The following is a 272,921-nucleotide window of genomic DNA, read 5'->3' as shown; positions in this document are numbered from 1 at the left end:
TTATGTTAAGTACTTCGTAATACCAAATTTTTACATTTTTATCTTTCTAGAAGTAATATTTCGATAAGAAGTTTTAAGATTATATATTTGATAATATATATATTTTTCCTTTACTTTACTATGATGATGAAGTAAAAAACCTAAGCAACGTTTCAGCTTCAAATCGACACTGAGTATCAGTAATCGCACAGTGTATGACTTTCATTGCTAGAATTAAGACTTGTGTGTCAAATACATGACTATTCATTATCAATCATTTAGAAAAGATAAAAGATTTCAGAGTGTGGAAAAATTTAGCAGTCCTTTTAAACAACAAGTTACTTTATATTTTACTTTAGTAGTAGTTATATAACTCTGTGTTTAATTGCGCCAAAGCTAGGTGGAAAGCTTCATTAATCGCTGAAAGATCCAAAAAGATATCCGGAGCCGAGGCGGGATATATTTTCAAAAGCATTAAATTTCGATTTACATTGTCTCTCTCGAGTTTCGAATACTGGAGGCCTAGGTAAAGCCGACGACGCCAGTTGAAATCAAGACTGATGGCAGGCGCGCGCGCGGAATACAGAAGGCTTTCGTTGCCCTTGGAGTAGCTCTAACTTTGCCGACATGAATCCTTATCAAATCGTATCCGAAATTCCCACGCGCACGCTCACGCATATCAGGAGGAGTGAACCGGGTATCAGGAGGCTCCGTCACGTATGCGCCAGACATGAAATTGTTTGCTCGTACCTCACTTTCAGCTTTTCAGCTCACGTGCCGTACCAAACAGTTCCATTGGCTTCTTGCACTTTCACACAGTTATGATGGAGATCTTAACGATCGCGCTGACGTAGGATGAAGCACATTCGTCGAGAAAACGCAGCATCCTCGGCGTGATTCCTCCGTCGTTAACAAGATGCCTCAAGATACTTTTCTCATGTTCTGCAAACGTACATGTGAACCAGGTAAACATAACTCGAGTTATAAGTTGGTATTACATTTGTCGTACGACATGCAAACATATTGTTTAGATATTTGCCTGTCGAATAAAAAAAATAACGATTTTATTGTAAAGGACAATTATAATATGAATCTTTGTACCCCGATATGCTATTACAAAGTTGATAAATTTCGACATCTTGGATCGACGGCGACACTTATGTGTTCTCTTTTTCTCATGCTAATCTCAATCTTTTATAATTTATTACTTTTATCAATTTTTTATAAATTTCGTTCTCCATTTCATCACCGAGGTGACGTAAAATTTTACTAATAAAGCATCAATCTGCTTTGATCGAAAAGCATTATCTTATTTGTGATCAAAATCTTTCAGTCTATTTTACTTTATATTGTTCCTTTTAAACATTTAATCTTCTTATTTCTCCATTATCTTATACATAATATTTACACATAGTATTTGTCAATGTCTGACTCAACGTCTGAAAAATCTAAAATTGAAGACAAAAAGAAAAGAAAGATTTTAAAGGAAAAAATGTTTTATCTGTGATAAACTTATCTGTATCAGAGAAGAAGCAAAAAAAGCAGAAGCAATTGTTTGATAATTCCGTAAAAAAAAAAATAAATTAGAAAATACATCTATTTCAAAGAAACAAGGTAATTTTTAAATTTTTAAAAAGACAATATGAAACAAATATTTTTCTCTTATACATATTTTTTATTTATTAACTTATTAATTCTTAGGGTCTATGTTAAAAAGGATAATAAAAGACATAAAAGTGCCTACTAATATGAATATCTACACAAAAAACGATCAACAGATCATTTTACACTTCTAATGACAAAAACAAAAGAAACTTACTCGATTCATCTACATATGCAGAATGTACTGAAAAAAGTTATAGTATATTTCAATATAAAATTATAAATTTTGTTGAAAGATTTTATTCACATTGTTAAGAAGTTATTTCAGAAAATGAGAGTGTCTGAAGTATTCTGAAGTTGAACAGAACCAAAATAACTCACAATTAGAGAAAACTTCATCTAAAACAAAAAATAATTTACAAAACCTAAACAATTTAGACGAGTTTATGTCGTGTTGAAATAAAAGAATTTTGTTGCTAAGTAAATCAGGTAAACTAAATAAAAAATGAAATAAGCAAATTTCATGATTTTATTTTAAAATAAATTATTTTTATCAACATTTGTTTTAATATTATATATTTTATATATTATATATTTTATAAATATTAAATATTAAAATCTCGTACGGAATTCATTATTCAAGAGATCCGGGTTCAACTTCCAGCCTAGGTAATATTTTTCGCAATAAGAATTATTTACAGATTTTATTATAATATGTCACTCAGCATTATTAAGATCATTCTAAGATGCGAAAAAGCATCAAATTAATAAATTGCTAGTCAATTTAATTCATGATATTACTGCGATAGTTTAATAGAGTTAGCGTTTCAAAATCGAAAAATCATTTCGGCGTTTCAAAGGACTACATATGTAGTATATAAATTTACATAAAATCATTTAAAATAATTAGATCGTTTAAGGCATTGATTTCTATAGTATTATCACATATATGGTCCTATAAGATATTATATTGTTTATATGTTTTATTTATAATAAGTAAATGAATAATTAATAACAATATGTGACGTAATAGCTCCAGTCAATATTATTTCCATATCAAAAATTATAATAATACTATTTTTTTCTGATCTCTTGGGAAAATGTCTTTCTGGATATGTTGTAGTTCTCTTCATTGTGAATAAATATCTCAATTTGATCCTATGAACCGTTTCCGCGCTACAAGCTTTGAAAGGTCCAAATTTAACATGTACGAATATATAATAGTATCCAAGTATATAATCATCACCAATCACACACACACGCACGCACGCACGTATGCACACAAAACACAACACACACATACATCAGAGAGAGTTCGGAATCATTAAATACTACGGAAGTGACGAATTCAATAGTCCTTACTTCTACTGATACACGCCCATACATATTCGACCGAGAATCACATATTCCTAATCAAAAAGCCTGGTACTTTTACATGTAAAATCTGGATCTTTCAAGGCTTGTATCGCGGAAATGGCTCATAGAATTAAATGCTTAAGACATTCTGCAGAGTCTTACATAAATGGCGCTTTGAATATAAAAAAATCGGATTTTCGCATAAGACATAATATACGTAATAATACATGCCCCTCCTTTCCTCAGGTACGATAACAATTGTGAACCTGAAACTTCTTTGTATTAATATCTCATTATATCTCAAAGTATCATTTGGCACACAGTTCAACCTCTGGCGAAGGTACAATATAGCGGAAAATTGAAATTGAAATTTGTCCAGATTTTTGTGACGCACCCTGTATGTATATAAATCATTACAACCACGGTTGCCACTTTTGGTTCTACGATTTATGAAGACAACTTTCCTGCCGAAGATCCCTGCGCTATTTTGACGGTGGAGCGATCAATTATCTCTCGAAATTGTTGAAATCTTGATTTCTCTTTTATGCTTTTCTGTTCAGAAATTCGTTCAAAATGTCTTAACCGAAGAGGTAACAACCATGGTCAAAACATAAATTATTACATTTGAAATATCGCGTTTTCCGTTTTGTTATCCCAATGAATTCTTAGTCAACGAAGGTTCGCACCGTTCACGGAAATTTACTCGCTGGACCGTGAGTTATGCATACTCAGGGTGATACTCTCTCTCTATCTCATAAAACATGGCGAAGGGTTCGCCGAGTTATTATGGTGAAACGTGGCAAATTGCGTGTAACACCCTTCGTCTCAATCAGACGACGCTGAATTAAATTTGGGCGCTAAAAGCATGGTCGATCGATTCTCTCTTGGAGACGTCTTCCCTGCGCCCATCTCAATTCTTTTTCCTCTTATATCGAATTATGACTTTAAAAAATGAATTTTTGTTTGCATCTTTTTACTTATTACACGTACTCTTTCTTCTTTTTGTAATTTATCCACGTAATTTATCCGAAACTTAAAAAAACTTATTAAAGTACGTACATATAGATTTAAAAAAAATACAGCTTATTGTAAGGACAAGGCATGCAATTCCATTAATGCGGCATTTCAATAAAGCCATGCGAAGGAATGGATTCGAGACGAACATAAATATTCTTTGCGGAAACGTTGCCAAAATATTTTCCACCCAGCTATAAAGGCAGTCCCTTCGAAAATAAGGCTACTAGGGGAAACGGCGAGCAGAGTCTACGCACAGTTCTTCTTCGCGCGGGGAATCCCGTATCTCGACTTCATATTTCGTGGTCATCCCTCCCCCCACCCCGTGTGAATCCACGACAGTGGTCCGCGTCCGTCTCTGACCGCGGATTACGAAGCAAGGCATAGAAAAAGAAAAAGTAAGAGGAAGAGAAAGGGAAAATATGAAATATAAATAAAACATATTCTTACCAGCGGCAAGTGCAATAAAAATGCGGGGAGATCAAGAGGGATGCCCGAGGAATACGAAATGGGATCTCTTTCTCCCCGGAATCCCCCACTCGTTCATCCACTCGCTTCTTTTCGCTCGGATTTGTCCTTTCCGTTGTCCCTTCTTCGTCCCTTCTACCGCGCGTTCCCTCCCTTACCTTCTTCTCTTCCGCCGTTCTTGCTGCCGCGCCCATATTCGTGGCTGCACGACCGTGAAGCCGCGGAGCAGCGGTGATTGCCGGACAGAAGCTGAAATATGCCCTTATTTCGGGACAGACCGCTTCCCTGTATTTACGATGGCACAATGGGCCCATCTCTCATCCGCGGCGCGGCTTCAGCGCCGACGTTTCATCCCCCGTGCCCGTCGCCGCGCCCTCCAAGCTGTTCTTTCGGGGACACTTTTCGTAATGCGCATAATTTGTCCTCGCTATAGCACCAGCTCAAATTTGTGGAAGAAATCCGTCACAGTCGGGGCGGACGATAAAACTGCCATGATATCAATTCGAGAGCCTGACACGCGCCTGAACTCTGTTTTTTAACATTACATTTTTACCGTTTATCTATATATGTATACTGTGTATATGTATATATACACCGAAAATAAATGCTTTCTATTCAAGAAATAATTTAAATAGTATGATTATTTAAGTTATTTCTTGAAAGTATCTTATTTAAAAAATAATCGTCTGAGATGATTATTTCAACATCGATCAATAACGAATGTGAATAAAATAAAAAAATTCGCTTATTTAGCAAAGAACTCTGCATTAATCATATGGAAAAAGTAATCAAATTAGCTGATATTTTATCTTATGAGATATTGAGCACAATCTTCATAAGTACAATCATTAAAAATCGATAGATTTTGCTGTAGCATTTGAAAGTCGCTATTTTGGGTCTAATTGTACTGAAAAGGATTTTTATCTATCGTCACCTTTTACATGTTTAAGTGTATAAATGATTGTACAATCAAAAACGAAAACTGTAAATTGTAAATAAATGTACTTTTCGATATGGTTAGATTCAAATTGACAATTTTCAAATTATACTGTAGCAAAATCTGTCTATTTTTATAACTATAGAGACTTTTTTAATCAGCATCTCATAAGCTACAAAATATAACAGTTTCAGTCAATTTGGCTAAAACCACTTTATTCATATGATTAGTGCGAGGTCCTTTACTCCTTCTCACATATAATAATTTCTTACCTAGATTTATTAAATGTCACTGTCGCATTCCAAGGTAAAATCAACTTTTTTGGGAATACTTTGAATCTCTCGGTTAAAACCACTAAAATAAATCCGTTTTCTGAAAAACGTGTTGTCGAAGTACGCGATCGCGAAGTCAACAACGCGTTTTCTGTCACAATGACAATGCATCCGCTCGCGCTGATACGAACGTGTGTAATCGCGGAGGGAACGTCCGTGGTATGGCAAACAAGACAATAAACCGAATAAACGGCTGCCCGAACTTAATTAAGGAGTGGCTGGTGCATCCACGCGAATCGCGCCGTCATTTCTTCGTCGAGCTTTATCGGCGAATGCTTATCTATCAGCGGTGCGATAAGATAAGAAGAGCTGCCCGAAGGGAGTTTAGGATAGTCATCTCTTGGACGAACACCAAACTTCTGCAATCCCACGTTTTCCGCGGGGGTGGACGAATTGAGTGTAGCGATGGGAAGAAACCGAGGTTGCTCATCCGGTTACGTAGAATTTGTACTCTTTACACAGTTTATACCATTATTACGAAGATTGATCTACTGCTTTTTATTGTAATTTTGTCACAATTTTATCTATACAATAATATCGTTGAGCGTATAATATAATACAAATATTTTTCTCTAAATTTTCTTTAACATGACTGATCGACCGAAAGGATCTCGCACTTATATGGAAAATTAGATCCTGGTGAAATGAGTTAGTTTTCACATATAATGTAAAACTTGTACTCACAATAAAGCTTTTGTGCTCATCTTTGATACACCATAGCCCAAAAATTAGTCATTATTGAACTTTGTGTTTATGACATCTCTTGTTCGCCACATTATAGCTGTATATTATGTATGAAAACTAACTCACATTTCACCAGAACCCAATTTTCCGTATAATTAGTATCTACGAGATCCTCTTTTATAACTGAATTGAGATTTATGTATCTAAATATATATGAAAGACGGACAAGTTTTTTTGAAAATATCATAATAGGATAATATCATAATATAATTTACACTTCAATAAAGTTATTGTTGTTACTATTGTCATACATGGCACAAGTTTTTCTTTATATCTCACTCGCGCGAGAGTATCGAGTCCATCGCTAGCCATATGCGACCGCCTCCACTCCTAGAGTAGTGAGTAGTAACTCTTCTACTTTCCCTATTTCGCTCGTGCTCTATTCGTTTCTCTGTCCACCCTCTGAGACAGAGATCTAGCCGCACCGAGACCCTCCGCCGAGAGAGCTCTCCTTCGCTATTTCTCTTTCTTCGTCTTCTTGCCTCATCCACCGTATGAAACGAGTGAAAATAGACGCTAGGAGGGCGGCGGGGATGGAGGGTCAAATTGAGTACGCCCGTGTCCAGGAACAAGACCGAAACTAAAATAAAAGAATCATGCTGGCTGGGGCACGGCGACGACGAAACTGTCCGCTCGCGCGAGAACGGTGAGGATATTTTGTCCAAAGCGTCGGGGACACGATTCCACAGACTCGAATCGTCCAAAGGTGCCTTCAAAAGTTTTGACATTTTTTTTGTTACTCCGAGATTTTATTGCTTGAATAATCTACCGTGATGTTTGTTGGAAATCTATGAATACGAAGTATTTTTAGGAAAATTGTTTTTCCTGATATTAAAAGATTTAATTTTAAGATAGTCAACGTAACTTATTAATGTAGTATGCCCTCTAAAAAGGATTATAGTAATAAATATGTAATACACATGTAATACAATTTTCATTTCTATACGTATAAAGAAATATTTTCTTGCAGATAAAATCGATAAACGATATTTAGCAAAATTAATAAATTCGAATGAATGAACATTTTTTTTTTAAATTGGAATTGCCAAAAATGAGATATTATCGAAAGGCATCGTGTAAAATAGTGTAAAAGGTTCATCAAAAGTTACATTTGGCGAACCGTGAAGGACAATAATTTTTCGACGAGAGCAAGCGCGAGAGACATCGATCAGATGTGATCACGGTGGAATTAGCCGTCCCTTGCAGGATTCTAGATTCCTTCGCTCTCTTCCGCTTCTGTGCTATCGTCACCGAGCCACCCCCCCCCCCCCTTCCCGTTTCTATCCCTTTGCCGAGACGTTCGAGACGATCAACAATCACCCTGTTACTGTCGGATATACAATAAACGATAGACGAGGCAAAGAAAAATAATTACTTAACAGAATCAGCAAATAGTATTATTTCTGGCGCGGATTTATACGCCACACAAAAGACACATTTCAATTTCCGTAATAAATTGAAATTGTCGTTTTGTTCATACTTTTCTTTACTGCCACGGAATCACTTCTCTTCATCTCTTCAACGTAATTTGCTGTTATCTCTAACCCCACTCTGTACATATAAATTATTTCTTGTTATTCTTTTGTGTAAATCAATTTTAGAACAAAAACATCTCATTCAATTAAATTAAATTAAATTGATGTCTTATTTAAACTCAATGTTGTTCTCAGATTTGTCTAACAGACTTTTCAAGAGTCGGTAATAAATGTCTATCGTATATTGAGGTATTCTTTTACTTACTGAGAAAAATTCGTTGTCTCAGTTCGGTATTCGCAGTTAATATCAATATTTTTCGACTATCACACTTTGAGATAACGAATTTTCAGACTCGACGTTCAAATGTACGTCTCTAGCCTCAAACGTTTCCGTCTACGTCGAACGCGTGTAACATCCGTCACTCGCGAGACGAACGTGAAAATAGAAAGGGTTCCGTGCAGAGATGCGTCTTCGTCGACATGAAATATGGATAGTTCTCGTCTCTCTGTCTTTCTCTCTTCCTCCCCCCCCCCTCCCCTCTCTCTCTCTCCCTCTCTCAGGGCTTGGCTCGGCGCCACAAAAGAAAGCGTCACGGCAAATTAATCGGGCGACGACGAGCACGCGAGATGTGTGATTTAATAAAAAAGCCGCCCCCTCTCGCGCACACAGGGGGTGAATGATGCGAACGCGGCGATACGGTGCCGACCCCCGCGGCGTAATAAGTTTAGTTTCTACGACGAAAAGGCCATAAAATGAGACGCAGCGTGAGGCCTTGTTTCGCGACACTCGAATTTCAGAGATCAGCAAGAAACATGAACTAGCGCGGTATCATTTCGTAGGGTGAGGATGTCATAACATGCGTTCATAGACGTAGCGACCTAACACGAAGCAATAAAATGTCACAAAATGCGATTAAGTGGAGTAACGAATGTCTTTTCCTTTTTAGAATTATAGACAATCGCTAAATTAATATTTCTTTTATCATGCTAATATTAAGCACTATAATTAAAATGTGGCATTCTTTACTTATTCGTATAAAAACCTGAAAACTCAAATATATTAAGGACTGTAATTGAAAACAAAAAGAGTGCGATGCCCTGTTAGTCTCTTACGTAAAGTCGGGCAAGCTTGTGAATACTTTTTGTCGAGCGTTCGTAATATCCCATTCCGGTCGTTACGCTATCCTTCTCTCTGATATACGTTCGTACTGTCGCGAACGAACAGCATATGCGTGTGCCAGCACTAACGAGAAATAAAAGCGCGACGAAAAGGCACACTTTCTCGCTCGCTTCGTGTGTCATATCAACACGCGATCGTCGCTTGGACATTTACGTGCCAGTCGCTGTTAATTTTTTACACTTTCTCTTTTTGCCTTTGAAATTCACGACACTATCATTAGCAGTTTGTTGATGGTTAACGCAAATCAACAATCATGAAATACATCTGGAACTTATAAGCTTTCTTATTTATCATTTTATTCTTCCCTACCATATTTTGTAATGTTATATACCAATTTTTTATTAAATTATTTATTGAAATAAAAAAAATATTCAGTAATATTCAACAATTTTAACAAACGGTCACGTATCCTCTTATATTGTATTTCTATATGGAAAGAATAATTTGGCTAAAGTATCTAAAAATTTAGGTAGGTATAGATTTGAAAATAAATTTGTTTTTTAGACCGTCAAAATAATTATATAGAACGCTTAAATCTGTTGCTAGAAGAAGAAAACTTTTTGCACTTTTTTTGTAACTACGCTTAAGTATAACATAATAATTTTGATAATTTAACGAAATTATTTTCAGATTTCTATATTTAGCTAAATTTTTAGATACTTCAACAAAATCATTTTTTCCGTGTATAAATTTATTGTATACAGAATTCTTTGAATTAGATGATAATACATGATTGGTTTGTCAAAATATACAACTCGATGACTATCAGACACGAATACAAACTACCGCGAAACTGACCCATCCCCCAAAAGGCGACTCGCGTTTAAAAAGAGAATCCCAGAAGTGGAAGTTATTAGGGTGTGATTTCATTTCCGAATTTCTCGCCGGAGATCATTGCCGACTTTCCCTCGACTTCCCCTGCGTCCTTCCCTCGCCGGCAGGTTAAATGGCCGATGCAAAAAAGTCATAAAATAAGTTATAATTTGGCGCAGTCGGCGTCGCGTTGCTCAATGTCCTGTGTGATCACCGTGTTCTCACTCGAATGAACTTTGGCACCCCCTGTTTCCACGAGAGAATATTGGGACTATTTCTATATCCCTTCCTCTTTTCTTCTCTCTCTCTCTCTCTCTCTCTCTCTCTCTCTCTCTCTCTCTCTTTCACACACTCCCTATCGGTTTGTTTCTCCCCTTCTTTCGATGACTTTGTCCTTTCGATGTGTGTCTCGTTTAGAATGCCGCGTGTTATCATAATACGGCTAGTTAGGGTCGCCTACATCATTTGAAAGTATTCTGTCCTCGACTATTCTCGCCTTTAAATTTAAGTGAATACGATGAAAGACTAGATGAACTGAAAACTCCTAGTTCTGACTCACTTCATACTTTTGCAGAAGCACTAATCTAACGTATATCTATACTATCTATACAACATGAAAACTTCAGAAGAAAGAGGACTGTAAACGTTTGTTTTTTCTATTTTTATTAATTAGAACAATAAGTATATTGGCTTCACACAGCAAATATAATCTTGCTTGAGAAAATTCTATCTTTTACTCTATGTTTCTTTGAGAAAATTGGAGCGATTTCGTCCTCTCGGTTCACCTTCCATTTCCTAACTACACTTTCTTGTCCCTTGATATGCCTTTCTCAGAGCATCGAATGTTACACTCAAACGGAGTGGCAAAAAGACTACGGAGTACGTGGGCGGGTGTCCTATCCAATTCCAGATTAATTGTAGGATCGAGCGGGAGGTCAAGGGTCGGTAAGAACCGATGTAAGAGAAAAGTTGGAACGAAAGAATGGTGGGTAAAAAAAAAAGATACGAACGCGCGGCGATGCTGCAACGATAAGAAAAAGTTGATGCGTCATGCTAGTGCAACAATTTGGCTACCTGATGAAGCGCGCGCTTAATCCAATTTTGTTTTTGCTTGTATAATGCTTTCTACATGCTGCGCTGTAAAAAATTCTATTAATAGAAGAATCATTGTTTATCGTGGATCGTAGTATTTATTGTGTAATACAATAAACTCAAAGAATTTGTACATATAATTTTCGAAAAAAATTTTCATTTGAATAATAAAATAATGGTAAAAAATTTTTGGAAGAAAACTATCTGCAATTGCCATCTGACATATGTGCTCATTGGACGAGTATATTGAAGGAGTCGAACTAGTCATCCAATAAAATAGATAAGCTTAATTACCGTAATCGACATCTCGACTTCCACGCAGCGACAAGCGAGGGAGCCAAATGACATTACGTATGGTGGATCATAATGAATAGCGAGGGAAAAATGTCACAAGTCGCTGCGATCTTGGACGTAACACACACACACACACACATATATGTATTATATATATATACAATATATCAATATATATTAGGTGTTGGAATTAATTCGTACCGTTTTTTAATGAAAGAATGTTATTTATTTCATATGAGCATTAAAAAATACATTAATGAAAGTACTTCCCATCACTTGTAAAACGCTACGAATTAATTCCAACACCTAATACTTTATGGGATCTTACTGATTAAAGGTCACCGTACGATCAAGACTGGCAAAACTTTACAAAGTAAACAGTGTAAAATGTCGTGCAGTTGAAAACGTCGATCTCACTCCAAGAAGAAAGATTTTTCACAATCTGGAATAAACAGAAGAGCCCCATCCCAGACATCGAAATACAAAGTAAAGTGCGAGTGTATCCATATACGAACGATCCTTGCAGATGTCCGACCGCGGAGAACATTGTGCCAACGGAAACGCTAAATTTCAGCGATTCGCCTTGTGGGAAGCGGTGCCGAGTACGTAGACACGGCAACAAAAGACCGCAAACTCGTTCACCTTTGTCGTAGCGTAATGGACACCTATAAGCACCGGAAAGGCGTAATAACTCGCGCATAGCCGTCTTATTATTCACGCTACGCGACGGCACATGTTATGCGTGCATGGTCCGCGATCGAACCGCAGCGGATGGATCGGAAGGGAGGAGCGAGGCCGAGAGTGCATAAGGTGCAGAATGATAGATATGCACTTTCAGCGACACGCATCGGCGACACGGATAACGGATAACGTTGGTCGAGCTGTCGCGCTACTTTTTATTGTACCCGATGGCGTTGGTATTTCGTAATAATGGAAGCGCCTTTGTGTATCGGCTTCAACCTCCACATTTGACATATGTGACATTTCCTCCCTTCGCCTTCGTGGAGCAGCCCCAGAAACTTTGCCGCGCGATCCATACAAGAATCCGTTATATACTTTCTCGTTTAACGTTGCGCATTTACAACGAGCGTGATTGTGAAAGCTAAAATAAAAACAAAATTTTTGTTTTATTATTGAAATTTTCACAATTTTGATACATGTACATGTCAGATCGACTGTATTTGAATTTGTTTTGTTTTGTTTTGTTTTTTTTTATTTTTTTTGATTTTTTTCGAACATAACAAAGTCAAGTGTATTAATAACCTGATATGTGTCACTGTGTGTGGTCACTGTATGGTATTCTAACTGACTGTTTCTGTCATAAATTGCATATACGCATGCTGTCCATACCTAAGTCGCTAATCCCGTCATTCAACGGAATCGAGCGTTGCACCGACATTGCAGTAACGACTGATCCGGTAGTTACAAGCCAAACTGCCGATCGGAATTGGTAACAAGGCGACCGATGAGCAAGGGGGTGAAGGGAACTGAGCAGCTCGCTGAAGCGGGGGGGGAAGGCGGGGGATGGGAGGAACGGGGACACCCATAAATCTTGGCACAATCGAGGGTGTGGTCAAACGCAGTGTCGAATGACCGTGGTCTCGTCTACAAATCTATAAAGGCCCTCCAACCACCCTGTCCCCTTCTACTACCCACGAGACACACAGACACCCACGCACGTGTGCTTGTCAGATAGGAACGTGCGTGGCAGTATGCGTGCGCGAACGCTTTTCCACACCGTACGCGGACAAACGATCCTGCGGGACCACTGGTCAAACACACAACACACCTCTCGTCGGCCCATAATATGTTCTCGTCACTAGCAACGCTGTTGCTGTTGCCGATGGCACCGTTGGCGACGTATTTTCCCCTTTCGCGGAAATCGCCGTTTTTCGGTGATTTATCGGCTCGAGCATGGCCGCACTCGCTCGGCCGGAAAGGAGCACGGACAAGAAATTTCCTGCTTTTATGTATTAAATAAAAACAGGGGGAGTGGAAGAAGAGAGAGGGAGAGAGAGAGAGAGAAAGGGAAAATGTGAAAGAGACAGAGGTTGGCCGCTACCGTGCGAATCGTCAACACCGACCGCGATGAGTTTTCGACGGGGTGCGGTCGGACATGGACAGAATGGGAAGGGTTGCTGCCAGATATTTAAATTTTACCAAAAACATTAATTCGTTTGTCACGTGGGAAAAAAAAAACGCCCATGTAAATGTATAAAAATATATACGTATTTCTATTTTTAGCAGATATCTATTATTTGAATACAGAGAGTTGATACGTACTTTGTATTGTCAGGAAGGAAATGTAAATCGCGACAATGCAATGAGATATTTCCATTGGATTCTATTACATCATTCTATTGTGCTTTAATGATACGTCCTTCTTTCTTCTCGTTAATTTTCGTCGCACTTGAAGATCTCGGTCCAGCATGGAGCGAGCAACTGTCATTCGACTTCTTCGTGGGAATAGATTGATATCGGGACTGGCTGACTATTTCAATGGTTATTGGCATCATTTAATTTTCTGTCGACGCGCTCGCTAATCGTGGGTCTCTCCCTTCGAGGAAATAGCCGATCCATTTGTCAGCGACTCGCCGGAAGCAGGGAGGGATCCATCCGATGGATGAGCGCGCAAAGGATTTCCTGGATATTGCAACGAACCGTCCGCCCTGGGAGTATGACTCGGGACCAGAATAAACATTCCGATGTAGAACGTTCATTTAGAAATCGGTTTCGGAGCGGAAGTGGTAAGATTTAAAAACGCATACATTGTAGAATTGCTCCGATATTGGTGCACGCGAATATTGTATTTTTAACGAAAAAGAACTGTCTTTTAAATAACATTTGATTCTAGTAATGGAAAAATGCTGCCTTTTATACGACAATACGATCGATATTCCAATAATGATATGAAGGAATTTCGAAGATAGGAGAGATTAACGTAGCGTACAATCATCGTCGCAACGATACATAATAAGTAATCTTCGCTGACAGCATCGTCACATTCGCGGAAATGCGCTAAGCAGCGGCAAGACGGTAGAAGGTGTAAGCCAGAGAGTGTGTGTGTGTGCTCGGTGTGTGAGAAATATGAAATTATAAACGCGACAATAAAAAAAAAAAGAGGCGTACCATCGTCGGTACTCCCGCAACGTGCAATCAGACGAGCAAACGGCGCGACGCGTTTCAGCCTCTTTCTACTTTGTTTCTTTCCGCAAGGCCAGCCTGCGGTTCGTCTTCCAACTCTTCCACCTCTCTCTCACGTATTTTCCGAAGGCTGCGTCATGCTACGATCGGGGGATAATAACAGGCGAAATTTCTACGTTTCGCGATTCGCAGGAAGTCACTTCCTCCACGGCGACGTTCCTTGTCGACGAGCGGCATTCGCTATTTTCCAGGTGTCTCTTCCTGTCTATGCCGCTGCGTTGATGCAGCTACGGTGAGAAATTTTCGCCGCGGAATCGCGCGTGTTGATGGCACTCCTTTCGAGAACTCAGGAAACGGAACGACCAGCTATTGTGCTAAAGAATAGACTGCGAAGAATTCTCTCTCTCTCTCTCTCTCTCTCTCTCTCTCTCTCTCTCTCTCTCTCTGTCTCTCTCATCGATTGTGTATAAAGAATAAACCAAGAATAAATCAAATATTATATAGGCATTTTACTTATATTTAATTATTTTAGAAATAATTGATCGATATATATATATATATATTAAAACTTTAAAAAAAATTTCATACTAGTGTATACGAGAAGACTAATTTGATCAACGAGCAATTTTAAAGAGATGTAACTCCTTAACTTGAGTATTCCTCATACGTATAACCATATGGTAACGCTGCGCACCTTGTAACAATGGGGTTAACAACATCGCACGCATTACGAATGCTGTTATCGTTTCACGCTGAAATCGAGACCTCAGGCAGGATGACGACGCACCTCCGGGTGCGATACGAAAGAACGGTCTGTGTAACCGATCCGGCGCATTAAAGTGACAGAAATTGGCCGCGCCTGAGGTGTGCGCTGCCCAATGGACGGACAGCCGTGGTGGGGCCCCCCGTTTCATTTCCATATTGTAATGTCCCGTATCCTGTCGCCCGGGTACCGGCTGATATTATGCGCTAACAAACCATTTAGGCCAGGTGTTAAATTGTCTGTGACGCCCGAACGATCGCCCACTCGTTCTCTCTGTCGACGTCGTCGTCGTCGTTGTCGCCTCGCCGTCGCTTGATACGATGGGACTCCGGGCCCCGGGCCCCGGGCCCTGGGCCTTCGTCTGAGACCCGTCGTAATGCCACGAAAGGAGACGAGAGAACATCGGGGAAACGACACATGGACGTGTGTGGAAAAGATCGAGTCTCGAACGAGTATTAATAGCTGCAAATTGACCAGAAAAACGACCGGGACGCGAGCCTGATCGGTACGAGGTAAAAAAAGATCCCGACGAGTGATACGACCGCGCGTTTCCTGTTTACAACCTTATGGGAGAAAAAGGAAAGACAGTTATGTTGCGCCATGCCGCTTCTTTATTTCGAGTGGCCTCGTGACTGGTTATAATCGATTCGATCGACCAATTCATCAGGTCATCGGTAGAAGGCGGGTGTGAAATTTAATCTCTCGCGCGTTCGTCGGTGTATCTGTCATATGTGCTCTCTTCGTCCTGAGACCTGTATTTATGGTAATAAAAAGATCGATGATAAGTACATTCGGACAATAATTGATTTTCTTTTTCTCTGTTTTTTCCATCTTTGATCACGAGTACGCAAGTTTCCAAACACTGTTCTATATAGGTGTACTGATTTTCTCATATTGATAATTAACGTGAATTTTTACGTCTTTTTACGCTTGGTAATTAATGTTCTAACGATACAATGCGTGTTTGAAAAATGTCAGAAATGCACGGTACACAAAGTACAGAAATAATGACTATATATTAAACTCTCTCAGCGAGGTTGACACTCGAAATAATTATGCCGTCGGCACTCGCCGGTAAATGAACGAGTTCTGGGTACAGAATATATTCCTCGGCGTATACTGTAATCAAGCTGCAACATCGAAAAGTAAAGTAGCGGGGACGAGTAGACAGGCTAAATTGGTGGTCGACATTATGCTGTGCGCAATCATCCTAGATTGGCCGGAAAAGAACAAGCAGCTCGATGCCGCGATGTGACGAAATGCATTTCACGATTCCCAAGAGAGTAACTCCTTCGATCATTTGTTACGCAACTTCCTAACATTTAAACTAAAATTTGTAAAATAAAATATTTTTCAAAACGTGACAACACTATCTTTACTCAAATTTCTATAAGCGCGAGCTTTTACGAACGATCGCGTGATCGAAATCGACATGGCTCGTTTTACAAAAAAGGTGCAAGTAACAAAGAAGATCAGTATCTGAAAGACAAACAGGCACGCGAGTCGAGGGAAGAAAAAATGTTTGGAGCTCACTAACACGCTTCTGAACTGCTCCCTTTGCTATCCCATCTGTTCGGGCTGACTCCAATTATTTAAATGCCAACTCTAGCGATAATTCGTCCCATTACGAATGCGACTAGCGATGAGGCCGAGCGATTACGCGTCTATCACCGAATTCACAGTATCGAGGCTTAATCTCGGTTGGGAAAAGGACAGGCTGCACATTTTCACATTTTAAACACGTTTGCCTTTTGTTTTATAATAACTTAAAATTCTGTACGTAACAAAAATAACAAGTTCTTTATATTAATAATATTAAGGTAATTGGTTATATTAATTTTTTTCTTAATGATAAATTGAATAACAGACATTGATCACAGGCAATAAAATATAATCACATCTTGTTCTACAATTGCTACATTTATATAAATTAATAAATACTAATCTTAAATTAATAAATATTAATTTTAATTTTAACTTATAACTTCTGTGGCATTAATTATTCCTTTTCTGCTGCTATTTATTTAATAATTTAATTCGAGCCTTAACTTTCAAGGTGATTTTTTTTATTACTTCTATTATACGCGTTCGAGAGGAACTCGAGATGGTCGCTGCTCCTGTGCTTGATCACAACCAGGGAGCATATCTCGTAGCGATAATTTTTTCGTGGAGAACGCAAAACCGTCAAATAAATGCGTGGCCACACGCACTCGGATACACCCGCGGAACGAGGAAGAAAGCGCGATAGAAGCACAGAGATATGGAGAAAACGGGTGCGAGAGTGAAAGGCAGAAAAGCATCAAATAAAAGATAGCAGGAAGGAGAGAAAAAGAAAGAGAAATGCAGCGGCTCCTGTGTGGGCCGTAAACGGGGCCTGAAGAGACTTAAATGCGATGGGAAGTCTTACCTCGCTTCGTTACTTTATTTTAATGGCGGTGAAATACTTGAAATATCGGCGAGCCAGCTTCCGTAATTCCGTGTAGAAACGTCACTTAATTCGGCCGACGGCCATTATTAGTGTTACGTCTGTAATTCAAACGAACACGAATACTCGGTCAATGAGAAGTTTTCACCGAACTCACGGCCCGCCTGCCGCATTTTAGCGCGTTGCGTTTAATTCGTCTAATCGCGCCCATCGCGTCTTATATGAAGCCGTCAAGATCTGGAACGACCGTATGATGTCCATGATTAATTCTTCGGGTTTATTGCGACATTAACGCCATGCGCAGTCAAGAAACATTCTCTTCTTAAATGACAAATCTGCTCGACGCGACGATTCGTCTCCATCGGTGCGAACAAATGGAACTTGCCATTTTGACCAAATTTATATAATTATTTATCTATTTACAGACGCGTGGTATACAATATATTATTACCGTGCTTGGTACAATTTTCGTACATTACATATGCTAAAAATCATATGATAAAAATAACATCCTTGAAATAGGGTTATCGTAGGATTTTAGACCACTTCTATTCACTTCCATATGATGAGTGTGGCTAAAACGAGCCATGATCCTTCAATCGGTGACAGATATCCCCGTCGATTGGAAAGTCAAATCGAGATGCTCGTTCTCTCCTTGTTGATCGGGGGGAGGTTCGATGATGGAGGAACCGGTTCGAACACGAACGACGCTCCTCCTTCGGGGACAGCGAATTTGCTCAAATCTTCGTTGTCGTCGTCGTCGTCGTCGTCGTCGTCGTCGTCGCGCTTTCGCAATATTAGGAATTGCATGAGGCACGCCAGCCACGGGGTGTACCAGGACGTTCGGAACCGACCATTACGAATCAATAAGCGAGGACGAGAACGGCGGGCCTTTCGTGGGACGTTTAATTTGCGACAAGATCGTGGGTGGGTGAGAGAGAGAGAGAGAGAGAGAGAGAGAGAGAGAGAGAGAGAGAGGTTGAAAACTACGAAAAGACGCCTGGAGAATGACGACGACGAGGGAAGTCTGGTACCAGCTGTCACGAGAGAAGACTGGCGAGTGGCGAATGAGCAAGGAGAGAAGTCATCAGGACATCGTGAGACAGAACAATTAGATCTTAAACGCGACACATTTGCTCGCAACATGATGACGTTTTAATTTTTGTTTTTACGATGTCCTTTAAGGAACATTGAAACAAAACGCTAAAAAAGATCATACTATTTTGCAGCATCAAATTATTTTTCGATTCGACAAATTCAATTTTATTTATTCATTGAATATATATATATAGTATTTTCCGAGATTTTTCCATCCGATAATTTATAATTGTCCTTGTAAAGAAAAAAATTATTCTGAATTTACGCAAATCACAGCACGGATTTTACTTAATAATTCGCTTAGTATCACATTAGGTCACTAAAATTTTGCAATATTTTTGTACAATGTAAATGTATTATATTTTTCTCGAGAAAAAGATTCTTTGGTCATTAAAAAATTTTCTCGACACGAGATCGTTCTTTCGTGAGAATAGTTGGCGGTACGGGCTGTCACGGTCCTGGGACGAAGTAAAAAACGAATGGGCCGCGCGTGAAAAGAGCGCGGAAGGTACGAACGGGGTGGACGACAGGATAACAAGACGCTGACGGCCCAATTAGATCCTAAACGCGGCAATAATTTCCTACGTTATACCCGAACGCGTTAGGGGATGATATATTTCGTCGCTGAAGGTTTCGAAGAACGGCTGCTTGTAATTGGTCGGATAAACCTTTAATTTTCTCCCCTGATCGATGGTGTCTGCTATCACCGTAGCGAATCGGTTGCAAAGACGTATATGGATCGATTACATGTCAACCTGTGAGATATCATGTGCTTGGTGTCGATTAAATCGCGATCGATCATGCGAGATACCTTTAATGATATAAAAAGCATGTTAAATTGCCGCGTTAACATGACTTTTTAACTCTTGATATTTACTTACTTATTTTAATAAAATACATAGCGGACATACTATACTAAAGAGAAATTCGACGTTAATTATTTACATAATTAACTCTATGTTAATATACATATAATTAGCTTTAAAATACTACTGGTGTTATTGGCAAGCTAAATGGGATTTCATACGTACACTATGAATTATTATTATTGTGCACTAGCATATTCTTCATAATGATTACAAATAAGGTTTACATCAGTCATTAATAATTAATCCTGACTAATTCCATTTTGTGTTACATTTTACGCTTACGCTTTGAACGTATGTATTAGCTTTTTATATTGTAAAAAAAAACTAAACATTTAGTATATAAATATTCGTTAACCAGATTATCGTGATTCTCTTACAAAATTGCATTCTTATCCTCTCAAAGATTCGTTGTCGGTGTATTAACTGGATGAAAAAAATACTTTGAAAATCTATCGGAATTTGATATTTAACGCAAGTAATCTAGATTCTTGCAGTTTAGGTCTCCAAGATGCACCTGCAGTTAGCTTTTGCGCGACTTGCATACGCGAGTCGGCGAGTCGGCGAGTCGCATACCAGGACGACGACGACGACGACTTTATGGCCCGGATCTTAAAGTCCGAGATTCGAGGTGAATTCTCTCGATCCGTGAGAAGGGCGAGCGAGGAGGAAGCGGGTGGAAGCAAAGCAGAACGAAGAGGAGAACGAGAAGAAGGGTCCATCGGATTTTTCCATGGCATGTCGCCGGTTTCACACCCTAAGTGGCGCGATGCCTCTACTCGACGACACTCACACATCCGGGGCCGCTTCGGGGTCCAGTCCAGGCGGAGGCCCAGCTCGAACGTGAAGGTAGACGCACACCACGCCACGGTCGGGCGACTGAATAAAAGATGAGATTCACACCGAGTCTTGTTCGCGGCTCTCTTTTGGTTTTTCTGTCGTTTCTCTGCTAGCACCGGCTGCCAACCGTGGTACCTATACTCTCCGCCGCTACTGTGCTTAAAATGACTTCGGGAACGACGCAAAAGCTCCCGGCACGGTCCTCGCGTCTCAAGTCTCAACTCTCAAGCCGCCGCCATATCGCGGCGGACCGGTCTCCTGCTTTTCGTTCAAGGATCGACTTTGAGCAGCTCTTGTTCTCGATGCTTGCTTCTCTTCGGCTATTTATTCGTGACGTGTGAAGAGATCCAATTTCATGAGAGATCGATCACTTCGTATAAAAGTTAAATTCGCGCGTGAGAGAGTAAATATAAACGTTATGAATACAAAACTGTCGTTATATGTAAATGTATACAATTGCTATTTTAAGTCTGTTAGATTAATGCTCTACGAGCAAAAATATAATTTTGTATGTTGTATATTTCATAAGTTCAAGAAACTAAATAGTTGTATGGAATTAATTAACAACAACGAATTGAAACTGTTAATATAAATGATTAGCACGTGCTCCAACTGATATAAATTCGCACAACATTTGCTATCCTTGCAGCAACCGTGATAACTATATTGCAGCCATTTTATGAATATTTGGTATCTATAAAAAGTGTTTCAGACAAAATATAAGAAGTTTCTTCATTATGCATTTTACCGCTTGCGCCAATTTTTCCTGTTCGTGTAATCTATGCCTTTTTCTGTTGTCCTTTTGCCGCTATGTTTAATTAAGTAATTTCACAATCGACATAAATATGGCGGTCGCAAGTTTTTATACGGTTTAGTTTTTTATTTTTGTCTTTAAGAACTTGGTCGTTCTTTCTTCCTACTGAAGACCGAAATGATCACGCCAACCTTCGCTCCACCGACCGGTTTTACCGCGAGTTAAGCTCTTAATGGATATACATGCGGTTGTCTTTAATCGTAATTATTGAAGATCCTTCGGTACTTTCGCTTTTCACTTCTCTGTTCTAAGCCTGCGTTTAAATCACAAATCGCGGTTGTTATCACCAATTCGAACGACAAAAATTGAGTCTAAATATCATCACTCTTAATTTACAATTTAAGTTCGTATTAATTTATCTTAATACTTGAATCAATCTGCCATGAATGCTGTACAATTTTTTTTAACGATTTAACCGTTATATTGATAAAATGCCATTAAAAGCAGGAAGTTGTGTACAAACTCTTTTTGTTACCTCACGAATGACCTCACGAGTGGAAAAGCTTCGAGCTTCTTAAGAGTCCTGATTTTAAACAGCATATAGGGCTGTTCGTGGTTCTCTGAAGTCGCTCATACCTGTTCCGTATCGAACGAAGACATTGACGGATTTGTACGTCCCCTTTAACGTCAGACTCCAATCTTAATTGAAGTGAAACCACGAGCGAGCGCCCAGTTTTTCTCTATACTGTACTTTTCTTCAACGAGCTATCTATATGTGAGAATTTGAACCATTAAAATTGCTCGGGCCATTTTCGCTCGACTGCCTTTCCGCGGGGATACAAAATGCGAAAAAAAGGCACGCGTACGTAAGGCCGCGATTTACGATCGAACGCGTAAGAAGCGTTTTTCTCACTGATTTCTTGCAGCTCGTATATACTTCACGAAGAAGTAGACGTGCGAGTTCTTTCACTCGTGTTCATCCACCCGATATCGATCTCACTCTGTTTTCAATATCTTTGTTTTTCTGCCACGCGGAACATCGAAAGGCTTCTCCAAACTCGTTGAGGTTCTACGGGTTCTGACAGGTTACTTCAGACCGGTTCCACTTCAACTTAAAGTGTAGACGGATCTCCGCCCATACACGAAGTCAAATATTTTCGCCGCGTCTCTATAAAGTTGGGCCAAGCGGTATCGTGAAGATTCCTCATGTGGGTATACTTTTCCCAGATAATTGAGACAATAATTAACACTTTATAAATATGATATACATTTTTTACAAAATATAATTTCGCAAAAGAGCTTACATTAATTGTGAAGACCTTACGATGCGAATTATCGCAAATTGTTATAATTTTATGGTAGTCACGCATCTCTTGTATCTTTCTTCTTGTATAACGCTTATACCAACATGTAATTACCATGAATTGCTGTCAATAGTAAGAACACAAAGGGTAAGTTACCCGTATTAATGCCAGAAGTAAGCGACACGACAGTTCTTCTTTCCTAACAAGTTTCGACCTAACGCAGGTATAATTATGTATGTGGGATGTTAAATTGCTCTTGACTTTCTTGCGATGTGTTCACTATCTAAAATTCAATCGCACGATAAACAAGATAACAAATGAACCGGTGCGTTATACCCCTATAATTTTTTAAGACAATCATAAAATTTTTCTTTAAGCATGATTTTAAAATTGCAATGCACAAATTTGCAAATGTCTTATTTAATGACGTCAGACAATTATAAATTTGTTTTTAACTTTTTTTTTTGTCGATGGTTTACAGAAAAAAAAAACTTATCAATAACTTTGATCTGTCGTACTAAGTTTTTACAAATTTATTTTAATTATAATTAAAAAAAAGGATATATAATTATCTTTTACTTAAGGAGAAATTTTTATGCTTCTTGTATTAATTAAATAAAAATTGCAAAAAAATATCGGCGCATACATCTTCCAGAGAGCGTTAGCCACTAACGATAATACACTGTCGCAAACTATTAATCTCGTATATATTTATATTACAACATGTGGGTCTCATCTTTGTATGTTTAGTCGGAGCCGGCACGTAGCGCTGTCTCTATACACGTGATACGTGTACGGTTGCGTGCGTCTCGCGTCCGAGTGCGTATACCCAGACGGAGTGCCGTGAAATGTACAGCTGTTAACCCGCAGCTAAAAAGCATACTAAATAACCGCCGTTAAGGCCGCATAATGATTGCTACGGGATGCGTCGTTATTCGTGCTACATAGTAGCATATCCGACACGCATAGTCCATCCGAGAAATTGACAGCGCGCACCGCAGGTGAGTGCGCCTGGATCTCGATTAATATCACGAGACCGATTCAAACGCGATCGACGTTAACGAACATCGGCGGGACTCCGCAATTCTGCATCTCTCCGCGAGGTGTAATTGCCCGGACGCAAATTATCCGTTTGTTTGTCTGTGAGAAAAGAAAGAAAGAAAGAAAGAAAGAAAGAAAGAAAGAAAGAAAGAAAGAAAGAAAGAAAGTACTTCCTTCTATCCTTCTATCGTCGGTATAGATAATGTTCCGCTTCCATTTGCAATGCAAAGTGATTGTGAATTGCGATGGAAGTGCATTTCGCATTAGAAGGGGCGACGCTTCGCTGAGTAAGCTTTACGTACTAGCGAGAAATCGTTCGCGAGTTCCTGTCTCCTGCGCGTATTTTCAATTGTAACCAGCCGTGGTGGCAACTTGGCCGATGTCTAGTTCAATGACACACGGGAAGCCCCTTAAAACTATTTGCGTGTCAACGGTGTGACGATCGCTGCCGCGGATATACGGAAACAATGGATAACGTGCTATGTGTTATCTCGAAATACACGTTTTCTCCCGTTCTTCGTTAACCAGTTATCGGTTAGTCGGTTACCAGGAACGAGGTCGAGTGAGAAATTTTGATCGTCAATTCGATAAAATGGCCCGGGGCCAATGCGTCAGTAGATAATCACTTTCTACTTATCAAAATTTAAGAAATCGAGCATGCAATCGATCGTACACGAAATGCATGGCCTGCAGTTACTTTGCAGAAGATCGATGGTGTATTTTCATGTACGCGTCATATTTTTATTTATATTTTTACTCTCTCTTGCATTTAGCATTATTTCACAAAAAAAGTAAATTATATGTATATAAATTTCGTTACTCTCGCGACGAAATTCCATCGCATCGTTTGCAAGTGCGAAGACACGATTTAATGGAGCACATTAAAACAGACTCTTCTATTAACACACCTTCCTTCCTTTAGGTTGTTGCCTCTCGAGTGCAATCGTAAACGAATTGAAGATTTTCACGCGAGTTGTAAACCGAAATACAATTAAACTGATAAAGAAGGGCTGTAAATGGTTGTAAAAGTCAATTAACGCGTGGCGTGTGACTAGGATTATAAGTCACTCGGGCTGTTACAGCTGTCGCTGTAAAAACTGCGTCCTGGTGCGCTTGATTACCTTCCTCTTCGCCAGAATTCTTCAATTTTTATCGCGATCTGTAGCGAGATAGCAACTTTATTAAATCTCTCAGCTCTATACAGAGTGCCTTTTATTTAGCTTGAACTATTTCAACGTTTGTTTTAGTATAGAGAGAAACGCGCCGTATATACGACGACCAATGAACATTCGTGGATCTCGACAGAATACGTTGTATTTTATAAGGCAAGGGGTGTCTCTGATGCATCAGATAAGATCGACGGCGTTATTTAGAGGATTTTTCTGTATAGTTATTTCTTCCGCACGACCAAAGAATTATAATGATATTGGATTTAATGTACGTGTCTGACTTCGTATTGTTCCCTGCACCTCCTAAATTTTTAATTGCGTTGCGCTATAAAAAATATAGAGACAAATAGCTCCAACTTTTTTTCACTGTACAACGAACGATCAAAACAATTATTTAAAAAAACATATTTGAGATCCCTCTCGTGTTTGTATCGATAGAATTAAAAAAAAAAAGAGATAGGTTGCAACAATTTATAAATATGTAACGTTTTTGTAATCGATAATGCGAATCGTGATACCGCAGCTAACGTAAGCCACGCGATCATGCTGGAAGAAAATTATGAAAGGATTAAAATGCAAGAAGCACGTTCGTGGAAACTACCTATTCTTTGGACGATCACAAATCACTCAATGTCTGGCGTTAATCGCGTACATAGTACACGATATCATTGAGCAATGCCTTCATGGAAGGACATCATTATCTGAGCATTATATTAACTGTTTGCCATATTGATGAGTAATATTTAAAAAGAAATAACAATGAAGAAAATCTTCGGGAAAGAACAACGTTAATGAAGGTCAGATTTAATTAGTAAAATATGAGGACGTTTCATTTCAGAGAATAAAAGAAAAGATAATAGAAACAGCCTTATATCTTTCGTTAATAAACTTTACATTTTATAAACGTATCATTTTTATTGAAAAGTACCAAAAATAAATTATCTTCATACGAAGAACAGAGAATGTGTCACAAGTGTCTCTCGATGCAATCTCTTTCGAATCTCCGTGATCGAAGAAACGTAGGAAGAAGAGAACGAAGAAACAGAACGAACGACTGCAGGAAGGGAGGAAGAGAAGAACCTAGGGATGTTGACGAGAGAGAAAACGTAACGGGGAATGTGCGCGCAGTCGCTTGCCTGGAATTAAGGCTCAGCAGGAATGAAGGATGGAGGACGAAGAATGAGGATAGGAATGGTCCAACTGGCAAGGACGAGAGGTAAGAGGGGCACCGATAGAGAATGCCAGAAGACGAGACGATCGTTCTCCACTGATGGATGGAATCAAGTATCCCCAATGGCGTCGATACTCGTCGATGCGCTTTGTCTTCGTTACAACGTTGTCCTGCGTCGCGAGCTGTTTGCAGAACGATGGATAGAATCATCGTTGTCGCCGCCAATGACACGCGCGGGTAAGAACGTCCAGTTTTTCACGATGAGACAAGTGTCGCCTGACACCATTGCCCTCTCGCGAAAACCACATTCACAAGTGCTACCTGCGCCAAAGAGATCTTCTGACTGCTGACATGCTTCCAAGCTGAACGAGGATGACTTTCGGTGATACGTGCATCTCACAGTTCTAGCTCACGGGATCTCCGACGATACCGAGTCGAGCGTACTAGTCTAACCTTACGGCCACGAGAACACAGGCATTAATTTGAAATCATGAAATACCCCGTCCCAACGAACGGCGGTCTGAGATGGGGTCTCATCAGCGCCGGCGAGCATTAAGATGGTAAGGCTTCAGATTATGATTACGTTACGATTGTCGGTTATTAGTTATGTGCGACGAGTGTTATAGCCGGCGGCTTCCAGGAAGCCTCTGTGTACCGAAAGTCTCGCTACAATCCAATCAGGCCGCCTTTTGCGCCTTCGTCAAAGCTTAATAGAGTTTATTGTTTTACGACCCAATTATAGATTACTTTTACGAGGCGACTGCCCTGACCGTGTATACAGACTAATCGTACGTTTCTAACGAATCTAACGAAAAAGCCTCACAAATTTCCTTCCCTTCGCACCCCCTTCTCCATCCTTTTATCACCATTAACTTCTTTCTCGATCCTTTCTCGCTACAAATTTTACCTTCCCTCCTTTGCACCTCCTTTTTTATTTTATTTCACCTCACGCTTCTTTCTCTCTTCAATCCATGATCCTTCTGATCTATGTATAGTTATTCAAATTATTTATTTTTGTCGCTCCTTTGTATCCAGTCTGTATTTGTATCGAATTTCGCACACCATCATTCTGTCTACAGCTATGAATTTCTGCTTGTAACGGTGTGAAAATCTTAGCTGCTACCACAGAGGATCTTTCAAGTTTCTTCTAAAGGGACAACGCTCGATTCCATCAACGCATCTGTTCCCGAAAGGAGCCGAGACGGCACAGCGATGTTATCGGCGAAGGAGTTGAGGGAGAAAGAGAGATTTCGTAGTTTCACCACGTTTTCGGTTTTCATGCGGTTGAAAGCAAAAGGAAAGGGGATCCTTATGTGGCTGGTCTTCTATTTGTCTCCTTCTTTCTCGGGGACTGTCGTCGGGACGTGCACCGGAAACCCTGCACGGGCCACGGAGTTTTATCTCAAATGCATCTAACACCCGCGCCTTGTTCTCCACTTGCACGAGGCGTATCCACCAAAATGTGCGCGCATCTTGCACGTACACGCGTACGTCTCTCATCTTCTCTCTTCATGGCGGACAGGTCGGGGTCACGACGACTTGCTCTGGCCGGTTTTCTGAAAGACAAAGGTGTGACTAGCTTTACCGAAAATTGAAGTTCACCTCCACAATTTTATACTAACTTTAAAATTACTCGCGTATTCATAGGGAATTCTAGGAAACGCGTATTCTAGGAAATAGAAACGTAGATGCAATTATATATACAATTTATAATTTATAATATTTATAACTTGATAGTATTCATCCAATATGCTCTTTAATGTGCGTACATTACATTGCCTTCGAGAGAAAAATTACACTGTAGTTCACAAATAAGAAACATTCACAAACGTTAATTCTCTACGGGATGTAGAAGAATAAAGAGATCGGTTTACTATGATGGTCAGCGGTGAACGTCGGTTTTATCAGCAAGAGGGTGTCGAAAAGATAGACATCGTTAGAGAATATGGTAACCAAAGCGAGATCACTGCCATTGAGATAAGATCTTACCAGCTTCGGCAATACAGATCATTTACAGTTGATCGAAGATTGTTGCGGATACCTTTTGCGCTGTCCCTCCGGTATCGTTTTGTGTAGAACGCAATTAGATTCGTCGACAGTCGGCACGAACAAAAGAACGATTTGGGTCAAACTGTACGAAGAAAGGGACAATTTCGAAAGGCTGATCTTACACGACAAACTGATCTTAGCACGTGTAAATCTATCGTCAACAGTTCGATATACTTATAATATACATATTTATAATAGAAATCTAACGAAAATAGGAATAGTTGCATTCCGAAGAATCATAAAAGAGTATCGTAAAAATAAAGAATTCTGTTCTCCGCTTATACGATTATAACGACGTGTCGATCATTTATTGTTTGTAAATAATACAGAGAAGCCGCGTCACGTACATGTATTCACGTGAACAAAACCGCTCCTATTAAGTCGGCGCCCGGTTTCGCGCTCAGAAACAGGAAATGCGGCGCGTAAAATACCACCAAGTTGATCCTCTTGCGCGCGTTTAATAGCAGAGATCGACGCACGGACATGCAGCAGGGCGGCGACGTTCAAAGGAGCGGACATTCGCGAGCGAGACGAGATCGTCGAGAATGGAGGATGAGCAAGAAGAAGAAGAAGAAGAAGAAGAATAAAAGAAAAAAGGAGAAAGTAAGACGAGAGAGAGAGAGAGACAGAGGGGGAGAGAGAAAGAGAGAGAGAGAGAGAGAGAGAGACAAAACGTGAGGAAAAGGCGTAAGCCAGAAGGTCCTTAGCCGGTACGGAGATCGACCTTAATTAACTCCAAGTCGACGAGGAAGAGAGCTCGTTTGCGAGCGCCGATTGCCGGCGATCCACGAAGACGACGACGAGGACTTGGTCGATGACGAGGACGAGTACGAAGACGGAGACGAGAAGAAGACGACTTCGGGGGGAGCGGGTTCTGGGTGGCCCCTGGGTGGTCAGAGATTCCAGTTTCTCGATAATTGGTCGAGCTGTTTCGACACCCAACCACATCAGGCCACGAGTATGAGGAATAAATCGAATCGCGCGTGAGCTTCTCTTATGGACTTCTCCGTCTACTTACAGTAGGGTCTCGAGGGCAAGGGCAAATGGCCGGGAGCAGATGTGCTCGTGATACCAGAGTGGACAACACTCGGAATGACGCCTACCTACGATCGTTGTAGCGCCAGCTTGTTCAAAAGAGTGACACAATTAATTTGGGTTCTAACGCTGTCGCGGAGATGCAATTCATCCGAATCGTCAGCTTTATCGAGAAAGAGATTCAGCGGACGTAGGATAAATAAGACCAAAGTCAATTTCCCTTGGCTAGATTTATCTATGTTTTATATGGAAACAACAATATATCCTATATATATATATAAATATAATATATTATTTATCTTTTATCGTTATTTACCAAAGAAAAGGAATTAATAATGTAGAAAAATTGATAATATCAATAAATTAAAAGAGAAGAGAGAGAGAGAGAGAGAGAAAGAGAGAAAAAGAGAGAGATTTCATTGCTAATCAGATTTGAAGGATCTTTCCAATGACTTCACGACGTCGGCATCGTCGCATTCGTCACGAGGATCGCGTTCTGATCGAACCGACTAACGGAATCGCTCGATAGGTCGTCTCCAGCCGCTTTTAGGGGTGAATTGTTCGAGGGTGGCTCTTCTCAGTGCACTGGTAGCACAGCTGACTCATCTCCGTCTCGTATACTCGGAGCTGTATCGGTATCACCCCATGCGTTATCGCGTCTCAACTACCCCACAGTCACTCTCTCCTTCTGCAACGACCCTACCGTATGTCTAAAGCATTCAGCAGAAGCACGCAAAACTTCGTGCATCCTCCTTCCCCCGTCTTTCCGTTGAACTTGTCGAGGGCGAATAATGCGTATTTTGCCCACCCCACGATTTAGTGGGGTGACCATGCCACGTTTATTCGTTTGTGAAATTAGTGCTGGTTTTGTCATGTTTAACTGACCGCCAGCGAATAGGGTTCCTTCCGCTTCTTGGACAATCTACAAGAGACAATCGTCTCATATGATCAATGATCGTAATTCTTAATATGACCAACCGTCTCAAATTAGGAAGAACAGTTCCAAATTTTAATTCTTCATCCCACTTTATAACGCGTCCCAAATTTGTCTCAAATTAAGGGCCTGATTATAAATTGTTTCTCTTTTAAATGTAAAAATATAATAATACATGTAAAATAATAAATGTGAAATAATAAGTAAAAATAATAAATGAAAGTAATAAGTGTGAAATACCATATAATTTTTAACTAATATATGAAGAATTTCATGATTTTTTAATTTAAGAACTCAGATATTTTTTTCATAAAATATATTCAGTAGAGAGAAAAGTACAATTTAAAAAAATAAAAAAATATCTCGTAACTTGACTCGTAATTTTGTGATCTCATATTCTCATGTTATACATTAAGTATTATTAGTTATTCACAAATATAATAAAATAGTATTGTTTGTGTGTTTTGTTAACAATTATTACAAAATGTTTATCTATTAAAATTTAATTTCGTCAATTAATATTGAATTTTTTTTAATGTCCCTCTTTGCCTTCTTAAAAAGTTGATCACTTTACCGTAATTGATCTTTATGTAGAAAATCACTCCTGAAGAATTGTCTCGTGTTAAAAACGTTTTGTTAACCTATGTCAAAAAATTAATATAATAATAAATTTCAATAAGAAATTTTATTTATATTTGTAAATTTAATTTGGTTTTGTTTACTCTTTTTTAATTATTGAGAAATCATGATTTCAATAAATTCAATAAAGTTAAAATTGCATATATCAGCATCGTGCTTCCGATAAAAAGGATGTTTGGAGAATCTTTTTTTTTTTTTCGTATGCGGAGGTCTTCGCAAATTTCACGGACCGATGTCGTCTCCGTTGAGATCGGCGATCGTGCTGATGACGTGAATCAATTGTCACGCGAGCCGTGGCTTAATCCAATCGACCGGCGACGCCCTTAATGCTGGATTTTGTCGGGCTAGTCTCTCTTTCTCTTCAACGTTCTCCTCGTTCTTGCTCTTACTCTTGGACGCCGTCGAGCGTGCCGTCAAAAAGTGCGAAAGCTTAATTGGTAGAATTGGATCTTTCACTTGAGTGCTCACAATCAGATGATCCCCGCAGTTTAGATCGTCGAATCGACCATGCAGGGCGCGGCCCAATGTAACCAACGCTGATCAAATGTCTCTCAGTCAGTCGTAACGTGCTTTCCAGCTTCTGAATTACATAGAGAACAACTGTAGATAACTTTACATGTAAGAAAGAGATTGGCTTAGTCTCTGTCTCAAAAGGACTCTTATGTCATGTCCAGAAATTATCCGTTTAAAAGTTTATTACAAAAATTAAATGGTCTCTTGTAATTATAATAAGATTTTGATTTTATATTGCTCTTATATAAGCTGTCAAAATTAAGTTAGCGATAAAGCAATAAATATTAGTTCTTATTTATCTTTTCTCATATTTTATTAATTATTTTACTTTACATAATTCTAACAATAGGAAAATACACAAAATCTAGAGAATAGTATGTCATGTCACATTAACTTAGAACTTATCACTTCGATTACTATCACATTGATTGCCAAAATGCCGTATTAACAATGGCATTAGCGTTTATGGAATCTTTTAATTCTGTGCAAACAAATTTTCATTTAGACCATAGAATTTTCAGTCGAACATCCGAAACCGCACGACGTTTTTACTCTGCACACATTTCCTCACATTCTCGGATCGAGCAGAACCAGCCAGGCCAGACTATACAGGAGCTAACGATTACACGCGTTTTTGCTTCCGGTCAGGCAACTACTCATAGGATGTTTCACTCGACTGTGCGTTATCTTCCTTTTCAGAAAACACCGAGCACGTATATCCATTCACATGGATTGTAAATACTGCTGCTTATTTTTCTGTCATTAATCGAAACTTGTAACAATTATTTAATTTTATCTATAATTTCTTTCAATTATTATTTAACTTGTAGCTATATAAAAAATAATACGACTCTTTTCTCTCTCTCTCTCTCGATATTCTATTATTTGCAATTACGTATTACGACATTTAGATATTATTTGATTTTTTTTGGAATTATATTATACGGAAAATGTTCAGCATCACAGATAACGTAAAGCAAGTTTGAAAAGATGCCATTTTTGCCTGAAGACATCGTTGATAGTCGCAAGACGAGATTCGAGCCACCGCGATTCGTTTTAATTGCGGATCGATTTCGCAGGTTGTGATCACCAACGACGAAATTCATTATCCTCTGCTATCTCAGCTCATCATCGGGAAACATCGACGTTGTAAACATCGTTTCTTAACTATTCGCATTAGACATTTCGACAGCGTACTCTTTTTCCGGCTACATGGTATTAAATAAGTGCGCAATCGCATAACGAACAAAACTACGATTGGCGCAAAATATAACAAAATTATTGACTCATGTAAAAGCCAAATATAAATCAATTTACGCGGAAATTTGAAAATTTCTTACTCTTGAGAAGAGTTCTAGGGAGAAGTTGCAACGAAGGAAATTTGTGCCGAGCAAATCCAACTAATAAAATCAACCTAAAATCTGTTAAAATCATTCCTCTTACAGAAATAGAATAAAGAAAAAAATATTAATTTAATACTAGCCAATTTAATACTGTATGAAAGACAGATAACTAATTATTTATTTGGAGTGTGAAAAATATTGAACAACAGTACTTTTGATATTTAAAATCGATAATTAATTATTATTTTTCAATATTAAATTGGCCAGTATTAAAAGTCTTTATTTATATCAATAAATTCTATTTTTTTATTTAAAAGTATTATCCTATCATACATTATTCTCATATTATCCTATTAGTTCATTAGACGATCTAATCTAGATTTTATCATAACACAGATGTATAATTACAGTATTCAGAGTTTAATTATATAATCGTTGGTTTAAGTAGATAAAAATCTCATTAGCTGACTTATCAGATTAAAAAAACCTTTTTGTAGCGGTGACGCGATGCGAGCTCGAGCGTTTTATAACTCGCGAGCAGAAATTTTCCTTGACATTCGACTTGGGACGATCCTGTTAAGAGATACGATCAATCTAAAGTGTCGATGCCAGAACGTTAGGGTAGAAGAGAAGGCGCGGAGCAGCTGTATCAGTCTCACCTGTTGTTTCTCAGCCTAATTATGGCCTGATACCTGGCTATAAAGTGACGATATATGTATAGATACACGTATACTCGTAAATTCGTAGTAAAATGTGCACGTACTGTTGATGGACAAGATTTATCGATTCGTTTAGCTCTTTTCGCGGGGCCACACAAGAAATTAACTATGGGATTAAAGAAACACTTCCTTAACATTGTTCACACCTTTCGTTCTTTCATCGCCATTACTGTTTTCTATGAATTTTAATGAATCTTTTTTTCTTAACATTCTAAGAAATTTCTTGAAATTAAGTGCAGTTCTTAGTTCGTTATACATACCTACTGTGCCTTCGTGCAATCAACACGATTAGACTAATTTGCATTTAACAACTTTATATCTTTATAAATGTTCTTTTATTTTATTCCTCATATCAATTAACTTATCAACCGTTTGTAATCGACGTATTGAAAATGAGGATTTATCACGAGTTGTGTACTGTTGAGAGTGTAAAAATATTTTTATATGTTTTGCTGTTTGTTGAAGATAACTCAAAATCAAGCCACAACATTCATTTCATTGAATTTTAAATAAACGCTGGTTATTAATGATATTGCGCACATTGAGTATCTGAGTACTCTCATTAACCCTATTTTCTGTATATCATCTCTGTAAAATACCTTATGATCAGTTACCGCTTTGGCATTTATTTTGCCCATTTACGATTAATATGTGCTCTTCGAATCGTAATATATTTCTTATATTTCCAGTTCCAATTAGAGGCTCAAGAGTTTTGCAAGGTGCAATGTGTCATTAACGAATGTCTTAAGACGGATATACGTGATTATCTGTGCATTAAAATGCAGTAGTGACGGTGGATAATTCATTGCTTATCGTCTTTCTTTTCCATGTGTAACGTTAAAGGTAGCGCTTTATTATGTATACGCGATCGACAAAAACAAGGAGAGAATAAAATGTCCATCGAGTCCAAGTGTGATGTAGAGTCTCGTGTTAGCGAGCAACATTGTAGATCATCCATCGATTAGTATCTCACTTTCGTACCGAGAAAACGATGCGGTAGGCATTTTATCCGTAGCCGATCTTTACACACAGCGCTTAGCGGATAACTACGTATCATCAAAGTGCAGCGATTCTAATTATATTCCTAAAACTCTTTATCTCCGTTTCTATTATCTGCTGACGCATTGGTAATGACACACTTTGCAACACGTGCGCTAATAAATGCGACTGCTTACAGATAATGTATTCGAGCATCGATTCGTTGTTATAGCTCAGATCTCGCGTTTCTTACGCGTATCAATTATATAAAAGCACACAGCAGAAAACTTTTCTGGCATTGGCGAAAAAAAAAAAAATGTTCTCTTAAGAATATAAAGATATTTTAAGTTTAAGATGAAATCCTAGTTTAAGTTTTTTCAATTAAATCATTAAAAGAGGAAGAAAAACCGTCTACATATTTGTAAAGCAAAACACAATAATGTTATTTATATTTATTAAAGAAATTACACATTTACTCTCAATCTTCCTCATCTTTTGATCTTATTTCTACATTGTTGTGTTCTTCAATTAAATTATAAACGCCGATAATACGAATAATAACGACTTTTCTTTCTTGCGTACATATATCGTTGATATATACATTATATTAATACATTATATAAACAATTACGATAAGAGATTATGACAACGTATTGATAATAATATATTCAGGTGTCCATCGTTCAACCTTTTTGTCCAATTTATTCTCAATCCATCACGCAGTCGCATCAACGTGTATAATTACGAAACTCAAGTTAAACGGTTCAGTTCATAACTCACTCGCTTATCGTTTTTTCTCGCGGCGAAGCTAACGAGCGATTACACGGCTGACGATAAGGAAAGAAGAGAGAACGTATGCCATGCGGCTTCATTCGTCGCCATCATCGTCGAGTAAGTACCGAGATGTCTGTTTGCTGTTCGATAACGCAGATGATCGCGCGATCATCGGATAACTCTACGACGATTACGAATTCACACGTTTTCAAGGTCCTCGCACCCGCATATCCTTCAGCAGAAATAAAGGATAAGAACTAATCATTCGCACGCCGCGCGAGACCGATGTCGCGCGTGCGTACTACCTGAATAAATACGTACCCGTACCACGAGCGTGGAGCTCTTAAAGATATTAATCGTGCATGTCGGTGCTTTGCATAATTTTGTAATGCATCCCGTCAACGGTCGATAACATCTTTCGCACGGCGCGGCGCGACGCGGCGCGACGCGACCGTGGCGAGGACTTACTGCAGGAAAACGCACGTGGGTGTTTTGTATGTATATGCGAAATCGTTTCCACGTAGCCCCAAACAACCAGCTTGTAAATCTCTTGTTGAAACTACCGAGGCTTGGTCGCGTCGAGTCGCGAGGTAATATTCTAGATAAAGCGTGAAATCTCATAGTCACAAGAATGTATAATAAAATGCGCGATTTTTTGGCAATTGTGTAAAAGGATGGAAAGCGAGAAAAATATTTATAGAGGGATGGATACAGATGTGAATTCGACGTTCATTTCCAGTACACAGATTATGCTATACAATACAAACTTGCCGTGAGAGAAAACATCGTCCGGCGCTGTGAGTCAATTGACGATCTATTTCTCTAACGACGGCAGATGACCTCATCTCTGCCTGCCAATAGCCGATCCGCTGAAAAACCAGCGTCGCCTTACGCGGTTAGTATCCTTTTTCAGTCGACTCCTTAATTGCTCCGCTTCTAAAGATCAGTTGCTTCCATGAGTCGCACGCGCGCATCGTCGATAATAAAGTGCTCGCTGGAATAATAATCGACCACACAAAGGATCCATTATTCAGACGACAGAGAGATTTCAGAGAGAGAGAGAGAGAGGAGACACAACACTGTACTGTCGATAATCGATGCCGCCATATTCAGCAAACAAGTTGTTCCGATCGCAGCACTTGGCAAAAATAATTCCGACAGTGAATTTATTGCGGGAATACGCCATCGTGTGGGGTTCAATGCGCGGGGCCCTCTCATCGCATCGGGCCGCGGCGTGGGCCCACTGATGACAGCTCACAGCGGACTGGTCTCATTAGGCCCACGCACGATTTCAACAACGCAACTACTCACGTCGCGTGTAATTTTAAACAGAATTTTCTTCGTTCCTGAGATGTCTCTCGTTATTTCAATTTTAATTATCAGGAAGAAGAAGAGAGAATTATCAAAATTTTCATTAGTTTTTATTACATATACATTTTTTCAGCGATCAGGGTGTTTATTACTTAAAATTCTAAGGATTTCAGAAGATATCTTTTTTACTTTTAAAAATCAGAAATTTTTATGGTAATAATAGAAGACAATTACTTAGCAGAATAGGTTAACTCACTGATATTATATTGTAGTAAGCTTCTTGTATATAAGTGCAGTATTATATGTATAGATTTCGGAGTTCCAATTGTAGAAAATCATTTTAGAATTTCTTTTTTACTAATTTTCAATATATACCTTTTTTGCGTTATTTGCAGTTTATTTCAAAGTTGCATTAAAAAGTGCTTTAATTTTATCCGAAATTTTGAACAAATGTACCTGGAAAATCCGAAAATTCTCATAGAATCTTTTTACAAGATTTCAGTAAAAATATCCTGGTGATATTATTGTTATTTTATACATCTAATACCTATCATAAATTTTTGTTCAACACTAAAATCATCGAGGCTGCTGTTGGATTATTAGGAAATGAAAATTTAGGCATTTCCGTGAATTAAGCCGTAAATAACACGTCATCATAAAGTAGAGGGATCTGTGTGTTTCCTGGACACCTTTGTGCTGTCTCTGTTCGCAACAAACTATCATCGCGTTGAGGGACCATGTGGTATCTCGCGTGGCTGACTAAAACACACCGTTCTCTACTCCAGCTCCGGTTGAACGGCTAACGCGAGCAAAGCATTCCCGGCGTCGCCTTCTATTTGCCCGATAATTTAACGCAACGTCGGCTCTCTCGTCCGCGGCTCGAGCCGCGGAACATTCGCGTCCCATTTTACATTTTCGATTAGCCGAAACGCGACGCACCCTGTCCGCTCTCTTATTAACGCGTCTCTATATTCCAGCTAGTGCCGTACAGTTCTCTCTTACTTTCCATCGTTCCGCGCTTCTATTTTCTCTCTTCCTCTTCCTCTACCTCCATCACGGCTTTCTCTGTTTCGCCAGTTTGCTCTCACCGCATCGCGTCGCCGAGCAGAGCGATAAATTTTCGCGCGCCGACACCGAGCAATATTTCCTTGCCGTTTGTACGCGCCAGTTCCTCTTTTTGTCGAGGGGGCTCCGTACACGCGGATAAACGCTCCGCGTATTACGGTTAAACGCTGCGAAAAAAAGACGCACCCGGTACCATTTCAATTTGCGAAATGGTGCTGCGTTCGCCGTTGCTGGCACCACCGCTGCCGCGAGTTAAGGCTTTCGCACACACAAATCTGCATAAGAACATAAGCATGCCGCAAAGTATCTCGACCAATGAAAGGGCTAACGTAAGTTATCGTAGGTATATTGTAACTAAGAGCTTACGTTGAAAGGCTCATTACTCGAGAGCAACTCTTCTAATTTTTATCGTTTGCGAATCGAATGCGAATTACCCGCAATATCATTTTTGAAATAAGAATAATAGATCCGTAAAAAAATAAATGTCGGAACAATTAAACGAAAAATATATTGCGTGTGACAATCGGCGCAGTGTAGCAGAGAATTTTATTATTCGTATTAGCCCGCACGTGCATAGAATGACATGGTGATGTATACCATGGTATACATGCATGCAGGTACTATCAACTATAAAACTTAATCGCCACATTGAATTACAATCAACTTTTTCCCCATACATCTGAGATGTACTATAAATACAAAGACGTCAAGACGAACTCGCACGTGCCAAGGAAAAAAAAGTGCATGTTGTATATAATAAATTTATTATCTATTAAATAAATAATTAATATTAGCGCGCGAAAATAAGACAGTTTTCTATGCAATATATATTTTATATGATAACAAGATAATTTTTTTAATCGAAATCGAATTTGCAAAAGTATCTTCCTTAAGATGTAAGCAACATGGCGGTTATATAGCTCGTGGTGCAAAAACGTCTCGCTGAGTGGATACCTGTTTCCTGTCTTCCGTCCAGAGAAAGTCTCGACGAATTTTTTGGCGCTTAGCCCAACGGAGAGATAAAAGGACAGGATGAGAGAGAGAAAGAGAGAGAGAGAGAGAGAGAGAGGGAGAAGGAGAAGGAAGCAGAGGAACCCCGAAGGAGGAATCAGCCGCGATGCGACGCGGCATGGAGCGGAGCGGCGCCTTGCGCAGAGCGCCGTAAATCCTGTTACATCGTGCCGACGAGGCGAGGAGAGCGGCGCAGGTGTTGCCGAGGTATCCTCGTTATTTATTGATTTACTTAATTCGGCCAAAGAGGACCGTGGGCCCCTCGGCGTTTGAAGAGAGCCGGCTCATTTCGTGATTAAAAGACGTTACGGACGCCTCGACGCAGCATGTGTGTGGCGGCGGGATTCTGCCTCCCCCTTCGTATATTTTCGTGCTTAACGGCTCTCGCCTTTCTCAGTTTATTGCTATTAGACGATGAAAAGGAAGAGAGAGAAGGAAGGAGAGAGAAGAGAGAGAGAGAGAGAGAGGGGGGAGGAGAAAAGGGCAAGGTGGCCATGGTGAGCAGACTTGTGATTCGGGAGAAGAAATCAACGCGAGAAATCGTCGAGATCAGCGGCAGGAAATCGAGGAAAAAATATAGCTCGTCTTGGACGCCGGTCGTAACTCTGCTAATATGATCGAATGTTTCGTGGGGAGACATCTGACTTTTTTCCAAATCATTGGGAGATCGTTCTGAAATTGCATGAATATATAAAAAGTATTTACCGTTTGAAGTGAGAGATTATTACAATCACAAATTTTTAAGAAATCATTTTTATTAATAAGAACATTAACATTAATAAAGACACGGAGAACGCAATATCCTCTCTCCTTCTCTCGCTCTTTCTATCCGTGTTTAATTATATTCGCAAAAAATAATTGTATCGCACATCACCATCGAGTGATCGAACGTGACGGGCGATGCACGGAATTTAAATATATTAAATATATAAGAAAACAAGATGCAACGAGGGTCGACCAGATGAAATTAAACTAATTTTTCCCGCCGTCGTAATTACGATTTACAATCCCCAATTTCAATTACGTCCCAATTAAGTCAGCAGTGAACTCACCGACGACGGCGCGGCTCGCTCGTTCGCTCGCGAGCGCCGCTCGAGCAGTTATATTTAAGTTTATTTCCTCGAGAAATCGCAGGTTATACGTTCACCTCGTTCGCGGAAAGTCATCGAACGAATTAACGCGCAGTGGACTTGGTTCATGGAATATTCCCTCGCGCCGATCGATCCGGCTCATCCGACTCCCATGGATCTGTGGATCATATCGGCGCACGTGATCGGCCTCGCCGCTGCTGGTCTACGTCATAAAAAGGTGCCAAACCGGTAAACACCCGGATCAGCATCGCCGTTTTAATACCACAAGAGGGAAGACACTTTTCGTATTCCGCTGCTCAACCGTGCCTGCAAATCCTGCAATCGACCGAGCTGGTTGTAATTAAAGAAAAAAGCGAGATCGGAGCTGACCGGTGCGTGCCGATTACTATTGCACGCCTGGAATCCACCTCCGTTCGTTCTCCATGAAAGATCTCATATTCTCGCTTTTTTTCCCAGTACGATACGAGGAAACTGATCCTCTTGAAAGTAATCTAGGTCGTTCTTAGCATAATTTGCTACGTGTTGTCGCGGTGTGCGAGCCGGGATGAAAGATTACCCGTATCTGTATTTTACCATTGCGAAAAATTTATTTCCCGAGAAAGTTATAAGCGAAATCGGAGCAACTAGAGATTTGAATAGAATTCAGTACTACTAGTATTTTACGATAGAATACATTATCGCTCTCAATTTTATTCTCACCGCGGGTTACAGATTTAATAGCTAAAAGGTTTTTAAATAGCTGTAAAAAAATTGTTCGGATACTGGTATTCACGCAGAATTCTCACATATGTTTCCGTATTCGTGTTATCCTATCCCTTCTTCTTACAAACCGGGCCTTGATATCCGAGAGGAGATTGAATATGGAAAGTGACGAGAGAAGTATCCGGATACGATGGGAGGGAAGATCAGAGCGCGATGGCCAAAAATATATATACACACACGTTATACGAGAAAATAAAAAATACTGTCCGCCGTGGTGGCTGGCGTGGAGAGGTAGAAATAGGAAGAAGAAGAGGGAGAAATAGTAGAGCCCGAGGAGCTCGTGAAGTCGTGAGTGGACGGGCCCGTCGGGCCCTTCGCCGCAGGGGGTCTCACACGTACGTGGCAACACACTCAGCTGAAAAACCAACATCGGCGCCGACAAATAACTACCCATATTATCCGATCTTGTAGGCTACCATCTCACCACGAGTCCTTTGTGAGAGGTCTCAGCGTTATGTATGACGTTGCGTCGTAGGAGCGTCTGGCGACGCGGGCCGGCGGGCCCCGGGCCCCGGGCCCCGGGCCCCGTGCCCGTGGCGGATGCGCCATGGTGAAATACCACGCCGCGCCGGTCGACATGTTTGACGAGTCAGCTCTTCCCTCTCTCTCTTGCCTTTGCCTTTTCTCTTGCCGTTTATCTCTGTGTTCATCTCGCACACACTATAACTAACTGTAAATCTGACTAATTACTGCAAGTAATTTCGATAAAACACCGTATTTTTTAATTTTTTCATAATTTTTTTCTGTAGAAATGGTATGATACGTCTGACAATGAGCGAGAATATTTCAATAGCTCGTTCAATAGCTTTTAACTTTACGTTCTAAAAAATTTAATTTATATAATACGATTATAAATTAATGTTCACTCATATATTTATATTCATCTTTCTAATGGTAACTTTAATAACTTTCAGTGGTTTCGTTGTGAATCATTTGTTTAATTTTTGCGTGAAAAGAGGATTGCGGTTATAGAGGATGTTAAAATTCTTCGAAGAAGAATGTCTCTCAAGGCGAGGCCGGCAACAGGCCCAAAGCGTTCTCGCTCGCGGTACCGACGCGGTAAATCAGGACAAATTGATCACAAATCAGTTCCTCCTACGCGATTCGACCAAGAATGAAAAGAGTACTAGTACAAGTTATACGTAAATAAGGAGTCTTGCGTCGCAAATCTTGTAGATTCTACATATTAAGAGGCACATAATACACATAGAGACTCTACATCTTGACTCATAAGAATTGAATTTTTATAAAAAAAGATACAATTTACCTCTGCGATCCTCTTTTTCATCTGAAATTTATTTCAGTGTCCAATATTAAAGACCAATTTATGCCCAGATTGGGTCCAGCATGTCGCGAATATCGAATTAACGCACGCGAGACGCGAGCAGTTTCGCTCGAGTCGTTGTAGTAGACGGTGGTGGATCTTAGCGCACTGTGAGCCTCTTTAAAAGACTGCACCTTAAGACGTTGCGTCGGTGCCCACAAACGCGCCGACAAACGTTGTCTGACTAGAAACTTCTCCTACCACCGACTACTACCGCACCGCAACCTTGCCTTCGTGTCCCCTTTGACACACACGTATACACGATCGCGTATGCGGCCTGTATTCGCCGAGCTCGTGTGAAGGTCCTTCGACGTCTGTACGGTTGGGTTATCGAATGGTTCCCTACTCGCAACGACCAGGTGCTAATCAGGATCGTTGAAAGAAGTTTATTCATGAGAGCCACTCTTGTTCTCTTGATTTGAATGACAGATATGAATTTCTTTTTACAATTAGTAGGAATCAGCTACTATCGCGATAACAGGGGCTTTATGCGGTACAGTAATCTGTTGATTGGAATTAACTATCGAAAGGACAGGCGCATATACATATATATATATATATATATATATATGTATATATATATATGTGTGCATAGCTGATTTCTACTAATTGTAAGAGAAATTCAGATCCGTCATTCAAATCAAGAGAACAAGAGTGGCGTATATAATATGGTGTATATATATATATATATATACACACACCCACACATACAGAGGTTAATTCCAGTAGCCTGATAGCTTGCAACAACCGAATGTCGCTGTCGAAATGTAGAAGGAACGCGAATAAATCCGTGAAACAAGGCGAGGTGGGCACGGGGAATGATGGTAGGAAAAAAATGACGAAAAATGCGAACTTCTCACCGCGGCCAGTGACAAAGGGCTGCTGTAAGTCGCCGCGGAAGATAAATCTCTCCGTCTCTGTTTCGCCGTCCCTCTACCCCTGTTCTTTCTCTTCCTCCTTCTTGCTCGCTCACTCTACTCGCCACTCTCTCTCGAATCTTCTCTGGGTGTTCCTCCTCCACAGCCGGGATCGGCGGGATCAAACTCCCTTCTGAGCAACCAAGCACCACGTTCTCTCCCTCTTCAGCTCTCATTTACACTAGGAGCGGGAGGATTTACTGGCCGTAGAATACAATGCGGACCTGTCCGTGTCCATCCACCGAGACCGGGAGCCATCCTCTAGTCGTGTACCTCTTCGTCGTGGCTATACATATCCGCCCTCTGGGCACGTCGCGGCACGGAAAAGACGAAGAGAGGAGGAAGAAACAGAGGGGAATGGGACCGGACTGTCGGAGTATTTTGCGCCTGGCCGAGTAGGTTCTGCGCGAGTGCTACTCGTGCGAAGGAAGTCGCGAAACAGATGGCCGCGATGCTCGTTTTCAAGATGCAAAATGACTGACCCATCTTTCAAAGATTTACAATTCTTCTACAATTTCTATTCCGGTGAGATAAATGACGTAAACGAGCCAAGATGAAATTCTATAATAAAATACGCGAAAAAAAGAGAATTCTGCAAATTGCGAAAGAGATCCTCGCGTTAACGCACGGTATGCGTATAATTTTTATTTTTTAAAGAATGCTGTAGATGCTGCAGATAATGTTGAAACGTGATTTAGCATTCACGAGAAAAACGAAGAACGGCCTCGACTTTCAAAGGCGGCCGATCTTTGTCATCGCGCCACTTCGGTATAAACTGGTTCGCGAGAGGAATTTGAGCCTCCCGTTGGCATAGAGACGACGTATAGAACAGTGAGCGATGTAGAAGAAACGTGATATCGACAGCGTCAATAATTAATACATTTCAATATAAGTTTCCGCCAAACGGATCGTTCATTCGGTCCAGTCGAACGACGGAGCCTCAATTTCTCGGATCAATGATCATTCTCGATCATCTTCGCGGACGTCAGATGTGCCAAGATGAACGTGTACCTAGATGATGGTGAATCCTCTTGAGAGCCGCACACACGCAGTCGACATCAGAGGCCAAAGCCGCCGGTCACTTTACATAGTTTAGAGTCGTGACACCTACCAGTGTCAATTAAGCGCGGCCATTGAAAGTGCAGACAATGTCCTTCATCGGGGATAAGACGGTGGAAATTTCTCGAGTATCTTAAGGGGGCTCATAAAGTCGTCTGTTTTACCGATTATTTATCAAATAAGTATTTTTCTAACTGTCTTCACAGATTTAAAAATCCTTTTCCATAATTAAAATATAAATGATAATGTAGTCCAAACCGGTTGACTTTATGCCAAAAACGAACAAAGTTGGAAAATGACAATTTTATTACCGACTTCTGATGTCGACTCGCAACAATATTTGTTTTATACTTTATACGTATAAAACAATTTTGATTTGGACTAGGGATTACATGAACAAATAACGTTGAGTTTTTAGAATTAAGTCTAGATACCTAATACGAAAGATTTTAGTTAGAAAATTTATACATATGTGTACGTGCAATATTGATGTGTAGTAAGTAGAGTGTAGTTAACGATATGTATGTAAATTATATAAATGTAAATGCTACTGAATCGATAAAACAAACGACTTTAGTATCTCCATAAAGATACTGGTCACAAGTATTAATTGTCGCAAGCTTTGTCAACAGTTTTAATAATTTGTTTTGTACATAATTGCGCACAAATTTTAAAGTCATAAGTTTTAATACGAATGTCTAGATTAATGTGAGAGTTAATACGTTCAAAAGCTTGCTAATACTTATTTTACTATTAAATATATCGATGTTTTTATATAAATATTATTAATATTCATTTACGCGTTGATTGTACCATTAATCACTGATTGATTAAAAAATACGTAAAGATCATTATTGCGTTTCCACATTTATACATATTGCTCTTCAACAGGTCTCGACTTTCTTAAATCATACACGCAATATTTCAGTGTCACTGAATCAAACGAAGATATGATTGAAATTAAATTCTTTATACAGTGTCATCTACAAATATACAAATCATCTACTCAAAAAATAAATTCTCAGTAATTCGATTTAACGGAATACTAATAATAATAAATCCATCAAAATTATAAACGTCTTAAACCTCCAGCATCATCCCAACATTTTCTATCGTAGTTTACGCTTTGGATCGTTGAAGGAAACAGCATATATTTTTTATGGTTCCGGACTACATAAAAATTTGAAAAAATTCTTCTACACTTGAGGAACCTTTAGCAATAAGTTTTTACTATATAATAAAATTTAATTTAATTTAATTTTTTTTAATTTGATTTATTGTCTATCAATAGTATTACAAACTATATATAATATTAGAAAGAAAGACGCAAAAGATAAGACATCATCATTGCTACTGCTTTGAAGCCTATTAGGAATGCATACATGAAAAACTAAGAATAAGAATAAAGTGCTGCGCAGAATATCGCATGATAATTATAGATGAAATTAACAGTACTGCACGAATACTCAAAATACGTAGACAAAAATACAACGTCAAATAAAATGATAATAAAATAAGATAACAATGAAATAAAATAAAATAAAATAAACTGAAAATGACATAAATATAAAATAAAATGACATAGAACAAGAGGCGGAGAGATAGCGCTATCATGAGCAAAGTTACTAGCTAGAGGCAATGACTAGAGGAAATAAAATTGGTAGTCGCGGCACAAAAAGAAGGTAAACAGACTGGATTTTGTTTATTTTTTACATACTGAAATCTGAATTTTTGAGAAAACCTGATATTGACTGTGCTTAAAAGGCACAAAGTGATGCTGGAGGCACACTTTAATTTCATTCAACCTTCGAGTCAATATTTATTGTTTGATGAGAACATTTCTACATTGTCAGAAATCCAGTCTTTCTTTAATAAACACCTATTGAGTTTCGACCAAAATATTTTTATATTTTAATCCACTTATATAACTCTTTTCTCTCTCTCTCTCTCTCTCTCTCCTTCCTCCCCTCTCTGCCTCTCTCTGTCGTCTCAAAATTATATTCTATAACAGGTTAATAGCTCTGGAATTTTAATTAAGTAGTTTGATTAAGTTCCATTTGATATAGTATATGTAGGTATACATTACTAGAAAATTATGTGAAACTCAAAAATGAGTTATAAAATTCCGTTCTGTGATAACATCATAATTTTTTAATAAATAGTAAAATTTTAATAAATAATAAAATATTGATGAATAGTGCACATAAGCGAGATTTTCATTTCTGCATTATTAAATAAGAGAATATTATTAAAAAATTAAATAAAATTCAATAAATAAAAGGTTTCACGTTGCCAGAGCTACCTATACAGAGCATTAAGGCACGCCGTCGATCTCTGCGATCGATAATCATCTTCGACAGGTTGACTATCCTGGCAGAAATCAGAAGATCACGCAGCTCATCGAAGACTTCAGAAGACGAAAGCCGACCACTTTGCATAGTTTAGTGCGGCGACACCTCCCGGTGTCAATTAAATCCTCGTCGCTATCAGGCTGCCAAGTGGACCGCGCGGCGCAACTCGTCGAAACTTGGAGGATTCTAATTCCCTCGAGGACACGGACCCCACGACTGGACCGGCAACGCCGGATTGTGTCCATTGGCCGATCAAAGACGGCCACCGTGCATTTCGATTGCTTCCTAATCTCTCTCATTCCCGAGGAAGTTGAGACTTCTCGAGAATCAAGTCCGCGTGATCTTTTTCTCTATCTTTGCCTCTTCGTTTGTATTCGCGAGACTTTGGCTTTTAATTGATGTCGTTTAGAGAGAAGTTTTGCATTATGCAAAAAGCGAAAGCGCCACATACACAGAAGTGATGCATTATTGTTACAGATAATGCAACGATTGTCGTAATGTATCGAAATGTTGTGATTAAACTCGTATCAAATTTTTACTTAAAAAAAGACATTCGGTAGCTGCAAAATTAATGTATCTTTTATATATATATAAAATGTAAGTTCCAAACGAATAGATATCAAAAGAAGGAATTTCTGATTACGAGAGCACGTGACAAATACTTTGATATATCCGGTTGAAACGACCGAGAAATTACGCATTTGTAAAAGTTCTCGGAGCACTTCCCACTTGGCTTTCATGGAAAAATGGCTCGGGTGAGAATCTAGACAAAGATACCGGGTCCTCTCTATAGCAAGCCCCGAGGTCCTAGGCGAACCAATTTGTATGCTGATGGCTATCTCCATGGAGAATAATTTATAAACGATATTAAACGGAGCTTTTTTAGCGGAACACGCCACATTGCTTGATACCGACTAATCCTTCTTTCTCCCCTCGCTGCTTCCCTCGTCCCTTAAGATTCAATTGTATGACATGCGGTAAAGCCTTAAAACCTGTACTCTATTAATGCAATCTGTTATGGCTACAGCGACAGCACAGCTACTAAAATTGATACTATGTAAATTTAAATATCTTCTTCATTGAAAAGCAATAAGCAATCGATTTCGCAATACGAGAGCAAAATGATTGAGTTTGATCGAATATTTCTCTTCCGGGTTAGGCACATTATAAGATATGAATAATTTAATGCGCATAAGAATATCACATTAATATAATTGCCTAAGGTTCTTTATTACACGTAACATTATGTATAGATCTGATCACCCTGACGCTGCGTAAGACACATTGCCTTCGTGATCGCGTCGATTACTCGCGAGCTCGTTAACAGCGTTCTGATGAAATCGAGAAGCAGGATCTTAAAAAAATCAGACGTTGTGTGATAATGTGCCTTTCGCCTTTTCTCTTCGTTCATTAATCTTTTCACTGCCTGTATATGTACATATATGCATTGCGATTGTGCATCAAGTATGAATGATGCTTTTATAAATATAACTTCGAGATTTTGATGGATCAATGAATTAGATTGAACGGAAGCAATCCCACAATACATAACCAAGTATCCTAACACGTTTGTAGCACGCAGGAAGTTGCTACTTTAATTGTTCACGGGAATTAATTGACTCTTAATTCTCTCATAAATCCATTACCATTCGTCCTATCGTGCGTGACTTTTACTGTCGCGACACAAATGTGTGTTATGACTCTATAAAACGCAATATTCAGCATCGTGAATCAACTTATTATTGTAATACAGTCATTCGTATTCGTGTTCGGCTTGCTGCCGAGCGACTCTCCTCGCTGATGCGATTTAGCATATTGCGACACGAAAGCCTCTTCGATTATCATCGTGAAATAGAGTTGCCGTCGCTGCGATCGCCCTTTTTGTCTTCACTCTACTTAATTTTGCTTCTTTTTTATTAATTTACTCATCGTTCGACGAAAGCGGTTACGTGACACGAAAGTCGCCGCAAAATGCGAGCATCCCAAATTACTGAAATAATCGAGAAATCATAATCGGTCTCCGTTTCTGGCAACGACATTACCAGGAATTATAGACACGTGGCTGACAAAAGGAATTTTTCTCACCATTAATTCATTTTCTTTGAACGAGCATTCGAGGAAAACACAACCATACGTATAGTTCGAAAGCCACGATGAAAAACTTTGAAATTAATTTTTTCCATGTGCCAGCATTCTGCGCCAAATATATATTTTATAAAAATAATTAAATTTAGAACGTAATAATACAGTTTCTAACAATTTTACTCTGTTATCAGCATTTCGGCATTCCGTTTTTATTTTTATTTACTTAATCATGACTTTCCGAGTGCGAAAACTGACTTTCTGCGAAATATTATGATTATTCGCACTTGGGAGTTACGTCGCACTTGGGATACGTAAAAGCGACAACAGTTTTGAGTTACGAAATGTGACGAAACTTATGCACGGCCTAATTACCTATGTAATACCCCTAATTGTCTCGCTGTAAGGAATTCTTAATTTGCTTGCTTCAAACGAGGCCGTACTCATTAACTTTTTATCTACGTAATCATCGGAATTTACCTTTGCACCGTGGCATAACGGAAATGCGAATTCATCGGGGAAACCATTCATTAAAAAAAAAAAGATGCATGCCACTAATTACGTCGATATCTCATCAATTTGTACTGTTCCTAGAACACGATGTTCTCGTGTAACACAATTGTCAAGAGTCTGATATAGCTACATAAGTTTTTCGAAAAAAATATCGAGATTACTTGAATAAAAATATAAATTTTATCGTATAAATTTTGTAATTTTTTTGGTAAATTCATAAAATATGAACTTATAGTAATAGTCAAAGCAGACAGACGTACCAAAATTCTTGTTCTTTTTTATTAAATTTATATGTACTTCCTTATACGTAATTCAAAATGTTCACGCTGCCCCTCATATTTTCATTACTTTATTTTGCGGTCGAGAAAGAGCACATCGTCGTATCTTCACACGAGCAAATGGTAATTATTACAATCGTCCGACCGATCGGTCGAAAGATTAAAATTCCTGCGCCACCGAAGTTCTGGCGTTCTTGCGCGCTTATTTTCTGGCAAAAAACGAAAACGGTTTCTTTCATTAAAGAGGCGGCGGAATCAAAAGTTTCTTCGTTAAACCGCGTATAAGACGCATATCAGCAGATTGGTTACATTCGTACACAAACAACGTCTGTTTAATGCTAATTATTCGGCTACACGGAATAGCCTCTACATGATGACTATTTCGAATGAAACAGCCGATTTCCTACAACGGTAACAAAGCGAAATTACTATTCCTGACTTATTTGCTTATTGTTAGAATTAGTGTCAAAGTTATTAACGGACAATGTGTACAAAGGTATTAAAAATTTATGTTAAGAAACGTTTTATCCAATAGACGCAACTGACGTTTCGTGTGGAGTGTAAAGGAGAAAATTGCACGGAAGTTGATAAGCGCACTGCCAATAAGCGAACAGCGCAAAGTGCGGATCAGTTCGTTAAGGAATAACATTGTGGCTCTATTTTGCGCAGATACCCACGCGCGCGATATAACTGTGCAACGATAAGTTCATCGTGCAATTAAATTTATTTATTAATCGGAGCGTGAGAAATGAGAGTATACACAGTGTTGTATTTTTAAATTAATATATATATATATATATATATATATATATATATATATATATAATTCTTAATCACGTGGATTTTGCGAAGGATTTTGATGACGGGACAAAGTTGGAAATGGAGTTGGGGCGGAGGACAAAGAATCTAAGGAGTGTACAATATACAATACAAGTCACGGAATATCACGATTCTCGTGTTAAGAAGTTAAATTAAATATTAAGTTTTTGACGCGTGTGGCCCATGTCTGGATCACTCGGTCTTCCTTTAATTTCTTTTTCGTTTTTTTTTTGATGATCATTTTTTTTTATTGCTTTTTCTATTTTCTCGTCGATGATGCTCGCGTCGCTTCGAGCACAAGACCGTGCGTACGCTCCGAAGGAAGCCACGAAAATTATGCGAGGGATTGAGCAAATTCCCGAAGATTCAAGGAAATTAAGACGCGATTTCGATCGGGCGATAGTCTTTGACTGTAGCTATGTCTTAAAATTCCGAAAGACAACGGACTTGTCGATCGTAATCAACAAACAATCGAATTAAATTGAAGGAGCAGATGGACGAAGAAAATATTTCGACATAATGACGACTCGTGACAGGTTTTAGCGTTAAGTTAAATTAAAATTCGCATTAATGTGATTTAATATTGTACATGGACTCTTCGTGTCCGCAAGCTAACTGCACTAAGAACCATCACAGCACTAAATTGATAATACATTTTACTTATTGATACGTATGATACAATAGAGAATAACATTTATCCATACAAATAACTTAACGTGCGTAAGAATGTGACAAGCCTTCTTCATCCACTTGCCTGTTCAATTGCATATCTGTACATATCGATCAGTTTCTACTTCCGCACCGGAACATTGGCTCGTTTTCATACTGTACGTTTAGCGCTAAATATGGCATTTTCCAACTCACATTTGCATCGATTGAGTTTTTCATGTAAGTGAAATTCGAGACCGAGGGAACCATATTTAGCGCTGAATATAAACAAGTTGGAATAAAAGTAAATATATGTACAACGTTCGCCAGTCATGTCTGAACAGGATTCATTAAAATCAACACGCGTAAACGAATTATGGGTTCTGCGTAATCAGTAACAAGTAAATAAAGTAATAAAGATTTATGGAAAATATTTCTCTCGCCATTTTTAAAGGCGATTTTGTTATATCACTATGACAAAAGTTCTCCGATCAACATATTAATTAAATAAAAAAATCTGTATGCCATTCCGTTGATCAGATTATAGAATAGGCTTCTCGCTTAAAGTATGATGAACAATAATCGTCGGACCCGTTCGATAACACGATTCTAAAGTGACCTACGATTTTTGAACAATTCATTTTTGAATCGCTCAAAAATTTTCTCGTCGCGAATTTTGCACTGAGTCAAAGTGCCTGCCAATAGTGATTTTTACTTATGGAAGTCTTGGCCGACCGCAAAAGTTTAGAACAGCCGAACCGATTAGTTTCATCCGCGATAGTTATACTCACAGCTCTGCTCGATTATTGCTTTCAGATTTCAGAACACTTCGCTCCCTTGTAATCGATTCGGATGTATGTATATAGACATATTAGTACAACGACGAGGCTAGTCCGCTTATAACGGGTATCGCAAAATGGAGCAAAGCTGATTAGGCCTTTGAAAAAAGTCAACGTGTGATATATATCTCTCGTTTTAGTCGATATATTCAAATATTATAGATGTTCAATAATCAAAATGTCATATCACATTCTATTCATGTTTTTGCATCCTGTTTCTATAAAAACCAAAATCAATGTCAATTGGCTATCTAAATATATATTATATTAAATATATATTTAATGTTATATACTATATATATTTAATATATGTATATTAAAAGTTAATACGCACTCTAAGAAGTTTGAAATACTTTGATTCTTGATAAATACTATAGAAATATCAGCCATGTGAAATTGATTATTTTTATATGTTTACTAAATAATATATCATGATTCAATAGTAGTATTCGATATTTTATTCAACTGATTTATTTCATATAGTCGTTGAAGACTTACCTTTTTTGCAATTATTGAACAACGGCAACAAATTATTTGTAAACGAGAGATCAACTTAGATGTTCCACTCGTGCCTTTCTCATTTTACGATACTCGACGCTACAGGATCGAAAACGCGTATAGGAAACGTAACAGGGATTAGTCGAATTACGATAAAATGCTTTAGAATACGAGTAAGAAGCCGATCATCGATTGCACAATGAGATGATCGATGTTAAACGCCAAGGTGTATTGCGTCAGGTAGCGAGTCGATCTTTCGATTGTCCCTGCGATCGTGCAACGTGCGGACGTGCAGCGCATTCGTATTATCGCAGTGCGTGCAAACGATAACGGCCTCCCATTCTCGGACATCACGGGAGAATCCCATTCTCGGAGACGTTCCTTAAAAAAAAAAAAGAAAAGAAAAGAGGAAAAAAAACACGTTACGTTCTCCCGCGGACATTGCGCGATTTCGCCTTAATAAATCACCGTTATCTCCCATCCCGGACGTCAGGTTTTTCTCTTTAGACCGCCTCTATTGTGTTACGTGCAGCATTCGCGATAGCGAATCCCTCTGTTCCCTAAAGTGACTCGCGTGAGTTGATTGCGAATTTACTCGACATTTTTATTACACGTTTAATAATTATTTACACCGATCGCCACTATTTTATACAAATTGCAGGTCGGCTCGGATTTTTAGTCAGCGCGGTAAGATTCCGATCGCATGCTATAATTCGGTAATCGAGAGTCTTGAGCAACTACCGTAAAATAAAATCTCGATTTGCCTCATTTTTCAAATTAAAAAGAAATTTTAAAGAAATAAATTCAACTTGTAACGTTATGTGAAATACTTTATAACAATGTAAAAATAAAATATCATTTTTAACAAGTCTCGTTTCTCAATAATTATGAAACAGAAAAATATTGTCAATTGCAAGCTCGACGTACTCCAATCTACTAATAAAAAGGAAATGATGAGCTTCTTCCTCATAAAAGAAATTAAAAAAGTAAAAGACATTAAAAAGAAAGAAGATATGTGTGATTTGTCGTGCGTGACGTTCGAGTAAACAAATAAAAAGCTGATCACCTACCGCTTTATTTTACCGACGCAATGGTTTTATCTTTCGACGCACGGTCAAAGGACGCGAGTCTCCGGGCGACGTGGAATTTCGAGAATGAAAGGATTCGAGAGTGACACTATTCCTCGGTGAACCAATCAGCGGTTTATGCCACGTCGCGCTGTGTTTCTCTATGGATCGTCGATTCGGGCCCCGAAATTCTTCGGATTTGGGATTTTCTTTTTTTCTTTGCGTTTTTGAGGCATAAATCGGGCATCGTGCGTTTATGCGTTTACGTCTCTCTAATCGTTATAATGTAATATTTAATAATTAGTACAGAGAGATGTTATTTATATTTATAATATAATATTTATATATAATATATATATATATATATATATAATATCACTAGGGTACATATGTACAGGGACTGCAAATAGTAGGAGGTGCTCTTATATTGCAATATCGTTCTCTGTTCCTTTAAGACTTAACGTACACAGGTAGAACGTAGACTCACACGGGACACAGGTACGCGCTCGTAGACTCTTACCCTTTTTTTCGTTCTCTCTCTCATACACACATACACACATTCATTTTTTCCTCATCGCATTCATTCTCGCGTCTCACCTAATTTACATCAACGCGCGATCGGCGCAGCATTCATCGAGAGTCCAACGCATTCCGCCTCGCGGTCCTAACAGAGATCCCACACACTCCTAATGCGCGCGCGATATCATACTCTCACGTAGGTTTATTTACAGATACAGGAAACACGCGGGACTCCTTGTTCAGTCCCGAAAGCACGAAGGGCGCCGCACTCGCTCGCGAAAACGACTTTTCGAGTCGCGGCGCCACTCCGGAAATAAAATTGCACTTTGTAGTATAAGAGTCTGGCCTTCCTCACACTCATCTGGTACGGCCAGGACCCCCGAATAGGACGAGGAAGAGAGAGGGAGAACCGAATGCCGACAAGCGAACGTTCCCGCCGCTACGACGGCTCCGACGTGGAGTCCGGCTCCCTCTCGTCGGCGGAAAGGTCCTCCGGGTCGCCGCCGGATTCGTCGGCGCAATCCTCGTTCTCATCTTCATCAGGGTCATCGTCCTTGGTGCTGCTCACAGGTTCGTTCTCCTGTCACGGACTCCCTCCGCCAGCGTCGTCGCCCCGATGTCCGGGCGTCAGACTCGGACTTCTCCTTCTCTTCTCCTGCAAGCCATTCACCATGTTCTCGATGGATTTGAGCTCACCGGCGGAGCTGGGCGTCGTCGAGATGAGGGCACCGCCACCAGTGGGTGTCGGCGAATCGGTTGGCGGCCTCGGCGGCGGTGATCTTGGACTCAGGGTTCTGCTTCCGGGGGTCACGGTCTCGAATGCCGAGCCATGCGAGGGCGCCGGGAGTGTATAGGGCGCGAATCTGTGTCCCTTGAGCTGATGCAGGGGACTCGCTAGGGGATGAGGATAGTGTGCAAAGAGGGGATGCTGGGCCGCCAAGGCCAGCTGGGCGTTAAACAGCATACCGGGGGTGACACCGCCGTGGAGTCCAAGAGGAGTGGGTGGTATCAGGGGACCGGGACCGGGATAGAGTCCGGGCACTGGCGGGTACAGATACGGCAAAAGAGGCGGATGAAGCGGTGGTCCGACCGAGACATCCGGCCGTGGACCTTCAGAGCCCGTTGGGCCTGGCCCGCCACCGCTCTCAGACCCGGACGATTCGCTGCCCTCGCCTCGTTCGCTCGTTCGATCGTCTCTCTCGCGAGAGTGTTCTCGTTCCCGGTGGTGATGGGCTGGGTGCGGGGTATCGGGTCCAACCACATCCAGCAGCTTGTCCTCGTCGTCCATGAGGTCGGTGGCGGAATTGGACGAACGCCGCTTGTCCGGAGATGCTGGTCCACCCGCTGTCAAACGGGAACCGCCGCCCGATACTGTCAATAGCGCCTGCCTTCTGCAACAACGACGCGGAGTTAGCAATCTTGTGAGGTTCGCGCGTTACGTTCATTTTCCACTCTTAATTACTTCTCCCGAGAAATCTTCGTGAAAAATAAGTTGTACGTTAAGACAAATAAACTCGACGTTGTCGCAACGCGGTGTTACAAAGAACCTCGTTGCCTTTGTGTTTCCAGATTGATTATTGATTTATGGAAAGGCGTGGTTAGCGAGTTATCAATCGTTAGCAGAGCTACACGGCCACCGGATAAATGGGTTCCGCCTATTTCGATATGATTTATCGACGTTCGCAAAGCTGACAATCTTTCGAGACGCGCGAATACCTATTGATTATGGCACACTGTAATTGGTTCTGAGAGTATAACGAGAGGGCCGGTGATAAAGTCACTTCCCTTCTTGGCAGTGGCAATTTCGACGTTAAATCGTTCACGCTGGATCTCGATGTGGTTTTGTTAGTATATCCTATGCGTATGTCTCAATCGAAAAATTGCGAGGACGACGAGCGAGTAAAAGGATCTTCATCCGGAAGATTGCGAGAACTAATCGTGGTTTCTATCTATATACGTACAATTAGCGCAATATCTCGAGGATATCCTTGATGTGTGCTAATTGATTTATTGGCGAATTGATATTCAGCATAAAAAAGAACTGAAATTGCAAATAGACTGATTGTGAGTCGCGATAATGTTTATTCTGAAAAAAATTGCATCAAACTATTGCAATCATATAAAGAAGTATAACAAAGTCAGAATAATAATTGATCGTAACATATACAATATACGTATATCGATATTAATTAATAATAAGTAGAAAGAAAGACTCTATTAGTGAGAGTTAAACGCGGTTCTCATGCATAAAATAAAACGATTAACGCGGTTAATTTATGATTCAAATTATGTATCTTTAATAAACTGTAATATTAATTCTATTTAATTCTCATTAACTCTTCTTTCTAATTATTGTTTTTTAAATTTGAGCCTTATTATTTTTTTTTGGTCAATATTCATCGTTTATCAAACTATAACAATTTCAATTCGTAATATGGAACACAGATGCGATGCAAGTTCTATCAAAGACAAACACGCCTACATTGATAAATATTAATGTGCGATTTTTGTGAAATATTTTCACGCAGAATGTGCGTAAATGTTATCTCAAAATCACGATCATGATTAGTTGAATGAGAATCTATGAAAATCTTATAGCAGCGCCGATATTCACGCGAATGAAATATCGTCGACTCGACAACGACATGCATCGATCGTTGCGCGTGCGAGGAGAACAAGAGGCGATCAATGCGATCGCGATTCCGGGAGACAGAGAGGTGAGGTATTTATTGTGTCGAAGAAAATCAAAAGGCCCCGACGAGCCTGAGCGCGGAGCAGAGCCCAGCGTCGCGTCGGCGCGATGCAATAAACGAAGCCCAGGGATTTATGTGAGCGTCGGTAGCTGTATTGCCTGGAGGCGCGGCCGTGGTATTAGATTAATTATCTTAATTGCGCCTTCAACGCCTTTCCTATGCGGCAAGTGTCTAACGTTCGCTCGCTCGCTCGCGCGTTGCCTTCACGTGCGCTTAACTTTATGCCACTCGCGGCTATTTGCACTTATAAACAGACGAGCGAGAGCTCGTGTGCTGCAATTCGCGCCTCTGTGTGCGTGCGTACTTGCAAGCGGCTCGTATAAATGAGCGGCGTGTCGATAGAACCCTCAAGATATACGCGCGCGGCACGATTACATTGCGCGACGCAGAGAATATTTTTTTTTTTTTTTTTTTTTCCGTGAATCGCGAGCTTATAGATGCGCGGAATCGAGAGTGATTTATCGCGCTGACGTCGGGGCCGCCTGCACACCCGAGTCGGAGTCACGATCATTTTTCATCGATGCTGTGGCGATACCGTATCGATTCACGACACACTGATCTATTCGCTGACTCCCCAGGGCAACGTGTTTCTTTCGCCCGATCTTCGCGAAGCTCGCGTAATCTTGGCTCACGATTTATCGAGTTGCGTTACACACGGATAGCCTTTTACATAAGAGAAATCGAGCGCGGAAATCGTGTCGCGCGGATGATCATGATTTCTGATTAATTTACGTTAATTAATTCTTTTTATTCGTTCAGCTTATTTCTAAAATTAATTAAAATACAGAAGCAAAGAAAGGAAAAGATTGTCAATCGGTGAATCGAACGATTCTCTCAAATCTTTCCGAACGTCCCCCGAATGCCCTAAGAAAGAAAGAGAGGAGATGGGTTGTTCGAGGAAAAGAGAGAGGACGGATGGTAAAAACCCTACCAGTCCAGGACGAAGAGGGACGTATACACGTACCTTGCTCGAAAGTTCTATACCGAGTGCACGGATTATTGATTTGGCGTACTCTCGCACTTATGTATAGAAACCAGAGAGCCTGTACACCCTTTCGGGACTGCAACGAGTGCATGTCACGGATGCATCCACGAGAAGGAGCGTGCGCGAAGCGGATGCACCTCGGGCGAGCGAGCGAGCAAAAGCGCACGTTTCTGTGTTGGTGAACTGATCGCATTACATGGTATTAAGACACCGGTAAGCCTCTCGTTGTGCGAATGGCTATAGCCGAGACTTACACGAGGTTTAGGTTTGTTCTGCCTGCACGAGACGATGCATTAGATTTGCCCCAGCCCTCTTGCCTTTCCCGCGCCTCCATAACCCCGGCCCGTCATTCGACTCGATTGTCGACGGTAACGTACCATCGAGTTTCCTTTGCGTGATTAGGAGCGTTCCAGGAAATTTTGTTCGAGCCCGCTGAAAGGATCCGTGTGCGCCAATTAATTCTGTATTAGGTTGCGGAATCGAGTATTTCGATTTGGTGCGATTATGGGAGGAATTGCAGAGGTCTCGGAAAGCTTATAGCTTATATCGTTGTCTAAAAGAATGACTTCGTGGGAAAGATAAACCTTCCATTCACCAACATATCTTCGCAAATATGTGATCGAGTAAATTAGCAAATGACAGTTTGGTCATAAATGAAAATAGAGAAATTGCAAGATTGTACGATAAGAAATACGACTGTTGATTATATCGAAAAATAAGGAGATTTAAACTGTTAGTTGTGTGTCATCCATGATGTTTTTAATATTATCCAGATATAACATATAAGATCAATAAAAATCGGGGATGAAGCCTAGTTTGGCTGTAATTATATGTATCTAATAAGAACGCTTTGTTGTAATATCGAAGAATGATTTATGCTCTGCGGATAATTAACTGCAAAAGTTAAGTGAAATTCGACGGCTTCATCCAGATTTCTCGGCACGCCTTGCTTGGTTTGCTTATTAATCAGAAGACGTTTGCGATACGTAACCAATCGCGAAAATTAATCTCCCCCGGAGACAATGGTAAACGTAACAGCTATTAATTTAATATCTGCGCTAATGGACCGCCAGGAAATATACATACATTACTCGTGTTGTACTGTACGTATTAACGCACGATCGTGGGAGTTTCACGAGCGAACGGGTTAATCCGCACACCACGCATATCGCTAAATACGATCTTTCCGCGGTGTGTATGATGATAAATGACGTGACAACTCGCCGCACTGGAGCGGTTCCTTCCTTCTTTTTCTCCCTCCTTTTTTTTTCCTTTTTTTCTTTTTTAAAGCGGCGTAGCGAATCAACTCGTCACGCTCGAGTGGCGTTACATCTCGTGACGAAACGCCGCGTCGCGCGTTGTTAAAAAATTAACGAAACAATGCGCCGGCTGTCAGGGTCGTTTAACTCTATCGCGTATCGAGTACAGTGATTTTATTTGAGTATAGTCACGCAGTTACTTTATATCTCTCTATACTAATCGAGGGATATTTCGCTTAAATTATCACGTAGCGATTAAATTCCGATAAGAGAGCCTGTCTTAGCTACATATATATTCACGGTTACATAGCATCTTCCCTATTTTTTTAGTCTACTTACTTTTTCTTAGCTCTCAATTAACTCTCCGCAGACTACCTTGAACTTTATCACTTAAATCACTTGGATCGCTGAGAGACAATTGTGTTTTTCAAAGGGCTTGAAAAAAATCTGAGAAAATAGTGCACTCCCATAGAGTACAGACTTCCAAGAAATGTCCTAAAGAGTTCTAAGAACAATTCTATCCCTCGGATAAAGTATGCTGTGTGGGCTTTTTCAAGTCCTATTTATAAGAATATGATTGTATACAATTATATAACTCTATGCAACCAAAGATATATATAAAAAAAAAAAAAAATAACCCATGGGATCGAGGAAAGAGATTTCGCGCTTACATTAGAAGATCGAAGCTCTCGAAGCGCAGTCTTTGTACAGCCACAAAACGATCTGTAGGACCAATATAAAATTCAAAGCCGTCAAGAGTGGCACCCTCCACGTTAACGATAGCGCCGCCCCTGAGCATCAGTATGCTAATCCGATGATTGGCTATGTTCCAACCCCGATCCCTCTCTCACTGTGCCACTCTCTTTCTCTCGCGGTCTCTTTCTGCTGGTGTTTCTCTGCCCGTGCCCTGTCTCTTTCTCTCTTTCCGGTTTCCCTGTGGCTTCCTGATGGCATCCAACCACCCTTAACCGAAACCATAAGCCAAAACTAACCCTTATTCTAATTAGGCGGTGCCGCGGCGACGCGCCCCCTGCTTTGCATATTTTCTCGATTAACCTGGCCCTTTCTTTATCCGCTCGACGTCGCAGACTGCCGCAATTTTCCGAAAATTTTCTGACCCGTGGCTTGCATCACTTTTTTTTTCGTCTTCTCGCGTAATATACCTAATGCGTTTCTCAATACGAGACATGCCGACATCATAGACAGAATATTTTCTTTCGTTAAAAAAATCATAAGAATTGTTAAATGATATAAGAAGAAACAGCTTAAAATTGTTATGCATAGCGACTTGATTTCATCAAAATCTACTTCGAGTTTTCCCGCGACCTATTGGATTGGAAATGAGTTTCCATAGCAGCCTGGTCCACGGCAACGACGAACGACACACAGCATCCCCTCCGAGAGATTGTTCGCTGACATAAGCTCATAAACCCGCAATATTGAATATAAATGGACGGCACTGCCGGCGATGCGGAGTGCAAATGAGCCCTGTGAAACCAACCCTTAGCTCAGGGGGTGACCCTAAGGTCGGCATAATAGCGCCGATCGAGGGGAAGCTCGAAAGGTCTACGATCAATTAGGTCGACCCCGAAGACAGATTCGCGCTCTTTGCTCATCACAAAACGCGATTCAAAGAGAGGGTACGTCTGCTTTGCATTTAGGGTAGTTTTTAATCCGTTGTACATTAACGTAGATTCCGAGTCGTACGATCTTCATCATAGGATACTCGCTAAAGATAACTTAGTTTACTAATTTTTTTTAATTCTTTCCTGATTATAAGTATTATATGATTTTCAGAAATTTTCATAAATAAACCTCTCATGAAACTGTTACAGAGCGAACTAAAACTAAATAACTCTTTTAGAAACACACATACATATATAGGAAAATATTTGTATATTTCGACGTAGGTTCGAGGTTGTTTTAATTTCGTAAAAGTTTGTTTTAATTTCAGGAAAGTGTTAAAAAATATACCGCGTTTGTATAGTGCAGTTTTGAAAGCGATACTCACTTTTTCTCGCGCTTCCCCGCACCAGTATCTCGAAATCCTTTCGCAAAGGGGTTGTTATCGATCTTCAGTTGGGTAATCTGCAAACAAAATAAATATATTTGAACATGGATTAAAAACAAGTTTGCAAATTAAACAATCTTTCGTTATAAGTCGGATTTAATAGACCTGTAGACTCTTGAGCTAATATACTTTTTCGCTTTACTTCTTATACCGAGAAGGCGCGATAATTAAGATAGGAGTGTATTAGCCGAGTATATAACCGACCTACCAAAAATCTATACAAGGCCCGGTCTCTTCTTATGGCCACGTGCGTGTAAGCAATTCATTCACTGAAAATAATGCGTACCGAGAAGATGTTATTCCACGAAATGATTCTCGCATCCATGACTTTATCAAGGCACAAGAACGCGGAGAAATATTAATTAACAGAAGGTCAGAAACCAAAACGGCCCGCTCTGTCAGATCGTAACGCGAGATTGTTCCTTTCTAATGAATTCTCGCCGCCGCGTGTGAGCTTTACATTTCCTCTGCGATAAGATGATGAATTTTTGACATATAAAAAAAAACGGATTATATTTCTGCGCTTAGTCTACAGCAGTTTTAAACATTAGAAAGTAACCAAGTCTACGTTCTTCAATTTCCCCGAAAAATTGCATTTTAATGTTTCGAAATTAATTTAAATCTCTTTTACATATGGATGTGTTTGAGTAATTCAGGGGTCACTTACCTTTTCATTTTGATAGGCCGTCACGGCAATGAATTCCGTCTCCTTAAAAACATAACTCCTGAATGTCGAATACGGAAGTTTCAGGATATCATTGGCTCGCACGAGGTGAAACCTCGGCTGATACTTGTGCATCGAGTTCAGTATCGTCTGCAATAAGAAAGGGATCATACATTGGGACAGATTGTTTTAGGTTAGCATTGGCAAAGAACGTTTGCAATTATTTCGCTTCTCTCATACTGTCGGACCAATTACTCGATGATGCTATCAATTATATATGCAATGGATAATTTTAGAGTCAAGTCAAGACAAGAGAAAATACAACACGAATCAAGTACATTTCTCTACACTTTTTCAAATGTCGAGTTTTATACGAAGTGGAATTCTTTTCGTTCTCATGAACAACATGTTCGAAGCGTTCCATTTAGCGAGCACACAAGTCGCGGAAGACTCAAAAGTCTCGTGATTAGCCATCGCGAGCGTGAAAGTGATCTACGGGCTACGGCATGGCGCAAAATTAAGAAACAAAATTAACGCGAGACACGAGAGAGCGATTTTGCACGAAGAAAAATATAGAGATACGTCAGATTAGAAAAAGTGTCAAGAAGGTGTTGCCGTTAATCACACAATCAGAGAGCGTGCGTCGGCACGTTACTCTTTCTCTCAGGTTAATTAATCTTCGTGCAAGTATTTCATAAAGTTCCGTGCGGGCCAAGAAAGCATGAGCTTGGCAAAGCGGCTATTACACTGATGCATCATGCCGAGCTGATCGATACAAAGTCTGCAAATGCAATCGAGCTTTCCGAGCGAGCTTTTATCGCTGCTATAACGATGACGATCGCGATTACATCTTTACGTTAATATTTGAAAACATGATTATTTGTTAAAAATATTTCATTAGCCCTTATATATAATTGATTTTATGAAATAGTTTTATTTATAACAAAATAGTATATGTATTTATCTGCAACGATATGCACGTTTCCATCGCGCCTATCGCCAAATTACTGTTCATCTAAATAATTTGTTAAATTATCGAAAGGACGAACTTACCGATTACGATAATTTATTGACCTTATCCTGCGATTTAAAAAAAGCTTGCGTTACATGGCGTACATCCATCGATCTTCCTAAATGGATGCGAATATGCACGTGCGAGTCGTTCGCGAAACTCACGTCGCGTCCGGAGCAAATTTGCCTGTGCTCGCGTTGCTTTTATTATACGATCCGAAAGGCTGTTCAGAATATTCCGACACGCAAAACGAAAAGGGCAAACTCGCGTAGCTTGCGCACGCGTCCGTGGCATGCGTAAAGGGAAAGAGAGAGAGAGAGAGAGAGAGAGAGAGAGAGAGAGAAAGAGAGAGAGAGAGAGAAAGAGAGAGAGAGAGAGAGAGAGAGAGAGAGAAAGAGATTAATACATGAACGGTAACGAGCAAATTATCGTGCGCGACGTGAACGCGGATCGATAAGCGGAAGTCGCCTGTGTCATCACTCGATTCCGCCGTCGAATTCACAAAGATGGATTCTCTCGCATCTGTAACGGGTCAATTCCGATCCGTATCCACCCGCTATCGATGGCGTCGACCTGGATCGTCATCCGCATAATTTATACGCTAGTTATGCAGCACATACGTATATAATGATCGATAGGCTCCGAAACATGGCCGGTCGTATTCTAGATATCGATCGTTCTGTCGGGCACAATCGAATTCATTTATTAATTCAATCCGCAGTCCTGCTGCCATTAAAATGGCCAAATAAAATGTATCAATGCTGCCGCGCTTATCATCCGTATATCGTGATTATATCATACAGAAGAAGCAAGATTAATTTTAAGCGGATCATTCATTATCGCGCCGTACAGAGATCGTGTAATGTTTCTGCTGAATCGAGAAGAATCTTCACGCTCATTAAAAGAAATATTTATTATTCAAGTTCATTATTGTTAATTGTGGCTTGCGCATTCTTAAATCGGACTCGATAGCTTGGGGCAAACAATAAAATATTTTGCATTATTTTTATGAATTTCTTAAAAAGATATAGAATAAGGTGGTACTTCGATCTAAGCTTTTTACCGAATAATATTATTACAGTATTAATGCCGAGTTAGTCTAGAAACCTAAACAGACATGCCAAGAATCGTTCGCGGAAACCATACATTTTTTTGCAGCATTCTGTAATTAATTATGAAGGCCAAATTTTTATATAATATTGTTAATGTATTTTATAAATCATTATACAATAATACAAAAGGTATAAATAATATCCCTTTTGAAGATATATCAATATATACTGTACTGTTTTTTAATCTTTTCTAAATTTTATTTTTTAAAAAGTTTGAAATTGTCACAAATTCATAAAAAGATGTATCATATGTTACGTTATAACAATAAAATGCAGTCCAGGTAAAGAAATATTTCATTTACATTTATAATATTTGACATATTGTCTTTATTGTGAAGAAATGACTGCGTTCACAGCAGAGAAAGCAGCTGTGCAACTGTTGGAAAATTCTTTACACACACATAAAGAACCAAAGCAAAAACCAATCGTATTGAAGAATTTTGGTTCTTTATGGATCTAAATATAAATCACTCATATTGTATGTGTAAAGAATTTTCCAACAATTGCACAGCTGCTTTCTCTACTGTGAAGCCATTTCTTCACAATAAAGATAATATGTTAATCTATTAAATATTATAAATGTAAATAAAATATTTCTTTAATTTGACTGCATTTTATTGTTATAATATATAATAATAATAAAATATAGAATAATATACATATAAGATATCTACGCATTTACTTTAATTGACAGATCTTTTTATGAATTTGTGACAATTCCAAACTTTTTTAAAAATAAAATTTAGAGAAGATTAAAATACAGTATACATAATACATGTTGATATATCTTCAAAAGCGATATTTATTATTATTTTCGTATTATTGTATAAAGATTTAGCCTTTGTAGTTAATTACAGAATACTGCAAAAAATGTAAGGCTTCCGCGAATGATTCTTGGCATGTCTGTTTAGGTTTCTAGACTAACTCGAGATTAATACTTTAATAATATTGTTCACGATATCGGCAAAAAGCTTGAATTGTATCGGCAGAATGAGTTTTCAACGAGGGAAGAAAACAATCAGAAAACGCGATTTAAAAAATACATTTGATTCCAATTTCGACGCCAGGTACTGACATAGTTTTCCGTTTTCACTTTTTTCTATATTTTTTATCATTCCGTCATATATCTGTCCGCGTCGACTGCATTTTTCTTCTTTTTATGCAGATATCGCTTACAGCATCTCACTTCACGGTACGAACGGCAACTAACAAGATTGCTAAGAACATTCTTATCATTGACAAAGAACGAATGAACGAAAGTACGTAGGTATCCTCGTTGGCTGATAAATCTATTTATACGTCAAATGCTTCCCTCACGTAATCCGGGTAATTATCGTACGCTTGAAGAGAGAACTTTCGCAGTTGGAAAACGTTTGAAAAGTGGATACGAATGTAACATGTCTTTTAACGAATCACAAATTGCCGTCGATAAACGGGAGAGCAAGTGGGCATGGCTAAGAATCATGACTCTTCAAAGTAGGGGGTAAATTATCCCCTAGGAAAGTTTCCGGTGCTGAGGAAAGTTCTTAATAGCGTTAAGTTGAAATTCTCGAAACTGCTTCTTAGCAATATATTGCAGCATTATACCGATATGTCCATGTAGGCAAGGGAGCCCCAGAAATATTTATTTCATAAAAATCATTTTCATATATTAGAGAAGATTTTTCATATAAGAATATCAGTCAAGATGAAAATCTGTCAATTCTGTTCGTAAAAAGAGTTAAAAATTTACTGAAACTAAAATTACCTGAGAAATAAAGCTTTTATATCATAATTTCTGATCAAATTCTAACGATTAATATTATATAATTCGTGTATTTTTATCGAAATTCTGTCATTCTTCTGAATTTGATATCTCTAAATTAATTGACTTCACGATGATAAGACAGAAGAATTAAAAAGTACAGAAAAACTACGGAATATTCAGGAATAATATGCAGCGATTATTCGTGCAAACGGAAGTTTGCATTCAACTATGTTGGTACATACGTTGGACGTGTATATACATAGAGGGAAAAAACAGAAATCGTCAACAGACATCTGGATGAAAAGAGCGGAAGAAGGGAAGAGGAACTCAGGGGCCAAAGGTCCACCGTGTCGATAATCACTGGAGTGCGTAGACTTGAGTGAAGAGACTGATCGTAACGTACAACGTCAATCTGCAGTGAGAAATTCACGTTTGCTGCCACCACATGTATAATAGTAACAAATAAAATTCGCCGACACGCCGTCGTGCGTATAAATTAGTACGGCACACGTAGAGAGGGAGAGGGAGAGGGAGAGGGGGAGGGAGAGGAAGAGAGAGTCCTCGCTCATTTCTGCACGGACGCCATTATGCGCGGCGCGGTACAAAGGGGAAATAATTAGCGCTGGCCGAGTGATAAGCCGGCAATCTAGGCGTTTGTCATTAGCCTATCAAAGCAGAATGTTTCTCTTTATCTTTTTTTTTCTCTTTCTCTCGCCACTGTTACCGCCACTACCGGCATTAGTCTCCCTTCCGGTCCCTCGCGCGACGCCCTGGCGGTCCCCCTCGTCACTATCTCGTTTCTCGTGGACCTTCGGCCTCGACACGCCTCTGGCGCCGTGGAAAATATGTGCGAACGCCGATCGGAGCAATTAGTATTTCTCCGGACTCTAATCTGGACTCACTCGAGCGCGGCGAATGCGCGTCTTTCGCGGTACATTCTGCTCGTAGAATATGTCGGCAAAAGAGGGATAAAAAGGAAAGATGATGGCAGGAGGACACGGTTCACGAGAGAAGAAAGGGGAGGAGGCCAGTATCGCGAGGCAAGCCTAGTGAGAAAGAGAAAGGGAGAAGAGGGGAAGAGAGAAAAGAGGGAATAGAAGATGGTCGGAGGAAAGTAAGTGGTAGGATCTGAAGAGTGGTCCGGTGTGTGTGTGTGTGTGTGTGTGTATCGTGCCGCGTGAATTGACCAGCCAGATAAAACCACACGACGCGACGCGACGCGACGAACGAATGGACGGTGAGACGAGCAGGGGGAGAAAGCAGCACTGGGACGGTAGGGGAGGAAAGTGAGAGAATATCTTGGCCGACACAGAAGCCGACGCTGCTAATGACTCTGTCCGCGGTAATCTCCGGGTGTTATCTGTCCTGGCTACCTGGGGGCCCACCTACTTCGAATCACGAACCTGTACACGCTCCTCTGCCGCCACGTCTCTCCTCCCCCCTCCCCCTCCTCCCTCCCCCCCCCCACTCCGTTTTGCTCTCATCCTTGCGCCATCAGATGTTCGGATCACGGAATCCGAACATCTCTTTAGGCGTGCCGCTTTTTTGAGACCTAACGTTCGATACATGTATCTGTATCTTTAAAATATATGGATCAATAAAAAAGTTTAAGCAACTTATAGGCCGCTTTCATTCTGGTTTCAAATTTTCATGTAAATAGTAGTGATATTTAATGCAAGTTATAAAGGCAGAAAGATCATTAGAAGGATAGAATAATTTAGTCTTCGACATTTGCATTGGTCAAACTGAGAAGATGAAAGAGCGCAACGAAACCTTACCATTGCTGTCCTCGATGTTTGGCCAACTGATCGTACAGAAGAGCAAACAAATCTCTTAGGCTTGAAAGGGACTACTTCAGCGAGAGACTAAAAATAAGGAGTCTACAATCAAAGTATTGACAATGATACTGCAAAATTTTTTCGTCGCAGTGAGGATGTGAAGGTGAAGAGTAGAATGTGCTTCGACATATCACAAAGATAAAACTAAGGAAAAATTTCTAAGAAGAGAGACAAAGAAGAAAAAAAAACGGGACTTTTTCACTTTGAGAATCAAGAAGTTGGTCGATGGTCCGAGGATTACTTAGCCATCGGTACATCAGATAACCACGTGCAGTTCAGTTTGCAGTGTTCGCGAACCTCGTGCACTTTCGTTCACTTACACGCGCACAAAGTGTACAGTACATACATTTAAGTTCGGACGAAGATCTGAATGTATACACGAGAATAACGAGAGAATGATATACTGGTAGAAAGACATCGGACGGGAAAAGATAAAGGAGTGGTTCGCGTATGTGAACGATGCGCGGGGGTAGATGGGAGGAAGACGAAAGGGAGGTTCTTGATGGCGAGTGTAGCGCCACCTCGGCAGAAAGCGGCGGAGGAGAGAAACTTTTCATCGAAGGCGAGGATGTGAGAGAGAGAAAGAGAGAGAGGGGGGGAGAGCACACCGCTCGCCACACGAGGGTGTGACGAAGTAAGGATGACGAGGCGACGGGGGTGAAACGCACGGGAGAGGAAAGGGAAAGGTGGTGGTAAGGTTGGTCGTCCTGGTATCGACCGCCTGAAAAAGGGGTGGATTTTTCTATCCCTGGGCGGAGGACCCGCCGTGTAGGAGGACGTGTTCCGAACGCGAATGCGACTGGCCCATCTCGGGACTTTTGTCACGCGGAATAAAAATAAGGGCGGTTTTTCTCAGCGCTATTTTGTCGTTAGATGTAATTCAACAATATATTTGTTTACTTTCACGCATTAATATTAGTCAAGGTTTAATGAATATATAGGTGTGTACTAGGAGTTTAGCAAATTAAAATTAGAGCAGCGCAAGATATTAAAAGATTTTACTTCGAATTTGGAATACGTAAAAAGTTCAGAGAGAAAAATCGGAAATAAAATTTGAAGTAAAACTTTAATGATGTAAAACTAGAGATAAATGAACAAGCAAGCTGGATTTTGCAAACACTTTGTGTAAGCTATTACAAAAAAAAAAAAAAAAAAAAAGCATTCCATTAATGTTCGTAAAAATAAATATAAAATATATACGTGGCATTATTGGAGATAATCCCGATTAATTTTTCAACTGATCGCAAACATACATATTGCAAAAGAATCTCGGAATCGGAGTGCATTCTCTGATCGAGCGGTTGAATCTAATCCCGTTTTCAGTTCGCGCCATCTTACCGCAGATGTTACCTCGAAGCTCATCACGATTAGGCGCAATTTCGAGGAAGTCAATTAGTTTGAATCAATCTGAGTTCTGGGAAGCGACGCGTGGGAGCGTGACGGAGTGTCTTTTAGTTCTAAGAACGAATTAGGCGATGAACTTGTAGTTTACAGACGGCTCGGCGACGCGACGCCGACGGTCGCGCTTGTTGGCGAAGTGAGGCCAGCGAAGTTAGGTCAATTCGTGGTGGCTCGACGTCGAAGACGACGGCGACGACGGCGATGACGACGACGACGACGACGATGACGACGAAGAGGAGGAGGAGGAGGAGAAGGAGGAACAGGAGGAGGAGGAAAAGGGGGGAATGTGGAAGAGAAATGGATCCTTGGGGGGTTTCTCTGCCACTTACTCGCCCGGAAGTTAATTGGCCCGAATCGAGGGTGGCTTTTCCATCATCCGGTTCGGGTATTATGGCCGACTTGCACGTAAGTCGACAAGCCAATAGCAGGCCGTCTGGATGGTCGAACGAACACGAGGAACTCCTTTCCTCTGTGCTCTTTTTTCCCTTCCACGCGAATTCGTACCAATTTCCGAGCCTACTTTGTAAAAGCTGAGCTGCTGCTCAGTGAAATATGACAGGTGTCACGATGCTTTGCGTTCGATTGACCTGTTAAATAGGTGACGGAAAACATTTCTTGTTAATAACGATGCTATCTTTATTCTCGTTTTTTTTTTATAGTCGCAGATGGATTAATAATACTCTTACGAGTTTTCTCTGTAAGAACAGATTAAATGTGTTTATTTTTTATTGTTACTTTGTATTATTATAGTTTTTTAAAAGACATTACGAAGAAGTATAGGGCATGTAACAGTCAACGTAATTAATTATAGTAATAAATGCAAGAACTGTAATATGATATATAAAATGTATTAAAAAAATTCTATAAATAACACATTGTAAAACACATTACATTACATGTTTCGGCTCTTGGATTGAATCATCCTCAAATAAAACAAAATTCACAACCTTAAAATTCATTTCCATCGTCATAGAAAAATCGTGATGAAAGTTATTATAAAGTCCAATTTATACAGCGATATTGATGAATGCCTCACGGAGACTATGAATTACTTGCAAGCGATTTACTGACCAATTGTTTGAAATTTCATGATATTCTAATTAAAGAAACATATTTGTTAATCAATAAATAAAAATAAAAAATAAAATTAAAAATCTGAATAAAATAAAAATCTGTTAAAATGTTATCTACTTTTAAAATTGTGAAAATCAAGCAAAAACATCATCTCAATAAAATAGTCACCAATGTGATCGCAGTTATCATTTCTTAAGAACAAATTCGTCAAATTCATCATAAAATCGTGTAAAATATAAGAGATAGTAATAATACGTAATCACAGTCACTATATTAAAACTTGCTAATCAGTATAGATCGAATCTTCTAGAAAGAATGTTACAAACTTGCCCATAATTTATATTATTGCGTTCATTATTGTGCTAAAAGATACACTGCAAAAAATATAAGCAAATTTAAATAGATATTTGAATCACGATTATAGAGAACCGGCATTGCAGCCAGTTAATATTTAATTCCGGTGTCAAGCCAAATTGCGCAGAAGCTTTATGGTCTGAGCAAATCCATTGAATGGGTCTACTGTGCACGCGAAGAAATAAAGATTATCGACTTAACGCCGTTCTTTGATCAGTGAATGAAAGCAAATAGGTACTGTCGCCAACCAGTGCCACCACGCCGTCATGATAATTTCTGATAAACTTCACGAGCCAAGTCCAGAGAGAGAAACTTTCGAGAGAGAAACAGAAATTCAATTGCTATTCCTCCATACTCTGTCTTTAACTTTTTATCGTGAAGAATCTCAAGAAGAATATGTACACACAATTAAACTAAAAGTATTAAATCCAAATTACGCAGATTAACGTAATACGTAGCGACAAAAAAAAGTTTTTTTAAAAGTTCACATAATAAACTCCAGCAAAATGTTCTTACGGATTTAAGTATATTATGAATTGCGAAAAGATCCAGAATAAAAATGCGTTTGATGTGTAGTCATATACACATATTTACACGGAAATAAGAGGTTATTTAAGCGAGAATCGTCAAGGTTTAGAGGGGGTATACACGAGAATCGTCTTTTCCCTTGATTTCCTTGGTGGTTGATACGGAAAAAAAGCGGAGGGAAATGTTAAACGGAAATCAGGCTGCTTACAAACGGGCCACGTACATAAAGAAGCGTCATTCCGTTTCTTTTTTTTTCCACTTTGTCCTCTCTCCCTCCTCTTTCTCTCCCTCTCTCTTTTTCTCTCACCCGCAGAGTGATAGAGAGAACGGGCTCTTTGACGAGAAACGAGTGCGGTACCTCTCTCGTGCTGAAATACACGGCTGTGAGGAAAAGATGAGAAAGAAGTGCCGCAAGAGGGTGTTTTCGCGGGTCGCGAGTGTGAAATTGCCAGCGATGCTCGATGCTTCGTGAAATATAAAAGTGGAAGTCTCGAATTTTTTCTTTAGCGAAGGGAAAAATTGTTCCTGAATACTCGAGAGGTAAGTACAAGACGATATCCTACAACGTGATGCGTCATCGTCGCGTCGATCCAATCGCCACGCTGTCGTTGATACTTTTTTGCAGTTGTTTGTATACATCGCGCTAATTGTGTGATGCCCGAGAAATTTTACGAGCGGCGTCTTAACCCTTTGAATACACGGGTGATTGAAACACTCTGCGGGATCCGACAATGTCGCAGAAGCTAACCTCTTATCGCCGCATTCGACAAACAAGATAAATTTCATTTTGGACTGCTCTTTTTCCTTCGTTATAACGATGACGTAACAGCGAATTCATTCCAAAATTAATTAATTTCTGTACCGGCGGCATCGATAAACGTTTCGCTTCTGGATCGCTTCCCATTGTTGGGGATTACGGGAAGTACATAACTCCGTTACATATTTTTATCTTCCTACAGATTATAGAAAAATCATCGGATAGAAGAATAGCGAGCTAAAAACGTATTGATGTATTAACAATGACGAGCACGGGAATATCACGACCTATGTACATCAGAGTTCTTCTAACTTCCCTGTTAGAATAATGGTTCAGAGCATTGGCAACGAGCGTGGTATCGCGTATTTATCGATTTCACCGCGCCGGACGTAGAATCTAGACGATCCGTTAAATATAGAACATTAAATATTGGCTAAAGACTAGACGAGGCTATACACGTGTGTTCACCGGGAACGGGCTTTTCCCGCTGAGCCAGCGAGGCTCCCTTTTGCTTTCGATTGTCCGCTGCTCTTCCTTTTTTTTTTTTTTTTTCGATGCCTCAGCCTGACGGATTACGCTGACCGACAATGGTGCTGATTGAAACCGATTATCGGACTCTCCTCCTCTCGTCTTCTCTTTTTTTTTCACTTCGACCCCGCCGCGGCGACAGCCATCGGATTCGTTTCCAGTCGAGGTGTTACGACCCTGTGATTTCATCGTCGTAGAATCAAACGTTAAAAAAAAGAAGAAGAAGAAAGGGAAAAAGAGAAATGCCAGAAAACGAGGAAGGAACAAAAAATAAGAGAAGGAGAGAAAGAGGAGGAAAGGGACGACTAAAAGCTCGGCAAAACTAACCTTCGGAATTCTGGCTAACAGCGACAGCCACCCCCTTCGTTTTCAGTAGCGACTTTATTGTACCCGAAGAATACGAGTTGCGACCGCATCGGCCACCCTATCTGGTAATCGTGCGTCCCTTCGTTTTTCAGAATACGAATGAGGACTCGTGTGGCACTCTTGCGCGAAGGGATACTGACCACCACCGTCGCTATTTTTTCCCATCGAGAACGATGCGGTTTAGAGACCGTGCTCGCGCAGAATACGGAATGTGCATCGATTATATTGAACCGCAGCTTGGAAATAATATTGCCAACTTATCTGAAATGGTACATTAGATAATTCTTACTCTTTTCGATGTAGCGATTCTGGAACTGCGTATTAAAATATTTCATTGTTATAATCTGCGATGTCCCAATCATCTGTGCGCACTTAGATAAGAAAATTGATATGTGTAAAGTAAAGTGCACTGTTGAAATTTCCTTCCTAATATACATGTGCAAAATTTAAAAAAAAAATCTCTTAATGTACATATTATACGTTAATAACAAATGTCGAACAGATTTATTAACTCGTATGCTTCTCACTGATAATTTATTTCTTCGACTAGCACGTCACTAGCAGATACGTGGGAAAAAGATTGAGCGCAATTGATTAACGCCATAAAAGCTGTGCCGATCATCTGACATCTCGCGTGAAACGAAATGATGTAATCCTCTCACCATTCATTCACGTCACGCTCGCTCTCCTGATTTTACCGAAGAAATGAAATTAAATTGATCATGTCACGTGAGAGAAACATATGTCGACAACACGCATGAGAAATATTTTACCCTTGGGACGCACAAATTCTTTTCGCGCTACCAGCACTATCGCTAATAAACCTAATCTGTTAGCATTAAACTGACCCTTCTAAACAAATTAGTCATGAATATATCCTAGTGTTACTTATTGCACACAGAAAGAAATATTTTTGCTCGCTGCAGCTTCTTTTCGCTTACATCGTTGTTAAACTTACACTTGAACAAGTATCATATTTTATTGTTCGCCACTATTATCTAATGACACAGAATCGTATCATTATCGGTAACGTTAACATCCTACAAATGGGCCATTATCGATTAAGAACAATCATCGTGAGAAAAGCGTTAACGGCCTGCCGAAAGGAAGGCGAGCCATGGAATGACTTTCGAGAAAGACCGCTTGAAAATCGTAAATATGGATAGCTCGTCGGTCATAAAGGAGATAAATGACCGGGAGGAACGCAATAATCGAGAATTAACGCGTACATTAAGCCTCTCGAAACCCGTCAACGCTTCGATCTTTTTTTTTTCTCCCCGGACTAATCGTCTCCCATTTTTTTTCTTTCCGTTCAACTTTTGGTTGAGCGGGGTCCTCTCGAATTATCGGTCCCCGCCGTGACCCGATCGCGGAGGCGTTCGGATAACCCCAGAGTTCAGAACACTTTATCACAATCTGTCTCAATAATTTGGAGCAGTGACAATGCGTGCATACGGCATGTAAAATGCGTGGGATTCATGGATAAACGACGTCTTCGACGACCAATCTTCTTTCGAGCCTCCATTAGTCGTTCAGTTGGCACGATTTAACTTTAACACCTAATAATTAATATTAGAACATCTTGACATTTCTTATTTTCACGAGATTCCCACGATTATAATGTATTCAGGACGTTGCATATTTAACTAACTCTACATTACTGTCTTGTAGTACGTCGCGTATTAAACATGTGAAAGAATTTATATAAAACTTGTCGCGTGAGAGTCTCCATGATAGTGCAAAAAAAAAAACAAAAAAAAAAAAGATTGCAGAACAATCCGCCATCCGAAGCAAATCCCTGTCCTCTCGGTACACCGTTAATATAACGCCGACTGAGCAAACCGATGACGCGGCGTACCCGGAAGCAAATTTGTACACGAAAATCGGTAGAAAAATAGTAGGCGATAGTGGCACGTCGATTTTTAACTGCCGCCCATTGCACACACCAAAAATACGGTGGTGTCCGCGCACAGCCGCCAGAAAGTGCAAACAGATATGTGTGTTTGCAGAAGCATCTGTCATAGAGAAACGTCTGCTGTGTAGAGCGACACAGAAGGTGTCCGCAGTTTCAAGAAAAGTGAAAAAGGAGAAGTGTACGACGAATGGACGGACAGTATAACACCACCACCACCACCATCACCGTCATCGTCACCACCACCATCAGGGGGAGGGAGATGGAGGAAAGGAAAGAAGAAATGTTCCGTGCAAACACGGCAGCGGCTGTCTCCCACAGAGGCAGTAAGTAAGTTGGTTAAGCAGAGATCCTAAAACATTCAAACGACAAACAGTAAGAAGCCCCCTTTCTTCCGTCCGTGTCTCCCATCCGTTCTGTGTTTCCCAGCGCTCGGTTCACCGTCTTCGAATGTCCATTAGTAGAGTTTGCGCGGCGGCGCCTCTGATGTCTCGAAGTCCCAATCGTGCGCGCGCGCGCGACATGTTCACCCGTAACACAAATTTTCATCCTGTGTTTCTCATTTCGGCCGCGGGTCGTTGCATCGCGGAAGAAACTTCTCGCAAATCTTGCTCCCGTGAGAGAACGAAGACGATGGAGATAACGAGGCTGGTTGACAAATCTCGCACGCGATACGCGAATATATACTTGATATTTACCTATTTATACTATCCTCGCTTTAGATTAGCGGAAAAAATACGCATGAGTTTTTGCTTGACTTATTGCTAATATTCTATACAATTTTATATATTTTAGTTATTGTTGAAATAAAGCGAATAGATAATAGCGGGCGAGCTTAGTGATATTTCCATGGAACGAGTCCGCGTTGCATTCATAACCTGCTCTACTTGTCGTTCAAGGGTTCACAGACGTACTTTCGACGAAAAGTAGCGCCTTTTTATAGGTTACCCTAATTTGCAACAGATGCACCACCAACGACGTCTCGTCGCGACGAGACATAATTCGCTGCCGACGAGGTGGTCCCTTTAGAGAACGATTTTAGAGGAGCGCTCGCGATAGCCGCGAAACATCTGTTCCGCTTGTCAGCTCGTTAGCTATCACAATAAAATGATGAAGAACACGGTGGATCCAAGTACGGTCGTTAAACTGATTTAGTTGCACCAACACTCATATGCAACTGTGTTCTAATTATCTCGGTTGCGATTTGGCGTCATGTAGTCTGGAACGAAGACAAAATAGAAGAACGAGGAGAAGTATTTATCTACACGAATGTTAATTGAACAATTGTCATTTCTGACATATTGAACCATAAATTATAATCCAAATAAAAACATTAATACTCTGCGTACTCTGCACGCAGATAAAATAACCTCATAAATAGTGAAAAATTGCGTTAAAAGCCAAGCCGCGCCGGCTGCACGAAGAATTCTTGGGAGTCAAAGAACACTTCTCTTCGTGAACGAGAACGGAAGACGAGAATCCGCGAATACTGATGATGTTCCATGCACTCGGCGGTCTGGTGGCGCCAAGCTGGTAAAAGGGTGAAAGAATTGACCGTGGTGCCTGAAAGACGGCTACGTCACGGGAAGAATAAGGCAAGACGAACGGCGGAAGACAAACGGGGGGGGGGGAGGGGGGAGAGGGCGCTCATTATGTTTCGGTAATTAGCCGAATCCGACGGGTGTTTTCAATTTGCTCAAAGGCGCCGCTTGTGCGCCGGCCCGATTTTGTTGCGTGGGCGCAAGCGCCGCTCCTGCCGAAAAAGTCGTCGGGGAAGAAAAAAAGAGGAGGGAAGAGGGAAGGGCGGGACGAGAGAACATGATTCGCGCGAAAGAAGAAAAACCAGGCGCGAGCGTGCGTGCAATCTACGTGCGCATCACACGAGTCGGTCGGAAGAGAAAGAAGAGAGAAGAAAAGGAAATGCACACGTTTTCTTCGTTGAGGGTTGACGCGCCGGGAGTGCCGGGACGTTTTTCTGCGTCCTGGGTTTCGCAAGGAGAGCCGTGCGAAATTTACAGAATATCGAGAATACGTGTCTCACTTTGAATTATCACGCGTTTTTTTTTTTCCAATCGAATTTTCTTCTCTCTGAACATATTGCATTCAAATTTTTATTTTATATTATTTTATATTATTAATAATTTATTTTATATATTTAAAGTAATGCTATTTTTATTTTATATTTTTCTTTTTTATTTTCTTTCGTTTCGAAATTTTCTTCTGAAAATTTTTGATGTATCACTTTTCTTGTATCAAACAAGCAAATTGTCTAGTTACAGTTAATCGCGCAAGCGCAATATTATCAACGCGAATGAAGCAAAAGTGAACGAGGACCAACGGCGATGGCGATTGGAGACGATGGTCGCTATGGTACGCGTGGCAAAATTACTCAAGTGCATTATTGCCGAAGCCCGGAGAGAGACAAAAAGCGTCCGGGCAATCTAGCGATTGTCGGCTATCGTCACCCGAAGGTGGCTCTGATAGGAATTATGATTGGCGGATTGATGTGGCCACGCTGAGGGCGACGAGAGAGAACAAAGAGAAACAGATAGAAAAGAAGGGAGGACTGAAATTGTGTGGAATGAGCGGACGTGGGCGAATGGCTCGGCGTTAAGCAGGAAGCCGTCCCGACGAAGCGGACCCATTAAGTGCGTCCTACGGACCCCTACCTCGGGCCCTCTCCTTTTCTCGTCGCTGGCCACTGGTCCTCCAGATTGCGTTTTATCATTTCAACTAATTCTTCAATATGGCCGACTTCATCGAGATGGGGACGATGATTCGCCGACGATTAGTTCGTACACAGAAAGGACGATTTGACTGAAGTATATACTAAAAAATTTAGACTAGATATAGACCTGAAAGTAATTTTGTTGCATCATCAAAATAATTTTGTATTTTGAATCTTAAACATCATAAGCAATGCTGCAGAAAATTTTGACATTCTAGCAATCTAACATATTTGAACATTCAATATAATTTTTTGATGGTCCAACAAAATTATTTTCAAATCCATATCTAGCTAAATTTTTAGATTCTTTAGCAAAATTGTACGTACTTTCTACACAGGAATTCCCATTTAATCGAAAAGAGAGTCTAGAATTATTAGAGTATCGCATCTATTTATTTCGTTTATGTTATTATTAAAAAAGTTATTAATCTAATTTAGTTATCAAGTAGATTATATAAAAATAGAAAAAAATAAATATTTTAACTTCTAATACTTATTGATAAAAGTGTTGTAATATTTATTCAAATTGAATTTAATTTAAAGATTAAATTAAAAATAGCACACACACACACATAGCTCAAAAGACTAACATTAAAGAACCTCTATGAAATGCGATAATGCCGAAAGACGGCATTATCGCATTATAATTTCGAAAAGCTGCAAAAGAGAGAAAACAGTCAGAAATGGTTTTACACAAGAAACTTTCTTGAAGAACGAAACTTCAGTAAAGAAGACAGACACGTGTGTAAGCGCTCACATGCATCAAAGGCCACACTTTTGCAATGCTCACTACAAAACGCGACCCCGTACATACACTGCCACGTGAACGTGTACGTGTGTGCAAGTAAAATTCTATGTATACGTGCCACAAAGTAATTAAATGGTCGCTGCTCTAGTCGCAGCCACTTCACGCGTCCCAAAGAACATCGCAATTTCGTAAAGAAAACGCAAGACATAATGACGAGATTTACTCTGCCCGCGTGGTTGCCGGCGATTCTTAATGAGACACGCGCGAAGGAATGACAGATTTTGCTGTAATTAGCGTTAAATGCGATCGAGCACGATAAGCGTGATTTCTCCGTAGAGTACGCGGAGATTCCTACGGTGCGTGGAAAATAAATGCCTCGAAGATATATATATATATATAGCTTATGTAGCATAATGATTTTATTCTTATTCGTCTTTTACTCTATCAGCTGACTTTCCATCGATCCACTATTTAAGTTGTTTCGCTCTTATGATGTGAAAACTCTAGGTAGCAATATACAAATTAAAAAAATGTAAAATGACATGAAAACATTGACAAGCCTTACTTTTAAAATTATATACAAAAAGTTGCTAAATTAAAGGCCTTATCTTAAAATAATCACTGCATGATTGAGATTTCGCTTAAGAGATTTTGTTTAAGAGATTACGTCAATATGACGAGAATGACGCGCAGAAGACACTCGGTTTGTGGAAACAGGAAATTAATCGTCAAAAAGGGACAAGGTGGTGCGCAGGCAGGTTGAAGATGGTCCGATCGCCACAGGTCGAGATAGTTCTTAGGTGGCTACTCAAAAAGACAGATACGTCTCCCTGTTTCTCCCGAGGTTCCAAGCACCTCCGGTTCCTCCTCCTCCCCCTCCTCCTCCTCCTCCTCTTCCTCTTCCTCCTCCTTCATCTTCTATGGAAGATGATGGCGTGCTATATAGCCTCCAGCCACAGTTCGTGCATCCTCTATTTCCCTCTCTTTCTCTTTTTCTCTGGACTGCCCGGGTATGAACGAATCAGCGATGCTCGAGCAAGACGGAGAGACGGAAAAGCGAAGAATGAAAGAGAGAAAGAGCAGAAGGCTTGGGCAGAGAACGCACCGGATGATGGATTCGGAGGGACGAGAGAGATAGAAAGAGAAAGAAACGATAGATGGTTACCTTGGTAGGCAGATATAATGTAGCCAGCTGTAGGCAGAGTCGGTAATCACATGTTTGTTTAACCTCCAAAACCCCTCATCTACGGGGTCTCCCCCTCGACCACCCTAACGGCTCGACGGGGCCTGGGCCACCCCGAGCCACTACCAAACAAAGATGTCGTGTCTTCTTTCTCTCTTTTGCTCCGTGACGGCGGATCCGTTCTCTCTTTTTCTTTCCTACCGAGGTGGACCGACCTCAACCGACCTGTGAGACCGAAAGACGAGGGGCGCCAGTGACGAACGACCTCGGTCCACGGTGCGTATATTTAATGGGATATGGACTTGGCGCGTGGGGATTACGCGCGCGTTTTTTCACGCATCGCGGGCAACGCGACGCCGCGTCGCGCGACTCGTCCTGTCGGAAATATCCCTCCAACTTTTTCACGAGGACCCTCCGCTGCGAGAATATTCAATAAGGATCTCTCAAAATCCTGGGAATCTCCGTAATTATCTCTCGCAAAGCATCGTGTCATTCTTGTTTCAGAATCTCATTTCGCTGCAGCATCCAATTGAAATGTAACGAGGAAGAGAACGGATCCCGCAAGACAAGATCGATACTCGATAATACGTATGCGTAACCGCCGTGGGTGCACGATAAAACGCTTTTCCTTTGGAATAGCAGGTTGAGAGCTTGATCCGTGGCGAGCAATAATGTAGTCATAAGTATTCGTCCACGACGAATTTGCAAGTGCATACAAGATGAACCGCGTGTTATTGCTGATCCAACGGCGCGTATATCGTATATAGAGCACCGAGTCGGGGCGGGGAGGGCAATGCGGGGTAAAAAGGCGGAGGTTCTAGGGAGGCTTCGTTCGTGCAGAACCATCGCGTCCGTTATTATAGCCGGCTATAATATGGCACTCGCACCTACAAGAAGCCTTCAGGTGCGACCAACGTAGGAAGTCGCCCGGAGGCTAGGGAATCTTCCACTTTGAATAAGTATGACGGACGAAGTGTTTCAACCTGTAACCTTCGCGAACACGATAATGTACGCCTTACCCTTACCTCCCTCATCTAGTTCGTACCGGCATTTTGTATGCAAACGGCGGATCCTGGCTGTTAAAATTGGCACGATATCGCGTGACGTAGCGAAGAATTTGGCCGGTTATTCGGACAATCTGCAGACAATATCAGGCAAATATTATGATAGGCTTAAGTTTAAATAATATATAGGAACAATGTATCGGAATAAACATGGTTAAGATTATAGTTTTGCTATTATTTCCAAAAGGAGACAAGATGTTAATTTGTGAGGCGCTCTAAATTCACAGACTTATTTCTCACTTATTTTTCACCAAAAATTCTATACTGTAAAGATTGATGGTTGCGAATTTCACTTGCGGCTAGCAAAAATCTGGCGTTGCCCTATCGCGTAGCGAATATCTCTTCCTCCCCAAAAAATACCGTTGTATATTGGGTATATATGATTTCCATCACAGCGAATGCATAAGAAGACAACTAATTGAGGCGGGGGAGGGGGAATGAGAACGAAGGGTCCTAGCGACGAAGCTGATTAAATCTCCCAGCACTTTGTAAAAAAGCCCATGTAAATTTCCATCGACACGGTGCGGAGGTGTGCAAGCCAGGGCCCACCGCGAACCAGCGTTTCAAGTGACCGAGGGACTTACACGACAACTACGACCAGGGGTTATAGGCGCGCGATCGTGAGCGGCCTCGAAGGAAGGCGGAGCACCCTGGCGCCATATCGCGGGGGGTCCGTGGTTACTAATACGTAGGAAGACCGACGAGTGTGTTCATGAGGGAAGCCACGACACTAACCGGCTTATATTCGTGACCAAAGTGCTCACGCGCGCGCGCGCGCGACTACTTTCTCTCTCTTCTTTTCTGGCGAGTCCAGGAGGCGAACGATGAAACCGCGGTGCGTACCAATACTTGAGCCAACTTAGGACGACTCGCACACCGACACGCCAGGATGATTATTAACCGCTGGACTCCTATCGCTGGAGGTGTGCTGATGGAGGCTATGAGATTTGTGATTTAGATGAGCTCACCGGCTCGGCTCTGGGCGACCAGCCTCCGATTCTAGTCTTTTCTCTTTTTCTCTCTTCTCTCTCTCTCTCGCTTTCTTTTTTCTCATATCTTTCGAGCTACGTCTCGGTCACGAGGCTTTGTTTTAACTGTTCCAAGTTTCAGGCGGCCCTTAACTAGCCATGGTCAGGTATGTAACAACCTACGAAGACGAAGAAACAACGCGTAGATGCGCGCAAAAGACGATAGAACGGATATCGTATTTGAGATTTCAGAACTTTGAGAGAAAAACTTCAATCTATGTTTGCCGTTATTTCGTGAAAATTTCAACGTTGGTCATTTTGTGTTGAAATTCCAACTGGACATTCCAATTAGAGCAAGCATTCGATTTTTGATTAACGACATAGAATAGAATATAATTTGACAAAATGCATTATAATATCATATAATATTGTTTTGATATCTTTGTTTTGATATCTCTTTCACTGAAAGTAGCATTAAAAAGGCTTTGACGATTTCAAAAAATCGATTTTTTTTTGCTGATTTTTATTCCCACATGTGTGTAGAATATCCTTTTGTAAAAGGATTTTTTTAAATTCGCAATAACAGAGTTCAAATATGCGGACTCTCCAAACATTAAAGTAAAACTTTAAACGCGTTTTTCTCAAAATCATTTTTCGATTTGATGGAAGTGATAACTAAAAAACTAATTAAGATAGCATCTACTTTCTTTTTTCCTTTTGATCCCAACACTTTTGCATATAGTATGAACTAGAATTAAGTTTTTACAACAAAAATTCAATTTTTTATAAACGAAAAAATAACCGATTTTTAAAATAAAAATCAAATCTTTTTTTTAATGCTGCCATTTTTATAAATTTCATGCAATTGACTTCGTTCTAGTCTATAGCGACACTCATAATTCATAAAAATCAAAGAAATTTTGGTTTCAGATCATTTGGACAGGCTGAATCACTTTCATCATGGAGGCATGTTTTTCCGAAGATTTCTACTTCGATCGCCATTTTAAGATATCAAACTGCATCTTTTTATAACTAACAAAAATTTTTTTGCTCTTTAAGTATTAAATAATTTCATGTAAAAATCCGCATTGCTCTATATACAGATTTTCTTTCATCAAAAAATTCATAAAAATAGGCTAATTTTATGGCCGTGAAAGATGAAAATCTCCTTAATAGGAATGAAAACAGACATCTACTGTAGACACAGATATCTACTGCATTTGTTATTAAAACAGATTTGCCACGATGATATGTTACTCTACTTCAGTAGAGTTCATAACGTTACATTTGTTTAAGATTACTTTAAGTAAATGTGTACAGACATAAGTTTAGCGAACATTAATGTAAGTAATATAAATTGTACTTTTATATATTTATCGAAGAGAGAAGGTAAAAAAGTAAAACGAATCGTTTACGGCGGAAACTTCAATAACTATAGAAATATATGAAATGGAAGAAGCAGAAGTGCGAATACGTTATGCAATATTAGGAGAAACTTTTATGACAATAATGAAGTGCTGAAAATTGTGTAGGCGTTACAATGAGATTATCATTTCATTGAAAAAACTTTATAATAAATACACTTGTAGTATCGTCAAAAGACATTTACATACAATGCAATATCACAATGTGTATAAGGCGTTTATGCATCACGTATTGTCACTTAAAATGACGAGATATCCTTAAAAGTAACGAAAATATAAGATAAAAAAATATAATCACAAAGTTTATCAAATCATTCAGTAACGTATATTAAAAAAAGAAATAAATTCTAGAGAATGTTAGTTACGTCTTATTACATATTAAAGACTTTACATCAAAAGATTTTCATCGATTGGTAAATTGAAAAGTATCTTTGTATAAAATATTAAAAATGACCATTTTTAATATTAATCATTTTTGATATTTAATAAAATATAACTAACACTCTCAGAGTTTGTTTTCTTTTTTTGTAAATATATGTTACTATTATAATTTAATAAAAACAAAACTTTATGGCTTTTTTGTCACTTTGTAAAATCGCGCTTTTTAATGAACCATACGAATCGTAATCTTTCTTTCCACGTAGGAAATCGATACTCGACCTCGAGAGACGTTAGTCTACATATATATTTTTATTTCTCTCTTTTTATCCCGTACAATTAGGTGTATTTACGTTCTAGCCCACGATGGTCTATAAAATCAATTTTGCACTTATTTTTGTCACTGTATTGTTCGCCGATACTCTATACAAACTTTCTTTAGAATCCCCGATATACGTTATAATTCATATCGCGACTATATCGAGGATACGATGTGGTTGCAAAGAGACTGCAAAATGCGATCGGTCTTTGGCCAGCGGTCGCGTTCGCAATATCAGACGAGAGCGGCACCTTTACTTGCGACGGAGAATTCGTAGACTCAATTCCAGGATTCTCCGGATTGGGTTATTCGCGCAGCGCGCCGTCTTTCCTGGAAGGCGGAAACGGGATCTTGGATGCCTGAGAGACAGACGCGACGCACACAGCAGCAACTGCGACGGGAACGCACGTCGATTTAATCGGTAGCCAAGAAAGGGCTCACATAAATAAGATCTATCTCGGGTGGAACATGAGAATCCTTTACCGCGTAGAGATAGAGGCCAGGACACCCTGTAGATAAGACGCAGCCTTTCATCGCGCCGCCAAGCCCGACGATAAAATGTCGTTTCCATGACCTGACGTTTCTTAAATCCTGGTAACGTCTACCAGCTACCGCACATCAGCTCTTCTCGCCTCGGATAAATAGTAAGCTCGTTGTCGCAATAACAGTGTGTCGGAAACTACCTCTAAATTTCCCCTTTCTTCATTTGCCCTTTTTTTTCCTCCGGCGGTGGTCCGTGTATATTACAGCGATCATCGTTGATAGCTGAAAGTCGGTAGAGGAACATTTTACGCACAAGATTACGGTGGCGACATGCCGCAAGGAACGATTATCGCAATTCACCGCGTACCGCGATCCGGCTTTCTTACTCGAGAGATCGTCTATGGAATCATCACGATATCGGAAAGTGCAATACGCGTCTGAATATATTTATATGAAATGCATACAATGTTGCAAAGTGATACTTATTGATGGTATAGATCGTAGAAATTAAGATAATATTGTAAAATCATGGTGGTAAAAATTCTGATCGGCGATATTACGCGCAGAAACGCATATACGGCGTTTCATGCGAAGACAATGGTTCATGGTGGCAAACGCTCGCGATTTTTGTTCATTTTCACAGTGTGCTCGAATTGATCTCTACTATTCTTCTTATAAAAGTAATTTACGTTACACACTCTGTCGCGGATTAAAATTCCGACAATCCACGATCCACGTTACGTTGGAATTTGCTATTATGCCCTCAGCGACGTCAATTTCTTCCCCCTCCTTTCTCCCAATAACTATGTGATTATTTCCAACGCTGACATAAATGAGAATCTAAATTAACCGATATCGAGATTAATTAAAACGCATCAATTTCTCACTGCAAGAGAGCCAATCGCGCGATTGCGCGAGGCGTGTTATATCGGGTACATGTTGCCACGCGGGCAACACACACGATCCATACCCTCCCCCCTTCCCCTTCCCCTACTCCACATTCGGTCCGTTCCTTCTTAATTAAAATCCTTTAAAGCAACAAGGCGCAAATTGGCGGCAACGCAAAACATTGCCGTGGTCGGGAAACGCACGGCAGCGAGATCGGAAAAAGGAAGAAGATACCGGAGGATACCTCGTGAGGAGGGAACGGGACGATGGTAGTAACCCTCTCCAGTGCAGCGCGGCGGCGAGAGAATTACTTTTTCCCACGGGGTGCACCACCCACGGCGGGGTGCTCGCCCAGGTAGGTACAAGCCTGAAGCGTGCACACTTTCACAGTACCCATCGTATCTAACGAGTCGTTATGGAAATACGTCGAAGCATAATGAACCAGAGGGGGTATAATAGGGATGAGATGCTTACCTACGTCTCTCGTCCGTTCGCGATACGCCTCACATTCCGCACCTGGAAACGAGTCGCCGTGTATCCGATCTCATCCGATCCGATCCGATCCGATCTCATCCGATCCGATCCGATCCGATCCGATCCGATCCGATCCGATTCGAGCGACTTGAAAAACGCTGTACTCTTCGCTGTACTCCCTACCTTTTTCTCCCTTTTCCACTACGCAGAAATTCACGCGCGCGGATTTAAGCTCTTTCCTAAGTACCGGTATTTAGCCTGCCGAACGCGAGTGGCACGTTAAATACCAGGCTGTTAATGCGGCGGCCGAGCATCGGTACTCTCTCTCTCTCTCTCTCTCTCTCTCTTTCTCTCTCTCGGCACGATTCCACGATCACACATAAGCGGAATACCCGCGTTGTGACTCACCACAGCGGCAACCGCGTGCGCGTATCGTGGGATATTCTCGGTATACGCGCGTTATTCCAATGAATTTTTTTTTTTCTCTTTAGTATCTTTCGGTGTCGATGCACCTCGATGATCGGCGGCCGGCGCGGTACGGCCGTTTAATGCAGCGCGACTGATGATGCCTTACGCGCGCCTGGTATTCACTTTACAACGACGATCCGCTCTCGCCTTTGCTCCTTCCATAAGCGGTAGCCAAAGCGACGGGATACGAACCGTCCGGTATGTTGAAGAACACGGAATGGTACTCCGATGATCGCCAGGAAAGACGGCTGAAATCTCTCGATAATATGAAACAGTATTTCTCAATTTAACGCGAGCATTCGGTCGGATCCATTCCTACAGAAAGATATTTAATCGTATATTTAACGTGTATGTGCAGTATCAGTAATAATAATGGTATAAAGTAGTAGTAATATAATACGAAGCGGGTTGAAAACTTTCATAGGGGATAACGAAACACTGTGGACGCGATGCAAACGCTCCGATGCGGTGTGATCTTTTTCACGCGAAATCAGGCATAGGAAAAGAACGGAAAGAAGGCCGATTTGTTTCGGGATAAAGCGGTCAAATCGCGGAGGGATCAGAGATACGGCAGTTATACCCTCTTGATATATTGTATCGTGGATCTATGATCTCCCTGGAGGTTCCTGCGGTGGACCCGGTAATCCCGAAACCCCCCTCTATAAAAGCCCCGTAAGAGATAGTTCCCTGTAATACGATAGAACTCGGTAGATCTTTATCGCGCTTTCCGATCGGTACACGAGCCATATGTCGCCCTCCTCTCTTTCCCTACTTTGATATTATTTATTCGCGTGCCTCCTCGCATTCGAAACACATCGTGGATCGCTCCACGCCCTGTGAATTATACGGAAATTGCCGAAAATTGCCTCCAATTTTCGTCCGTCTAACGCGTGCGCGAATTACTCCACCATGAAATTCGTTCAAGTTTCGGGAGAAAAAGATAGATAAGGGTAAACGAGTAAATTACGAGTAAGCAATATTTATAACTGCAAATAAGTGTACCGTTGTTCTTAAAGAGACAATTATTCATAATTAATAACAATCTATTGCCTTTGCTGAAAAAGTTTAACCTTCCCCCCCTTCTCTCTCTCTCTGTGTGTGTGTGTATTCATTCATAATACATGCCAAGGTTCAGGACACCATCTGAAACTGTGCTCTAATGCAATCATATTAATAATAGTTAAGAATTTTCGAGTTATGCATTTTTCGTTAGAACATCGTGAGAACAAGGGAAAGCGAGTAAAAACTTTCCAAGCGCGCATATAAAATATTCAGAAGTCGATGAAACCGGAGAGTGTCATCAATGAACTTAGGTAAGAAAGCATGCCGTTGGGCCGGACCCACGTCAAAATACAAAATTGACGGGCGATTTCCTATGAAATTGATGACCATCGTGGTCGGCGCCACGGACCCGAAGATTAGCCACAGGCGTCTATGAGTTATGAATGGATCACTGTTTTCTGGATTGTTTCGAGCAGGTACATCGAAAGTGGTCTGTGGCAAAGAAAGAGAACGAAAGAGTGTGCCTTCTTACCTCGTTCAAATTTTATCAAAAATCTTTTATTCTCAGCGTTTAAAATTTAAGAAATCAAAGGTTTAAACACATTAGTATCAAGGAGATAAACGTCATTAATTAATTGTTAAAATAAAAATATATATTCTAATTAAGTCACTTTAAAAGTTAAACGTGACACTCTAATTAATTCGCTTTAAAAATCAAAAATAATTAATTAATTCATTAAAATTTAAATTTACTTCCAGAATGTTAATTATCACTGATTTTAGATTTATTAATTTTTAATTGTTTTTGAATTCGAAAATTCACGTGACTGTGACAGTTAATTACAGTTGCGACGCGCATTTGGCCCTCTTTAAATTCTACGTTGAGGGAAACACGTCAGTGTTTCACCTTTTCGAGTGCTTTCCTTTGTCAGGAAAATTATAGTCACAGCGTCAAGGGTATACCTGATGTGTACCTACGCGTTTGCAGAGCCGACATGGCGAATTATTTGCTACTGCGGGCCGCATTTGCGCCACGTATAACCGTATACTTTAGGTACTTCGATACTCCGCAATTTCTTCTTTTTGTGCATTATCGAGTGTAACGCGCACTTTCCTTTTTTTTCGCATACATAGCGATAACTCAAGGTGTAAGCTAGTAAAAACTAGCTAGTTCGTGAACGAACAGGACAATGTAATTATGGCAAGAATACGTTTCTATTTCTAGAATTTCTATTTCTTTGTGTGGCGAGAACAGTTTACAGTGTTACATGAAAAAAATTATTTACAAGATACTTATCAATATCAGATTATTAAAATCTTTCTAAGATACTACACCTATGAGTATCACAATTTTAATTATTAAATTGCTTGTCAATTTAGCGTGTGATACTATTACTCTAGTTTTATTAAGATTGCTTTCCAAAATAGAAAATTAAATTTGGCGCGCAGTTTGTAGGAATGGATATTATGTAGTGTATACAATAAATTCACCAAATTATTTAAGCACGAAAGATTTATCTTGATCGTTTATCCGTTTGTTGTATTGATATTACGGTCTTAAAAGATATTATGTTCAATATTGTTAAAAAAAGTTGTCGATTGCTTTTTTGTAGATTATTATATAATACAAAATGTTCAGAAAATAATAGCTAAATAAGAAATCAAAATATATTTATTAGACAAATATTCTATAAATGTGAGAAAAGTGTTACTGTGCGTAATTTAGATACAATTGGCGTGTCGTTTGTAAAATTATAAGTGCTTCTGTCATTAAAACGTGCGTTATGTTAGTTTTTATCGGATCAATGTTTAAGTTGATGTAATTAGCAGAAATCCGATATCGAGAAATCTCTTTAAGTTATTTTACAGGGTGGTCCCCGATTACGTCAATCGCCCGCAAGTCTGTATCTGGTATAATTACAACTTGTCGCAACTGGTCGTACGGTGTAACCGTGGCGTGCGGCAAAAAGTGTGAACTATCTCTTCGAGGCTCGTAAAATATCTCTCAGTCGAGGAACCAGGGAGATTAATGGGAAAAATAGGAACGAGCGAGAAATCGTGAAGGCGTCGCCCACGGCGGCGATAGAAAAGTGGCACGGAGGGCAGTAATTTCGAGATCGTTGAGAATCGCCTAACGGTTATTACTAGTTACTTCGCGTAACGATCTCTTTCGTAGGACAACAGGGACAACGAGTATCCCAGGATTTCAGAGCCAGGATGCGGTCGATCTTCGCGCCGTGGCGTAAATCAGCAAAAAATCGGCCAACAAGCGAGCGAGAATAGGAATTTGTAATGGGAGAGACGGAACGGCGCTTAGAAATGTTTCGTGACAGAGAACGGTTTATATAATCTCAGAATCTTCGAGAATTTTTTTTACCGAGTGACTCTCAATATACAATAATGTTTAACTGTTTTTATTATTCGTCCGCGCGTGACGACTGTAACCATTAATTAAACCATTTAAGTATGGTAAGCTTTTCCAAGTTACGAGTCCTTGAAAATTACCATCATCAGTTTAAAGAGATTCTAAAGTCGTCTGTATTACTGACTAAACCATATAATTGTGTAACAATTTTTTCTTTTTATTTTTTTCCTTTCTTATTGATTTAAAAATCCTTTTTCAGAATTAAAATATTATATGCATTAATACATGAAATGAAGAACGACATGCTGAGAACGACAAAAAATTTCGAAATTGAGACCTTCTTTACCATTTCTTAGTCCAATATGGCACTTCTAACTCCAAAGCTGTCACGTCGTGACAACATTTGCTTCATATAAAAGCTGTGTAATCTGTACTTACGAAATAGTAGTCCACAGACTAGTAGTTTGCATGAAGAAATAGTGTGGAGATTTTAAAATTGGACTTAGACGTCTAATTAAAACGTAATTGTTATACGAAAAATTTATGTGTATATGTGCGTGAGTGAAATGTTGATGTATAATAGTAATGTGTTAATGACACGTAAATCGTCTCTGTATAAGTACTATTTTTAATATGACTAATCATCTTTAAAATTCTCTTAAAATGTTCAGCTTTTTTCTTCCTTCAATTTTCTACGCGTTCATATAGGTATATAGCAATATAGCCTTTCATTCAGCAAAAAATCATCCGATTTCATTTATCTTTGACAAGACTGTCCAATTTTAAACCACGTTTAGATAAATCGGACAAGGTGATCGCTCGAATTCAATTCGCAAATGAAACTGCTCTATACGCACACACACGCACGCATGCACGCACGCACGCACGCTTTATAAAAGAAACTCAAACTTAAAAGTGTCGATAATAATTTTTTTTGTACTCTTGAACTAAAATAGCTAAAAAAAATGTAACATAATAGAGCAATTTTATTTGCGAATTCCTTTTTGAGTGACAAATAATCTATATTTGGAGGAATAACCTTGTTTCGTTCATAGTCTAAAAAAAAGTTTAAATAGGTCGGACAGTAATTAGCAGTGTAATTGTTCACTATTAAGACAAAAGACTATTTCAACTCAATGATTATCTGAATTGTTTCTTTTTTTCTTACACTCTAAATTTTTAACAATACCAAGTAGAATTACAAATTTTTACAATTACATTATATACAAATACAATACAAAAAAGACATTCTTTGCAATCTTAAAAATCAGTATTTGTTTTAGATACACGATTGCGTCATGATTATTAATAGCAAAATCAAGAAAACTGGTTTTTATTATTAAGTCATGTTTTGAGCGGGGTGTTAATTATTTGTGCGGGATAGATCATTAATCGAGGCCGACGTTATGAAACACCCTCGCGAGGGCGGTAACCTAGCGTCACGAAAAAAAGCGAAAGGCCGTGTCACGGTTTTCGCGGTGTCGCCCCGACTTAGTCGACGTCAAACGAGAACGGAAGAGAGCCTTGTCGATCTTACGCTTCAACGGCAGCGGTAAGCCACAGAGAGCTGCTTCCCCTCATTATCTCTCCTTTTCTATTCTACGACAAATAGTGTCATAGTTGCGTTGCTATCGATGTTTGCTGTGTCCGCCATCTTTTCTTAGCTAATCTAATACCGATATCGCTAAAAAATCCTTGACAATCAAAAAGATATAACATTTCGTTTTCTGATTAGTAACAGATATGTAGGGGAGAGTTGGGTATGAAAGAGACATGTTTTGAAACAACGATTTCGCTATTTATTTCAGCTATTTGAATATCGCGAAAAATTAAAAAATATTTTCATTTGATAACAGTACTAAAACTACCTTATGCATAAACATTTGACAGTCATCGTCAAAATGCGTTGCCGTAATGAGAAATGCAAAATTATTGTTACAAAAAGAACGTTTCTTGAATTAAATTTCCAAGTTTTTTTCATTTATTTACGATTAGCTTTTAGGAAGAGTATTATTTTTTTATGGAATACTATATACATTAACACGTAACTAAGAATTACAAATTCTTTGTTTATTTTGATTTATCAGATATTCTGTGATTAGATTTTTTACATATAATGTTATGAAAGAGCCGGTATTGAAAGCTATGAAAAAGCCAATTCTATTATTGTTTTGCCTGGCTCCTTTTTGGATCCTATTGCATAACCAGAGATGTTCTTTTCAATACAATTGACTTTCTACTTTTTTAGTACAATTCAGGCAATTTTAATACGTCAGTACTTTTTTGAAATATATCGTACTGATGATCAGTCTATTTTCGTTCATTCGGCGTCAATATATGATCCTGTCCGCACACTTCTGTACAAGATTGTCTTGAGATGCAGTCTCCTTCCTTGAGGCAGCATCCCTGTGCATATTTATAGGTAAATAGATTTTCATGTATTTCTGTTTTATAAAACAGCATTTCGGTTCGTAGATTATGTTGCTGCTAGATTAAGTTATATTGAAGCGTATTACCGACTCAACTTTCACTCTTTTCAATCATTTATTATGTTTAATAGTATATAATAATTATGATTACTTTGTAAGTAATGAAGACTGGTGCAAATTGTACTTTGACTTCATATGGCAATAAGGAAAATTTTCATTTCTTTTGCAATAAATGTTTTTAATTAGAAATATTATATTTTTTATTTTTAACACATTTATTAAAAAAAAATAATATTTGTTAAAGGATAACATTTTGATTTTATTTGTATTAAAACTTATATAATTTAGTATTTGGCTCTTTCACAACAAGTAATGACTATTTCAAAACCACGTTGTTTTGAAAGAGCTGAATTTCTTTATGAAAAATAGTGATTACAAAAAATCTCTATTAATGACTAAATATTATTTTTCTGTTAAATGGATCTTATAGATAAATGAGTACACTTAAGTAAGAAAGCGATTATATTTGTTTAACCAGATCAAATTTTTTTTTCATATTTCAAAAAAAACAGCTCTTTCACTCTCACTCTTCCCTATGATAAAATAAAGTAAAGTTTGAATTCTCGAACAGCTCTAATTCTCGTTTTCATCTGTAAAAATATAGAGTAGCATAGAATAATCTCTTTGAATCTTGAAGAATAATTTAAGAAGACCACTTGCAAGTACTAAAACAAATACTATTACTATTCTTATTTAATCATCACGAGAAAAGAAAAGAAAAATAGTTAAATATATCTGCAATTTACGCATCGCTATGGATTTTCTATTCCTGCGTCACCGTTATACTTTTTTTATGCTGTTTTCGGAACGCGCAGTCTTTATCCTTCTATTTTTTTTTCGACCACACAATTTTCTGTGAAAAAGGTGCATTTACGGGTTTTTATCACATCAATTTTGGGAGGCTGCTCTTTTCCTCTGCAGCGACCAATTTCGCCGCTGTAATTTTAAATGTAAATACAGAACTGGGGGGAGTGCCGCATGCACGGCCTACGGTTATCGAGATCGATTGCGAATCGGGAACAATTCAAATATATCGCGTGATAATATTTCGTTCGACCCTATCGAAAACTGCAAATATTTTCATCTGACGGACAAAATCGTCGTCCATTCTCGCGCGCCGGGATATTTTTATTCCGCGTGTTCATTGAGCTTTCTAATCGACATCGTGAAATCGAACGCGATTTTTATATCGTTCATCGCTACTGTCGCTTTTGTTTGCTCCAGCACGGCTGTTGCGGCACAGTGATATAATTACAGGCTCGTTAAGCTCTAATGACCCCAATCCACGGAGAAACGTCTAGTCTGGACCCGATTCGTTGTGAAGTGATTAGATAAATTGTCCGATAAATATGACATTTATTGGTGCGACGTAAAGTAACGTGACAGCGCAAAGGTGTACAAATGCGTGTCGATAATAACGATAGTCGATAGAAAAACCGATTGGCAACGAGACAACGTTAAAGCGCATTTGTTTTTCGCGCGTCATTTCATTTTTTGTCTCAATGATTTCGATTTCCCACATACACGACACACACACACACACACATCCACACACATATTAAATATATATATTTCATATATATTTATAATAGGAGTTAAAAACAAGAAACTAATTTATGTAAAATATGATATCGTGAGTCATTTATCGGCGTATCCTTTATTCTTTGTGCTTTCCCATTTTTATGTTGTATTTTTTCTTGGAAATTATAATTTGCAGCAATCAGGTATTTCAATTTCCAGATTCAAGCTCGTCGTTTAATTATTCGCGGCAGCCGAAATCCCGGAAGGTGCGACTGCTGCCGGGCGAAAATGTGTTTATTCGAGTTAACGTTGCGCCACACGTAGAACGAGATGAACGCGGAGTAACACTAATTAATATTTACCTTCTGACAACATTGCACTACCATGACCCACTATACATCCTGTGCTCTCCTCTCGAAACTATTCGATACTGTCGGGAAACAAGAAATAAAGAAATTTTTACCTCTACCCTAAGACAAAGATCATATCTCTATGATAAAAAAAAAACAATTCATTTGCCTTATATACCAAAAAGGATTAAAAAGGCATTACGAATGGTTGATATCAGTCAGTTGCTATCAAGATTTTGCTTTAACTTGAGAATTTTGCAAGTTTATTTGAAATATAAATTTATACAAGAACATCTTCCTCTGCATTGTTCAAATTTTCGAGAGATTTTAGACGCTTAGAAAAGTCGTGAAACCGTCATCGATTTCAGAGACATTAAATGTAAGTCATCTCGTTCATCCATTAGTGGATTAATCGACCATATCTACGTATCTTTCATCTCTTTTCTTCTTTCTTCTTCCGTCTCTCTCTTTCTCGTTCGTGATGCATCGGCCGCGCGCGCACATAAAAGCCTGTTCTGGGCATTTTCGTCGTCGGGGAGGGACGCGGCCCTTCCACCAGGATATACGATATGCTATATGTCCCCTCTGTGCCCCTTCCCCGCATAATACTCCCCATCCTGGTGGGGACGACGACCGCCTCTAGAAACGCCCTTCGACTTGCTTCACCCGACCGACGCTCGTATGCTCCACGACGACGACAACGATGACGACGACGACGACGACGACGTCGGCGTCGGCAACGTCGGCAACGGTGGACCCGCGATATACTTGCAATATACGCATCTATGCAGATACGTACGTTCCCCTGAGGACATGTGCGTCTCCGCTGCGCTGAATGCTGATGTGTACGTCACTCACACATATCCACATCTGCATGTGCATGTGCGTGTACACGTACCTATGTATGTACGTACGTACGCCGCGTATGTAGGGCAAACTGCATGGCGGAGCCGTTCACAGTCTTCGACAGTCTGTTCCCGGCGTCGCGTCGGGAAAAGGAAGAAACAAAGGGAGGCTAAAAACGGTCATCCCTCGGTATCGTTCGAACGTGACACGACGCACGCACGCTGTACTTACGACAGAAGCTCCCGGAAGTACGTACACGATTATTCGCGAATTCAATCGATATAGTGTTACATACGGATTACAAGTATCGTTCTTTTTTACAGTACTGAGAAGATAAAAAGTCATTATTTTATCGCGCTTAGTGAGATTTACATCCGAAATGAGTCCTGGGAGAGAATATCGCCGTTTAGTTACTTGTAATCGAACCAGAACGGATCGATGAGTCCTCTTGTTGGAGATAGGACGGTATTGTCGACGAGCAAATGTTAGAATAACGTGAAAAATATTACATACATACATATACGTGGAGATTTCTTTTGTGCAAAGAGCAATTCGAGTTAGTTATAATGTTGCATATAATGAATTCTCTGCAGCGAAGATAAACGTGAGCGTATGGAAAATTTGGTCTTCTTTGGGTTGGTAATTATAGGTATATATGAAGATACATGCAAGATTGTCGTGTAGAAAAATCGACAATCGAAAGAATGAAAGATTTAATTTATAGTTTAATATCTATGCGATATTAATTTTCAGCAAAAATGTCTTTCTTACTCAAAATCAAATAATATTTTATTGACGATTTTACATATCGTATACGCAAAACCCCAATCATTTTTCATTGATAAGCTTCTCTATTTTTTCGATCCATTCGTGCTTACGTGCGGCCGCGAGTAAGTACAATGTCATGTTGATGTATCTTACAGCACGAGAATGGAATAATGTATAATAATTAATTCTGATTTACATTATGTTGCATTTTATCGCATCGACACGCATCATGTTCCTCAGGACACTTGTCATGAGCTGTCAAATGCTCGACGACACGTAAATGTGCGTATCGGAGGTTGGCTTTACGTGTTTGATAGAAAATTGCGCTAGATACATTTAACGCGTTCGTGTACACACGGGGAATGCAACGCAACGCAATGCAACTCTGACACACCGACCACTATTTCCACCACCACCATCATCGCCGCCGCCATCGCCGCCGCCGCCGCCGCCGCCGCCGCCGCCGGTATTTTTTAATAGAATGGCAATAGAGAGCTCAACAGCCGGTCGGTATCCAATTTTTTTTTCAATTTGCCGCGAGACTCAGGGCGTTCGGATTCGACACACCCCGATATAACGCGCGCTCACGCGCACGTGGGACACTCCGCTGCATTCGCGTTGCGAACAGCAATGGAAATATCCAAAACAGAAAACAAAACGAGAAAAAAAAAACACGTTCCTCCCTTCCTGCCACTGCCCTCGGAGAAAATGCCGGCGAAATTTACTTTGCCTCCGGTAAGGTCGTGGAAATGATATCCCGCGGCTGGCGCCGAAAATTTCACGGGGTGCCGCGCGGAAAATTCGCCTGCCCGAAAATCGCGCGGCGTTCATTTCGCTGCTCCGCAAAACGGGCGAAAATGCGAATTTCAACAAAGAGATACGACGAACAATCTGATTCACCGCGCGCAATTATCCAGTTGAATATCACCGACGTGCACGGAATAACTATCTCTTTTTTTTTTTTCTAATTTTGTTTCTAGCGGTTTCGAATACGGTAAATATTCTGGATCGTGTTTCGTGCATTTGCCAATATTTCGATATTTACGCGTCAAGACATAAAGACTAACTAATATTGAAATACGGATGAAATTTGCGTGCATCGCGCAGTTTAAAAAATGGATGTGCACGCTTCTGACTTGAGCTTATTAAGTTTAGAACCGCGTGTTCGAAAAACGTTCGTTGCACGTAGTCACGTTTTGAAGAAAATTAAAAAAAATTGCTATCCGTGCGAATGATAACCGTACGTGTTCTCATTTCTTCTTCGTCGCGAGTTTTGTAAACGAAAGAACGCTCGTTTTTCATTGGAAGAGCGGTAAGAAAAGAACTGTGCTTTTTATTTAAACCGCTTGGCAGCTACCCCTCCCGCGTCGGTCGTACCTTTTAATTTTACTTTCTTTGCTCCGTTTCCACTGCGCGTGCGACGACGTCGTCTAACCGCGGAAAAAAGTGAGCAAACGGTATAACATCGTGAAACTACCTACTGAGAATAAGAATATCGCATTCCCTTCCTAACTGCTTTTTAGTTTTTTTCTTTGCTTCGTTAACTCCCCTTTATCTTCCGAAATTTTTCTTCTCGAGTCGTGCGAGAAATACTTTCTACCTCGATTCGACCAGGAAGAATTGAAGAAAGCGTCAAAAGCACGGATATGCATCGATAATAAGGCGACATAAATTATATAATCTAGTTTATAATTAACCCGTTGACAATGTGAAATTTTCATTCTTTGTCCGCAACCTGATTTCTTCAAACTTTAGTGTAGATTTTTATGTACTATATACTCCGCACTGTATAAACATCTGAAAAATTCTTACATACTTATGATAGTTTTAACGACGAGTTTTTATTAGGACAGAAATTGGATTGTATTTTACGTATTTTTTTTATTTTACGTATTTTTTATTTTACTTTTACAGATTTAAATTGATCTGCCAGAATTCACAATTAAAAAAATCAACTATACCTTTAAAGTCTAACATAGTCGATGGAAGGTTAAATATAAAAACAAAGTCGATATCTGCAAACAGTCTTTTTTTATATACCTTCCATGTTCTGAAAACTCGCGTATTTTTATATCGCACTATTTTCTTTAATGTTTTAGACGTTCCTTTTTTTTTGTATATTTGAAAGAATTGAAGTATTTTGTCCTTGAACAAAATAGCGCTTATCGTCGCCATTTTTTTACCTTGTAACAAGGAGTATCATGAGAAATCCATCACTTTCAGATCGCGAGGGCGCGTCTTACCCTATGAAACGGCTCGCGGACATTGTACGAAGGTTGTTTGCCAATGTTAAGAGGTATGGTTGAGCGGGGTGAGGAAATGTCGCGTCAGACGTCGCCAGGAGGGTTTCGATTGGGTCGTTCACTGGCAAAAGACAGATCGTCCGGGATCGCCTTACCGCCTGTTCGATTCTATTAAACCGACCTACTCTATCTCTACGCGCCCTTCGGCGCCCTACCATATATACACACAGGCAGAGAGAGAGAGAGAGAGAGAGAGGAGCAGACAGAGCTTACCGTGGAAATCCATCGGTGACCCCAACGAAACTCATTCCTATCTCGTTTCAACTTCACCCAAACTCTCGTCTCTTTTCGTTAAGATCAATTTATGGCTTCCTCTCAACCACGTCTCCGCTGGCGAAATCGGAAAATGCCGCGAGGCTCGATTTTTGTGCTCTTCCGTTTCGTTCTAATTTAATTGCTAATTTCATTTCACGCTAGGTTAAACAATTACGTATAGAGGAAATGATGAATAATGGCTTGATCCTCTCTATTATTTTTTATTATTTACTTTCATTTTTTTGGAGGATAAAAAAATAAAGATGCGATCGAAGAAATATATGTGAGATAATACTCGCATTTAACGAGACTGCAGATAGATGATGACGATTTACGATAAAGATGCGATTAGGTGGTCAGAGTGATATTAAATCTGCGCGACGAGCCTCACGTCTGTCCTCAGGCGTGCAATTATGCATTCGGGATTCCGTAGAACGCTCGATTATTCAATATGTCGACGTAACGCGAAAAATTCATCGATTCGATTAGATTGCTGGAAGTAGAATGGCTGGTTTCGCTGTCAGGACGGACAGTTAGTAAGTTCTAACGCGCGTGAAATAATCGACCTTGCGAAATAAATGCCGCTAGTTGGAATATGCCAACCTCATGGTTGATGCATGCCCGTTGAGTGACAGCTGTCACACTTGCGACATACTCGAACTTCGCGTTCTCCGCCGTTCGCCAAGATATCGCGGACGGTTTTGCGAAAAATCGCTAGCCTAAAGAACAATGACGCCGACAGCTGCGGAACTAGGCGAATCCGAAAACAGCCGCGCGCGCTCGGTCGTGAAATTTTCACTCGGAAACACGACAGGTGACGTATCCATGTAACGACCTACAAACTGAATATTAAAGCGTGGATTTTTACGTGCGGGAAATGAGTTTCACCGCGAATACGCGAAGCAAAGATATCTGAGGAGACCGGAAGGTATCACATAGATACCTTCTTCAAGAGATTTATTTTCTTCACAGAGAGATATTAAGAATAAAAAAGGTTGCTTATTATCAATGTCCTATGATGTTGTAAGCTAGGCATACATCTTCATCAAATCTGAACTATTCGATTTGAACATTATTTATCAAGAGAAAAATCGATACGTGTTTTCTAAATTACAAGATTGTTAACTCTAAACAATCCGAGATTTTGAATGGAGCTTTTCGTCCCAAATACCGAATTCATTTACTCTTTCGCTTCATCGAAGAAATGACTCCAATTTAGCGGTAATAAAATCCGCGTCATGGATTTCTCGTTGCTCGTTAAATTGCCCACTGTCACCTATAATATAGGAACATCGTGTCGGCATTAAGACAAGGAAAATAGAAGATAGTCGATTAGTCGTTCGATAAACAAGTGTGGCGTACGCGATTGTTGATTAACGAACGAAGGAGGGTTGTTAGTTAGAGCGGTGTAAAAAAAAAAGATAAAGCTCTGAAAGAATTACCGTCGTCATAATTTAGAATTAACAGAATTAACTGTGATTTTACTCATGTATTGTAACTCTCATAGAAGAGACAATTTTGCTAAAGTATCTAGAAATTTAGATTACAGATCTGAAAACTTTTTACAGCATTGTTCAAAATTCCTCTGCGTAATTATTTTGATAATTCAACAAAATTATTTTTAGACCTATGTCTAACTAAATTTAAAAATTTTTAATATTTGAACAAAATTGTTCTTTCCATATTCCTGTTGTGCATCTTACGATATTTGAATTTTTCTTTGATATGTATTTCTTATTACACATCTACATGCATATGATGTCCATTTTTGTCTCTTCCTGCATCATTTGAACATTTTTAGTTTAATTATTTCATATTCAGATAATTCTCATTGATCTCTTTGCGTTGTACATAGAGTTCATTGAACTCGTTATTCCCATAGAGGACCGCATAAAAGCACTGCATAAAGTGAATAAAGCAAAGGAATAGTCGACAGTTGGCGAACGCCTCTTCACTCATCAACTTGCTTGCTTACTTACGTGTAAATGTTGCAACTGTTATAACAGTTGTCTACTTCCTTCTTTGAGTTTTCACCTGTCGAATGAACGCATTACATCCACGCATCGTAAGTAAAGTTTAGTTTTCACTAAACGAAGACTTTACTTCGAAAGCAGGAAGCGAGCCTACGGTCTAATTAAGGTGCAAGTAAGACTTGCAAGTTCTTCTGCGTACCTTATGTCTTGTCTATATAAATCACACGCAGGAAAATAGCTCGTGTAACGTAGATGCACATAGACTATCATCGTCTATCCATTTCGTCGTAAACTGCGGCCTTTCCTTCTTTCCGCGAGCGTGCAATTTCGCATTTCGGTGACGCCGCGCATCCTTTCGCGTTCCTAGAGGAAAGCGCAGCGTTCGCAGTTTCGCATAGTCGCGGAGGAGAGGCACGAAAGGATACGGTGAACGAAGGAGAACATCGAGCGAGCGAACGAGCCGAAAGTAATAATTACGACGTTAGAAACCCGGGCGTATTCTCGATCCTGGCGTGCCCGTTATGTCATTATCCCATTTATTATAACGATCAGGAGCCACCGCGGCGGCTCAACCGGATTCCACGCCCGTTTCTCGCTCGACGGACGCAAATTGCCCGGCACCACAGCGCAGTCTTCGTACTTCGGATGATGCACGATGATGTCTTGATACGGAATGCACGATCGTTAATCGCCGTTTAATCCGAGAGCCGCTTCTCTCAGGCCAAACACGGATGGATACGCGGTGCGTGCGCGCGTCACGTTGCGTTCTGGTCACCTCGGTTTCTCCGGAATCATAAAATTTTAAGAGATAGCTAGGTCACGTTGGAATCAGCCCGCTGCGGCCGGTCATGAAGCTGCAAATGAGCGCACGCTCGTTAATTCGGAGTGTCTTAAGTAAATGTTGGAGCCGAGCAAACGGGCGGTATGCGACATCAAAAGTATAGGGTACTGAGAGAGAAGATAGTGAGGGAGGGGGGCGTGTATATTTTCAATATACATTCTTCAATCATGCTAAGATTTAACTTGTTAGCTATTACAGATATTTATCTGTTGTTAATTGCCCGTTTATTTATTAAGGAATTTACACACTAACATACTTCCTAGCTATAAAAATCGATCCGAGATATATACACAAAATGAGAATAAAAAAAAAGAAAACGAAGAGAGAGAGAGAGAGAGAGAAAAGAGTAACCACACAACAAAGAAACACACCAGAAACACACCATTTTCTTTCGACTGTACCGAAATATCAGCTTCGTCGGACGATAATACGCCAGGTGGGGATCTCTTTTCTTCTTGTATCGACTAGAATTCGTAGTAGAAATTCGCGCTCGATTGTTGCCGGAGGGCGAACCCCCAGGGAAATTTACGGAGTGCGTGCGAAACTCAGCCGCGGGCAAATGATTTAGTAATGCCTGCGTGCGAAGCAAGCCGGTTTTTTGCACAGGTCTGAAAATGGGCGTGACGTGTAACGCAGGTTCAATACTACTCTCGATAAGATGAGAATTGAAAATTATGTAAAAGAATGCGGCACCAAAGAAAATCGATGCTGCGATTAAACGAGGAAAAAAAAAATCAAGATTTAAATTGAGAAAACAATATGTAGAAAAGAGCGAACAAGTGTTTCACCGAATTGATATTATTTATTATATCATCGCTTATCGTGTGATGCTTTCTAACGAAAGCTTATCAATATGTAAATAAGTAAAATGCATGATAAAGTTAAAGGCAAACATGATGTACAACTGTTGGTAGTGTAATAAAAGCACGAGTTGCGAGTCATATTAATGAACTTGAAAAATACGGGACACAAAGTGCGTGCGTCAGTAAAACATAAAGGATACACTTGGTTGATAATTAGGTAAATACGAGTGGTGCTGAGAACAAAGCGATACGGATTCCTGATGTGCGTGCGGCGCAAGGATATCAGCGTTTTCGAAACATGCGGAGAATATTAAACGTCAATTTATACGCCGTAAATAATAACCAAATGCGTACCTATAAAACCGGAATGATCTCTTCAGACAGCGATAACTTACGCAAATTGCAAAAGTCGCGACCACCATAATTGTCAATGGTGTGCGAGCATGGATATAAATACGGTCTCATTCGTGACTGTATATAGGCTTCTTACACACCGAATGCAATCATTTTGAACAACTTTTGACTTTTACATATTCTAATTGATGAGAATTTTGCATTAAATCTAACATAAGGTAACGTTTAAGTCCCGTTCCTAGAATTTCAGTCAGGAGGAGAGGGAGGAACAAAATTTATCTTACAAAATTTAATAAAGTACTTAAAGACAATCTTCGAGAATCTTTAGTTAACTGTCGTACATGAAAAGAACGACTAAGATTTTGTTCAAGTATCTAAAAATTTAGCTATATATAGATATAAATTTGAAAATAATTTTGTCTGGGACTACAATAGTTATATAAACAAACTTGTTGCTGAAATGTTAAAATTTTTTGCAACATGCTCATCATACTTGAGATTCCTACGTAATCATTTTGATTACGTCCAACAAAATTATTCTCAGATCTATAATAAGATTTTTAATTACTGACGCACAACTATATGGCACGCTTTGGCCAATAAGTATTTAACTTTTCATCTTAAAAATGAAAAATGTTCATAATTTCTTCTTATCAAAATTTAGAAAAGAAAGTGTCTCCTTTTTCTTCTTTTTCTTGCGTATATCTATATCCGTAACATACTTATACATACAAAATCTGTTCTTTTTGCTTAAACTTCTTGCACAGTACATTTTTTTCTCTTTTTTCTCCAACAGAAGAAGAGAAAAAAGGAGGATGAACGGTTAAGTTGAAAAAATAAGAACAGGTCTGTTAAAGAATCATCTTGGGAAGATGACGATCTGCAGAATCAATGAGGTAAGCATCTTTCGCGAACTTAAGCGTGTTCCGCATTGATATAATACTTCCGCGTGCGGATGAGTCGCGCGATGCAAATCGCGCGCAATCTCGTTGGGATTTTCGTGACTAATCCTCATGCAGGGCGGCGCGCGGCCAGGCTTTAATGTCCGCGACACGACACGTATCGAATCGAATCGGTGTTGCTCGCCCAGCGGACAGCAAAATGGCTCCCGAGCCACCGCCGAGAGTCGAAGCTCGCACGCATGCATGCACGACGACGCCTCAGGACACGCGAAGCCATCATAATGAACAAGTGTGCGTACATGCGTGCACGCGACGCACGCGACTGACGCGACGCACGCAACTAGCCCCGCACGACCGAGACCGGCTATCTAATGTACGATATAACCCGATACGATTCGTGCGTCTTCTCGCGTTGTTCTATACAAGAACGTGCGCGGCTTGCGGATAACCGCGTGTCCTATTTGCACGCGGCCGCGCGGTGCGAAAGTACACATGTTAAGCCGTTATTATAAGAGCCGCGATTGCCAATCGCCACCGTGGCTATCTTTGTTTTCTCACCGACGAATAATCGAAACTTATGTCGTAATGCAGATTTTATGAAATATCAACTTGAGAAATGCGATCTCGATCCTTATGTGGAAACAGAATGCGCGGGAGGACAATCATGCATGGGAGAGGCAGAGTGGCGGTGTAGCGCGGCGCGAGGCAGGCAGATGGGAAATGCTATCTCTCGGATAAGCCGCGTCCCATATCGGTCTATCGCTGAATGTCAACTAACGAACACTACTACAGGCACGTATCCATTACTAAACAAATCACGAGCGCCGTTCGACCGTGCTTCTGTAAGCTCCGCCGCTGGGCGCTGGATAATTAAAGCTGCGAGGCACATTTGATCGAGTTTCGGTCGCTCTCCGTTCGACAGACCGATTGTTCCCCATTTTAATTTTTTTCGGAAAATTGAAAAAGGAATTCACCCCCGTTTTCTCGATATTTTTTTTTTGCGCGCGCGCGCACGCGGATATGGATGCGCTGTGCCTGTGCCTGTGCCTGTGCACGCGGCCGGGCGAAAATTGAAAATTGATTTCGAACGGAATTCCGAGCGATATGTCGAGCACGTATCGAACGATACCGAAATTTCGCGCCTATGAAATAGTTTCTCGGCTGTACCTACTTCGCCGGACGATTCATCAGAATGTCATTCGTTTGGATGTGGGTCACGATGGACGAGTATTTAGATGCGGAAGAAAAATGAAATAAAAGATTATTGCGAATCGGTATATGTACGCCGTACTAACATTTGGATAGAACAAGATTCATTTTATAGCTGGGAGTTTAGCATTCGTTGCATTAGATACCGGAAGAATTATGTAAATACATGAAACATGTCAATAAAAGTCAATGTCCGCTTTTCGATAAAAAAAACATCAAATTTTAAGACGTAATATTTTAACGTGTATTTATTTTATACGAACGCTTCACAAATATCATCCCGGCAGAATTGTGTGCAAACAATGATGGCTTTGAAGAAATATGATTGGAGAATAATGTAATTTAAGTAATGAACGCGTCAAAGTACGCGGAGTAAGAGCGATTGAAAGCATCGTGCCAAGAAGCTGTAACGGAAGCGAGAAAAAACGACTAAAAGATAATCTCTGAAGGAATTGGTCGCTCGTGATTCCAGTATTTCCAGTATTTCGGGTGTCCCGCGGTGAGACGATTCGCTCGCCAAATCGAACTACTTCATTAGCTGAAAGCCATAATAATGATAACGCTTTTCAGCCGAAAAAGAAAGAGACGATCGGCGACAATTAATAAAGAGCGGTGGTATCGGTGAACCTCTGCTATATTATTGCCAAAGTAAAAAATCTCGCATCGTACTCATTTTACACAAACAAAACCTATTTTTAAATAAATAGCGATTAAAATAACATGGAATAAATAAATATTGATATTTTCAATTAAATTAGGTGAAATTTTATGTCTCATAATGTTTATGAATCTCATACATTTTGCCTTTCAGTCGATTCAAAAGCTAATTATTATACTTCTTATGAAATTTCTTAAACGCGTATCATTGCATTTATTTATGGAACGTAGAATGTATCATGGAACTATTAGGTGTTGGAATTAATTCGTAGCGTTTTTAATGAAAGAATGTTATTTATTTCACATGAGCATTAAAAAATACATTAATGAAAGTACTTCCCATCACTTGTAAAACGCTACGAATTAATTCCAACACCTAATACATATATTTCAATATATTTCTGCTTCTATTTAAAAAACAGTTACGCTTCCACGATTTTCATCCTGTCAAATATTCCCACGCCTAATGCTTACTAGCACCTGAAGAAGCGCACGCGGTGTCGCTTTAAAACGGGAGTAACGAGGTCCTTTCAACCGCTGTCGTCGCCAGGATGCCACCAACCGTTCTAGTAACGCACCGTCAGTTTCCTGTTTGCGGTTCTCGACAGCCTTTCACCGATATTTACTTGCGGGCCTAGGCTCTCCCTTAGGATTGCTCTCGAAGACATCTCGGAAGGAATCGGCCGTAGTGTCTCGTTTTTGTTTGCGCGTTAGGATTTCCCGACAAAAGGCCCGGTGCATTGTCATCCCTTCCTCCCTTCGCGTAACACTAGGATTAGAGTAAAAAGGATATTTGTGCTAATTTTTCGCTTCTTCTCACTTTTCCTTCAAAGGCCTTCAACCGCCTTTCCTAAATAAGTAGACGATTAAATCTCCACAAAAATTCAAGTCAAACTCGAAGTCAAGTTTCGTAATGATTCTTCAAATTTATTGTTAGTCTAATGCTTCCACTTTTTATTATCTCGACTCGTGCACGTAGAAAAAGTAACAGCGAATTCTGCATTTGGGAAATATAATAAATACGACATACATTTTAACGTTCTGTAAATAAAACTTTCTAGAGCGATTTTAATATTGTTGACGCATTGCTATATAAGATGATTATTTAGATATAAAGATACATTATTTTTTGATAAAATACATTGGATTTGGAAATCAGTAATAATTTTTGTCTTACATTCAACTTGCGCCTACATTTTTTTTCAATGTCATTTCTATCATATTACACACATGATTATACGCATTATAAAGAGAGTGAAATTGTGATTATGTAATTTGTTCAAACAGCTCTGAGAAAGAAATCTTTTTAACCAGTGCACTATTTCGAATAGATAATATTTAAAACACAAATTTTTAGTACAAATTCTTTCTACTGCAACAGACCCTAGAAATTAATTAGACCAAAGTGATTTTTCTAATCATTCTCTTTTATAAATCTTCAAAAAATGAACGTATACATAAGATAAAACCCGGGATCCATCGACATACGTGTTATTCATACGAAGCTACGTGTTACGTCTCGTAACACTTAAATTTATTTTTCCAAATTTCATATACGAGAAAAAAAAACAAATCACGCACTTTCCATTATGCCGAAGAAACTATCCTCACTTTTCTTAACAAGTTTGTATTTTCATACGCATCGCTTTTGAGATAGCGTGAAAAAATATATAATCCTTCAAAAGACTCTTCCAAACCAAATCATTCGTAAATCTGGAAAGGGTTGGACCAGGTGAAAAGGGCTGTCATCTATTAGCCGCGGCCAAAAAGGGGAGATATTTTCGAGAGGTATTTTCTGGGCTCGTGCACAAACTGGATCCTGTCTCTCTACCGAGATACAGAGAAAAAAGAGAAAGAGAGAGAGAGAGAGAGAGAGAGAGAGAGAGAGAAAGAGAGAGCCCTTAAGGACGAAAGACGTACGCCCGCTGCTCCATCATACGTTGTAGGTGAACCATGCATAATGTCGTGGCCACATTACTTTTCGACGACAATCTGTTCCGTTGCCTTGCCTCTCCTTTTCACTCTTTCTATCTAGCTCCTCTTCTCTCTCTTCCTTCATTCACACATCCTCGTATTCATTTCACTCTCTTGTAAGTGCTCATTCGCTTTTCTCTCTTCGCGCAAAGACGTGTTTATGCGAGTGTTTACGCATGAAAGAGAAAGAGAGACGTCGAAAGAAAAAGATTAGAAGGAAGGAGGAGGGGAGGGGGGGAGAGAGAGAGAGAGAGAGAAGAGGAGGCAGAGGAGTGGTTTTAACAAAGGTCGATCTGCCACGCACTGCACGACAGCCAGCCATTGACATCGGGTGGGCTCTGGGTAAGGAGGACTAGATTTCACGAGCCAGCGATGCAAGATCCTTCAAAGGACGCCGACAGGCTGCCGCAAAAAGGATTCGCAAAAAAAGGACGAGGTATATAGGGAAAGAGACAGAACCACCATAGCCGCAGAAAGGGGACAGGCTTCGTCTTTAGTTAATGCTGGCTTCCGCGCACCTCGCGTCGAAAAGAAAGAAAAGACGAGAACGAAGGGGAGGGGTGGTGGGTTAGGGGGGGGGAGAACTAAGGGGGACAGGCGGCCGAGGCTAATAGAGAGGAAGAAGACGAATAAGAGGAGCGCGAAGCGGACGAGAAGCGCGGGGGAAAGAGTGAAACTACTTGACGGCGAAATCCATCGCGATAACTTAATCCCAGGATTACACTGCGGTTAGGTATCCGCGCAGAAATCCGATCGCGCGCGCTTGACGGAATCCGTCAGGGCCGTTGTGAAGGAACGCGACTGCTCCGTTTCCGGTTTTTCGATCGATTTCGCGAATTTCGGCCTCTTCACTCGTGTAGGCGATTAACGCGAGGATTATTATACGAACATAAAAGCCGGTATACCTTAAAATTGGATTAATTAAGCGAAGCATCAGCTCTCCTTATCGATACAAAGATGTCACATCTTGATAGATACTTCTTTCCAGACTTGACGTAGAATTAAACAGATCGAATAATATTTGTATATCATCGATCGTCATCGTTGTGAAAAATTTCTCGCGAAAAGTACCACATGCATACACAATTGTGGCCGTTTCGCAATTTTGAATCGGCCTGTCGTACGTTTCAGGCAGGTTCAAGTTAGCGATTAATTGCAAACTAAAGGAATAAGCTTAGAGTAGCTAGTAAGTAAGTAATTGTTTGGTTGGCGTTACGTACAGTACTTACAAAGCCGTGCTTGTCGCTGATGTTGTTGGTGAGCTTGAGTTTGTGGAAGCTCACGACCTTCTGCATCCACTGTTCGCCGCTGCTGGGCGAGTCCGGATGTATGTACATCCTCTTCGGCATTTCCGGGTCCGCCTTACCCGCTACCATCCACCTACTGCTCGTAACACGCGTAAGAATGTATTAGAAAGTTACCGGAAACAATTCGCCTATATAACATGCCTCAACAACGATGAAGATATCGAGAAATGCTCTTTATCGTTATTTAGGACAAATCGCTCGGATCGAAATGCAGACCATAAAAAAATGTCCGATAAAATAGATTATAATTTCAACATCAATTTCTGTCTCGTACAGTTGATTTAGTTCTTACATCTCAAACGAAACAAAGTTTATGGGGAATATTTTTAATTTACGACCACCATGCCGAAACGAATTATTTAAACTAGATTATAATTCATTGGTTGGTTTTTTTATTTGATCTAGCTAGATTCGATTATAATTATATAATATAAGAACCACCGTGCTTTTGATAATCGAGCAGATTCCAACAATTTTCTCGCAGGGCAGTGGTAACTCGCTTAAGCATCTCTCAACTCAGACAAAACCGATGATCTATTAGAAGGAGCCGAAAGAAGGTTCGAATTGTTTAGTGTTCCTCTTTAGCTCGAGTAGCTCCGACTCGCCACGAGCATCAGACACGATTGTTGTCTTTTAAGAGAGGCGTGTCCACCGTTCGTATTCTTTCCCGTTGTCGCAGGTGGGTCAAACTCGAGCGCAAAGGATCGAAGGAAGAACTCGTCCGACGAGTTCCAAAGTGGCTGCGGTCGCCGACGTGATGTAATCGTTCATTGTGATCTGCGTTTCGATCGTCCGAACATCGGTAACCGAGATGCCTCGTAAGAGTTTTCTCAAGATGGAGAGCGCTAATCGAGTCCCTCTGTCGGAACAAGTCGATGTCTGTTGCGAAAAAGTTTCCGGTGCCGTGCCATCGTCGAAAAGTGCGCGAAAGTACGTGAAAGAAATACACGGTTGTTCACTTTTGCAGCTAAGCAAATATTTGCGCTGGGCCAAATTCGAGAGAAACTTTAAACGAAAACGAGCAAATATGCGAGAGATTTATTTTTAAATCACAAGTCACGATAAAATATGACAATTATTAACGCGCGGCTGTTTAACAAAATTTTTAGAGAACTATAATATTTATTTGGAATGTATAAGCACGGAAATTTTTGAGAAATTACAGAGAAACGAAATTCACGAAGCATCTCAGTTAACTAATGTGAAGGCTTGCGATTCCCATACAAGTCGAAATAATTTCCCATGGGACCGACCCTTATGTGGCACTTCTGCGAGAGAATCAAACATTCATTATTTTTGTTTTTTTTTTTGTATAAATATTGCTTCGTTCACAAGAATATAAAAAAATAAATATTTACTAATTAAATATTTAAAAATAAATTTTCAATGTGTATTATCCATAACTGATTTTTTACACAAAAAATGCAGAAATTCAACGTGGATTTGTTACGCACGGCGGATTGGATCATATTTAAGATCGCGAAAAGGTTGCACAGGATTACAAATAATTAAATTATCTTCGACGAGTATGAGAAATTGTTCGCAGCGCACGCTCCACACTTATATTTCAGGAGAGTTTCCTGGTACAGATAGTATTATTCGCGATTGGAACCAATCCAGGATCATTATTTCAAAGTATAATTTCGAAAATTATCTACAATACTTTTTATGCCAAAGAAATGTTTAATTAAATGTACCTTCCAAAAAGTTTTCCAACTATTAATGTAATGTAAGAGTTTTAATTCGTAATTAATGATCCAGAATCGCTAGGATCGCGCAGGATCAAAGTGTCACCTGTTGTGAAATTTATATCGGCATTCGTCCGATGCCACGATGTCCATTAGAAGTATGTAGCTAGCCTGCTTGTCTAATCCGAACACCCTCACTTTATACGCGGGAAACATGCGTCTGCGAACAATTTTGCAATCGCAAAAAGACACACCGTACATTAGTTTTGCCGTTCACTGCTAAGTTTAACACGGAGAGCCGTGCTTAAAATCAACGTCTTCGGATACGGCGATGTTAGTCGGATAACTAATTTTAACGATCTCGAGACAAGTGAAAAAACATTAATGTTCTACAAATCTATCTGTGTTTAAGAAGATTTTCGAATATTAAAAGTAAAAAAGACAAAAAGAAAATACAGATATCAAGGCCGGTGTTGTACATGTTAAGAAATGGTTTAGGAAATGCTCGAGATCGTTAACACGAGTTATCCGCGACATTTACATTTTTATGAGTCCACCTTTATTTTTCCTACAAAACCTCTACCTGTTGTGGAACTTGTATCTGTAGTCATCGGCGGCGACAATGTCCAGTAGAAGGATGTACTTGGCCTTGGCATCCAGACCGGAAACTCGAAACTTCATCTGAGGAAACATTTGCCTAGACCCCCGATCAACACGTACACTTCGATTAGATCGCTTGCTCGATTAAACGAGCTAACTTATTTTTACTTAAATTAGATATCATGCAATTTGCAGCTATCGCGCTTTACCTTATTGTCATACGTTAAACTTATATCGCATTTATGTGTTTATTCTGGTAATAATTTATGTAATAAGACAAATATAACATTCCCGTGAATGCGTAATAAGAAAGTGCATTTAGATCCAAATTTGATTGACTGTTCCAATATGTTACCACTATTACGTACAATGTTATACACCTTTTCTTACATCATAATATAATTAACGGAAACATAATATGTATTTGTGCACGTGATACGAAAATAAATAATTTATCATTATTTCTGCAAAGCACAAAAATAATGTGCGACATATTTCCGACATATAAAAACATTAAATTTTTATTTAAAACACATTTATTCTAGAATTCGCGAAAAACGAATTCTCGTCTCTCGCGAGAAGCGGTTCCGGCTCGGAGGTCTTCGCTCCTGAAACAAGCTCGAAAGGGATGAAACGCGTGCACTCGCACAAGGAACGTCACGCGGCCGCGAGTCACGTCGGCGACATCTAGTAAATCCTGAAAGGTCGGAATAGAAACGTGCATGAGTCAATCCCAGCCTCTGTCAGACAGCGGACGCGCCGCGCCGCGCCGTTGGCTTTCGAGGCACACGTTCCCTGGTAAAGTAAAAACCGGACCGGGGACCTCGTCCGGGTTCCCCGGGCTAGACCGACGACGGATCGTCAAGGTGTGTCGTCGGCCGAGGTGCGCATGGAGGAATTATATTCGCCCGACGAAGAGGAGACGCATGACCGGCGTCGCTCGAAAGAAAATCTGAAAAATCGTCGTTCGGATTCACGTTTTTCAACGGAATCCGGACACGTAGCTCGCCGGTTCTACAATGAAAATTACGTGCGACATGTTTTTCTTGAGAAGAGCCGCCGCGCATCGAGATTCCATACGAGGGATTACATCGGAGTTGTGCCTATATATATATATATATATATCTATCGTCCTGCACGCGCCAATCATGTATAAAAAAAATTAATGCAGTATATAATGCTGTATACTTTTTTGTATCGTAAATTCTTCTTGGAAAAATCTAAAAAATAATATATAATACATGCACTTTGATTAATTAATATATCATTATATGTACACTTCAAATCCAAGTGTGTAATGAGTGCTTTCATATATGTGTGTTTTCATACATGTGAGTTTTCCAAAAATATAACACTATATACTACACGTTTAAATGTATAAGATACATCATACCTCGTATCGTTATCATGATTCCAAAATTTTCTTAGTAAAAAAATTGATTCAACAATAATGATTGTAGACGTAAGATTAAAATGTTACACATTCATATCATTATATTATATTTACATAGCACATAATGTATTATCAATAAAATACTTGTGTCTATCACAAAAGTGTTCAACATACTATTACTTTCTTTGTAGTATGATTCCAAGTTCCATCGCATCGAAATTATAGAATTTTATGAAGATATTTAAGAACCGCTATTATACCTTCAAACTTGTTGGCACACTTCAATGTTGAACTTTTTACAACAAAAAATTTTATTACCATGATTAGGTGCTAAGAGCTCATCAAGTTTAAAACATATATTAACAGATCTGGAGACATTACGATGTATACATTTAACGACAACAGTTTTATAACAGTTTTAAAACAAAGGAGTCTCGGTACGTTTAAGCTCTATAAGTTCAGCAATAAATAGTCATTAATAACAGCAAACAAAAATTTCTGACTCTCCTGATTCTTTGCTTCAATTTAAGGATAACGCTGTGCTGTGTGTGGTCGAATGTACTCGTATAATAAATCATTTTTTCAATAAGTAAACGATAAAAAGTAATTGACTGTAAAAATCTTTAAACAATAAAATAAGAACATCAAATAATGGAGAAAAATTATTTGATAAGTTTTTCAAATTTATCATAAATACACAGAGACAAAAATGAAATTAATCAACTATATTAAAAAAAAACAAAGATCGCGAATAACATTTATCGAATATCGATTGAAGACGATTACTAAGAAGGGCCGGTCGTTCATTTAGCGAGTATCGTTTCAAAGGTATCAGTGGGATTTTTGGTAGCATCTGCCTACTGTATGTCCGTTGAGACATTCTCCGTCGAATTTCGGCGCGAGCGAGGACAGGACAAGATCTCGGCGCATTCGCTCGCGATAAACGAGCGCCGTTCTCATTCACGTCAAGGAGGACATTAAGCCGGATTATCCGCGCTATGTGAGCCAAAATATCCCGCGGGAGGAGACACGAGAATCCTGCGATGAACGTAAGTGCATCGCTAAGCAAATGCTATGGGACGCTAATATCTATCTATTCGACGACTATGTGATCGCTCGATTGTATAACGCTAAGATATTTTATTTTCGCCTCGCGAAATACGTTATTTCGTTATATCACGTCCGGCTCGTCTTTACAACGGCACTAAATCAATAGCAGGGTACAAAATTATAATAGGATTCATACTTGCGTCTTATATAATTCAAAGACGAACAACTTACAATCAGACGATATTTAACTTGGAGCGATTTAAAAAAAAAAAAAAAAAATGCAGACAGATTTCCTAAACGTTTTGCGTGAGCGTCATTATCTTTGATTAATTCACATCAGATTATCAAATTAATCAATGATACGATGCGTTATTGATCTGTGTTTTGAATTGATTAAAAAAATCAGTCAGAGACGTGTGTAAACAACCATCTTCTAACAGATATACATATATTCATATCTGAATTTAATTGCTGCGAAAATACATAAAAGTGATAAAAAATATATGATACGGAAACTGGACGCAGATATCAAAATATTGGGATGCGAACGGCGCTACATTATTTGAGGATTACTAATGAGTCTTTAAAAAATCGGGCGTATCTATATGTTATTACTTTGAAATCACACGCAGGGTGGCTAAGATTCATCCGGTTATCTCATATATCATAGAAACGACGCGGTGTCGATTTCTCGCGACCTTCTTTTCCGTTGTTACATAACTCTTAGCTGATATATCTGCTAATGAGTGACAATACGGGTAAACAAATTACGAACCGGTCGTTGTCATCGCAAGAAATTGCTGAAAGCTGTAAATCGTCTGATAAATGCGCCTTTGAGAGATCTCGTTTTCACCGCAGTTCCTTCTTTTCTCAGTGCCCACATTTAACGACGACATATCGTCACACGAAACGGTCCGATAAGATATTTGCCACCGATCGAAAGCAGCTGTCCGTTTGTCCCGAGTGACATACGACTACCACATTTCCCTGATCCAAATTTGGGGACACACTGCCGATCAAGACCATCGTTCGTTACGTGTTGTAATAGGTCAAAGCAACCCAAAGTATAAGCGTGTGTTCCTTCATACGATCTTTTTATAGCTCTCTCTATCTCTGTAACTCTTTTTTTTAACGGCTTTATACATTTTATATTATTTTATGTATATTAAATACGAAAGTAAAATTTATCGACATAATAAATGCGCGTTTCATATATTTGTATCATTGTTTTAAATGTAATAATCTTAAACTCACTCGAACAATAAAAAATGAATGTCAAAATTAATTGAAGATTTTTTTTCATAGTATCGTTTATTTTGAATGCTCAACCGGAGAGTAGTTTTCTTTAGAATAAAAGGCATTGACATTCTTTAGGAAGCCGAGAAGGCTGTTTGACTTTAATGGCGAGCCTCCTCCCAGTAGATTACAGGAGAGGACTTTCCAAGTCTGAAGACCGAAGCCTTATGGCAAGTCATCAGAAATATTTATTGGGATCCTCATTATCAGTTTATATTGCTATCGGGAAGAACAAGAAATTAGGTGCCAGATCGCGTCAATATCTATGTCGAGAATAATATTAAAAATTACATCATAAAAGAAGTGTTCGCGCGCACGATAAATTGTATTCAAGAAAATTAAAAGGATATCAGATTAAAAGATTTCGGCCGATAATGGCCGATAATTCTTTTCTATCATTTTTATTTCGAGATGGAGCAGACGATGATAATAAAAATCATGTAATCTTTCGGTGCCTATGAAATTCATGTAAATTTCCGAGAGAGCAGTATGAATTATACGTAATCCTATTGTTCTTAAGTTTAGTCAGAACAAATTAAAATATGACGTAATAATCTCGATTTCAAAGTTCATGTTAAAATATTAAGGTGGCGTGAAATGAGAACCCAACGGTGTTCGTTTATTCATTTATGTAAGTATGTATACGGCGCTACGCTTATGTTCTGCGATTATTGCTATTAAATATGTAGGGGGTACGACGACACAATTACATGAGGAAAACGATAACGGCGACCGTGGCGATATCAAATTATGATTGATTTGCGGAGGTATCGCAATGAAATGGAATAGAATACAAAATAAAGTGCGACGTAAAACGGGTAACTTTGTTGAGGCACCTGCTCCGTCCGACATTCGATCATCCGGCGTTCCTTCCTCGTTTGTAATTCTTCGTTACAATGTTCAAAGGGCTTTACACATAGCAATCTCCCTCTCTTTCTCTCTCTCTCTCTCTCTCCTTCCCAAGTGCACCGCACTCAGTTTATTCCCATACGGCATATGGTATACTTTCATTTTCGAGACTCTCGATCGATCCACAGTGCGTGAACCTATATCGCGGATATCATCATTAATAAGTTGCGAGATGCTAATCTTTTTAATCGATATATAATTTATGCCTTATTCTCTCCGCACACAATGATCGTGATGATCATGATGGTCGCAATTAACGATCAATCGGATAGGATCATTCTTTTTATAACGGTGTATAATCCTGTCAGATTAATTGTTACTTTAAATCTATGTGTCTCACATAATTTAACTAAAATTAGCATATGCAAATACGTTTAATTAATTGCACGTTATATAAATATTAATTATTCATATAGATATATTAATTATGTGTGCAGAAATACGTGACATGTATTTTCATCATTTTGTTTCTTCATTTCGATCATTTCAACTTAAAAAAAAATATATATATATATATATATATGTATGTGTATCACCGAAGCTTCTCTTTTTCTCTTCCCTAATTCTTTTCTCTATCTCTCTCTTTCTCTTTCTTCTTTAGATATATCATTTTCTCATGTTTTTTGTAATTATTATAATTATTGCTTCTTATATATATTAATCTCTTTTTTATTTTCTTTATTTATTATTTTAGTATTATGTTTGTGTTCACTGTTTTTATTCTTTTTTCCTTTATATGTTCTTAGAGCACTTGCTCTGGAATAAACAATTCATCTACAACGAAGAAAGAACGATTTTGCTGAAATGAACCTATCTAAAAATTTAATTAGATACAAATCTGAGAAAATAATTTTGTTTGGACCATTAAAATAATTATATAGGACGCTTAAACTGCAATCATTGCAGTTTAACAATGTTAACATTCTAAATTAAAACTTTTCGCAGTATTATAATCTAAAAATATTTAAGCGTTCAAGCATACAAATATTTTGATAATCCAACAAAATTATTTTCAGACCTGCATCCAGCTAAATTGTTAGATACTTGGGCAAAACCGTTTTTCCATCTCTCTCTCTCTCTCTCTCTCTCTCTCTCTCTCTCTCGCCGCATTTTGCCTCACGCACGCGGAAGTGGTTTGCCAGTTTCGGGTTTAACCACAGAGGTGCACTTCCGGAACACCCAGTATACATCCATGCCCGGACTGCGCTTTCCGCGGTATACGGCAGGTGGAAGAGAGATCGCTTCCACGAAACCTCAGGAGCCCGCGGTGATGTGCAAGAGCACGACAGGCCACGACAACGAGACGATGCGATGCGATGCGATGCGATGCGATGCGATGCGATGCGATGCGACGAACGGGGCGTGCACATACATACCTCTCATCGTCGACACGGTACATGCGTATATGTACACATATACGCGCGCGCGCGTCTCTCCTCTTCTCTCACGCGGCGACATTGCGTGAGCTTTCCTCGTCGCGTCCCACCGAAACCTCCGTCGCTGTCCTTCTCTCCCTTCTCACGTATTTGTTTCTCGAACGGCGCTAATTTTCGGCGTTACGGCTCTATCGCCAGGGCCCGATCTAAACGCGCGGCAGCCTCGGGCGTTCTTTCGACGTTTCGTGCCGACCCTATGGCTTCTGCCTCGTTAACAAGAGATGGAGAAACGTCGGAGAAACGGTGTGCGGTTGCACACCGATTGAATATGCGTATATACCGCACACATGCACACACTGCTTTGCTCGACAAAGCCCTCCACCACTGCGTCGAGTTTCTATAGTCGCGATGATCGCCGATCGTTATTAATACAGCGAAACGTAAGATAATTTCTCGTTAAACAATTGATCACAATGTTGGAAAAATAGGAAAGGGAAAAACGAAGTGTTTCACGGAAATTAATTTTCTTCCATATACATTAAGGTTATTAAAAAAAGAAACTCCAAATTTTCAGTTGTTGGTATTAATAATATTCAATCATCTATAATTCTTTCTTTTTCTGTCTTTATACGATCATCCATTCATTATTTATAACTTAATGGAAAAAATATAATGAAAAAAAAAAAAGAAGAATAAAGAAACTTTTCTTTCACGTAAAATTCTTGGATGAAAGTGGTTCCTATGAAACAATCTCATTCGTGCAAGTATCGTAGTTATGTATAATAAATCTGAGAGCCTCGTTGAGTGGACATAAATAAGGAGAGAAAGAAAAAGAGGAGGGGGGGGGAGGAACCACTCATCACAAAATCTCTTACGATATTGTCGATGAGTAATGATGATAAATAGGAGAGAAAAGGGACAGCGCAAGCACACAAATTCATGTTGCTGTTGCTATTGCCGTTGTTATCTCTTCACTGTTGCGAGAGTCGCGTCGATATCTCGATAGAGATACTGCATCTGTCGTCGGTTCGATGAAACCAACCGCGAATTTATGACGCAAACAGACGCGCGATGTATCGTTCCATGTAATTGTCATACGAGAGAGAGAGAGAGAATATGAATCGCACAACACCTTATTTACTACAGTTGATTCACACACGCTGGTTTCGCGCTTCCAACATTTCTCCATAAATGCGAACGCCCTATTAGGGAAAGAAGCAGAAAGATAAAGATGAACAAATAAACGCGAGAATAACTAACAATAAATGATTCAAATATATTTATTAAAAAAAACCGCGTCAAACATTTTTATACGTATCCAAGAAAACAAAAGCTCTATTTAATTGATTTTATCGTGGTTGTTACAAACGCAACTTTTACTGATTTATAAATTTTCGTGGCTCGAAATGGAATTTTCTTTATTTCTTTTACGCTGCAATTAAGAAAGGCCTCGAGCCCTTCACGTGCGCGGTTTCTTTCGCGGCGCTGAGAAATTCGAACAACGTGCCGATGGAACGTTACGACTTTGCGCGACTAATCGTTACGATTTCTCTGGGTCGTGGCCGGAGGCCGTAGAAAAAGAAGCCTCGTTATTAGCCTGGCGAGAACGAGCTCCCCGGTAAGGCGTAACGATGCAGCGCAGAGGACGGATAATGCTCGTCGTCCGGCAACGGCAACGACAACGGCAACCGTAACGTCTGTAAAGCGCATACCCGTCGCATCGCATCGCCTTTATGCAGCATGCAGCGTGCCAAAGAGCTTGGACCGATTCTCCCCACCCCCATCACGCACTCATCGATAAATCGAAAGGGGGGAATCGTTATTTACGGCGCGTCATTACACACGACGGGGACGCGCCACCGAAAGAATCCCGCGCAACCCGGTAGCTTTAAGTTAATTTATTTTATCGCTAAGACCGCGTTGCGCGCTCACGGATGATTTGTTTTCGCGTCCCTCTTTCGCATGCTCATTTATTTCTCTCTCTCTCTCTCTCTCTCTCTTTCTCTCTCCGCCAATCTCTTATACCGCTCTTATACCGCTCCTTATCGCCTTTCTCTCCTTCTTCAACTTCTCGTCGATCTCAGCCTACGTAACGGGTGACACGCGAATCGTACACGCGGTACATATAAAAGTCCTCCTCCTCCTCCTCTCTCCCTCGTGAGTTTCTTATTAAAAGATTTTTATTAAGAGATTATTAATCGATTGAGCTTTTTGCTTTTAACACTGCTAGACGACTCCTGGTTGAAAGAAAAGTTCGCATGCACGAAAAAAAAAAAAAAAAAAAAACGATTTTGTTGAAGTATTTAAAAATTTAGTTATAGATACAGATCTGAAAATCATTCTGTCGAATCAAATTATTTACGTAGAATGTTTAAACTCGGTTGTTATATATATAAAATGTCAAAACTTTTTGCAGCATTGCTTATGCTTGCTCTTTTCCGTATACAATTAGAATTAATCAATAATTTTCTATGTGAATTACACATGTGTCTCGTCGATATGAAAATCTGCAAGTTTTAATAAAAATAATGTCGAAGATCACATCAATGACTTGTTCCTCCTTCTCTACTCTTCCTTCCGGAAGCACCAGTTACAAGGACACGGTTCATCGTATCTTTCACGTTTTCCAAGGTAAGAAGCATATAAAGTATAGGTTTAAGAAACCGTACGACTCTGCGCAAAAGGGACGCCGCGTCGAGGAAATTAAAAAATCCTCCCGAAACTACACCATAAATCAGCCACGTCGCAAACATCGTCCCCCTCCCCCCACCCACCCCCCCCCTCTTCATTCTGAATCCCGATGAATCAATCGCGCCGTATATTACAAAATTATCGCGTGCACCTCCAGCGTCGTTATTTTAATCTGCTTACGCTGTTACGTCCCGCAAATTTATCGACGTGTCTCATAACGATACGCAAACCGTTCTTCTCGGCATTTCGACTTCAGGAGGAAGCGAAACACCCCGGAAAAGATCGGAGAAGAATGCAGCGAGGTGAACAGAAGGAGACGACGAGAGGAGAGGAGAGGAGAGGAGAGGAGAGTTTATGGGACGACTAAGGGCAGGACACAAATCTATTCGTGAACTGAGAATAAAAGGAAAAGATGCAAGAAGAGCGAGGAGAGGAGAGTCGCCTCTCCGCCACTTTCCTATCCTCCATCTTCTCCTCCTTCTTGCCGCCCTGTTCACTCCTCTCGACTGCGCGAGACTCTTGTCGAACAAATCGGTACAAACGATCGTCGTAAAGCAGTTAAGGCCGAGTTTATATACGCCTTTCTACCGTAGGGCCCCGCGTACAGGGCTCCAAAGAGAGATGAGCGAGTGCGATAGGGAAACCGATAGTCGCCGCTCTCTGGCATCGCCAGGGTTTCGAGAGCTTCTTCTCCCTTCATTCTTCGGCCGCATCTCCTCTCACAGGAACCCCCGCAGCGAGCAACTTTTTTAACCGGATCCGAGAGAGGAGGATCAACGGAACATACCCAAGTCGCGTCTCCACCAAAAGTTCTCCGAACCTTTCGTCCTAGCTTTTTTTTTATTACGGGTGCGATTTAGATGGGATGGAAAAGCGTCGCATATCTTTGTTTCAACTCATTGTCAGTTCTCAACTCGAAATCAAAAGAATTAATTCATATCTCATAGCTTTTGTAATTTGTAATCAAAACTTGGATTACAACCTTGGAACAATATTTGTATATTTTATATATTAATAATTCTTTAATATTTTATATATTAATAATTCTTTATAAAAAAAATCATCTGTTTTAGTACTCTTAAATTTTGATTGGTACGTGTACGACTTTGAGGGGGAAAAAACTGTAGCACATGACGTTATACAGCGTGAAATTAAGATCTTGGGAGGAAATAAAAAGATATACACGTATATGTATATCGAGTGACTCTCATCGCTTCCTGCTGCTCCGAAGGGCAGTGGGCAAAAGTTTTGTGGTCGAGAGAAGACTTCGTGGTAGCTCCGGTATAATTCCGGGCGTTTATGACTTGCCAAGAACAAATAATAATTTAGTGGGCGTCTCCCGGCCTTCACCCCCTACTCGAAGAAATTCCTCTTCTCTCTCTCCCTCGACAAACCCTATTCTCGCCGACCACACTGTATAAATAACGAGTGGCGCCAGCCGAACTTCCACTGTTACATTATCTCTTATGGTTTACACGCTATAGGGCACGCCACGGCCATCATTATATCTCTCGTCTTCGCTCCATGCGTGCGTGCGTGCGTGCGTGTGCGTGCGTGCGTGAACGCGGAGACTCTCCACGTCGTGATCTCGCCATGCGGCCGTCCCTATAGGATTTCTTATTAGTCCTCTTCAACTCAGGTGTGAGAAACTCGGAGAACTCGGCTCGATCGTAATGACGCACGATCGATTACGTACCGGGTGTCGTAAATTTACAGCCGCTATAAAATACGACGATGGAAGAAAAAAAAAATTTGTTATTAAAAAATTAGCACACTTATATATATTTCGCATACTTTCACTTCGTTTCTACTATATTTTCTCCGCGGCGCGTGAAATAACAAAACGGTATTAATTATTATTTGATTTGGCAGGTATTAAAAAGATAAGAGAATAATGTATATCGATATCACAAGATAGTACGGATGTTTCTACGGCTTTTGAATTAATAGAAGACTGCTACAAGTGGGGTAACCATGTCCCGTGCAACGTATAGCCGTATAGCGGCAGCTGGTGAATGGCGAGGTACCTATTAAAGTCCTCCAGATAAAGCGCGAGATTAACTTGCCCGCATACGATCGCTAATTAATCAGATCCAGCTTGTCGCTGCCGGCTTAATACCGTGCTTGTGATGTAGGTACGCATAGAACAACATTTGCACGCGAAGAACAATCTCGCGACACTCGAGCTGATCGATCGTTATTTGTAATGACAAATGCAATTGAAAACTGATTCAAATTTCCTTCCACATCCGTGTACATAATTATGAATAAAAGCTGTAACTTCCGAGAAAGTTAGATCGAGTGATTCTCACTTAATGATTTTTACGCCACCCCTCATTTTTGCAGGAAGATAACAACGTTCCAAAATAAGCCGTTAAAAAAACTGACGACGAACGCGAGAAAGCGCCGTCCTGGAATTCAACATCTTCTCGTTTCACCCTGGTGTTTCACATTGAATTCACACTTTCCACGCCGTGAGAAAGGGGTTGGCTCGCGCGTCATATTCAAGTGGCGCAGGTTAGGCCGAAGGCGAAGAAGACGCCCGTAACAGCTTTCTATTTGCATACTACCGCCTCCCCGCGTTTTCATCCGCGGAACCCCCTCCCTCCCCCCCCCCCTCCTTTCGACACCACCGTTATTTGCATTCAGAAATTGGCCGTCGACCGCACAGCGATCTCCTTCCTTCCTACCTTCCTATCTACCTACCTACCACGCCACTACGTATCTCACGTTCTCTCCCTTCGTTGGTCTTGCCTTCGGAAATTTTGAATGAGCTACCAGCTCGGCTGATGGTGAAATCCATTTACTTTACGGTGAGATACAGTGTCACCTTTAATTATTTTAAAAGTCAAATCAATAAGTCAAAGTAATAAGAGTACTAATTGATTAACCGCAACACAACGTTTAACTCTTTCAAAAAGTATTTCATTAGGCTTTATATTGTATATGAACAAAATTTAATTCCTCAACAGAATCTAAGTATATTTGTTTTGTGAAATATGCAGGTGTACGTAGAGAAGAAGGTGATATTATGGTCAGTGTATATGTATATTGTAGTCTCCCTTAATATAATATCTTCGCTATTATATAGCGAATCTTAATGATTACTTATGGAGTTATTTGTTCAGTAGTTCGCCGTTATATCATAATACTAATATAGGTACTTATTATAACGCATTTTTACTTTCAAGTATTTCGAAACGTTGCTCAGGTACATTTTTAACATTTAATTACACCTATTTCCTCACTTTTTTCTTAAACTTGAGCGTATTATCACACGAATATATGTATTCTTGGATGTGTTGTTTGCTATTTAACTGTTATTTGACTGTATATATTTTGAGTTATGCGAATTTAAACAATAGCATGGCATTTTGCTAATGTGGCCCTTTGTGGGTATTGATTACTCACGGCCTCTTTTTGGAAGTTTTCATATCAAAATAATTATTTGATAATCGATTGTAACTCTACCGTCAATCTATAGTTTATATCTCGTGTACTATTTTTAGTACTGAGCATCTTATATGCAAAAGTTATGTGAATGTACATACATTTATTTACATACATTCAAAATGTTTTATCTTTTTGTTAATCTTGTGACTAAATACTGTTTTCTAAGCAAAACTAATTTTTTAAGGCTACTTTTATGGAAGGCCACATTATCATCCATGTTTTTTTCAAGTCATTACGCAATGTGACGCCATATTTTTATTAATAGTGTCCTAAGTAATAAATATTTCGTATTACTACGACTTTGAATCCAGAATCGATTCAACAACATTTTAATGAATGTAATTGTCAAGTTTTAAACTTAAATATGTTGATTATTAATCAAGTTATTATGTAAAATGTAATGGGGTAATGTAATGCCATAATACCACCTTCTCTTCTATATATGTATGTATAATATTAGTAACTTATCTAACAGGGTACAATATCTCTAGATATGTGTCTGTTTCAATTAAATTTACAATCTATTCTCGCGATATAATAAAAATGTTCAATCAATCGTAGCCCGTTTTTCTTGAATATTTATAGCTCATATAAATGTATTTATGCGAATAACGCTGAGTTTTATTAAGTCTGTGTTTATCGTTAGAAAAATGTACTCGTTTTAACAAACGCAGTCCGCCGACTTTTTCAATCTCCTTTTATCCTCTGGCTGAATCGAAGGATATTCTTCTAGGATATATTATCCAAATTGAGTTTTAACGCGGCAACTGTAACGGGCGAAGAAAAAAAGACGAGGATTCCGTTGGACGCAAGAAACTATAATTATCCTCCTTCCGCGTACACATCAGTCCCGGCAGTTTATATTTATATTTCGTAATTATAAAAATGAACGCGCCCTGCTGTGTCCATCAAGATTTAAAAACCAGCTGTAATGCACGTAATACGATGCCCGGTAAAGCCGGCTATTAACGTGCCGCGTTGTTATACATTCGTGCGATACGAGCAGCGCATCGAGTCGAGGCGTATACGATGCGCGATGCGCGATGCGCGATGCGCGATGCACAGAGGAAATGTGTCGCGAGGCGCTTAATTAGACACTTCATGGACGCACCTATCGTGTTCAAGGACCGATAACGTTACACACATTTTTTATCGTAAACTCGAGCCGATCCGCGGCCATCGACGTCATCGGCGATTCTCTATTTCGTTTCGTTATCGAACGTGACTATCGTCAACCACAGTTTTCGACCAATTGTCCGTGTCGATCGTTTTTCCCTTTTTCCGTTCAGACTCGTTCGCGAGCGTTTAACAACGCTTTGCATTCCGTCCTGACAATGTGCATCCGAGTGATTCGAGAGATTCGGGACTTTATCCTCGACATTAATCGAGAAGACCGTCACTCATCCGACGTCGATGCCCTATTAAATTCGTGCGGGCCCGCTTTCAACGTATCCCAGTATCGAGTTTGAAGCGAGCGTCGAAAAAGATGATCTCGACGTATCGCGAGAGGATAATAGGTATCGTGCTCTCTACTGACGGATAATAAAGCTCTCGCACCTGTTTGAGGCGCACGTCAGATCGCAATCGCCGTTTAATCCCGCCGCGCCGCGCCGCGCCGTTCCAACGCCGAGAAACGCAGCAATGTGCCGCGGCAACTTTAAATTAATATATTCCCGCGGAATTCGATCTGATAACGTCTATCCGATCACCTCTTTCCCGCGGCTCGATCGACGAACGCGTACACGCAGCAGCGCCGATCGATCAAGATCCAGCAACGCAACTGCGGCAACCTGCTATAACGTTAAAAGCTATGTAACGTGCGTTTTTACTTATTATTATTATATGGCGTAACGTGAGGAAGGATTAAAATTAGTTACATCACACATAAAATTTATGAATCGTTAATTAAGCGCCCACATTAAGCGTCGCGAGATCGCAAGATTTTCTCCATGTGACTATCCTCCTCCGTGACACACCGATTTATCGCGATCGGTGAACGACGGTCGACTTCCGCGTATATATATGATATCTCGTGATTCCGTGCTATTTGCATTGTTTCTATTGCGGCCTTTATCACGCGTACTTAAAGCGCGGCTTTAAAGACGATGCATCCCGACCTGACGCGGCACAATATCGTACGATACTGTTCGAATAACAAAATACATGCGATAATTTGATTTTCACAACGTATCCTACGAAGAATGCGAATTTATGACGCGCGCATATAACTACGCAAGTAGCCTCGAACTTGTATTCACCTGTATTTTTATTACGGACTGCTCCTCTAAAAAACCGTCGCGCATAAGCAAATCGCGAACACGATTATCCCCGTATCCATGATGGATGTCGCGACAAGTGGCAAGAAAATATCGCACTTTATGCGCAAATGTATCACCGTGACAATGCAGTGTATTTAACGCCTCATTACCTCGCCGCATGCTAATATATTCGCATTAACCTTCCGGTACGTGGCATTGACTATCAATCGCAAGTAGTAATTTCTGTACGTTCATCACCTTGAGAAATTTTCATTTGATAATGGAATTTTAAGATATGATTTCAATACCAGGAACTATACCTAGAATAAATGACGCGACATAGTAACAACGTCCAATAAATATAATAAATATATTCATCTGACAGGGAAGTGATCGGTGAAACTGATTGAGAGAGAATATTCTCGTCAACATAGAGATTTTTCGAGATCGACAGGCAATAACAGGCGTAAATAAAATTTCTTTACCTCCTCCACTTTTTATATTTTCATAAAAGCCGTATTTTTTTTTCTACCTCGGAATACTTTAATTTTATTGAAAAAAATTTAGCTATCGGATGGTAAAGCTCGACGATGGAAATTCAATCAATACGGATGCGTGACTTGCATGCAACCGACACGCGCCGAGTTTCGCGCCGATCGTTAAATGCCGCTCATGGTGTGAAAAGTGCGGGTTTCCACGGATAGTTGGAAGCTCGCGAGCAAGAAAAATCATTCTAAAGCGCGGGCTTCAGCACTTTCTCTTGTTGAGCGTCACGCAGTGCGGCGCGCGCAAAACAGCTTCGCGTGCATCGATACGATGGGATGCACTATCTCGTAATCGTGTGTACGGGTTTTTGTAACCTTGAGACACACGCCGCCAAGTGCCGTCGAAGAGATAAGGACACTCGCGTTTGAATAAAGTAAAAAAAAAAAAAAAAAAGTCGACGAAGAAAGAATACGTCAGTACGAGAAACAAGGAGTACGAAGAACAGAGAGAAGGAAAGAAAAAAGTCAAACGTGGATAAGAAGCAGTATTGAAAGATGTTAGACAAATGGATGAGTGATTTAATACTAAAACAGATTCGCGCGTGATAATAAACTTAACTTAATAATATTGTATGTGTTAACAAAATATCAAAGAGAAAATTAATTGCGAAGGCAAAGAAAAAGAATGAGATGTAGGTAACAAGGTGCAGTGAAGAAGCAAAAACGACATGAGACAAGGTGGTTGAAGACATGAAAAACCTGTCGACCGGAGAACAAATAATAAGATAACAGCCGCTGGGAGAACAGACGATTTCTTTCTTTCTTTTTTTTTTTGTTCAATATAAAGCCACAGAAAGAATCGGCGGCAGCCGCAGGACACTCTATCGTTACCCACATCGAATCGCAATTGAAATTACGCAATCGCGTCTCTTCGTTTTCTGTTTTTTTTTTCTTTTTTTTTCCTTTTTCATGTACGAGACAATATGCGTGACGATTTTCACATCGGCGATCGAAGCCGTACGAGAGAAAGGTGTAACCGATATAGGTACCTATAGAGCTGTTGGAGACAAAGTGCCTGCGGCACGTATCGCGGTAATGAATTGACGCTAATATTTATGAGCGGTGATGCAAGAATGCGGCTATTATATTCTCCCCCCCTCCCTACCCCTCGATTTGTATAATTACCGGGCGCGCGGAATGCACAGGACAGCTATCGTTTAACTGGCACGGAAAGATTATAGGCTTCGAATGCGAATACGTTGCGCTAATATCCCGCGAACAGGGGCGTCGCTTACGTTTTTCTTTCTTTATCACGTGTGCGTTTTCGACACGAGCAGCACCAACTTGATTCTCCAAAACGGTGGCTGCGACGGTCTTAAATCAACGCTCATGCAACGTACATACGCTCGTGATTTCAGTTTTTTTTTCCCCCCTTCTTTTCCTTCTTGCTTTATGAAATGTCTCTCTTCGGATAATGATCTTCGAGACTCGCTAATGACTTTCGTCGAAGCATAAAGCGTAAAACGCGATGCTTGGCAGCGGAAAAACTAGCGGAACGTGAGAAGGCTTAAAGTCGTCCAGTGCAGATACCATCGCTCTTAAAGAGTGTGACCTGGAGAGTGGAGGGCATTGAGAGAGTGCAAAGCAAGGCCAGGTACTTAAAAACAAAAAAAAAACAAAAAACTCGAGTATTCTCTCGAGCTCGATTTCTTGTATGTCTCGCTCCGAAATATGACGAAACCGAAATGTCAACTCGCCGTTACGAACTGTCGGTTTCAATATCCTGACACGAGAGACTTCCTTATTAGCGTCACGCGAAGCTCGCGAGACGAGTCGATTGCAAGCTACTTTCACACCGAAAGCTAAACAGCGACATATAGGTGTACATCTCTAATATTAATCAGTCATGACAATTGTATTTTTAATCCGACGTTCACGATCTTTTTAAGAGCAGATTACGGAACTCGTTATTTTATTATATTATTTATTTATATAATTAGATATTCATTAGAAAATTGCATTATTCTATAATGTTTAAGCCTCCCTTTATAATCATATTTTTATTTCCTACAATTTGGATCCTTTAACTTAAATGTTAAAGTTTTATTTAAAAGTGAAATCTCGCCTGTGGCAAAAAAAACAATTGCAAAGAAACTGTTAAAAAAGGAATTTCTCATTTCTCAGTTTCGATATTATATACAATACTTAATATTAAATTTATGAAAAAAATCATCCAATTCGCTTCTTAAATTTTCTCATATTCAAGTAATGGTTTTGAGCGTAAAAAAAAAGGTAAGTGCGAAAGGTCGAAGCACGCGACAAGCAGCGAAAGACACGCTTCCAGCGACGGCTCAACAGGGGAGGAATGGCATTCTCGCTTTTTCAGACACCCTCATCTCATTCGTAGCGACCGTCATTGAACCGCAACCCCGAAGAAAACGTCGATATACGGCGGTGGATATACCGACACTTCTACCACAATCGCGGCATGCATTTTCAGCTTCGCACGCGCGTGTGAGTTCACTATATGGCTAATTATATTGAGCTCGGTTACCCCGTGATAAGTACGCGCGATTCTGCATATAGAAGAGGTGCGCGCGCGCGCGAGAGAGAGAGAGAGAGAGAGAGAACTTGATAAGGGTGAGTATTTGCGTTGAACGCAACAGAGAAATTGCGTGCAAACCTGTCACGCATGCGTGTGATGGAGATGAGATGAACTTTAGCTATTGGGAGAGAAAGAAGAACGAGAGCGAGAGAGGGGGGGGGGGGCAGATGCCAAAGATAGAGCAATGCGCAGAAAAAAAATGTTGCTTCCCTATAAGCGTGTTTCACGCAGATGCCGCATCGACACTGCTCGCAATATCATTTTTCGCATATCGGTATTGATATTATAGATTAAACATAAGATATGTCGGAGCAATGTTTTGCAATTCTCGCAAATTTGACTTTAAAGACGTGCGCGGTTCCTCTTTAGATTCAACGATTTGCGAAATAGACGATACCAAGAGAATATATTCATGTTTCACAAGACGTCGAAAACGGCACGAAACTATGCGATGGCTCGTGCCAGCGTTAGCCAAGAAATTGAAAGTGACGAAGATGAATGTTGAGCAGATTACATAAGATTTTACGGGTCCCTTTGATGGCTCGCGCGTATTTGATTTAAAAATCAGAAGAATTAAAGCACTTACACATCTCATCGTTAAGTCAATTCGTAGCCTAAAAACATGGATTTCAGCAGCGTCGGCACTGACGAATTTCGTGCTCATCTGCTTTTAATTGTTCTCTTAATTCAGCGCGTATGTACGTGCGTGCGTGCATGCGTGCGTGTATACCTATAAACGTGAAACCTGTGAATGATGAGCAATTTGAAGGCAGTCGAAGGCGGAGGAGGAGAGGCAATTTTGGGTCCCGAGGCCCTCGTCGTGGCGCTGACTCTTCTTCGTTCGGAGCAGCGAACACGAGAGCACAGCATAAAATTTTCGCCCAAACCTCATCTCCCCTTCATCATCTCTCTGTCTCACTTTCCTTCGCACATTTTCATTCGCTCTTCCTCTTTCTTTTTCGAACGCACACCACACGACCCATTCGGGTAAGGGTTTGTATATCGCAACGGGTCCGGGTAATATCTCGTTTAGAAAGATTACAGGTTCGTGAAGAGGCTGCCAATGTATAAAACAAACATCGTTAAGGCTGCCCTATACTTAAGACCCTCTCTCCCCCTCCACCCGTTTCCGGTCCCACCCCACATACCCCCTCTGGCATTACATGCTCGCTGTTATGTGCATCTACGATACTGCTGCGTTTCATTGTATATATATATATATATATATATATATATATATATATATATATGAGTATGTATATGAGTGCATAGGATGTCAGTGGAGAACAGTAGCAGGTATGTATTCCCACAGAAAAATTCAAAACGTTACGTTATTTAGACTAAATCGAGAGCTTCACGTCAAACAAATTTTATTTTTCAGTTATCTTTAACTGTAACGTACAATCTTCTTTATTACCGTAACATTTATTTAACATGAAAAAATAAAAAGTAATAAATATCATCAATTAATGTTCAACTGTGAAGAATATCCTAAATACATCTTTGCTGCGAAATATTTATTATTTTCCCTTCAGGACACCCTTATTCAAAGTAATGCTGCGGGCGAGAGACGAAAAGGGTGAGAACGAGAGGGCGCGGGGTGTGTCTGGTAGATCACGCACGCTTCAAGTGTAAATGTGCTTTGCATGTGGTGGCGAACGTGTCAAACGCGTATGCTGTATTGAGACGTAGACCACCGGACGGGATTCGAACGCGGGGTCTAGCGAACGGATCCCAGCGTAATTTCGACGCGTATAATTATCGATGATCGGCCGTTATGGAGACCCGGCGTAGTGCGGTGCGGTGCGGTTCTCGTTCGGTGTTTCGCTGAAACTCGATCGCGAGCGAGCGGATACTACAACCGGACAGAGAGAGCGAGAGAGAGAGAGAGAGAGAGGGAGAGGCAGGTTGGTTATTATTTATCGATGGAGATTGATTTAGAGCGCTGCTAGTCTTCGAGATTGCGATCGATCGGCGTCGCTTGAATCGCGAGCACCAAACGCGATTTTAGATCGATCGGGAAGATCATCCAATCCTCCGATTTTGATAAGAACACTGTCGAGCCTGCTCATTTCAACAAGGTTGACTCAATCTTTTTCGTTGTTGGTTGATTATTCACGCGTTTTGTTAATGATGCGAGTACTTTCTCTTTAATAATCATAATTTCTTATGAAAAGTAGTAGTGATTTTATTTCTGTTTAGTTAATCACTTAACCTTCATTCTGTTGGGAATTACTAAAATTGTATCTTCTATAGACAATAGTTTGTCTTCGAAATTTGTAAGAACAATACTTAACTGAATTGCTATGTTAAGTCGAAACTTTTAAAAGATTAATATATATGTACTGTAATAAATTAACATTATACACTATAATAATGCTAATTTCTTGTATGAATGTCCATGTGACTTATAGCTCAGTTTATTGTAGCATTTAAGACGTGAACCGTTGAATAAATTTTAGATATAGAACAGCTGTCACATAAGAAAGAGGGATAATTATTACAGTTCGATAACAGATCATTACGATGTGTGTCATTACACACGTATAAATTAATTATCTTGTCGATTTTAAATCAGTCGTTCCTTCGTGTATTCAACTTGCTGTACGTTGTAAATTAAATTACTAAATATCGATCAATTATTATTTTTCACATTAAATCTTATATTTATCAAAGATAAATATAAAATAAAAGACGTAGCTAAGATTGGCAGATCGTATTTGATAAGCATGCGCTAAAACTACTGTTTTGTGTGTGTGTGTGTGTGTGTGTGTGAATCGTTTTGTTATATTAATAAAATTGCTAATAGCTTATTGACAATATCACGTCTAAAGACGGAATTCATAGTCGTAAATAATTTTTAATTTTTAATTGAAAAATTAATTACAGATTTATATTTCGAATTGGTATTTTATATCAAATGTCTGTTTTATCTGTATTTGAAATTTGTGTTTGAAAAAAACTATTATTTACGATTATATGATTGAAGATATGTTATAAAAGAAAAATATGTATGACAATGTGCTCGTTAAGGAGGTTCTCGCGTTTGATGAAAGATAAAATCTACACGAAGAGAATTATCGTTTAAAATTTACCCTGAAAATATAGTAGTTGTGGTACAATATTTTAAAGATTTTTACCATGCACTTCTTCAAGTAAAATTAATCAAACTTATTTTATATTTTATTGCAGTTTTATTAATAAATGAGAGATTTACATTAAAATTCCTCGAAATACAATGTTGTCCCACGACTATCATATTTTCAGGGTAAACTCTAAAAAAAATTCTTTCCCTGTATAATATATATGTAATACAAAAGTTAATTAATATCAATAATATCTAAAAAAAATGTCATTGATTTTTACCGTACATTTTGAAGATATTTAATTCTAAATTTATAGAATTTTACATTTCAAATTGGAGGTATAACCTTATGCACATATATTTGCACAGTTAATCTCTTTTAAATTGGGACACTTGCGTATAAGCAATTTGGAAATCATTATAATTATAAAGTAAACGCTTAAGTTTGTGTAAAGTATCATTTAAATTGACGTAGTTTACAAGAACTTCATATTCTTTAATGAAAAAAGCTAAAATATAAATGGACGATGCGTGTACATCAAATGAGCATCTTACAACTTTTATTTTGTCATTCTGAAAATATTTAGTAACATATAAAATTAACAATAATTATATAATGGTATAAGATACTATTAGTAATCTTTTAATTTCATTATTTTAATCGTTTTACATATTATTATGAATAAACTGTCTATTGACTAGGAAGTAGAGCGCGAGAATCTCCTTAATACACCATATACATATGTATTATATTATGTATATGTAGAGTTTATCATCCAAATAAACAAATGAATGATTCAAATCTACAATTTCCTCAATCCAAAGCCGAAGTAATTTATAAATCAGCGTTTCATAAAGTAAAAAATATCTGAAGACTATATAAATCCTTGCAAAAATTAAATATAAATTGACGAATAATCAAAGATTTATAAAACTGTGATTATATTCGTTAAATAATGATCGATTATGAATACCGATTATGAATACTAAATATAACACAATAGATATATATACAACATTAATTTGACTCTCAAATTTTAAAACGATTTTTCTCGTACCTATCTTTTGTTTCTATGAGTCACATCTTCTCAGTAAAAATTTATACAAGGATTACGTTGCTAATTACCGCTGATTTTATCTAAGCCATTGATTCTCACAGCGCAATCCCTTAAAACGATCCTTCCGTCGTTGCGACTCTAATGATGCGAATTGGAAGATTAAAAGAGTACGCAAACGTACGCGTTCGCGAGAAGCGAGGAAAGCGCGTTAACCGAAGATCGAAGGAAAAGAGCGAGGAAGATTTAATCCGGCCGATACACGCGTTCGCGAAGGGAGTTCGACGTTTTCACATCGGTATAGTCATAATCCACGTACACGCGCCCGCGCGCGCTTTAGCACCTGTATACATCGCACATGAAATATGTAAGCGTGTATGCTCACCCTTTCGTCGCGCGGGCGCGTGCTCTAGTCTCGGCTATTATAGTTTGCCGCCGCGTCGTCTTCATTCAAACTCGATATGCCTGCCCGTTTGCAGCTCGATCTATCATCGCGAAACGGAGCGCGGCTCTTCATCGTTTCTCTCTCTCTCTCTCTCTTTTCTTGGCTTGCTCGTTCGCCGCCTTTCACATCAAGCGCGCTATTTTCTTTGCCAGCACGACAATACCACTACTGAGCGATCATGACTTCGTGGAATAGGGTGAGGTAGATAAGTTCACGCTTCGAGAAAAGGAGAAAGCAAAAATTGAAGGGCAAGAAAGTGAGAGAGGGAGAAAGGGAGGGCACAAAAGGATGATCGAGGGTGGTGGGAGTGACAAGTTTCAATTGCTTGACGACGAAGGGAGAGCCACAACAACTTCGCAGTGATATCTTCTTACCGTTGCGCTGCTACACATGATCGGGAAAGTGCCGTGTGATGCAACCCCCGTACACGTGCACGGGGATCGTTATACGTGCGGACACGTGTGCGTTATACATGCGTGATACGTGCACGCAATAACGAGAAGTAAATGCTCCTCGAGAGAGCACACGCGTAAATTCGCATGTAATAAAATTGCTTGTCTGTAGTGACGCAGGACCTAAAGCTTGTCTTCTCGCAGGACATAAAGATAAAATCGATATGTCGCCTTTATAAGTTCTTATTTTCTTTCTTTGTATTATGCGAGAAAAAAATCAGAATAAATCAAATTTGCGACGCGGACAATTCTTTTCGATATCTTCCCATGTATCTTAATTAATTAACATTCCTTTTAATAAGAAAATTTAGAACGTCTCTCTGTTCAATTTAATTTGCCAAGAGAATTAAAAACTCTGCATTGTGTGTTCGCGAACATCAATGAGCAAATTGAGACAACCCGCATGAGATCTTTTTCTCATGTTCATTTAAGGTATCAGGTTCGTTCGAGAGAGTACTTTAGTCGCGACTACATCTCTCAAACAAAGTTGTCAAGTTTCTTATATGTGTGTGTATGTACATATATCTCTACAAGAGCAAAAATTTTTATGTAATTAATCTTCGAAAATATTTTTTACAAAATTGTCCCAAAATTTATGACTCAAAATAACGTAGCATAAAAGTTCTCGAAAAATTAAGTAAAAAAGTTTTGTAAATTTTTATTAATAGTAGTTTTAGAGAGTTACAGGGATTTTAATATAATTAATTACAGATTACGTTATGGCCACTTGTCCATGAGTCGCGCGTACGATAGCATATTCATGCTGTAATGAGTTCACTAATATTCACACAGGTGACCGTCTGTAATTAGCCATATTTAAACCTTTATTGAGGTGTACGATGGAGTTATTCCGTCAGTTTCAATTTTTAAGTAATACGATACGAAAATTTACGATAGCAAACAATATCCCTTTACAGTGCTACAATACATGCTTATAATTATACAATCATGAGTGCTCCTTATGGACACAAGCTTTTAAATAGTCAACATTCTGTTCAGAAATATAAATATTATCGCGAGAAATCGATGAAAAAATCCTGTTCTGTCCTACCTCAAAAACTACTGCTTGAAATAAAAATTTACTTTTTTACTTAATTTTTCAAGAATTTTGTTACTATAGTATTTTAAGTTGCAAATTTTGGAACATGCTGTATAAATTTAATATTTTTAATACTTTTTACAATATTACTATTATACTATGTTAAATTATACTCAAATTGAGTTTTTGATCATTTCTAGGTTGTTACTGAATATATTAATTAAAATAATGGACTTGAACCATATGATTTAAAAGGTATATTAAATGTTATTCAAATTTAATTTATTATTTGCTAAGTACCATACGTTAACTAGAAATATCGAAAAATCATTTTATTAATCATTTCTATTTTTTAAATTAATATTACATTTTTTGTGTAGAGATGTAAGAGATAAGATTCTAAAATTTTTTGACCTTTCATGGCTTTATACTAATAAAATATTTGGTTTTTCAAATATTTTTCAGCATGTTTTTTATTTTCATTGTAATTTATTTGCTTGACCTTTTTAAGTAAGAAAGGTTGGTACTTCTAGTATTAATATGGATACCGTTATGTTGTTTACTTTGAAACTAATAAGCGATGCAACCACAGAAATAAATTGATTTGCATTGTGATGCACATAAAAGTTAAAAATAACAAAATTTATTTAATTAAGAGATTAGGTTACCATTGTTCCTTTAACATCTAAGATCATGATATACAAAAAAACTTAAGCAGTAAAAAAACGTAAACAATAAGCGAATTGATCACACAAAGATTGTACACTCAGAAAAAAATTGTGTTGGTTATTCTAATCAAATTTTTGATTAGGACAATAAAAAAAGTTAAGGTTGGTTACATATCAACAAAACTTTTTCCTGAGTGTAAGGTCATAGTAAGCAGTAGCAAGTTCAATATGTTGATTTCTTTATTGTTTACGTCTTACTGCTCAAGATTTTTGTGTGCTGTAGTTTTTACAGTGTACTACCTTTAGCGTAAAGTTGTCCACAGAAATAATTTTAACTTAAATTCACTAACAAAAAAAAGATTTTCGCGCTGACAATTAATCATACTTAAACGTGAAAAACATTTTCAAATAATCGAAAGAAGAATAATTAAAGATATGAAAATTATACATATATTTTAGATTATTTTCTAGTATCTCTCTGGCGATAGTAAAGTAATAGTAAAAATAAGTCTTGTCACATCACTATATTTCCTCGAAAGAGGAAAATATAGTGCTAAGTATCACAAGTTGGCAGTCGTTATTTAACACAACATGCGCGACTTATATTTATATCGATCATATTTATGTCAAAACGTTCCAAACGAAACCGCAATTTTCGATAAGTGTCACGCAATCAGCAAGATATCATAATGGACTAAAGTCTGATAGCTTCGGTCATTTGATGTCTGTTAAACATTACAAATTCATGTAGACGCGCGCGTGCGATGAAACTTGGTAGATGGCATTCTGATTGCTTTCGTCTTGGGAGAGCCAACGATCGCTCAATTAGTAACAAAGGATCGTAATCATGATAACGATGTCGAAGATGACGTTGACACTTACCGGCCACTCTTCGTGATGACCATTTCTGTTCCGAGCTTATGAAATTTCTCCCAGAGCTCTTTGCCCTCGAGCGTGACTTTGGGGTCATCGACGACACCGTCCTCTTCCGGATGATGAGGGGGTACGAGGGGATGATGTGGCGCCGTGAGGGGATGATGCGTGGCCAAAGGATGCGGTGATGTATGGAGCATCCCCGGCGGTAGCGGCGGCCTCAGAGGCCTCATCGTAGGACCGCCGGGACCTTGATGATGGTGATGTAACGCTGCTGCGGCCGCCGCTAGAACTTCTTCCGGCGTATGCGGGCCCAAACCTAGGCCTGAAATTTTAGCAAATGTTGTGCGATTTAGTTTGAAAAAAAAAAAATATCAATATCTGCTTGTTTTTTATTATAGATTCTTTATATGCAGATTATTATTATGTGATAGTAAGAAAGTACAGTAAAAAAAAAAAAAGAAAATTAATGAAGACATCTAGCAGCTATTTTTCGGTAGGATTAATTTAATAGAAGACCTATAATCATGGTTGATAATCGAAAATTGGTATCGGTGCACGTATGATGGGCAACATCTAGTCTCTCTCGCTATTCCATGTAAACGCAAGATGCGAGCTGTCGATCCAGCGAGTGGGCTGAAAATCAGCGATGAAATAACAAGTAAAAGACAGCTGCTTTAAGTTTCGCGAGGGTGAATCACCTGGCAATTCACGATAGCAACCCCCGGAGGAAAGTTGTGAATTCTCCTCTACGTCTCCTCGATGACCACCTTTTCTCTTCACCTTTTCTCTACTTTGGGGGGAAGGGGGAAGGTCTCAAACTTCATCGTCTCCTCTTCTCCTCTCTATTTCTTTTAAGACATTACGATGTCTTAAAAAAGATATTTTGCGGAAATTGCGAGCGGACACGAATATTTATATACACTTTATTCTTGAACTGCAAAGATGCATCTCCAAGAATAGACCTATTCGTGAATCAATAAAGCAATCTACATATATCATCTCCTTTATAGTAATAGAATATTACATATCATGATTTCAAATATAGCAACAGTGTTGTAAATTAATTAAATAGAGGAATATAATTACATTTCCTCCGAGAGAATTTAACTTTATACAAATGGAACTAATATGGAAATATATTATGTGACGAAAAAAATTCCGTTTGCTTACTTAAAATGAAATTGCAAAGTTTGCAAATGTGATAAAACGATTCAGCAATATCGAGCAAAGTGGCGACGATTTCTCGGAAATATGACTTAAAATCATATGCAGACATACAAAAAAACCTTATTTCACGCGTTGTGTGTCAATGCGGGCCATTTCGTGAGAAATTACATTAGTCGGATTAGTCCATCTAGATAACACTACCATTTGCTATAATGTCAAGTTAGCGAAAATGATTAATGTAAATCACCGTCCATAAATGTTATGAGTAATGATGCAGTTAATAGTTAACGATGTAGATACGGCAGCTCCCGGTATTTCCTTTCAATCAATTACCATCTGTAAGCGAAAAAAATGCGAAAAACCTGTTACCGCGTAATGACTTCATGATTGTTACCGCGGCAAATCTCTGTAAGTCAATCCTGAGCTCGATAACTATTATATTCAATAATCTTTGATCTCGTTTTCTCTTATGCATATTAATTATTCCGTTACTAAACATGTAAAAGAAAATATAATCGCTACTGTACAATACAATACTGTTTCTATCATATAATCTCTCTCGATAAGACATCGTGTCAATTGAAGTAATGATTCACATATAACCAGCAATATGGTACCTTCATGTATTCATCACGCAATGCTTTCTTCTCAAAACGAATAATAATAATAATTATAATAACTGAACGAGTCTGTAATTCAGTCTATATGTATATGATTAACGTTCATTTTTTTTGTCAAAGTATTGTGCATTAACGGATGATAGGTATTAAGGAGTTTTTGCAATAACATGGATTCAAATATGGAACGATTTAGTTTAGCGAACGCTAAAGTCACGTTATCCTTTTTTTAATTAGTTGTTAAGAAGAAGATAACATAATCTAGTTCACCGTCTTAAGATAAACGGTATTGCAAAAACTCCCTATTTATTGACGTAGACGCGTCAAAAAGATCTATTTGCTCATTCAATCTATCTTTGATGGTTGGTTCATTCAAAAATTTTGTTAGTGTCATTTTAGAAAATACTTTAAGCAATGCACTCTACGTCTAATAATAAATTGATCTAATAATAAATTGATCTAAAACCAACATTAAAAAAACAAAGCATCCTTAACGTTTGAAATATTTTGTTACATTATCTGTACTACCTATCTGTTTCATATATCCTAATTTATTTATATAACAATCATTCATAATTATATGTAATACCTATATCTGTGAAATTATTAAATTTTTCACATTTTTTTTTTATATAGAAGGTGTTGCAATCGTTAATAAACTTTAGTCACGACAATCACAACAGACAAAAGTGCGAAAATAAACGTATGTAACATTTTTACGACAACAACGCATACAACGCAAATATTGTACATATATCTCAAATTACAGTCATAACATTAATTTATACGCGCGTTAAATATATATGTTACCTTTTGTAATACAATAAAATCCTAAAATGTAACAATGCATAACTTTAGTTTTGCACGATTTTACATCCACGTGTACATCTTTTTATTGTAATCGACTTCTCGTCGATAAATCAGATTGGCTTTTATATACGAAACTATCCACACGCGCTGTCATAATTTAAATTATATTCTGCAATCGTAAGATGCACGGTGTGCAGGAGATGAATAATTAGGCAACGCATGGACGGAGGAATCTGTTTGCAACCGTATTTGTTGTTTGCGCGTTAAACGTAATATGTATTTGCGTTTGTGTAAAGACAAGCGATGTGGATATAATACTAGAGTAAAGTTATGGGCACTAAGTCGATAATGATATACCGCGCGATCTTATAACAGATTTGCGAGACTGCTTATTCCAGGCGCGGTTTCTTGCCATCTCTTTTTTGTCATTAATATTATATATTTAAAATATTGAAAACACACCGCTCGCCGTTTTGCCGATGTCTCGATCAAGATGTAATACGCAATGTAATTCATACTCGAGCATGTGGCCACGATTATAAACATATCACGGTGTCACATCGGTCATGTCATGCCAGACTTTCGCCAATGAACGAGAGATTGATCGCGCGAAATAGAGGATATTTTTACGCGTTAATGCATTCAGGAAACGGCTATAAATTCGCCGAAATTCGTAGCATATTAACTGAACGAAAGCGCTAGTGAACTGTGATGTTTGGTATTCCGTTCGTTTATCAAACGTACATCCCAGATACATCTGACGCAGCTGAATCGAATTTTATCGAACACTTACCCGCGTACACTCGATGTATTTTGATTTTTATTCGTGAACCAGTAACGGAAATATACGCGTTTCGACGCGACGCGACGCGACGTTCTTTAACCGCCGCGTTTTTTAATAGGGCGTGTTATATTTTTCAGTTGAATCCACGCGCAATGAGTACCGCTAAAAATGTTCAGCCGGACAGCCGCTAAAAATGTAAGCGGAATAATACGATTGTTTACAATGATTGTGGTATCGCTGCTAATCGAGAGAGAGAGTGAGGAGAAAGAAAAAAGTAACTGTCGGCTGTTAACTGTCCGCAACGCGGCATTTATGTAACGTCGAGCCGCATTATTTCTTATCAAAGGAGATGAAACTTTGAGTGTTGTGTGACGCAAGTGCGAAGTTCCTGTCGAGATGATGGCGCGGATTAAGCCACTCTTCATTTAATTTCCATTTATTTTGCTCTTTTACTAATTTTCGTGTCGTTCCTCGACCGCGTCGGATTGCATATTCATTATATTACTGGTGATTCCAACGTAAGTACAACATTCTTCCTGTCGGGTATTTCGCCAAGCCCTATTTCTATTTTAATGAAAATGGAAACATTAATTAGCGCAAAGTGTGCAACCTTGGGATACATATCTAGAATTCTTGCGACATACACGAATCACTTATTGTGCTTAATAAGATTAAGGACATTGAAGAATATTGAAATTTTCGAGATTTCGAAAAAACTTGTTGGAAAAAGCTGTATCTGAAGTCTGATTTCGGGACAATTTCGCGTTTGCGGTTACGATTTTTTCCATATTAATTACGCGCGACATGGAACTTTGATCGCAGAACGCACGCTTTGTTACGCCGCTCACAAATACGCGGCGAATTTAATAACTCTCCCACGATTGGAAAGACCGTTATCAAGCAGTGAAAATACATTGCTTCATTGCGGCCAATTTATCAACGGTCGTGCGTAGCCTATTCTCTGCGCAAGTAATACATTATTGAAAATTATAAACAAGCAGCAGGCGTATAAAGCCTCGATAAAATGCAGAACGCGGATTTTCGATTTACCGAACGTGATTTCTGCGCCGCACAATACCTTAATACAATTGCTAACAGCAAGACACAACAATGCCCCGCACATTTAATCGTACCACGATCACATTCGAATTTTCCATCGTTTTCACGAGCGGCGATTTTGCCACTGTTCGCCACGTAGTCTTTTTACGTGTACACCTAACTGAAATGAACGACAGATTAATGCGATCAGTCGCCTACGAATGGGATTATTATCGCTCCGCAAAGTGGAACTAGAATTAATTTAACGATAAAGACTAATATATTTTATTTCGGTCTTTAGAATCCGATCTAAATCTGATCGAACGAATTTACAAGGCGTTTTTATGTTTCGTCTTATCATAAATTGTCGCCGCGTTGTATATTCGACAAACAGAAATAAAACGTATATTTCACTTTCCTTTTTGAATATTCAGTTCCTTTTTTCTTCCCCCCCCCTCTCTCTCTCTCTCTCTCTCTCTTTCCTCTCACCATCTCCATTGCTGTCGTTTTCTCCTCGGAGTACACGGGTTACGCACGCATGTACACGCGTGCGTCCCGAATTTCGAATGCAAGGAACGTCGGGCATGCCCTTGGCAAGATTAATCGCCACTACCTTATGGTCAGTTGGCCACGAGCCCGACTGACTATAGAAAAGAGGAAGAAGGACGAGCCGCGCCGCACCGCATCGTTTCGAAAAATGACGAGAAAGAGACACAATAACAGATGACAGATCGCCGTTGCATCCTGGCTCGACGATCGGATGTCGCGATGAACCGCGAGAATGTCGGCGACGCCAACGAACGGCTGCGCGTCGCGATTACAAATGAAGATGCAAACAATGCACAGTGCTCTCTTTCCAAGAGTTTTAAATTAACTGCGTTTCCCTCATTTTGAAGATTTCTCCGTTTAATTGGAAACAGAAGTATTCAAATGTTTTTGTTAGACAAAAAAAATATTTGACCATTTAAATGTTTCTAATCGGGGAGGGGGTTAATTCTTTTCTCGGAAAATTTTCAATCCAATATATTGAATACGTTATTATAACAAGTGAAAGAGTTGTACGTCAGCAGGAGCTAAATTGTCTAGCGGCAACACGGTAACGCGCGTGTCTACCGACGTCGGGAATTAATTCATCATTTAGCCTAACGAAGGGAATAACTAGTTGTAGCGGATGAGGTGGACGCGCGTAATAATGCGATGTCAGATAAGACGAGGACGAGCGATGAGCACGTTGTCGGCTCTGGAAATCGTTCTTCCGATTCTTTTTTTTTTTTTTTTTCCACGCACCTGGCACGACATTTGCAGACAGCATTGCGCATCCCGCTGTTATTACAGTCACAAAGTAAAAACGAATGATAAAAAAATTCTATTTTCTTTTTCTAAATCGTTCTTCATTTCTAATAATTCTGTGCTAATAGAAAACTTACAACTTTTTTCTTACGTGTGTCGATATATAATTCCAGAACTCTTCAAACACATTTTCCGATATTGCGCATGTACCTATTTTATTATTGTTAGCAACGTTGACGCATTTCGCTCGCCGTCGCATTCTCAAACACTTTCTTTCCACGAAACGTCTCGCATTTTTGCATATTCGTATGCGAATTGAAATTTCCATTCGTCGCGTCGGTGGAAATGCATACGAGACAATACGTTCTGAAAGTAATGCCGAAGAACCGAGTTGCGAATTCACGTTCGCCCCGCTCATTTAACGCCGGAGATATGCTAGATCGATTACATTATCACTGCCTAAGTTATAATATGTTGCTGACTATGTACAGCACCAATCGCAATTTTTGTCGACTGAAACACAACGGAAGAGCACAGGCAATAAAGAAACGGGGAGTAACAGATTTCAACGTATCTGAAACCGTGTCTATGTCAGAATACATAGTTTCTAACAGATTGAAATCTGGGATTCTCCATTTCTGTTGTCTGTGCTTTTGAATTGTGAATCTTAGACTAATCGCGCTTGGAAAAATAAAATTCTTTCGATTCTTTCGATGATGTTAATGTTGTAATCACTGAATCGGGTGTAATCCGGATTCTTTTTTATATCAGTTCGCGTATATCGATACGAATCACATTTTCATGATTAATGTGCTGATGTATCTTCCGAAAGAAACCACCCTATCCTTTTTTTTTTCAGAGGAACAAAATATATTATCGGCGCGCAATTTGTTCAAACTGAAAATTACAAATTTTACACAAAAGTATTATTAGGCGTCAAGACTGTTCGCTGAACTGTGTTGAAATTCATTATATTATACTTTAATATATATAAGCTTTAGTTTTTTCCCGCGAAAAGAAGTTAGATATCTATCAGCATTATAAGCTAATAAATTAATCAGAAAAGATTTATCTTTAATAGAAACATGCTTTATGACCCAAAAAGTTGCAATTAATCTTTCGATTGAGAATGCACAAGGGGAACGTACTTATACATGTAATCTCGAGATATTTCACCAACGAGAGATATTTCATTCTCGCAAGATATTGGCCAACTATTCTGAAAATATTGTCACACCCTCAGATAATCTCATTATGAATTGTGACGGATCGAGTCATTATAGTCGCAATTCGACTCCAATAAATTTCTCTCGCGAAACTCTCCATCGAAGAATAACAGATAAGCCAACGTCGAACCATTGACAACACTTTTGGCAACATTTTTCTTTCTTTCTTTCAGGCGAATAATCTCAGGAATAAATATTATTGAGAAAACAATTAGCAGCCGATTGGTTGGGCACAATCAAATGTCGTGACATTAGCGCCAATCTTTATAATGGCATCAAACGACTCGGCAAACAAGGTAATAAACTGTCTTTAATTAGCGGCATTTAATATCAATAGCGGCGGGCTACGTCGCTTTATCGTCGCGCGAATTAACAATGGCTGCCATTCGCGAGATCAGTCTAATTATTGCGCAGTATCGCGCGAGGAGGAAAAAAAAAAGAGATCGCGAAAAAACGCACCTCTTGGAAGCGGCGCGGCGGACAAAATTTGCGCGCAATATTTCATAAGCCGTTTTTCTTCCGTGCAGCCATCGCATCGCGCGCGCTTTGACTTTGACGTCGCACGCCAAGTTGTACGCGATCAGGATATTGCGTAAAGTTCATGAGACGAAACGAGACGAGATGAGACGAGACGACATGAGTGACAAACGAGAGACTTCCAGCCGGTCACGAAATGTGTCCTTCCGAAAAACATGCGCGTTTCCGGCGGCGACAATGGCATCACGCCAGAACAACAACAAGATGCGTCCGCACCGCAAATTTCTTCTCGAAATGCCGGGCGATTATTACGTCGATTTCCAACTGATGAGAAAACTCAAGATCGACGACTTTTGCCGTTCTATCTGTAACGTTACGTGGCTCGGACTTGTCACCGAAAAAAAAAACGAGTCAAACTCGCGATACGAAGAATATTTATCAAACCTGACGATAAATTCTATACACGGGATTTAGCTTTCATTTTATGGATAAAATAGGCGAAGATAGAGGTGGTATCTAAGCGCTAGTTATATTCGCTGAAGATAAAAAGCAGAAAATGATATGTCCGCGATGTGAAAATCGGGAAAGTAAACAACGTATCCATAAAACGAGCCGACAACCTGCCTAATACTCGCGCCGGTAACTACCGTCTCCCGCGGACTGTAACCGAAATAAACACCGTCAGCATTACCGTTGGCACGCAACAAGTTTGTTTAGCTCATACGGTTATCGTACGGCTCGTAAAAAACTTGTTGACTCCTTTCTTTCTCTCTCTCTCATCGCGCTGACGTTTATTAATTAAATTGCAAGAGCACTTTCCTCGACGAAAAGGCAGTCTCTACGGAGGATTAGACGGCTAGAATCCGCGCGAATAGAAGATCTGACTGTCGTGACGCACGAGACTAACCAAAAATAACTGATATAATCCGACGGATCATACGGTCAGAATGAATCTGGGATCTAACAGTAAAATGAAGGTCCTTTATCCTTTACAGCCAAAGCTGTAATTGATAACGTAATTGATAAAAAAGATAAAAGAAAGATCACGATGCTCACCTGGTGGCGTAATACCGTGGGGGTTGAGGTGCGGATGATGATGCGCGCCGGCGAGTATCCCCTTGGCCTGAAGATGATGCGCCGCCGCTGCGGTTGGTCCCGGCGAACTGGTGGGCGGCAGATGTGCCGGACCGTAGAAACTCGCTGCCGCCAGGGCGGCAGCGCTGAAGTAACTCGCGGCCGCCACCGCCGAGGATGGGTGCGACAAGTCACGCTGGCCGCTCGCGGGTAAGGGCGGCGGAGTCTCCGGTGCTGCGGCCGGACTACCGGGTCCGCCGGGCGGCGGAGAAGCGCTACCCTGGGACGACGAGCCGCCCAGAATACCAGGCGGATGGCTACTCGCCGCGGTCAACAGCGAGGAGACGCTAAAGTCCGTCGGTCGCGGTGCCGCCGGTGCCGGTAGGGGTCCGGTGATGTGGCCGTTCGGGTTGCTGGCGGGCGGCGTGCCGCCGGCGATCGAGTTAGCGAAGGTCGAATGTTGATTCAGAGCCGTCGCTGACGCGGGATACGCCATCCCAGGCCCCCCGGCCTCGGCCCGCGGCCCCGTATTCGCACCCTCGACCACGTTAGCCTCCAATTCTATGCCAAGTCTACGTCGTTGACCGTCGACGTCCTTCGCGGAGGAGTCCTCCTCCTCCTCCACCACCACCTCCTCGGGCCGTGATCGCTGCTGCAGCGCGGAGGGTTGCGGAGTGCTGGCGCAGTGGGTACCCCTGCACGCCGTGTCTTGTTCGAATCTCATCGAGACGGGCGGGTGTGCCGAGTCGCGCGAGATTCCTCTTCGAGTGACTCAAACCTTGCGCCGCGCCGCTCTGGGGATTTTGCTCGCCTCCTACCCGAATTTCTACGACCCGAATTCCGCACGCGGGAGTCGTTCACGAGCCGTCGGACGGACGCTCGACGCTCGACGCTCCGACTGCGTTCACTCTTCCTCGCGCGAATCTATCTGCTTAGGTTAGGTCAATGAAAACGATTGCGCTCGTTCCTCCACATATCCACGCGTTCCCACGAGAGAGAAGCAACGCGCCTTCAAGATCACTATGGATCACGTTCCTCGGCGGGACGCCCACGTATTTTCGCGCCAATTTCCGGCCCGCGTAGGAAATCGCCGACGATCGTCTCGCTACTGCAGAATGACGATGGAAATTGCCTAGTCGACATCTTACGATGCGGACCCTCGATCCTGCCGGCAGGATTGTCCGACGTTTCAGCGATCTTTCACCAAGTGGCACCGAGTACATTCGATCGGACTATCACTCGCGAGAGACTATCGTCCGTTTTCGAAGCACCTAATCTAATCGGGCCGAGCCCGACGAGAGGTACACTGACACTCGGAATCGTCGACGAGCTGGAACACTCGCGAGCGGACGTCTACGGGGACGACGCCGCGTGATAGATCTTCAGTATAAGAGTCACTCCCATGTCGAGACACTAGCCGCGAGTCACTCTAGGCCATAGTTGTTGTAGGCAAATCCGTCGTTCTCACTAATCACTTACTTGTCACCGACTCGTTCGCAAAATCTTTCGCCGCCGTCTTTTCCTCTTGTTCGTTTTTCTCTCGAATGCTTCAAAACGCGACACTCGGACACTCGTTTGATCGTCCGACGGACGATAAAAGATCCCCAGTCTTGACAGAGTAGAGCGACAGAGGACAGTCCAGTTGAACGTAGGGAAATGTTCGTCACACGCCGGTCTCTCACGCGTGATCGGCGACACGAGGTAGCGCAAAAGTGGACGATTCGACGACGATGACAAATAAACAGGAGGATCGACGCGCGGATTTATCCTTCTCTCGACGACGAGACGAGGACGTTCGGTCGGGGCTGAAGAAGAAGAGCCTTTCGGACGAAAGGTGTTACTTGGGTGGCGCCGCGATGGTCACTGAGCAGCGCTAGGATTGACACCTACTCTGGGGGCTCACCCCCACACCTCCCACGGAGGTGTTGGTGTGCTAAAGTCCCCGTCCGGATTCAGGGCGGTGTGTATATGGTACGCGCGGCGACGGCCGCGTGTATATGGGTGGTCCGCGGCACCGTGTGTGCGTGCGTTACGCGCGCGTGTATACAGACCGCGGTCTGTGCCTGCGCCGCAGAACGGACGCGGGAGGCGTGAATGCTGGAGGGCAGCGACGCGAAGACTGAGACCATGCGGGCGGGGGCTCCTCCTCCCTTCCTCTATCACCAGCCAGGCTCGGGAGTGGGGGTCCGGCCTTCCCCAACTGTCTGCAAGCAGCCGCGAGAGCGACAAGGACCGAGCAACAAAGACCGCGATGAAACGAACCCGGCGACCCGGTGGGGAGAAGGGATAGGGTGAATTTCGCGGCACCTTCTCCCTACCAACCGGTCGGGCGATAATGAGCGCTCGTACTCCGGATTGGCGTTCCGGCGCCAATCCGAGCGGCGTTGGACTCGACGCCTTTTCCGACGCTACTCGAGCCAACGACCGGTCTCACTCGCGCCTTCGCACACACGCTCTCCCTGTCTCCTCTCCTGACGGACTTATCCCCACCGCTACGCGTCACGTATACACACTCGCGACGCTCTTCGTTTGTCGTCGGTGAACGGTACCCTCGACGTGCGCCCCCACTATCTTCCTTCTAAGGGTGTTAACCGCGAGTACGCCCATTAACACCACCCTGCGTCACTGCCTTCCAACGAGGGCGGGGGCATCGAAATACGGAGGAAGGGAGCGCACGACCGACGCGACGTCGCGAGGTGTCGTTAGTGGAGCTCGCTCGAATCTTCGCCGACTGAACGTTAACGCTCTCGCATTTGACACGCGAGAGAATTTTCACATCTGAGTTGCCACGTTGGTCGACACCTTCGTTTCGTGTATCATAGAATAATGCCACTGCTATCAGATATCATTTCGCATCTCGATTAAATTGCATTCTTTTGATTGAACAGTTTTTTTTTTCCGAGATAACAAAGTCTTATTTTTCTTCTAATAAAAATTCAAGTATAACCAGAGCGAGAGGACAATTTTTCGAATTTTTTCTTGAAAAAAATAAATAATTTGATTAGGATTGAGAAATGAGTTACTCGAACACGCATTATATTTTCACGCACATTATAGTTTTAGTAAATACTAATAAATTTTCATTAGTTGGCCATACTGTTTGAATATAATCGAGAAATTTGCTTAAATATTATACATTTATCATATATGTATGTTATATTATCAGTAAGCTTAGATTTGCGTATTTCATTAAATGCAATATTTTTAACACGCGTTCCGAATCATTTAACTCCATTATAATAAAAGAATTAAAATTTATGTATAAGCGAATTTCGATTACTCGGATAATATGGATGATATGAACAGATGCTCGTGTACTAATTGCACATTTTTAGTAATTCCTATTCAGATATTATTAACTTTAACTTCAACTGTCGTTAAATAAAATTCTAAATTAATAATAAGGAATACATCTTCAAAAATTCTAACTTAATGATATGGAGTATAACATATCTCCATTTAATAAGGTGTAGTATAATGTAATGTACTTTTGCCACAATAATATTACATCTTCTGACTTATTATATCTTACAATTCCGGAATCGAAAAAATATCAAGATTATTCGAGCGAATCAGAATGAGTCACGAAAAATCACGCAATTGAAGATGAAACGAACTAGTCTGTAAGTGAAGTTCGATCGAAATTATATAAAAAGCCTTATTCGAAAAAATTACAACATGCATAATAGTACCTCGGAGAAGCACTATTATTACATATTGTAATCTTGAGAACGAGGCTTGAAATATAATTCATCTGTGTAAAATCAAGTTTGGCGACGAGTTTCGCTCAAAAATGTATAGATATTCATATAAATATCTTTCCATCGTACGTGCACTCGCGTGCGGCGAATATACTTTATCATCGCCGTAATGCAATACAATTGCAACCACATCGGGAATTCACCGAGTTTTCCGCGAAATACCGCGAGTGAGAAGTTTTCGAGAGCCGTGCCAAAATTCGCACGGTACAGCGTCATGAGTCTCACCCTATCTCACTCCATCCTTCTCGCTCGCACTCTCAGGCGCTCCGTCTCTCGTTTCAGCGGTAGCAGCGACAGAGAGGAAACCCATAGCCACACCCTCTATACCCCTACCGTTACCGCGATCATCCCCTCTTATGGTATCACGTGATCCAATCCGTTCCCCTCTCGCGCTTACCGTCTCTGTCGTCCGCCGTGCTTCCCCGTCTCGTCTCTCGTGGGTGCCGCCCTTCACCCTTTACTCCTAGCGAAACCTCTCCCGCTTTTTCTCTGTCGTGAAACGCTCGACGCTCGTCCTTCGCGCCACAGAGTGTCGCTGAGACGCCCAGAGCATCACAGTGTTGCCAAATCCGCGAGAAGGCTTTTCTACTCGTGCGGACTGGAATTATGCATCCAGAATCACATTATTCGGGAGCATCATAAAGAGTGAGACCATCACACTGAAACCGTCGATCGGAAATTGTTTTTTTTTATTGGCCCACAGCGAAATTCAGTCTGCCAGGCCGTGATCCGGTTTAATCGTAATTATATGGGGAGAGAGAAACGCGGGAGGATTAAACGTCTGGAATAAAGGGGCGGATCATGTTGCTTCATTATTTATTGCTTCTACAGTGAATTATTGGCAACGTGCACTTTTCCATTGCACTTTTTATGAACTCAATTTTTCTGATTTACTTCACAAGAGAAAAATAATAATAGTGCTTGAAGACTTTTGCCTCTAATCATGTTTCAAATTTCATGTAGGTAAACATACTTCAGAACACACGTCGAATTGAATGCATCGATATTATATAACGCGAAAAAAAATTTATAATATACATATATGTATAAGTTTTATTATATATAGAAAATTTGTGTATTATAAAATATATATAATAATTTACATAAAGTTAATATTAGTGTTAATATTAATGTAAAATGCGATATCTTTATAATATTTTATTGATTTAAATATAACTTATAGCATATGTCTAGATTTTTCAAATTAAAAAAGATTTTCCCAAATCAATTTTATTTTAAAGAAGAAATTTTCTTATTTCTTGTATATCTTTGGAGTAAAAGATTAAACAAGTTGAGTTATTCATGTAACAAAACGTATTAACACAGCGTGTACATCTGATAAATTATTTCTCATAACGTCACCTTATACCAGTTCTCATTTGTCTCCATCCTGCTAGATTATCAGACACTCATCGTAGACAGCTCATTCTACACTTTTCGTTTTCTTTCTTTTCTTGATCGATCTGAGGAAAATGTGCGACGGCAATCGAAGCTTCTATATGTTAGCTATCGGATAGAGGCAGTGAAACGTAAAGAAAACGAAAAAAAAAATATATATATATATATATATATATATATGAAGCAAAAGGCGAGAGAAAGAACGTCTGAAAATCCTACGAGTACATATATACTGCAAGAAACCCCACAGTGAGAAAGAGAAGGAGCTTAGTCGCCTCTTCGCGTGTCCGAGACGACGTGGTAGCGAACGGCTGAGGCAAGAGCAAAGTTTGTCCTCGTCGGCAGGGAGATAGCGGTGTGAGACAGAAAAAGAGAGAAAGAAGGGGAAAGAAAAAAATCCCGCCACCGAGCGCCGTGATATGCGGAGTCAGGGGGAAATAACGTAAGATGGAAAGAGAACGACGGCGCGGGCGAGAGAAAGAGAGAGGTGGTCATAATCGCGCAGACCGCGTCATAATCCGCGACGAAAAACATTTGACGAGCGCACCGGGCTGGTAAAGGGGCAACGCGATAGGGCGTGGCTTGGTTTAACTCCGCCTACGTGCCTGACTGCTCCCTTCTACTATCATCACTCGATCCGTAAGTAGGGGTCTAGTCTTACGCGACGCGGAATCGTACCGAGTGTACGAGGCGAGGAAGTGGGGGGGTCTGCGAGACGAGGATGGAGATTCGTGCGGCATTCGTCCCGTGACCACGATGAGAGTAGGACGAAAAGACGGGACACACAGAGAGCAATGTGTTTTACACATACGCGCGCGCGTATGTGTCCAGCATATACGGTGAGATCTTTTTTGCGCGCATACACGGTGGTCTCGTTGGCTGCAGGTCAGTGTGGAGATTGGTTTAGCTCAAGTTTTGTACGAAGGAACTTGATGCAGCGTTCCTTACGCCGCGTATATATCGCTTGGTGTGCAGCCGATGAACCTCCCATAAGACATCCCACAGATTTTGCCAGACAATTATATCAAGTCCAGCGACGTGATTTGATGAACAAAACTCTGTTAGATTATTGCGTCGATATGACTACGTCGAAATAATTAAATTATATTGTGAAACTAATCTTTTGGCCTACAAGTACAAAAAGACTATATATATATATATATATATATATATATATATATATATATATATATATATATATACGAAGAAACGTGAGATTCCTGACAGTCCCCCCCCCCCAGTGTATGTTGATTCAACATAACTAAAATTGAAATCTTGTCATATATATATGTATAGAACTTTTTTATTTGATTAAATTAAATTTTGCTTCTAAGAAATATTATATATAAAAGCGATTGTTTAATTTTATTCTTTCAATTGCTAGTGTAATAATTAAATGTACAAAAAAAACAAGTAACAATTAAATAAAGAGCTCATGTATCACATGTGGTAAAGCATGTAATGAAAAGCAGGTAATTTTATGAATAATCAGGGACAATTTTGCAACACATATATGTAAGATAAACTTTTCTTTCAGATTGCACAAACTTTATTGCTCACAAAATAATAGATATTCTAAAATGATTCTTGATAAAATATAGTTAGGAAAAGTATACTAATAAACATTTATATTTACGATAAAGTTATCTAAAGGCAAGATATATCCACGAGATATACATATATAGACGATGATAAATACGTTAAAATGAGAAAGTATGCACCTACAAAGTTAACGCATGCTTTTTAAAGAAATTGAAAAATGTTATGTAACAAGTTTCTTATGTAACAAGCTATAATAATTATATCATACAGGTCGTTTCAAAATCAGTTTCGTCAAAATGATATAAACTTTGCGCTTTAGGCGATAATATTACTATCAAATTATGTCTTCGATTGCGCGTGGCTGTTCCGCCCGCAGGAAGTGGACAGTACGCGTATGTAGTACATCCGGTCTTTGAAACGCTACGTTGATAGTGCCAATAACTCGCATATAATTAATGATGCCTACCAACCACTGTTCGCGAGTACGCCACCCCGATATAGACCATTTGTTCCTCCCCCGATGCGGTGAACCATCGCATACGCGTAGTCGCATTAGTTAACCACAGTGGCTGCGAAATTCTGGAAACTGACGAACTGCATATAGGAGAGGGAATCGAGCCAGATGAATTCATGTGCAAGAAAAAAATATATCGACTTAAGGTGATTCCACATGGTCAATAATAATACTAATCGATAATACTGACAGTATGCATCAACATTTTCAGTATTTTTACAACCTTATACAATTAGTATTATTGACAATATACTTGATTTTAGTTTTACATACCTTATCTATTGCACTGTGACATACTGTAATATGGATCTTAATAAAACTGATACCGATGTTCGAGAATCAAAATCCAGATCACTGACAGTTATTCTATACGCCAATCTACTAATATTAATCACGTACGTAGTCATCAGTAATATTGTCAGTATTTGTTAATACTGATAGTATTATTGATTGTGTAAGGTCACCTTTAAATTGTGATTGCAAGATTGAAAACATGCGCTAGAAACGTGGAATAAATAGTAATAAGTATTAATATGTCCGATATTACACTGTTATATATTATACTATTTATAGTGTCAAATTTAATCTAATGTATAATTGAGTAGGAGCAGTGGCGACTTATATTGGGTTAAATTTGACATTATAGATTTAACAGTGTACATTCATTCAATACCTGTACAACAGGACTACAACTATGCTATATCTGACTTATCTAATTGTAGATGTAACTATCATATTTAATTTCCTCTATAGATATACACATTCTTTATATTGTTTCTTTCCTTTAAAAATGATGCAACTAAAAAATTTAAGTTTCTCAGAAAAAGGAAAAAAATTACTTTTCAACTTGATAGAAAATTATTTATTAATCGAATAATATCAGCAAAAAGAACATATTCTTGATAATCAAATGTCATCTTTGTTTCACGATTCTTAAAAATTTCACTACCCTATTTGAATTGTGACGGTTTTGGCGATTTTTTATTAAGTAAAGTTAATTCACTTTTAATGATAAGATCATGTTTGCCTAATTCATTCATAATCACGTTTCTTAGTAGTGTCACTTTTGTAGTAAGAGATACAATAGACGATTTCAAACTTGTTCCCCACAAAATCAACAATCTCGATTTCTATCTCATCCTTAAGTTATCTTCTACAACCAGATATCGTATTCCATGACGCCTTTTTATTTTACTAAACAGCGACTACTCGGCAAGCTGGATACGCAAAATGAATTTCCCTCAGTCAGTATTTCGAACGGAGATTCCAAGCAGATAGAGTACATCGGCCCCGCTATATGTATATCAACGCGCAGCCTATAAATCTTCTCGGCCCATAAACAAAGCTTTTGAACGCGAAAGGTCGTTGCAGCATGTGCGTGACGACCGTCGCTTCGCTCTCTTCACGAGTAACTCGCGAAAGAGACAACAGAGTAGGAGGAGTAACTCGCGCGAGGGTGACGAGACTAAAGGCGGGGTGGAACGGAGCTGAAAGCTCTGACGGCTGAATTTAACGCCAAACTCATCAAGTCGCAGCTTGTTTCTTCGAGAGAAGGAGTACCGCGGCCAATTTTGTACTGTTAGCTGCTTCGTCTTCTCATATCTTAGCACATGTATCCCTCTCGAGTTCCTCGAGACTTCGACGATGTTATAGACATGAGACAGTCTGCAGTTTGTACCATCCATGAAGCACTATTCATAGACGTGCGTGTAATGTCGAAATTTACTTTTACGCGCGCACACACACATACACACACACACATATGTATATACATATGTAAAACATAGAAAATACATATATGAAATGATAAGCGAAACTGTTTGTACAAGTGTAAAATTATTTTGTGCCGCAAGAACACATTTTAACGTGAAGAGAAACGGATTTTTCTCTGCGAGAAAATACGAGAGGCTGGAACATGCGGATTCTGCTTTAAGTAAGTTGTTCGCGCTGGGAAATCGAAGAAGACACTAATGAAGGTTGCGTGATACCAACTGATCATCGGTAGATTGAAATTGGAGCGTAAATGGCGTGTACTCGTCATCACCTTTGAAGGCAGCTTTTCCTCAGAAAATTCAGCAAAGAAACACTGCCAGGCTTAGCAACGTATCGCTGGGATAGACGGGAAAATTGTGCGCGAGGACGCACGGAACAAACCAATTAAGTATTTTAATGGGACAGGATTACCCGCGGCTCTGTAACAATCGGATAAAACAATCGGAGGGCATGCCGATCCATCCCCACCGAGAGCGATGGCAAAGCCGGATAGCTTCGGGGTGATCGTTGTCGACGAGGACGAGAGGAACAAAGGGCTGGAGGAGAGACGACGAGAGGTGATGGCGGTGACGGTGATGGTTTAGAAGTGTGGAAAGACAGCGAAAATTTCCGACGTCACTCCAGCGCGCCGCGGGCGTGTAAATTTGCACGGATCGATTCCGGATAGGAGAAACGAAGAGGGAAAGATAGAAAGAGCGAGCGAGAGAGGAGATCATGGCCGGTTCAGGAAAACGCGGGAGCGCGAGAGGAGAGTCAAGTATCTAACCGACACGACGCGGCAACGAAACGCCCGGAACAAACAACAAACAAGCAAACAAAAACCGGCATCCGCCGTCTCCACGGCGCCTACTCGCGCGCTCGACACGTCACGATTTTCGAATTCTCCAGCCCGTCCGATCCTACGTACTACTAATTACGTGATGGGATGCAGTGGCGAAAAGAAGAAAAAAATGCGTGAATGTCAATTATACCTTACGCTTCTTAACCTGAGTTTTGACGATCGACTTTACGTGCAACGTGAATATTCGAATGAATATTCGAATAGACGTTACTACGATAGTTGTTATAAAATTGATACTTCGTAACTGTAGTAACGCTTTAATGAAGGTAAAACACATTTATGTATTAATTTTTAAAAGTTTATGATTATAGTTATATATAGTATAAATCAAATAAATAGTTGTGCATAATATAATAACGCAATAGGAATAGGAATAAGCTTTTTACTCTTTTTTACTTCTTTTTTCTCAGAATTAATAACTCACAATTGCAAAGACATGTAGATAGATTGAATTAATGTGACACTCTCATAGATGTACAAGGATAATACAGTCGTCCTGTTAACATGCAGCGACAAATACGCCGATAGATTTGGATAATAAATCGGGGTCGGCGAGTGTCGGGCCCTCGATGGGATATCGCCGATCCATCGATGTGTTTAGCAGATTTTGGGGTGGAAGAAGCTAGAGAGATCAGAATTCGTTCGACGAACCCCGACGTTTACCGACGTAATCCGTAGCGACCGTAGCGATCTGTAGAAGAGCAGGAAAGCCAGAAGCGGGAGGGTGGTTCTCGATCGAGTGGTTTGACAGGGGTAGTTTAGTCCGAGATATATATATATTTCTAATACTATTAGCCGGTGTTCCGTTACACAACGACAGATGGACAGGCGAGGAGATATATGCGTTCTGTTTGGATTTCGGTGTTCGAGGGTGCAGCTGCGAGTGTGTTATACCGCGCGTTACCCTATTTGTGCCCCGACATCAATTGATAGTTTTGGTAAACGAGAATCTCTCCACAATAAGCCTCGTAACGCTTTGCAGGTTTAGCTTGGCATCTTCGTTCGAGAATATTCGTTTCTTTTATAATGCGATTTTAAAACCTCGAGATTCTCCAATTCGGCGCAGTGAATTAAGATTCCAAGTGAAATTTACTCGATGTCTTAGATTTTTTTACATATTGTGTGTTTGAATTTGATTAAGATTTACAAAAATTGAATATGATTTGAAAAATCTCATATCGCCAGTTTGATAGAAAAATGATAAAAATAAAAAAATTAGCATTAAAGTTGTAGCGTTCGAATTTTGAAAACTCATGATATAATTTTAAAGAGTTCATATGTTGGTATAACATGAAAAGAAAGTGAAATTATGCATATTCACTATTCCTTTTGAAAATGTTCTACTGAAAGGTTGCTAATTTTTGAAATGCGTCATTTAACAACGCAGCAATATATCGAAAATATAGTTAAGCTAATTATTTTTAGTTAATTATTTTTGTACCTATTATTATAAATTATAATTAATTACAAATAATTAAATATAATATTTAACTTACATCGTACAGTGGAGGACAGATGATGAAATTGTTATGACTTTTTGGTTGGAAATGTGAAAGCATGACGAATAAAGAGCCGCGACAATCTGTTAATCACGCGTACTCCGGAGCTTCGCTATTAATTAGATAATTAATACTCACATCGTGCGGCTCAAGGTACACATCCAATAGATTGCAGCGTAGATTGCAGCGAAATTAACACAACATATGTTGCGTAACCGTCGCCGGATCTCGGCAACGAATTATCGATTCGTTAGTCCATGTATAGCTGGGAGCGACAATTGTTCTACTCGAAATTCACTTCCGATAACGCGGAGACTCGATTGTGTTTCCGGGAGTCAACTTCGCGCCATTGATTGAATTATCGGGCATGCAGTTGATTGAATTCGCCGTAGGTGTACCGCCGCGTGGAACCCATTTAACTCATCGTTCAAGTAACTATTTAAACCGACTGACTAGACTAAATACGTCTTCTATTTCCGAGAATCCGCGAATGAAGATTTTGCTTCATTTATAAGTATTATCGTATTTGAATAATAATTTGCGTTTCTTAAATAAATTTGGAAGTCATCTGAGCGCACGTACGTATTTCATAATGTGAGAAATTTCTCTGTCATGCCTAACATCATTCTGATTTATTGCGACATTGAATTAATTGTAGAATAATAATAATTGTGAAAGATAAATCAACTCGTACGGAGAAAATTATAAGAAAAAATCTCGAGAGAGTCTTTTTTTGTAAATTAACTATTTTGAAACTATCTATCAAATACATTTTCATGTGATTTATCATCTGAAATTGACAGCATTGTTAGCATGCCAATTTCAGTAAGATATGAAATTGTAAAGGGGACTCACGAAATTTCTAAACATAACATGGAAAATCTACAAGGCCACAGACCTGTGCCTTGTCCGACTTGCATAAAAGTCACAAAGACTGACATCCGAGGATTGACTTCGAGTTAACAATAAAAGTGGCAATGCAAGCATGTATGACGAATCACATGTAGAATATCTCGTTAACTATTCCTAACTATCTTAAAATAGATGTGAGCTTTAGAGTATCAGTATATATTGTACTAGAAATGTAACGTATCGATTGAGCATGAACGATACTCGCAACAAAACTTGTAATATGCTAAAAGCGATAACATGTTGCTATGTTGCACAAAATTCAGAATATTATGTTAAGAAGTTAAATAATGTATTAAATTTTGCGTTTGATATGCTGCTTTCACGTAATTTTTTATAATTAATTAAGAAATGGCAGTAAATAATTTTCTTTAAAAATTTTTCTTCATTAAAACTTTATATTAAAAAAAAAAATAATAATTATTGTACCGTGCAAAAATACAGTATTGGATATTTCGTCCACGTTTCTAAAACGATTCGTTTATTGCGAATATAAAAAATATCGAATAAACGCGATAGTTTCAATCGTAGCGAATTACGTGTAGCAATTCAAGTTCGAAGAGATGTCAACGCTGTGTAATACAGGGAATGCGTATACACAATCGCCATTTTATCGACTTGACTTTTATTTAGAAACTGATTACCTATGCAAGTAAGCTATAGTTTACCGACGACAACTTTGCTATTCACCCTTCGATACTATCTCGGTACTGTCGTCGCGGGTTTTGTCCAATACGTGGCACACTGGAAAACGGCAGGCTAATTTTATTGCGGAGAGATCCGTCATAGAAATGCCAATTCATAATTGAAGAAAATAATAACGTCGTCTGATGTTTACGGTGGTAACATCGCGACACGCGCGATTCTTTCAACATCGATCGTTATTACGCGTGTGACATATGGGGTTACTTTCTCATGTGATGACAAATAAAATTTTCCATTGTTTAGCAATAGCACTTGGTTACATCGAATTAATCGTAGATACTCCATAAACAACATAATTGCTACCGGAAAGAGAAAAATACATTAGACAAATATATTATCGAGATAATTTGTAGCGATCGTGATTTGATGCCAATGAACTGTCACGCTCGTAAAAATTTCATTTTTCAAGTATCCCTGGAAGAATGGCGTTGATCCTCTTTCAATTTCGCGGTGTTCAGCCTAAAAGTGTCGCAGGAAACAGTTAATGGTTAATTAATGGATCGGCACGTGAGGAGGACCTAATAATCTCTCGCGTCTGCCGATACCGGCGAGCGATGCTCCATGACGTGAAAACATTGTTCGCAACCATCGCATTCCATCTCCTTCACCTTCATCTCTGCCGCTCTCATACTCAGACTATCGTCCAATCTATAATCGTCCTACTCTCTTTCGTTCATTTTCGTCTCGATGCCGTGTCCCTCTTCTCACTCGCTGGTTTACGAAACTTATGAGGGATTCTCGGAGCCCCTTCATCCCTCTCTCCCCGCCGCCACCCGGTCTGCTCCTTGTCTCATGGTCCAAGCTGTTTTGTCCCGTCAGTCGCCCGGGCGCGCAATGCGATATCTATGGGTTTCTTTTGGGGCCTTGTGTCGAACCCGCCATTATACCAAAGAGAGAGAAAGAGAGAGAGAGAGAGAGAGAGAAAAGTCTCTCGCCAAGTCCCTTCCCTCCATTTTAGAGTGCGGATTCAAGCCCGAAGTGTAGTTCACAGGGACGTCAAGCTGCAGCCAACGACGACAACGATGACGACGATGACGATGGCGACGGCGGTGAAGGCGGCGACGACACGCGTATATGAGTGCAGCGCTTCTGGAATTGTTTTTCTTCGTCTTCTTTTTTTCGAAAAGAGAATGTGTATGCTCGGTACGTTAAACGGAAAGGATAGGAAGAGATGGAGGAAGAAGGAGAGGAAATCTTGCGGATCTCTGGATAGACTATTCATGGCGGTACGCGTCTTCGAAAGGGATGAAAGGGTAACGCAGTACTCACGACGACTGTCCTCTTGTCGTCCTTTCGGACCCTCCTTTTGATAGCACGCGTGGAAAGAAAGGAAAAGGCTCGAGAGACAGAGGCGGCGGCGCTTTCTGTATACGAGAACTCCCTCCTGCCTGCTTCTACTTCTCCGTCTTTAAGCAGCCTAATTATTGCCCTATCGACATAGATTTCTTAGATCGGATTACACCGCAGTCTCTTAGATCGCCACCGCCATGATCTGACGCTTAAGAACACTCTTATGATGAGAGTTTTGGACGAAACGTTCAGTTGGACATAAAATCCTGTACGAGAATTTTGTCGATGGTACGATTATTCTTTATGATATAATAAGAGATTGTATATATTTTCTTAGTTTATTCAAAAGTAATATAATTTTTTTTTAAATGTGATTTTAAAGTTATTATCATGAATGGATTAGGTAAAGATTACTTTATCAGTTATTAAAAGTAAATTAACTTAACTTCACAGTACGTCTACCAAATAACACTTGTGTCGTTCTTGGTTTTCAAAAAGATAATATTTTTTACAAGAATGACACATACACACACACACACGCATACATACATATATATATTGAGTTGTGTCATATTGTAAATAAAAAGGAGAAAACATTTAAAGTTAAGACAGTTTTGGTAATGAATGTTTGAAGAAAAAATTGTTTTTTTCAATTTAATTATTAGGTGTTGGAATTAATTCGTAGCGTTTTTTAATGAAAAGAATGTTATTATTCAACATGAGCATTAAAAAATACATTAGGAAGAGTACTTCCATCACTGTTTAAAACGCTACGAATTAATTCCAACACTAATATTTTTTTAGCTGATTAAGATAAATATAAATTGATCAAGATAAATATAAAATATTTCGAGTTATGTATGTCACTTTTTATAATAAATTATTTCAGATTTGTTATAATTTTGTAAGATGTTAAAATTACAACTCCGGAAATGCGATTTTTTAAGAATTTTGAAACGAAAATGATAAAAATGATATTTGATTATCTTTCTAAGAGTATATATTCTTTCTACCGAATAATTTTATAAAGTATAGATATAGATTATATGATTAGTCTATCATTTTTTATCGAGTTGAAAAATAGTTTTTCTGTTTTTTTGAAAAACTTAACTTTTTTAGTTGTATCACTTTTTTAAACGATACATATATTTTAAGTATATAGTAATAATAAGCAAATAATATATAAAACATCTCGTAGTGCAAAAGAATTGTTGGGATAAAGGAATTGAAATTTAGTCACTTATAATATAATTAGCACATTGATATCATATCGCCTGACTTCGAACAAGGCTATTACCTATCTTGAATGTCACGACGAACGAATCTGCGCAGAGGATCCCGCAAAATATTTGCTCAAGCCTGCCTCGTGAAAAATGGCCATTGGGCGGCGTTGAACGTGACAGGGCAATACGAGGGAACTCGTTCGGTCGTTCATCGGACATAATGTTGCCGTTTGCCGCTAACACATGAATATCCAAACGCACGACACTCATCGATAATTCAATATCGCACGTAGCAGCGGCCTAGCCCGCCTCGGCCTCTTTTGTCGTGGTATGTCGCGCCGTAATGACGCGTCTCTCCTTCGTCGTGAAAATTTAATTGATCTGCCAAGACCTTCCCACATCCACGAAGGACGTGTGTACGTTACATTAATATAGGCCTCCACGGATACCGGAAGTCATCGGTGCGTTTATCATTTCCCTCCGTGCGCTTAGACATTTACAATTTTAATTGTGCTTACAAATAGAAGTCTGTCCACGAAATCAAATTCATAAAAAGAAGAAGTAAAAAAGGACGTTAAAAGCTGAATTTACATAACACGACAGATTTATATAAATTTATTTATATAAACCATGCGATGACAATGATAAAATAATATTTAAATATATACGTGATGTATCTGTGCGAGGTCTTTTTGGACAAGGAACAATCTTGTGGACATGCATGCAAAGGAAAAAGAAATGAGAATTTTAGAAGAGTGTAGACATAACTTTGCGATTCACGTGACTTTTTTGTTAGCGGATATGTACGTTGCGTAATTAGTATAGGGAAAAAGGAGAAAATGTCGGCACGCTGAGGTCGGCTCGGCAATCAAAAATACGTGAAAAAAACGTCACTCGGTATAGAGACCTGCCGAAGTTGCTTGCCTCGCGTAGCCAACAGTTTACGGAGCAAACGTCGTTCAACTATAGACGTGCTCCAGTTTAAGTCGCGGAATTCGCATGAACGAACGAGGACACGACGGACTACAGCGACCCCAGCCATCAATGGTTTAGTTTGAGCAACTAAACTTTGCAAGAGGCGGAATCAACGACAATTTGTTCGAATCTAGAGCAGAATTTTAGCGCGGAGTTCCGCGCATCACGAAAGTACACATAGTTGAGCGTTCCTGATCGATTCTGATTGCGACAACAACCGTAATAATAGCAATGCTGTGAGAGTATTTACTCAATTATTTAAAAAATCTGTGAGAAAGAGAGAGAGAGAGAGAGAGAGAGATAGAGAGAGAGAGAGTTGGAATAGAAAAGTAGTATAAATTCTGACAGAATCTTCGTGCATTTATTGTGTTAATATACTTCTTAACAATTTTTTATCGACGCATTTATCCACGCGCATATATAAGACAACTAAAGACAGTAATTTAAATATTATTCCTGGCAAAAGTTTCGCTTACAAAGTAGTTTCTTAATAGAAGATTTATTCATTGCACACAGATTTACTAACTCCTATCAAAGGCAGTCCAAAGTGCAAAATTGTAATATAATATACAAGATATTGATTATTAAGACGACAAAGTTTTTGCTCGTTTTCCCACGTTCTTTTATATTTGAATAACTTTTGTATTTACTATCATCATCAATTCGCGCTAAATCCAACACGTAGGAGAAACAAGGAGGCGTTTCGTCGCTTCGCAGCGAGCTGTATTATAAATGATTATAAACGTTTATAAGTTTCCAAAGTTTAGCCGGTTTACCGTTGTTTCGTTGCGAAGATTGCTGACTATCCATTTGCAGGTTGCAATGCACCCGTTTAAACCCTTTCCACTTATACGACTAGAGTCTTATCTATAGCCTTTGTACCCTTACGGAGAACGACGTGAGGTGGACGTGCGCGCTCTCGGTATCTAAATAAATTAAAGAGTCTCTCCATTCGCAGTGCTCTCCGCCAATCGAACCGGCGCGTACTGTCAGTGCGAGGAATTCCGTTCCTATACATGTCGTGAGAGAAAATGCCAGTGGTTGAAGTCACTACGACAAGCGCTGCTGTCTCCTTCAAACCGTTTAATCGTTTGTTAACCAAGCATAATAAATATTTTGCCGTATTCATTACTTTTATTCTTGACTGAATAAAAATAATACAATACATATATATATATATATATATATATATATATATATATTTAATTACGTTCGCATTTCTACGCAAATAAATTATAAAGAGCATTAAAGGCTGATATATAAATTCTGAAATATTTATTACAATGCACACGTTTCGACTTACTAAAAATAATATACTATATTAACAAAATAACAATTTTGTTACAATATTGTTTACGAACCTATCATATGTATAAAGTAAGAAATGGAATTTCTCATGGATATATATTACGTCAGAAAAAATATCCAGAATCAAGATGATGAGTTACATCACAATAGCCTGACTCAAACTGTCGGTGCATACAAATTTGCTTGGAGCATCACTCGCCGCGTTGTAAATTTCGCTTACGACAGTTTCCTTATTACAAGCCTAGTGTCCACGATTCTTATACTTACATACATTGCACGTTCCACCTCGATAGGCCTGCAAAAGCGGGTGGTTTGCAAAGCAAGAGGAAACCCGTGAAGGAAAAACTCCGAACACGGGCGCAAGCAGAGCATACACCGCGTCGTGAAAGAGAGAGCCCGAAATACGATCTCCCTCGCGCCGCTTGTGAAAACGTAGGAAAAGATGGAGGAAACTATGAAATTCCGGCCATTCTTCGCCCGACAATAGGACGTACGGGGATATATATTTCGGAAATTCCCAATGGCACACGCGTGTACCATCGTCAGTATAAAAGGGGGTCGCGGAAGGGCGGATAGCGGAGGCAGGAGGGATAGCTTCGCTTCCATTATGAGCGACGCGTTTTTTTTTCCTCTCTCCGAGGGTGAGTTTTCTAGCGTCGTGCCCAGCCGTACGTGTATTAGCGCGAAGCGTTTTGTGCCGTCGTGTGCGAAGGGGCCCTTTCTTCGGGGCAGCTCGGCCAAAAACCACCCCTGAGGTGAGCACCAATGGAAATTCAGCCGACCGCCTCCCCGAGCCCCCGATATCCCCGGAATCGGTCGGAAACTCGACCTCCCGATTCATGTCGCGCCATGAAAGCGCGCCGGCAAGTTGCGCCGATGTGATGACGCGATCGATATCGTAAATATTTAATTAATATAGATGCGAGCGAGATTATCACGCTGGAAATATTCTACACTCGGATTAGCGGTTTATGAGACCTTACCGTATTAAAGAGAGACCTAAAATGTCGCTTATGTATAATTACATTTTATTTAATTATACATATATGTAGGTATTTTATTTAGTAAGGATCATTTTAGAAATCTCTACTTGTTTTCTTAATTTTCAAATTTTTTTTATATTGCGCGCACACACACATAACTCTCATATACAATAGATATATTAATCGTCGTCATTTATCGTGAGAAAAACGTCGTTTACGTAAATGCGATACAGAGAGACGAGATTAACGAGATTAACTTAAAGTTAATAAGATTAACAATCATTACGGCAGCATCAGAGTTTGTGAAATTTATCATTATTTGATCATTGCTCGTTAACATGTTCTTTATCGGTTTACGTGTATTTTACTATGCTCGTGTATTTTACTATGCTCGTATAATATAATATAGATGCTCCGATGTTTCGTAATTTTTTTTTTACAAATTAATGTTACTTGATCAATTGTAATATTTAACACTATCACATTATTATATGATAGATATTACAAAGTGAATAGTATTACAATGACTATAATATAATAATATTTCTAAAAAGACATACGTATATCATGAAGAACATTTTACTATGAAAAGCATGCTTAGTTAAACAATAGAACCACGAAAATCCATCCATCATTTCATTGATGCTGTCGAATGTATTCAAACCGAGCCGCGTATTGTGAGCTGAGAGGTGAGATTTGTGTTTCGCGCTCGCGTTTAATTAATGCCGAAAACTCCGGGATGATACAACGGGAATGAGCGATTTTTTTCGGCCGTGCTCGCAGAGAGTCGCGAGATTCGTAAAGTTCCGCGAGTACCGCGGTTTTACCGGTATTCGCGAGCGACGCGTGAATATTTCATGGAAATTATAAATTACACGGCACGCGCGGAATGCTCGGATGGGAGCCGGCCGCCGCGGATCGCATCAAATTTCTGACGTACAATTGATGTCAGTCGACATTTCCTCGCGACCGCCACCGCGGAAAACGCGAAATTTCAATCGCATTCAAATAATTACGCACGATCCATTTTCGATGCTCGGGATACAGTGAATTCGCGCAATAAAATTGTCGTTAATTGCCGTCAATGATCGGTACAGCAAATTGTTTGAATTTTCATTTTCTGTTTTGTTACTTTTGCGTACCTAATAAATGCGTGATGCCGTCGCGTCGCGGTGCGTCAGTCAAAGTAGTTGAATATGACCGTATGTGATTTTTTTGTTTCGAGTATTTCAAGTACATGCATATATGCACGTATACAATATTTTTCCGTCCAGGATTTCCTTTGTTATCCGTTTCTAACGTAGTTCATCGAATGTAAATAGACGCACCTTCGGGATTACTTTCAAGCTCTTGCAACACCGTTTTCGCCAGATTAATCTGGAATACATTTTAATTGTATGATACAATCACTTTTATACACGAGCGCGTATATAACGTTTAAATTTTTCACACTTTTAGTAGTAATCAACTCAGTATACGCAAATGAATTTATTAATATAGCTTCACATTTTCTTTTATATATTTTCAATAGTTCTTTTATTTCTTTTTAGAAATTCTTTTTAGACTATATAATACAATATCTCTCTCATAAATAAATACTATATATATATATATATGTGTGTGTGTGTGTGTGTGTGTGTGTGTGTGTGTGTGTATAAGACGAAACTGACAAAATAAATGTAAGTAGAATTTATTTTCTTTTATGACGCTCAGAAAATTAATTCTTTCTATCAATGTAGGCACATTTATAGAATATTTTCCATCCAATAAACTCCGCTCATGCCAGTTCCGAATGTTAAGTATTACATTAATCTCGACAACGTAATTTTCAATTTCGAAAGTACGTTCTCGCAACAAATACATATCTGGGCCGTGTGCGTAGTGTCGCGTAGAATCTCCCCCCTTTTCCGCACATGCAACACCGCTACTGACAACAACCCCTTATTATCTCGGGCACTCCTACCGCGATACATAACTGCCATTCGCATTATAACCTGCACCTCGGCCATTGTGAAACCGTAGCCTGTATTTCCACGGCTCTTCTCTTCGACGTCTGTCATTAATTCAGCTTTACTCCGTTGACGTGTACCTCCGTATCATTATACAGCGTGCATACTCTCAGAGCAGGAAGGAGCACGGAACTGGTAATTCAGAATGTCGGAAAGAGCACGGGAAATCGGCACCCGGGAATTTCATTAACCTTAGACCAGATCCGTATTAATTGCCGTGCAGCGTAAAATTCGTGCTCACATTCAACATCCGGCGAGTGCTTTTCCACTGACCCTCATATTAAAGAGCAGATGTTAAAAAATATACATATTCTCTATCATTCCTACATCTTTTCACAATTTAATCTTTCTCTACGCAAATATTCTCCTTAAATTACATAAACTTTGATTCACTCAATTTTACATTAAAATTCATTTCTTTAAAATGATTGGATTACTTCGCATAAATTACTTTAAGTACTTATAGATATACATTCTGTCTGATAAACGAGAACGAGGAGTTCCGTTAATTTGGCAACGGCAACCGGAGTTGCTTGAAGCGTCGACTAACGTTTTCTGGACGCCGATGGGGGAAGATTTAAACGGTAGGTTGTGTGGACAACCCAGAAAATTAGTCACATCCGCATTCAGCGCTAAATCGTTCCCGTGTTCTGCTCTTCCTATTGTCGCTGGCTCCTCGACTGTGAAACTTTTGTTGAGGTTTCGCCCGAGGGTTTTCCGCGGAATTCGTGGCCGGCAAAACGACGGCGAACGTCCGCCTGTCCGAGTTCTTGCAGGTCCAATGAGATCTCGACATCGAATAATGGATATACCAAGCTCAAAACATCAAGTCGAGAGGATAAAAGTAATCGCGTGATCTAATTTTTATATTGCACCCGGCTTTTCGTTGCGCACAAAAATAAAAAATTAAAATTAAAATGGTAAAGGATTTAATTGAAACTAACAGTTTTGTGCTTTGTTCGCCGTGTAGAACTTACACAATAATAAAATCGGAGAGCAAGAAAAAGAGCGCTTATCAACTAGAATTTATAGATCGATATAAGTCTTTGGAGTTCAAAATAAAGATTAAAGGTTGCTAAAATTGATTATTATTACTATCTATATCTATTATTTGTTATTATTGCTATATTTATTGAAATACGATACAGATTAAAATAAAGTTTTCGATTGGAAAATTTTCTTTCGATACAAGTACTCATGCACATTCAAGAAAAGAGAATTATTTAGGTCACTATTTCTCTCCTTCTACTTGTAAAATTCGAAAAGGCACAACGTCAAGCGTAAGTTGGCGGAAATCGTGGAGGTCAGGGAGAATAAAATATATTCAGGAATTCTCCGTCGAATTTCGTAGACTCTGAATTCTCGCGCGGCGGAATTCAAGAGAAAAAAGCAACGTGGAATGGAATGGGGAGCGAGGGGACAAGATCTTTGGGGTTGGTTTTTACGCACGAACTACATCCCGATACCGGGGATGAAGGAGGAAACATCGATCCCGGAGTAACCCATACGCGGTCGCATACACGTGCGCGCACACCCACACACACACACGAACCCACGAGTGCGCGTCGCAAGCGCTCCTTCGGGGGCGAGAACGTTCTGTATAAAAGGGGATGAAGTCTTATGGGGTTGCGTCTTTATGTGCAAGCATTCCGTGGGTTCTCTGCCGGATAGGTTCTCTACGAATTCTAGTAAGCGCCCTTATTTCGTCGCTCGATGCCCGAAATTCTTTCTTGCTCTTCGGTTTTAAGTTGTTCTGTGCGGCGGACAAAGTACAATACATAAAAGCGATGCGCACAAATCATTTAAACAATTTTGTAAAAAAATACTAAAGGAATTAGATTCTCTAAAACTATCGGCAATAAAATAGACAAGATAGAGCTAGTAAAAAATATTTATGAAACTTTGAGAAATTTGAATATCACTAACATGAAGTTTTCATATATTATATTTGAAGTTTTTTGGTCCTATCCGCATTGTTTTTTATCTACAACTTCTACTACTTTTTATCTACTACTTCGTGAAAAAAATTCGATTGCAGACGAAAGAGTTAAAAGACAACGCGTTTCTCACAGTTACATATATGTGTACATATTTCGCATAAAACATCATTAACGTTGACGTCGCAAGCTCGTTCTCGTAGAGTTCGGACGCGGATGTCTCAATCATCTTTGAGGAAATGAGTTTGGTCGCGGTCACGTGACTTTGTCCGCAAAACTAAAACCGCAGAGATTATTAATTCCCGTATAACAGTGATTACGGATCCAGAACCAATATCATTATGGCTCTTGGCCCTCCCTCTCTCTTTCTCTCTATCTCTCCCTAGGCCACCTACGGTCAATCCTCTAATACTCGCTGACCACAGCTGCGCACGCACACTCGCCCTCACGAACACGCGCGCGCTGCTTTATTTATCCCTTTTACCAGGCCCTGCCTAGCCCTGGCGCCAAGATAAGATGGCTCAGCCCTGTGTGAAACTCCCCCGAGAAAACTTTAGCCCTGTAGAAAAGACGGCCGTTCGTGGCTGATATTCTTTCACGTTTCTCTTGTATATTTGCGTCTCCACGCTTTTCCGTTATTCTTTCGTATATTCCTCAGGATTGGGAATTCCCGCGATGCTGTGCTCCAGGTCGCAAATATATGAAACATTTATTTTGTTGCTTCTTCCGCGTGAATACTAATGGCGATTAATCGATTTCTGTTCTTTTGTAAACTTCATGCTGTTTTTGTTACTATCGCGCATATCTTCCTGATACTTTCTTCTCTTATTATTTTTACCTCAATGTCGTTCCTTGCAAAGAGAGAGGAAACCAATGCGAGGTCAAAGGTTGAGACCTCGTCAGACACTTTGAGAAAAAAAAGCATCGTAGCATTCATAGTGAAGGTGGTGTGTAGGATGAGCGAAGTTTCACTCCGAGAAATCTCCATGCTATCTCTTACGAGATGCAGTCACGACAATTCGTACTTTTCCTGAGTTACTGTTCTCTCGGAATTATTAGAACTATTGCTCATATATAGGGGAGAGAGGGAGAGGGAATAAATAAATGAATGAATGAATGAATCTTTATTAGCTTTTTCAGCTATTTGAAAAAAACAATACAAATAATATATAATCTTAAATCTAAGTAATATTATTATAAATATTATATATCGTTTTGAGAGAGAGAGAGAGAGAGAGAGAGAGAGAGAGAGAGAGAGAGAAGCAGGATCAATTGGAGTATTACAATATAATGGTGAAATAAATCAAATTTTCCATTAATTTTTAACGAAAAAATTAATAATACCGTATCATAATGATATATATATATATATATATATATATATATATATATATATTAATATCATAACAATAATGAAACATAAAATTATCATGAGAAACGATAATTTATTTAATATCAAAAGGCATGACAAAATAGATAACAACTAAATTCCGAGTACACGAAAACACTTGATGTTCAAGAGTGAAATATTACATTTCTCTTTTATCTGTCCATTATCTAATCATCCTACGGTAATCAAATCATTAGAGGCACCGTATATGACCGCTTCAAGAGCGTAGAAAAAAAGCAAATTGTCTCAACCTTAGCAGGGCTTTTTCTACCTTGGGAACACAGACTTATCCCCCTACTCCCTAAAATAATGGAGCTCGGAATAATTCAGTGGAGCGATTACGTTCGCGCTACTATGGCTTTCGCGTTATTATAGCAATCGCTCGCACATCTCGATGAAAGAGATATATCGTTCCCACGATTGCGCGAGCAATGAGAATATTATAGAAGAATGTCTAATGTTCGATGTTATAAGAGAGGCAAGAGATAATAATTGATTTGAGTTGGAACTGTATGGAAGTGATGTGATCGCTCTTTGGATTTCGAGTATTCACCGGTGTCTGATACCGCGTTAATTCCGTGCAATCAGCCGACGAGTCATCAAGCCGACGATTTCTCCTATGGCGATGATGGTGCTGTTGCGAGGGTGAATAGGGTTTCCCGGGGCTTGTTGCAGTGCAGTATTCTCAGCTCTCTAGCTACGAAGTTCTTGGCTTTTCACTTTTCTCTCTTTCTCTCTATCTCTCTATCTTTTTTCTTCTTCTCCATTTCTTTTTTCTTCCCCGCGCGCGGTTAGGAGCGTTGGCCATGGCGCCACTATACGCAGAAGAGAATCGAACCCCTCGCTTGCACCGAGAATGAACGAACGAACGAAAGTGCGCTTGGTGGTCGTTTTCTTTTCTTTTTTTTTTTTTTTTAAATAAAATAGCAGCCGCGTCGGCCGACGTCGCACGAGGAAGAAGCGAGAGAGGCGTGAGGGGCCCCGGGGTTCGAGTGGGAAGAGAGACAGGAGAGACGCGAAGAGAGACCGTTGTAGCGGTAGATGGAGCCGAGGAGGACCACCGGAGAACTGTTCTGCGATTAGACTTACAAAACAAACGGCCCGGCGGTCTGGACCACGCAGACCAATGGCGTAGCACGCTGATCCCGACAAGGGACACGAGATAATTGGATCAAGACTCGGCGAGTACGAGCCGCGCGAGCGAAGCGCCTCGTAATTTTCGATTGGCCGTGGGTCAATGACCTTAACTCCGCCGATATGCCAACGCGGATTCTTCATATCGTCGTTATCATTTACCGTTATCAGTTGCCGTAAAAATGTAACATTTCGTCACTGATACAGCACCGGATGTATATATATATATATATATATATATATATATACACACACACACAGTGTCCGGAAATAATAGTGAGTTTTACCCCGGTTTTCGAAAGACTGCAAGCAACTTTATTAAAACGAAAAAAATACCTTTAAAAAACATATGCGATAGTATACTTGAGAAAGGTCGCGCGAAACTTTCAGATAGCGATGCTTCACAAATGCTCGATGAGAGCATCAGCAAAAAATTGTGAGAGATAAGAGTGACGAAAAGGCGGCGGTATCGTATGAAAGGTGGCACGGTGTGATCGTCGTCGACGGCATATGCGAGGGGCGGCAGAGAGCAGGGTGTCCACCTCCTAGAAACGTGTAGCTTCTACCCTCTATTGATCGAACGGTCTGCCCTGGGCTCCACTGGAGTGGACTGGACACACCAGCAACCCCTAACCGTCGCACCATCTCGCAGACCCCCACCTCCACCTCGCCTTATATACGTAAGAATGTGTATGTGTGTGTGTGTGTGTGTGTACGCGCGCGCGCGCGCGTTGTATATATGTGTATGCGCGCATGAGACGAGAGAGCACGGCAGCCAAAAGACGCCCCAAAATGCTGCGCCCAGGGAAGGATGGTCATCCCGGGGGTGGCTCGTACGATTTCGATGTGTACCTCCAGGAAGACCTTTCCTCGTGTGAGTGCCCTACGTGCTGGTGTGCGTCCTGACACGTACGCAACCTTATTGGACATTGGATATTGAGCGAAGGTGATCGTCCGGAAGGTGAACGGCTCAAGTGGTCAGGAATATGAAATTTTCATATATGATTTCGATCGTTAAACGAATCATGTTCCCAATTCTATCATCCATTTTTCGCGGATAGATGAACAATTCGAAGAGCAGAAACTTCGTGTCTTACAAACAAAAGATACAGATTAGGTACAAAATAGAGATCATAAAACGAGAGAAAGAAAGATAGAAAGAGATGAAGAGAAAATAATACGTTTTATTATATAGAACTGCAGTCTATCTATTCGCTGATACATGGATAAAATGTACTAAGTAGGTTTCGACTTCTGCGACGTCATTTTTCTCCCTTTTGTACTCGACTTGCATTTATTAAAATGACATGTTTGCTCTTCGCAAGTATCGGAGTCCGGGGTGGACATTTATTCGATGAAATCCCGAAAACTTGGCATTGGAAAACGAACCCTCGACTACGTCAAACGTGCTTGCGAAATTGCATCGCCTCGACGTAGTGATTTCTACGTGCCGTGCTGCCAGCGGTTTCGAATAATTCCCGATTCGCTCAGCAGAATTGATCTTTAAGATCGAAAAGAATCTTCCGTGGAAACGATTTCGAAGTACGACTTCCGGGAACTGTCTTTGCCGATTGGAAATGAGAGATGAAAGGCTGATAGAGAACAGGTAAACGAAAGTAAAAACATCAATTATATATGCCTCTATCACGGCAAGATAGAATTTTTCTAAAATTTACAAGGCATCTAAATCGATTAATCATTCAGCGATGCGTGTCGCTACTAACATGTTACAGGTCACGAAAATTATTTTAAGGGTTAATCATCATAAAAGATATACGTTATTTTTTCTTTAGAACTAGATAAGAATAGATAAACATTAAAAAAAAAATAATTACATCTAACGAGTATCAAGTATATATAATATAACATATATAATACAGCATGAGATTCAATAATTCCATATTATTATTCGCGCAGGTACCTCCTATCGTCCGTTTAAATTATCGCAAAAATGAATTACCGCCATCATCTATGAGTTTATCGCCGTTGGACAAATCTCTTCGATTTTACATTGATGAAACAATAGCAGTATAACCACTAATGAGTGTCTCTTTGAAATGCCTCCGTTGGGGCATAGCTGGAAGCGATAGTTTCAAGTATCTCGACTGCCGTGCTCGACTTTCATCGACTAGGAATTTACATCCGCGATAGTCTCGCTCGAGCAGGAGCGCGCAAATCGCGGATCGAGACTCCTGACTCGACGTTAAGTAGCCGTGCATATTGTGTAATGCAACCTCGGCGAATTATAGCCATGTACAGACGAGTATTCATAGTGCTCATACGTGAATAATGACGCGCGTGCGATTGTGCTGTCTCTCGGATTCTTTATGATACCACTCCCGTTCTCGCCGTATTAAACAATAACGGGTGCAACGACAGGCGAGCACCCCGTTAATCTGCGCGGACACGTTCGCGATCGCGACCGATTAGCTGCATCGTGAGACGCGGTAATAATGAACAGGCAGCAAGCATGCGATACACTCCGATAATATCAGAGTTAACGATATCTTCTCCTTCTTAGAAACCGACGTGTTAGAAGCACTAGGGCGTATCTATTTAAAAAAAGGGGGAGTATAAATTACAGCGTTAATTATTTTTCTTTAATTTACGAGACAAATTAATTTTCAAGTTCGAATTCTTCAGAAATCTGCAACTTGGTAAAGGTATCCTGAATACGGGTCAGTACTCGTTCATAAAAAATGTGTATCGATCCATCGACGTTTCAGAAATCTGAAACTTTGTTAAGGCGTCCTGAATACGGGTCAAAACTATCTGCGAAATAAAGTATACTTTGGTAATCATCCCTAGACGATACTCGCGGATAAATGGCTCGGCTGTCTGCGGTGAACCATTCGTGATACGGGTTGTCGTGACTGCGCTTGATAGCATTCGAGTGAAAAGCTATCCCGAATCCGCGGAGTCGTATTTACATGGTAGAGCCGTAGAGACCGAGGTTTCGTGTTCGGATTTAAGTAGCCGTTGAGTATCGATTACGGTGCGCCCGTACATTTGTTTTAACGTCGAACGTAATAGTCGTTTAAAGTAAGGACGCGCAACGGAAAACCACGAATGTCGTCGACGTCGTCGTCGTCGTCGTCGTCGTCGTCGTCATCGTCGTCATTGCCGCGAATCAATACGGCGTGGCGCGCTATTTTGTTTACAAAGAGCTGTCTAATAATCCTATCGTGCTTCGTAGAAGGCAAAAGTTTCCCCTCGAGAAAAATGAGCGGAGGGCTTTTTATAGAACGTTCTTTGCGTACATGTGAAGCTTCTCCGCGTAGATTTGGAAAGTTTGAAATTCAAGATTCTCGGTGTAGTTGTACTTTCCCTTTTTATTTTTTACAATCACGCGGTTATAGATCTCGCCCGGTTATAGATCCTTCGCGTGTATACGCGTTACGAGGAGTACAGGTTAACATCCTCCCCGAGCTTAATGGCTTCTATAGATTTGAACTCGTACCAAAGTTTTTTGTTGGATATACCACATGTCGATTTCATCGCGGACGTATGAATATAGTTCGACATGTGACACTCCAAAAGAAGTAGAACGATTGAATCAAATATTTATTTGGAATGCCGTTGATTCTTTTTGAGAAATTAAAAGGATATAGAAATACACTAAAAGGATTTCTGATCTTCTTCAAAGTGTTTTGTAGGAAATATTTTATTTCGATCGGGATGGTTCGCCAATCGAACGTTTGAGTAATCTAAAAGAGCAGAGAAACCTACGCTACATCTTAAAAATGCTTGTAATCGATATACGACGTAGATCAACACGAGCGGCATTACACGCGCCCGCTGGGCGTCTCTCTCGCAAGCAAAGCGCGCGTGGCGAAACAGCGTGGATACAATATGTACGCCGAGTATATTCTAACGTGTACGAAGTTATACGTCGCTATACGTTACATGACCAGGTCCAACCTAGCTCACCATTAGAGGTAGACCATGCGCACCTAACCGATGCGAATGCATTGTCCTGTAGGCGACACGGCCGTTATTGAATCGCCGAGTTATGTGAGAGATCGGCTCTCTCTCTCTCTCTCTCTCTCTCTCTCTCTCTCTCTCTCTCTCTCTCTCACACTCTCGGGATCCAGCGGCTTGTGTATACGCGCGCATAAAATACACCCGCACGCATAACTGCGTTACTATCGGCCGTGCGTAAAACTATGTGCCGCGCCGCGTGCGTACGCGATGAAAAACTAGGCGTTAAATACGAGCGTCGCTCGAAATAATCGCATCGCCGTCGCTGATACGATCGAGACTTCTCTGGAACCTTGTGTGCGATGCTAGAAATCGGTCCAAGACCTCAAAGAGAAAGAATTGACCAATCGAATTTAAACAATTTGGCCAGTGCGATTCTAGCTCTCTCTGTTCGAGATCTTGTACAGATTTCTAATATAGACAAGGTCTTATTATTATTTAGATTCACATCGGAGACGATATATCTATCTCCGGAATTAATACGGAATATTACGCACATGTATAAAAAAAGATGTAATTCATAGTACGTAATACACAGCAACATTATCGCCGAGAGAAAGTCGACCTACACGGCGCTACCGATTTACGACCATCGGTGATGTTTGCTAAGCAATTGGTCGGAGACAGAACTTTTCACTACTTTTTCTTTCTCTTCATCCTCCCCCCCTTCTCTCTCTCTCTCTCGATCGCAGGGACTATATCCCTCGCGTGTAGAAATCGATGCGTACCCATGTACGTATCTATAAAGACGTTCCCTTTGAGGGGTAAAATATCACGTTTTCCCTCGTGTTTATATGTGTCGAACCAGACCGTAGCACTCTCCGATCCTCGGAATGGAAGATGCTAGGCGTCCCTCTGAGGCGCCTTTCGCGTCATCTATCACCCCCTGGTAGCCCACTCCCTTAATGTCGCGAACGAGGCCGCAGTTACAAGGAGTGAGCGAGGAGGAATCCAACGGCGATCGCAACTCGGGATCGTAAGTCGAGAGGGGAACTTATCAGAGCGTGGAGGACATTCGGTTTTCGCGGCAAGGAGACGTCGCGAAAGGAGTAATAATTCGACTCGCTACGCTTTTTATATGTCAAACATTTTTCCGTGCGAGAAAGGTCGCGAGACGGGATCGCGAGGATTGATGAAAGCTGGTGCTCTTACGCGTCTCGGTGATCTTGACCTTTAATTATACGAGTTATTTTATTATACCAGACTAACGAGAAAAGTTATATGAGTGATGATAACGGTTATCAATCGCAATACGTTTTTGGGTAAGATTTAAAGTAAAATAAAGCGCATCATCCATTTTTTTTTTCTTCATATTTATAAATATCGCTTGAAATATATCGCGTGACACGGTTTCAACGGTTTTCCTGAAATATCATGTCGCGGAACATAATATCGGCGCTGACTTCACTTGATCGGTCGATAGCTGCTTACCCCAAAGTCATTGTATCGTGGGTAAATATCGACGCGCAACGTTTGCGGCGGTGCTCGCTCGCTGACTGCGGAGAATTGAAAGACAAATAGCGGAACACACACAAAGCCCAATTCGCTATCGCGTTCGATTTCTAATATCGTTTTGCCAATGCAATATTTCCGCGGCGAAACGGTGGCGACAATTAGGTGTCTTTTGCATCTTTATGATTTATACAGCAAAACAGATAACACGAAGCGAAATTATTTCGCACTGTTTTAGAAAAAAATCTAAATCTTTAGAAAAAAAAAACTAAAGTATAATAAATTATTAGATATTAATAATTATTTTGATCAATATAAAAAAATAAACGTTTAACAATAATATATTTAATAATTTAATAATTTCGCGAACTACTGTTATCGATTATAAGACGCAGAGTGTGTAACAACGTCGAGAGTTCGCGAATAGTCGCTATGCACGGTGTCACCCGCAAAGCTCGCCGAAAGCATCCAACCGACTTTATTCCGACGCATGAAAACAACTCCCCATCAACGTTTCTGTCACTCTCAGCCGTTTCATTACGGATTTGTACATACGAATGCATTTTCCGTAGCGAAAGACTCGTAACCCAAACAATTTTGAATCGCACCGTAATTCCCTGAAGCCGTAACTTTTAAACAGCGAGACTGTTCGTTACAAGAAAGCGTTTGCAGCGTCTCGTTAAAAATACATTGAGAAATATTGTTGCATTAGATACGCAATTAACTCACCGTATCTTTCAAATATTTACTGTCAACGAGAAAACGATATCTGTACCGCGTGAAAAAAAAAACACGTTATCTGTATGAAAAAAATCATATTTATTATCTCTCTACTCGCGCGAGCCGAGGTGTCAGTGAAAAGATTTGCATCTTTTGATTCCCTAATAGGCGTTATGAATTCGCAGACATGGCGAACAGCATGGAAGAAAGCGAAACGCGAAGAAAGGAATGGTGCGCGTGTGAGTGCCACACTTACGTATACATGTATAGAAGTCGAGGAGCGCGGTGAAAAGGAAGCAAAAAGCTATGGGCTGTTCTCGAGCGGTCGGTCAAATGTTTAAACAAACGAGCAATTATCTTAACTCGATCTGGGATCTCCGGGGTGTTCATGCTCTCGAAAGTATCGCCCTCCTTCTCCCACTTCTATCGTTATCCGGGTCCTCCTGGGTCCCCTCGCGTTTTGTCTGTCTTTCTCCTTCTTTCGTTTTTGGATCCCCCGCCGAAAATGTCGTCGGCCGGGCTCTATGTAAAAAGCACAAGACGTGCATTTCATTCGCTGCCCGTGTTGAGTTCCGGTTCTCTTTTATGTTCCGCCGATTTCGACCTGGCAACCCTTTCCGGCTCTCTGTCTCTTCTTTCCCTTTCCTCTCTCTTCGCATCTATTTCTGTCTTTATCTATCTCATAGAGTAACTGTCCCTAGTTAATGTATTTTCAAGCCAATTTGCTTATTATTGAATTAATTATTGAATTAAATATTGTAGCTTTAATTTTGTCTGCTTGAAATCGGTTTTTCAACTATTTTTCTCTGTCTAATAATATTTCTTTAAACTAAAAAAAATGTTAATACTTTATAATGTTTATGATAAAAATAAAAAATTTATTTTTGTCCCTATTAGTAAATCCTTCAAGGCAATGATCTTATTTGTGATCCTCAATTTGTGTGCCTATCCTTATTTGATTCATTTTAACATATATGTAATTTATTATTAAATAAATCAGATAATAAATTTAAGCTAGTTTAAGTTAATATTACATAAGTAATTATTGGGTAATCTAAAAAGTATCCGCGGTTTTTTGTCACTAGATGTGTGTTGATGGTCATATATCTAGTGACAAAGTACTTTTTAGATGATCCAATATTTGAATTATACTTATTTCAATGTACACTCATAATACAACGTTCTCAGCTTCAATATAGAGCACACTAACAGAGACAAATATAAAATCTTGCGGTAATTATTACTGGATTCACATAAATTCCTCATATCTTTCGAATGTTTAAAATACTTTAATAGTTAAAAAATGAAATGCTATCTTTGCTATCGTACATCCTATACATTAATAATTTAACTTAATAAAAAAATACTTTTTATTCGTGCTAGTTTTCTTTATAGCTTATTGAAATATAAAAGCGCCCTAATAGAGTCAAGCACAATAATAGAGACAGTTATCTTAGTTTCTTTATTGCGCAATAACGAAACGCATTTGCGAGGAAGACAGAAAGAGAGAGAGAGAGAGAGAGAGAGAGAGAGAGAGAGAGAGATGCTCTACTCCCAGTTGACTTTCACTAAAAATATTATAACACTCATATTACAATTTCACACTCAACAATGTGTTATATTGCATTTGTATCGTCGCATAGAAAAAATTGTAATGTTGATGTTATATTATTTTTTAATTGGCGTTGACTGGCTTTAATTCAGCTCGAAGTGATTCCACAAAAATTTGAGAGACGGGTAAACTAAATATTATGGTGTTATTGTAGATATTGTACGCAGGAATTTTTTATTTAAATTTATTTAATTTTATCGTAAGTTTCAGATTATCGAAAGATTCCGATTGAGGATTATAAGTTACAAATTTCGATATTAAATTTACATTAGTTACTTAAGCTCTTATATTTTTTTGCCTATGTTTGTATTTATATAATAGTGAAATTATTATAATTTTTTTCTTGTTACATTATTTATTTACGTGTGTTTTTTATTTTTCTTTTTTTCCTTTTTTGTTCATTTTGCTTATTTTTGTTTTTGTTCTTTTATTATTTCTTGTTACATTTTATTTTCTCTTCGTTGTTATTAAGTTGTATTTGTAAAAAAGATGGTTCATCCTAGAACCATAATAAATGCTTGATCTATCTATCTCTTTATCTCTTTCCTTTTTTTCTATTAATTAATTATTTATCTAATTTCATCTCGATATATATGTCCTCATCTATCGTTGCGATAAGTTGCGAGTTTCTTGAGTGAATTTACAAACTTATACAAGGTACAGAATTGCAAAATTGCGTATAAAAAAAAACACATGTAAATATTTATAATTTATAAGATTAAGTGTTGTCTGTCAAAGCGGCGCTTCATCTCGAAGCATTTCGACTAAGGCAAATTAAAGGATAACTCGCGTAACTGGACCTGCAACCAACCGTCGTATCCTTTCGACGAGGTCCCAGATCAGGCGGCTGATCCTCGCACGCCTCGCTACACCAGAGAGATATACCGGAGGACACCTAATACGAGAACACAAGGAGCATGCGCTCGATCCTAACAGTCCTAGAAACTATTTTGCGGACGGTTGATAACAAAAAACACGGAAGAAAAGAAGACGCCGAGAAGCAGGCGAGCAAGCAACGTACATGATCGAGAGAAGGGATCTGTTTAACCGGATGATCCGAGCGGAAAAGAAAGACATTTATACATACCCTCTCTCGCGCGGTTGCAGAGTATTTCTACTCGGCATTTCAGGCTTAATTTCTCACGTACAAAGGAGTCCACTCTCGATGCGCTTCCCTCGGCCTAAGGCCGGTTTACGCATTTCTATTTTTATTATACGTCAAGAGCATCGTACCGCTTTTCCGACTAGACGAATCTTCGACCCGCGTAATCGCGTGACCTCCGCTCCGAAATATCGCTCTCTGAAGTTGCGACGTTTCCCTCTCCGGTCGCGTACACGCGCACATTACTCCACGAATCGTCTGAACGTCGGCGAATAGCAGTTCCCCTTTGATGTCTCTTCCGTTTCTCTTTTCTTCATTCGTCTTCCGATTTTCTCTCCTATTCCCTTTTTTCTTTCATTCTCTTTTACTCCTCCGTACGCTCGCTCTCATTCGTAATGATTACACTGCACCGCCGCGTGTGTGTTTCTTTATATAGGGTGGGCCCATCTATTGGTACGTTTTTGAATTTCGTCGTATGGCAACACCGAACGAGCTACAGACCCGAAATTTTGACAGTTTATTAGTCATACCGTCCGCGGCACGAAACAACATGTTTTCTCTTGAAGAGCGTTTTGAAATTTTAAAAACTTATTTTCAAAGTCAGTGCTGTGTCGCCGAAACTGTACGAATTTTGAAAAGAAATATGGAGCACCGAAGGAGCTATACGCAAATTGGTGAGGAAAGTTCGTGAGAAAGGGATGTTTGTGGATGACAGAAGTGGTCCCAGAGCTCGGACAGTGCGCACACCCGAGAATATTGAGGCTGTGGCCCAAAGTGTGAGACAATTCCAGCTTTGAAAAACAATAGTCCAAAATGTCATTAATAATTGGGGTGACCGAATGGCATACTGTAAGGCCAGTAGAGGGAGCCACATGAACGAAATCGTTTTTCATTCTTGACGCGGATACTTTTAGCTTCACAACAAAAAAAAAATTAATAAAAAATATCAATGTATGCTCATTTGATCGCATTTTTAAAAACGTACCAATAGATGGCCCACCCTATAGCTAATCGGCCTGGCGGCCGATATTGCGGAAAGAGTATCTCGTGATAAAGAACGTGCTCGAGCATCTACCACCTCATGGATTATCGGTAACCTGACCAATGCGAAAGTTAAAAGTGCACGTCGTTTACAAAAAAATCATTATAAAATTCATTAATTAGTCATAAAAATTAATATAACTTTTAATTATGCCAAAAATGTAATTTAATTAGCAAATATATAGTAATGCAAATTTCGACATCAGAGAAACAAGATTCCGCCACCTTCATTCTTTGCGAGTCCATGCATGAATTTTCGCAAAGCTTTCTCTCAATCCTTAACAAAGACCTTATTTCGCCGGTCATGCTGCAGTGAACTTTTCAGAGACGGCAGGCCGAATAATTTCGGAGCGCCACGCCAAGTCCGATAGAGGGATCGTCGTTTTGTTTCGACGTTCCGAAAATGTCCGACGCAGTGCTCCAACGAGCCGGAAATTGGACAAGTTTGAAAACAGAGGCCGGAAAAGAAGGAAGATGTCCTTCGTTTCGGCCTTCGTTTTACCTATATGTCTTCTAGCGGCGAAAATCAAACAACCGGCTCGAACTGGATCGTTTGAGATTGCCTAATTCTACCCTGAAAAGTTATGCGGATAATCTGGCCGAGGAGAGGGCATTGTGCTCGGTAGAGAAAAAATGAGTGACATTTGATGAAATCTGAATAACAAGTCCCAGCCATCTCGAATAAGAGTCGTAGGAGGACTGTTTGGAGCTACAATAGTAATAGATACGTTTAATCCAATTGGTACGGAGGGCCGAAGAAACTTTCTCGACAATGACCCGATCGTACCTGAGTTGTATCGCCACAATGTTGGAAAATATTGGAGAGGCGTGGCGAGGATCCGTTGTATCAGGTAGAACGACACGCTTAACCAATTTCGTAAAGAATGGTTCCTAAATTTGCTTAAAATTAGGCTTTTCTAAGGATCGTCAGGCTTTTCCTTTGCTCGGACTTCTTCCTTTACTTTTATGTCATGACGTAAAGTCGAAACGTTCGCGAAATATTAATGTGTTACGTAACAATAAAAACAAAACACAAAATATCGTTTACTAACGATTGCTACCTGTATCTACTAATAAACGGTTTATTATTCCAGAAATATGAGAACGATACAAACGCAAATGTAACATGTTACAATGGACCTCTACATACAAAAACCGTCCACAAGACCAAACACGGTGGTCCAATAAAAATACTATGACGTCAGAAAACGCAATTCTCTCGCTGGATATGAATGTACCGTCATTCCGCCGCCTAACGGCGAAACCTACGATGATTGATCGTGCCGATTGATCGCGTCGATGCTGATCGCAAAGAGGCTGCTCGCTTTATTCTCCGTTACTTACATCGATAATCCTGACGCTCAAGCGTAATATCCCAACTATGCGTAGGACGATTAAGAGAAAGAAACCAGCGACTTCTCTCGTAGGCAGCAACGACTAACCACGACGTTCGAGAGTTCCAGAAAGAAAGAGAGAGAATAGGCGCTCTGCCATCCGAGAGAGGAGGTCCGTTGTCTCTCTTTTTCTCTTTCTCTCTCTCGCTCTCTCTCTCTCTCTCTCTCTCTCTCTCTCTGGAGCTAACAAGAAGACTCACCATTCACCTGTCACCGGCTCGCGGAGGGCGGTTAGTTATAGTTTATTTATCGTTTCCACGTAGGCTGGTGTTTGAGATACGTTTACATCGGCCGCCGCTCGTATGTTCACCCTTTCTTTCGGTGTGGGTATGGCGCCGGCGTGTGTGGTCCGGCACATACCATATGGCCGAGTAACTATTGTCCCGATTAGACCGGGCCGTCTGCAGTCGATCGGCGGACAATAGTTGGGCCGTAAACGCGGAACGCTTGGTAGATGTCTTAACCAGATCGCCTAAGCGGCGCATGCGTTCGTCCGATGGCTCTTACGCACGATACCACCATGGAAACTTGGTAATTTTCGTAGATTTCAGGGTAGGCGTAACCACACGTAGCCGCCACGCGTGTTTCATTTCCCCTGCCGTCCTCTCGCCTGTCTACCTTGCATTCAAGTCTGTCTCTGTTGCTTTCATAGTGTGGTTAACGTTGTTATCTTTGTTCTCCCTGGCGCTAACGGTACGCGTTTCGTTGGTCACCCTCGAGCGTATCAACTTCATGGACGATGGTAATCGAGGTCGATTTACTCCAGCTTCTCTCGACTTATTGACGAATCTCATTTGTTTCTCGGGGTGAAATGTTAGGTGGATAAAAGCATCGATAAAAGATATCGGTAGAGCATATATGAGTCTCATGAAGTATTTTATTGGAATAATGAATTTTGTTACGGAAATTTAACTGTCAAAATCCTTGAAAATTATAAATCGAATATATCATAACAAAATTCGTCGGTATAAGATCATTTGTGAGATAATTAATATTCAGAATAAATCTGTGAAATGAGTTAGGTTTAATGGCAGGAGTTTTAACGGTATGCGAACATTATAGTTTATCTAACATGTAATCTCGAGAGGTGCAATAGCCGAACGCCGAAAAGAATTTTTGATACGCTGAGATGCATCTTCAGGGAAAGAGAGTAGCTGGGATTGAAATAGACCGGGGGTGGTTCTGATTCTACCTGGATAGCTTTAGCGTTTGGCACGTGATGACAGCTTATGGCGCCACCAACCCCCTGGAGTTCCTATACTCCACGGGGGGTTTATCTTCGAATCGAAGGATTCTTTTGTTTCAATCTCATTAACGTGTCGCCAAACCTTCCTCCAACTGCCCAGGGACGTCGCCTGCCGTCAATGATTGCAGACCTGGTCAAGTCAGACCCTTTGCCATTGTTGCCTTGTTGTTCTAGTTGGGTGTTTGTATTTCTAATAAACACAAGCCATTGGCACGGTCAGTCGACAATAGAGCTGTGGATTGTGCTTTGTAACGTCTTAGCACATCTAATGGCACTATTATCGCATTAGTAAATGACATCGCGTTCCTTTCTACAAAATATAAATCATGCATTAATATTTTGTTGTTGTAAATATCTTTCATATTATTTATGAAATATAAAACTACTAATTATAAATATTAATTTCATATATACAAAACATATATATGAAATTAATAGATTTTGTATTACATTAATAATATGGAAAATATAAACACACACACATTTATTTCACACACATATATATATATATATTTTTTTTTATTCACATAAAAATCATATTACTTTTCCTCCTATCTTTGTAAAATATCCTATAACTCTACAATATTCTAATTCGTTTATAGATAAAACATTAATAAAGCATTTGTTGATCGAACATCACTCGAATCTTCGAGTGATCGATCGAATTTCTTTATTATCAAATACGTCTATAAACTTTTACGTGCAGTACTTCTTTTTCTCTCATGATATCCGCAGAATATATTCGCAATCCATTACGCGATTTTCGAGGAAAAACGGCGACTATTTCGCTCTCTTACGAGCAAACCGGTTGCTCTCTCATTACCTTCTCTCGGAGTTCATCAGCGTAACTTCGATTGTCAGCCCGGACGTCCCACCACTGAAGTGTTTATCGGCTTAACAAACGGTTGGGATTCCGGTTACAAGTCCGTGTTACAAGCGCCGATGCTTGTCCATCGTGTCGTATCGGCAAATCACCGAATCTCCTCTCTCCGGCAGGACGTCGTGGAATCCGTACTATTCTCCGGCTGTTCGAGCTGTACATTTGGAGGAATCTCCGCTGCGACTTCGATTCGATATCGCCGTACCGCGGCATGGCGTGTAGCCTGTCTCCGAAAAATGAAGGATTCTCGGTATGCCATGTTCGGTCTCCAAATAACAATTTTGAAAGCGATCGATCGATCCACAAAACATAGGGAGCTTTCTAACAAACAACGCTGTGTAATACAGTGATCGTTTCATCTTTGTTTAATATTGACAAACAACAAGGATACAATAATTCACTGTGTTACACTATGTCGCGTTGCTTGAAATTCCTAAATATTTTTAAAAATGAGATAGATATATTACAATTGGGCATTGAAAAGGGAGAAAACAAAGGTCTTGAGTACAAAAAGTGCAAATAACGCGAACAGACCTATTGTGTCATCCGTGTACATACATTGTTGGAAAACACCCAGAGTGTCGTAGATATCATCGACTAAACTGTGAACTGCCATTTATCGATGATATTCTGAAGAAGACGTTCAACAATGCCGCGCGTCCATAACATTATATATATATTTAATTTTCTCTACGTTGGAGGAATTATCAACATCGGTTGAACAGAATGAACAAGAATTTTAAACAGTGTTCCATTTCATTTGCTCGTCAGCGATGTGATTGATAAGATGTGGCACACAAGTGACACACCATACCTCCATGTGTTTTATATGCGCGGCTTTTTCACGAATCACGGTTGATTCCGAAGCGGGAAAAGTGGCCGGCGCGGGCGGCGTGGTATGGCGATCGGGCTCTGTCTTCGTTCTCTAGGTGGTCCAATAATAAGACAATAAGTTAGGCGCACTCGGATGAAACCGGCGGTATCAGTGTGGGATCGAAATGCAGGATGAGAACGCGCGCGCGAAGGAACGAGGGAGAAGAGATCATCCCGAGCCCATGTCGAAGCGAACGAAGCGAGTGAACGGTATGCCAAGAGTGGCGCCAGGATTTCTCCTTGCTTCTTTCCCCGAACTTCGCTCTCTCTTCTCTTCCTATTCAGCCTGATCTGTCTCTCTTTCTCTCTTTCTCTCTCTCTCTCCTCCTTCGTTCCTTTGCCGTTCGTCCATTATCCTGTGGTAACGGCCTAACGCTATCTTTCTCGTCGTCGCACTCTCGAGGAGGAGAGCCGTCGATCCAATTCTCTCCGTAGCCTCTTGGGAGAGCTGTTTCGACCACGGGAACAGAAATTAATAATCTCGACGAAGAGATACACTCCTCTAACTGACTGCATTCCTCTCGTTAAGGACGGGAATCCGCGTGAACGCCGCTGTGGATTCCGATTCTTATGTAGCCGGCGTCAGTTCCTTTCAAGAGTGACTAATTAAAGAGGATTCATCGTAAAGGGAACTTTTAACGATTGGACCTTCGAGCGGCGTTTTACCGAGCATCAATGGAATATCGATGGTACCGTTCTCGCTTTTTAGAGACGCAGCGTTGAATTTTTTATCAATTCAAAGTCTTCCGTTTATATCCGTTGCGCTACGTTTATGAATTCTCTTTACATATCCGGCATGACGCGGTTGATCTGAATCCGCGTTTAAGCCATGGCGATCGATGATGAATTTGCAAAATCGCACGGATGCGCATTGGGAGTCAAAGGGTATTTATTTTCAACGCCTCCTCGTCTTTTTTTCATAAATTAATTAACGTTCCGCTTTCGCAAACACTTTTCGAATGGCCTTGGAGCAATTAATAGCCGACCGGAGATCACGGACGATTTCTTCGGCTCACCGCGGAAATCGGCAGGCGGAACGAAGTTGAGAAGGAGAGACGATCATAAAAAAGAAAAAACATGACCTCCAACGAGGAAGAAGGAGACAGAGGATGATATATCCCGGGAAGAAAGAGAGAAAGAGGGGGAGAGAGAGAGAGAGAGAGAGAGAGAGAGAGAGAGAGAGAGAGAGAGAGAGAGGCGGACGACAAGAAAGGGAAACGAGAAGGAAAGGCCGATCGAGCGAGTATTATACGACTGGACATTTCGGGCATTTTTACGAAAGGGACGCGCAGGAACGCGTGTTCTATTAGCTAAGACAAAAGAGCGGCGCCTAGGTGGGCCCTCCCCCTCCCTTCCTCGTAGAAATGGGCCCCGAAACTGTCCGACGGCGTTTATTTATGCGTCGAACCGCGGAAAAAGATGTAAGCCCCTGGGTCTGCTACATTCCTGCCTTCGATCCAGCACGCCTCGACAGGGATATTATCTCTCCCGAGGATATATAATATAATCGACGTGTCCTTAAGGTTTGTGCGCACGGAGAAAGGAATAGGTTTGCGCGTGCACTATTAACCTCGCGATCGCTTATCTATTGTACAGGTGAAAAGACATGCACGCGAAAACGTGGCACGGAACATAACAGGATCGCGCTAGGGCGAGTTAATCGCGATAAACCTGTTAATTATGAAGTATTAGTCGGTGAAAAAGAAAAATAGAGAACAACAGTAACTGGCTGGAAAGTAACATGAATCTGATAAAAAAAAATATATATAATATAATATTCCAATGTTATTGAATTTCGCGATTTAATTACAAGTCCGTCAAAGGAATTACAGCTGAAGAAATATTTATCAGATGTGAAGGCTACGTATTTCGACATTTGTAAAATTTCCATTTCAATAGCACGAGAAATGTAAACTGAATGGCTTGTTAATTACAAAGTGAGATAATTGGCTCTCGAGACATGAGAAATCACCGGCCACAAACAAGCTTCCGTCAGGTATCGCTGATCCTTTCGAGATACAATTTAATTTGAGCGATCCCTTCGCGCTTACATTTTTTTTTTGCAATGCGCTTTTTCCGGTTTCATTAATACAAATCGGTTGAAATCGGAGTAAAAGGGAACGAAGGGGAAGATTCCTTTTTGTCGTCGATCACGAGCGCACAGTAGCGTGCAACGACTTCCAATTCACGACGGTGCAATGGCACAACATGAACGTTACGTGCTTTCGCGCCAATTATAATTATCAGTATTTCCACGGAGCAGAGGGCACGCAAAAATCAGCAAAAATCAAAACCTGACTATGATATTCATGCAATGTTATATATTGCTGCGTATGTTTGCTTTTAAGATCTACAACTGAACAACGTCTCGTTCAATAACAGCAATAACATATTATATATTATATATTATATTATATATATGTTTAGTAACGTATATATAATATCGAATGGATGTTGTAAGATATCGTTTTGTATAACAAAAATCGCTTTACAATCATGTCCTTTCCTCAAAAAGATTTTTTACGCTTTGGAATTAACTATATACCTGTCGCAAAAAGTGAGTCAAGTTATGAGAACTGTCATAAAACTCATAAAACTCATGAAAATCCATAGTTTCTTACTGCTCTTTGAAGCTCTTGCGTTTAGAGTGAATTTTTATTTTGTTACTTCTATTACAACTATTATTAATGGTAGCAGGTATATATATATATATATATATATATATATATATATATATATACATACATATACATACACAATATATATACCTGTTACCATTAATAATAGTTGCAATAAAATAGTGTAAAAAAATACAAGAAACATATCTAAAGAAAGTGAAATTCTGTCGACCAGTTTATTATTTTCTTGTTTAATTTTCTTATGTTAAATTGATCTAAATAAGATATGTTTCTTATATTTTTTTGCTTTTAAATCTACTTGTCAAATTTATGATAAGGGCAGAATTTTTTTAAATAACATGCATTTAAAAATGTTAGATATAAATTGATATTTTCTCCAATTCACTGGTCTCTTATGCTTAAACGTGAATAAAATTTACAATTAGACGTAAGTAAATAATTCATAAGAAATACTAAATGAATTTAATATAATTTTCTACTCATTATAAAACACCTCAAACAAAAATAAATCATTTTAATTAAGGAAAAAACTTGGTATAACGAGCTCTTGCTAAATGTATATAGTTTATAAAAAGAGATATATTAATTATAAAAAATTAGAGCGTAGAGTACATTAAGAAAAATGTTTTGTTCTATAAATCAAAATTTTATAACATCAAAAATTTGGTAGAAATATACCGAATAAAAATTTTTGATTAAAATGTACGAAACAAAATTGTAATTTTATATAAACTAAATTTTTTAATTAATATTAACAAATATTTTTGATATTTAAAGCAGAGAAATTATTTTACAAAAACAATTGAATTTTTTGTTACATAAACAAAATATTTGGTTAAAAAATTGTTGTTAAAAAATGTTTTAACTCACTCGTCTGGCTTTTAACTCTCGTCTCGCCTGGGCTTATCAACGATCACAGTGGTGCGAATGACAAATGTCCGGCGTGTCTTGTACCACGGTCGTCGTTATTCGATCAAAATGCAAAGCGCAACATTGGCAAATGTCTTCTTCGTGTCCGAACACGAAATCATTTCACTCCGCTCCTCTGATCGTTTTTCTCCTTTTCCTCTTTTTTTTTTCTTGACCGTGCAAACACCGTCGTTTCGAATGTCTTGCGACGGTATCGCACGACCTGAAAGGATGAAGCCAATTCGCTTATCTCGACTAGGGCTTGATAAATTAATCGACATTAAGGTAGATAAGGGAGAGGCGCTGTGCCATTTGATATATCGGAATTGTGTCGATGTATCAGGTCTAAAAACGGTCTCGGTCATTGACTAGAAAGCGTCGGGCGATGTCACGCGGGTGGACCCGGTTGCTGCAGTAAATCGTTTCGAAGACCGTGAGATCATCAATACTGTATCTATTCGTTCATCTGCGCATACCGGCGTCGCGATGCTAGAAATATTGGTTACTATTCCCTCTCTCGACAGATGATACGTTACTCGAGAGGCCGTTACAAGTTCGTAGAAGCTTTGGCGACAAATTTAATTAGTGCAAATAGATAATGCACTTATGGACTGTGATCGACGACGCAACGTGAGCGTTGCTCAGTGAACTCGCTCTAGATCGTAAATCTGGGGAATCGGCACTCTTACGTCGATACTAAAATTTTACTTCCTCCTAACAGTTTTCCGTAGGTCTCGCGAAAGGACATAAATCTTGCGGCGATGCAGATACCAGCGAAAGTAGTGCAAGCGCAATTAATTCTATGCCTTCTACACGGTTTATAACTCGCGCGATGATTTACTGTTTACTGTGTGAGAGAGAGAAAGAGAGAGAGAGAAAGTATGTGTGTGTGTATGTGTGTGAGAGAGAAAGAGAGAGAGAACAAAGCGTCGAGACGCTTATATATTCTCGCGAGACGCGAGACATTTCGCTGATCGTAGCGAGGAAAATTTTAACGACACCGTAAACATCATTCGCACAATCTAGTTGCCGTCACGGGAAATACTTATAGAAACGTAAAATATAAAATATTACGATGGAACTACTTAAAGAGATAAAATATATGCAATTGTCAAGCTCGACGAATCTAACGAATTAAAATACTATATATATATACAGGAAAAAAAGATTTATTCTGGAGTATCTAAAAATTCAGCTAGATATAGATCTAAAAATAATTTTGTTTGGACTATTAAAATAATGATGTGAACTGGTTGCACTAAAATGTTAAAACTTTTTACATTATTATTATGTCAATGTTCAAGCGTTCTACAGAATTATTTTGACAGTCTAATAAAATTATTTTTAAATTTGTATTGAGCTAAATTTTTAGACACTTGAACAAATTACTCTTTCTATTATATGTATCAAGGAAATATAATAAAGAAATTAATATCTCATTTACATTTTATCTTCTTTCTTTCTGGATCTGTTTCGTTGCTGACTAAACAAAATCGTACAATTTCACTTACAACGGACGTGCAATAAATGGATGTATCGAAACGATGGAGAAACTTTACGTCTTTATAATATGAGCTCAAACTCACGGGGAACGGACGTAAGCGAGTAAGCGAGTCGCGATAGTCGAGTTTATAACGCAAAATTAATAGAGCTTATATCGTACCGCTCGTGCCGACGCGGCCTTTTAGCAATTTATCATGGGATTACGGTGCAAATACGTCAACCAAGGGTCGAACCTTCCGAGACGCTCCCTTCGCCCTTCATGTCGTAGGGTATGGCGCCGCGCCGCGCCGTTGCGCGATTCCTTCACCCCTCGACCTGCTCTCGTCATGGGCGCAGCAATCACTTCCTGTGTCAATAAACACAGCTCTTCCCGTTAGCTCACCCCTAATTCGAGCCAGCACCCAAGGGGATCGGTGAACCGACACTACCCTTTCTCCCTAATGTTCCTTCCTGAATTTTACAGTCTTTTCTTTGATCCCGCAGCATTGATTCCTCCTCACCGTTACTAGCGCTGTTTTCTTTGTTCTTCGAAACGGTACCGTCCGAGTCTGCTTTCGAATGATATAATTCGATCATACACTTGAGAAAATTAAGTAATTCTATATTAAGAAATTTGTTATTGGATCGGTGGTTGTGATTATGTTTCTAATGTATCTTATAATACTGTTTTGTCTTTAAGATCAACTTATCGTTTTAACGTCAACTTAACCACGTATCATAATTTCTCCGTAACTCACGAGTAAAGAAACAAATAAAGATATTTGGAAATAAATTCAGACAAGATTTTCCATCGACAAATGGAGGATACTTGAATATATAGAACCGAAACAGAAGAGAGAGAGCGAGGGGGGGGGGAGGGAAGGGGAGATTTGCGCTGGATCGGAAATTGGTGAATCGGAGATGTATTCCCATGTAACATCGAATGCTCGCCGGCGCCTATGACGAGTCGGCGCGGGCGGCGAGTTGCGAGTTGGGGATGCGTTATACCGGCACGCGTACCACTTTCGCATTATCCATTATTCCCGTCTGCATTACAATGACAATGACCGCAATAACGATCGCGTCGAGATCGGAAGAGACGCGAGAGACGCGGGGATCGACACGTGGGGTGAGAGCATACGCACACGTCGGCACGTCGCGTCGCGTCGCGCCGGCCGACAGCTCGGAAAATTGCTAACAAATAATTCCCTTCCCCCCCCCTCCTCTCCCCCCTCTCCCCTGCCGGGGGATAACGATACGGGGGTGTCGTCGTATCTCCGACCCTACAGCCAGATTCTGGCCCATCCTTTTTGCGCACAATCACGTATATGACGACGTGAAAAATACGCGAGATGAGAAAGCCTTATGAACTTAATTCAATGACACGATATTGACCCCCGACTGCAGCAACGGGCCATTTGGACCCGAAATGAAAATTTTAGACGGTTGGTGCACACACACACACACACACACACACACACACACACTCATGCAATCTGTACGATTGATATCTCTATACAAAAATTTTTTTCGTCATAAAGTGAAGGTGTTTACTTACAGTCTGTACTTTAAACAGTACTTAAACGCTTTAGAACTTAAGAGTAGATTTCACAACTGTAATTAAGAAGACAAATATTCTTATATCGCGTCGATAGTAATCATGCAGCGCGAATTCGCAATTTATGCCGTCAAACCAATTTGCAAAATATATATCATGTTGGAAATTATGTTGTGAGACACGTGAGCGATAAAACTCGACGTGTAAAAGTTGCACTGTCGATAAATAATACGGTCTACGTACGTGTCGAAATTACATTGAAATTCGACTGAAGGGCGGCCGTAGAAGGGGGGAGGTAGTGCGCGAAAGTCTCGCTTCATAATTTCGATCGTTAAAACGACATCGAGAAATTATCTGCGGCGTACGACAGGTATATAAAGATATAAGTGCAGTCCAGCTCACTTCCAGCCGCGCGAACTGCAATTCGATCCACTCTGGACGTATAATCAGGTATGCAAATGCCGGATGCGTGCGTGTACGTGTGTGTATTCACGCCGACGTGCCCAAATAATGCGTAACTGCCAATATCGCGAGCAGTTTTTGCGCGCGGTCGATGAGCAACGTTGAAAGAGATACGATATTGTATTTTGAAACACTTACAATTCGAGATACCTTCGTCAAGCATCATTTGAAATATTTCCGAAATTATATATACCTATAATATACATAGATCTATGTATATGAACTTGTGTAATGTGATTTTTCGCTTGAACTCATTTGGATATGTTTACTTTAATCAAGCGGATCAATGAAACGTTGACAATAAAAATTATCAATTCTTCGTAAAGTAATAGTATTCATTACACGATTTCAAACTCAAACCATACCATTATGTTTTAGCTTTCCAATTACAACATTTAGTTCCATAACAACGCTCGTAATCGAGCTCGCCTAATGCGTGGCCTCGACGTAGCTCGCGTGGGTAATTTGCAACATCGTTACCACCAGCATCTCTCAGGAAGTTTCTCGTAATTCTGCAACACTGTGTACGAGAGCCACGGCGTTTCCAGAGCTCGGCCGCGCGAGCCGCGCTTTATTACCGCTCCGAGTTAAATCTACCGCGGATTTAAACACCGTCACACCGACAACTAATTTTCTCAGCGATAGCTTGCTTTCGCTGAAATGAGAACTGACAGTTTCGTGCTTAATGTAATCTGGAGTCTTATTCTCTTCCAATAGCATAATAGAAGCCTAACTCTAAATTCTTCCCTGTTAGTCTATTTATAGCAAAACTATATTAGATATAATGTTTAATTAAATATTTAATCATTAATCATCATTGCTGTCCTGAACCGATCGAGAACTATTCTTAATATACACATACATATCCACTGTAAAATTTTATTTTTCCAGGCAAGTGTATATCTTACATGTTTGGCGTTATCATTTACCATCATGTATCATGGTGTTTGATTCTTGGCAACCTTTAATTCCCTCTTCGCTTCCACTGGTTGCGGCTGATAAAGCCAATAACTCCTATCATCCGGAAGAAGCTGCTCTCGGCCGACCGGTTCGATCTTTTAACACGATGCTACCCCTATCGAGATGATTGCGAGAGGATTGGTTCACGTCCGATGGGAACCACGTTTCGATACACGCATACAAAGACAGAGAAGAGAGAGAAAGAGGGGGAAGGAAGAGAGAACGAGCGACAGATATGTCAGGAGGGCATAAATCAATGGACGGCTCCTGGATTGCCCTGGGAGAGAGCGTGTTGCGTTTCCACGGACAGATAGAGCCGATGTGCTTTATTATGCCGGACACAATTGCGTGTTGCCTAAGCCACGTGACCGGCAACTTCCGGCCGACGCTTGGGTTCCGCTTCATGATGTCCTCGCGCGTACACGTCTCCCCTGGTCGGTTCGTCATTCCCTCCCTCTTTCCCCTACAGTTCTGCTTCTTTTCCTCTGAGCGTTGACGATGCGATCCGTGACAATGATCGTCGCGTGTGAGATCCACGAAATTGTTACGTGATGACATCACGTAAAGTTTATAAACCTCGAGTATAAATCACGGTCTCACAAAATACATACGTATATAGTATAAAGTATATATAAAGAAATAGGCACAAAAAGAGATAGTTCGAAACGGGAAAAATTAATCGATAATCACTAATTGGAATATCAGATTCTCAAGGGTTATCATCTTCCAACGCAAAATTCCCATAGACTGGTTACTTCGTACCATTGTCCGTAACTGCAACAATGGTGCAAGAACCGTGTGCCTTTTTAGTACACGGGTCGTACGTAGGCGAGTAAAAAACGAATTTCGCGTAATAAAGAGATCCAAGGGAGTATGGTGTACCGAATCGATTGGTCACGGTGTTCTCATGTTAATGCCACGACGGTTCTGCTTCGGTTTTCCATTGGCGTACGTTAGGGGAGCCACTTCGGGTCGCCCAGCACCAGCGTGGCGAATTCTCGGGTTTATCGTCGGGGTGTGTAGCCACTGTGACCACTAAAACTGACGTCTGAACCGGGGCGGGAACGAAGATGGTACGAGAGACGCCGCTGCGCCGCGCCGTGTTGCGCCATAAAGGGGAGAAAGATTCGCTCTCTCGCGTTATGGGAATCATAAAACGTTTCGGATAAGTTCAACTAACGAATACATCCGATAGATACGTGTGATAGCGCCTATATACCTATCCAATTATGTCCTATTTTGCGTAGGCGTTGCTTATACAATAGTATACGAATCGGTATATCGAAGAGTATTGGAAACATATTATGTTGATATGAGATAGTGTACAAATGATATATACTATATATTAATATTAAATTTATATTTAATATTAATATTAAATTTATTACACACACACACACACACACACACACACACACACACACACACACGCACGCACACACACGCACGCACGCACGCACACGATGATGAGCATCATACTGATCGCAAGTATTTTGAAAAATAGTTAGGTATTCTATTCACGCAACAAGAACAATATATTTGCAGAGGCGGCTAAGTATTATATATTCGCAAAACCCAATCTCAGTGTAGTATACAATTATAATTAAATGCGTATCACTAATTGAGATTATTATCTTCGTGTGTCGTTTATTACACGACGATACATTATTGCAAAGATGGGAAATGTATTTTACTAGCGTGATTAAATTAAAAATAGCACGGTGAATATTTTAATTACAGAGAATTTGTTTTCAAATTATAAGTAGTCCATTGATAATTACTGTATGCTATTTCTTATACAGATAATACAGGTATAATGCTACTAATTTCACTGCATTTTATATTCACTGTAAAAATTCATGTTTATTGCTTCAAATCATGAGAGTCGTTTGATAAAAAATTACTTAAAGCAATATACATATTATTTATAGAGATGGCAAAAAATTTTCCAATGATAATAGTTATCATTACACGCATATGTTATGCAATTTGCATTCTGCAATTTTTTATTCTTAGCAAAAAACCGACACCACGTAAGCAGCACGCCAAACTTTTATTTCAATAATGTAAAAGTTTTAAGCAAATTGAATTAAAGGCAAAAAAATTAAAAATGTCTTATATTTTAATTAAAAATAAAAGGTTATTCTAAGAATGATAAGAAGTTTACTGCATTAAGATAAATGTTTGGTACGCATAACCATTTATTTTTTGTTGTAACTAATAACTTTCTTATTTTTTTTAAAAAACTTCATAATTACAAATGTTATTTTAATCAAAATTTGGTTAAAATAACTTATTCTAGAATAAATTGTTTCAACTATTCTAGAATACCTAAATTATTCTAACCAAGTTTTGATTAGAATAACATAATTTTTAAATGAAAAAGTAAGAAAATTTTTGTTAGTCAACAATATAATTATACGTACCAAAACATTTCTCTCAATGTGCGACGTGAAAATGAGAAAATATCTTAATTTCCATACGTATGCCAGGTTTCTGCGTTTTACGAGTGGGAGAGGCAATTCCTCCGCATTTCGGCCGGTCGCGAAGACCAGTGAGAGGAAGAGACTTCGCGGCTTCCATCCCTTCGATCTGAGATCTCGGGAATGCCGAGATCCGGCGTCGTACCCCGCGGTGGCCCGACTCCAGCACGGTGGTCCAGGTCAACAAATCATAATCGTGCCTGCGACCGGGTAACGAGAAAAGGTCTGAATGCCTACGCGAGGTTCAGCGCTGTTCGCGGCGTGCAAACGTGGTCAAAGCAATGCGAACGCGAAGAAACGAGACGTCGGGGCGCCGCGCGGCGTCGAGCCCCGCTGTGAGATCACCGAGATCCGCCGCGAGCGTGAAGAGATGGAAGAGATGGAGAAGATGGAAGAAAGACGTGAAGGGGAGGGAGAGGATAGTATATGGGTGATGGTCATGAGCAAGAACAAGATCAAGAACAAGAAAGGCAGGTAGACATCACGTACTGGGTAATGTGGCGCACGGAGCGTTCGGAGCTCACGCTCTGTCGCGCCGCGACAAGGTGGTCCAATGGACCTGCCTTACGAACAAACAACGGGCCCCGCACGAATATCCACGATTTATGAAGCACGAATTATAAATATTGCGGTCCTAGGCTAGCGATGCTCCATACGCGCCATACCAGCGCGGCGTCAGTGCAGGTCCTGCGATGCCTGCAGCATGTCCTATAAGCTCTTCAATGGTTAAGCTATGAGCTAATAATCATTTCAATTTACAAGTGGATTATTTGGCTGGAAATTAGCTTATACAGTCGGAATTACTATCTAAACGTTCAACCGTAGCACATCAACCGTTCACCCATTATCCCTATCAGGATATTCGACCATCTGCCGCGCTCCGGGGCACCTCGGTATCAGTCGGTGGCGCGCAGCATCTCTAACGAGCCGTAACGATATGCATTTTGAAAATCCGGAAGATCGATGAAAAGAGAGAGTTGTGTGTGAGTGCACTGTGCGCGCGCGTAAAAGATGCCCCGAAGGTCGGCGGGCAGCTGGCCCCCACAATGGAACGGGAGGACCTCCTCATTAGCCATGCATGCGCCTAAAACCAATTCTAGTTCTCTCCGCTCTTCGTGTGCGAGGGCTAACGAGACGTCTATATTATTATACCGCGGCCAAATGGAGAAAGAGAGAGAGAGAGAGAGAAAGAGAGCGGGGGAGAGGAGGGGGAGGGGAGGGGGAGTGAACCAGGCGCGCAACGTATCGAGGCCCTCGCTCGAAAACCGAATAGGGTGGGTTACGTCGGATATTAGCCCCTCTCGCTCTTCTGTGAGGGGCCCTCTCGGGAGATAAAGACGAGGAGAGCCACTCGGTGGAGCTGCGGACCACCGTGAAAGAAGGGAGTACTCTCGCGGCCAGCAGCTCCTCCTCATCCTTCTCCTCTCATGCTTTCCCTTCTATCCCTTTCTCTCTCACTTCGTCTCTTCCTCACGCTCCCACTTCTATTCTACGTGGTGGCTTTTCTTGCCCTTCGAGGATCTCGGACCGTCAATAACCGCAAACACGTAATTCCCTACAGCACCTACCATACGCATTACGTCGGTTATTTGCCCCCTAACCAGGTGGAATTTATTGCGGGGAAATGTCAGTTCCGTGGCGCGGCCGCTCGCCACCCTACGTGGGTGTATTATAATAATATCGACCGACGCTGCTGCACACTGGTTTAGGTTGTATGTCCTGATCATAAGATCTTCGCTGTCACATAAAATGGCTACAGAAAATGGATATTATATAGAGATCAGTCGGTCACATGGAACTCCACGCAAACCCGTCACAATCAAGCGCGCCGTGAAAAACGTCGTATCAGTTTACGAATAAAACTCAAAATTATATACCGTTCTATGCAAATCAATTTATTTGGAAGCAATGAAGAGATTCGTATGCAAGAAACTGAGAACTTGCTTGTTTGTGAACGTCGTCACGTTGAGATATTAAGCAGAACTCAGAAAGAAGTAGTCGACGATGATGCTCGATGATTGACTTACTAGTTGAGAAAGTTAACTTACTAGTCGAGCGTTCATACTGAAGATGTCTCAGAGATGTGCTTCCATCCCGAGTGTTTTATTATACAGCGTCCGACATTCAAGCGTAGTTGTGCGAGATTAATGAACGACAAGGAACTAATGAAGCGATAATTCTTCTCGCAGTAAATACGTGACCGTCTCGAAATCTGAATGTTCGATCCGTCATAACCGATCTCGACGTGGTGAACATAGCGAGAAAAAACGTGAGACACTATCGGCGCATTAACATCTCGGTCGCTCGTACTTTTGGAACGACGACGATGTTCCGGGAATCCGTGATAGGCGCAATTCGTGAGTTTCTTACTGTGGATTTTTGCCATATAGAAAAACAGGTTTCAATCCAGACATAAGGTGGCGTCATTCGTCGCGATTGCACCTGCACGGCAGGTGCTCGGTTAGGCTTACAAGCTACTCATGATGATTATTAAGCGTCTAATCGGTAATCTCAGAGATTATCCTCGAAATACGAGCTGATGATCTCTCAAACGATTACCATAGCAACGATCAATTTTTGAATCGCGTGACGTCGTCGACACCATAACATCAATCGTTGCTCTTCCTTAGATTGTATTTTATTTTGTTTCTTTCTTTCATAGAGCTGTAATGTTACTTCAAAAATAAAGTAGTATAATATTCGCAATTTATTATGCGTAAAATCTTATCCTAATTTCTGCTAATTTTATCGTCTCTTGGACTCATCTCGAATTTCCCACAATCGATGATGGTAGAAAATTCATCATTCTTTGAAAGGTTAATAAGCATGTTTCAGCAAGAAGAAAAGACAAGAATGAAGCAAAAACTTCTATGAAAATGTCCCATCGATGTATACCTTTCATTTTAATATTATTAATTAAACGAGGTAATTGTTGTGATGTAAAATTAATATTTGTCATCACATTTCTTTCTCAGTTTTCTTCAATCTTCGACGTTAGGACGATAGCAATTCGTTCAATTATCTAGTGTCGAAGAAGTAAATCGACAATGTTGATATCCAAATTTCGTTTGATAAAATTAACACTGTAAACATTATCAGTTTGTTTTACAGTGACAACTATAGAAGCAGCTGGTTATTCTTCTGATGATTATCTTACGTTTTAATGTTGTATGTTCTTCGCCATTTATATAAATCCTAATTAAGATGGAATTATTTCATCACCATTGGTGAGAAGCAACTTGAAGGCCGTGCTCGACATAAAAAGACCCGTGGCACCTTCAATCATAAGGAGGAGAATTCCTCCTGATTTCACTGGAGGATGATTCTTACTCCGCCCGAGTTCGATACTTCACAAGGACTCTTAAAGTCGTTTTTTTCTGCCTTTTTTCTTTCCATTTATTTTTCCCACCTATCTCATCCTCTTCTCCATTCTTTCCATTCACTTTAAACCGCTACTGTATCCTTCAAGTGTCCGAATCTGCGGCCAATCCTTTGAACTTTAAAATGTTTATACAGTTCTTATATTTTATTTCTTTACAAATAATTCTCGGAAAAAACAATTGATCGGCGCAATTAATTACGCATTAGTTATTTTTTTAAATTAAATCAAGTGATTAAATTGAACATTATGAAATTATAGAATAACGAGCTTTCTTAACGGTTTCTATTTGGTTTGCACGGGAAACCCGTTTAGTTGAGGACGCGTTTAACAGGAATATCGCTTAAATTCGTCCGGGATCAGGATGACTCTGCATTATCGTTGATTCCAAGCCAGCCACGGGATTTCCATGTCCGGACTTGGAACCTACCACCGCCATCAGCATCGGGATGAGACCCCACAGCTCGACTTAGCATAGATTAAAGTCGCGCATACGCTCTGCGAAGCGAGACCGCGAGCGTCTACGAGCCGGATAAGAGAAGAGGGAATGGAAGTAGAGGAAGAAGATTGGGTTAGATAAAAATCGAGTCGATCCACGAGTCTCCTCCACCTTTACGAGGTAAAACGCTAGGAAAGACACCATGGATGAAGAGGCGGAGATGAGATCTGCTGAATGCAAACTATCGCGAATGGAAGGAATCCGAATAGTTTCATCATAATCTTTTATAAACTGATTGAAATTAGTTATTTATTCGGAAAGCTTCGAAATCAAAAGTTGTAGAGTCACAAATGAAAGACATGCACATCCTTCAATTCTTTAAATTTTATTCATTTTCACAACGACATCCTTCTTTTTTTCAATGTGTTACTTATAGGTGATAAAAAATAATTTCAAAAGCAGTGTAACACGCTTGTCGTTGCAAAAGTACAACGTTCGAAAATTTGTAGCCAATTCCAATTCTGCCTTTATACTGTGTTCAAGTGGTTACAGTGAAGTGGCATTGCGAGCGAGGTTGGCAGTGAATTTTGGCGCCCGGCCAGGTTTGTCGAGAGGATTTACGTCTATTTAATTTTATGGCGTTTGACGGTTGGTGCTGGAGATAGTTGGTACCGGTCTACGAGATAGTCGACATTATTCGCCTACAACGAACGCTTTGTTCTTCAGGCGCATTTCTTTGCATACATACAAACAGCGGATGGCAATTGAATAGTCATTATTTATTCGTCTATCTAAAGTAACTTACAGCATGTATATATAGGTACATCAATCGCATATTCAATTTTAATTAACTCTCCATCGGCAATGTAAAGGGTTTTCACCCTTCATCCACAACATGGATCTTTGAACTTTGGTGCAGATTTTTACATTGTGATGTGTTCCGGACTATAAATCTAAAGAAATTATTACATACGTGTGAAAGCTTAAACAATGATCTTGAATGTATCATTGTAAAAGTTGGATTGTATTTTACTTATATTTCACAGATTTAAATTCATCTATCAACACTTATTACGATAAAAAATCGATTGTGCCTTTAAAATCCAACATGCCGATAAATTAATAAAGTGCTAATTGTAAGACTAGTGATAAAATCACACAGAAAAATTTAATTCACATTTGGTTTTCATAAAAAAAACAATGTTATACAATATTGTATCATCTTTTAAATTTGCAAATTGATAATTATAGATAAAAATGTATATCAAGATTTATAATATTAGCAAATTTTTTTTGAAGGTGATTAATTTGAAAATGCTCTGTAAATTGTTAATAGTATAAAAGTAAGTACCTACGTGACCTTCATATATTAATCAAGCCGATTGTAATCCTAATGTGTCATCTACATCTCCTTTTGCATGTATTTTCACTAGCAGCAGCCTTGTCATCATAATTAAAGATAGCTCTATGCACTTAAGGTGTTATAGACCGGTGCACAATATTTACTACAAAAATAACTCGGCGATAACTTGAATATTTATATACTATCAATTTGAATATTTATATATAATATCTACTATCAAAGGCATTATATTTTGAAAAAAAAAATAGAAAATAATTGTGTTGCACTCTAATATAAAAAACTATTTTTTATTTCCGTTGTACCAAATTAACGCAGTATAATTAACGCCTTTCTGTTTTAGAGGACGCCAGTGTCTTTCTATTTAATCCGCAATCTACAATACAACGTAAGAAATATTTGAGAAAAAATATTTGAGAAAAAAAAATCTTAAACCTTTTCCATTCTTTTGCATGTGTTATAAATAAATCGACGTTTTCTACTCCAGAATTAAATAATTTCGCATTATCGCAATCTCTATCCTGTTGCACGGTGAAATGCGTAAGAAACGCTTAGTTCATCTCGCCAGGTGTCATACCGACGCATATTCTCGAACCATAGCTTGGCGAGGCACGAAACCATCGCGGAAAGATATCTTGGCTAATTACGGCATCGCTCACCGAGCTTATATACGTATTATATCCTTTCTGCATATCGCCATCCTTATTATTGCGCTGCATGGTAAGAGGAAGGATACGAGATGCAAGATCCTCTTCTGGCTACTATAATTCGCCGGTCTTGGTATGTGGTACCAAGAAGTGCGTCCTTAATTCACGACGATCGCTCAACGTTACGACTCGCCGTCGAAATAATAAATAACATGCGTACGCTGCATGACGTAAAAATCTCCGCGGGCTTATTTTGTAACTTATTAAAGCGTGGTTCGCGGTTACACATTTCGACTTCAACTCCTCTCAATTATTTTTTGATAACCTCAGATAACGTCACGCAAGAGAACTGTGGCTCGGCCTATAGTAAATAATATTTTCGCGGGATTGTCGCGATGGTGCAACGCAAAACTTCGTTACTACTAGGGAAACATAATGTATAAAAAGGTACAAAAGAAGATGATAGAAAATGACTTGGCGTATTACCGCGAAATAGGTCTTTAGAGTTCTTACATCGTCAGGGATAAATTATCCTGACGGACGTACGCGTAATGTCTACAGATGCAGAAACCAGCGAACGAAGAGAGTACAGGATTCATTTTACGCGAATGATTCTTTCGAGGGTAGCAATACGTCGCGATCTTCTGTCGAAAGATTAAAAGTTCTTGAAAGCAATGTCACGCGCTATGATCAACCCCGAATTTCCGGAACGGTGCGCCTGGCCGTTCCAATTACTTTCATGCTTCTCTTTCCGTTCCTCTTTTCTTCTCTCTCTCTCTCTCTTTCTCTCTTTCCTTTCTGCGTTTTTCTCACGTTTTTCTTCTTATCTTCGTAGTAACTGCTGTTCTTTCACCGCGATTCACCTAGCCGCCTTTACCAGATTCGTAGCGAGCAACCCGACCAAAGATTTCTGACATCTTCCTCCGCGGGGCGTAATAAAAAGAAACCACCCACTGCGCGCTCAGCAACGATATATATATATATATATACACACACACACACACCAATGCAATGCGCACACGCGTGAGTGATATACCAGTGCACGTGTATATACGCTCGAGAGTATTACCAAGATTGCCGCCGAGACCGGGAACCACCCTCCGAACAAGTAACGAAATTAAATTCAAATATAATCAAATAAAATTTAAAATTTAAATCCTTTTCGACCGCGCGCGGTGCTGTACGCGTTGGATACGTATATATATCTCCTTCTCTCTTTCTCTGCTCCACGCAAAATTTAGTGGCTGTCATGCCGCGTCTGTATTCCTCCTTTTCTCTTTCTCGCCGGTTTCCTCCCCTACGGGGACCACCCCCTGAATTCAAACCGAGATTTAACGGGTCAAACCGCGCGGGGGTTGATCCGCGAGAGTCAAGGAAACGCTACATGAGGAAGGGTGGCTGATTGAGAACATTGTTTTGTTTGTTTGGCTAACGCCATTTCGCGACACAACAGCCTTGGATGAAAAAGGAATGAAAAAGATAGAGAGAGATGCGTTTTACATTGATGACATTATCGATGTAACTCTTTAACATTGCTCATCTTTTTTGCGGAAGCTCTTAAAACTTTCTAAATGTTTAATTGGTAGATAATCATTTTAATTAAATCGGCGTCTTAAATTTTTACAATGGAAATTTTTTGTGTCAATTTTTCGAATCAATATACAGAGCTTATTTGTGCTAACTACCTGGTGATTCTTACCTCTTTCTAAAAAAATAAATAACACAATAGAAAAATGTAAAGTAGAAATAATTTTTCTTTATTATATTATATGTACTGAAAAGTATAGTAGAAAATAATTAAAGTTGATCAGAATTCAAAACATTTTTAGATATTTATTAGATATTGTGTTTAATAAATGTATCTGAACAAACATTTAAAATCCATATTTTAAACAACATTATACTATATAAAAGAAACAAAAAATTCTTAAGAGAGTATATTATTTGTACAATTGCTGAAAATGTTATATTATTCTTAATTACATCATTAACCGTACTCACGTGTTAAACAATCTACATTCATCAAACGATTTCTCTCCCATAACGAAAGGAAAAGAGGGGAAACACGATGTTTTCTAAGTTCGTCCAATGCAAAGCAAGCGAATCAATTAGTCGTTCTCGTTGTTTGGAGTGTTCGATCGATCGAAAGATTCTCATCTACGATGCGTCTCATTCCTCTACATGTCCGCCCCTGGCGGTGACGACTATTCCGCTACGGGGTAGCTCGGCTGTGTATACCACCGTAGCCGCTCCGTTGGTTGGGGGAGGGTGTCATTCTGTGTCAACCACAGCGCCCTCTGACGATGACACCGTGGAACGCGAAAGGGGATGAAACTGGCTGCGTATAACTCGAGCTGGTCTCGGCAACCAAGCTAGTTGCGGGGTTTACTTTGCTCGTACACTCCTCCGTTCTCCTTTATACATCGCGTGCACATTTGTGTGTGTGTGTGCAAGTGTGTATGTGTGTATGTGCACGCGCGTATGTGTGGGTTTCACGAATGCTTGTGTGTACTTCAGTACACACAGAAACAAAAACACATATACATGCGGCGATATGGCAGACGCACCTAGAGCTTCCACCACCGAGTCATCAGCTCAAAGCGAGGGGGTTGGTTGGTCTTATTTGGAGACAAAGTGGATCGGATTAGAGATACAGATTTCAATTTGTTTGCCCCTTTCGATCCGTGCGCGTAGACACACCCCTCTCTTAGAAGCGAAAAGTTATCGGGTATATATTCGGGTTTCGACTTCTCTCCACCGAGGGTAAACGCACGGATTTCTGCCTCGGATGGACTCAGAGCGAACGAACGTTTGTCGTCGGTTAAGTCACCCCCGATGTAAACGTTCGCGACAAATGCTGATAGCCTCCACCTCGAAAACGCTTTTCCTCAGCAATGGCAACAGCTTTTGATTGCAGGGCTATTTTATTTGCAGCTGTTTGCAGAAGTATATTATTTAGCAACGCGCGCGGCTGCTTTCTTCTCTCATAAGATGGTACAGATATTTGATCACGCTATGTTAACTATCGTACATTATTACTCTTAAGCTATTTTACTAATATTAACAAAAAATATCACACATGAATTTATATGTCAATTAAAACCGATAATTCTTCTACTAGCGTAAAATAGCTGAATATTTAGCCAAAGAGCCTCAAACTTATTTTTATCCGACATCGCAAAGAGAGAAAGAAACGGATGAGTAGATAATGTATTTATTAATATTTTAGCCTTTTAAAAATATAGAAAGAGAAAAAAAATGAAGAATAAAGACAAAGGAACAAAATATGAAATAACAAAAATAATATAACAAAAAATAATATCTACTAATAAATATGAAAATAATAAAAACTATACTGAAAGTAGAAAAGAGAAAACAGAAGATAATATTGAGAGAGAGAGAGAGAGAGAGAGAGAGAGAATCGTCTTCTTTTGTGCAACTTGGATTATAGATTATCGATTTTGTTGATTTCTTGTCATTTTAACCATATGTTAATTACATGATAATGCACAAATTAAGAAAAAAACTGAGGATTACACACACCTCTGACGAAAACATAATCAGATCTCTTTGCGCCATTTCCTTTGAACCTTTTTCCGGTAATGCAAGAGCTAATTAATTCCTCTCTCTTCATCCGCTCCATCCCCATTTCTCATCGCGGTACGATTCTGCTACCGCAACTTCTACTCCCTCTGTGCTATTTATTTTTCTGGAAGTATATAAACGGAAAAGGGCGGCTGAAAACAAAAAGAAGGGTACGACCAGTAAATACAGATTAAACGAAAGAATATTTTGGGCATAAAAAAAAATTGAGAAAAAATTTGCGAATTCATTTCGCAAAAAAATAATTTATTAACGTCAAAAAATATTTTTGACGTTAATAAATACGACTTTTATTATCGATTAGTATCATAAAAGATAACTAACATATATTAAATTTAACATTTTACATATCATAACGTGCATATAAATGTTCATTGATTCCACTAAAGATAGAAATGAGCAAGCACATAATGTGCAAACAACAGCCACGATTTCTTATCGCGTTACAACGAAAAATGATAGTTTACGAGTTTATATCTCATTTTTCGCACGACGTAACTTCATTACGTGCACACGGTGGGTCTCGCAATTAAAGTAACTCGAAACTAATTGCGAGGCTCAAAGAAATCGTACAAACGAGCCAAACATGCGCGCCTCTTATCGGCGTGACCATGCGCGTTTAGAGTTACGAGTAACGTGCAGTTTCTGTACTAGAAACTTTACGTATCGTACAGCAGCGCGGCAATATATATATATATATATATATATATATATATATCTGATATCACACATAGGCGATTTCACGAGGTCCATAGTTCCCTTCCTCCCCTTTCTGCTCCGTTCTCCCTCGCGTTGCGCAATCGCAAATGGAAATTCGTGACGAGCTCCTCGGGCGCGCGGCACGAGTCGCAATTATCGGTGAGAAACACGAAGTGGATAATTGGAACGTTTGCTAATTAGAATACTCCCGCTATACGACCACCTGTACAATAATGGGGCTTTGATACAAAACCGTGTACTCGAGAAACGACAATCGCTCACGACGCGGCGAATTCTATGCCGGTCGAAATCTCAGCTAGCGATAATTTAGTTTTCGTCCTCAATACGTCGAATATTGCGTTGTGTATTTTACGTAAGAAGAAGAAATCTTCTGAATCGTTGAGTGCGCGGCACATTAAACGTTTGCACATTTATGCAACGAGTAGAATAAGTTACAGTTTTCATATTTGTATACGCACATATTTGCACAATTCTTTTAAATTTTGTAATCAATTATAGTTCGAACGAAATATGTAGGTTGAAACTATAATTTTAAAATTCAAACAAATTAATGATAAGTATACGGGCAGACTTAAGTATACCATACATATGTATATTGTTTATTATAGCGCACATATAACCGCGCAGTTATTTACTCTCACTCGCCCGTTACTTATCATTAATTTGTTCGAAATATGTAGGTAAGCATCAGTTCTCAAGATATATTAATTAAGGATCATTATAATTATATTCTAATAGATATGCTGATTACATATCTTCAACATTCGAGGTTAATCTAGAGCAAAATATAGAAAAAGAAAAGCGTTTGCCGATAGGAAGATAACTTCTTTTAACTTTGATAAAAAGCGACTTTTCTATCTTACAATAAGCAAATTAAGATACCATCAAACTTACTTTTAATCGGTTCATACAATCCTTAAGTTTACTCGTAATTATAAAAAAATATCACTTAGATATAAAATTAAGCAGAAACAAAGAAATCATCGTCGATATCACTAACAAACTATCATTTATGAATACTGTGAAATTCCATCGAGATCAGAAAGTAGCCGAATCGCGAAAATATGAACTTTTTCAGAGCAAAAAAGAAGAGATCGCGAATCAAATTTCGAAGCTGCTGACAACTTGCCGTACCAACCCGCAGATGGCTCCAGCTCTCATCTTGCGATCGCACCAAAAAAATCTCGCGGAGTTTGGCACGGTACGGTAGACAAGAGAGAAAGAAGGGAGGCTGGTGCGAGCGAGATGGGAATACCGAGAGGTAGGATAGGAGAGAGAACGGGGCACTCGAGGGAGAAGAGGAATCGGGCTGGTTGCAGAGGTGTGGCTATGTGAGCGTACCAGAGTGGTTCTTCTGGTTTCTGGTTGGCTCCAGGCCGACGGGAGGCCTAACCGACACTGGAAACCGGACTCAGTCGCTGAGTTTCTTTCAGTACTTTTTGCTGTGGCGCGTCTCATGGCCAGTCGTAGGTGTCAGAATGCGCTTCGCTCGCCTCGGTCGAGAGACGTCGAAGGGGTTGGTTATAGGATGGAAGAGGAAAAGGAAGCGGGTGGGAGACCACACGCGGGGGTTAAGGGAGACCGGAGAAAGAGAGTTACCCTGGAATTACTCGACTATTGAGATCGGCAGATAGTCCCGAAGAAATCATAGTGGCCACCCACGTCTCCGATTATGGTTACCGTGCGCGTCCCTCGTGCACTCGCATCGATTCGCAAGATATAGAGAACGCGGCTGGAATCGTCGCGAAAGCACGGAAAGCACGGATTAATTGCCGGGCAGAAATGGATTTCCGACGCAGCCGAAGGCGTTTTTTCTATATCGACCATTGCCTACCGTCGACTCGTTCTCGATTGGCAGTCGTCGTAATTGGCGACTGGTTTCGACGCCAAACGGATGTATCCGCCTTTGTAATGAATTCCGGGTGCGAGGAGAAATTTCGATAAAGTGGAGCGCAATCGAAGAAGGAAATAATATCGATATACAGATATAGAGCTATTAGTTATTTTTTCAATGTAATAAGTTATACGTAAATCTATGTGCGTGGGTGAGTAAGCATAAGAAACATTTTTTAATGTGGTAAAATGAAAATAAAAATAATTTTACGTTATGTAAAATTTATTCCGAGAGAGAGAGAGAGAGAGAGAGAGAGAGAGAGAGAGAGAGAGAGAGAGAGAGAGAGAGAGAGAGAGAGAGAGAGAGAGAGAGAGAGAGAGAGAGAGAGAGAGAGAGAGAGAGAGAGAGAGAGAGAGAGAGAGAGAGAGAGAGAGATACTTTCCTTATAATATTTAGAGAAAAGATTATGAGAGAAAGATTATGTGTGATTAATAGATACAATAAAATTTTAACATTCGTTACGTATGACATAATTTAGGCACAATCATTGATGTATAATACTTGGTCAGCTTCATTAAATCGCAACAATAACGAGATATTATAATTTCATATTTGTCATGAATAAATATATAAAGTTCACTCATCAAAATACATCTCGCAATATTAATTTTATTACTTCGGTGTTTAAACCTATTAAAACTCAATGTCATTAAATATTAAATACTGTGTATTTATGTATCTTTTTCATGACTGTATTCTTCACTTATTTTTAATTTATTAATTTCACTTATTCACCCCGCGATATATCTAATTACGATTATCGATTTAGAAATTGATGGAATTAACATTTCGCTCATACTTCTTGTATAATATATTTTGCGAAAGATTGCAATGTTAACGGCCATGTCAGTTACCTCTGAAATGCCTCACTTTCGCTACTTATGTCCGTTTTGACGCGAGACGCGTTGGAATTTATTAAACGTCCACACCGAACGCGGATACGCTTCGCAAACATATACGGGGATTTTCTGCGTGGACTGACAGCTCGCCCATCATAGATGACAGTCTAGCCATAAGCGAGATTATAGTGATTCAGCGAAAATTCATAGTTCGATCTAGAGACCCTCACGAAAAACAATCGTTTGCGACAGATTATTATTTCCACGCGAGTACACTTTACTCCTTCACTTAGCTACCCTAATTCCCTTAATTTTCAATTTATTGAAGGAGTTTAACTTATAAACTCATGATTATATTCTTCTTGTTGAGCGTTTTGGAAAAAAATCGACTACAAATTCGTCAAATGGAGAAACGGAGAAATGGAAACGCGACATTTGATGCACCTCGTATCTGATATATTTCCCTATATCTGATTCACGACGATGATTACGCGTACGAGTAATGGTAGCAGCACAGAAATAGAGATGGGGAAAAGAACATGGTATAGAGTAAGAAAATTACAGCTTTCCACGAGACAGGATTTTCGCATCGCCGAGATTGATTTGATCGAGAAAGGGTTAACGCGCCCGCGGCGCATTTATCGCCGCGATCGAAACGGGCTTTAACTTCGTGGTATCTAGAAAAGTGTTTGACCATCGGCAAATTGAATCGATCCGTCACGCGAACGCGGAAGCGTGAGCTGAGCGCGCTTCGTTCCCGCCACGCTTCGCAGGATGGAACATTATTTATTACTGCCGTTGGATGGCGAATGTTCAACGCGCAAATATCGTCTGCTCTAACTTTTTCTTCGCCACCGACTATCTGCGTATTTTTCTCGCGGTTTACGCGATTTGCCGTGTAATACATCTATGCTTGAACACGCACAAGAGTATATAGCACACGACACGCGATGGTGATGATGATGATGATGATGATGATGATGATAATAATAATAATAATAAAGTACTGATTTCAATTTCTAAAACTGTCAAATTTTTGATTGCATAAATCCTACCATGAGTTTTATAATCTATGAAAAACATCAAATTTTAATAATTCCGATAATTTTAAAAATAATTCATCTAACTTATTGTTTAACCTTTACGGGAAAGCCACTGTAGTGTCGTTGAAACAATATTACATTTTGTGGCAGAGAAATATACAATAAAAAATAATGAACTATAATAAATTTTACTCAGAGAAAAAGTAAGATTTTAAAAATACATCGCCGCCCTCTAAAAAAATAAGCGTGCTACATGCGTGAGGAAAATAAATCTAAACAACGTAATGTAAATAATGGAAATTGATAAAAGAGCAAACAAAAACGATCTTTTGGAAATAGGAAATAAAGGAAATAACGATCGAAGTTGAATTTTTAATGCTTAAATAATTCAATGTGAATTTGCATACTATATGTATACATGTATATATTGTATATTGTACTATATTTGTAGTTATAGAACTGCGTGCCTAATTAATTGTTCGGACTTAAAACGCAGCTAAAATATTGAAATAATATCATAAAAAAACTATTTTTTTTATCAATAATCATTCAATAATAGAATAAAAACGCTAGTAAAACACACACACACACACAAATATCACGCACGCACGCATAGCACACGCAACAGTAAAATTACCGTAGAACACTGTTTCTGCTCATTTTATTCACATTACATTTGACAGTCGCTCCATAATTCGATTGTTATCGATTACCAAAATATAAATGTTTAAGGATCCTAAAGATGATTAGTCATATTGAAAATAGCACTTACACACAAATGAGTGTCGTTGATATCTCACTCATGTACGCCATACATACACATAAATTTGCGTATAACAATTACGTTTTAATTAGATGTCTATATTCAATTCTAAAATCTCTATATTGTTTCTTCATACAAACTACTAGTCTGGATTATTATTTCGTAAGTACAAATTTTATATGAAGCAAATGTTGTCGCGACATGACAGCTCTGGACAGCTATATTGGACTAAGAAAGAAGATCTTAATTTCGAAATTTTTTTTTTGTTATTCTCAGTATAAACTTCTCACAGATACGTATTAATGATACTTTAATCCTGGAAAAGAATTTTCGAATCTGAAAAAGATGAAAAAAGTAATTGTTATACAAAAATTACGATTTAATTGGTAATACACAAAAAACGACTTTCGAATCCCCTTAACTAAACAATATCATGCTGCGAAATAAAATTTCTTCTTAATTTTCGTATCATAAATATTAATACATCTGATACATAAATTCATACAGATTTTCGCTCCAAAATCAATTTAATTATCACTTCCCCAATACAATCCGCGATTAAAAAAGTCAAGAAACATGATGGTGAAACAAACGTTCAATGTATATGCTAAATACAGATATTAATCCATATTCACACCTTAGTTTTATCAATAAATGCGCACACTTATTTCTGAGATTTTGTTTACATAATGTAAACTACATGTACGCGCATTAAATTTATCAATAAAGGTGAATACAGATCATAGTCTTTCCGTTCGATACGATAATACATCGAACTAAACGGCAAATTCTGAATTCGTTTCTTCCCTGTCGTACATTAAATAAAGATTCTAGAAGAATAGATCAATGTACGAGATCGTTTTATATGAATGCAACAAATACTGATGATAATGCATCATGACCCACGCACGTCAGCTGCGCGAAGCGCAGGGTTTCGGATATTAACATCTTGGCGTGGACGTGAGTTATAAAATTACTGCCCTGGAGCACCTGGAGCCATGGATGGAGCTCTCCTCGACGTGTAGCAATATTCGATCGAGCGGATCGACTTTACTTAATGCCTTAGCACTGAATTCAGATGGACGACGAGTTGAACTCTGTATTTCAAAATGCAATAAATGTAAATTACGCACGTGCGCGTGAGTTACTAATCGATGCGTTAATTGAGCATGTATGAAGGTGACTTGTGTGCTTTCAGAATGAGAACCTCATAATTTAACGTAATAACTCGGAGGGAGTTCATCAATTTCAGCGATGTTCTCGAGAATAATTACCACGCGTACAATTAAGTAGCAAATAGTGCAAAAAGGTCTCTGCACTAATCATATACAATAGAAAAAGTGATTTCAGTCAAATTAGCTGAAACTGTGATATTTTGTAGCTTATGTGATGCTGATTAAGTCTCCATAATTGTAAAACATGATTATTTTTGTAACATCATTTTCAAGTTGTTATTTTGAGTATAATTGTACTTAAAAATACGTATACTCTTTACTGTAAAGTTTGTTTTTTAACTGTATGAATACTGATACAATTATATAAACATATATATATATATATATATAATCATACCTATGTCTGTTATTGAGTAAGTTTATATAATATATCTCAATGTGTATGCGTGGAGGTGAGGAGTACAGGATGAATGTATTGGTATAATATTTGTGTCCGATAGCTGTTATTATGTATGGACACATATGTGGTTACCAGTGATGGATTAAGCATTTTGCCATCCCTAGGCACCAACACCTAGCCGCTCCCAGGTGGCTTCATTAATTTATAAAATTGATACAAGGGAAAATGGATATAAAAAAAAAGATTTATATCCCCACATTAGCTGGTAAAAATATTCAATAATTCTTAATAATATAAACGTAGTAAATTTTTAACTCTGTATGTTTAAAATATCGTTTCTAATAAAATATGTTTGATAACTCAAGCAAGAACGTTAGATTAACAAATTAAAAATTTAACTCAACTATGTGAAAATTTTCTGTCTTCAATTTGCCGTCCTACAAGACAAGTGCCTTGTTTGTCTATGCGTTAATTCATTATTGGTGGTTACATACCTGTATGTTTCTACAATTATAAGCGAACAAATTATATGTATTGTAGATAAAAATACAATACTTTTTAGTTCGATTGGTAGATCTAAAATAGCAATTTTCAAATGATGCTGCAGTAAAATTTGTTGTTTTGCTTGTGCTTATGAAGAATTTTAATCTGCATCTCATAAACTAAATATATATATTGTCATATTTTCAGCCGATTTGAAACCACTTTTTTTGGCTAAGATTGTTGAAATCGCTCCATTTTTCATTTAAAAGCTCATAACTCAGAAATTGTGAAGAATATTCTTAAGTTTTTTATAGCACATTCTTATGTAATTTTTTCTTATGTAATGACATTTTTGAACTATTATAACGTTTAAAATGAGGATATTTTTCAGTATGATTTTGGCAAAAAGAAAATTCCTTGTTTAAATTGCACGATACCGATATTCCTCATTTAAAACATTATAATAATGCAAAATTTAAAAATTACATAAGAAAAACAAAACATTATATTTTATTATACTATTATAAAAACGTAAGAATATATGTTTCATAATTTCTGAAACACATAATAATTTCAAGAAATAATTTAAGGAGTTTCTACGTGAAACAAAATAAACAAATTCTTCGTAGATTTCCAATTTTTAATAAATGAAATAAAAATGTAAGAAATAGAAAAATATTAGGTAACGTGCGATTTAAGAAGTTAGATTGTAGTGCGATTTAGGAAATTATATTATGATGCGATTTAGAAAACTAGAGCATTTTTGAAACTTTTATTTATTTAATCTATAAAAATGTAAGGGAGACCAGGGTAAGTAGACTGTAGGGATAAGTAGAATAATCGAGGCTATGTTAAAACACGCATAAACGTGTCTGCACTCATCAGCGACTGCCGCTGTCCGCTAACATCTCGAACATATCTATATAATAGAAGATACGCTACAATTTAAAAAAATCGTACACGGAAGTAAATATTTTTATTTTTAAAGTTTTTTATTTTACAATTGTATATGATTATCGTCTGAGATATTTGATATCTATTTATTATCTTTGATATTTTAGATAGTAAGTATAGTTCTTACTAAAATCCAACAGATTTGTTTTGTTATTTTTATTATTGTATGTGTTAATGTTTTTAAAAAATAAACAAATGGAGATAATAAGCTAATCACAGCATGAGGCTATTTGACTCATTTAGTGACGATTCTTATATATAGTATTCAATATTTCATTTCTTTAAAGAGATTTATCTCAGTAGTAAATGTTATTATTAAGTTTAATTCCCTCACGTCCAATCTCTATAAAACTAAGCTCATTCGATATGTTTTTACACAAAAGTAACGAATATAGCAAACAGAAGCGGTGTTCTGCCCTGCGAAGCGAATGTGTGTTTAAAATATATTTTTATAAAAGTATAATAGCCAAAGATGTAGCTTAAAATATATTAATCTTCATTTTAATAATCTTGTAGTCAAACTACCCCATGAGTCATTTTTATGAACCGAATCTTAGGGTTAGTTGGAAACTGACTCAGATGGAATGCATTAGAAAAATGCATTTTTTTTCATGCTAATTGTCAGTTTCCTCTTATTATTAAAATATTATCAGATAGTCAAATGTATGTAGTAACTGGTGTAGAATTCATTTTTTCAATAAGTCTCTTAATTTCATCTGTAAAAATTCGAAACTGAAAAATGAGTCTACTAACCTCGGTCTCTTCTAAAGTGAATTTTGATTATTAATTAAAGTATTAATTTAACTTTAATAGATAATATTTTAATCACGACAAATAATCTAGATTTAGGTTATTTAATTTATATTTTTTGTGTGTAATTCTGATACGAAATACGTTGATAACAATGTTCCTATTGTACTTTACGTCACGAGTATAATAAAATAGCATTACAGACCATGCAGTTCTTAAATAATCCGTAAGAAAGTATACAATAAATACAATAATTAAATTTTTAAGCGAAGTAGTGCAATATAAAAGCCGATGCGATTTCGGCAACTTTACTCTACATCACATATTACACACGTGTGTCTCCGTAATATTAGAATTTTCGTGATAAAATGATCAACACTGTCAGTTGGTATTCGTGATCCGGCTCGACACCGGAAACCGAGCGTGGCCGCATAAACTACCGAGTCGGGCATTAACTTCACGCCGCTTCACTTCGTGTGTGCGTCTACACATGCGTTCATATTGTACTCCGTAGTCTTATTGCCGATCATATGTATAAATGAATAAACCGAATGCGAGGAAACTCGAGAAACAGAAAAGTTGCGAGAGAAAAGAAAGAGACATACGAGGAACATATTACAGTTCAGGAACATATCGCGTTGTCATAATGTTCGATAGTTGCGACGTACGATCGGCCTGTGCGATCGAAAAAGACAGGATCGACAGAACTGTAAACCACGGCGGCAATCAGTACGTGTATACACTTGTGTTCGTAGACGTTACAAAACTTTTACAGGACGTCATTTTCACGCTGCGGAAATAAAGATCATCAAGAAATGTGCCATACAACAATTTTCTAATAAATATATCATGAAAAGAGATATAATACTAAACATAATCTGTTATGCAATTGAAAAGCTCATGAATAAATTCATTTTAAATATAAATTTAGAACAATTGATAATATGGATTTGATAATCATTCGAATATAATAGAATATCGAATTAGGCTAGTCGAACTAACCAGCGCGATAATTGACCCTCAGTTTCCGTTGTCGTGTCCGTCATTAAGAGGAAGTGTGGTTAGTCGTAGGCACCCTTGAACCGAAGTGAAGTATTCGTTATAGTTATAATAGGTCGGCTGCATAATAACGCGAGCGATCGTAACTGAACAAATGGCGAAAAAAGCGAAGAGACGTGCGAAGGGTGGGTGAGTCAGGGTGCGAGCCGTCAGGATGTTCGCCAATGGATAGTCGCATGGCTGTTGGCGGCAGTCGTGTCGCGTTGCACCGCGAGCGTCGCATCGCGTTATTGTAGAAACGATGCTTCGGCCGGTCGTTCATTCGTTTGGTCACGCGAGCTTATTTTTCTCTCCTTCCCTCCCTCCCTCTCCCCCTCCCCCCCTCTCTCTCTCTCTGTCTCGCGCGGCTGCCCCCAAATTGCCCGAAATTATTGGCTTCTTTTGTTTTCCCGTCATACACCGCATGGCTCGCTCGTTCGCTCCACCGTTCCATGTCATTTCTACCTGTCCCCGTGACGCTCTCCACTTCCACATATACTTGTCGCTTTTCCTCTTTCTTTTAACTCGTCCCTCTTTCCCTCCGATTACGCCCCCGCGACTTCTGCCGCGATGAGTTTCCTCCTACTGGTTTTCCTTCGAAGAGAATGCTCGCCGAGTTCAATATCCTTCGTCATACGCTGCGCCTCTCGCTTTTATGTTAGCCGTCGTTTCTCGCCATAGAATACTGTTATTAAACCTGATATAGGACGAAATGAAGAGGGTGATGAGTGCACGACGGGTAGGTATATCCGTTGGGACAAAGTTTGTGAGGACTGATATATCATGATTAAGGAAAATTACACAAGCGAATACGATACCTTCTTATAACACGGAAAAATAACATTTCTGAGTATTACTAGGTGTTAACTAGAGTCCAAAAATTAATTCGAAAAATTAACTCCAAAATGATTAATGCAAGATCTTTAAAAAAATGATCTTTAAATTTATTATATTATTCTATCACAGTGATGCATAACTTGCGGTCCATCTGTAAATTTTTTGCTCGCCAGCTCATAGCCGAAAAAATATAAAATCATATTTTCTATCTGTTAGTCATAATAATATACTTAATAGATTTAACGGAAGTCATTTCGAAAGTCGATCGAAAATTCGCGAAATGAAAGAAACTACAGCGGTGCAGGTAGGAGTTTCTTGGCCCGAGGCACTCAGTATTGTATCCATTGTCGTCGTTAACGTGCGACATTGTGACGTAAATGGTCTGTGAATATTACGTCCTTTCCGGAGCCGCTGCACCGCGTCGGAGCTTTTCTTCGATCTTAGGCAGGTTTATGAGAGGGTAAAGTAACGATTTGGTCGTGGAAAATTCCGGACGAGTATTGGAAATTTTCGAGATTTACGCGCTTCCGACTTCCGGGAATACGCCGCGACGCGCCGAATTTACGGCGGCTTTTCAGCGCCCGCCGAATTCCAAGGATACCTATGTATGCCGCGCCGCGCTCTTCCGCCAAGGATAACACCGTCGAATTCTATATACGCCGCATTCGTAAAACGATGACGTATCTATTATAATCAGATTAAAAAATATTACCGTATAAACACGGAAAAAATGGAAATTAAATACTGCGAACGAGAAAGATATATCGAAAATATGTTTGTGTGCTATTATTTATAAAATACAGCGTGTATAAAAAAATTTACGCGATAATATTATCCTTATTAATAACTTAAAAGTTATCATGTGATTTCTGTGGAAATCACGTATGCCTCTTTGAGAAACTCGATGTATCGATCCAAGACATTTTTTACGTGTATTGTCGTCGACAGACGTCGTGATTAACAATTGATTTAAAAGCGCACTTACGCGAGGAAGAAAAGATGTTTACGGATTCACTTTCGTTACAGAGCGCACGTCGATTTAAGTTTAAGAAATTGCACAAATTTATGATCAGTTCTCCTGAGATTTCCGATCTCAGTAGCTCCAGAGAAGGGAAAAAAAATCGACGTCGATTGCAGAGGGGACCGCGTTTGTTGCTTCGCCTTTAAGGAGGTTTGATTATTACTTTGGAGTCAAAAACGTGACTGAAATAATTGTCATTACAGCGATTCCGAATAATATATAATATTAGTGTAATGAACAACGTGAATCAACGACTCGAGAGTCGTTAAATCAGCCTTTTAATGCCGAGTGTATACTTGGCAACGTTACGCTTTGCGATGTGACGAACAGTGACCGGCTATGGCGAATGATAATATAATTTAGTATTTCGTCATTTTCTGTTTAGTAATTTTTCATTTTCATGTCTGTTTCTTTACGTTGAGATGAATTCCAGGTTATATGAAGTTGGCTCGTATCAGCAGTCATGAGGCGTTGCCAAATCTGTTATCACTAATGCAATCCGCGAAGTAAAGGTAAATTTTGTAATAATAAAGCTTTAAATTCATACAGTAAAGTCTGATTTTTCTTTATTGTACACAATTGTTGATATTTCATCTGTCAAATTCTAATTTTTCAAAGTTCTAAATTGACTGTGTAATCGGTGATCACCTACTTCGGAGCGATCATTTCTCGTAAGCAATATACTTCAAATGATTCAATTTCATAATAATATTACAAAACAACTATATGGTCAATATTGCTCAAATTTTGGGATTATTTACATATACAGTATTTATTTACATCATATAAAAAAATTAAGTCTCTAAGTTGATTTTCGTCTGACAGTCGAAACTTCCTTAATGCATATTCGCGTTTTTCTAGGCGCAACAATCTTCGTTTCGTTTACGATCACCGAGTAAGGTGATCCTTCGATATCTCCATCGAAAGCAATTAATAACGTTAATCCGGAGAGGAAAACGGATGGATAAACGCGGGAAGGAAGCAGCCGATACCGTGCGAATGAGGCGAGTTGCGCGAACGAAGAGATGAGATGACGAAAGATGGAAGACGGTTGGAAAAAAGGAGCAGGATGAAGAGGCGGCAAAACGTTCGACCCGAACGAAGATTGACTCGGTGCGTGTGGGCCCGCTCTCCCGGCATCAATTAGACGGCATCTAAAGTGTGTGCACGTGCACACGTGCGCTCATAAACGGATGCACACATACAACGAAATGAGCGCGGATCGTCCATTGTGCTCCGCGTTCGCCAAGATGGCCGGCATTAGCTCACCGTGGCTTGCACAGACAACGGCGCAGGAAATCGACAAAAAGTGCCCAATCGGGTCCGCTAAGTGTCTCTGGGTCGCAACGACTGCAACAATTAACGATCATCGGGCGAAAATCATTTTATGTTTTCATCTTGGCTGGTCCAAGCGTCCTTCGTCTTTCACGAGATTGTCATCGCCGCAAATCACACGCGCTGTCAAATCTGCCAATGCGATTTGCCGTTACATATTTCCGTTGATTATAGAAAGATTTAGGTAAAAATACCATAGTATTTCACAAAGACGTGTAAATTTTTCGTAAAAACTTGGCGAAGTTTTGTTTAAATTAAAGTATGTATCTTATATTATACAAGTAAAATTTTGGCGTGCTCACAAATTAATATTACATAAATTCACGTTCAGCTTCTTACGCTACTACATACAATTCCGTAATTAATAATAAAATGCAATTATTATTACCAAACTCTAAATTCATCCCCGAAAAAATATTACAGTCCAATTTGCTCAGACTGCTCTAATTTAAATATAAACGGATGGTAGAAGCAAAAGACGTTTACAATCCCGGTAGAATTGCAAGGTAACATTTCAGGAATAAATTTAAAGCGATGCCCTTCATTTACTTACTAAGTACGTAACAGTGGCTCACTAAAATGTGCACGTGCTGTACGAAGTAAAATAATGAAATGCAGTAACGCGCGGAAGAATATAAATGGAAAAATTAGTCAGACATGCTCTGTGTTAATACATTCCTAGTATGTAGTTTTCTGTAGATTAGTTAATGTTTGTCTGATGGTGAAATTGATAACATTTTGAATTACCAAATTTTAATCAATTATGATATGTGTCATTGTTATAAATCATTTTAATCACTGATAAAAAGACAATACTGCAGTATATATCAAGGACCTCGACCGAAGGTTTTTTTCAGTTCGGTTCCAGTTCTGGTTTAATAAAAATCTCAAATAAATGTTCGTTCCAGTTTCAGTTTTTTTACTATTATAAAAAAATATGAAACCGTAGAAATTATGGTTTTTTTAATGATTTTTTTCGGTTCTACTCTTACTCATTTTATTCTATTTATTCTTTAAATTTATTCTATTAAGGAGAGAGAGAGAGAGAGAGAGCGTGTTCACCCATCCAATCTAGAGAGCTTAGTAGGAGAGAGGTGTCACGTGATTCTGAACAAAAATTACGTAAACATTATTTTAAACACATTTCTCTCGGACTTTTCTTACACCTTATTTAATTCTTATAGCTAGATCTCACTTATTACATAAAATCTATGTATGTATTCTTGAACTTTATGACTTATTGTTAGAATAAATTCTCGCAACATATTGGTAAAGAAAATCTAAATGAAAACAATGCTAGTACCTTAAAAATAGTTTTCATTAAATATGTCTCGCAATCTCGCCAGATTCCTTATATCATATGAGACGTTGAAGGTATTCCGGTTAAGAGAGCCGGCAACGATGATATTGGATTAAACATTCGTGATTTTAGCGAAGAAACAGGCAGAACAAAGATTAAGAGCAAGAATAAAGATCAAAGATTATGAATCGAAAAAAGAAGAAAAAAACCGTAAAATTTTATTGGTTCGATTACAGTTTTGATATTACAAAATGTGAGTACACTTTCGGTTTCGGTTCATTGAAGAAAAGGATTCCGAAACGATTTTCGGTCCTGATTTCGATGCGGTCCGGATCCTTGGTACATATATTGCATTTGTCCTCTACCACTTTTTTTTCTTTGTTTCAGGCGTTGTTTCTACGAAAATTTCTTCCGCAAAGTTACCGGCGCCGTTTCAAAGGAGCGACGATCGCGCGATTTCTATCCGTCGCAGAGATGTAGCGATGCTTAAAGACGTTTAGATGCGCGTGAACAACGCGATTCGGTCCGTTCTTTTTGGATTTCGGAGTATTAAGGAGGACAGGGGGACGCGAGTCTTTCTCTCATGGTCGAAAATAATACCGAGAACAGGCCCTTTGGCGGTGACGGTTTCTGTATAGCGCCGGCGCCTATGTTTTTGCTGTGTCCCGTTTCCTGCACGTCTTTTGCCTCCCTTTCCTCGCCATGTATTCTTTCTGCAGACTAGATATACTCTGCGCGACATGTGAACGTTGACATATGTACATATTTATGCGTAAAGTGCGATAAGCACTTTCCCATGTCATTCACGGATCATTCCACTTTCGTCGAATGAGAATACTTTCGAATGGTCTCAAAACGAAAATGGTTAATAGAAAGATATTTTTCTATTTTTGCTTAAAAACTTCTCTGAATACAATATCACTAAATTTCATATTTAAAAGAAAAAATTGTTACCGTAGATTTAGTTTTTTTTTTTTAGATACTATCATTCCTTGAATTATATTTTTTTTTATTCTGGAATTCAGCTCCTTTCGCAAGGAACATATTACATCATAGATCCATTTCTCAAAAGAAGAAGAACTATCAAAGAGCTATCTTCGAATACGTGAATATAGGATTTTGCGCAAAATTTCTCCATCTTATATCGTAAGAAACGCGTCGCACCTGTGCGACAAATTATCGCACAACCTTCTACCTACCTTCTACTGATCCTCCAACGATAATGCAAAAAGAGAAGAGACCATATTTCTGGTCGTAGCTTGAGAAAAAAACAGACTGCAGCCGAACAGTTCGTCTATCGTGTGTTTTTTATAATGTACCGCGCCACAAAGCACGTTTTCGGAATTATTTGGATAATATAATTATAACTTCGAACTATAAGTTCTTTCTGCAGCGTTGCACGTGAACGACGGAAATCCAAACGAGATCCGACTTGGGACTAAACTTCAAGAAGGTGTCCATCGGACGCTAGTCGATTATTATAATTATGGTTCGTGAGGAGTGAAGTCTCGTCTTTTGCGAAGAAAATGCGTAAAATTATAGGGTAGAACGGCTTCTTTAGCTTTGCGTACTACAATTTGGAAAATCGGTTGGAAACCAACTAGGTCTCGGCTGACCCTCACGTTTCACAGGAAATGAATATGACACGCTGTTGTGCAAATGTACAATTTTTGTATCAAGATAATTCATATACTGCTCCTTATACTAAATTTGTAGTTGTAACATTTATTTCAGACTTATTCAAGAAAAAATTTGTAAATCTTTTTTTTTTACAAAATTGATAAAATAATTTATACAGCTTAGAAAGAATATTACGAATCGATCGATAAAAATTGCGCAACAATAGAACTTTTTATTAACATTTTTTTTCCACGTTTCTCCCTTTCTGTTAGGACGAAACCAGAACGAAATTAATAGTATCGGGTCACGGGGACGCGAGCAGGACACCGAGGAGACTCCAATCCTCTCCATGGGTCCTTAACGAGAAAATAAATGCCCGCCAATTTTTCACGAACGACAGCGGCACGCCCTTACTCGAGACTACGCGAGGTAAATGAATTTTTAATTTTACGACTCCAAATTTTTCACCAGCAGGAAAAACCCGAAAAAGCCGACCATCGTTATCACGGGACAAAATTACACGGCTTGCACTCCAACGCGAGATATTAATTCTTTCTTTCCACCCTTGCGTTTTTCAGCCATTCTGCGTCCTTCGTTATGCATGCTTAATACCTAGGGAAGAAAAAAAGTATCATGCATTTGTTTTCCAGCAACGAATTTTTAGTTTATTAAACTCCTTTACAGGACAGGAAACCACTATAACGGCGCTAAAACATACTTTGAGATAAGGAATACGATGAAAAATAAGGAATTATAACGACAGTAAATCAATTTTATTTAGAGCTCTTAATATTAAAAAAAAAATATTACTATTAATATTATAAAGCTGAGCAAATGGGAGATATTAACTCCTTAGGGAAGATATATGTAGCAGAATGGAGGTACAATTTCTCGGTAAAACCGGTAAGTTTTAAAAAATTTTACGTATAACATAATGCAGTTCCTTATTATAAATAAATTCTTACATGCAAAATTTACCAATCATAAAATTGATTAAGAAGAATCATTCACACAATTTAATTCGGAGAATCACTCAAGGTCTGGAATGCGCCTACATTTGCAACAGTAATACTTAATTTTTTTTTAATTGTTCGTTTTTTTCATTATCACAAAGATAACTGAAAAGAGCAGCTGAAACGTCGATTTGAATTTATATATATATACTAAGAATAAATAAGAATTGTTTTAGTTACATATACAAACAATAACCGTATAATAGCTCTCATTTGCCCGGCTTCATTATAGAATTATAATCTTACTCAAGAAAAGACTATAAAATTTTAAAAATAGACTCACATTAATTTGACAAAACTAATAAAACGATTAAAATTATACAATTTATAGTTACGCATAAAGTTGATAGTATTTATTCTATCTATCTTCCGCACAATACAATGCTTTTCGTTCTGATAATATTATTGGTTATATTCTTTCATTATAACAGTCTCAATAAGTCCATAATAATACATTTTTATTTAATGACTCATCATGTTCAATATTTTTATCATTATAGATTTATTGCGATTGTTATAATGGAAGGATAATATTACCAGAACGAAAAGCATTGCATTGTGCCATTTTTTGCGTAACTATAAATTGTATAATTTTAACCGTTTTATTAATTTTGTCAAATTTGCGTTTAATTTCTTTACACTGAGGATGACCTAATAATAAGATTGAAACGTATGTTCTAAGAATTTGAAATACATAAAAATCTGTAATTTCTTCTTGTTATTTCTAGCTGTTTTAGTTTATTAATTATAACTTTTATATTTACATAAATGTACATTAGAACTCGAAAAGTGTGTTCACATGTTCAAAAAGAGGTGATTTTACCGGAAATGTGACCGAATTGGAACAACTACGTGAATATGCAACGTCATGAATCATATTCCCGGAAGAAGTACCACAGTATCCTTCCGGTTTATCGAGAGGGCATTCATTATTCTTACTGACCAAGTATTGGCTGTCCGGCCAATGACTCAAGATCCGAAAGCGAGAAACGGATCTGATACCGGTATAGCAGACGTCAAATTACGCGTATGCGGATTATGATTGGAGTGTGCACAATTTAAAGACAAAAACGCCGAGATCCACCGGAAGCAATAGTAGTTTAATGCTCGATGCACGCGCTACATGTACTAGATTTCAGCTTTCTTCACATAAAGTATGATTTTATTAGAATCATAATTTACAACATTTGAATCGAGCATATTTTTGTTGTATGTGTCATCATTAAGTAACATTAATCTTTAATATATACGTAGTTACTCATTACCAAGATATGTATCAACTGTATAATTTTCGTGAAAATTTTCATGACATATTTAATTTGCTTTTAGGACGAAAGCTAGCGGGTCAGATGTTGTGAGAGACAGCTTAAAGTGACGGGTCAGCAGGGCCCATACCCCACCTTCACGTTCACGAGAACCTCAAAATTTCGTGGCGCGCGTTTACGGACTGCTCGGCGCCCGCAAAACCACAGAAACGACATGTTGGCCTTTTGTCATGCCGCGGCTGTCTGCGCAACAAAACTAGGATCATTATTATTACGTCACGCGAGCGTGTTGCACTGCAGTGCTGTTTTTATTGACGAGGAAGTCGCAGATGGTGAGACATTGTACGCACCTTTCAGGTATCTGTCGGAGGCGATTGCCGAACAATTTTTCGCGCCAAAATCATCGCCTTCCGGATTCAAGAGCCAAATGGGCTCATTCGGGGAAAAAAATTACTCAACCCGGAAGAAACGTCATGCAGCCGCAATTGTTCGCCAGAAAGATACTTTGAATTTTGTTTTATTTAGGAGAATTGAAAAGAAAATACGAACGCAATGAAGTATGAACTTAAGGCACGAAGAGTGACGGCAGTTCCGGGGCAGTCTGCGCAAAACGATGGAGGCGTCTAGCCGGTGCCACCGACACTCTCTTATCGATCATCCTCGCGTCTCGTGGAATGGAAGTCTTTCGTACCGTGGAAATCTCTTAAGCGAAAATTTTCGACTCCCAAGCATTTTCCTCGTCGCAGAATCACGCTCTTTTTCGGTGACCTCCTCGGTAACCATCGATCACTGACAATTTCTTTTGGGTTTCTTCCCAAGATCCTTGGCCTCTTTCTCTCGAGAACGAAGAAAACGGCTACGTAAAAAAAGGCTCTGGCTCTGCTGGGAAGAGAGAAACAGAGATCGAGAGACAGAGAGAGAGAGGGGGAGGGGACAGAGGGAGAGAGAGGGAGAGCGAGAGAGAGAAAGAGATAAAGAAGATAGCCCTGACCATGCCAAAGCACACAAGCTCCAGCGAGCCGTGAAACTCTCGTAAATTGTCGATTCATTAGCAGGGCTAAAAAAAAAGCTCTCTGCGCACTGCCTTTTTCGTAGCTCCACCCCCTTGGAATATCGAATTAAACGGGCCGTGGCCAGGTTATACCTCGCTCGTTATACAAATATATATACATATATATATATATATATATATATATATATATATATGCGCTTATACACGCGTGCGTCGCCTATACGCGTGTGTACGCGGTCATTTAGGCGACTACGCGACGAAAAATCTTCCAGGCGATTATAATGTCATTTGTAGACGACGAGACGCGACGCGCCGTCACGCCCCTTCCTCCACGGTTTTCCGCATGTGAACAACTCGTGAAACAACCGCAGCCGCTATTCCATTATGCGACAGGATGGAGATACCGACGATGCTGCCAGGAAGTGCTGCGGACACGAGCGAAATCGTTTCGTGGATTTGCGATTTGCGGAAATGTCGCTTCCACGCGTCCACGCCAAGGTGTTTGCATCCGTCATGTAGAAATCCACTTGCGAGTCTCTGCAATGAGACTGAGAAAATAATATAAAATATATTATAAACGCGCAATACGATGTCGTACTTCGTTCTCGTGTTCGCTAAAATGCGATTAATTTCATCAACGCTCGCACGAAAAACGAAAAAAAAAGAAACGCCACTTCAACGAGGGCGTCATCCCAATGATTTTCAACTCAATAATGTGAGGCGTATCAGACGCCCTCGATTAAACGTAATTCTCAGACTAATTTAATTTTTAATTGTGAACAAAAAGAGATTGCGAAGAGAAAGGAGGCAGGAAAGCCGGTTAGGGAAAATGAAATAAGAGACATCCGTTAAGAATTGCGCAGACCAGAATTTCACGGTCGGTATCTACCGATGTGACCCAGCGACCAGCCAACGATTGAGAAGCGGGGGCTGTCACGTAGGTACCGACTTTTTCGAATCGACGGACGGCCACGCATAGTTATTTTCACGACATCCGCGCGGCGAAAGAAGCGACTATTCGCTATGGTCCGGTGCGTGGCGATGACAGTGGTTCGGGTGAAATTGGTCACTATGCTGCCGCGACGAAGGCCGTTGCGGATCGACCGTAGTTACGGTTAAGCAGTGTCCGCGCGCATAATTTCTATGGTTATCTGTCATTCGTCCGTCCGTCCGTCCGTCAGCGGCGCGGCGCGGCGGCGTCGTGAAACCGTCACGTCGCCCGCGCTGTCTTTGCCGCTCCTTGATTTCAGAGTGTTTGCGGTTTCGTGGGTGCAGATTTTTTGCATTTTAATTCTTCGTCATGCGGAACATTGTCTCCAGGTAGATTAAAAGAACATAATGACGATAATAATGTACGACTAATTGAAAATTTGTAATAGTCTTCAGTATTTTAACAGAGGAGAGAAACGTAGAATTAGAAAGTCAACTTATAGCTTCGACAAAGCCATGCCAGTGTAATCTATCTTTTATTATATTGTATCTTAATTATTATCTTCTATGTACATTATGTTAGACTTTCTCTGAACGATATAAATGTCAAGATGCTAACCGTAAGAAGCCAGAATGACGTAGTTAGAACGATTCGGCAATTAATTGAGCGATTCGAACGAGAGCGAATTATCAAATGACAGCCATGAGGCCTCTAGAATGTCCCATTAAACGATGATAATCCTTCTCTCATGATCTACGACCATGAGACGATGATCGCGCTCGCGCATTTACGTCGATTGCAATTAACGACGCGTTAATTACTCCCGCGCACGTGACAAAAATACATTCATCTGTCCATTTAACGGCGTCAGCCGCACGCGGCGGATCTGAGCGAAATCACCTCTACCCTCCCCCCCCCTCCCCCATCCCCCGTGCTTCACGTCGTCAGCATGCGTCTGCACGTTCCTCCCTCGTGCACTTTCCGTTTCCCGTGAAAGCTAGCAGCCGGTCAACGTGGTAGGGGTGATTTAAAATGAAAAGGTAATGACTTGTGACCGGAGATGATTTCGAGTGGCCGCGTATCGGCCGGACAATGGTCATTGTTGGCCAACATGGTCACGCTTCGCAGAGGGATGATCGCCGCCGGCCGCGCGGGTGGCATGATTTATTTTTGGTCCGCTCTTAACGCACCGCCCGTGTACCACCTATCATTGGCGCTAAACACAATCGACCCATCGTTCTGCCTCAATGAATTAACCGTCGTTACTGAAATCGAATGCTACGTGACGGACGGTTTTAATGCTCTTTGATTTCGACCGGTCTGTCGTGTAGTACAAATAAATTTTTTAGATACTTTAGTAAAACCGTTCTTTTCATTTTTCAATTGAAAAAAAACATTTGTTACAATATGTTAATTTTTATGTATATTTTTCACAATACTCATTGTCAGTGTGGTAGATATACAAACAATGTAGAATAGCATCGAGTAGTTAATCGTTACTCTCTTATGTCAAACAGAATTTCTTCAAGTAATAATTGAAAAATTGATAGAATTTAAAGAAAAGAGAAATAGTGGATCTTATTGCTGATTTTACTTTTTGTTCACCTTTTTGAAATATCTCGCTGCACGCATCTGCAGACAATGAATAAAACTATAAATTATGCCCCGTCATAAAAGGTTCACGTTATCCGTGATCTGCGATACAGTTTTTGTGCTTGATTTATCTTTCGACGGTTGCAGCGCGCCAGTTAACATCCCACGTATCACTTTCTACGATGTTAGTAACGAAGGCACGGATTCTACTTCGCCTGCTTGATCACGTACATCATATTTTCACATATAATCGAAACATTGACTGCAGCGAGAATAATCCTATTCGTACCTACACATAGGCGACGTCGAGCATCATATGACTGTTACATGTCTAATTAGATAATTGCGAAATAACGTCAATAACAAGACGATCTATCTATTAATCTCCATTTTAACTTGAGAAGAACTGTCTCGAAGCAAATATTACATTTAGGGCTGGGTAATATTTAAAATAGTTCCATTTTAAATATGTATTTAAAATGAAAATGACATTTTGCATTTTCTATTTTAAATTTTTGGAAAATCATTTTCATTTTACATTTGAAATGGAATCATGTCTATCATTTAACCATTTATAAAATAGGTAAATGTTAAATGGTTTTTCTATGTTTTCACAAATTTTCTCTAGAATCATTGATGTATAAGAAGAATCAAATCCTATTGGAGCCAAAGATTTTTGTAAATATTCAAACAAACTGCAAATTAAATTGTAAAAAGAAAATTAATTCCAGATAGTCCATAAATATCGAATCTTAATAAAAAAAATGAATGTTCTAGTTTTATATAAAATACTATATAGATTTCTAAAAATGTATATTACTCTTAACATTTAATTTTGATCGTAACCAACGCTTCTCGTATTAATTTGATTTATTCAAGTAAACGGTTCCATTTCCAAATCAATTAAAAAATTTTAAATATTCTTGTCAGAAATACTTTATTTATAATACTGTAATCAGGGCTTCAAATTCCGTTAAAAATGGATTACAAACGTAAAATACTTTTAAAAAATGTATACTACTGACGGAAAGTTTTATGAAAACTACATAGATTAAAACGAGATCTTAAAAATTCTTAGTTTTTCATAATAATATAAATATTCGTAGTGAAACATAGAATTGCAGAGCGTTATTTGTTTGAAAAACCAAGAAATCCTCTGCCCTCAAACAACGTCTCGCTACAAATATCTACGAAAAATTATGGATTTCTGAAACAAACAAACCTATTCTATTGGGTTGTTCGGAAAGTAATTTCGTTTTTTCAACTGTTTATGACCACTTGAAAGGCCTGGGTTTAACCTCGAAGCTCGATATATGGGTTCATTTTCACAAAAAAAAAAAACGAAATTACTTTCCAAACAACCCAATATATTCCACTACGAAAAATTAAGAATTTCTAAGACTTCTGTCTCAATCTATATAGTTTTTATGTACTTTTTTGTAAAAATTTTTTTTCACTAAGGCAGAAAAAAATTTTGCATTTGAAAACTATTTAAAATACTTACCTATTTATTTATTTTACATTTAAAATTCAAAAAACCTATTTTGCATTTTAAACTTTTTGCATTTTAAATTTTACACTTTTTAAAAGTATTTTACAATTAGTATTTTAACTGGAATTCAAAAGGTATTTTATCCAGCCTGACGGCATTTGATGTAATGTCACGTCGATCGTATTGCATTTAACTATTTGCGCGCCGACTCACAAAGACATGTTTATCTTATTAACTATTTATAAAAGCTACGAAATTTACAATTAAAGCTACGTTATTTAATACATTATTTTTATTATTATTGTATTTTTATTTTTAAAACAATTATTTTTTTCGGTTCTTTCTCCCTTATCTAATATTTCAAATATCTCTTTACATCATATTCCCATATAACTAATTCAATATGTAGTTGCGTCATCTTATCTGCGAATATACTTTCTTAAGATAAATTATTTGTTACTAAAGAGGATCCAAAAACAGAATCGAAACATATATAATTTGTCCTAGGTATACACGTAGTCTGTGCTGGTTCTGAAAGGCATTCTATTTTATTGATTCTTTCCCTTATAAGATCTGAAGACACGATAGTGTTCTGGCGTTAAGACAAACAAAAATATTCTGCCGATAAGCAGGGAATTCTTCTTAGCATTTCCTCTAAACCAAAAATTTTATTATTATTATGTAAATGTTTAATAACTATACGATTAACATTTAATTCTCTGACACGTTCTGAAATGGATTTTTGTCCAATGATGCTTGCAAATCTGTATTTTTCAGCTTTTTTGGTTGTCTGGAGCGATCTTTGTCGTTAACATTGAAATCACCACTTTTGAATTGTTTAAATCAATATTCACATGTCTTAATTGGAGCAACATTACCATAAGTTTCTATCAGAATTCTGTGACGTCGTTTTCTTTTGATTAAAACATAAAAGCAACACATGTCGAAAATACTGTTTAGGAAACTCCATTTTTTAAATGGTATAACACGAGGTTTACTGCGTCTATTATTAATAAATAACTAAATATTATAGAGAGTAATAATAAAGCATTAAGAAACAATAGCTGCGATTGGAATATCTTCGACAACACTGACATTAGTATCATCTTTTGCAAAACCTTCAAAACTAAATCTCATACTCCTAATAATAGTTATTTAATTCTTCTTTAAAACACATTATTATATTATATATAATAATTATTTTAATTTTTAATTTGATACAATAAAGATAGTACCACTTAGATTTTATAATTTGGTGCAAAAGGTTCTTTTTACGAGAGGGACGTATTTTTAACGCCTTTTTTTCAATAATACACGAATCACGTGTCCTTTTGTGATCTCAATTGGTAGGAACGCTATTACGTTTCACCGTGTAACTGCTCGCAGGGCTGACATACTCGCGTGTAAACCTCTGCATTGGGAGAACTCGTCCTCGGTGCTCGAACTAAATCTCCTATCTATCCTTTTAGTCGCGGATGTCGGAAAAAGAGGAGTATGCGTCTCGGTGAGATGTTGCTGCTTCGTAGAGGGCTTGTAAAGGGTTCACGGCACGGCGCTCGATAGCGTGATTTATGGGACTCGCGGCGGACGGGATGGGACGGATCCTGCCACCGGCCGATGAGAACCACTGTTATGGCGGAGACAAAAGGACCTCCTGATACCAAGTACGGATGGACTGTCTGTCGTCGCGCTGTCAGTGAGAGTCTGCACCGCCGTTTTGTATATCCAACAAGCCCGGGAGAAGAGGAAGATAGAAATGGAGAATGATGCTCGAAACGAGAGGAAGAGAGAGCGAGAGCGACGAGTCGGAGGCGCCATCTTAGTCTGCATTCCATTGTTTTAGATGATTCATACGCGGGCCCGGTCCCGGAGGGCCTTCTAATTTATTAGTTTGAATATCGAGCGGAGCCAGCGGGAGGAGGTGTACGTGGAGGCAAGATGGAAAGGAAGGTGAGAGAAGAAGAGGTCAAAGGAAGGAGAAAGAGGAGAACGAAAAAGTCGAGACAGTAGAACGACGAAGAGCAAGAGGAGGCTGCTATCTGGGTGGCCGGGGACTGTCTCTTGTTTATACTCTTGCCCTCCCCTCTCTCGCCTCCAGGGGCCCACCTCCTGCTCCCTCCCTCCTCCTCTCTCTTTCTCTCCTTTCATCGTTCTCATCTTCTTTTATCACCACCTCCTCTTCCTCCTCCTTATTTTCTACTTCTTACTTCTTTCTTCGCAATGGACTCTACAGACGACTCTCTTTTTTCGATCCAGGTATTTAAACTCCATTTATGACTATATATATATATATATATATATATATATATATATATATATATATATATATATATAATTTGAGTGATGCTGACAGCGGAAACGTATTGCATCTGCACATGCATCGAAGTTATAAAGATATTAATACAATTGACAGGAGAGATAAAATCAAGTTGATGCATACTTTATACATGTCTTATTAGATATTTCAATTTTTGTCGTACTTGTTATTAAAGATGACGTGGTAACATAATCGGTTCTAATCAGCGTCCGCTATGAGATACTGCAGCGATTTTCCACGCCATCGTAACGAGCGTATTTCTTTTTGCTCTTGAAGCTTTGCTTTGCTTCTTTAGTCGCATTGTTCCTTCTTTTCGATGATTCAAACGTTACAGAGGCGCATCACGTACTCCAAATGCGCCGCGGATTCGAAACTTGCCGCGTTTGAATGACGCTCCTTTCTCAGAATTTAGCGAACAAATCGTGCGTCGTCGTGGCAAAACGTTGCGCCCAAACATAGTACTCAAAAGGAATATAGAAATACAGGCATATTCTTGGCGAATTGAGACTCTCATTCACGAAGAGTATATATACTCTGACTCATAGTCAGTAAGGCAAAAGTAATAGAGAAATTTTGAACACGTTCGTGTTAATTTTCATATTCACAAAAATTCATCGCGATAAAGCGTCTAAATCTAATTCTAAGAACTCGTTATTTGTTCGTGCAAACTACGTGTTTGTAGATTATTATTTCGTAAGTATAAATTGCAAAATTTTCATATCAAACAAATGTTGTCATTTGACAGTTTGAGACGCCATGTTACACAAAAAATGGTAAAAAATATATCAATTTTCAAAATTTTTTGCATTTTCGTTTTTGGTATAAACTTCACCTCACAAATATGTACTATTGCGTTACACTTTAATTCTGAAAAAGAATTTTCGAATCTGTGAAAGAGAAAAAAGGTATTTGTTATACAAAAATTATATGATTTAGTCGATAAGACGGCTTTAGTCCTCTTATGTGAGACTATAAATGTAAGATTCTACTAATGGAGTTATAATATTTAACGTGTTTTCTTAATGGCATTCTTATACTTTTCACAAATAAATTTTACGCACCGCGCGCATAATCCTTGATAAAGAGTTATATTTTACGTGTCACGCGCAACTTTTCAGAATTCTGTGGAAAATGTCTTAAGAGGGCATCGGCCGATGGGAATGGAAATAAAATGCAGCAACATGCAACACGAGACGCTGTCAAACGATTTAGCCTCGTGGCACGTATCTCGGTGCCTCAGATACAAATCTTCCCGAGAACGTTTCTTTCTGTCGCGTCTAAAAAAAAAAAATCAGAAAAAGATTCGTAGTTGCGGACGAGAAAGAGAAGAAGGAACTGAAAGGGAACGGATCCCGTGTGCGAGAGAAAGCGAGAAGGAGGGCAAATGAAGGGCGTATTGCGGCGAACGTAATATTCATCTCGAGTCCACGTCGAGGTCAGCGAGGCCATCAGCGGACTGGAGATGAATGAAAACTAGGCCCGCGCACTACAACGGAGAGAAGGAAAATAGTAGCAGAGAAGAAGTTGAATGGGGCCTTACGATAATGGGACTGGCCGCTCGTAAACGTCTGCGTAAAAAGGAAGAGCGCGGACGAGAACGCTAATTCTGCGACAATAAGATTTTTTGCTTGACAATACCGAGTCAAGGGTGCCAGATCATTACTCTTGCAGCTAATATACAAATAAGCGCGTATATCTCATGATTATTTGAAGGGTTTCCTGGAAGAACGTTGCATTTAACAATTTTTTAATTTCATAGGAATTAAAAAAACATGTAACCAAAATACATAAATAATGTTTTTCTATTAAAACGTCACTATTCATAAAAAAAAAATGATGGTTACAATATTTTTCTAGAGAGTCTTTCAATTAACCACGCATAATGAAACGATATATAACGAATAAACACATTGAAGAGTTCGAATTCAATTATACTACGTACCAAATAATTGTTTGTGTGTCAAATTATGATAATTTTTCAAATAATTTTTTATTACGTATTAGTAAATTGAAGTTGTTATACTTCAATTTACTATATTAATTAAAAAATTAAGTTGAATATATATTTTCGTGAAGCTTTGCTGAGTTTGCGCGGTGACAGTCGATAACGGATATGATGGCAGACTTTTCGGTGATTCGAGTTGTCGGCCATGTTTTTTCATCGCGAGTTGGGGGATGCAGGTCTCGAGTGCATCGTTCTTTGGCGAACCTCTCAGCTTCCACCTTGTCTCCTAACGAGGGGTGCACTCTACTCTGATGTTCTTTCTCCTTTTCTCTCTCTTTTTCTTGCCTTCTTTCCCTCTCACTTTAGCTCTTATTTCGTCTCTACCCAGCTGTATCTTGAAGAACATGGTCGCCAAAGACCTGTCTCATTCCATTCTCTTTTCTATTTTCAACAAAACAAAGATGCCTACTTTATTCATGCCATTTGCCTCTAGCTAATTGTAAAATTCGAGAAATAAAGCATAGCTTGAACATAATCTACTCTCCTTATTTACTACAAGAAAATAGACAATTGACACTGTTAATTGTATACATGTATATAATATAATTATATCAAATTTAAAACGTATATTGATTAAACAATAATATAAAATAATATAATATATTTGTGCAGAAGTTTATTTAAATTCACTTATTCGTTTAAAAGTTATTGACTTAAAACTGGAGAAAAATATGGTTATTTTGCTGCATAAAATCATTATAAATCAAATTGTTTATTTATATTTGATGTTTTGTTTTTAACAGTTGATCCCAGGGCATATTCACGGGCTAATATCATCAAATTTTCTGAATTGGGTGATATTGTACAGTCAAAATATCATTAAACTATTCTCTTCTCATTTAAAAATTACTGTTAAAAATATTAATTTCGACACTTTAGTATTAGGATTTTCGTCTCGAAATGATCTCTGCAGGAATCAATCATTAACAATTGTTACGAGAAGTTTAGGATTTTCTCTATATTGAAATAAAAGATTTTCTTTCGTGTGCTGGCATAATGATAAAATATAGGGAAGGTGATGTACCTTTGACTAATTTTAACATTTTTTTCTTGTACAAATTATATTTTGATATCTAAAAATTCAAAAAAATTCTAAAATATTTTTTAAAATGTTGACATTAACATATATTTTTTATAGATTTTGAAATTGTTATCTTTTGTATATCTTTTTTAACATTAAAAAAAAATAAAATTTTGATCATAGATACAACATCCATGTTGTATCTCTGACCAGGGAATGTACCTTTAATCAATGCATAAAAAGTGTATATAAAGATAAGATATTCAACAAAAATTTAATTTTATTTATATTTTTAATGTCTATATTTTTAATATAAAAATAAACTTTACCATAGAAAGACTCAAAGTTTTCGTTTTTGCACGGAACGATTGAATCTGGCAAAGATAGTGTCGTGAAGCAAGATATTAAACGTCAAAATTGATTTCTGTCAGGTTAGAACGCTTAGGATATGTTATTGTCGCTACTAAAGCCTGTAAATCACTTATCAGACTACTGTTTCTGTAGGCCGATCGATAGTCAATTCTGACTACCGATCTATAATGGACCAATCATAATGAGGCTGATTGATTAGTTCATTATGGATTGGCCTTTATGGAAATTACTTCATTCAAACGCTTGAAAACAATAAATGATTTTTCATGGGAGTAATTCTTTTCATTATTATAATTATAAGTTATAAAACACCTCTGGTGCTCATACTACAAATATATTTACATATATATTTACTTTTACAAATATCCAATGGATTTTTTTATAAATTCAAATGGTTAAAGGAACACCATGTTCCCCTAATCATAATGATAAGATATAAAATAATATTATAAGACTCTCATTTAATTCGCCTTAGATGAATGATCTTCGTGATAGTCAGTCTACTTAATATCACCTGCAGACTAAACCACAGATACTAACCACAAATCATGCCCTTCGATGAAATAATGACTCTCTAGTGGAGTTACATCTTCGCGGTTAATCCTCGGTGGCATGGCTTGGTGGCGTCGTTTATGGTCATTCGGGAGGAAGTATTGCCAATTAGTCAAGTCGTCCATCTCCGATAGTCCGGTATTGCAAACGGCGTCGCTGTTGGCAGTCCGCTCACGTAGAGATGGCAGAGTATCGTATCGTTCGTGCTTCGCTCCGCTACCGCGATAGGCGGAACGAAATCCGAAAACAACTGGTCGTGGTCACGACCGCCCGACAAATCCCATTGATTCTCTCTTCCTCTTGGTCTCTATCTCCATCTCTGTTCCTCCCTCTCCGTCATCTTTCGTTTCTACCTTTCTGTCTACATACATACGTGAACGGATGCGACTCCATCCATCTATCCTTGTCTCGCAATCAAGCTGCGTAGGCTGGTCAGTTTGTTCTAATCAGTGCTAACCGCGAGAGAGTGGGCTAACTCAATCAGCTAACGAACCTAGTTTTGCGCCGCCAAACTGACCAATCTCTACGTCAAACGTACCTCGGACGCAACCCTAACCAGTGCAAACACTTACCTCCCGGTATATCCGAGGCTCGCGCCGCATCGGTACCACGATCACGTGAATGCTTCCGCTAAGAAAGAATATCGCGCCGAAAATAAGCTATCCACATTTTTCCCGAAAGAGATGCATACGAGAATTCGGATATACACACAAATGCAGAAATACGAATCTTCTACTTGTATGTAAAATTTCCTTTCGGTGCGTGCAATTTTTAAATATTTGCAAAATCTATTTTCTTTCTTACAGATTTTTGCTAGTTATTTTAAAAAGACTGCCAAAATACGTAATTTTAAAAGATTTATGATTCCACGGAAAGAGGAGGCAGCTAAAGTATTTTGCTAAATTATTTACAAATTAGCTTAATAAAAACCTAAAAATAATTCTGTTTTAAACTATCAAAATAATTATTATATAAAGAACGCTTAAATTGGTTGGTAGAATGTCAAAAATGCTTTTTGCTGCATTGCTCATAATATATAATGCTCATTGTACTTGAGATACGTAATTACTTTGACGATCCAACAAAATTATTTTTAGATCTGTATCTATCTAAATTTTTAGATATTTTAGCAAAATGTTCTTTCCGTACGGTAGCAAGAATCCACAAAAATTAATTTCATTTCCGTTCTAACGCGTTTTTGACTATTTCAGTTTCATCATTTTTTCATTCGTCTCATACGCAATCTGTTGATTCTCTTTGCGTAGAAGAATAATGTTTCGGGGCACATCGAGCAATTTGCATGCGTGGCAAACGAGTAGACTTTATCATGCATAAATCCAAATTTGAGTATACCAAGGACAAGTCCTGACAGGGCAACGCAGCGGTATTCTTTCATGTTGGACCCTACTTCTGTTTGTCCCTCAGGATTCTTTCGGATGACGGCTGCTTACGGATTACAAGCATGATGAAGAAGTGAAAAGAGACGGAGTAAAAGAGTTTGCCGTCACGTCGGCATTGTCTTACCGGATCTGCCAAGATCACCCGCCGGATATGCGACCTCATACAAACAAAATTGTTTCCTACTCGGACACCAACCTTCTCCGATCAACTATCCCGTCAATGTTTCATGAATAATCATAGAATCGCAAAGAGCGATCGCGAGTCATACACAATAGGGAAAGAATTTACGGCAATCTCTAATTACGCTATTACTTGACACTATTTATGTAAAGATGCATAATAAAAATAACTCTACGCGATAATACGCATCGTAATAATTCTCTCGATGAAAATAGATATATTACGTTCACCTACACCCCGCCAAATCCTTGTACGAATTTTTAGACTCGAGTTAAAGCAATCGCGACTAGTGGATCGACGTAGAAAGCCGCGATCGACGATGCTCCATAAATTAGTAGCTCTTTTGACGAATACGTTCGAGAGTGTATCGCCATATCGCAGCTTTTCGCTTTCGAAAAGCGGCTTAAACGATCTCGCGAGGCGCGCCGCTTTTCCAGTTCGGGTACCAGACGTAATGCAATCGGTTCCCATGCCCATCACGAAGCCGGTGGCAGCGGACGACGCGATGTGCGTAGAAGAGATGTGATCCTTTGATCTGGCGCCGACCTACCGCGTGCGCGCGTGTACCAACTGACTGACTACGCGGCTTGTAGAGACCGGTATTAAACACGCTCGTTTACGAGTTTACGCGCCACGCCGCCCGAATTTCAGCTCGGAAAGGTCGTTATCGGGAGTGTTTGTCCCTCGTCGAACGCCATGGGAATACGCTACGACGGCCGATCGACGAAACAGAGGAGAGGAGACGAGGTGACGAGAACCAGCTCGATCGTGGATGTCATTCGATCGTGACTGACATTCCGAGATGGCCGAACGATGTTGAAACGCCCGGGTTAGCAACGCTACTGGCTCTCGCGACTGTTGGCAGGTTGGTCGATGATATCACGTTTTCGCTCAAATCCTACTTCTGATTTTCCGAAAATAAAATAACGAAAAGAGAGCAAATTTCAAGAGGAAATAAATAAATCTTGCGTATTTTCAAATCACCTACACGGGAAAAAATACTTTATATATATATATATAATATATATATATATTTTTATATACAATTATATACAATTGTATATAAAATATGTCAATTTTTTATATAATTATATATAATTTTTATAATCATATATGAAACATTTTACCTACTCTTAAATGTTAATATAACAGAATCTCGTCCCGATTCTTATTAGCGTACACATTGAGAGGAAACTATCCAAGTATATTGCGAAGCAAATATTACTTATGTTTTTTTTTTATATTAATTATAAAAAAATTTGATTATGATGACAAAATATACATTTCTATGAAATAAGTATGTCTCATTAATTATAAAAAAATAAAATAGATAGCTTATTTGCTAGGAATAAGATTTTATTTCGCCGTATTTTAATAAAGGTTTAATTTCAGTTTAATTCAAAATAAATGTATTTCTTACAAATAAATTTTGAAGTCTTTTCTCACAATCAGTGTAGTTGAAAGTCATATAAAAAAAAAATATTTCGATGAATCTGGTGATAATGACAGTTAGCGTTAATATTGGTAATAGGCTAGGGCCAACGAAAAAATTCTTCTGAAGCCAGAGAGTGGTAGTACTATATAGAAGCGAAAACCAATTAAGATATATATATCTATCGTATGTGCACGGGATTCCCCCTGTTGGCGTGACTGCTAAGAGATTACTTGACCTCTTGGTGTGGTGCATCGTGATACTTCGATCGATTACACAAGAGCATTAATCTGTCGTACAATCGATCCCCGACAAAAGGCAGTGACACCTGCGACACATATCGCCACGAAAGGTAGTGAGAGATACTCTTCGATACAATTAAGGGAAAAGAAAGCCAGAAAAGGAGACGAACTTTTAACGACGTGAAATAGCGCGACCGCAATCGCTCGTTGAATAACACCGACGCGGTTACGAAAACGCGACTTTCATCATGATGAAACTCGCATTGTCCAAGTCGGAGCAGAACGTGGGCTCGCATATTCCGCTCTATCAATTTACTACTAAATAGAACAGCGTCGCGAATCGATCGTAATTGCGATAGCGGCTGCCATCGCAGCTTCGGGCCAGAAAATGCGACGCGATCGACACGAAGAATATGAATATAATTAGCATGATCGCGTGATGATGTTACGAAGTTGCTGAAAAGATGCTAGAAATAGTGACCGGCATTCGCGCGAAAATGAAGACATATCCCTCGAGACTGATTTCAGAACAGTCTAACGATATGATGTCGACGACGATGACAAGTATATGTATAATAACGACGATAAGTTTGCAAGATTTCGCTGGTAAGGCGTCCGAGCAAGCCGCGCGACATACATCACTGTATCTATCCAAGTGATCGGTATGATGGCTGGCGTCGCCGTCGGAAGACTAACAGAGCTAACATTGTCGCGTTGTTCACTTCGTGGATACGTAAGAATGAAAAGGCGCGAGAGCGCATTCATACTACGAAAAGCAACCAGGAGAAGGTGAGCGCGGAGCTACGAAGCTTTATCTTATCAGATCGAGGGCGGCTTCCGAGGCAAGCTCAAAGTGCTATGCTAGCCTACCAACATAACACTCTCTCTCTCTCTCTCTCTCTCTCTCGCTCTTTTCACCTACCATAGCTTATTTGATAACCTTTGTCCCTCCTTTCCTCTTTGGATATCTCTTCGCTTATCTCGCGTCTTCTGACGCGTTCGTCGCGAGAATGGCTGATCTTCTAGATCGCCTCATTATCGTAATTAGCGTACCAGAATTCTCGCCGACGATCTCGACCTAACATCTTTACGCGAGTGGCAGGCACTTGAGAGAGGCACTTGGGAGAGGAAATCAAAGAAGGATGCGAGAAGAGAGAAGTCGTGTGTCCAAAAGAGGAAAGAGGAAGATCACGAAGAAACATGGTCGAAGGAAGAAACGCGCTAATCTAGAAAAACACTTGGCCACCTACCGACACCTTATATAATATTTATAAGACTTAGGATTGCCGCACACAAAATTCCGCAACAGTGATCGTCACATGTGAAGCCGATGAGTCAATCACGATATTGCTTTAGTTTACGTAATCTAACGCAAATGGAAATAAATGGAAGTAAACTTATCTATAACCTCGCAATAAGGTGAATTTCAACCGGTTGAAAATGATGTAAAGAAAATGGTTTGGCAATACGTTATTGAATTCTAACTTTGCATTTTTTTATCACAACTATCCCGATTGACCTTATATTTTTTTTTTAAAAAGGCTTTTTTAGGAATTTTACTGCTTTTTGTAAATTTTTGAAAACATAATGTAGAATTTAAATTTTCTAAAAATAAAGAGATAATAATAATTGTTGATTAATTAATACTTGTTGATATATTTTAAGTTAATAATACATAAAAATGGAAAATAAAAAATAAATACCTCTCTCGCTTCCACCCGGCGTCGTCCGGCGTCGTTCGGTAGGGCTCGGCGTCGCCCGGCACCCGGCATCATAGTCGTCTGGCGTCGTCGTCATCTTCACTCAGCATCATCACTGTTGCCGTTGTGCCATTGCCGCCCGTCTCTCTCTTTCTCTCTCTCTCTCTCTCTCTCTCTCTCTCTTCCCTTCTCGTCCCCCTCTCTGACTGTGTCTGTATTTGTTTTTGACATGAACCACGATAATTTGCTTTTTCGACATATGCATCTTCACTATTTCGATCTAAAGAAAATTACAGTTGAAGTGCATCGCTTATTAAATGTGTTTAAGTGTATTACTTTGAAGTGTATGGTGCTAAAAAAACTCCATCGGAAAGAACATGTAGAATTTGGTTTGGCTTTCGAAACGGTAATTTTGATGTGAAAAATAAAGAACGATGGACAGTCGAAAAAATTTGAAGATGTCAAGCTGCAAGAATTGCTCGATGAAAATCCAGCTCAAATGCTTTTAGAATTATCGAAAGTGTTAAATGTTATGTCAATGGTCATTTCAAAATTTGCGTGCCAAGGAAAAAGTCCATAATATGGCAGGAATTAAATTTACCATTTAATAATTAAATACTTATGATTAGACACTTTTGCTGAGCTCCGCGCTTATTAAATGCGCACTTAATACAAGAAAGTATTATATCATCCAAAAAAGTAATTAAATGTACCTAAATATAAGAAAAAGAAAGTACCTTTATATATATATATATATATATATATATATATATATATACAATATCTAGGTACATAAATTTGTATCTAGTTACAGTATCTAGATATTGCACAACACTGTCTGTAGATAATAGTCTTAATATATATATATATTTTTATACATATAATTAATTACATATAATTTAATATCATTTAACTTAATAATAGCCTCTAAATTTCTTGGAGTCTCGGTCCAAAATCGCCTCCGCTACCTCCACTCCCCTTGTATTCTTCCGGTTCTCTTTCACGGCACTCGTATGTATTAATTGCAATCGTGTGGGCACCAATCGCAGAATCTAATAAATGCGCAATACTTTGTATGACATTTCCAACGTTACATGATGCACATTTTTTCATATCGTGACAAATAAATACTAGAGAGAAAAACGCAATTGCAGATGCTACAAACTACTCAGCAAATAGCTCGCAAATTAATACAAAGATCGAATCTGAAGCGGAAGATTTTAACAAATTATTCTTAAATGGATGGAAAAATTAAAGTAAAAAATATTTAAAAATATTGAAAATTCGCGAGTTAACGTGTGTTTTCAGAAAGTGATGCAAAAAAACGCTTTTTTTCAAAAAAGTTAGATAAAAAATTTAATTGTTAGTGAAATCGGTTTATTCAGGTTATATTTGTTAAGGTAATTATTTACATAAGGGAATCCTAATGTAAATAATTCCCTCCCTCCCCTAATGACCTTAACCTTGACATATGTTGTCAAGGTCATGATCCTGAGTGATCTCCAACAAGTTTTAGCCATTATTTGTTAAAAAGTTATTATAAAAAAATTTGAAAAATAATGTCTCTTTTCTAAATAAAACAGAAATTTTCTGCTATAAAATATATTTTACGACTTTTCATGCGAAGCGAATTTCACCTCATCTCCTCCCCTAAAAGCGTACGACTTTCCACGAAGTAAGTTAAAAGGATTAGGAAGTAACACGTTATTTGTAACAACGTTACTTTTTCGTTATTTCTTTTTGATAATGATTTGATAACGTCATTATTTATTTTTTATAAATAACGAAAAACTAACGACGTTACATTTTCTTTAGTAATGAGTAACAATTGACTCCATTATTATTGTATCGTTACTTTTTTATAGGTCACGGTCGTCATGGACAATAAAATTATAGATACTAAATAAACAAAAAACTTTTTTTGCCTATTTTTGTTTCATTCACTACCTTCGCTTTAAAATAAAAATACTAAAAAATAAAATATCTATTATATGTATAATAAAATACTATAGAATTAAATAATACTATAAAACTAAATAAGTATGTAAAATATTAATAAAAGATAAAAATGTTCGAAGATAAATATCTTTCTAAATTCTATCTTATATTTTATTTACATTCTGTATTAGTATTCTGTCTTAGAAGCCTGTTTTAAAAAGTGTAATTATGCAGAAGACAAGTTTATTCATCGATTTTTATGAAATTAGGACAGATTTCCTTATTTCAATTGTCATCAACTATTAATCTCGGTGCGCCGGACAGAACGACATTTATTTTTCTGCTGTTGAAAAACGCGTCGAATGATTCTAATTTCATCAAAATCAGTAAATAGACTCGTCTCCTGCATAATTACAAAAAAGAAACAAAAAGTAACGATTTTTTATCATTACTTTTAAGTAACAGTGACGTGTTACTTTTTAGAACCGGTAACGAGTAACGGTAACGAGTTACTTTTTATCGCAAATAACGATAACGGTAACGAACGGTAACTTTTAAAAAGTACCTTTCCCAACTCTCGGGGAGTTCCACCCCACATCTTCCTTGCCAAGGAGCGTCCGAGTTTTTACGCAAAACGAGTTCATCTCACCTCCTCCCTTGCCAAGAAGCGTACGTTTTCATTTAGATAGATCTTGCTTCACATGGAAAGTCGAACGCTCTTTGGCAGAGAGGGAGGTAGGGTGAAACTCGCTTCACGTGGAAAGTCGTATTTCCTTAATCAGTTCATTCTGTACCTATCTCCCTACCTAGTTATTTGACTTTTCATATAAAGCAGAGAAATAATTACTAACTGTTAATAACTTTATAACGAATAACAAGCGACGGCTAAAACTTATTAGAAATCACTAAGAATCTTGACAACATGTCAAGGTTAAGGTCATTAGGGAGGGATCCCCGATTGTAAATAATTATTATTGTTGATTCGTTGCCATCGCGAAATATTTAACATGCACAATAAAATAAATTTATGATAATATCCGTTTCCTTGCATTTTGAATTAAATTATTAACGAACGATCGATATTGCTAGATTCCAAATATTAAATTCACTACTAAATTCCGAATAATTTCGTGTCGCTTTTAATCCTTTCACTGATTTAAATGTAATTTATCCATCATCCTCGAATTCACAACGCAAAGTGATAAACTGGTAATGGTAGGTTTAAATATGAAATGTGTGAAATATAAAATTATGTTATCTCTATTAAAATTATATTATCTTTATTTTACGTAAATTAATTAATTACTATTACTATTAATTAATTACTATTACTTTTACCAAGTCTGTGTAGCTTAAGAAAATTTTAATTTTACTAAATTAAAAATTTTTCTTATTATTTTTTAATGCAATAAAGAGAATTAAATTATATAGAATTGAATTATCTTTTTCTTTTTATTCTCACGGTATATTTAATTTTTTGTAATAAAACCAAATATCTATCTTCCTAAAATAGTAAGAAAAAAGAAAAGTTAAGATCGCTATAAAAAGTATTATAATTCCTGTAATTAATGGCATCTGAAGGAAATGCTTGGGGAATGATTATGGAAAGGCAATCACAATCAGTTGCAATAAAAATTGCTAGTCATTCAGATGCGCTGATTTTAGGAAATACCAACGAAATCGATTAACATGCAATAATGTAGACGTAAGCTGTTACTGACAAATGAGTTCTTGATAATTACATTGCGAAGATTTTATCACCGATTGAAACTTCGACGGACACATTAACAAGAACTCCGATTGCGAATAGCGAAATGCTACGCTAATAAATTCCGAGCTGACGAGGAGAAATCGCAATGGTTTTAATTAATATATGACGCGCCAATTCTGACATACCTGTTTTACGATCGGTAGCGATCGAGTGTATTAGTGACTACACCTTCATCACTTCATCAAAAACAGTAAAAATAAGATAAAAGTTCTCGGGGGAATAATATACAAGAGGATGGATATATATATAAGTACGCGCGATGTAATATGCGAGCACGCACGCGAGGGATATAAATATACGATTCAGAACGAAATGCGCAAAAAATTAATATGACAAAAAATAATAATATAAATATCATTGACGGTAGGTATATTTCTCGTTCAATAAAAAGAGAGCGAAAAAGGGGAGGCGAGAGAGAGAGAGAGAAAGAGAGAGAAAGAGAACGCTTTTACTTCCCGCTGCGAGAAGAGAACATATTTATAATTAATATATTATATAGCTAGCTTGCTTAGATCAGTTTACTCGATTCTGCAAGTAGACTTTGATAAGGTTGTTTAATCGTAAAAAAATATTGTTCATGCGTAAATTACTATTCGTTCGACGTGCATGAGTCCGTTCGGGAGTAGACTCCGAATTAACGAGAGTCGGTCAATTCTATTTCTAGACGCCGCGCTACTTGATCATGATCGCGTATCCCGTGGTTACATCACTCCCGCAATATAACGAAACGAATCGGAGAGGAGGATACGTCGCAAAGAGCCTCATGGCTCACGTACGTTATGGATGCATCGGTAGATGCAAATAACAACGATGACGATTAGCGTCCCGGCGACCCGGCGACCCCACGGTCGGTGGTCCAATTTGCGGCTAGCTTTGTCCAATTATCCGCCATTAGGCATTACCGAGCGCTGGCGCAAGACTCCTACGCCACTTCCCTATCGGCTAACCACCGTTCCTCGTCGATGACCGAACCAACTGCCCTCTCCTGTTAATCCAACCCCCTCATCCTGCTTGTATTCTAGATATCAAATTCGAAAATACCAACGTGTAATACTGGTTGTTTTGAAGCATGGGTCTTACATGTCTTTCCGTGAGTCTGAAAAGAGAAACGGAGTCCTGGCGCGGGCGTAGTTGGCAAGAAAGTTGGCACATCGATATCGCCGTATTGCATGCACAAACACGAACGCACGCCCGACTCGATCGAATCGAATAATCACTCATTACGTATACACATTTTGGCTCGCTCCCTATTGCCTTCCTGAAAGCTAACGAATATTAATGATCGAAATAATTATCTCATCGAAGGCGCCGTTCGTGTCATGATTGACGGCTATTGGCACTGCTAGATCGTTGTATATTTAGTCGGAAATATCGAGGATCTGTTAATCACATTAAAATCTTAATTGCTTAAGCGTAGTTGTAAGTCATGATTGTAGTTGTAAAAATTGACCAATCACAGTCAAATATTCTTCTCGTATTCGGCTGTGATTGGTTGTGAATTTTTACAACTACAACCACTTACGACTAGAATAGCCATAAGAGACCTTAAAGCGAATAAATAGCAACAAATTCTGAAGAATTTCTACTTAAGTCTGAATAAATTTCTATTCAAAATAACACAAACAAATAATAGGCAAGAGGTAAGTACAATATTATATAAAGCGTAATCGCGTGATATAAGTTTATGCTTATGGAAAGCGGCTTCGCACGCTTAAAAAGATTTGCGCTCGAGGAAATATAACTTTGTCAATCAGCGAACAAGCGACCCTAATTTTCTTAAATCTACAAATGCTGTCTTTATGGTGGCGTCATTATTTTGTAAAAGCGAGAGGGAAGACACCCAGCGAAAAGATCGCAGGTACGGGGGAGTGACGACAGTAATAGTGTTGTAAGCATATACTATATATCGAGAGGTAAGAATTCTGGGAATTTTGGGCAATTTTAACGGCATAGGCGCCAGGACTCCTCCGGGAGAGAAGAGAGATCCTGAATGAGAGTGGCTGGTCATGGGGCCCACTGGGCTAACAAGGTGGGCCCGCCTCGCGTAATGACGGGTTTCGCACGGGGTCCCGCACTTATTGCCTTTTATTTATTTTTAATCTTCTGTACACCACACAGAGACGCGTACATGAACGGATGGACAGACAGGCGGACAGACGTATCGCAGGAGGGCACATCCGGGCCCAAGGGCCCACCATGCAGGCTGCCTTCGCCGCGATTCATTAGTCTTATTGGAGCTCGCGACCGATTAACGACCAATCGGTGCGATTCTAGTCGATTTACGAGCCGCTCTTTGGTCGAACTATTTCATTCGTCACTTTTTTCATGAATGAACGGCTCGATCGTTCTTTCTTGCGACTTATTAACTCTCTGGCTTCTTAATTCGATGATAGTTATCTCATTGAATCAAGGAAAGAAGCAAAAAAGATTATAAAATATTAAATTTTACCGACTAATTTAATAAAAATTTTCAAGCTTTATCATACAGCTTTTTATAGAACAATCTGTTAACAAAGATTCAAGTGGTAATCTTCTCGTATAAATATCAATGACAAAAATAGTTAGAGAATTATATAGATGGATGGAAATATCACTAATAAAATCTTTGATAGTTTTGTCGCTTCCACGATTTTCATCGTTAATAAAAAAAGTAATGTTCGAAGTCACTTTAAGTTAATTGATTTCAAGATAGTAATCATAATATCGCCGTAATCGTTCGATATCGTGATGATGACACTCGGATGTGTCTGCGTTTAATGATTTCACAGATACGTCTCTCTCTCTCTCTCTCTCTCTCTCTCTCTCTCTCTCTCTCTCTCCTCCTCCCTCCTCTCTTTCTCTTTTTCTCTCTCTGTCTTGTTACCAGTGTATTTCCTTAACGACACCATGGGCTCGAGGATGCTCAGCAACATATAATCAACACATTTTTATATCTCGCAGCCAAACTCCTCTTCTGAATGGTCTGCACGCCCGGTGGTGAAGCGCGCGCTCTTCCTCCCTCCCCTTTAACTCTAGCTGCTCGTTTTTCTGTGCCTTTTTTTCTTCCTGCCTCCTGTCTCTTTCTATTCCTCGTTCTTCTCACTGTCTCTCTTATTTTCTTTATCTCCTTTTTTATTCTTCGGACAGGGAAAGGGGGAGGCCACGCGAAATTACTCGACCACCTTGGGCGCCAGCACGGCCGTCGCGCGCGTAGTGTAGCCTTCTCTCGCAATTTGCCAATCGAGCCCCGGGCCCACGAATCGTTCATTTGCATTTTACGATTTTTCGAAGTGAAATTAACACGGCGCCTTCCGCTCCCCACCACAACGTCCTTTTATACACAATCTCTCTCTCTCTCTCTCTCTCTCTCTCGTGCCCAGGCTGCGCGAATCTTCTTTCGTGTCGGCCGGCTTTTGGGCCAATTTCTGTAGTACGGCTCATCGACCTAGAAACGAACGACATGATTGTCATCCTTGTAAAATATCAAGAAGCGTGGAAATTGATGCAAACTTGCCTATCGATTGATTAATCGATCGATCGTGACGACGGTTAATAATTAAGAAATCGTAAAGACTTTTTCTGCACTGGATGATAATTAAGTATTTTCACGATGTAATGACGAGACCACCTTTGGAGACAATTTTAATTTTATCCATACAGACGAAAAAGAAATTCACATCATATTACCACGAAATTATTATTATTATCATTATTATGTCAACATAATAATAATTAATAATAATGTGTAGACAAAAAACACCAGGAAACTGAATCACTAATGATATTCTCATCAGCCGTAGGTCGCGTCAGCGTGCGATGCAATAGAAAATAAGCCCTAATCAAGGCACCATGAGCGACGAATTGCAGGTGAGGAGCGAGAGATCATCGACTGGCAACTGGTAATTCGGGGCAATTTTTACGGGATACCTTCAACCATGGAGGGCCACCTCCTCGTTTTCTAAGGTAGCATTCCCGATAATTCCGTAGAAACAAGATAATCGGACCACGAGCAGTGACCCATCGTCGTAAAACGCTTAACCACGAGTTCCTCGGCGATTCGTTCGCGGAAGCAAAACGTTCGTTGGGGAAAAAAAAAAAGAAAGAAGAAAAAATAGAAAGAGCGGAGATGCCCCCGAGGCATTAGCTCGTTCGACGGAATTGTCGAAACCGTCGGAAACGGCTATCTTCGGGCGACGTGCTGGATGACCGATCGAAAATTAATTTCTATGAATGCGCCCGTCTACTTTCCGTATCTCCGGAAGCGACGGAACGAGTCGCCAAAGGCGCAACCTCGAGATAAAAAGTGAAGAGAATACGCACACATGATAAAGACCTCTGTGTGCGTTGTAAATCTAACGCTGACTGCATTTTCTGTGTCCAACATGAGAATTCAAAGTTAACATTGCAAGAGATATGCAGATGGTTATATTCATCAAAATTTATAAAATTTCTAAATGAGAGTAGATGGCATTTTTTTCTTCACTTTGTGCATATTATTTACTCACTTCGAATGAAAGAAGGATGTTAAAAAGAGGCTGATTTTTGTCCATAAAAGTGTAAAAAGAATAGCGTTTTTTAAATATATTTTTTCTTCCTGAACTTCCTGAATAAGATAATGGTAATAAAAAGTTCGGAATCGACAGGGTATATCTTGAAAATTGAACATGATATTTGAACAAATTTCAATATTCTTACTTACTTTTCAATGTGTTCCCTAAATGCCACGAACTTTTTAACAATTTTATCATATTCAGGAGATCAAAATTTACGAAAAATACTATTTCTTTTATTTACATTTTTGCAAAAATATGCCCTTTTTTGGAAAATATTAAAAAAGGTCCGATTTTTGTCTAAAAGAATGTAAGTAAAAGAAATAGTGTTTTTTGTAGATTTTGACTTCCTGAATACGATAATGTTAACAAAAATTAAGTTTGAGATCGATAGGGAACACCTTGAAAAGCATGAACATGATATATTTGAACAAATTTCAATATTATTCTTACTTTTCAAGTGCCACGAACTTTTTAACAATTTTATCATATTTTACTTTATGGACAAAATTCAGCTCCTTTATGGATAAAAATCAGCTCCTTTTTAATTTTAAAATATATAAAAAAAACGCTATTCTTTTTACTTACACTTTTATGGACAAAAATCGGCCTCTTTTTAAAATCATTCTTTCATCGATCCTTTGTGATTTGCGCAGAAGAATGTATAGAACGCAATATTAAAAAATATGAAGAAAAAAAATCGCATGAACGTGAAACTATAATAACGTAATACGAAATATAATAATAACGATTTGCTATGATAGCGAAACATTTGAAGTGAGATAAGCGCGTCTCGTTGATCCTGCTGGTAACTGTCTGACTTAACATCACAGCCTGGTTAATAATGCCGACGGAACAAGGAGAACGTCTTTTCCGTGACGATGTGAGGTCCACCGTTCGTGACCAGACGAATCGGGCGCCTCACTACGCGCTAAGACGAAGAACGTAGGAATGGATGGAAGAAGAGAAAAGAGCTGAGAACGCGAGTCACTCACAATACAAGCCTCGTTACGCGGTTGTTACCTGTCCATTGGCGTATTCATTTATTGAATGAACATTTTTAGAATTTTGATTTTTGAACAATTATATTTCCTGCGTACAAAATATAATTTTTTATGCTATATGATGATTTACTATCGCTATGATGTATGTCTAATTATGGTATATTATATATTGTTTTTTTTAATTCCAAGATTTCCATTTAGTAAATATAGAGAAATATATGCAAGTTCTCAATATTAAAATTATACTAAATAAAATCTTGTTTAAACTCAGTTTTACGCCCATCAGTTGACTTTACTTATGTTTGTTAAATAATCCTAATCTTCAATTAGCGCACTATATTTGATTAGAAATTTTGGAGCACATGGACGTGTGTTATCCCGATGTTTTCAATCACGTATATCTTTACATGCATAGAATTTAAACAATTTTTTTTCAATCGGTACGCCAAAGGATTATAAAGAAGAATGAATAGATGTGAAAATTAAGAAATTGAAAATATTTGAAATATTTATTTAGGAGAAAAGAAAAAAAAATATTTTAATTTGCGAAAAACAAGTTTTTTTGAAAATTTGTAATTTTAAAGGGAAAAGTGTTAGGGAGATTTTTCTAGCGGGATTTCAAACGTAATTGAACATACTTTGAAACAAAATCATTATTTCGACTATTTTCAAAAAACATATTTTCGTTATACGGGGTTCAATCTAATTCTATACGAAAATTTTATATTAAGTTTTAATACAATTTTAAATTACACTTCACTGTCTTGTATTTTATGGACCATCACAATATAATTCCGATATAACTTTTACTATGGTGATACTAATTTTTATCACATAAATAAAATAATTTTTTATTAAAAGCCAGTGCTTAAACAATATTTTATCATGAAAACAGTTCATTTTTACTATGGTACGCAAACAAAATTTGCTAGGTATATATTTTTTACTTATCTTTACAATACTAACTTTTGTTTAACAAGTGTTGATTTTGTAATAAAAAAAATTTTTACTATGAAAAAGTGTAAAAATTACGTTGCATTATTGTTTTTAAAAAAATAGTTACAGCATTTAAACTTATAATTGTCATGATAGTTCGCAGCTTCTACAACATTATAGTAATTTTAAATTTTTTCCGTGTAATAAAAAATGATAATGGAAAATTCTCATTTGACCTTCGGAATCAACTATAGTGGAGAAATAATAGTGGGAATATAAAACTTTTCTTACTCCCTACTCTAATTCACCCTTACGACTTGTAAATGCTTAGCGATGTTATATACAGCAGGATGTATGTAACCAGTGCTCCAGCTGAGGGTTAATCTAAAAAGAAATGATTAATATAAATAAGTAAGATAATAAAATATGAATTATTATATATTGCTGAATTTTAGTAGATAAAGTACTTGCGCGAAAGCGCAATCCAAGCCTAATCCAAATTTCATCCACCTACAATACCGCTGCAACCGTCGCGGATGTCTTAGCCGGGCAATTCCACGTCAGGGAAAGTCACGATTCTTTCTTTGTAATTGTATACCATATCTCAGACTTCGTGTAGTCACGATGCCAGAAGCTAAATGAAACCGCTTTATGCGCAGCAAACATGCCCGGCGCGATGCTCTGAAGGAGATTGAGATCTCCTTTCGCGTTCATCCGGAGCTGTGATTACTTACCAGCCACGAATCACGATGGGGTATTAATAACGCGCATTTCGCTCGTCCACGTGAATAGAGCCGGCTCGCCTAATTGAATGTAATGATAGCTATTAGATCACCGTTTCATATATATATATTTCCACAGATCTACATGTACCGCGAAACTCTCTCTCTCTCTCTCTCTCTCTCTCTCTCTCTCTCTCTCTCTCTCTCTCCCTCTCTACACTATTCCAGAAAAATGTCAAATAATATAACTTACCCTCGTGCAACGATTAAACATTCTTGCGCAACGCAATCAATATAAAAAAAACGAAACATACAATATTTTCATCTTAAGTCTTTGTCATCTCACTTTATAATTTTAATTATAATTTTTGATTAATTTTTAATGTGCAACATTAAAACTTTTGTTAAGTGAATCTTAATGATATTTCAAGTTTCAGACTTAGGTCCACATTGAAACATGTCCACGCTTGTCGACTCCAGTAACAGACGAGATTCACCACCGGGACCTGCACAAGGGCCCTTCGGAAGGCATGAAACCCACGCCAGTGAGACCACCAGGGAGCCGCCACGCCCCCAGCGGACCGTGCTTACCTACGCGATCTCTCACACGCACACATACTCGTCGCGTGCAAATACACACACACACACACACACACACACACACACACACACACACTGCAACGCATACTCATACGGCCGATCTTGTACGCGTAAACGATTCGAACGTACCGTGAGACGGTAGGTGGTGGATACGAGAGGACACGCGGCGCGCAATGGCGGATTACTCCCAGACTCGTACACGCGTCCTTCCATCACGAAGCCGAAACGAGTTACCAGAAAGGACAGAGGGGCGGGAAGGACGAAGAAGCAGTGTCGACAGCATAATCGTCGGATCAGCGCCAAGATTTGCCCCGTGCAAATATCCACGCCAACGCGAGTCGAGTCCTCTCACGGCCCTCGGGCTACCGGGTTCCAGAGACGGGACCAGGGATCTTCTCGCGTGTACGAGGAGTTTCGGATGGGAGTTTTGGAGGCACGAGGGAGAATTCTCGCGCGAGAGTTTCTCTTTCTTTTTATATTTAATGGCATGGGAGATGGACGCGATAATAATCACTTGGCGCTTCCGATCACCGCGAAGCGATAAAAAGTATGTGACAATTTAATAATTTCTCGATATAAGCGCTGATCCAAATATTAGTTAATTTTCCATCCCTCATAGATCTCTCTCTCGTTACATGAAATAGAAAATATTCTTCACTTACCATCCTCTGCTACGAGAATCTTAATCCAGCAACAATTCCATGCCGATGATTTATCGCGTTGACGATGATCCTGCGACCTCGATTACCCCGCAGGCAAATGTCTTTGTTACACGAGCAGTCCACGTAGAGGCGTTGCACCTGATCGGGTGATGCATCGCGGTACGTGCTCGATATCTCACAGGAGTCTCGCGTGGGATGACGGCAGGTGGGAAGGTCAGGGGGTGTGGATCGGAGCATATTCTTCTTACGAGCTCACGGACCTGCAATTAGAACAGACGCGTATCGGTGGGTGAGTGTGGCAGTAAATCAGGAACCATTTGTGCGATGACAGCCTCAAGAACGAAAACCAGCATCTTGCAGCGTAACACGGCGGTATGTTAAGCTCATTTCGCCAAATCGCAGACTGAATAGGTATACGGAAATACGGAAAAAAAAATTTCATCTATGGATTGCTATTATAATAAGCAACACGCGCAAAGATATATCTCTATAATGTCTTATATTATAAAAAAATGCAAAATGAAAATATAAATTTTTTATATTAAATACTAGAAATGTGTTTCTTACTTACTAAAATGTCTCAAACGAATAAATTACTATGAAAATAAAGAAGGTAGTGAAAAATCAAATAAAGGACATAATTATTGAAAAGTCAAAAAAGAATTCTATCTTTTACACAAGAAATATGGTGATTCAATAAATAATCTTAATTTTTATCACCGCGACTGTCAAGACTGTTAAGAGCAAATATAAGATATTACTTGTCGACTGATCGTATAGTATTAATGTAAAAAATAGAAACAATCAATAATGACTGCTCGATACTTCTAATGTTAAACTAATCTCTGTTGAAGCGCACAGCAATATATGCACATAAACAATGTTATATTATTTCATTAGTTTATCGTGATTCATCTTTTAAACACCAAGTAGATGGTATATATTGAAAGAAATCGCTCCACAAATAAGACCATATTTCCGAATTCATGTCGAATGTGAAATCACATCGATATCTATTCGTCACGGTCGCAACGATAATCTACGGCGCGAAAATTGGTATACTCGTCCCCTCCTGACGACCGTGTGGAGAAGAATACAGGATGATTCCTAACGAATTCATAGGCGGATAGGAATGTAATATTGTCCGCAGTCTGTCACGCATTCGATCCGGTCGGGCGATAGCGATAGCGCCTAAGCGAGCGAGCGAGCGCACGCAAGAACCCCAAATAACGGGATGAGATTTCCTCTTCGTTTTATTACGCGGTGGCCCGCAGACATACATATATCGGACAATAAACTGTAGCTGTAGTTTAGGATTTGTATGCCGCGTATTAATTCCGACATATTTATGTCACGGTGAGGAATAGCGTTCGTTTCTCTTCGTGACCGGCAATTCAAGTAAAAACGTTTGTTTCGAGATGAAGTTAGCCTGTATGTCCTGTCAAAATATTATCTTATTTTGTCAACGTAGTGTATATTTTAAAATTAATTTTTGTTAATGTTTCTCTCTCTAAAATACATGTAATTCAACTACATATATTAATAATGCGAAGTGATTTATATATGGTAGATTTAAATGCTTTTATTATGTAATTAATATTTGAACAATGTTTCCTGAAAATAATTGGATAATTCTAAATCAAGAATCATTGTTTTATATATATATATATATATATATTCATCTTAGTAGAATTAATGATGGAATTAAATATGTTAAGGTGGTTCTTTAATAAAATACCGAAAATTTGGGGTATCTCACCAGAGTCCACCTAAAATTATAAATGTCTGTATAATTAGATAAAATATTAAAACTATATTGTATATTTTAATGAAATAATATGGAACATATGATAGTAAATCAAGAACATCTTCAGTGAATGAAAACAAGAGATTATGTTTATTTTTCGAGGTTAAATTTATATGTAAGTTTATGCACGTAAATATCTTTCCAGAATGGCCGTTGACCTACTATTTTTTTGTGACCATTAAAATCGTAATTTTTTAAACTATTATAATATCGGTTTTGAAAAAAGTCTATGATAAGATTTGTGTGCAGTTAGTCAAAAAAGCGTCTACGGATCTTATCTGTCACTAATTGTAAGTTATACGTGAAAGGTTACATTTTCAACCTTTTTTTTCTTTCTTATATCATCATTAATCTATTGTAGAATTTTGCACGTCAATTTCGGTACTTCAACTTTATAATATCAAAAAATTAGACATTTCTATGGTAACTCGATTTACTAAAGAACCACCTTAAATTGAGACAAGTTATTGCATTAAAAGAAGCAATGGAGCTTAAGAAATCCTTAAGTTTTTCGTTCGTTTAACGTATCCGTTGAGCAGAAGAAGCATTTAATACAGCGCTTTTCTTTTTCCCCATAAGGAAGTCTGATCGATCGTCGTCGTTAGAAATCGTGAAGGCAAGGAAAGGAAGAAAGTGTCGTGATGGAAAAGGATGCGGTAACGACAGCCGTTCCGAGTTCTTGGTAGAGCTCGCAATCGACTTAGCCACCACCACGCCTCGTTCTCCTCTCGCGTTTTTCGTGAAGCAGGTGGAGATCGACGTTATGTTAATGGAGTTTCGAGAGATCTCAGCTAACCATATGTTATCCTGCGCTGCGGCTGCGGAGGTGGGCGGCAAAGCTGGCCCGAGCCAGAAGTACTAATAGAAGCCCTTCTTCGCAGAAGCAACCTTGTGGTAAACGAGACCTCATCCTCTTGGCACACCGGTCATCCCGAACGGCGATCTCCCCACGACCGGTAGGAACGGAAGCTAATTTGTAAATCATCTAAAAAAATCGCGCGTCCTGGCGCCGCCCCGAATTACGCATGATTTCAACGTTAGTTCCTGTCAAGTAGATGATACCTCGGTTGCGACTCCGTTAAGAATTTAATAGGATTATCCGGATTGTGCGCGAGCACCTGCGCGAATACATGTCAATAACAGAAATTTGAAGGCATCAAGATAGAAGCGCGTACTATTACGGCACAAAAACACTGACTAACAAAATAACACGTCAGACTTGGTATATTATATGCAATTAACCATGATTAACTTAATCATGTTTCTTCCATTGCGTAATGCAGCGAGTGGCGCTATTAAAACTACTACGAGTGCATAACTCAGCCGAAAATTAATCCCCTTGTCCGGTGGAGAGGTTCGAGATAAAGAGTGCATACACTGGAGAGGATCAGTGATAGAACGTCGTGGAGCGAGGAAAGCGAAGTCGGCGCTTTTGACCAGGACACCCCATGGTGCGCGACATGCCTGGTCTGACCGCCATTTAGTGTGAACCTGTCTCCGACTGGACCCACTCGAGCTACAGAGGGACTGTTTCTTCATTTTCGATAAATACATACTTCAAGTGTGTGGAACGATCACGAGTATCACGACCGCTCATTATGTCTGTCTTTTATAGAAGCTCGATTGACCTTCGGTTCGAGCTAACACCATCATTTGCATTTAACGATATAAGATTTCTAAAATCAGAGAATGAGTCGGAATTTTTAATTTTATATATATATGAAATATATAATGTGATGTATAATATATATATATATATATACATATATATATATATAATATATAATATGATATATAATATATATATATATATAAACTTTTTATGCGTCTGTGCTATCTTTGACATTCCGATTATATCGTAACGTGAATCAATAGACGGTATCGGCAGAGTGACCAGTGATATTTGGAGGCAACTACGAAAGGTGATCCATAATGCTCGATAGCGATTGATAACGCAACTGCGAATAAAAAGGTCGGGCGGAAGTTGGGACTTTAACAATCGAAGACCTCCCGTCGTGTCCCAGGCGATTTACGAGGAATACCGAGCACATCGCGTGTTTCCACCGCGCTTAAAATGATCGCCGAGCGGACATCAGAGTTCCACCTACGCGAACTCGTCTTACGTTGGTGATCAGCCACGAAGAGAGGAGAGGAGAGGAGAGGAGAAGACAGGAGTTAAAGCGGCTGCCGCGAAAGTGATGCGCGCGAGCAGGTATCAGGATGTCTTGGTGGCGGTGGCCGGTAGTAGTAGGTTCAGTTATGTTACGACCGGTCATAAAAGAAATGAAAAAACTGTCCAGCCGCTGTTAAAAAAATCTCCGCGGAATATAAATGCTTGATTTTTTGACTGATTGACCGCTGATTTCGTTTGTCATGTCTAGTGCTTGCCTCGCGACAAAAATGACGCGTCTTGTAACGAGATACTTGCAAAAGGGTATTACAACTCGCTGAAACATATCACTCCTTTACTTAAAAATGATACAACTCAAAAAAAAAACTAATAGCAAATTTGATCACTTTGCACTACACTAGATCAATGCATACTGAAAGCTGCTATACATGAAATTAGCAAAGTTAAATGTAAAAGTATATAAATATTTTAAATGATTAACTATCTATTAATGATATTGTCATGTTATTTAACAAAATATACATGTATTATTTCATTATCAAAGATAATTATATCGTATTGCTGCATTGAGATTATTTAATATAAAGCAGTTTTTAATATGCACTAATCCAGTGTAATGCGAATGATCGAATTTACCACAAATTTCCCAAAAAAGAAAAACTATTTTTTAATTCGACAGAAAATTAGTGAATAAATAAATAATATCGATAAAAAGAATGTAGGGTACACCGCTTAAGAGTACGTATTTTTATTTCATGCTGTAACTTGTGCAAGAATCCAAGTTTGACCAGTAAAATGCTACTTAAGGTACACCTTATAGTTTGAACTAAAAATTTATCAAATATCAATTCGTAATACTCAGGAGGTTAATTTTGCTAAGAAGATAAAAAAATACTTAAAGTATATTTTTTACATGCAAAGTTCATATAAATAAATTTTCGACCGATGGTTGAACCCAGTGCAATCGATATGGGTCTAAGAGCCAACAGCTTTGGCACTACATTTAATTTTCATCGGATTTAAAATTCAAATATAAATAACTGTTACAGTTATGTAAACTATGTTATCGTTATCATCTACAGCATCACTGTTTTTCACAGATTGGATCACAAGATTTTAAGTACGTACTTTTAAGCAGTTATGTTACTTTTTACTTTTAGTATAAAAACTATTATAGATATTAAATAAATATATCATTAAATACGAAGCACAGACATATATGTACGCAATATAAATGGTACAGATTCACAAAGTAACAATTAAAAAAAAATTTAATAAAAATCAATCAATTTATTCGTGATAAATAGGTACAATAAAAAAATGGCTAAAATCGCAGAATTTAATATAGCTCCTTTATCGCTACAATGATCACAACTATCTTTTATACACAGATTGACTAACCAAAAAGTTTCATTCTATGTGAGTTACAGCGGCTGCGATTTAATAGTTGCGCCATAAAGCTCAATACGTATTCTTGAGCGGTGCGTACTCTTGGGCGATCTTACTCTCTGTGTTCTTAACATGATTACGTAACATGATTCTGTAATTCTTAACGACAGTTGTTGATGTCGTTGCGCAGATATTATGTAGAGTAAAAAAGCTGCGCAATGACATCAACGACTGTCGTTAAGAGCTATAGAATCGGTCCCTAAAAATCAATCATTTTTGTTATTTTCATTTTACAAGAAAAAACTAGCAACGACTTTTTTTTTAATTATAACTTTGATGACTTTTTAAAATCACTCTTTTTTAATTGTAATTTGATTTCGATTTTGATGATTTTTTTAAATAAAATTAAATGAATTTGATGATTGATAGAATGTTTACCTAACTCATTCATAATAATAAATAAAAAAATCATGTTTTTTTAAGTTATGTTATTTTTAAAGTAAAAAAGTGATATACCATTTTAAATGGAGAATAGAGATTGAAATGAGAGCGCGATAAATGAGTTAAAAAAAAACATAATTTGTATTATTATAGTAAAATTTCGATATCTTGATGAGAATATTTAGCATACTTTAATATCTACTTTTATTCGAAATAGATCGAATATCGCGGTATTCTATGCTTTGATATAAACCTCGTAATTGTCACACGCTATATTATTTTCTTAATTAATTGTCGCGCATATGATTATATTTGTTGTTAACGAAAGATCTTAAAACTTTCTTGCATTCTCGAAGTGATGATGCAATTGAAATAATGTTTACTCAAAATATAAATAAAACGATCAATCACGATGAATCAATAATTATCGAAAATATCAATTTCTTCTGATGATATTTTTAAAGCACGTAATTGCCTGATAATTTATTTTTACTTCATATAACTGGTAATTACTTGCCGTCGCTATGTAATTTTCATAATTAAACTTTCGATCAATCGATCAACCGATGACCTTATTGCATCCACAATATCAGACGAATTCGATAATTTTTAACTCTATATATTTAAGCGCACTTTATATATTTAAGCGCTGTCTGGATATAAATTAAGTATATCAAGAAGTAAAGCAAAATTGTTTATTCATCGTTAGCCATCTTTTTTTTCATTTCTCAATCAATTTTGTTACATAATGTTCGTTTTACTTCTCATCGATTGATAATCATCTGCCACTTTTATATTTTTTTCCGTCCCACAAAATTTTAGATCACGAAAAAGCGGAGAAAGATTTGCGATATCGTGGCTAATTATATCTATTAGATGATAATATCTGAAGGATTCCGAGATAATCATATTTTGTTACATATAATATTTCGATTAATAAACTCATTGTGTCACGTCGCGAAATATGCTTTCACTCAGGGAATGGAAGTACGCATTACTTGTAATGCCATCGCACCATTACTTTTTATCGTTATTTTGTTATAATAACAATTTGATAATGACGTTGCGAATTTTTATGACGGTAATGGTAATATCAGAGTTAAAAAAAGTTAAATATTACTTATTGTAACAGGTTGGAAAAGTTACTCATTACCGAAAAAAGTAACATTTTATTTATAGTTATATAATTACTTTTATTCATTACTTCTAATGGAAAGAGTAACTCAATGCATTACTAGTTATTACTTGTTTTTAGTAAATAACGCGTAATGATGAGAATTACTTTTCAAGTGAAGAGAATTACTTTTCAAAGTGACTTTCTTAATCTTAGGGTAACCTCAGTGTTTAGTTATCATTATACCTCTACAGCACGAAATATTGCAGCAATATTCCTATGTCCGTAAAAATAAAATATTACTGCAACATTTAGAGAAATATTACATACTTATTACTATAACATTATGCATTATTTCAATAACTATTCCAGTTTTATTAATTACTAACATATTATTATTTAGCATATTCCAAAATACATACGATAAAGTTATAATCAAAAAATATTCAGAGGCTTAGAAAGCACATCCATAAAAAGTTAGGATTCTCCAGGAGAATCGCTAATTCGATTTGCATGCTCCTTTTTATAGAATTCCTGGATGTTTTCTCCTTACGTATCCCTCTCGTGGTGAGGCCGCGTACTTATTTGACTTGTCATATTAAAATAATATATTGCAATATTTTTTACAAAATATTAAATTTACAATATTTTGCAATATTGTTGCAATGTTTCCAATAAAATATTAATATTTTAATATTGCAGTAATATTGCTGCAATTTTTGTAATATTGCACACTATTGAAATATTGTTGTTTCCCATTCCCTGCTTTCAGTTATCAAGTATGTCAATTCGCAAAGCCGAAACAGAGAAATACGAATCTCTCTCTTCTCTCTCTCTCTCTCTCTCTCTCTCTCTCTCTCTCTCTCTCTCTCTCTCTCTCTCTCTCTCTCTTCTCGAGTATCGACACGAAAAGAGGCTTTAAAGACCACCACGAAAAGAGGCTCCTCCTCTCTTCCTCATTGCGGTTCGCAGTTAATCTCGATCGTTCCGTACTCCCGCTGACCATGTGCGTACCGTACTCTTCCGATTGTTAATTCGGGATCTCTCCCCCTACGGTTCCACTCGTAAGGAACACGATGACATCCGTAGTCCAAGAAAACGAGCCTGAGTAAGATAACTGTCCCTATTATTATGTCTGTCCCTATTAATGTGCTTTTGGATTTCAATAAGCCATAAAAAAAACTAGCACGAATAAATAAAAAAAACATTTTTTTTTGTTAAGTTAAATTATTAATACATATGATATTAAAAATAATATTTATTTTTAACCATATTTTTTATTTTAAACATTTTTCGAAAAAAAGAGAATAAAGAATTTATGTAAATCCGTTAATACCGCAAGATTTTAAATTTGTCCCTATTAGTGTGCCCTGTATTGGAGCTGAGTATTGTGTTATGAGTGTACATTGAAATAAGTATAATAATTAATTAAAATAATGATTTATGTAATATTAAACAATTAACTTAAATTTATTACTTGTTTTAATAACTATTTGTTAAAATGAGTCAAATGTAGATAGGCACATTAATAGAATCATCGCCGGAGGCTTCACTAATAGGGATAAAAACATGTTTCATTTTTATCAAAAACATTATAAAGTATTAACATTTTTTAGATTAAAGAAATATTATAAGAAGAAGAGATAGTTAAAAAACCGATATTGATTGCAAACAGATAAAATTAAAGCTACAATATTAGTAATTAATTTGGTAATAAATAAATTGGCTAAAAGATACATAATATGGACAATTACCCTTACATGGAAACCTGCACAATCGAACGAACGAATGGATGAACGAACGAACGAACGAACGAACGAACGAATAAACGAACGAACGAGCGAGTAAGCAAATGAACGATTCGGAATCAGATATTATCTTTGACGAGGTCCACGTTGGTGGAGAAGGGCTGGTGAAGGAGCCCTTTCTTGGGGTCTCGCGCCAGATACGAATCTCTTTGGCGCCACCGTCTCGGGGTCTTTTGAGAGTCGGCCTTCTCGTAAGTCCTCTTCTAAGCGAGGCCGTCGGCTCGTACGAAAAGCCACGTTTCGAGACCTTATAAACGCAGTTTGAGCGTAACCGATATCCCAGCGGGGGGCCAACATCGGGCTGCTTTACCCTGTTCGGTATCATCAAAAATTTCCTCCGCAACGATTGACAGCGGAATACCTCGGATTTTCATCTCGAGCGCGTGCTCACGCAAGGAAATTTTAATTTTTTTAAAAAATGAATTAAATTAACGCTTTAACAATCGAATGCTATGGAATGTTTTCTCTATATGGATGACAAAAAATACGTCATATGTTAAATGTTAAACAGTAAGAAAAGTTGTTAGTCAAGTTTTAATACGATCAATCTGTATGTGCTCTATTACATTGTTGGTGTGTGTACTCCTTTGAATAGATCTTATTTTTCTATTTTACTATTTTATTAGAGAAACTGCACGAGACTAAATCAAGCGTGCAGAATTTAAGGAGAAAAATAATTAATATTATTATTCGCATTATGTTGAGTTATGTAATTTGAGAGATATTATTAAAACAGCGTGGTTACATTTTGTTTATCGATATGTACGACTAAACGCCCGAAAACAGAATACGGTTCGATTGGTTCAATGTATTGCATATTTAATCGCGTAACTATTAACTTGTTGATTGTAAATTAATATGTTAACAGAGAGCAGCCCGCAATTCATTAATTATTATATAAATTTCGTGGTAACAAGAGTATCGAAATATAGAATACATGGCGACCCATAATCAATCTCGATATATATTTTTAAAGAACAAATTGATATATCGTAAATTTCTATAATTATATAAAATCAGATTCTGATATCATTTGCAATCCTTCTGCTGGAATGTAAAATCTTCGAGCATATATGATAACAATTTCCGTGTATATGTGAATTATATAAATTATATAAATTAATGAAAATCCGTAGTACTTGGCTTTTTGCTAGAAATACGACGCAAACAGTCTCGAGGTGTCCGTATCGGTACGTAATTGTTCTTGGATTAACCGAATTATTAATATCGAGTGGGAAGAAAAGGACAGCGTCGTTTGAAAGGAGGAACCTCTGGCGCCGCGCCGACGAAACGGTCGAATACGCTGCACGGGAAGAATGTCCAGTCTAGGTAGCATGACGTTGTAAATATTTGCTGTCATCGGTGGAGCACTGTCGAGGGGCCCATCTTGTCCCCACCTTAATAAGGGTACGTGGATACCTTTTCGGAAAGCGTGTCACCTGAGCCTAGTATCGGACACTGATGGTGCGGATAGCGGCGCTTTGTGTCTTTCCTGTGTGTGTACCTCTCTCCCGGTCTTGAAAATCAGCCGCTTAAAAGACCAGCTTCGGCTATTCGTCACTTCCACTCCTCCTCGATTCGCTTTTGATTTGAGCAAGCGACCGAATCGATTTACAAAATTTACATTGTACATCGATCGCGAGTTTCAGTTAAAACTGTTAAAAGAAGTGGCGCCGGAGAGGTAATAAAGTAATAATTACGCTTTTCCTTTTCGAAATCCTCGTAAACTCAATTTATTGCATCTTTGCTTAATGGAACTTATCTCTGTATCTCTCTAAAAGCACCTTTACGGAATTCATTTAGCAAAAATTTGTGCACTAAACGGAAAGCGCAAAGGAGCATTATCTTATTTACAATATCAATTATGGCTTTCTGTAATTGCTGGAGATAACTTCTTCCGAAAATTTCGAGACTGTTAAATACTACCGCACTTGAAACTCAAAATACAATATCCGGCGAGAAACCGACGAGCAAAAATTCTCAACGAATCCTGTCAAGGTGGGGGCGGACAGAGAAGTCGTGGTCGAAAACGATACATCATCGAACAGAGATCATCTTTCTAAAATCTCGTCATAAGAGACGCGTCAAAACGTCACCCCGTCGCGTCTCCTTCCGAAGAGACAGGGCAGGCGGCAGCGCTTCTTCTTTTACCTGGCTCGCGCTTGTGACGTCATGACGTGCACCTTTGTCTCTGTGTGCAGAGAGTAAACTCAGGGAGATAATTAAAAACCGGGTAAAAACGACAGAGATCTAGCCGGCCAGAGATATGTAGGAGTCGGTAGAGTCTGCAGTCGACGGAGGACAGTCGGAGATGCTATCTCGAGTTTACACCCATCAACCGCCACCTTCTCTCTTTCTCTTAGCGGCCACCTTCATCCATCTACTTGCGTGTAAGCGAGCAGTCGCTCCTGGGCTCGATGATACGCGCACGTTCCTGCTCTTATATATATGCTGTCCCTGCGCTGTAGAAACCGCTGTTCAACAGCCATCCGACCGTACTATGGACACACGTAAATATCATCGAAAACGTGGATACGACATGCTCCTTTTCTCTCCTCCTCTCTTCTTCCCCTTTCCTTCCCTTCTTTCGAAACGATCAGAACGTGTATCATCCTTCCTGTCCGAGTATCCTTTCTTTTAAATTCTTGTTGGAATTTGATGTGGCATCGAAGATACCTTCGAGATCTTTCGTATCGATTGCGTCCGGCTTCATGGTAATGGTGGCGGCGGTTTTATATCGATACTTTATTGAGAATTCAAATTTGAAAAGCATCGAGAAACCAGGCGTTTACTTCACCGAACGCGTGACAAGTTAATTAAAAATGAAAACTAAACCGAACGGATCGCATCGCGCTTATTTGTCTCCTCGAGCGGCAATTTGTAAATTAAGGAAATATATTAAGATAGAGATCCGTAAGCCGGAATAATTATCGCTTGAACGATAACGACGTTCGTTCCGCACTTGGACAAGAAAATCATTAACGTGTCGCTATACATATATAATACATCGCGTTTCTTTTAAATTAAAGCGTTACGAAACGTCATTTCCGAGTTATTATCATGAATGAGTTAAGTAAACGTTACCTTCCATTACTTTCGTAAGCGAATTAATTTAACTTTATAAAAATTTGTCAAAATCGTCGTAATTCGAAAAGAGAGAAAGTAGCATTTATTAAATGCTCTGGAACAAGTCTCCTCGCTAAGACAATGTTTAAAAGTAAAAATTTGAAAAACTATATAAATGCATAGAATTTAAGTAACAAGTATATATAAAAAAATAGTTAATAATATACAAGTATAATAAAGTAGTTCATAATATATGTAAAGAGGATGTTTTTTAAGGATTGTAAAATAAAAATGGCAAAAACGACACGTTAAAAATATATTCTTTTTGCCGATAATTATTTGATTATAATAACATTAATACAATTAATTTATTTGATCATAATTTTCAATAATTTTCTGTCAAATTAAAAAATAGTTTTCCTCTTTTCACTTCAATTTAATGTAAAAAAATGGATATATATATATTATACTATACACATATATATTATATATATATACAATATATAAAACGCAATATGCTAATGATTTTCTTTCCTAATTGAAACGGACGTCATTCAAGCGATAACAATTAAGGAAATTTAATTTTTGTAGTTATGTCACTTCTAAAATAAGGGAACTATATGTATATATAAAGTTCGTTGAACGATATGTGAATAGATAACACATACATTTATTCATATATTCAGGATGTAGAAATCCGCAGGTGTAACATTCCCGTAGATATGTAGTTGTTCAAAGTAACGACGACATTTGTGATCAATCAGAAATTAATCTCAAATCAATTATATACCAATATAAAGTCGCTATTAGAAATTTGTCACAAATTATATTTAATTATCATTATGCAACATTATATACATCTGCACTGAAAGAAAAGATTGGCTGCTGCAACAAATTAGATTGTAAAATATGGCATAAGCATTTTTAATTGCCTGCAACAGCCAATTTTTGGTTGCAACAGCCAATTTTTAATTGTATTAACCTATCCACAATGTCAGTACAGAATTTCGATAGACTAACGCAACCAAAAATTGGCTACTGCAATCAATTAAAAATGCCATATTTAACCAATCTTTTCTTTCAGTGTAGTATTCTTACATCATGCCAATATATTAATAACGCAAACTCTAAAAACAAGTCTATTTTTTTTTATTGCAATAATTATATCGATGTGCGTGTGTGCGTGCGTGTGAGTAATCGATTGCCCGTAACTTTGAGAATTTAGCCATTTTACTTTAAGCAAGAGACTCCTTTATCTTCAATAACAGATCGCAAGTTTACGTCGGAGTTCTTTTACTTTTACTTTTAATATAGGCGTGCACAGTAGCGCGACAGGACGTGAAATCGGCGCTGATTTCGCTGTACGTAAGTGTTTATATATGCCGGTATTGCACTGATACTGCGCGGCCTGAATATTTGTCATTAGACGAATGCAGGTGCGCGTGGACCTCATTATCCGAATAATTAAACCTTATTATATGATGTAGTGAATGCGGGCGCGCAAACGACTCGTTATCTAACCGGTTTTGTCGATACGCGTCGGAGATAAACTTATCCGGCGTGTAGGAGCGCTTGTAACGTATCAATTATAATATGTAAGACCGTCCATTTCGCGCGCGCATTCCCCGAGCCTCGTTTATCGCGCTGTAAAACGCGCTGTAGAAACGCGTTTCGCCCGAGCGCTGATAAGCCGGTCAAGATATTGGGAAAGGAGAGAGACACGTAAACGAATTGTGATTTCGCTTTCCTTTTCCAAATCGTAAGTATAACGGTAATAATCAATAATAAATGATTATTTAAGTTTAAAAGAATGTGTGACGCAACAACATACGAATCAATAACGGCTGAAAATCGAAACTCTGCGCTGATTTTAATTAACCTTTCAAGCTTAGCTGAAATTCACGCGTTCAAAAATGAAAAATATAATTTCTGATATACTTATTGATTTATTTTAATCTCTATTGACGATATGTACAAATGATGCAGTTGATTGCATCTTACATATATGTTAACGTTAACCGCGTATATTGTAGCATCGCCACGATTTTAATACGTTGAACATATTAACGTGAAACAAAGGTGACTTATCGAGAAGGTTTCATATCGAGAATCGCGTGGATCGCGTGAATCCATCGCGCTATGAGAGATCGGAGATGTTCGTCCTCTCGAGCGCTGAACGAGCGAGGCATCGTTTGAAGTCGCGAAAGAGCCGTGAGGTGAATTCAGCTATCTCACCGTCGCTGTCGTCGTCGTCGTCGTCGTCGTCGTTGTCGCCGGCATCCCACCGCGATAACGCCATTATGCGAATTCGCGCGATTTGCATATTTCAGAAAGCGCTGCACAGGAAAGCATAAACAACTCCGTTTGCAACGAGAGCGCTGCATTGCTTCCTCGTAGATGAGTTACACGCATGGAAGATTTACGGGGGGGGGGGGGGAGAGCAGGAGGGAGAGAGGGGAGAGAGAGAGAGAGAGAGAGAGAGAGAGAGAGAATAATGTATATTTTCCTTTTCTTCCTTTTATCTCCCTTTTTCGTGCTCTTTCCCGTTGAATCGGAGAAAAATATGTGGTTGAATTAACTGGAATTCTAGTGGAAAATGAACGATTCAGAATTCCCGTTAAGTCTACTAAATTTCTGGTTAAATCTACTAGAATTCTAGTACATTTAACCAAGGAAATTCCGAATGTTAGTTATATCCATTAGAATTTCAGCAGATTTAACCAAAAATTTAATAAACTTAACCAGAATTCTGGATTGTTCATTTTCCACTAGATTTCCAGTTCATTCAATTAAACATTTTCCTCCGCGTACGTTTTGCATTTAAACGCAAGCGTTATTTTAATCAATCGTAAAACATCTGAACAAATCTAAGTTTTAATTTCCCCTTCTTTATATAAGAAAGAAAAATTGTTTATCAGACATTTCAAAATGATATCTGATGAACAATAAGAAATATTTATGACTTAGAAAAAAAGAGTAGGGGAGAGAGAAATTGCGAACACCTAAGAGAAAACCCGGAGAGCACATATTTAATCATCTAAAAGATTATTAAAAGATGATTAAATTGTTATAAAGATATCTTTTAGTAAAAGAATACAGTCGACGAAAAGATGAGACTAAAAGACGATAGATGTCGCATTGATAGTTATCTTGTAGTCTTATCTATATGAAAAATAAAGAGATCCTAAAGCTAACTAGCTATATTACCGACTAAATCATACAATTTTTGTATAACAAATACTTTTTTTCTCTTTTACAAATTTGGAAATTCTTTTCCAGGATTAAAGTATACGCATTAATACATGTTTGTGAGGTGGAGTTTATGCTTTATCGAGAACAACCAAAAATTTTGAAACTGATATATTTTTTACCATTTTTTAATGTAACATGGCGTCTTAAACTGTCAACTCGTGACAACATTTGCTTAATACGAAAATTTTGCAATCTGTACTTACGAAATAGTAACTCACAAAGACATAGTTCGTACGAACAAATAACGTCGAATTCTTATAATTTAGATTTAGACGCTTTATCGCGACGAATTTGTTATACGAAAATTGACACAAATGTGTGACTGCGTATATCATAAGTGATATGTATATAAAGTGATGTGTATATAAAGACATGTCGATATGCTGGAAAAACAGCGACCTCTGGTGACTTTGTCGGAGTTCGGGCTTCACTTTAGGATGGATATAGAGGGAAACCTGAGAGAGGACATGACGGTCCAAAACTTATAACCGCTGCTGCGCACTATCGCCCTCTGAAGAAATGGATGGTAAGGAAGAACTGTGACGAGTTTAAAAAATCGATTCTTTTTTTTTGTAATGCTTGGAGTCTTTAAAATATGTCCCTAAAATATTATGTTAAAATTCGTAACGGAACTATAATAAATATGTGATGGAATAACATGTGGTCAGATGTATAAACTAATTGGATGTAAAACTTTAAATATGTTTTTCTCGAAACCACATTTTTGTAACTGAGCGCTCACATATCTCAGCCAATTTTTATCCGAATGACTTAAATTTTGGACAGAATGTTTACAACTAAATTGTCTTCAGTTAAGTATACGAATTTTTCAATCGGATTATTAGTTTTTGAAAAACAATAAAAAAAAGTAACGATTGTTTTCACAAAATCGCGATCTTTTTTTTTAAAACAGCGCTATTTTGTCTAAAATTATTTTATCAAAAAATCAATACGCTTAACTGAAACTACACTCATATACTTTAAAATAAAAAAAATTTTTCTTTTTTGAGCTCTCGTTCAGACGCAACACTAGTGCTCGTGAACCCATGTTTTTTCAGACGAGGTGTATATCAATGAGCACTGACTAGAAATATTAATATTATTTAATGAATTTTTTGTAATAACGTCGTAAATGTATGTACTTTGAATATATATAAAGACAATAATTCATACAAGCTATTAGAGTTTTCATAAAAAAAATTCACAAAAATAAGTTTTTTTTTCGTCGATCACAGTTCCCCCTTAATTACACAATAATATCTACCTTTTTGCAGTGCTCCTGATGGAAATAAATCGTTGAAATAGTTGAAATCCTTATTAATTTAACATTTTTAGTTATTTTAGTTATTTTAGTTATTTCAATTGTCTATTTCCATCAAGAGCACCGCAAAAAGGTGGATATTATTGTGTAGTTAACGTCTACTTTTTCAGTGGACGATAATTTTGCCGTGGGTGCGGCAGCATTTTGTGGTTACAAGTTTTGGGCTTTCAGGTTTCTCTGATGGACATAACTTGTAATAGTGCACCTACGCACGCTTCGACATATATGTTCAAAGTACCGCCAAAAATCAAAGTGGATGTCTGACTTCCGCTTCGTGCGCCATTCCGTGAACTTAGTCTTCTCGCATGCTGCCCGCCCCGCGCCATCTCATTGGTTTAAAGCTTAGAATATACATATTGGAAGGGCATACATATGTAATCAATGTAATAAAAGTATCTCCATTTATTCGTCCTTGTTTGAATGCTTGTTTGCTGTGCGCTTGCGCGTGATAATTCGAACTTAAAAAAAAAGTAGAATAATTAAAATGTTATTTAAAATTTGAAAACGATGGAAAAGAATATTCCCAGCTATCAAATTATCGTCGTTGTTGATTATAACTATATACTTAAAATAGGCTAAAGTATGGCATTTTATATAAGAATATAAGGTATTTTATTGCGCATAATGACGGAAAAGTACTAGAATAACTAATTAGAAATTTGTCCAAAATTTAGCGCTAAATTCAAGTGCAATGTTGATAAAAATACATATATAACAATTATAAAAACAAAATTAAAATTTGAAAAAATATAAAAGCTCGTAAATGAATAAAATAATGAAGTATGAAATAAAATAATATTGACATTTCTACAAACCAAATAGAATATGCTAATTAATTATTTAAAAAAAAGATTGATAAATTACAATAAAGGAAATAGTTTATGAATGAATAAGAAGCATGATTTTTTATAGATATTGTTATACATATTCTAACTTGTTGCTATATAAAACTTAAAGAACTTCTCTTAATCCCATATCGGCCATCTCAAACTGAACAAACTCAAAAGAATAATGCAATAATGGAGGACACGAGATCTGATTCACGCACGATATGAGACTCCGCTTTTTTATCACTTCTAATCTAATGTACGTACATATATAGTAAACTATGGTAGCAGCCATGTTGGCTTTTACAATTTTGAATAAAATTGTAATTGATTTAGGAGCAGCCGTCATTTTGAACTATTGCGCATCCTCGGGAACAAAATACCTTATATTCTTATATCTAGAGATCTTGAATGACTCCTGCACACAGAACGCGGCAACAGAAGTTGTTGCATTAGCCTATAATTCGATGTTCTTAAGTCGACTCCACTTTGCAAAACTTCTAGAAATGATGTCTAATACTACTTCCGCCGCGTGGCAAAAGTTAAATTGAGTTCAACTTTTGACGGGCGGTGGAAATTATATACCTATTACTTCCGAGTAAGCAAGATGTTGATTGGCTGTCGCGTCAACTTCCAAAATTTTAAAAAATTGTTGAAGGTGAATAATATAGAGAACAATCATATATGTAATACTCCTATATTGCTAACGCAGCCTCTTTTTAGGAGTGGGGATCGGATCTCTCATTTCGAGGTACAGTGTATCTCAAGTGTGCGCATGTGCTGGCATAAGCAACAAAGTCGCATTTTTATTTTTTTTTTTTTAATATTTTAATATATTGGACACGCGTATAATAATATACGTAATATGCATTACACAATAAATACATGCGGACTAGTACGTGATAAAAAATAAAATTGGTTAGAACACGTGCATGCGTTATACTGAAGCGGATACACTATCTAAGTGAGAGATAGATATCATCTGCACTGTGATGTTTTTACCAGTTTCTTAATTGGCGTTAACAATATAGTATTAGGTGTTGGAATTAATTCGTAGCGTTTTTTAATGAAAGAATGTTATTTATTTCACATGAGCATTAAAAAATACATTAATGAAAGTACTTCCCATCACTTGTAAAACGCTACGAATTAATTCCAACACCTAATAGTATTACATATATGAGGACAACAGAAATAAAAATTGTGCTCACCTCACGGAGTCAACAACAAAATCACAAACAAAGTAATAATACATAAGTAATAATACATCGTAAATCACACGAGAATTGCAGAACGTCATCGCAAATTAAAATTAAAGACATTTACTACTGTATTAATTGATGTAATATTAACGTTGTAATGCTGAAAATGATTCAAACAGGAGTCAAAACGTACAAAGTTATATATTATTAATTAAATGTATATCTCGAAATTTTTAACAATCAGAGGTCGACTTCTATAGTCTTTTATGTGAATTTATTTATTGTTTGTTGTAATTGTAAATAATTTTAAAAATAAAAAAAATTATGAAATTTTTTAGATGAATTTTCTCTTAAATTTATCTGTTTTATCAAGGTTAATTTAAATGAAATCATCTTTATCTTATCTAAGATAAATTTCCAAATTTTCATCTTATCTTTATGTAGCTAATTTTAAAATCATCTATGCACAACACTGAATAGAATTCTAATAAAAATTAAAAAATTTTGATTCGTCCATTTTTATTAGGTGTTGGAATTAATTCGTAGCGTTTTTTAATGAAAGAATGTTATTTATTTCACATGAGCATTAAAAAATACATTAATGAAAGTACTTCCCATCACTTGTAAAACGCTACGAATTAATTCCAACACCTAATAATATTCAATCAAATGTTTTTTTAAGTGTATCCTCCGTATTTATCCGCATCTGCAATTATCCCTCTCTCTTAGAATTAAATGAATAGTTTCTCGCTTTTAGAAAGATTGAATGAAACTAATACACAAAAGGTCAAAAAGAATTACAAAAATTATATTGAAAAAAATTTCTGAAAATGGACGAATCAGAATTTTCTGGTTAAATTTATTGGCATTCTAGTCGAGCTAATCGAAATTCTGGTTGTACAGTATTTCTGATAAAACTTATTAAAATTCTTATTTTTATCAGAATAATTATTATATCAATTAGAATTCTAATTATCTCAACTAGAATTTTAGTAGATTTAACAAAAAATTCCGATTCGTCCATTTCTCATCAAAATTATTACTATTTAATCCAAGATTATTTTTTTCAATATATTTAGCTACATTCGCATTCTTGTCCCTGGATTTTTAGAATTTCTCCTTATTTCTTAAAATGCATCTTGTGGACTATGATCTCCAATCTTTTATAACCGTTTTACTGCATTACGAGGCGAGCTGGATCCGGCGGCGAAATTACTTAAACTTTATTATGCCATAACGCACCGCCAACCAACCACAAAAGTTTTAGATAAGCATCGGCTATGCGACCGACCGTCTCAGAATATTTCCTCAACGATCAATCCCAAGGAAGTCTCGGTATACCCGGTGTCTTTCTCGCGCAAACACATTTTGTCTTCCACCAATGTAGATTAAGAAATTAAAAAAAACTCTCAGCTCAACTAGCTCTTCATCCTTTTTCTGATTTCTAAGAAAAATTCTAAGAAAAATTAATTTAATTTACATTGAAATGGCTTGTATTGTACTTATATAAATTTAAAAAAAAATTTTTTTATTATTAATTCACTAGAGAGGATCGTTCGCAGGGTTTAGAATCGATTTTAAGATGTATTATGAGATATACAGATCTTGAGTCCTACTCTTATATAATCCTTATCTATTAAACAAACTGACATTATTTGAAGTCAAAGTGTCGACAAATAATGTTGGCTTGTTTGTTGGATAAAGATATTATTATTGAATATGAATGATTGTTAGTAGCAAACAACTTTCTTTTTCTATAATGTTATTCATTATAATAAGAAAATTAAATAACATCTCCCAAGCTGTTGTGGAGTTTAGGACAATTTTTGCTATTTTTTTATTACAGAATGAGAAAACCTTTTTATTAACAACATTCAATGATAACATTAAAAATTACAAAATAGAGCTCATAGTTTTATAAGAATCTCCATGATTGCTACCTAGACAGCACCCAATATTTACAAAATATTTATAAATATTTATAAAATTTTGTAAATATTTTTATGGTCTTAGATTGCACAGACCATAAAATTTATTATAAATATTATTTCCAAGTAAAACATTATAATCCAAGTAAAAAGTACTTATTAGAAATATTTATTTATTAGGTGTTGGAATTAATTCGTAGCGTTTTTTAATGAAAGAATGTTATTTATTTCACATGAGCATTAAAAAATACATTAATGAAAGTACTTCCCATCACTTGTAAAACGCTACGAATTAATTCCAACACCTAATAAATAAATATTTCTAATAATTCCTAATAATTTCTAATAATTTCTAATAATTTCTATTAATTCCAACACCTAATATATTTATTATAAATATTACATAAAATATTTATTATCTACATTTTAATAATATTTCGAATAAAGCTTTATATAAAATATATATATGAAATATCTATATAATATTAAAAAAAAAAAATATTAATAAATATTTATCATAAATTCTGTGCTGTCTGGGTAATGACACTCCTACGTTGTCATTGACCGTTATTATTGATGTTTTGGCGTTACTATGTGGCAATACATTGCCGTATCCCGAAAAGCGTGTCGCGAGCACAAGAATTGTCGTAACACTTACTTAGAGACTTATGTTGTAGACGTAAGTAACGCATAAGCTGGTGTACGACGTACGATTTATTGTCATCTCTTGGAGACACGGCAATAAGTTGTACACGTCATATGTGAAATGTTACTTACGTCTATAATTTAAGTCTAAGTAAGTGTTACGACAATTCTTATGTTCAGACCCATAAAATGGATATAAAAAGAATGGCACCAATGCATGTGTCTAATGTTGATTAGCTCCGCCATTAAGGGCTTTAGCACACAAAAAAACTTAAGCAAAACGTAAGCAGTAAGCGAAGTGACTACAATAGAATGTAGAATCCGTAAGATCATAACATAAGCAGTAGCCAATCTAACATGTTAATTTCCTTACTGCACACGTCTTGTTGCCTTAAGTGGCCTTTAAGTGTCCTTATTGTTATTAATTAGAAAGAAGACAACGTTAAGGAAAGAAGAGATTAAGACAAGGAATTGTGTCATAGATACCCCAGAAGTAGGACACCAAATGGCTTCCAGTTAATTGGCATCACTCTCTTTATACCCACTCTATGTCGCGAAAGTTGGAAGCAACGAAATGTTCGTGTCGACGCACAGTTTATTATGATTTTATTCGTGGATACGATGCGTCGCTCTATCTACCTTTCTTATTCTTCCCTCCCTTCCGCGCTATCCATCGCCATTCTCGCGGCGCGCCCCAAATCGTAATTCTCCTTTTCTAAGTCCTTAAACCGGGCTGGCACAGAGGGCCAAGACCCCGATTGTGGGTCGCTCGTGCGATACGGGGAACGTTAAAATTTAAGGTTTCCGTCGACACGTCGCGACTCATAAATTTTCGCGCTCGAATCCGTGGGTTTTTTCCCTACCTTCTTATCGTCGTCCTCGCCGCTGCGCCGCCATGTCTCCCGTCGCGATCTTCCGCCTCGTCCTACTGTTTTCATCCCGCCACCAACGACAAATTATTCGCGCGTCACGTCGTGTTCCGGCGAAGAAGCGCAGACTGGTGTTTTCGTGAAAAATATTACTCTCGTCTTCGAAACCAATATTCAATTCATGCCGGAATCTTCATACATTTTCCCGATGAATACGTTTGATGAACTACTGCTTCTTTTCTCGTAATGAATGCTTCCTAGGAGAGATGAAGAAAGTGATTAGAAATCATCGATGGCTAGTATTCATAATCTGTTTTTATGTCAAGACCGTCTTAGCATCTTAGTAAGTCGTCATAAGTCTAAGTAGTGTCTTAAGATGCTAAGACGGCTCTGTAATTAGCCTATGATTAAAGTGGATACAAAGAGAGTGACGCCAATTAGTCAGAAATTTTGTGATATCTATATCTGGGATATTTATGGGATATGATGCAATTCCTCGTTTTACTCTCTTCTTTCTTTAACGTTGTCTTCTTTCTAGCTAACAGCAAGGACACTTAATGAAGCCAATCAGCATTAGGCACATGCATTGGCATCATTCTCTTTATATCTACTCTACCTATGACATCTCTTAAGACATCTCTTAATCTTAAATATAAAAAAGTTACTATGAATACCGGCTGATGTGATTAGAATAATTGTACATGCGTTGATTCCACAAAATCAATTAAGCTTTAATTTGTATTTTTATTAGCAATTAATCAATAGTCTAATTTTCAAGAAAATCTGTATTAAATTAATAAATATAAATATAATACATTGAATATTTAACTTCTTTAAATTTGCAGTTTTGAATTCAAAGTTTCAAATGTATATATAGATACATACTCACCTGTGTCTATACATTCAGCAGAGGCCACACTGCGAGTCACATGCCCGTGATATCAGCTTTCGAACGAAAACATGTAAAGTTTTTGTTAAGCTCAGCTTTTGCGGTTTAAACAATTCTCTTGCTTGTCAAAGAAAGCCTGTACAAAGAAATTCTTTCGGACAAAGAACTTGCTTTTCCGATAGCGAGAACATTTTCTTCTCTTATAAGCAAACTGACTTCTGCAGGAGAGAATTTTTTTCTCATTGTTTCACTCTACCGCTTCCACTTCAAGTCGATGTCACATATTCAGGAAATTTATTCTTAATACAAGAAATAAGTACTTGCAAAATTTCCAAAGACTTTATTGCAAGCTGTGTCGAGGCAATGTTTGGATAGTAGTAGTAGTAGGAGCAGCAGCAGCAGCAGCAGCAGCAGCAGCAGCAGCAGCAGCAGCAGCAGCAGCAGCAGCAGCAGCATAATTTGTTTGTCCAACTAAAAGGTCTACACCATTTTGCAAAACTTCTCTCTGTTACAATATAAACAAATATATTATTGTCACTCGTATACAAAATATAAACGTTATAAACATATCTGTATATTAATACTACACACACGAGAAAAAAATTTCGGCTGTAGCAGATAAATATATTTAATTAATTGAGTTTCAGTTAAGAGTAACATGTAGTCTTCTCATTAATGTATTTCCACTAATATAGATTAACTTTAAAACTTTTTGAACTGTCACATATCTTTATGAAACAATGTCACGACGTGACAGTTCTGGAGCGCCATATTGGACTAAGAAATGGTAAAGATCTCAATTTCGAAATTTTTTGTCTTATATTCAACATAGACTCCATCTTACAGATACGTATTATATTAATGCGTATACTTTAATTCTGGAAAAAGATTTCGAATCTGAAAAAGAGGAAAAAAGTAATTGTTATACAAAAATTACGATTTAATCGGTAATATAAACAGTTTTAGAATCCTAAAGTAATTTCTTTGATATTAATTCAATTCTAATTTTATTAAATTCAATTTTAATTTTATTAAACTGTTCTGTCAGAATCTATCATAATCTTACGTTTTCCATACAATATCAAAAGATCTTCTGGGCTCTGTTCGCAAGAACAGAAATCGCTATCTACATAATATTAAATTAATTTAAAAAAATTAGATTTTAGTGAATGACTGTTCAGTCATATGAGCGTGATACGTGTTACCATTTAACGGCAGCAAATTACATTGTACAACGGAACGATAAGTTATAAAGCAATTTATCGACTAGTTAACGTGATAACATTGATGTTGTCAATAAATTGCCGAAAACATATAAATAAAAAATATTTAATTAAAAGAATATATGCCCTCATGAATTTTTTATAAATTTTAAATATGAGGAAGACCCATTTGAAAACAAAACTAATTTTTTAAAGCATGAACTGTATCTTTCGTATCTAAATAGTATATCAAATTAATAAGAAAAGAAAAAAGGGATTGAAGACGGCCAATCTGATCCTCTTTCTAACATATTGTAATTGATTGAATAGAGACTGGCCATCTTATTTCTCTCATTTCTTTCGACTATCTAATTTTACAATACACACGGATAGTACAATTCATGCTCTACGTTTTATGTCTTTGGTTGACGTAAACTTAAAAAT

At 38.8% G+C, this 272,921-nt stretch overlaps 1 protein-coding gene and 3 long non-coding RNA genes across 10 annotated transcripts in view; 2 read left to right on the top strand and 2 right to left on the bottom strand.

The window, feature by feature from the left end:
- Positions 1-41,017: 41,017 nt before the first annotated feature.
- bi (T-box transcription factor bifid) lies at positions 41,018-144,445 on the bottom strand. Of its 7 annotated transcripts, XM_087405797.1 has the most exons (8): positions 142,294-144,444; positions 133,835-134,150; positions 108,676-108,789; positions 108,199-108,312; positions 106,318-106,480; positions 60,735-60,881; positions 60,008-60,084; positions 41,018-54,390 (listed from the first exon to the last, which is right to left on the bottom strand). In XM_087405797.1, exons 1-8 carry the CDS (start codon positions 143,033-143,035, stop codon positions 53,583-53,585), a joined length of 2,481 nt encoding a protein of 826 aa, XP_087261923.1. In that variant the 5' UTR covers positions 143,036-144,444; the 3' UTR covers positions 41,018-53,582. The 7 variants fall into 7 exon arrangements, with proteins under 7 accessions (XP_087261923.1, XP_087261921.1, XP_087261918.1 ...); XM_087405795.1 differs by lacking the exon at positions 108,676-108,789 and having other exon boundaries at positions 106,327-106,480; positions 142,294-144,445; XM_087405792.1 differs by lacking the exon at positions 108,676-108,789.
- Positions 144,446-148,087: 3,642 nt separating this feature from the next.
- On the top strand, positions 148,088-221,337 carry LOC147910034 (uncharacterized). Its single transcript, XR_015544962.1, has 4 exons — positions 148,088-148,309; positions 214,075-214,153; positions 214,503-218,325; positions 218,581-221,337. It is a non-coding gene; the product is annotated as an uncharacterized LOC147910034 (long non-coding RNA).
- Positions 221,338-229,303: 7,966 nt separating this feature from the next.
- LOC147910033 (uncharacterized) lies at positions 229,304-233,912 on the bottom strand. The gene is made up of 2 exons (XR_015544860.1): positions 231,458-233,912; positions 229,304-229,905 (listed from the first exon to the last, which is right to left on the bottom strand). It is a non-coding gene; the product is annotated as an uncharacterized LOC147910033 (long non-coding RNA).
- Positions 233,913-250,818: 16,906 nt separating this feature from the next.
- LOC147910032 (uncharacterized) overlaps positions 250,819-272,921 on the top strand; it is a 32,498-nt gene continuing 10,395 nt past the window's right edge. Inside the window, exons 1-2 of the long non-coding RNA XR_015545038.1 lie at positions 250,819-251,954; positions 252,269-252,605. This is a non-coding gene — a long non-coding RNA (uncharacterized LOC147910032). The remainder of the gene's footprint in view (positions 251,955-252,268; positions 252,606-272,921) is intronic.

This window comes from Acromyrmex echinatior, chromosome 4 (genome assembly GCF_024713525.1).
Source record: "Acromyrmex echinatior isolate Ae372 chromosome 4, ASM2471352v2, whole genome shotgun sequence".
Lineage (NCBI taxonomy): Eukaryota > Metazoa > Arthropoda > Insecta > Hymenoptera > Formicidae > Acromyrmex > Acromyrmex echinatior.
Note: the sequence above shows the minus strand (reverse complement) of the source record. Positions and strands in the feature narration are given on the sequence as shown.

What these genes read in the sequence shown, in the direction of transcription:
- bi (XM_087405797.1), bottom strand. Translation starts at nt 143,035, where the DNA reads ATGAGATTCGAACAAGACACGGCGTGCAGGGGTACCCACTGCGCCAGC. An exon ending in CCACGGTATTACGCCACCAG is followed by an intron (nt 134,151 to 142,293) that starts GTGAGCATCGTG and finishes CTAAAATTTCAG; the next exon opens with GCCTAGGTTTGGGCCCGCAT. An exon ending in AGCACGGCTTTGTAAGTACT is followed by an intron (nt 60,882 to 106,317) that starts GTACGTAACGCC and finishes TTCTTATTGCAG; the next exon opens with ACGATACTGAACTCGATGCA.